At 42.2% G+C, this 288,358-nt stretch overlaps 5 protein-coding genes and 1 long non-coding RNA gene across 6 annotated transcripts; 3 read left to right on the forward strand and 3 right to left on the reverse strand.

Annotated features, from left to right (window-relative positions):
* Positions 1-20,727: 20,727 nt before the first annotated feature.
* On the forward strand, positions 20,728-174,810 carry LOC112252377 (insulin-like growth factor 1 receptor). Its single transcript, XM_024423532.2, has 21 exons — positions 20,728-21,776; positions 39,774-40,337; positions 134,825-135,131; positions 138,875-139,017; positions 139,492-139,636; positions 143,230-143,438; positions 145,443-145,569; positions 145,924-146,159; positions 147,852-148,019; positions 148,669-148,876; positions 153,785-154,056; positions 154,218-154,360; positions 154,510-154,675; positions 154,815-154,917; positions 155,143-155,213; positions 155,325-155,554; positions 156,215-156,319; positions 156,557-156,716; positions 156,968-157,097; positions 165,292-165,426; positions 173,552-174,810. Exons 1-21 carry the CDS (start codon positions 21,683-21,685, stop codon positions 174,084-174,086), a joined length of 4,251 nt encoding a protein of 1,416 aa, XP_024279300.2. The 5' UTR covers positions 20,728-21,682; the 3' UTR covers positions 174,087-174,810.
* A 6,708-nt stretch (positions 174,811-181,518) lies between these two features.
* Positions 181,519-183,048, reverse strand: LOC112252379 (pyroglutamyl-peptidase 1-like protein). The gene is made up of 5 exons (XM_024423533.2): positions 183,000-183,048; positions 182,781-182,833; positions 182,629-182,679; positions 182,156-182,382; positions 181,519-182,077 (listed from the first exon to the last, which is right to left on the reverse strand). Exons 4-5 carry the CDS (start codon positions 182,221-182,223, stop codon positions 181,822-181,824), a joined length of 324 nt encoding a protein of 107 aa, XP_024279301.1. The 5' UTR covers positions 182,224-182,382; positions 182,629-182,679; positions 182,781-182,833; positions 183,000-183,048; the 3' UTR covers positions 181,519-181,821.
* A 343-nt stretch (positions 183,049-183,391) lies between these two features.
* On the forward strand, positions 183,392-192,981 carry LOC121846672 (synemin-like). The gene is made up of 4 exons (XM_042323150.1): positions 183,392-184,305; positions 186,460-186,584; positions 189,257-189,312; positions 190,451-192,981. Exons 1-4 carry the CDS (start codon positions 183,514-183,516, stop codon positions 192,568-192,570), a joined length of 3,093 nt encoding a protein of 1,030 aa, XP_042179084.1. The 5' UTR covers positions 183,392-183,513; the 3' UTR covers positions 192,571-192,981.
* Positions 192,982-206,162: 13,181 nt separating this feature from the next.
* Positions 206,163-207,827, reverse strand: LOC121846673 (pyroglutamyl-peptidase 1-like protein). The gene is made up of 2 exons (XM_042323151.1): positions 207,631-207,827; positions 206,163-207,552 (listed from the first exon to the last, which is right to left on the reverse strand). The coding sequence occupies exons 1-2, from the start codon at positions 207,696-207,698 to the stop codon at positions 207,297-207,299; spliced, it is 324 nt and encodes a 107-aa protein (XP_042179085.1). The 5' UTR covers positions 207,699-207,827; the 3' UTR covers positions 206,163-207,296.
* Positions 207,828-207,837: 10 nt separating this feature from the next.
* LOC121846674 lies at positions 207,838-208,528 on the reverse strand. Its single transcript, XR_006083600.1, has 3 exons — positions 208,474-208,528; positions 208,255-208,307; positions 207,838-208,153 (listed from the first exon to the last, which is right to left on the reverse strand). It is a non-coding gene; the product is annotated as an uncharacterized LOC121846674 (long non-coding RNA).
* A 336-nt stretch (positions 208,529-208,864) lies between these two features.
* On the forward strand, positions 208,865-218,456 carry LOC112252380 (synemin). The gene is given in 6 exon segments (XM_042323152.1): positions 208,865-209,779; positions 211,933-212,057; positions 214,732-214,787; positions 215,928-217,332; positions 217,365-217,468; positions 217,471-218,456. Coding segments are annotated over 6 exon segments (3,057 nt in total). The 5' UTR covers positions 208,865-208,987; the 3' UTR covers positions 218,046-218,456.
* The last annotated feature ends 69,902 nt before the right edge of the window (positions 218,457-288,358 follow it).

Raw genomic sequence — 288,358 nt, forward strand, 5'->3', positions numbered from 1 at the left:
TTTGGGAAACACATGTAAGTTGTTTGGCTGTTATATATCACTATAGGAATGATATATTGTTAAAATATTATAAGTTTAAATTCCATTGCTATCAGGGAAAGGGAAACAGGGCCCAGATCGTTATCATACTGATTGTGGTCCTGCAATGTAAAACTCTACTTCTGAATTTGTAGAGCGCTATCAGATCTGTATCAGGACCATGTTCATTAAGGAAACGTTTCAGAAAGTTGCATTCAAAAATGAGCCGACGTGATTATTCTACATGTCAAAGAGGCATGTTTGTTCTACATATATTTCTATCTGAACTTAACAAAACGTTACGCAACTTTCATTAAGTAACAGGGCAGGCGCCTTTTCTCAATTAGATTTGCTCAACTCGTGTGTTCTCTCTCCTCCGTTCTCTCTCGCTGTCTCTGTTGTCGTAAGAACGGGACGCAGCGGATATTGAGTTCCACATATTTATTCCAAAAGTGAAACATAAGCCAAAACAATAAATTAAATAAACGAACAACAGAAAGTCACTACCTGGTGCACAAACACAAAATAATATCCCACGAACACAGGTGGGAAAAATATCTACTTAAATATGATCCCCAATTAGAGACAACGAATACCAGCTGCCTCTAATTGGGAATCATACAAAACACCAACATAGAAAACATAAACTAGAACACAACATAGAAATATTAAACCAGAATACCCCTAGTCACGCCCTGACCTCCTACACCATAGAGAAAAAAGGGCTCTCTATGGTCAGGACGTGACACTCGCCTCCTTTTGAAAAAGGTCAAAGGTAATGGTCGAGAGGCAGTGAGGAGAGAGGAGAGGAAGAACATGGAAGAAAAATACGCTTGTATGAAATGAGAAGCTCCTCCACTTATGTGTCATCAAGCCAATTACATTTACTGGGGTGTATCCCCCCCAAAATTTAAAGTGATAAAAATGAATAAGTTAGTTGTGAAAGACAATTCATATTGTAGATAAAAGGATAAGTCCCATATAGTTTTTCATGTGTGCATGCTTTTCTCCTTCAAAATATACAACATCTGATTCAAAGGGGGTGTGTAAAATATCAAACAATTAGGAGGATACACTTGTGCTTGTGTAGGATACACTTGTGTGTATCCTACTTGTGTAGGATACACTTGTGCTTCCCCACTAAAAGGAGGCCATTGAGGAGGGGAGGACCGTCTTCTGTTTGCCTACTAATGAATTGACACACTCCTCGACCAATTGACCACTTATCGTTTCTGAGTCACGGAGGAGAGAGGACTGAGGAGAGAGGACAGACTTTTGTCCAAACGAGAAAAGGCTTGGGTAGGATCCTTAATTTTTGTCAGTGTTTCTCCTAGGACCCTAATTAGGGAGGGACAGGTCAACAAGTATAAATCTGGAACAGACTCTTTTCAAGCCATTTAACCTGGTGGGCGATGCCACAGTGCCTTGCAAAATAATTTATCCCTCTTGGTGATTAATTAAAAATAAACAAAACTTAAGAAGAGGTAGGTGCAGGAGAGCAAGGAATTCCAGTTTGCACAGCCGTTTATTTATAAGTCCCAACCCACCAACAACAGGTGGGGAAAATCACGAAACACACGGAGGAGAAATCTCTACTCCTAACACAGTACCAATGGTACAATGACTGTGAGGGAAAAACCCTGTGGCGCAAACACGCACCCCTAACAGAGCTCACACAGCAAAATAATCCCTCACAAAGACTAGCAGGCAGCGGAGGTTAATAAACCCACTGAAATTAACTAATCAGACACAGGTGATAACAACAACAGACAGACACAAACGAAAAGGAAAAATGGATCGGTGGCAGCTAGTAGGCCAGCGACGACGACCGCTGAGCACCGCCCAAACAGGGAGAGGAGCCACCTTCGGTGGAAGTTGTGACAATCCATAGGACCACTTTAAGCTGTACACTCCACAGAGCTGAGCTTTACGGAAGAGTAGCCAGAAAAAAAACAATGCTTGAAGAAAAAAATAAGCAAACACGTTTGGTGTTCGCCAAAAGGCATGTGGGAAACTCCCTAATATAGAAGAAGGTACTCTGGTCAGATGAGACTAAAATTGAGCTTTTTGGCCATCATGGAAAACGCCATGTCTGGCACAAACCCATCACCTTTCATCACCCCGAGAACACTATCCCCACAGTGAAGTATGGTGGTGGCAGCATTTTCATCGGCAGGGACTGGAAAACTGGTCAGAATTGAAGGACTGATGGATGGCGCTAAATACAGGCGCTAATGTTTCAGTCTTCCAGAGATCTGAGACTGGGACAGAGGTTCATCTTCCAGAAGGACAATGACACTAAGCATACTGCTAAAGCAACACTTGAGTGGTTTAAGGGGAAACATTTACATTTCTTGGAATGGCCTAATCAAAGCCCAGCCCTCAATCCAATTGAGATTCTGTGGTATGACTTAAAGATTGCTGTACACCAGCTGAACCTATCCAACTTGTAGAAGCTGGAGCAGTTTTGCCTTGAAGAATGAGCAAATATCCCAGTGGCTATATGTGCCAAGCTTTTAGAGACATTCCCCAAGAGACTTGCAGCTGTAATTGCTGCAAAAGGTGTCTCTACAAAGTATTGACTTTGCGGGGTGAATAGTTATGCACACTCAAGTTTTCAGTTTTTTGGGGGTCTTATTTCTTGTTTGTTTCACAGCAAAAAATATTTAGCATCTTCAAGGTGGTAGGCATGCTGTGTAAATCAAATGATACAACCCCCCCCAAAAAATCTATTTTAATTCCAGGTTGTAAGGCAACAAAATAGGAAAAATGCCAAGGGGGTGAATACTTTCGCACGCCACTGTATATGTCACGGTGGATGTAGATTTCAGCATGCATACGGATGCACACATTGTGGAATCTAGTCAACACTACATGGCACAAAATCCTAACATCGCTGAGCACCTCACATTAAATGACAGTCTTTCCTTTTGTTTTTTTGTCTTGTAATGGATGTTACTGTTTCATCAGGCATCTACAAAGATGACGTAAACAAATGTCATCATGTTATGTTTGCTATTTCAAATGATTTTGTATTCAAATTTGACATTGTTTAAGGTTGAGAGATACCATTCACGCAAAGTAAGGGACTGTACAGTGAGACTGTGTGTGTAAGTATGGCTGGTAAATATGGTAAAGTTTTCCTCATGTATAGGCCCTGAACAAATAAATAAGACCAAGGACATCCAAAATCCATCATATTAACAGTTTTTAATGAAGGCAGCAACACTGTATTTGATACCATTCCAATTATTCCACTCCAGGCATTACCATGAGCCCGTCCTCCCAAATGGAGGTCCCACCCACCTCCTGTGAACAATTTCGGGAGATTCTCCCATTCTTCTCTGCAGATCCTCTTAAGGTGTGTCAGGTTGGATGTGGAGCATCGCTGCACAGCTATTTTCAGGTCTCTCCAGAGATGTTCAATCGGGTTCAAGTCCGGGCTCTGGCTGGGCCACTCAAGGATATTCAGAGACTTGTCCCAAAGCCTCTCATATGTGGTCTTGGCTGTATGCTTAGGGTCGTTGTCCTGTTGGAAGGTGAACCTTCACCCCAATCTGAGGTCCTAAGCGCTCTGGACCAGGTTTTCATCAAGGATTTCTCTGTACTTTGCTCCCTTCATCTTTTCCTTGATCCTGACTAGTCTCCCAGTCCCTGCCGCTGAAAAACATCCCCACAGCATGATGATGCCACCACCATGCTTCAACGTAGGGATGGTGCCAGGTTTCCTCTAGACGTCACACTTGGCATTCTCGTTCCTCATGGTCTGAGAGTCTTTTAGGTAACTTTTGGCAAACTCCAAACAGGCTGCCATGCGCCTTTTACTGAGGAGTGGCTTCTGTCTTGACATTCTATCATAAAGGACTGAATAGTGTAGGGCTGCAGAGATGGATGTCCTTCTGGAAGGTTCTCCCATCTCCACTGAGGAACTCTGGAGCTCTGTCAGAGTGACCTTTGGGTTCTTGCTCACCTCCCTGACCAAGGCCCTTCTCCCCTAATTACTCAGTTTGGCCGGGCGGGCCGGTTCTAGGAAGAGTCTTAGTGGTTCCAAAATAGAGGCCACTGTGTTCTTGGGGAACTTCAATGCTGCAGAACATTTTTGGTACCCTTCCCCAGATCTGTGCCTCAAAACAATCCTGTCTCGGAGCTCTGCAGACAATTCCTTCGACCCCATGGCTTGGTTTTTGCTCTGACAACTGTAACCTTATATAGACAGGTGTGTGCCTTTCAAAACAATGAACAATCAATTTAATTTACCACAGGTGGACTCCAATCAAGTTGTAGAAACATCTCAAGGATGATCAATGGAAACAGGATGCACCTGAGCTCAATTTCGAGTCTCATAGCAAAGGGTCTGAATACTTATGTAAATAAGGTATTTCTGTTTAAAAAACAAACCAAAAATTGCTAAGAAAATGTTCAACCTGTTTTAGCTTGGTCATTATGGGGTATTGTGTGTAGATTGGTGAGGAAAAAAAGATTTAATACATTTTAGAATAAGGCTGTAACGTAACAAAATGTGGAGAAAGTAAAGGGTTCTGAATACTTTCCAAATGTACTGTATATAATTTGTATTTATTATTATTTTATTTTATTTCATTATTTATTTTATTTCCCCCATATATTCTTTGGTAAATGTATATATCCCATACACGCATGCATACATATACACATATATACATACACATACCTATATAGACATACATACTTTTTAAAAGAATATACCTTTATTATTATTCCCTGCAAACCCTACCATCGATCCCCTAATTGGAGTAAACTAATAAACACTTTGGCTGGTACCTTCAATTTATACATCTTATACTATACACATTTTACAGACACAGCCTATTTTACAATAGTTATTTTTTGTTTGTTTTTAGTCCTTCCTCTATTTCTGATGTCCATCCAGTATGATTCTATTTGTAACTGTGCTATTTCACAAATGTTCTGAACCTATATACATTTTACAGACCCCGTATGTTCTACATGTTTTATCTCGTCCCACCCTTCAGCTCCATGCAACCTCTCCCATCTATCTCTCAACATCATCCATTTTGGATTTCTATTTGCCATATATTTTTCAACTGTGCTGTGATGCTTCACAAACGAATTGAACCTTTCTTTTCTCATAGCTTCTTCAGATTGTAAATTAAAAATATATTTTTTTGCTAAAATAATTATTATATTATTGATTGATTGACTATGGCTTTTCAAATCACCCAGTATTGCTGTCTGCAGCGTTAGTTCTAGGCAAATCCTCCAAGATGGCGTAGCAGTAAGTTGTCCTGTCTCGTGTCCCTTGTATATACCGTATATTTTTCATTTTTTACATATTTTTCTTCGCATATCTCTTCAAAAACATTTTACTAAACCTAAGCTTCCAAATACTCCCCTGCAACCCGCCTCACCCAATGTAGCTATTTTTCCTAAAGTATTTATATTTACTTCGGAACCGGAACCCCTCAACTGAAGCTAGCCAGCTAACCACCAGCTATGCTAGCGGTCTTCAGCTAACCGGTCATCAGCTAAGCTAACCTTTAGCTCGGAAAGCTCTCACCAGCTCGAACAACGCGACTCTAACCAGAGCATAACGGACCTATTTATTTTTCATCCCCGGATTCATCCCCGGATTCCCACCGCAACCGGAACATTTTTCAGCTGGATCTTCACAACTAGCTATCTAGCTAAACCGCAACCCCAGATGATTACTCCTGGCTAGCTCTTCCACCCACTTAGCGTGAAGCTAGCGTGAAGCTAGCCCGGCCAGCGCACCTGTGCTACCACCGTAGCATACTCCTGGGCTACAATACCCGGGTCCACGACCGGTCTATCGATGTCACCGCATGAAGAGGAATAAACAGACTCACCCCATCGCGACGTCCCCCCAAAGGCCAACTCTTTAGCCCTCGCTATCTCCCTGCTTGCTAAACTCGGCCTGCTAACTGCTAGCTTGTCTAGCCCCGGCCTACGAACTGTTAGCTTGTTAGCACAGGCCTGCTAACCGTCTGAATCGCCGCGTCCCAAACACGCACCGCACCCATACTCACTTTCTATCTCCTTTTGATTTTTAATCTGTTTATACCTTTCCGGAAACCTGCCTCACCCAATGTGACACGGAATCGCTATTATTTTTTTATTTTTAGAACACACTCAAGAACCTCCAGAAGCTAACCAGCTAACTAGCTACAAGCTATTTAGTCATTGTTAACTTTTTTTCAACCTGGATAACACTCGCCAGTCCAGCTTCCCTGCCCCATCCACCGCTGCCCCCTGGACACTGATCTCTTGGCTACATAGCTGATGCACTTTGGACTGTCCATTAATCACGGTACTCCATTCTGCCTGTTGCCTAGTCAACGCCATTTTACCTGCTGTTGTTATGCTAGCTGATTAGCTGTTGTCTCACCTACTGTTTTAGCTAGCTTTCCCAATTCAACACCTGTGATTACTGTATGCCTCGCTGTATGTCTCTCTCAAATGTCAATATGCCTTGTATACTGTTGCTCAGGTTAGTTATCATTGTTTTAGTTCACAATGGAGCCCCTAGTTCTACTCTTCATACCCCTGATACCTCCTTTGTCCCACCTCCCACACATGCGGTGACCTCACCCATTACAACCAGCATGTCCAGAGATACAACCTCTCTCATCATCACCCAGTGCCTGGGCTTACCTCCGCTGTACCCGCACCCCACCATACCCCTGTCTGCGCATTATGCCCTGAATATATTCTACCATGCCCAGAAACCTGCTCCTCTTATTCTCTGTCCCCAACGCTCTAGGCGACCAGTTTTGATAGCCTTTAGCCGCACCCTCATACTACTCCTTCTCTGTTCCGCGGGTGATGTGGAGGTAAACCCAGGCCCTGCATGTCCCCAGGCTCCCTCATTTGTTGACTTCTGTGATCGTAAAAGCCTTGGTTTCATGCATGTCAACATCAGAAGCCTCCTCCCTAAGTTTGTTTTACTCACTTCTCTAGCACACTCTGCTAACCCTGATGTCCTTGCTGTGTCTGAATCCTGGCTCAGGAAGGCCACCAAAAATTCAGAGATTCCCATACCCAACTATAACATCTTCCGTCAAGATAGATCTGCCAAAGGGGGAGGAGTTGCAGTCTACTGCAGAGAGAGCCTGCAAAGTAATGTCATACTTTCCAGGTCCATACCCAAACAGTTCGAACTACTAATTTTGAAAATTACTCTCTCCAGAAATAAGTCTCTCACTGTTGCCGCCTGCTACCGACCGCCCTCAGCTCCCAGCTGTGCCCTGGACACCATTTGTGAATTGATCGCCCCCCATCTAGCCTCAGAGTTTGTTCTGTTAGGTGACCTGAACTGGGATATGCTTAACACCCCGCCAGTCCTACAATCTAAGCTAGATGCCCTCAATCTCACACAAATCATCAAGGAACCCACCAGGTACAACCCTAACTCTGTAAACAAGGGCACCCTCATAGACGTCATCCTGACCAACTGGCCCTCCAAATACACCTCTGCTGTCTTCAACCAGGATCTCAGCGATCACTGCCTCATTGCCTGTATCCGCTACGGAGCCGCAGTCAAACGACCACCCCTCATCACGGTCAAACGCTCCCTAAAACACTTCTGTGAGCAGGCCTTTCTAATCGACCTGGCCCGTGTATCCTGGAAGGACATCGACCTCATCCCGTCAGTTGAGGATGCCTGGTCATTCTTTAAAAGTAACTTCCTCACCATTTTAGATAAGCATGCTCCGTTCAAAAATGCAGAACTAAGAACAGATACAGTCCTTGGTTCACCCCAGACCTGACTGCCCTCGACCAGCACAAAAACATCCTGTGGCGGACTGCAATAGCATCGAATAGTCCCCGTGATATGCAACTGTTCAGGGAAGTCCGGAACCAATACACGCAGTCAGTCAGGAAAGCTAAGGCCAGCTTCTTCAGGCAGAAGTTTGCATCCTGTAGCTCCAACTCCAAAAAGTTCTGGGACACTGTGAAGTCCATGGAGAACAAGAGCACCTCCTCCCAGCTGCCCACTGCACTGAGGCTAGGTAACACGGTCACCACCGATAAATCCATGATTATCGAAAACTTCAATAAGCATTTCTCAACGGCTGGCCATGCCTTCCGCCTGGCTACTCCAACCTCGGCCAACAGCTCCTCCCCCGGCAGCTCCTCGCCCAAGCCTCTCCAAGTTCTCCTTTACCCAAATCCAGATAGCAGATGTTCTGAAAGAGCTGCAAAACCTGGACCCGTACAAATCAGCTGGGCTTGACAATCTGGACCCCTATTTCTGAAACTATCCGCCGCCATTGTCGCAACCCCTATTACCAGCCTGTTCAACCTCTCTTTCATATCGTCTGAGATCCCCAAGGATTGGAAAGCTGCCGCAGTCATCCCCCTCTTCAAAGGGGGAGACACCCTGGACCCAAACTGTTACAGACCTATATCCATCCTGCCCTGCCTATCTAAGGTCTTCGAAAGCCAAGTCAACAAACAGGTCACTGACCATCTCGAATCCCACCGTACCTTCTCCGCTGTGCAATCTGGCTTCCGAGCCGGTCACGGGTGCACCTCAGCCACACTCAAGGTACTAAACGATATCATAACCGCCATCGATAAAAGACAGTACTGTGCAGCCGTCTTCATCGACCTTGCCAAGGCTTTCGACTCTGTCAATCACCATATTCTCATCGGCAGACTCAGTAGCCTCGGTTTTTCGGATGACTGCCTTGCCTGGTTCACCAATTACTTTGCAGACAGAGTTCAGTGTGTCAAATCGGAGGGCATGCTGTCCGGTCCTCTGGCAGTCTCTATGGGGGTACCACAGGGTTCAATTCTCGGGCCGACTCTTTTCTCTGTGTATATCAATGATGTTGCTCTTGCTGCGGGCGATTCCCTGATCCACCTCTACGCAGACGACACCATTCTATATACTTTCGGCCCGTCATTGGACACTGTGCTATCTAACCTCCAAACAAGCTTCAATGCCATACAACACTCCTTCCGTGGCCTCCAACTCCTCTTAAACGCTAGTAAAACCAAATGCATGCTTTTCAACCGATCGCTGCCTGCACCCGCATGCCCGACTAGCATCACCACCCTGGATGGTTCCGACCTTGAATATGTGGACATCTATAAGTACCTAGGTGTCTGGCTAGACTGCAAACTCTCCTTCCAGACTCATATCAAACACCTCCAATCAAAAATCAAATCAAGAGTCGGCTTTCTATTCCGCAACAAAGCCTCCTTCACTCACGCCGCCAAGCTTACCCTAGTAAAACTGACTATCCTACCAATCCTCGACTTCGGCGATGTCATCTACAAAATGGCTTCCAACACTCTACTCAGCAAACTGGATGCAGTATATCACAGTGCCATCCGTTTTGTCACTAAAGCACCTTATACCACCCACCACTGCGACTTGTATGCTCTAGTCGGCTGGCCCTCGCTACATATTCGTCGCCAGACCCACTGGCTCCAGGTCATCTACAAGTCCATGCTAGGTAAAGCTCCGCCTTATCTCAGTTCACTGGTCACGATGGCAACACCCATCCGTAGCACGCGCTCCAGCAGGTGTATCTCACTGATCATCCCTAAAGCCAACACCTCATTTGGCCGCCTTTCGTTCCAGTACTCTGCTGCCTGTGACTGGAACGAATTGCAAAAATCGCTGAAGTTGGAGACTTTTATCTCCCTCACCAACTTCAAACATCAGCTATCTGAGCAGCTAACCGATCGCTGCAGCTGTACATAGTCTATTGGTAAATAGCCCACCCATTTTCACCTACCTCATCCCCATACTGTTTTTATTTATTTACTTTTCTGCTCTTTTGCACACCAATATCTCTACCTGTACATGACCATCTGATCATATATCACTCCAGTGTTAATCTGCAAAATTGTAACTATTCGTCTACCTCCTCATGCCTTTTGCACACATTGTACATTGTATATAGACTCCCCCTTTGTTTTCTACTGTGTTATTGACTTGTTAATTTGTTTATTCCATGTGTAACTCTGTGTTGTCTGCTCACACTGCTATGCTTTATCTTGGCCAGGTCGCAGTTGTAAATGAGAACTTGTTCTCAACTAGCCTACCTGGTTAAATAAAGGTGAAATAAAATAAAAAAAAAAAATAAAAATGTTGCAATTCTTCAGCCATTCCTGGACCTGTGACCAAAAACGAGCTACATATGGACAATACCAAAATAAATGATCTAATGACTCTGCCTCCTCACAGCAGAATCTGCAGAGCTGGGAAGATTGTATACCCCATATACAGTGCCTTGCGAAAGTATTCGGCCCCCTTGAACTTTGCGACCTTTTGCCACATTTCAGGCTTCAAACATAAAGATATAAAACTGTATTTTTTTGTGAAGAATCAACAACAAGTGGGACACAATCATGAAGTGGAACGACATTTATTGGATATTTCAAACTTTTTTAACAAATCAAAAACTGAAAAATTGGGCGTGCAAAATTATTCAGCCCCTTTACTTTCAGTGCAGCAAACTCTCTCCAGAAGTTCAGTGAGGATCTCTGAATGATCCAATGTTGACCTAAATGACTAATGATGATAAATACAATCCACCTGTGTGTAATCAAGTCTCCGTATAAATGCACCTGCACTGTGATAGTCTCAGAGGTCCGTTAAAAGCGCAGAGAGCATCATGAAGAACAAGGAACACACCAGGCAGGTCCGAGATACTGTTGTGAAGAAGTTTAAAGCCGGATTTGGATACAAAAAGATTTCCCAAGCTTTAAACATCCCAAGGAGCACTGTGCAAGCGATAATATTGAAATGGAAGGAGTATCAGACCACTGCAAATCTACCAAGACCTGGCCGTCCCTCTAAACTTTCAGCTCATACAAGGAGAAGACTGATCAGAGATGCAGCCAAGAGGCCCATGATCACTCTGGATGAACTGCAGAGATCTACAGCTGAGGTGGGAGACTCTGTCCATAGGACAACAATCAGTCGTATATTGCACAAATCTGGCCTTTATGGAAGAGTGGCAAGAAGAATGCCATTTCTTAAAGATATCCATAAAAAGTGTTGTTTAAAGTTTGCCACAAGCCACCTGGGAGACACACCAAACATGTGGAAGAAGGTGCTCTGGTCAGATGAAACCAAAATTGAACTTTTTGGCAACAATGCAAAATGTTATGTTTGGCGTAAAAGCAACAAAGCTCATCACCCTGAACACACTATCCCCACTGTCAAACATGGTGGTGGCAGCATCATGGTTTGGGCCTGCTTTTCTTCAGCAGGGACAGTTAAGATGGTTAAAATTGATGGGAAGATGGATGGAGCCAAATACAGGACCATTCTGGAAGAAAACCTGATGGAGTCTGCAAAAGACCTGAGACTGGGACGGAGATTTGTCTTCCAACAAGACAATGATCCAAAACATAAAGCAAAATCTACAATGGAATGGTTCAAAAATAAACATATCCAGGTGTTAGAATGGCCAAGTCAAAGTCCAGACCTGAATCCAATCGAGAATCTGTGGAAAGAACTGAAAACTGCTGTTCACAAATGCTCTCCATCCAACCTCACTGAGCTCGAGCTGTTTTGCAAGGAGGAATGGGAAAAAATTTCAGTCTCTCGATGTGCAAAACTGATAGAGACATACCCCAAGCGACTTACAGCTGTAATCGCAGCAAAAGGTGGCGCTACAAAGTATTAACTTAAGGGGGTTGAATAATTTTGCACTCCCAATTTTTCAGTTTTTGATTTGTTAAAAAAGTTTGAAATATCCAATAAATGTCGTTCCACTTCATGATTGTGTCCCATTTGTTGTTGATTCTTCACAAAAAAATACAGTTTTATATCTTTATGTTTGAAGCCTGAAATGTGGCAAAAGGTCGCAAAGTTCAAGGGGGCCGAATACTTTCGCAAGGCACTGTATATAACATTCTATTAGTTGCAATAATTTTGTATAGTAATTTAAATTGAAAAATTCAAATTTTTGCATCCGGCGTTGTTTTGCGTATCAATTCATAAACCATGTGCCATGGAACATCGAAAATCTCTTCCCAACTATTTTGCAATTTATATGGCACAGCTTTCAGTTTTTTGGTCCTTAAATGAAATTGGTATATGTTTTTATTTATCACACTTTTTTTAACCATTTATGTTCTTTAATACAGGGCCGACATACAAGTTCCTTACCTTTTTCCCCTTCTACTTGCCTCTTCCATTTTTGTGGTAATGCTGCAATTAATTGGTTGTAATTTTGGGTAGAGCAGACATTTCCACAAGTCCTATTTATGATATCATTCACAAAAATGATACCTTTTTTAAACATTTCTTCGAAAAAAAACATTTTTTTAATCAATTAGTATATTTGAATTTAACAACAACATTTGTTGGATTATATGTTCTGTCTTTTCAGGTGGATTAAACTGAAATTGCAACCAACTTTCTAAGGCTTGTTTAAAAAATTAAGATATTTTGGAGATTATTTCCTTTTCAAACAATCGAAAGTGGGCTGGTGTAATCTGAATAAAGGGAAAAATGCCCTTCTTGAACATAGGATGAGACATTCGTACCAATTTACTAGAGAGCCCGTTTGGATTTAAGTATAACTTTTGTATGACTGATGCCTTTAGTGAGAGGTCTAATGCTTTAATATTTAATCATTTCTGCTCTCCGAATTTTAATTTTATCTGGCTTGCCGTTCCAAATAAAACTGAATATTTTATGTTCATATAATTTAAAAAGCATGTCACGAGGTGTATGCATAACTATAAGCAAATAGGTCAACTGTGATATGACTAAAGAGTAAATCAGGGTGATTTTTCCACAAATAGACAGGTATTTGCCTTTCCATGGTAGCAAGATCTTATCTATTTTTGCTAACTTTCGATAAAAATGTATTGGAGTGAGATCATTTCTTTCTTTTGGGATTTTTATACCGAGTATGTCCACATCTCTGTCAGACCATTTTATTGGTAAACTACATGGTAATGTAAAATTATAATTTTTTAGTGATCCAATATAGTACATTTATCATAATTTGGTTTTAATCCAGAGAGAATAGCAAAATTATCTAGATTCTCTATTATTCCATGGAGAGACTCTAATTGTGGTTTTAAAATAAAACATGAATCATCAGCGTATAATGACACCTTAGTTTTTAAGCCACGGATTTCTAATCCCTTCATATTATTGTTTGATCTAATCTTAACAGCTAACATTTCGATGGCAATAATAAATTGATATGCCGATAGTGGACAACCTTGTTTTACTCCTCTAGAGAGTTTAAAACTTTCTGAGATGTAGCTATTATTTACTATTTTACACCTAGGGTTACTATAAACAACTTTAACCCATTCTATAAGAGATTCCCCAAAATTGAAATATTCTAGGCATTTATATATAAACTCCAGTCGTACTTTATCAAAAGCCTTTTCAAAATCAGCTATGAAAACCAGGCCTGGTGTCTCCGATATTTCATAGTATTCTATTTTTTCCAGTACCTTGTATTTATAATTTGCAAACTTTGCCATGAAATGAACAGCAGCAGTACAGAACCATGGCTAGACCAGAACATCAGACTGCACAATCCTTACTTGCTAGATACGCAATTGAAGGGGAATTACAGATTTTTTTAAAAATGCGTTAGTTTTCTTCCAGACCTAAAAAAAACGTTTTTCTTCTGGTGTGATTTAAGCATTGGCATGGACTCAGAACTTCCAATGTTGTTGTTTCTCTATGAACAATTGTAATTTGGAGAGTGAAAAAACAGCGAAAAACAGAATTCGGGAAAATATAAAATATAATTTTGAGTTCTGCGCAGGGGGAACAAATCACAGATTTTATATTTAATACCCCCCCCCCAGTGTTTTTTATTAACCGTTTTCTTAGAAAACCAAAAGTAAAAGATGCAAAAACTAAACTTAAGAAAGGGAAGCATAGAAATAGGGCACATAGAACCGATCTACTGCTTCTTAGACTTCAATGAGAATGACACACATTTCTATGTGAATTTGGTCGGGTAGCCCAAAAAGTTAAATATTGCAGCTTTAATCTGATTTTGTTAATCGAAAAGCAAATAGAGCCGCGACGCTTGGTTGGAACATTAACACGGATCGCTTACAGTTTTGCAAGCATAAGGACCGTATCTTTCATATCGACGAGAAATAATAATAATAAAAAAAGGTGACATTTATACCTTTAGAGGGTTAAGGTTTCCCAAATGGCCATTATTCCATGTTACAGCGGTTGCTTACGGAAAACAGATGGAAGACAGAGTGGACTACCTGTTCTACTTAGCTATCTGCGTCATCGAACACCTGTCTGTAAACGGAAGACGGATGCCACAAAATTGTTGTCACTGAAAAATTGTTGACTGCAACTATGTTACCACTGGTTTAAAAAATGTACAGTAAGTGTATATTTTGCATTTCTGAAATGATTTTGATGTGATATTAAAGTAGAGGGATTTATGTTTCTAGAACCGTACCACTGCAATTGAGAATTGATTCACATTTAGACTTACACAGTAATTATGACAACTTCCGGAGGACATCCTCCAATCTATCTGAGCTCTTGCAGCGTGAACTGGCATGTTGTCCACCCAATCAAAGGTTTAAAGAATGAATCTAGTACTGAAAGCATAAGCTACAGCTGGCTAGCACTGCAGTGTATAAAATATAGTTGACTCAAAGAGTGAAAAAGACAATAGTTGAACAGTTTAGAACAAATGTATTTATTTAAAAATTAAGGAGACGCAAGAGAGAGAGAGAGCAAGAGAGAGCACTAGCTATATTTCGTTCTATTTTTTTCACTTTGACTTTCACTGAATGCAGCTAGCTAGTTTAGCCTACTCAAACACCCAGCTCAAGCAGAAAGGGATGCTGTGTTAGTTATCTGGCTATGGCTATCCAACACTCGAACTCTTCCAAGTCAAGGTAAGCTTTTAGTTTTATAAATTTATTGCAACTGGGACCCATCGGTGTAACTGCTAAACTTCTTGCTGACTGTACACTGTACCGTGATTGTAGTGGGTTTACTAATGTGAAAGTTCAAGTAGCTATGTTGACTATGACGTTAGCTAATATGGTGACAATGATGTAGGCTGTGTATAGCGGTTAGCAGTTATGATATGAAAGTTTGGCTTAGAAAGGTTTTTTCGCCTAGTCACAGACAGCTGATGTGCTGTGCACTAAAGTCCACATGCAAAGGGAAAAGGTGAGAGGAGGAGAGTGCGTAGATGTGAGAAGGAATTATACAGCAAGCAAAATGATCATACTGTTTGTATGAGGCTGCTATGAAAGTATACTGTTTGTGTGTGATCAGGGGTGTATTCATTCTGCCGATTTGGTTGAAAAACGCTTCTTAAACGTAAGCAAACGGACCAAAATGGGGATAAACATACCTGAATTTGACCAATAGAAACTCTTGTTTGCAACTGGTGGACTAATGACTACACTCTAGATCCGTTAGATGCACGCAAGAGTGTGCCAGTTGGTATTGAATGTGTCACTGTCTGTCACATTGATTACTCAAATTTTTCTCTCAACCTGTGCACCTATGTTGCAAACTTTCATTCATAGGCTAGGTTGTAGCAACCTCATGATGGGTATAAGGAAAATCCGGGTATCATAGAGCCTAATGAGATGGGTGAATGGAATATGAATGATAGTCATCCAATATGGCTTAATAGAAATATGGCCATGCTTATAAACAAAATAATCGTCATCCCCATCTTAAATGTCACCGACCACCACTGCTGCATACGGGTCTGAATACCAACTACTGAGAGGTGCTTAAATCAAATTGGCCTAAATTACTTTAAATATGCACTCAGAATACTAAAGATACATCATGTAGTTAGGCATAGTGTTTAAGTTACTGTTGGCAAGTATGGATTCAGTGACAATTATCCATTAACATGCTCCAGATTTTTGGGGGGATTATGATTTCAGAGCTGTAATTTTTTTTCTCTCCCAATCATAACTTCCTAAAATGTATTTTCTCCTGCATGAGTGCTGTGAAGAAAAAACAGCCACTCATTAGCATATGTGACATGCTGGTGGTAAACACTTATTTCCACTTGAGTGCTAGGGCAGAATGAAATCAAACAAGTGGTGGTCAAGGTAGGTAGGCCATGCCGCCACTCTTTATGAGAAACTGTTTACAAGGATTTAACAAATGCAAGTGGACAGGCAGGTCAATCACTGGAGACCAGGGATAATTATGCAGGGAAGACTCATCATATCTGCAGTCTGCGTGGCCAGATATCCTCTGCTTGTTTTTTGTAATATTTTTCAGTGAAAGTCTTAATCTCTTTGATACAGTTTGATTTTCTGATACAAAGGTTCTGCAGACACGCAAACAAATTACCAACATAAAATAAAGTATTTATATTTTCAGTCATTACAACCAGAACTACTGTTTAACCTTTAATTAACTAATATGACCTTGGAATATTTTCCTTCAAAAACTACTTCTACCTATTTGTGAAGATTATTGCAGCCTCAAAAATCCTCCAAATCGAAGTGTTTGGGCCATGCTACAAAGCTTCTATACACCTTTTCACAGGTTCTAGTTAGGATCAAAAGAACAAAGCGAGAGTAGCCTAGATTTATGAGTGATTGACCATTTGGTCTATTGGCTTGCAATAATACTTGCAATTACAACACGGTTTCAGACAGAACAGACTCTGAAAAAGCTTTGACAGAGCAACACAGTCATGTACCCAACACAGTTTCAAATACCCTAGCATGAAGGTGCATTGTCCTCAGTGGTGCGTCAATACTATCTTTGAAGCAACAGAGGGCGCCAGTTATTAAAATTGTGCATGGACATATCTCCTTGATTGCATGGCATAGAAGTGATCTAGACATATGGCAAAACAATACTGAAATGAATGGTTTGCAAATGTTTATAGGAGCAGTAGTTGACAGTAACATCAGTAGTGGTGGTATAATAGGGGCACAAGAGTGCCAGTAAAATTGCTTTCATTCTGTGTCTCATTCGCTGTGTTATTCTTTTGGTTTAGAGGCATCTTTAAATATATATACAGTTGAAGTTGGAAGTTTACATACACCTTAGCCAAATACATTTAAATTAAGTTTTTCGCAATTCCTGACATTTAATCCTAGTAGAGGATTCCCTGTCTTAGGTCAGTTAGGATCACCACTTTATTTTAAAAATGTGAAATGTCAGAATAATACTAGAGAGAATGATTTATTTCAGCTTTTATTTCTTTCATCACATTCCCAGTGGGTCAGAAGTTTACATACACTCAATTAGTATTTGGAAGCATTGCCTTTAAATTGTTGAACGTTTCGTGTAGCCTTCCACAAGCTTCCCACAATAAGTTGGGTGAATTTTGGCCCATTCCTCCTGACAGAGCTGGGGTAACCGAGTCAGGTTTGTAGGCTTCCTTGCTCGCACATGCTTATTCAGATCTGCCCACATATTTTCTACGAGATTGAGGTCAGGGCTTTGTGATGGCCACTCCAATACCTTGACTTTGTTGTCCTTAAGCTATTTTGCAACAACTTTGGGAGTATGCTTGGGGTCATTGTCTATTTGGAGGACCCATTTGCGACCAAGCCTTAACATCCTGACTGATGTCTTGAGATTTTGTTTTAATGTATCCACATACTTTTTCTTCCTCATGATGCCATCTGTTTTGTGAAGTGCACCAGTCCCTCCTGCAGCAAAGCACCCCCACAACATGATGCTGCCACCCCCGTGAAATCACGGTTGGGATGGTGTCTTTGGCTTGCAAGCATCCCCCTTTTTCCTCCTAACATAACGATGGTCATTATAGCCAAACAGTTCTATGTTTGTTTCATCAGACCAGAGGACACTTATCCAAAAGTACGAGTTTCCTCCAGCATCTTCACACGGTTCTTTGCTGTTCTGTGATTGATTTGCACTTTTTGCACCAAAGTACCTTAATCTCTAGGAGACAGAACGTGTCTCCTTCCTGAGCGGTATGATGGCTGCATGGTCCCATGGTGTTTATACTTACATACTATTGTTTATACAGATGAACGTGGTACCTTCAGGCGTTTGGAAATTGCTCCCAAGGATGAACCAGACTTGTGGAGGTATACAGTTTTTTTTCTGAGCTCTTGGCTGATTGCTTTTGAATTTCCCATGATGTCAGGCAACGAGGCACTGAGATTGAAAGTAGGCCTTGAAATAAATCCACAGGTACACCTCCAATTGACTAAAATGATGTCAATTAGCCTATCAGAAGCTTCTAAATCCATTACATAATTTTCTGGAATTTTCTAAGCTGTTTAAAGGCATAGTCAATTAAGTGCATGTAAACTTCTGACCCACTGGAATTGTGACACAGTGAATTATCAACGAAATAATCTGTTTGTTGTTTGAAAAATTACTTGTGTCATGCACAAAGTAGATGTCCTAACCAATTTGCCAAAACTATAGTTTGTTAAACAAGACATTTGTGGAATGGTTGAAAAACAAGTTTTAATGACTCCAGCCTAAGTGTATGTAAACTTCTGACTTCAACAGTGTATGTCTGTCACAATACATTTGAACAGACAGTATGTATTTTATGTTTATACAATTGTTAAATTCATATATCATAAACAATTACTGAATTACACCTGAGCAGTGGCATCATGCACCAACGGTTTTTGAGAGGGCACTGATGTTCACTGTGTATATACTGCTTAGGTGTAATTAAGTAATTGTTTATGAAATATGAATTTATTAACATAAAATACATGCTGTCTGTTCAAATGTATTCTGACAGACACACATTCTAATGAGAATGCCTTCATAAATATAAATGAGTAGTAACTCTAATTGATTACATATCAAAACATTATTGGAGGTTTGGGGCCACCCGGATAGCTTATGATAGCAAAATGTAATGAATTGCAGGGAATTAGCTATAAAACTGCAACATTCTCTCTCAGCATCATGGCAAAAAAATGTAGAATTGCAGGAAATTAGCTTTAAAACTGCAACATTTTCTCATAGCTTCTTGACAAAATGTTTAGAATAACATGATAAAACGGCACCTTTTTCAACAACCTGGAGGTTGTTAGTCCGGCCCTGTTTCTCCACATTATTTATTTATTATTGCTGAACAAATATGCTATAAAAAAATATTTACTAATATTTTGTAAGTAACAAAATATGCTGAAAAATTAAATACGTTATGAAACAAATGCAAACAAGTGAAACTTTGTGAATCAAAAAGCATGCACCTGCAACATAGATGGCTCAGAAGTGCAAGGGCCTTTTGAATTTTGAAACAAAAAGCATGTCATGACGTATCTATAAGCTAACACCACAAGTTAAAAATAAGAATTTGTGACCTGTTTTATTATTTGTATCCTATTCAAATTATAATGTTACTTTTGCAGAATTAACATTAATTATTTGAGCCCTGCCCATTGCGCGCTATCAATACAAAACAAGCGAGAGAGAGAACACAGATGAATGAACGCTAATATTGAGTCCAATCCGTGCATTTGAATGATATTCCATGGCGGATTTTACTACTCCCTTTGGGCTATCGTGTGTCAGGCAAAGTACTGTACGTGCACATCAAAAATGTGGAACTGGGTAAGATTATCTATTTGAAAATGGTCAATATAGGCTATACAACACATACGGCAGGCTATTATAAGACTAGAATCAATAATCATATACATTTCATTCCAAACATAAAGGTAGGCTATATAAACCTACATTTCCATCCATGTACAACCAACATATCCCGAAAGAATCAAACGGGCACTGCGGAAAATAGACTAGCATAGGCTAGGCTATTTATATGTTCGGTGTAAATTTATAGGCCTACCAATAATCTAATATAACAAATTGTTTTGCATTGTAAACACAATGCATCCAATAATAAAATGTTGTAGCCTACTGTGATTGTAATTATTTGCTTGCTAAATGTTTATCCCGGACATAGGACTTAGGCTACCTATTTTGAATTCAGAGGGAGCTGGATTCTAAAGTGTTTTTACATTTCAAATAACGTTTAGGCAACTGTTATATAATTCACCACTCCCAGGGAATAATAAATAAATGAGCTCTTCTTCCATATATCGCACTTATTAGGCTACTACACAAAATAATATATGGAAAGTAGATATAGCCTGTAGGCAGAATAATGTATATTTACTTTGCTTTTATTACCCTATAGACGAATATGGAACGTTATAACCTAGTGACCACCAATCATACCAAATAGCTTAATTTAAGGCAACACCGTTGGCTACGTGATTTAACGGTTATAAAGGGTTTAGCTGTATGTAGATTATAAACTCTTAATTACTAGTTAAGATATTATAAATGTAATGTAAATGTAATACACAGTTATAACACATTGGTTGAAACTGTGTGTTTGTTATGGTGCTTGCCCATGACTGCACGGGCAATAATAAAAGTAGCCTAATAATGAATAACAGTAGCCTGGTCATATATCAACACACAATTTGACAAATTCAGAAATAACAATCTCACAAATGTTTATTACAGATTTACAAATGTAGCCTATACAACGGGAGCTATAATTAACCGTTTACAAACGATTTATAACCTTTTGTTACACTTGTTTTGGAGGGATGCATCTTTTTTAATAGGCTAAATTACATTTAAAATTACCTTAACATTGGTTATCCATGTCATTGGCTGCTTGCTCCATTCCATCTTTTCTCCGTGACTTGCCGTATGCTTAGTGCTATGTGTTTCTGTGTGAGCGGAGCTTACTCTTGTTTACAGCAGTGATTCTACGGACTGGAGACCGACAACGAGGGCAAGTGATAGGATTGCTGCTTACTGGAGCTATACGGGAAAACAAAAAAATACACATCATCACCCATAAATGGCTCACAGGACATAACGGAAGCTTGAGTTTGGTGCAAGTATACCATACTACACCCCAACCGAAGCTCTTAAACTTGATAGTCTACTGTTGCGTGGCATAAGTATTTTTTTCAGCCGCAAAGGAGACGATTGACGGCGTTAACGGCGAAAACAGACAGTGCAGGGGGCGGGAGAAAAGGGGGGTGAGATTGGTGAAACAATTCTGTTGTGGAGGATATTTTGGATTGCACCCTGTTGGAAAGGCTCATTGAACGGAGTTACGTTCTCATTCATTTCCCATCTCAGCCACCACCCTGTGGAACTGGCCGTAGATTCTCCTTCTAATTCTCATCACTCAGACGGAAATGAATGATAGAAGATTGGAATTCCCTTTGGTCTACTACAAGTGAACGTTGTTCGATTGCGAGTCATAATAACTCCTGCGCACAATTACTGGGGTTTCAAGAAATGGAGACTGAGGATGCGGATTACCATCATCTGTCGAGTGAAATCAGTGGCACGAATGTCTTGCCAGCAATCCTTAAATCATTGTGTCGTTGGCAAGAATAACGAATTGTTTTAATTTATTTAATCTTATATATATATATATATATATATTTAAATATATAGGCCTAGGCTATATATAAATCCACCAAAACACAAAACTTGGAAAAATAGTAGGCTATACTCTGAACACGAATTTGTATCTACCTGTCAAACAGTGTAGCCCATTTGCTGGACCACGTTTTTTTCTTTCTTTTTTACTTTTTGTGAACTCCGTGGCATCATCTCCCTTTTCCACTATTTTGGAATTAAGTTATTTGCTTTTTAGAGAGGTGAATAATTAATTGATCAGGAATGAGATCTGGGACAGAGAGGAATACTTTGACCTTGTTTTGGGGTCTGACGCTATCTGTCTCCACTATCTACCTATGGACGGCAAATGGAGAAAGTAAGTGCCATTGTGATGTCCTACTCAAAATAATACGGTATACCTTGTCAGGTTTCTTCGGGGTTATCCTCATTCATGCGAGCCGTTACAATGCAACAATGTTTTATGGCCAATGGTTTAACATTGTAGCTATTTTATGTTATTATTATTTAGTTACAGCTGTATTGTTGGTCTGACTACAGCAGTAGTATCTTGTTTTGGTCCACATGACTGTAAAGAGATACATAGGCCTACATGCTAGGCTACATGTTATTGTAGGCTTCATCGCCAGGCTCACGTCAGTTCAGAGATTAATTAATTTGGGAGTAGGCTGAATAGCAAAAGCAAATTGATGATTTAAAAAAAATTATGCCGTATCTAGCTTGATTTAGCTATGGAAATAGCTGAAAATATGGTCACATTGCACAATGTAAACATATATCACATTAGGCTTTGAGATTGTTGATTTTTCTACAGTAGCCCACAAACATATTAGCCTATATGTTTTTGATTTTGATTCAATTTTACAGGCTCATATATTTTAGCAATGAATTAGGCCTACACCCGTAAAAATGTGAGCCTTTATAATGATGCTTTCCCGCAAACGAACGAGGATGAGTCCATGGATGAAGGTTAGCCTACTACTTTGACCATGTGGCCATTTTGCATTCGTAGCGGTGGTGGTAGCGCGCGGTTTCCGAGTCCACCAATGTCATTATGTGTATGCACATGCACGCGCCAAGTATAGGTAAATACTGTCCTATTGGTTTATCTTAGCTTTTGGCCTTTTATTTTAGCCACAAAAAAATGCATATAGGACCTGATGTCACATCCTGGAGGACTGTGTTAAATGAAATAAGCCTAGTTTTTCTCCAGTTTACAATAGACTATACAATGGACTAGTGTGTCTCTTTATCCACTTCAGTGCCTTCAAATAAAGGTACAGTCTTAGAAGAAAAAGGTGCTATCTAGAACCAAAAAGGGTTCTTTGGCTGACCCAATAGAATAACCCTTTGAATAACCCCTTTTGGTTCTGTGTAGAACCCTAACTGGTTCCACAGCTGTTTTTTAGTTTACTCAACTCTTGAATCAGTCTTACCTGAATGTAACATTTTTTTGTTGGCCCAAATTTAGCTCCAACTTGAGAAAATGTTGTCGATTTAAAGTTATGTGTTTGCTCAACTTGTCTCATATGCTTTCTCAACTTGTCTCATATGCTTACTCAACTAGAAATTATTATTTGGGCATCTTCACTAAAAAATGCTGTGGAACAGGTTACACACACACAGTGCTTTTGGCATGCAATGTTTTCAACATACATATTTGACACACTTTGACATATATGATGACATTGTGCATGTATACAATAATTATTATTCAACATCTCCTCGCCTGGGATTTTAGCTCATAATCTCTTGGTTCACGGCACACCGATCTTCCTGCTATGCCACCAATTCTGTGTCAATGACTGATTTCATCTGTATTGCTATACTTTGCACTTCAAAGTAAATCTCAGCTCTGCTAAAAGTACATTCAAGTAAAAGTATTATTAAAGAGTAACATTAAAACAAAGTAATATTCCCCAACAACATTAGACAACTATACAGGGAAAAAAACACATTTCATAAATAAGTCAATCAAATCAATGATGAGAGAATAGTCAGATTAACTGCTAATTGACACAGACATGGTGGTGTAGAAGAAAGGTCGGAATGCTGTGAAACAAAAGGTAGTGAGTTCAAATGGCAAACATGTTGAATAATAATTACTGAATATGAACATGCACAATGTAAATATGTACGTTGAAAATATTGTATGTCAAAAGCACTGTGTGTGTGTTACTGCACATACTTTTTTTGTGTGAAAATGCCCAAATAATATTTTTTCTAGTTGAATGAACATATGAGACAAGTTCAGCAAACATGTAATTTTTGCCTAATTTTTCTCAAGTTGGTGCTAAGTTTTAGCCTAAAAATGTTAAGTTCAGGTAACACTTTGACCGAAAAGTTGAGTAAACTAAAACAGGCTGTGGAACCAGTTACTTAATAATAATTAGTTGAAACTACTATATATATATTTTTGCAGTGTATGCAACCTCTTAAAAGGGGTTCAGTAGGCCTTTTCAGAAACAAGGATAAAGTCATTGGATACCCAAGTATCCAAAATGATTGTTTATATGTCATGAGTAGGCAAACAAGTGGTGGAATGCATATGAAATGCAGACCTTCTCTGCTAAATGAAATGTACAATTGAGCTGCTACTCAGTCCTATTTCTATTGACAATGCCTCCAGTCTTATCCACATGCATGTTCTATGTCAAGGAAATAGACAGTTCTGAACAATTTTCTTTAAAGAATTTATACATAGTTCACACAAGTGCACCACAATGACTTTGAAGGACTGAGCAGCTTGTAAAGATGTGGATTATTTTCCATAGCATAAAAATATCAATGTCAGATCAGCGTTATTCTTTACATTTCCTGTACCTCATCTGTCTTGCAATTATTTTACATTTTAGTCATTTAGCAGATACTCGTATCTAAAGCAACTTACAGGAGCAATTAGGGTTAAGTGCCTTGCGCAAGGGCACATTGACAGATTGTTCACCCAGTCGGCTCGTGGATTCAAACCAGCAACCTTTCGGTTACTGGCCCAACACTATTAACCGCTAGGCTACCTGCCAGCCATTAACTATTGCTTGCTCTAGTGGTTACCCTCAACAGCTCAGGGAACCTGGGCACCTGGTTCCTGCAACCTGTCATAGCATCTTCCAATTGTGCTGAGTTATGTTAATAGTGTGCTTCATCATGTTTTGAGAAGGCTATGAAAAGGCAATGGCTTATTAGTTAGTGGAGAAGACAACTGGGCTTTGCTATAGCTTCTGACATCATCATTTGGAGCCCAGTTTCCAGCCAGCCTTCAAGAAGGGTCAGGTGTTTTTGGAGAGTGAATAAAGGGTCAAATGTAATAAGGTTTCGGAGCAAGCTTTGTAAGGTTTGCGCAGTATCCAATTTTCTTGTCTCATTCGTTTACACCAGTAAAGACAGGTGGAGGTGTCTAACTAAATAGAAAATATAACAAATGTAATCCAGTCATGTGTTATCGGAATGGGAAAAGTCTAATGAGGCTCAATGCATTTCTGAAGACTGTGTCCCCTCTGAATTGAGTATATGCCCAGTTTATGACCATTAATAACATTTAGGCTACTGTAACAGCTCACTTTGATCATGTTTGAGTTTGACTGCTGTTAAGCAACTTAGTGGAGCCTCTAAGGCTAAACACCATGTGGTGGAGCAAAGTGACCCAACAGTGACGGAATCATGTCTCCTGCAAAATCGATTAGGGGTGTAAAGGTACACATATTCGTACCGAACACAGGGAGTCAGTTCAGTCCGCACTGGGAACCCGAATGAATGCATAAAAAATATACTGAACAAAAATATAAACGCAACATGCAACAATTTCAAAGATTTTACTTAGTTACAGTTCATATAAGGAAATCAGTCAACTGAAAAAAATGAATTAGTCCCTAATCTATAGATTTCACATGACTGGAAATACAAATATGCATCTGTTGGTCACAGATACCTTTAAAAAAAGTAGAGGCGTGGATCAGAAAACCAGTCAGTATCTGGTGTGACCACCATTTGCCTCATGCGGCGCAAAACATCTCTTTCGCATAGAGTTGATTAGGCTGTTGATTGTGGCCTGTAGAATGTTGTCCCACTCCTCTTCAATGGCTGGTTATGGAAGGAAACTGGAACATGCTGTCAATCCAGAGCATCCCAAACATGCTCAATGGGTGACATGTCTGGTGAGTATGCAGTCCTTGGAAGAACTGGGACATTTTCTGCTTCCATGAATTATGTACAGATCCTTGCGACATGGGGCCGTGCATTATCATGCATAAATATGAGGTGATGGTGGTGGATGAATAGCATGACAATTGGCCGACGGATCTCGTCACTGTATTTTGGTGCATTCAAATTGCCATTGATAAAATGTAATTGTGTTCGTTTTCTGTAACTTATGCCTGCCTATACCATAATCCCACTGCCACCATGGGGCACTCTGTTCACAATGTTGACATCAGCAACCCGCTCGCCCACACAATACTATACACGTGGTCTGCGGTTGTGAGGCCGGTTGGATGTACTGACAAATTCTCTAAAACGACACTGAGGGGGCTTATTATAGAGAAATTTACGTGAAATTATCTGGCAACAGCTCTGGTGGACATTCCTACAGTAAGCATGCCAATTGCACACTTGCTCAAAACTTGAGACATCTGTGGCATTGTGTTATGTGACAAAACTGCACATTTTAGAGTGGCCTTTTATTGACTCAGCACAAGGTGCACCTGTGTAATGATCATGCTGTTTATTCAACTTCTTGATATGCCACACCTGTTAGGTGGATGGATTATCTTGGCAAAGGAGAAAGGTTCACCAACAGGGATGAAAACAAATTTGTGCACACCATGTCTGGGATCTTTTATTTCCGCTCATGAAACATGGCACCAACACTACATGTTGTGTTTATATTTTTGTTCATATAAAAACTAAAAACACTAGGCCTATAGGCTATGCTTATGCTGTGTTGTATGCCTTGATTAAATCTGAGCTGACAAAAATTCAGGCTATTCCGTTAAAACAACTAGAGCCTATGCGCACGTTGTTATCAAAATTCAAATCTTAATTGGTGTATTTCATACTGTCCTTTTGTGAGGCGCAGCCGGGAACTAGTTCTGTACGATGGTGAGTGGTGGGGTCGATGAACCAGGAGGATTCTCTATCTTTGTTTAAATCTCCAGTTTGGGAACATTTTGTCTTCCCAGTAGATTTAATAGCGTTGGACAGAGAGTACGTCGCCACTGCTCAACGTGAATAACCTATACAGCTGCCAACACCTCAAACATGTTGATGCATTTACACCGATATCACTCTAATTTTCCTACCTGTGGAGCAAGATGGAAACGCAAAAAAACAACACAACTACGTCTCCCCTCTGCACTCAAGCAGCCCTTCGCAGCTGATTCTGACCCGGGACAAAGAAATTACAAGAGCAATATGTATGTTTATAGCTGTGGATATGCGCCCATTCTCGGTGGTTGAGAAGAATAAGTGGTTTCAGCACCTCGTGAAAGTGCTCGAGCCACGTTACGAACATTGTCCTCTCGGACCCATTTTAGCAAGCATGTAGTACCTGCTCTATATAAGCAGGTTAAAGCCGAAGTTGTCAATGAATTGGCCAATGCATCCTGAGTTGCGCATACCACAGATGCATGGACCCTCAGGTCTACAGAGAGCTACTTAACAGTGACCACCCATCAACAACAAAAACAAACAAGTAAAACTACAGTAACTGTTGGCATTTAATTTCCCCCTGTACCAGAACCGAACTGAACTGTGACCCCAAAATCACAATACCTACTGAACTGTGGGTTTGGTGAACTGTTACACCCCTAAAATCAATACATTAAGGCCCTTCAGAAACTAATGTTCAGAATTGCTCAATAAGGGGGTGCCATTTGTTTATTAGTTAAACAATGACATTACAACTCACAGATTATACGTAAGTACAGTCTTTATTGCTACTGTCTGTTAGTTGCTATTTATTGGTTGTCGGCTGTTTATTTTTGATAGAGGCCTATATCTGTAGTACTTTGGTGGTTGCATTTACGTTATAAGTGAGTATGGGTATCTATCAGAAATTAAACAGTTGGCTTCTTTAGGAGGGGTGCTTGTTTATCTATGTGATGTCTGGTTGATTTTGTATAGTTACTAGCTAGTGTGTGTAACCCTTTGGATGTAATTGATGAGAACGGCTGTGTTTTGTGCTACGAGGAAAGGAAGGGGATGTGGGATATTGCAGATGATTGTGACATGGAAAGGAAACAGGGAACAACCTCAATTAGCATTAAAAAAGGAGGAGGACTCAAACAACAAACAATTGAGAGCTATTGTCCAGTGTGGTCAGGCCAGTGTCCTCGCCACTGTGAATCACAGAGTGGGGCATTTCCCACCGCCTCTGTAGGGGCATGACATTTTTTTACTCTTGAACTTTGGGATTCCATTGGACTTCAGTCCCTCAAGCCATGGGTGAAGTTTCTCAACATATAGCTCACCATCATGTGTAGGAGGACTGGAGACAAGTTCAGAACTTTCAGACCAACACAGCCAAGATAATGGTAAACAAGTCCATGTTTACCATTTCACTTAGAGCAACAAACCTTGGTCACTTTCATTTCATGGTAAAATATTTTTTTACCCTAAATTATTGTTGATGCCGGCCAATCTGTTTTTACAATATACAGGGTAGAGGTCGACTGATTATGATTTTTCAATGCCGATACCGATTATTGGAGGACCAAAAAAGCCAATACCGATTAATCGGCCAATGTTTTATTTATTTATTTGTAATAATGACAATTACAACAATACTGAATGAACACTTATTTTAACTTCATATAATACATCAATAAAATCAATTTAGCCTCAAGTAAATAATGAAACATGTTCAATTTGGTTTAAATAATGCAAAAACAAAGTATTGGAAAGTAAAAGTGCAATATGTGCTATGTAAGAAAGCTTTCTTGCTCAGAACAAGAGAACATATGAAAGCTGGTGGTTCCTTTTAACATGAGTCTTCAATATTCCCAGGTAAGAAGTTTTAGGTTGTAGTTATTATAGGAGTTATAGGACTATTTCCCTCTATACTATTTGTATTTCATTAACTTTGACTATTAGATGTTCTTATAGGCACTTTAGTATTGCCAGTGTAACAGTATAGCTTCTGTCCCTCTCCTTGCTCCTCTCTGGGCTCGAACCAACAACACAACGACAACAGCCACCATCGAAGCAGCGTTGCTCATGCAGAGCAAGGGGAACAACTACTAGAAGGCTCAGAGCGAGTGACGTTTGAAACGCTATTAGCGCGCGCTAACTAGCTAGCCATTTCACTTCGGTTACACCAGCCTCATCTCGGGAGTTGATAGGCTTTAAGTCATAAACAGCGCAATGCTTGGCGCACAAGGAAGAGCTGCTGGCAAAATGCATGAAAGTGCTGTTTGAATTAATGTTTAAGCGCCTGCTTCTGCCTACCACCGCTCAGTCAGATACTTAGATACTTGTATGCTTGTATGCCCAGTCAAATTATATGCAACACAGGACACGCTAGATAATATCTAGTAATATCATCAACCATGTGTAGTTAACTAGTAATTATGATTGATTGTTTTTATAAGATAAGTTTAATGCTAGTTAGCAACTTACCTTGGCTTACTGCATTCGCGTAACAGGCAGTCTCCTTGTGGAGTGCAACGAGAGAGAGCAGGTCATTATTGCGTTGGACTAACTGTAAGGTTGCAAGATTGGATCCCCCGAGCTGACAAGATTGGATCCCACGTTCAGTTCTGCCACTGAACGAGGCAGTTAACCCACCGTTCCTAGGCGATCATTGAAAATAAGAATGTGTTCTTAACTGACTTGCCTAGTTAAATAAAGGTATACATTTTTTTTTAAATATCGCCAAATCGGCGCCCAAAAATACAGATTTCCGATTGTTATGAAAACTTGAAATCGGCCCTAATTAATCGGCCATTCCGATTAATCGATCGACCTCTAATACAGGGTACAGAATATACATGTATTTTACTATGATATTGCCCATTTCCCAAAGGTTTTAAAAAATCTGCAAAATTTAATCAAGGGCTATATTTTATGCATAGAATATACAATTATTCCGGGCATAGCAAATTAATGGCCATGCTCCATCAAGTCTTGTATACTTTCTACCCTATGCATTTTAATAATCTGTCCACGCTAATAAAATGTAATTAAGCTCGCTTTTAACTCTCACCACAGTAAACTTTCCATGCCATTGCTTCCAAGTATACAGCAAACAAGGCTCAATGATACATTGAGAGGGAGGGAGAGAGAGAGAGAGCGAGAGAGAGAGAGAGAGAGAGAGAGAGAGAGAGAGGCAGAAAAGGTGTGAGAGAGAGTTAGAGAGAGGAGAAAGTTGGTGTTTGGAAATAGAATGTGCAAAAATACTCCCACTAGGGATACAGACATGGTTTTGTTGATTGAAAGAGTAGAGAGTTTGTGAACTGTTTTATTGGTCTTTGCTGTTCACACGGGCGGTCTCTGGACAGCCTGGCCTGGCAGCAGACAGATGCTCCTATCGAGCCCCAGCCACACTCTGACACACACGCTATTTGAGGTACTCCTTTTGGCTAGCATGACTCATCATTTTACTCAGCTGCTTCCTTGCTGGAGCTCAAGTAAAGGTTTAAGTGAAGTGTGGGATTCAGGGCTAAAATCACAATTTAGAGTAATGACGCTATCCTCAACTGGATGGCCTTGAATGAAGTCAGATCTCACTGTGTGCGTATTGTTAGACTCAGCTTCCACTGTTTGTTCATGTCCTGTGACTGCTGGCTCTTGTTTAACACAGACACACTGGCATTTCTATTGCATAGTTATGACAGGACCCATTCCTCCTGGAAAGCAGAATGGCATTAGTTGTCACCAAGGTTACACAGAATGGGGTTAGATGTTCCTCTGCACTTGACATCCACGCTCCCTCTCTACCTTTGGCTGAGTGGTACAGAGGACTGTGATGCAGTGGTCCTCGTGACTAGGGCTTGGGCTAGTGACTCAGACCTGAATGCATCCTCTCTCTCTGTCTCATGGGTGAGACAGTAAGACTCTAGGGATGTAATGATTAACCAATATGCATCAGTCCCCGGTTCAAATGTTTAAGATGCAAATGCATTCGGTTTGCGGGACCCCAAACTGATCCAAAATAAGCATGCATCGGAAAGAAAACCGAATCAAACGTTACGAATCACCGGTTTATTAATGTTTTTTACTTCTATTGTTTTATTCCGAAAATAAATCAATTTTGTGACTGAATTGATGCGTCCTCTCCTTCAGTTCAGTAGCCCAGGGGTTCCAAAGTTTTCACTCACACCCCCCTTCCAGCATTGGGAACATCCCACGCCCCCGCTGCGCGAGCTTGTGCCATATGGGCGCAAGCACTGTTCATGACATAAATTGTACACCTTTTGTTGGCAGAAAGAAAATGTTGCAGGTTTAATGCTTATTTCCTGCAATTATGCACATGTTGTCATGGGGTACATAGAAAATGTTGCAGGTTTAAAACAAATTTTCTTGAAATTCTATGTATTTTGCCATGTTAAATGTGGATTCATGTGATATTTGAGTAACTCGAACATTACTACAAAATCTATGGGCTGAAAAGCCTAGCTAAAAAATGTTAGCTGACATGAGCTAGTTGATCTGGACATTTCTGACTAGTTATAAATAGCTCTGTGCGGTATACAATGACTGACATGACAAGAGGAATACTGATGTACTACTCAATTTAAAAATGTCACCTTGTTCGTTCTACTATTACAACGTTCAAGAGTAACCAGTCAAAAGTTTGGATACTACTCATTCAAGGGTTTTTCTTTATTTTTACTGTTTTCTACATTGTAGAATAACAGTGAAGACATCAAAACTATGAAATAACACATATGGAATCATGTATTAACCAAAAAAGTGTTAAACAAATCAAAATATATTTTAAATGGTAGATTCTTCAAGTAGCCACCCTTTGCCACGATGACAGCTTTGCACACGCTTGACATTCTCTACTTTGAAGAATCTCAAATATAAAACATGTTTTAATTGTTTAACACTTTTTTGGTCATTACATGATTACATATGTGTTATTTCATGGTTTTGATGTCTTCACTATGCCCCATAAGGCAGTGCACAATTGGCCCAGCGTCATCTGGGTTAGGGTTTGGCTGGGGTAGGCCATCATTGTAAATAAGAATTTGTGCGCTGCCCTATGGGACTCCCAATCACGGCCGGTTGTGATAAAGCCTGGTTCGATTCCAGTCTATAGTGACGCCTCTAGCACTGAGATGCAGTGCCTTAGACCGATGCTCCACTCTAGAGCCCAAAATGTATAGAATTGTGTTATAAAACAGCAATTTTTGTCTCTGCACCATGCTAAAATGTGTTGAAATGCAGTAAGTTACCTGATATTTATTTTTAGGATGAATAAATCCCCTCCCCCAAAAACAATATAAACCACACGCGATAGTCCTGTCCTACTAATTTCTAACATGCTGACCGCACCACTTGCGTTGCAAAATAAATTTAAACGTACATGTTATTCCATTTTTCCACCCACACTGTTCGTGCGCGCCAATGAGCGTCTGATTTGCCAAGCGCTAAAATAGAAGTCAGTTCTATTTGTGAAGCTGAACGCGATGCAAGTCCTGCCTCTTCCATCTCCTCATTGGTTTATAGAAGCAGATACCTACGTGCCATCTCCTCATTGGTTATTCCCCCATGGGTGATTGAAAGATGAACTGAGTTCGGTCAGTAGTCATGGTAACTATGAAAGTTAGATGCCAATCGCCATATAAGTCCAAAGAAGAAAAAGCCTGGAAGGAGGAGAGATGACTAGAAAATATTTGGTTTACCATTTTATTTGTGGATTAATTGTCAGAGTAGACGACCTTGTGCATTTCAGATAAAATAACAACTCACGGTTTATATCCTAGGACAAATTAGCTATCAACAGCAAGCTAGCTACATAGGACAAGTTAGTTAGCTAAATTGCCATAAATATTTAATGCTTTTCGACCTGTCCCCAAATTAATATAATTGGTTATATACATGACCTGCGTGTCATGATCGCGTTTGATGTGGGCGGACAAAACCAATTTGCGCAAGATGGCGCACGCGCGCGGCCGGTTTTGGTTCGGTGTAATTGTAAATGTTGACATAGTACTATCTAGAAAAAAAATGTATCTGCAAAAATGACAAGTTAATCATTGTGTGAAGATGATTTCAGATGAAAGTCGGGTGGTATCTGATAGTGGGGTGGTAGATGCTCAGTCTGACCTATGGCTCAGCTCAGGCGCCTACACACACCATTGACATTGACACACATACACACACACACACACACACACACACACACACACACACACACACACACACATACACACACACACACACACTCACAGACACTCACACACACACACACACACACACACACACACACACACACACACACACACACACACACACACACACACACACACACACACACACACACACACACACACAGCTTAGAAAAGTAATCTCAGAACGATCCAGCTCAGAGAGGCCCAAGTCCTGAGCTTCCATCAGCAGCAGATATTAATTTAAAATGGAAAGTAATGTGTTCATTCAAAAAAATTGTGTGCATCGAATTGAACCGAATCGCATCAATTCGTTCCCCTAATCAAACCGAATCGTACACTGAATCGTTTCAGACTAAAAGGTATTGTTCCTGTATCGTATCAGAGCCCATGTATCTAGATGCGTATCAAATCATTCATGAAAGGAGAGATGCACATTCCTATAAGACTCCCACTCTATCTCGTGACTGGAAGTGCTCGGTCTTTCCCACTGTGCCTCTGCCCATCCCTCAGCCCTGGTTCCGCTAAGGGGGCAATGATGCCGAAATATCGTGTCTCACTCCCAGCGAGGGAGTCAGCGCAGTTTGCATGCCTGTGTGAGTGTGTGTGTGCCTTGTGCTCAGCTCTGCTCTCTCACTGCAGTCCACACAGCATGGTAGGCAGCCTGACAGGGACTGTGCAGGCAGGGATGGGAAAGCGTGTCACTGTGCTAGTTTATGAGAGTGCAGTCAAATCCTCTCCTACAGCCTCTCCAGGCCGCCAGCTGAGGTTTACAATGCTTAATTAAACACTTATTTAAAGTGGGCTGTCAAGAGTATTTGCTCATATGCAATCTCTGGCCAGACGCATACATGATCATGTACTGTGGCCCACGGGTTTAATAGCCCATGGAGTATTGTACAATTTGCAGTATGATTGCAAATGGTATCTCTTCTAATAGATTGCACAGTGACAGGCTGCAGATCAAGAGACTGTGGCCAGATCCATATTGAAACAGTGACTTTCATAATTTTTATGATTGTTCTGGGGGAACATCCTCTCTTTGGTAATGTGTAGCTCTTTGATTTGTACCACTTGATATGGACAAACCATATAAATAAGCTGCAACATACTGTGGATGTCGTTTCAAATGGCTGGGGAGGTAATGTTTCAGCCTCAATAGCTCAACTGCTAAACTTAAGTGGTATTGGAATGTGACCTGATTGTGCAAACCCATTAAACATGACTTTAAACTATATTTAAAAGACGGCAGGTATGTGTGTGTTTACCCCTTCTCTGCCATGCTGCAGTCGGGCCGAGGTAAGGGTTTGGAGTGTGTGTAAGGGGGTGACAGTTTTGTGTTACTAGTCTGGGTCTGATATCTGAACCTGTGCTTTTGAAGTGAGGACCATGCAGGGGAAGTGGCCCACCAGACCACTGGTCAGATGACTTCCAGCATGTGGGGGATTAAGTCAAGTTGAGGTGTCAGGTGTGAGGGACAAGTTTAAAGTTTTATTAGTCGTATGTACAGGATACACCTGGTATACACCGTCCAATTAAATCCTTACTTGCAGGTTCCTTCTCGGCAATGCAACAGCAATAAGAAATAAGAAAAGATAAGAATACGACCATAAAGTACATGGCTCAGAATAGAATAAACATCTGAGCACAGTATAAAAAAACAAACCAAGGTTGAGCAGGAACCGGCAAGACTCGTGCCCTCCTCAGCGCTGCCATCTTAAATTAAACTCGGAGGGATGGAGGTGACCTGGTCCACTGAATTTGCAACTGCTCATCAGGCTCTCACATTTGTCTGCATTAGAGGTCGACCGATAATGATTTTTCAACGCCGATACCGATGCTGATTATTGGAGGACCAAAAAAAGCCGATACCGATTAATCGGACGATTTTTATATATATATTTGTAATAATGACAATTACAACAATTCTGAATGATCACTTTTATTTTAACTTAATATAATACATCAATAAAATCTATTTGGTCTCAAATAAATAATGAAACGTGTTCAATTTGGTTTAAATAATGCAAAAACAAAGTGTTGGAGAAGAAAGTAAAAGTGCAATATTTGCCATGTAAAAAAGCTAACGTTTAAGTTCCTTGCTCAGAACATGAGAACGTATGAAAGTAGGTGGTTCCTTTTAACATGAGACTTCAATATTCCCAGGTAAGAAGTGTTAGGTTGTAATTATTATAGGAATTATAGGAATATTTCTCTCTATACCATTTGTATTTCATATAACTTTGACTATTGGATGTTCTTATAGGCACTATAGTATTGCCAGTCTAATCTCGGGAGTTGATAGGCTTGAAGTCATAAACAGCGCAATGCTTGAAGCACAGTGAAGAGCTGCTGGCAAATGCAGGAAAGTGCTGTTTGAATGAATGCTTGTGAGCCTGCTGCTGCCTACCACCGCTCAGTCAGACTGCTCTATCAAATCATATACTTAATTATAATATAGTAACACACAGAAATATGAGCCTTAGGTTATTAATATGGTCAAATCCGGAAATTATCATTTCGAAAACTTAACGTTTATTCGGAACTGTTCCGAATTTTATCGAATGGGTGTCATCCCTAAGTCTAAATATTGCTATTACATTGCACAACCTTCAATGTTATGTCATAATTATGTACAATTCTGGCAAATTAATTACGGTCTTTGTTAGGAAGAAATGGTCTTCACTCAGTTCGCAACGAGCCAGGCAGCCCAAACTGCTGCATATACCCTGACTCTGCTTGCACAGAATGCAAGAGTTAAAAGAAATTCATGTTAGCAGGCAATATTAACTAAATATGCAGGGTTAAAAATATACACTTGTGTATTGATTTTAATAAAGGCATTGATGTTTATGGTTAGGTACACATTGGTGCAACGACAGTGCTTTTTTTGCGAATGAGCTTGTTAAATCATCACGTTTGGCGAAGTAGGCTTTGATTCGATGATAAATTAACAGGCACTGCATTGATTATATGTAACAAGGACAAGCTAGATAAACTAGTAATATCATCAACCATGTGTAGTTAACTAGTGATTATGTTAAGATTGATTGTTTTTTATAAGATAAGTTTAATGCTAGCAACTTATCTTGACTCCTTGCTGCATTCGCATAACAGGTAGTCAGCCTGCCACGCAGTCTCCTCGTGGAGCGCAATGTAATCGGCCATAATCGGTGACCAAAAATGCTGATTACCGATTGTCATGAAAGCTTGAAATCGGCCCTAATTAATCGGCCATTCCAATTAATCGGTCGACCTCTAGTCTGCATATCTGAGAAAAACAAACTATGTAAAAAATAGACTAGCACTGAAAAGTGTACAGGATAGCATAATGTGTTCTGATGGACAGAAACTTGTGGGTGAGTAAATTCAACAAGGTCCAGCCCCAGTGTTTTTTTCCCAACACATTACATTTCAGAGCCAAGAAAATACTTCCTCCTCTTAACAACTTTTCTGGAGTTTACAGCGGGAAAATATACAATTAATCCCATTCTGAGAATGGTCTCATAACGGTCTTTTAAATGGTTTCAATAACCTCTGATTAACAGATACTGATCTTGAGTTGGGACTGACTTCCTCTCCTGTTATGGGATGCAGCTTAACCGTGAAAGTTCAGTTTACACAGAATGTGCATTTTTTTATCTGTTAAAAGATTGCGGCTGATATATTGTGATAGTCAAGTGGTTTACTACACTTGGATTTTTACTTTGTTTGAGGATAGCAATATGCTGCGCAATGGCCATGTCTTGATTTCACTCTTTCACAGGGTCACCTGTGTGTGTGTTTGTTTGTGTGTGTATGACTGTGTGTGGAAGACATTCCTATGTAAGGTCAGGGCAAGGTTATCAATCATAACCATGAGCCGCTGGATTCCATTACACGCTGGAGATACGTGTGTTTACTCAGCAGTGTGAACAGTGCAAAGGGACAGGAAGAAGCACTTTATTCTATGTGTGCTTATCCCACTGTGAGGACAGTGGCCAGAGACAGCTGTTACACAACAATAGGAAATGACTCCTGTCATGGTTGGCATTTTATTAATTTCCCCCATACTCTCTGTTCAAATGAATTTGGACAAATATGAAGATTGTTTTAGATATAAAATACAGTCAAAAGGGATGTCAGTGTAATGCACCTTAATTCACCTTTATTACTTATTAAGTGATAGCCCATCACAACATATGGATCAGGCTTAGCAGGATGCACAGATCCGCGATGGCTTACCTTTGAAGCAGATCTACTCAAGCCTTTTCCAAGGAAATGATTGCAATTCCTGGTGCTTAACACAGTTAATGACTATAACAAGTGTGTGAGAAAGGAGGGAGTAGGAGTCTCTTTCTCCTGCTCTCTCTTTCCCCATTTGTTGGCATTATGTGGGAGAAGAGGATGTGGTGTTATGTTGGTTTGAGAACAGAGATGTCGCAACATGTTCAAGTGGAGGATTGTCACAGGTTTACTAATACTATTAGACATTCTGCTAGTGTGGTCTTTTGTCAATCAATCAATCAATCAATCAGATGTATTTCTAAAGCCGTTTTTACATCAGCGGTTTTCACAAAGTGCTTATACAGAAACTGAGCCTAATACCCCAAAGAGCAAGCAATGCAGATGTAATTGCCACAATAGCGTTCCAAAATAATTTAATTCACCTTCTCCTTTTATCGCCGACGGGTTTTACATCAAGAGCAAGGCCTCAGATAGTCTTGCCTGGCAGAAACCCTATCTCCTCAGTTGCCACAATATCCACCACTGCCCCTGCTCCTGTCTCTTCCCCACCAGACTCCCCCTGATTCTATTAATGCCTCCAACAGGAAGTGAGGCCAAGAGTTTCTCTTTACTTAACAAACAAATTAGTCTTTGTGTTTGAGTTGCTCCACCCCTCCTCCCCTCTCTCTGGCTGGTCGAGGAGCAGGGAAATTCTCAATGAAACAAAGAGGACACGCAGTTTGGTGGCTCAGAAGTGGATCCCCAGAGCTTTAGTGTCGATAGGAGAAAGCAAATACTATTTTCAACGGGAGTAATCATTTCCGTTCTAAATTTGAAAAAAGTCTACCACACTGACAGGAGAAAATAAAGTCCATTCATCCTGATAAACAATGTGCTCACTATTTTTGGCAGGATAGATTGAAAAAGGAACTTCAAGCAGGATATTTTGTCATTACTGAAGTTGAATCTCTTTTAGGCTAGCCTACTGCTAGAAATGATTTGAGAATAAATGTTTGGCCTGTGGTGCAGTATGTGTTCTATGGATGTCATTCATATGAAAGTACAGATGGCATCTTTTGGCTTCCATTCAATTTCAATCAAATTCTAATCTAAGTAGCAGTAGATCAACATGATTCAACTGGGAAGCTTTTGTTATGGTCATTAATGTGAGGTTAGATACGGTTTAGCTCATTGTTCAACTTTGTGGAAATTAGCAGAAAACATAGCGTCAATTAAATGGTGTGTTGACATGGATCAGGGCCGGGCGGTTTAAAGCAGGACTATTTGTCACTGCACAGGCCCTGTGACGCTGACACTCATTGAGAGGGTGTCCTAAGCCTCTGTAAGAACATTACAGGTTTAGCCAAAGGAGCTCATATGTCAAGACATTTCTCCTACTGATTACTTCACCTTCCAAGTAGAATTTCAAACCTCTTGTAGATCTGTCGGGTTTTCTATGTTTTTTTTGTAGTGTTTAACATTTTTATATCACACATTACTGCCTTGACCAATACCTGCCTTGACCAATACCTGCCTTGGACAGGGAGTTGGTAATGAGTGTAGCAGGTCTCCCTCCTACTGTGAAAGGGCATATGTTAATACTGCTTGTTTTGTTTTGCCTTTGTACTACAGTCCTGAGAATCTTAACACATTCCATGGTATGTCATGGCTACAATGTAGCTCTGCTTCCCTGGTGTGAATGGACTGTTAGAAGAAATCATTATTACATCATTACATACTGTACGTATCAATACATCCAGAGGAGATGGCCTACTCCAAGTTTTACAGTGAAAGGATTATCTTGGGTTTATAGGGAGACAGGGGCCAAGCAACAGCCAATACAGGTAGATGTGGGACATATAGTTTAGTTTACATTCTGACAGTACATTTAGTGTTATCCATGAAACACTTAGATAAACAGGGACTGGGTTTTATTTGGTTTGTTATCATAGCAGTCTTTCAGTGGTGATATCCCATTATGTATGCTTGTATCCATTCCCACTTGGAGTAATTGACAGACACAATTAAAAGCAGAGATGATTGTCATTAATGAATAATAGATCAAGGTGTCTGTGTGTATGAGTGTGTGTGTATGAGAGAGATAGTCAACTTCGGGGACTTTGGTTTCGTGTGTTGCTTTTTGTGTGCTGAGCTAAGATGGATGGGATCTTTTTAAACACGGGTTATCCCGGTAAAGGAGAGGAACCTTGGATCCCAGATCTTACCAAAATATATAGCAATAGAATCTCAAAATATTGACCCTTGTCATTGAGAGAGAACTTCCTACGCCTGCTCAGAATGAAGAGCACACTCACCTCAGATGACCCTGTCTGTTTGTCTCTCTCTTTTGTCACAGTAAAATGAATAGTTATATCCATAAAACAAAAGCAAAAATAAACTTTTGTACATGAAGAGAACAACATAACATAAGACATCCTGTTTTAAGCACTTTCAAGTCCAGATATTTTCAGAGATGATCTCAAGAAGATTAGATTACATCCTATTAATGGCTGCTGTGCTTGTTATTTTGGTGCTGTCATCTTACAGTATGTCTGGGACTGGCTGACAGTGAACCTTTAAGCCAGGTCACTACCTGAAAATACTTGAAATTGGATTGACATGATAGACATGGTAAACAGATTGACACAATGAATAGGTATGCAGACAAATTGATAAATACATTCTAAAATCAAATTAAATGGTACATTTTATTTTGGTACATTGAATAAAGGAAAAACAAATAATGTGTTTTAAAATGATAAACTAAGATGTGTAATAATTATGTCATGTGTGATTTTTCTTTCTCTTTCTCTCTCCAGTCTGTGGTCCAAGTATTGACATACGTAATGACATCAGTGAGTTCAAGCGTCTGGAGAACTGCACGGTGGTGGAGGGCTTCCTGCAGATACTCCTCATCGGAGACAAGACCAACAACCTCAACCAGGAGCTCTTCCGCTCCCTCAGCTTCCCCAAGCTGACCGTCATCACCGACTACCTGCTCCTGTTCCGGGTCTCCGGCCTGGACAGCCTCAGCACGCTCTTCCCCAACCTCAACGTCATTCACGGACGCAACCTCTTCTACAACTATGCCCTGGTTATCTTTGAGATGACCAGTCTGAAGGACATCGGCTTGTACAACCTGAGGAACATCACGCGAGGGGCCATCCGGATCGAGAAGAACCCGGAGCTCTGCTACCTGGACTCTGTGGACTGGTCTCTCATCATGGACGCAGAGTTCAACAACTTCATTGCGGGGAACAAGCAATCCAAGGAGTGTGGTGATGTGTGTCCAGGCATCACGGAGGACAACGCTCAGTGCATCAAGACCAGCTTTAACGGCAACTTTAACTCTCGCTGCTGGACATCCAACCACTGCCAGAAAGGTAAGGAGCTCTGAGCTTTTCTCTTTACAGTGTGGGCAGCAGAGACCCAGTCAGGGTCACAGAGGACAGCCTGTTCACCGAGCTCCTGTTTATTGCTAGCTATTTTTTTTGCGATCTTTGTTTACACCTGCAGAAAATGAGATTTTTTAAAAATATTCTTTTAAGATTTTAAGGTAGATTATTTCCCAAATAGCTGGGATATTTGTCTATCCCACTTGTGATGCAAGTCTTGCATAGGTCTCTGACATCGGTAGGTGGGTTCCAGTCTCGCAAACATTCTCAAATTGTGCATTTCTTCCCCAGTGAACAAATCCCATGAATCTATGCAGTGTTTTCATATTCAGCAGGGAGAAGGATTGTCCCCTGTCCAGTAAAAACCTTTCCTCTCTATTTATTATGGAGGCCTTTTCTTTAGATCAACCTATTTGCTGACAGAACTAAGGATGGGTGCATTATACAGCTCTTGGTATTAAATACATGTTGAGTTGAGGTTACTTTTGCTCTTCCTGTCTGGACCATATCAGGTCAATATTTACTATATCTTACCTGATGTGATGAATAAGTTATGACACACCACACTACACTAATACTAAGCATTTAAAGGCTATGAAAAATGAAGGATACGTTTCAGGTAGCCTCTTTATAGTTATATTATTAAGATGTATATCTGTCTATTACTCACAGATATAATATTTGAATTTAGTAAATAAATATAATTAATGTCTGGTTGTAAGACTTTAACAGCTAACAATTTACTTATTTAGGACTGGACTCCTTAATTGGTGAAACTGACACGCCTGTTTGGGATATTGCAACAAGAAAGATGTTTCTACAAACAACAAACAGTCATCATTGCACACACGATAGGACAGCAAAATATGCGCTGCAATGCTCCTCTTCTTTCTTTTCATCAACACAACAATAACAAAGACACTGGGCGAACAGTGGTGCTGTTTACCCTAATGCGGATTCCATCTTTAAGGGCAAGGCATAGTGGAAAAAGTTGTTATGTTGTTATGTTGTAGAAATTAGGCATAGTGGGTGTTGTTGTTGATGTTGATGTGTGGGTGAGAGGGTGACAGCATTGACCAAACAGACTCCCACCATAACGTATGTATTTGTTTTGTCTAGACTACTAGTGAGAGCTTGAGTGAGACGGCGCCTGTTCAAAGCCTGTTTAGAGGGTCTCTCTGTGTGGACAGTTTCTGCAGAATCTCCCAGGTCCAAATCAAAGGGGTTCAGATAAATTTGCCAGGTGAAGAAGATGAGGTCGACCTTGACTCGCAAAACATTGGGAGGAAAACAGGGCTTCTAGGCTGCTACTCCTCCTGCCTGCCTGTCTGCTCCCATTTCCACTCATCAACATGGAATAATGGTGGGAAAATGTCCCTTCAGCCCTGGCCTTTTGAAGACCTGTCTACAACTCCCATGGATAACTGGTAGTTCTAAACATCTCCCCTTCCCTTCAGACCCAGAAAACAAATAGAGGAAATCAACCTCTAGCGACTTCCTTAGTGACCATTTATGTTTCTATAAACAAGGAATTGTCTTTATTGTTGTGATTATTGTTCTTTGAATGCAGAATTAAATTATTCAGGATGTTGAAGTTATTTGTTGGGCCTCTGGTTTAGCTAACTGTATGTTACAGTATAGACAGTCGTGACTGGCCGTGATGGACAAACAGTTGAAGTCGGAAGTTTACATACACTTAGGTTGGAGTCATTTAAACGTTTTTCAACCAATCCACACATTTCTTGTTAACAAACTATAGTTTTGGCAAGTCGGTTAGGACATCTACTTTGTGCACGACACAAGTCATTTTTCCAACAATTGTTTACAGACAGATTATTTAATTTATAATTCACTGTATCACAATTCCAGTGGGTCAGAAGTTTACATACAGTAAGTTGACTGTGCTTTTAAACAGCTTGGAAAATTTTGTCATGGCTTTAGAAGCTTCTGATAGGCTAACTAACACAATTTGAGTCAATTGGAGGTGTACCTGTGGATGTATTTCAAGGCCTACCATCAAATTCAGTTCCTCTTTGCTTGATATCATGGCAAAATCAAAAGAAATCAGCCAAGACCTCAGAAATAAATTGCAGACCTCCACAAGTCTGGTTCATCCTTGGGATTCATTTCCAAACACCTGAAGGTACCACGTTCATCTGTACAAACAATTGTGCGCAAGTATAAACACCATGGGACCACTCAGCCGTCATACCGCTCAGGAAGGAGACGCATTCTGTCTCCTAGAGTTGAACGTACGCAAGGAAGAAGCCACTGCTCCAAAACCACCATCAAAAACACAGACTATGGTTTGCAACTGTACATGGGGACAAAAATCATACTTTTTTTGAGAAATATCCTCTGGTCTGATGAAACAAAAATAGAACTGTTTGGCCATAATGACCATTGTTATGTTTGGAGGAAAAAGGAGGAGGCTTGCAAGCCAAAGAACACCATCCCAACCGTGGCAGCATCATGTTGTGGGGGTGCTTTGCTGCAGGAGGGACTGGTGCACTTCACAAAATAGATGGTTATTATTCTGACATTTCACATTCATAAAATAAAGTGGTGATCCTAACTGACCTAAGACAGGGAATTTTTACTAGGATTAAATGTCAGGAATTGTGAAAAATTGAGTTTAAATGTATTTGGCTAAGGTGTATGTAAACGTCCCACTTCAACTGTACTTAAGTGACCATCCACTGGGCACAGACATCATTTCAACATCTAACTTTGATTTACGTTTGCTGGAGATGTCAACAGAAAATACAAAATTCCCTTACGTTGATGACTTTTTGCAAATCCAATCAGCTTTACATGTTGATTCAGCATCATCAGATTTCATTTTTGGCTGAAATAACATGGAAACAACGTTGATGCAACCAGTTTTTGCGCGGTGGGCTATGCGGAACGAACATCCCTGATGTACAAAGATTTGTTTGTGCTTTACCTGATATTGGTTGGAACCAATGGCCAACATCTTTGTTTTTCACAAGATTTGTAACAGAAAGTAGACAAAGGGCATTTTTGATTTGCTCTCACAGATCCATTTTCCCACCTTAAAGCAGGATAAATCCTCTGAGCTTTGTGGTCTCAACTCTGAAGGTAAAGGCTATCAGAGATAGACTGTGTTGTGATATCACGATAGAATGGCTTATTTAGAGGGTGTGTGATTGTGGTTTAGTGGTTATACTGCTAGATTTGTAGGCTCAAGTCTCACCCATACAATGGTCAAGTCTCTGAGTCTAGCAGAGATGAGACTTTCTCTGGCACTCACTGAAGGGTAGATACTCCACTCTGCATAATTGCCTTGTTTTTCTCCAGTACAGATGTTTCTTCAAGGGCATGCAGTGCAGTGGTTTCCTAGTCAATCCAGACCAGTCCTCTACTCTGAATGCCTCTCTTTAATTACAGTACGTGACTAGGAGATGCTTTTTGCTAGTAGGACTAGTTTAGCCTCCGGCGGATGTTTTTTGGAGCACTATTGTTTGTCAGGTCAAACAGGCCTTTACTCTATACTTGCCTTGCCTGCTTGTATATACACGCTGTGTACAGATTTAAACAACACCAACCTTCATAATGTTAGATTAAAAGGAACAGATAGCCTCAGAGATGCGCATGAAAATAGCAACCCATGACAGGTTAATTCCTGGCTCTATGGCTGGGCGTGGGTAGGATAGGATAGGGTTACCTGGCTGGTATTTGGCTCTTTGTCTGGGATAAGGCAGAGCTGGGCCGTGGAGATTACGGAGTTCTCTTTAGTAGCAGGCTACGGTGTGTGGCGAGGCGCTAACGGAGGGCTTATATGAGGAGGGGGTTGAGGGAAAAATGTCACAGAAATGTCAAGTGCACAAGCACAATGGCAGGTTCTCACTAACACCCCGGAGGAGGCATAACACAGCCCAGCGCCCTCCTCCTCCAATGTTCCCCCTTTCCCTCCTTCCCTCCCTCCTTCCATTCATCAGGTTTGGTCCAGACGTCTTCTTTTATTGCCCTTCTTGATAGTTTTACCAGTAATTTCCCTTCTCTCTTCCGCCAGCCTTATCAGAGGCTGTTAACAGCTTTGACTGTGCGATATCTCTTGACTGTTTACACACTCCAGCCACCATACAGTGCAGTTGAGTGGTTTAGCTGGCCATGGCCCTGTGACACTGCGTGTTGTCGGTGTGTGTTTTTGGGTCTTGTGACTGAGCGTGCTCTCTGGCCTGCTTCAAATGGGCCCCTCAGGTCGCTCTGTTCCAGACAAGCATGTCTTCCTCCCCCAGAGGAGAAGGGAGCAAAGCCAGCCAACGGGAGAGAGACAGGCATCATACAGGCAGGTAGGCAGGCTGTCCCAACTAGTGCTGTTGCGGTGACCGTATTACCGCCACACCGGCGGTCATGAGTCATGAAGGCAGTCAAATTCTACATGACCGTTTAATCACAGTAATTAGGCTTCTCCAAACTCTGATGCTGCTCATGGTCATTAGTAGCCTACCAAACTTGCCAACTGCCTGGTACTCAGCACTCTAGTGTCCCTCTAATCACTCTGACAACAATGAAAATGTAATCGGAAATCTAATAAAACACTTCACGAGAGCCCATGAGTTCATGTTACGCAACATTTCTATAGGCTATGCAATTGCGTGATAAAACAGAGTGAAGGCCTCTACTAAAAAGAGGAGGATCCCATAAGCTTTCTATAGACTAGGCCTACTATATTTATTTCTAAACTTTCCTAATATTAAGCACATTGTTTATCTTTACAACAGGAGTATAGCTTACCTGGCTGGCATGAAAATGAACCACAGGAAAAGCGTCCTTCATTTGCTAGGGGGCAGTATTTTGACATCCGGATGAAAAGCTTGCCCAAAGTAAACGGCCTGTTACTCAGGCCCAGAAGCTAGGATATACATATGGTAGATTTGGATAGAAAACACTCTAAAGTTTCTAAAACTGTTCAAATAATGTCTGTGAGTATAACAGAACTGATATGGCAGGCGAAACCCCCGAGGACAAACCACCCCCCCCAACAAAAAAAATCAGCTTACCACTTTTTTCAATGGCTATTACTTTAATTATAAGGCCAAGTCCTCCCAGATTGCAGTTCCTAGGGCTTCCACTAGATGTCAACAGTCTTTAGAAAGAGTTTCAGGCTGGTTTTTGGAAAAATGACACAGGAATTGTAGTTTTTCTAGGTGGCTCACATTTTGGCTGCAGTGTTTCCAAGCGACTGGAAGAAATCACGTTATTTGATATTTTCCTCCGGTAAAGACAATAACGACTCTCTGTCTTAACTTTTATCGTTTATTTGCGTATTAGGATACCTAAGGTTTGATTATAAATGCTATTTGACTCGTTTGGAAAAGTTTATTAGTAACGTTTGGGTTTAATTTTGTATGCATCTTGATGGAGGGAAAATGGGTGGATTATTGACTGAAGCGCGCCAGCTAAACTGAGTTTTTATGGATATAAAGAAGGACAATATCGAACAAAAGGACCATTTGCGATGTAACTGGGACCTTTTGGAGTGCCAACAGAAGAAGATCATCAAAGGTAAGGCATTTTTTATATCGCTATTTCTGACTTTTGTGTCGCACCTGCCTTCTTGAAATATGATTTTCATGTGTTTGTATGCGGGGCGCTGTCCTCAGATAATCGCATGGTTTGCTTTCGCCGTAAAGCCTTTTTGAAATCGGACACGGCGGCTGGATTAACAAGAAGTTAAGCTTTATTGTGATGTATAACACATATATTTTCAAGAATGTTAAATATTTGAATTTAGTATTTTTGAATTTCGCACTTTGCAATTTCACTGGATGTTGGCCAGGTGGGATGCTACCGTCCATTCAAAATCATAACAAATTTGGCTGTGCTTATAATGTGAAGAAATAGCCAAATAGTTATCATTATTTTAAGCTAAACATTCTGATCTGTTGCGTCAGCCACATTGAATAAAACATGTTTTTTTTTATGCCAGTGGTTGTATTCATTTTGGATTTATTGCACCGCACAACTGTCCCAGACTATGTTTGGGATATTTATTTCTCACACAGGATAAAATAGGTTGACTTTTGTACTATGGGGGATAGTAGATTGACATAGGCTAGTACTTTTGCTGTTCATTAGGCCTACTTATCTTGTTGGCTGACGAAAAGTAAATGTGGACAGTTCTTCCAATATCTTCAATATGCACCTCGGAATTGGATAAGGACGCGCACAGTTTCTTCCCCGATGTGTCTGTCTTCACTTGTAGCCTGTGAGATAGACCCGCTTCAGATTATGCAGCATTCAGGGAGAAGTGCACAACACAGCACTCCAGGCCGCAAAAGGCACAGATTTTTTTTTAGGGTGCATTACGGCCACAGAGGGGATGCCGCCATGAAATTTGATGTGTGCAGTCTTTGCAAAAAACATGACAGAGCTCATACCTTTCAAGTTACTTTTTTCAAATCATCATTAGAATCTCATCATGCAGCTATACAATGTATTAAAAATCAAAACATATTGTATTCTTCATACTATAAAATAAAATAATGTCACAGAATTTTAAGAAAATCTTGTCTGCTAAATTAACTAGTGTAGCCCACAGCCATTTAGCATAGCCACATCAGGAACTAACTCCAGAGTATGCTATTATTTTCTTCTGAAATAGAATACATTTTCTTCATATCATGCTTGTTTAGAAACCTGTCTAAAATACACAATGTATTTATTGTGAAGGTGAAGGTGTACATGGATTTATTATACTTTTAAAAATGTAAATGTTCCAAAGGTCTGCATCAGTGGAAGCCAGGAGATGCTACATGTGTTTATGTTAATTAACTGCCAATTACCGTGAGACCGACAGTTGCTTGACAATCACCGGCGGATCAAATTTTGTGACCGCCACAGCCCTAGTCCCAACCAGCGTTGCTCTATAAGGGCAGGTCACACCACACAGCTCTGGAGAAAACTACTGAGTAACAGTAACAAGACACTCCTCGTCTGACCTCACATATCTAACATATTTGTGTTTGAATAATTACTTAAAAATTGCTCAGCTCCAATGAAACTCTGTTGTCTGGTTTCTTAACCACACTGCCCTTGACTTACATATTATTATGCAATAATGCCCGTGGAGGTGTGGTATATGGCCAATATACCACGGGCTAAGGACTATTCATAACCACGACACAACGCGGAGTGACTGAACACAGCCCTTAGCCGTGGTATATTGACAATATATCACAAACCCTCTAGGTGCCTTGTTGCTATTATAAACTGGTTACCAACATAATTAGAGCAGTAAAAATACATGTTTTTTCATACCCGTGGTATACGGTCTCATATACCAAGGCTGTCAGCCAATCAGCATTCAGGGCTCAAACTACCTAGGTTATAGCACCTGATAACATTGGTTTGTATCTTTCACTTTTTCCAAATGTGTCAACTGTCCAAGGCAGCTGGTTTGTGATTTGTGATAAATAATCTGTGTGTCTACATGTTTCTACTATGCCCCGTTAGTCTGCATCTTGCAAGACTGGTTGTGTGTTTTCCTCAGTCTATGTAGTAGTAAAACTAGACTCTTGCCTTTCCTCGTTTGATGAGGAGGTTGATAAAGGGTCTTTGTGTGAGTTGATATGAGGGTGGGTCTTGGGGAGTAACTGTGGTATTAACTCAACTAGTGTTGTTGTGTCAGTGTTAGGGTCAAGGTTGGAGTGACTGTGGTATTAACTCAACTAGTGTTGTTGTGTCAGTGTTAGGGTCAAGGTTGGAGTGACTGTGGTATTAACTCAACTAGTGTTGTTGTGTCAGTGTTAGGGTCAAGGTTGGAGTGACTGTGGTATTAACTCAACTAGTGTTGTTGTGTCAGTGTTAGGGTCAAGGTTGGAGTGACTGTGGTATTAACTCAACTAGTGTTGTTGTGTCAGTGTTAGGGTCAAGGTTGGAGTGACTGTGGTATTAACTCAACTAGTGTTGTTGTGTCAGTGTTAGGGTCAAGGTTGGAGTGACTGTGGTATTAACTCAACTAGTGTTGTTGTGTCAGTGTTAGGGTCAAGGTTGGAGTGACTGTGGTATTAACTCAACTAGTGTTGTTGTGTCAGTGTTAGGGTCAAGGTTGGAGTGACTGTGGTATTAACTCAACTAGTGTTGTTGTGTCAGTGTTAGGGTCAAGGTTGGAGTGACTGTGGTATTAACTCAACTAGTGTTGTTGTGTCAGTGTTAGGGTCAAGGTTGGAGTGACTGTGGTATTAACTCAACTAGTTTTGTTGTGTCAGTGTTAGAGTCAAGGTTGGAGTGACTGTGGTATTAACTCAACTAGTGTTGTTGTGTCAGTGTTAGGGTCAAGGTTGGAGTGACTGTGGTATTAACTCAACTAGTGTTGTTGTGTCAGTGTTAGAGTCAAGGTTGGAGTGACTGTGGTATTAACTCAACCAGTGTTGTTGTGTCAGTGTTAGAGTCAAGGTTGGAGTGACTGTGGTATTAACTCAACTAGTGTTGTTGTGTCAGTGTTAGGGTCAAGGTTGGAGCGACTGTGGTATTAACTCAACTAGTGTTGTTGTGTCAGTGTTAGGGTCAAGGTTGGAGTGACTGTGGTATTAACTCAACTAGTGTTGTTGTGTCAGTGTTAGGGTCAAGGTTGGAGTGACTGTGGTATTAACTCAACTAGTGTTGTTGTGTCAGTGTTAGGGTCAAGGTTGGAGTGACTGTGGTATTAACTCAACTAGTGTTGTTGTGTCAGTGTTAGGGTCAAGGTTGGAGTGACTGTGGTATTAACTCAACTAGTGTTGTTGTGTCAGTGTTAGGGTCAAGGTTGGAGTGACTGTGGTATTAACTCAACTAGTGTTGTTGTGTCAGTGTTAGGGTCAAGGTTGGAGTGACTGTGGTATTAACTCAACTAGTGTTGTTGTGTCAGTGTTAGGGTCAAGGTTGGAGTGACTGTGGTATTAACTCAACTAGTGTTGTTGTGTCAGTGTTAGGGTCAAGGTTGGAGTGACTGTGGTATTAACTCAACTAGTGTTGTTGTGTCAGTGTTAGGGTCAAGGTTGGAGTGACTGTGGTATTAACTCAACTAGTGTTGTTGTGTCAGTGTTAGGGTCAAGGTTGGAGTGACTGTGGTATTAACTCAACTAGTGTTGTTGTGTCAGTGTTAGGGTCAAGGTTGGAGTGACTGTGGTATTAACTCAACTAGTGTTGTTGTGTCAGTGTTAGGGTCAAGGTTGGAGTGACTGTGGTATTAACTCAACTAGTGTTGTTGTGTCAGTGTTAGGGTCAAGGTTGGAGTGACTGTGGTATTAACTCAACTAGTGTTGTTGTGTCAGTGTTAGGGTCAAGGTTGGAGTGACTGTGGTATTAACTCAACTAGTGTTGTTGTGTCAGTGTTAGAGTCAAGGTTGGAGTGACTGTGGTATTAACTCAACTAGTGTTGTTGTGTCAGTGTTAGGGTCAAGGTTGGAGTGACTGTGGTATTAACTCAACTAGTGTTGTTGTGTCAGTGTTAGGGTCAAGGTTGGAGTGACTGTGGTATTAACTCAACTAGTGTTGTTGTGTCAGTGTTAGGGTCAAGGTTGGAGTGACTGTGGTATTAACTCAACTAGTGTTGTTGTGTCAGTGTTAGGGTCAAGGTTGGAGTGAATGGTTACAGAGGGAAAAAATCAAATGGCAGCTGATTTTACAGTTTCAAAACATCATAATTTCTAAACAAAATACCTTTTGGGGGGATTCTAATGAGGCTACAATGTTTTTTTGGTTCATTGTTTGAACAGTCACTGAGATTATATTTGGTCATCAATTAAAAAATAGGCTAGTTTGATGCATGGGCTATATAGATCAGCTTAAGGAACCAAGCGAGTTGGTGGTAAAATACAGCGTCATTGCCTACACAACAACTGCCTCCACGGCTGCGCAAACAATTATACGGTGCGTTCCAAATGTAATAGCACACAGGAGTACATAGAATGTTTGCACGTACTACAAGTAGCCATCCCTTTTTGTGACGAAAAACGACATTGCAACACTGCGCTACGCCCCCATACTTCCGTCTCCATAGGGTATAAATACTCCTTAACAGAGTAACAGACACTCATCCTCATCTGACCTCACATAGCTAACTTTTCCCTTGAACGTGTTTGAATATTTACTTACAATATGCTCAGCTTCAATGAAACTCTGGTGTCTGGTTTCTTACATCTGGCCCTTGACTTTCATATAACACCTGATAACACCCTGTTGGTTTGTATCTTTTACTTTGCTCCAAATGTGTCAACTGTACAAGGCAGCTGGTTTGTGATTTGTGATAAATGATCCCTGCATGTGTGTCTACACGTTTTTACTATGCCCCGTTAGTCAGCACCTTGCAAGACTGGTTTTGTGTTTTCTTCAGTCTACATAGTAGTAAAATAAAAACGGTGTCAACTTTTTAGCACTTGTGTTAATAAAGGGTCTTTGTGTGAGTTGATATGAGGGTGGGTCTGTAAGAGTAACTGTGGTATTAACTCAACTAGTGTTGTTGTGTCAGTGTTAGGGTCTGTAAGAGTAACTGTGGTATTAACTCAACTAGTGTTGTGTCAGTGTTAGGGTCTGTAAGAGTAACTGTGCTATTAACTCAACTAGTGTTGTGTCAGTGTTAGGGTCAAGGTTGGAAAGGGAGATTCCTAGACAATTGTACATCTGAATGCATTCAACTGAAATGTCTTTCGCATCTCTGAATCAGAGAGGTGCTGGGGTTACTTTAATCAACATCCATGTCAGCGGCGCCCGGGGAACAGTTGGTTAGCTGCCTTGCTCAGGGGCAGAACAAAATATTTTTACCTTGTCAGCTCAGGGATTCGATCCAAAAACCTTTCGGTTACTGGCCCAAAGCTCCTACCAACCAGGCTACCTGCCTCCCCTAGTGACTAGTGTTGAAAAATTGATATATTACACATTTAACCAAAGTAATGCGTTAATTTACAAAATCACTTTGCATGGAAAGGAATGCCTTATATTACTCGTTATATTACTTTGCATTACTTTCATGAAATAAATCTCAAACCTCACCTTTTTGACTGTCTGAGGGAGTGAGGCGTGCCACGCACACTCTATCAACGATAGGCTACTTACTAACTCAGGTTTGATCACTAGTTTCTCTTTCCATCTGTGGTGCTGCTTTCCTGTGCTAGTCAAGAAGTGCCGCACAATCATATGGGCTGCATTATTAGACATACTGTACCATTCAAAAGTATTAATCAAAAAAGTGTTAAAAAAATCAAAATATATAATATTTTAGATTCTTCAAAGTAGCCACCCTTTGCCTTGATGACAGCTTTGCACACTCTTGGCATTCTCTCAACCAGCTTCATGAGGAATGCTTTTTCAACAGTCTTGAAGGAGTTCCCACATATGCTGAGTATTTGATGGCTGCTTTTCCTTTGCTCTGCAGTTCAACTCATCCCAAACCATCTCAATTGGGTTGAGGTCGGCTGATTGTGGAGGCCAGGTCATCTGATGCAGCACTCCATCACTTTCCTTCTTGGTCAAATAGCCCTTACACAGCCTGGAGGTGTGTTTTGGGTCATTGTCCTGTTGAGAAACAAATAATAGTCCCACTAAGCGCAAACCAGATGGGATGGCGTATCATGGCAGAATGCTGTGGTAGCCATGCTGGTTAAGTGTGCCTTGAATTCTAAATAAATCACAGACAGTGTCACCAACAAAGCACCATCACACCTCCTCCTCCATGCTTCACGGTGGGAACCACACATGCGGAGATCATCCATTCACCTACCCTGCGTCTCACAAAGACACGGCGGTTGGAACCAAAAATCTCAAATTTAGACTCATCAGACAAAAGCATAGTTTTCCACCAGTCTAATGTCCATTTCGTGTTTCTTGGCCCAAGCAAGTCTCTTCTTCTTATTGGTGTCCTTTAGTGGTGGTTTATTTGTAGCAATTTGACCATGAAGGCCTGATTTAAGCAGTCTCCTCTGAACAGTTGATGTTGAGATGTGTCTGTTACTTGAACTCTGTGAAGCATTTATTTGGGCTGCAATCTGAGGCTTGTAACTCTAATGAACTTATCCTCTGCAGCAGAGGTAACTCTGGGTCTTCTTTTCCTGTGGCAGTCCTCATGAGAGCCAGTTTCATCATAGCGCTTGATGGTTTTTGCGACTGCACTTGAAGAAACTTCAAAAGTTCTTGAAATGTAACGGATTGACTGACCTTCATGTCTTAAAGTAAAGATGGACTGTCATTTCTCTTTGCTTATTTGAGCTGTTCTTGCCATAATATGGACTTGGTCTTTTAACAAATAGGGGTATCTTCTGTATACCCGCCCTACCTTGTCACAACACAACTGATTGGCTCAAATGCATTTAGAGGGAAAGAAATTCCACAAATGAACTTTTAACAAAGCACACCTGTTAATTGAAAGGCATTCCAGGTGACTACCTCATTTAGCTGTTGAGAGAATGCCAAGAGTGTGCAAAGCTGTCATCAATGCAAAGGTTGGCTACTTTGAAGAATCTCAAATATAAAATATATTTTGATTTGTTTAACACTTTTTTTGGTTACTAGGTGATTCCATATGTGTTATATATATATATATATATATTTCAAAATCTTTCTCTCGAGCCTCCAGTTCTGGTTAGACCGCACGTACACGTACCCATAAAGATGTATAGATGGCATACTTGCCACTATACGGGAAAGCCCTCTATAGCTTTGCTATCAAAGAAGTGATCAATGGCAAAGATCAGATGTGCGCCCTCTATACATTTTTATGGACAGCAGCTGTCATGACATTTCTCCAAACACTCTTTCTCCTCTCGCTTGAGAACTAAATGAGGAAGCAAGTTGAGATTGGATCCTGGAAACATGCACCCGGTAGAGATATGATTCTGAAAGTAGCACATGTGTTACTTAACAAAGTAACTATAATTATATTACCCAGTTTTCAAAAGTAATGCAATAAATTACTAGTTACTCATAAAAAAATCATCCGATTACATTACGTGTCACTTTTGTAACAGGTAACCCCCAACACTGGGAGTGACTGGTCACACAGGGCTGACAGCATGTCCCAGCCCTGAACCCCTACAGAACCCAGCCGGCCAGCAGAGGAACATCATTAGGAGCCTTGGCAGTTGGCACCATTGCTCTCTGCTCTCCCCTGCTCTGGGAGACTTAATCTATTTACTCCCTGGATGCCAGAGACACACTTGATATCACTGCTCTGTGTGCCCTGATCTGAACTAGGCCTATGGTACAGAGGACAGACTGTGGGTGTCATTGTGGTTAAGGATTTTAAATTAAATGTTTAGTTTGTGGGATCTAATACATTTAACCTACCTCTACAGCAGACCTAGAGTGTGTACTGGACAGGAGTTGGGAAAGGGGCTTGTGACTGTCTCTTTAAGTGAGTATATAAGTTAGGAATTCCTGCTGGGTAAGTCATTGCAGCTCTGAGAGGATAAAGAGGGGAAACACACAGAACAGCCTGTATGTAAAGAGGCCATGTGGTATGGTGGATAAAGAATGTTTGTGAAAAACCAAGAGATCACTGAATGGAAGTATGGATGATGATGGGGGTGGCAGAGACAGGTGCTGGGAATGTGTTTGTGTGTGTGCACAGCGTTAGGTGGACTGTGTTATGCGATCGGTTGTCTTGTTTTTGTTTAACCAACGTAATCCCAGACCTTTGCCTCGACATGCAGGGAAGGCTTTTCAATTTTTAATGGCTTCTCTGAGGCTTATCAAAGGGCCGTGGTGAGGGACAGAAAGCAGGAAGGGCTCCAGTTTCAGCAGCCTCGCCTGCCCTGGCCTCCAAGAGGCCTGTGCTTTCCTGGGGGTATGGTATTGCTACTGGTGACTCACTGCCTGGATCCATCTCCCTGCGCCAGGCCTGCCTGGCTCTGCTCAGGCAGTGTGCCACAGTGACGACAGAGCCATGCCACTCTGTTGATCAACCTCACACCGTGAACACTCCCTCTCTCTCTACTCCCTCCTCCCCCACAGTAAAGACGGCATAATCAAATCCGTCATCTTATTCTCCACTGCCCTCAGCCCTGCAGCATTCTCAATGGGTCACGACAGTGAAAGAGGGAAAGGCCATGGGAAACTGGGTCTGCACTACACACATTAGCTAGCTAGCCTAACCGCCATGTTTGTGTTGTGCCTCAAGGCCCTACCCACCAGTTTATCTGAGAGCAGTACAACAAAGCATTACAGGAGAGGTTCCCCATATGGAATCTATCCCCAATAGGTGTGAGAAGGGGGGTATTAATCAACACGTGAGACACAGTCCTCCTGTTCAGTTAACCCTGGGTCTACTACTGCTGTGTCTGCCACTACGCCCTTGTCTTTATTATTTTCCCAGAGGACTGAGCACGGTTGATTCCTGTTGCTACTACATGGTGCCATTGAAAATAAATACATAGAGAAGGTAGACAAGCCCCTCCCTCTATTTGTTTTCTCAGACTGTCTTTTTAAAGAGTGGTCAGGGGCAAGCAAACTGACAACAGGCTGTAAATAGGGTTATATGGTAGCATAGAGAGCTGCTTTATCAGTGGACCGAGGTTCTCCTCTCCCCTCACTACTGCCCCCTGCAGACAATAAAATCAACACCGTCAACTTGACGACAGTGAGACACTACAACTTGTATCTGTATGAACACAAATATGTTATAGAGTGCTTATTAATGTTTAGGACTTGTGCAGGCACAAGTACAACGTTTTGTTGCCCTAGAGTGGCTCTGTGTGTGTGTGTCTGTGAGTACATTCCATGCAGCTCTTCCCTCCCTCTCACCCCTCGCCCCTCTTCTGGCCTCTGACACGTTTTCTCTCATCTAGGTCACATTCATAAATGTCATTCTTGAGAAATGTGAGCAGGAGATCTTAATATGTTTAGCTGTTACAGAGCCGCTCTTCAGTCGGCCCCAAGAACCTGAGACCTCGGAAAGCAAGGGAAAAATCTATTTGGTTACAAATAGTTTTTCTTCACAATTGGTTTTATAGTTTTCCTTTAGACTTTTTTAGCCATAGAGGTTGAGTGGCGAGTGTGATTGGTCGGACAGGAATTATTTTCCCTCACTGTTTAGTATGTTTTTAGTTCTCCCCAAAAGCATAAAAAAAAAACATATTATATACTGTTTCACAGCATTCACTGTTTGTAGTGATGAGGGAAGAAATCAGTAGAGTAACATATCGGGTTATTAGTTTTGATGATGTCTTGTATCGTTTTGACAATATCGCAATATTATGTTTGCGCTAGTTGGCTGTACCTGTACCTGCACCAAAACTTCAGTATTCTTCCTTCATAGATTGTTCTTCATTTCCTTTTTAAATAGGGAGCCAATTTCTTTTCAGCACTTTTATTTCCATGACTGATCAAAACTTGTTTTCTCATGGCTCTCTCATCCCTCTGCAGCAGACATACTGTTTGGACCATTGGATCGCAGATAAAAGCACAGTATCGAATCGCAATAGATATAGAATGGTGAGAATCACAATACATATTGCATCAGCACCAAAGTATTGGGACAATCGTGAAGTCCCTACTAGTAAGTCCCTACCACTTACATGCCTGCCATGGTTGTGTCAACAACAAGTTTACTACAAAACATTTTGAACAGTAATGTCTTTCAAGTTGTCATTTTAAATGTTTTGTTTATCTGCTGTTTATTTGTCAAATGTGAATACCTTTTTATCAAAATACTGTCCTCAATGCCCTTCTAAAGATATTAAAAAGCTGGACAGTGTAGCTTATGATGCCACTCCGGACACACACACACGCACACACACACACACACACAGTGTGTGCGAGCCACTCAGTGCCTGTTCTGATGGGCTGCATGCTGCCTTCTGGCCGCTCCGCGCGGCAGCTGTGACTCATCCGGCGCTCTCAACACTCATTCATAAATCTGTGTGAATACTATAACTTCCTCTCTCAGCGCCATGGGGCCTCCGCTCCGTGGTAGATTCCGCTCAATCCTATTGTAATGGCAGGAAGGATGAGGCCTATCTCGTCTACGCCTGTTAGCATTGCTACTTGCTAGCTGCTCCATACAGAGGTGAAAGGAGTAGCCGTGCCATGCCACCCTGCTCTGTTCCTCTCCACGCTGCTGGGACTGCCTGCCTGAGCTCTCTGCCCGCTGTGGCCACTACTCACTGCTGGGCAGGCTTGGCATTGCCAGGGAGATAATGCGTCATGCCCGCAAGTAAACTCTTAAAGCCCAAGTTAATTCCACAGTTAGAAAAATAATATCTCATGCCGACAAATCTCTCCTGCAGAATTGAGGGTGTGTGCAATGTTGGTGCCTTGCAAAAGTATTCAGACCGCTTGGATTTCTTCACATTTTGTGTTACAAAGTGGGATTAAAATTGATTTAATTGTAATTTTTGGTGAACAATCTACACAAAATACTATGTAATGTCAAAGTGGAATATTTTTTTGGGGGGGGAATATAGTCGTTGCATAAGTATTCATCCCCTTTGTTTAGGCAAGCCGAAATTGGTTCAGGAGTAAAGTTTGGCTTAGCAAAATCACATAATAAGTTACATGAACTCACTCTGTGTAAAATAATAGGAGTTGACATGATTTTTGAATGACAAACCCTTCCTCTGTCCCTCATACATACAACATCTGTAAGGTCCTACAGTCAAGTATTGAATTTTAAGCACAGATTTAACTACTAAGACCAGGAAGATTTTTGAAAGCCTCATAAAGAAGGGCAGTGATTGGTAGATGGGTAACAATAACAAATCAATCATTGAATATCTCTTTAATTATTATGCTATGGATTATATATTAAACAACTCAGGTACAGCAAAGATACAAAAGTCCGTCTGAACTGAACTGTAGGAGACGAATGAAACTGCTCAGTAATGTTACCATGAGGCAAATTTGTGAATTTAAAACAGCTACAGAGTTCAATGTCTGCGATGGTAGAAAACTGAGGATGGATCAACGATATTGTAGTGACTCCACAATAATGACCTAAATGACAGTGAAAAGAAGAATACAAATATACGGAATAAAAAACTTGCATCTGTAAGCAAAAGACACTAAAGTAATACTGCATAAAACACAGCAAAGGAATACACTTTTTGGCCTAAATGCAAGGCCTTATGTTTGGCTGCAAATCCAGCACAACACATCACTGAGTACCTGCCTCTTTATTTTCAAGCATGCTGGTGACTGCATCCTGGTATGGGTATGCTTGACATCAGAATATACACTGGGGAGTTTTTCAGGATAAAAAGAAATGGGATGCACAGTCAAAATCCTAGAGGAAAACCTGCTTCAGTCTGCTTTACCCCAGAGATTGGGAGAGGAATTCACCTTGCAGAAGGACAATAACCGACAACACAAGGCCGAATCTACACAGGAGTTTCTTATCAAAAAGACATAGAATGTTCCTGAGTGGCCAAGTTACAGTTTTCACTTAAATTTGCTTTAAAATCTTTGGCAAGATTAGAAAATTGCTGTCTAGCCATGATCCCCAACATCTTGACTGAGTTTGAAGAATTAAAAAAATAATAAAGTGAAAATATTGCACAATCCAGGTGTGCAAAGCTCTTAGAGACTTACCCAAGACGACTCACAGCTCTAATCAATGCCCAAGTTGTTTCTAACATGTATTGACTCAGGGAGCTGAATACTTACGCAACGACTATTTTTTTGTTATTTAATTTCTAATCATCAAAAAAAAAAAAGAATGCTTCCACTTTGACATTACAGAGTATTTTGTGTAGATTGTTGAAACAAATTACAATTAAATACATTTGTCCCACTTTGTAACACAATAAAATGTGTAGAAATACTTTTGCAAGGCATTGTATTTGACATACCGCAGAGAAGGAATATTTTTCTGCCATGGTTGAATAGCTAGTTTCAGGGGCAACAGGATCAGATACGTCTCTCTGCTGGCATCTTCCCCTGCTCCCTTTATGGTGTGTGTGTTTGTTTATGTGTGTCACACCCTGACCTTAGTTCCTTTTTTATGTCTCTATTTTGGTTTGGTCGGGGCGTGAGTTGGGTTGGGCATTCTATGTTGTTTTTCTATGTTTTCTTTTCTATGTGTTTGGCCTGGTATGATTCCCAATCAGAGGCAGCTGTCTATCGTTGTCTCTGATTGAGAACCATACTTAGGTAGCCTTTTCCCATCTGGTGTTTGTGGGTAGTTGTTTCCTGTTTTGTGTTTTCACCTTTCAGGACTGTTTCGATTTTCATTTCTTACGTTCACTTTGTTATTTGGTATTTTCGTGTTCTGTTATAAGAAATAATCATGGACACTTACCACGCTGCGTTTTTGTCCGATCCTAAGATCGTTACAATGTATGTCTTTTCTGTTCATGTATGAGGCCCCTTACATTGCATAAATGTGAAGGCAGAAGCTTATGACAGACACACTGAAGGGACAGTGTGTGGATGTGGAACGTGTGATAACTGAAAAGCAGGTGGGTCCATCCTGAGATGCCCAGTGGAGCTACATGGATCTGGGCCCTGACCCAGTCCCTTTGGGTAGTGAGGAGATATCAGCTGGTAGGTAGACGAAGGATGAGACCCCAATGATGTCTCAGTTCCAGAACAATGTTGATCGCTCTCTATCCTTTCTAATGTCTTTTCTAATTTTGCTTATTATTTTAGCTAGGGTTTTTGTTACTCTTTACAGCTGGGTGTGTGATAAGATAGGGTAACAGAAATCACTGGTCAATGCCATCATGAGTTCATATCATGAAGCAATTTGGTAAAGGAGCAGTAAACGGACACTTTAGGAGTGTGGGGAAATTTAAATAATGCTCTTCAATGACAGTAGGCCGTCATTGTAAATGAGAATTGGTTTTTAACTGACTTGCCTAGTTAAATAAAGGTAAAATCAAGTTTTTAAAAATTGCTGTAGCTGGTCTTCATCGATAGAACAAATGTACGTACTTTTATGACTTATCTCTTTCAGAATGAAGTGGGAAGGAACTTCTTTGAAATAACAGAGGTTAGTATAACAACTTGCTCTGTCACTTCTTAAGAGTTAAAGAAAAGCCACATGAAGGAGTGTGTGGTTGTGTGTGTGTGACAACAGGCTGCAACGTGACAGCAGCACCAACGTTTATTCTTATGCTAGCTTGTACACACTGAGGAGATGAAACGGTGTCATAAAATTACAAAGGATATCTTATGGAGTTACTCAGCTCATTGAAATGCCTCTTCACTCTCTTCAATGTGAAGAGAGAACAGAATACATCGTTGATATAGATAGGGCTCACTCAACATTTATAGGTAGCTAGCCTCCAGAGTCCTTTAGGTTCTAGCTTCAAATCAAATCTAGCTTCTGTCTATCTTAGCATTGTAATTCGTGTGTGCTCTGTCTGCGATTTGTTGGTGTTCGAAGGATGATCTTGACACCATCTGGGAGGAGAAGGAGAGTGCTTCCTTTTCCTCTGTCCCCCGGTCTGTTTGAGTGTATTCCCTGAGCAGTTGTTAGCACCCTGGGTAATATGCTCAGGTGTCTGGGGCTCCTGTGGTCTGCTGCTGGCCCTCAGTCTTGGCCTGTCTGTCTCTCCTGGTCCTGGCAGGCCCGCTGCCTCTTGGCCAGACGCCCCACAGGGCTACTCCGACAGACCAACAGGCCTATAACCAGTTGGCGCTTTGCTAGCACCAGGGTGGCCAAGGATGAAATATGTGATCTTCAATGCTCTGAGTTGCTCCTGTTCAGAGAACTCTGTAGGTGTCTTTGGGCACACACCATTTTTTCTTGAGGCAAGCCGAAGTCAGTAGCTGAAGTCTACGCCCCTTCGTGGGTGATTGGCCAACAGTAGGGATTCGTCAGTAAAGTCTTTGTTCTCATTCAACGAGAGACGACTCGTTTTCATGTACATTTGTTCATTGAGAAATAATGCACCAAAATTTCGTGACTAAGATCTCCTTAACTCAATAAATCTTTTTTTTTTGCTATCTTAGATTAATTCAAATTATTTTGAGGAAGGGTATACAGACTACAGCATCTCAAAATGGACAAACAGTAGTATTGCCATTTCTCTTCTCATTTTTCATGCAAAGGTCTTTTAAGGGAGCATGCAAGCACACTTGTTCGGTTCGCCAAGCCAACTTTGGGTAGCTGCCAGCCGAACTGAAGCATGCTGACTCCTTAAAGAGGAGTTAGACAGTGCTGCAGTTTGTTTCAATATAATTTCAGGCTGATCTTGTTGGAGGTGTAAGTGCTCTTCATTTTTGGAGGATGTTATGTTATTTGATATATGTTTATGTCTGGGGTGTATTTATGTGCCATATCCTCACCCCCGTTCTCACCCCCATCCTCACCCCTTGCTGCATTACTGTAGTAAGGTCGGGGGCTGAGGAGGTTCAGCACAGCTGCACTCCAGTTTCATCAGCAGACGGAAGGACGGCCGGTGGGCCGTTACTGTGTCAGTTAAATATAGACCATCTCTGGAGCAGCAACAACAGCAGCTCTATCGCAGCCTGTTAGGAGGCGAGGGAGAGGCCACGTCAACTAGGGAACCTCACTATCCTCATTCATCCAGCCGGCTATACACTAATTTAGTGTTCCTTATTGTCATTTTAAGGCTGTAGTTTAGGGTTAAAGAGGGGGTAAGGGTTAATATAAGGTGACACCAGGGGATAGTCTCTCTTTTTCCTGTTACATTTTCCATATTTCCACAAAGTATCCGAAGGTCACCCCTGGTATCACTGCTGGTAAATAGTTGGAAAACAGCCTATTTGTAAGTGACATCATGGAGATGGACACTGTTCATGCCATGTGTGGCCATCTCTCTACCATTCCAAGATGGAGTTGTCTATTGGGTATCTGTTCGGATGTCCTACTGAACCCCCCCACACTGTCTGGCCTGTTTCCCTATTTCATGTCGTTATCTGGCTCCCATCCCCAGGCCCAGTGCTGAAAGAGCATAGTAGAGTGGAGCTGTGGGAGCGAAGGTGCATTAGTCTTCCTTTCATCTGCCCGTCCTCTTGTGTCTGAGGAGAGCACGTTTGTTGATAAGTGTCCAACAGGCCTTTGAAGTCTCAGCCTCCGTTACTCTCTCCCCAGCCATCCCCAACCCCCCTATCCCTCCCATTAGTGCATCAATTACTGAGACATGACCAGCCGAGCCAGGCTTGTTTGCACTTGAGTGTGTTTTAGGGTCCACCTCTCTCTGGTCTTCTGATAAACATGACAGCGCTAGCCCACAGCGTTCATGTAAACACCTCTGATTCTCATTCATGTTTTATTAGGCCACATTACTTACACTCATTTACACAAGGCTGCCTCTTGTTGCTAAACAATGTTTTTGGAGGGTTTTTGTTATACTTGCCTGGGTCCTTTGGATATAATTGTAACATTGACTGCACAAACATGAATTATTGTGGATACATGAGTTAGAATGGTCTTTTCCGTCACGATACATGGCATCATATCTCCTCTGCTGTGTGGTCCCATCTCTCCAGTCAGGTGTTTTTCTCATGTACTGCAGTTAGCGCTGTTTCTTGGCCAGGCATGTACTAACGTGTTAAAAGGCTTGTTTTTACATTCCACCCTCTTCACTAGGTGATATATGGTTTATCTTGCTGTTTTGTTTAGTTTTTCCCTCCATCCACATGTGGTAATAATACTGATGCTCCGGTTGAGGAAAGCCCCTGGAATCTCAGGCTGGTGGTTTTAGCTGTTACAGTTATGTAACTGCTCTGTCTGTCTGTCTGTCTGTCTGTCTGTCTGTCTACCCAACCAAACTACTGCTCTGTCTGTCTATCTGTCCATGTACTGTATCTGCTGTTGATACTGGCACTGAGGGTAGTTAAGATGTTTCTGAAGAATTTAAAAACAATTATGAAAAGATATGTTACATAAGGTTGCTTTAGGGATGCACAGTATATCGGTGAACATCGGAATCTAGTTTAACATCCGGAACATCGGAATCTAGTTTAACGCCAATGTTAAAAACCGATGTCAAAGCTACTGTGCAAACCTATATAACGTAGGTGTTATGCCCTGGCCATAGATGCTTTTATTCTCTATTTTGGCCGAGTGTGGTTCCCAATCAGGGGCAGCTGTCTTACGTTGTCTCTGATTGGGAATCATACTTAGGCAGCCTTTTTTCCCACCTGTGTTTTGTGGGTAGTTATTTTCTGTTTAGTGTCTGCACCTGACAGAACTGTTTCGTTTTTTCACTTTGTTATTTTGTTTGAGTGTTTGAGTAATAAAGAATCATGAACACTTACCACGCTGTGTTTTGGTCCATGCCTTCCGACAAGAGACTTAACAGTTCTGGTACATGACGTAATGACGCCATGTACAATTTTGCGCTACGTGTTGCACGCAAAATTGTACATGGCGTCATTACGTCATGTACCAGAACTGTTAAGTCTCTCGTCGGAAGGCATGGACCAAAACGCAGCGTGGTAAGTAAAAAATAAAAAATAGTTTTTCTCCCCAATTTCGTGGTATCCAATTGTTAGTAGTTACTGTCTTGTATCATCACAACAACTTAGTACGGGCTCAGGAGAGACGAAGGTCGAGAGCCATGCGTCCTCCCTGAAACACAACCCAACCAAGCGGCACTGCTTAACACAGTGTGCATCCAACCCGGAAGCCAGCCGCACCAATGTGTCGGAGGAAACACCGTACACCTAGCGACCTGGTCAGCATGCATTGTGCCTGGCCCGCCACAGGAGTCACTAGTGTGTGATGAGACAAGGATATCCCTACCGACCTAACCCGGACGACGCTAGGCCAATTGTGCGTCGCACCATGGACCTCCCGTTCGCGGCCGGCTGCGACAGAGCCTGGGCTCGAACCCAGAGTCTCTGGTGCCTTAGACCACTGCGCCATCCGGGAGGCCCGCAACACAGCATTTCTAACCTAGCCCACACAATGTCTGCTGTGTGGATCGAGCAGTCAACAAGTCAAGCAGTCAACAAGTCGAGCAGTCATTTGAAAGAACATTTCAGTGAGACAACTCAAGGCGAAATCCATTAAAGCCAAGATAATGGAATTCATCTCCTTTGACAATCAATCGTTCTCTGTTGTGGGTGATGTTGGCTTTCACCGACTGGTCAAGCACTGGTATACACTACCAAGTGGGCTACTTTTCAGATGTTGCCCTACTGGAGTTACACAATAATAGCGTCACTGCTATTAGCTTCACGACATGCATACTATGGAACGCCGTATGGGTCTTTGCATGTCAAAAAAGATACAGTAGCAGAATCAAAGCTGCACAAAAAAGTCTGCAAACAAGAAAACCCTGGACACGAACGATGTGTTTACAGTACCGCGTTGGTAATAAAGCATCATTTGTTTGACCGCAACTTCTGGGGTAGCTACCTAACCTTGGTACCTAGCTAGCACCAATACAACCAGCCTGAATACAATGACCAGTAGAAACTGCAGTCATTTTCATTATTCTTAGCAATGATTTAGGAATCCTTGTGAGTAAGTATTAGCAATGTTGCCACTTGTTGCCACCTTTTGAAATTTAACTTCAGTTCATGAAAATAAATAGCTAGCCACCTACTTAACCCTGTTGCCCAAAGCTAACGTTATAATCAGCCAGCTAGCTTCATCAAATAATAACTGTCTTATAAATTAGGGTTATTTTAGATGATGACAGCTAGCTAACTATAGCATTATGTCACATTATGACACATTATGTCATTTTGCTGTGTTTTTGGGAAAGAACATTGCTTACATCCATCAGCTAGCTATTTTTTTTTAATGACCAGCACTGTAGGTGCGTGAGACAGTGATAGTGTAATCAATGTGTAATAACTACATACATGTATGAACACGTTAAATTACTATGTGATGTGCAGTCATATTCAGGTCCTGATTGGTCAACAAGCTTATTTGACACGCCAAATAGTGTTTGTTTTTTTGACACACCAAAGACCCAAACGGCATTCCGTAGAAATCCTGGTTGAGGATGAAACGACTGAACAAATGAACAACGAAATAGCACAGCATGTAAGTGAAAGAAATAGGTTTTGATGATGATTTACTGGTAATGGGAACATACGTAAATGCCAACAAAATAACTTTTGGGTCAGTGTGTGTGTGTGTGTGTGTGTGTGTAACCTTTGTTTAACTAGGCAAGTCAGTTAAGAACAAATTCTTATTTACAATGACGACCCGGACGACGCTGGGCCAATTGTGCGCCGCCCTATGGGACTCCCAATCACAGCCGGTTGTGATACAGCCTGGATGTGAACCAGGGACTGTTACGCGTCTTGCACTGAGATGCAGTGCCATAGACCGCTGCGTTCACGTGTGTGTGTTAACTATGTAACTGTACTAGAATGCTTAAAAGGCTGCAAAAATATCAGTTATCGGTATTGTTTTTTTTTTGGCAAGGAAAATATTGCATATTGGTATCGGCCAAAAATGTCATATTGGTGCATCACTAGTTGCTTTACACAATTATTTTGTTCAGAACCACATTTTGTTCTCTCCGGCCTGGTGCAGTTGAGAGCTGACAGACCTTTCGTCTGTTACCAACTTGAGAGTGGCTGTCTGCGAATAACTCTAGGCCTACATACTGGATGCATGTGTTTAGACAAATACGCCCTTAAACGTCAGCCCAAAGCCCAGCTCCAGATGTGTGTCCTCCAGCTAGCTGGGGTTTGGAGGCGTGGTGTGATAGGAAGTGTGTGTGTGTAGCATGCCTGTAGCATGCAGGAACACAAAGTGGCTTTTGTTCAAGGGGATTGCAGCATTGCTACTCTGATGTTTTTCACTCCGCATACGAAGTCATTCATCCGCACCATGGAATGCTGTTTCCTCTAGGTCATATTTATGCGTGTGGAGTTATATTCTCTCTTTCGCTCCATTTTTCTCATTTGCTAATTTTTCAAAAGACTGGCTAATTTTGTTTATATCAGAGTCATTAAGGGTGAATCGTGTCCCCAGCATCGAAGAGGGTCTGCATTGTGCGACACAAATGGCCAATTGTAGTCGATGTTGATTATTAGATTAAGCACTTAGTTGACCCCCCTTTCCAATGTGTTTTCATCTGTTCTCGTTAACTGTGGATTCATTCACTCTCTGCTTCCATTGCTCTGCTTTGTGTTTTATACATGGGCAGAAAATGGAATCCAATATGTTTTTAACTGTGGGCTGTCCCACAGGGACTGTGAATATCACTGGGCTGTGTGAGAGAACGAGACCATGCAGTATAGATGGAACTGAAATAAACCATAAACCAGGCTGTCTGTCAGTCCAAGAACTCTGCTTTCCTTTGTTTGATTACCACTGGCTGACAAGATGCTTGATCAAATAAAACTGATATGAGAGGACATTGAGTTTCATTGGCTGGCAGTGGGAGGATTATATTACGTACAGTACCAGTCAAAGGTTTGGACACACCTACTCATTTTTCTTTATTTGACTATTTTCTACATTGTAGAATAAATAGTGAAGACATAAACTATGAAATAACACATATGGAATCATGTAGTAACCAAAAAAATGTTTTAAAATATATATATTTTATATTCTTCAAAGTAGCCAACCTCTCTTTGCCTTGATGACAGCTTTGCACACGCTTGGCATTCTCTCAACCAGCTTCACCTGGAATGCTTTTGCAACAGTCTTGAAGGAGTTCCCACATATGCTGAGCACTTGTTGGCTGCTTTTCCTTCACTCTGCGGTCCAACTCATCCCAAACCACCCCAACTGGGTTGAGGTCGGGTGATTGTGGAGGCCAGGTTATCTGATGCTGCACTCCATCACTCTCCTTCTTGGTCAAATAGCCCTTAAACAGCCAGGAGGTATGTTTAATGATAGTCCGACTAAGCGCAAACCAGATGGGATGGCGTATCACTGCAGAATGCTGTGGTAGCCTTGCTGGTTAAGTGTGCCTTGAATTCTAAATAAATCACTGACCGTGTCACCAGCAAATCACCCCACACCATCACACCTCCTCCTCCATTCTTCACAGTGGGAAACACACATGCGAAGATCATCCGTTCACCTACTCTGTGTCTCACAAAGACATGGCGGTTGGAACCAATAATCTCAAATTTGGACTCATCTAATGTCCATTGCTTGTGTTTATTGAACCAAGCATTTTTATTATTTTTATTTAACTAGGCAAGTCAGTTAAGAACAAATTCTTATTTTCAATGATGGCCTAGGAACAGGGGCAGAATAACAGATTTGTACCTTGTCAGCTCGGGGATTTGAACTTGCAACCTTCCAGTTACTAGTCCGGTTACTAGTCCAACGCTCTAACCACTAGGCTACCCTGCCGCCCCAGCATGTCACTTCTTCTTATTGGTGTCCTTTAGTAGTGGTTTCTTTGCAGCAATTCAACTGTGAACAGTTGATGTTGAGATGTGTCTGTTACTTGAACTCTGAAGCATTTATTTGGGCTGCAATTTCTGAGGCTGGTAACTCTAATGAACTTATCCTCTGCAGCAGAGGTAACTATGGGTCTTCCTTTCCTGCGGTGGTCCTCATGAGAGCCAGTTTCATCATAGCGCTGGATGGTTTTTGCGACTGCACTTGAAGAAGTTCTTTTAAAGTTCTTAAAGTTTTCCGCATTGACAGAGCTTCATGTCTTAAAGTAATGATGGACTGTCGTTTCTCTTTGCTTATTTGAGCTGTTCTTGTCATAATATGGACTTGGTCTTTTACCAAGTGGGGCTATCTTCTGTATACCCCCGTACCATGTCACAACACAACTGATTGGCTCAAACGCATTATGAGGGAAAGAAATTCCACAAATTAACTTCTAACAAGGTACACCTGTTAATTGAAATGCATTTTTCATGAAGCTGGATGAGAGAATGCCAAGAGTGTTCAAAGCTGTCATCAAGGCAAAGGGTGGCTACTTTGAAGAATCTCAAATATAAAACATATTTTGATTTGTTGAACACTTTTTTTTTTGGTTACCACATGATTACATATGTGTATTTTTGATGTCTTCACTATTATTCTACAATGTAGAAAATAGTAAAAAATAAAGAGAAGGAGTAGGTGTGTCAACTTTTGACTGGTACTGTATCTTTATTGCTGACCTTGTATAGCAATGTGTTCTGTAGATCCTGGTGGTCCTTGGCTTTATCTAGTGTGCAGCACAGTGAATGTTGATGTAACATGATCTCGTTACAGCCAGGCAAACTGACTGGCTGGAGCCTCGCTAGGGGCTGAACAGAGGAGAGAGGACATCTCGCTACCTGACATTTACCCTCCACTCTGCCGTCGCCGTGGAAGACAGTGCTGACATTAGTGCCATACCACAGGATTCCTCAGCACAGCACTTGCTGACCGGGTGGAAGAGCGGCAGGTGCAGCCGGTGCTAAAGTTCACAGGTTTCCCAGCCAGGGCTGAGGACTGAGGACTGGGGCCCCTATTGGTGCTAATGTATTGTCTGCTGCATCTCACTCCCTGTCTCTCTCCTCCCCCTCCTCTAACCAACAGAGAAGCTAGGAATTGGGGTTAGTTAGAGTCTGGAGTGCTTTTTGTGTGTGTTATTGATGTTGTCCTAAGCCAGTTGTGTTGGTTATACTCAGTACAGAGTAGCATGGATAGTTCAGGTTTGAACCCAAGCAGTGATACGGGTTGAAAGGGGGAGTATGTAGAGGTTTTTAAAGTTTTACAAAGTTGCACAACACAGGAGGTTGGTGGCAACTTAATTATGGAGAACAGGCTTGTGGTAATGACTGGAGCGGGATAATTGGCATGGTATCAAATACATCAAACACATGGTTTCCAGGTGTTTGATGCCATTCCGTTCATTGTTATGAGCCGTCCTCCCCTCAGCAGCCTCCTGTGGTGTACAGGATAAAACAGGTGTAAAACAGTACAGTGAAGTTCTTACCTTGAGATCTCTTTCATAACAATGCAATGAAAATACTAATAATACTAATAATATAGATACTATAATAACGTATAATTCTAAATATAAACCACACAAGAACTACGATGTGAGTTAGAGACACAAGAATGCAAGTATATAGAGGTAAGTGCCAGCACATTCCTCAGTGGGGTGGCAGGTGGCCTAGTGTTTAGAGCGTTGGTCGGTTGCAAGATCGAATCCTTGAGCTGACAAGGTAAAAATCTGTCATTCTGCTCCTGAACAAGGCCCACTGTTCCTCGGCCATTGAAAATAAGAATTTGTTCTCAACTGACTTGCCTAGTTAAATAAAGGTCAGAAAATAAATGTGCAGGGGTACTGGAGTGGTTGTGGTGGGTTTATACATAACAAGTGACTAGTAGTAGGAAATACAGTGCCTTCAGTAGTCACACCCCTTGACATTTTTCAAATGTTGTGTTACAGCCTGAATTTAAAATTGATTAAATTGTGGTGTCACTGGCCTACACACAATGTCCCATGATGTCAAAGTGGAATTATGTTTTTAGAATTGCTTAGAAATTAGTAGAATATTTTAAGCTGAAATGTCTTCAGTCAGTTTGTATTCAACCCCTTTGTTCTGGCACGTATAGAGAAGTTCAGGAGTAAAAATGTACTTAACAAGTGATAGGAGAACGCTGAGGATGGATCAACAACATTGTTGTTACTCCATAGAACTAACTTAAATGACAGAGTGAAAATAAGTAAGCCTGTACAATTTTTTTCCCCCCAAAACTTGCATTCTGTTTGCAATAAGGTACTAAATTAAAACTGCAAACAATGTGGCAAACAAATCAACTTTATGTCCTGAATACAAATACATATTTTCAAGCATGGTGGTGACTGCATCATATTATGGAATGCTTGTCTTGGGCAAGGGAGTTTTTTTTAAATAAAAAGAAATTAAAAGAATAGAGCTAAGCACAAGTAAAGTCCTAGAGAAAAACCTGTTTTTGTGTGCTTTCCAACAGACACTGGGAGACAAATTCCCCTTAAAGCTGGTCAATAACCTAAAACACAAGGCCAAATATACACTGAAGTTGCTTATCAAGGCGAAGTTGAATGTTCCTGAGTGGCCAAGTTAGTTTTTACCTAAATCGGCTTGAAAATCTATGGCAAGACTTGAAAATGGCTGTCTAGCAATGATCAACAACCAACTTGACAGAACTTAAAGAATTAAAAAAATAATAATGTACAAATATTGTACAAGACTCATGGTTGTAATCACTGCCAAAGGTGATTCTAACGTGTTAACTGAGAGGTGTGAATATATTTCATTATCAAAAATGTACCAAAATGTCAAAAGTTTTTACCGTGTCATTAATCCATTTTGAATTCAGGCTGTAACACAACAACATTTGAAATAAGTCCAGGGGTATGAATACATTCTGAAGGCACTGTACATGTAAACACTAAACGTGACTGGTAGCAGGAATATATAAATACGTATGGTAATATACTAATGGTAATATATACATGTAAATAGGAGTACTCGTGACCAGTAGCAGGATAATAGATAAATACTAATGCTAATTTCAATCAATAATTGTATTTATTATTTTGACAGAGAAGACATATTAAGACCTAGGTCTCTTTTCCAAATGCACCCTGTATCATACAATATAAAATACATATTAAACACACAAAGAAAACAAATATATATATATATACACACACACATGAAAAAAATAAATAAAGTCATGGTAAGCACAAATAAAACACCACAAATTACCCAGAAAAACAGTTACATTCATCCACAAATCCCCAATCAATATTTTAAATTGCCCAGACAGGAATGTATTTTACATTTTGTTCCAGCAATACGGTGCTTTAAAACTAAAAGCAGATTTACCTAACTCGGTGTAGACCCTAGGAACCTCAAGCGTTAACCAACCCTGTGAACGGGTTAGGAACTTTAGGTGTCTATACTTCAACAGCAAATTTAGATAAGATGGAAGTTTATGAAGTAGGGGCTTGTAAACAAAAAGGTAGTAACGTAGAGATCTATGGGTCTTTAGCAAAGTGCAGCCAACCTTTTGATACAGGATACACCGCTGAGTGTCAAAACTGTTGCCAGTAACAAAATAAAGGACACTATGTTAGATGGCATCCAAAGGTTTAAGAGTAGTAGCAGCTGCACTTTGATAAATAATATCACCATAATCAATAACAGATTAAAAGGTTAACTGAATAATCTGCTTCCTACTGTTTAAAGAAAGGCGCAATCTGTTTCTGTAGAAAAAGCCAACTTTAAATCTTAGCTTCTTAACCATCTATATGTTTTTTTTTAAATCAATGGACAGCAGTTTAATGGAGTAATAACTCAAATCAATAATCATTTTAGCAGCAGTGTAGGTTGTGTCTGAGTGGGCAGAGACCTGTGGATGGGCAAGGAGTCCATGTGGATAGTCTGTGGGGAAGGAATAGCAGTAGTTGTTAGCCATTTATACTGAATCCTGGTTGGTTAAAATCGCATTCCAGCTGGTGTCTTTTCGACAAGTCACCACTGGCTAAATCTATGACGTTAAAATGCCTATTTACTCTGTTCCATCTGACTGTGCAATCCGCTGTCTCATCAGCCCAGCCAAGCAATTTATAAACTTTATCTCCACCACAAATAGCATTATCTCACATTTCTTTTAGATTAACATTTAGTTTTCAACAGCAGAGATTTGTATACACCTAGCTGTCTGTCTCCGACATTTGCTACATGGTTTCAATATTCAAAATCGATCTCCATCTGTCCCATAGTAATGAACGTGTCTGGAGTCGGGACAAGACAGACAGGCAGGCAGCATTTCTCATCCAGTTGAAATCATGAATCAGTATCATTTTTATGGATGTTTGTAAAGAAATGTCAATTGAAAAAAGGTCAGACAAAACAAAGTGCATCTAGATTGCAGTCTTTCCATCTTCAGTTTGAAGTGATTATTTTAGCTGTGTTGTTGGCTAGCTCCTCTGAAGAACTGTGTCCTGACGAGTGAGCACATTTTCTGTGCGTGGCGAAATCGCACCTCATTAGCTCGTTATGGATGTGTCCAAATAAATGTCACTAGTAAACAGCTTAAACAAATGCAAATGCAGCTACTTTGTTGTTATTCTGACTGCACTTTTTGAAATGACTGTAAGTTAGCTGTAGTTGGCTAGCAAGCAAGCAAGGGATAAGAACGTTGCCAGCCAGTATAGATTTTTGTCAGGACTATATCTTGTGGAAGGATGAAATAGTATGAATAAATTCATCAAAATACATTTTTTTTAACAAAAATATGTAAATCATTAATTGAATATGTAAATAATTATTCGACTTTGTTTCGGGCCTAACAACACACGTGCTAATATAACCTCTAAACGCTGGCTTCTTGGGCATTATCACTTAATTAACAGTCTTATTGTATTGATCAGGGTTGATTGTGACATCTCTACTTCAGTCTGACAGAGAAAAGGCCATGTTCAGGGTCGTCTGTGTCTGTATGCCGCACAAGCCCACTCACTGGGGGTCTGCTCTAGCACTGACCCTGAACTCACTATAATCTGCTCATGTGGCTTGTGAGTGTCTGAGGCTGCGATTACACAGGCAGCCCAATTCTGATCTTTTTTCCACTAATGGGTGTAATGACCAATCATATCAGCTCTTTTGACAAAAATTGGGCAAAAGATCACAATTGGGCTGCCTGTGTAAATGCAGCCTGAGTGTCTTTGTTTTGAGAGTTCATCTACACTCCAGAGAGCACAGCTAAGATGGAAAGATACATACTGCACTAGGACATTATGTGTCCCCTCCTCCCGGAATAAATGTTTAACACTTTTCATGAACCATCCACATTGGATTCCTAGTATGTCAGATGGGCTACTGTAAGAAGGAGAAGGTTCAGTCAGCCAGGAGGAGTCAGATGGCGAGGCACTATGTTTGCATGACTGGAACATAGTCAGACATGCTGGACTCTGTCCCGCTCCCTGAGTTAGTCAGTGTTACCATTGGTACACTAAAAATGAAGTGCTTTGTAACACTAAAACTAGTTGCAACTGAGCTGCCATCACCTTAAAGGAGACACAACCTTAATTTTGCTGGAGTATTGAAAATGCATGGTTGTGAAGGTATTTGAACAGATTTAAGGTGTACTTAAACATTTACCCTGAAGTCTTCTGAAACATGACATGGTGTGTTGTAACAAACCATAATCAAAAGTTGTGCAACACCTTGCCAGAGACTGGGAGCCCTAACCCAGAAAAGGTTGTGCACACTTATGTTGTTTTGAGTTCTATATAGTGCAGAATTAGATCTCTTCTGGAGTTTCCAAATACTGTAAATGGGAGTCTCTCCCTTATTGTATATTCCCTGCTCTTATATGGTGTTTATAAATGCCTCAGTAATTCTAAAAGGTCAAATGGACAGTATTATGCTCAAAAGACCCACAAAAAAATGTTGTTAAAATACAAATTAATAAGTTTGTCCCGGATAGTAATTAATGAGTACAAAATTAAATTTTCAAGACACGATTGGAGCTTCAAGTGCTTTATGTTTTAGTAACAAATTATCACATGACAAAACATTAAAAGGTCTTAAACATTTTTATATTGATAAAGGCATTTCATAGATCTGCAAGGTATTTATCATATCCTTCAAGATCAGAATGTGGCATATTTCACATTCATGGAAAAAATAGGCAATGACCGCTAATGTCAGAAGTGGCACTCATACAAAACCTGTAAAAGAAAGCATTGAGCCCTGGGCTGAAGAGTTATCTACCTATCATCCATTATGCTAATTCCTGAACAAGGCAGTTAACCCACTGTTCCCTGGTAGGCCATCATTGTAAATAAGAAATTGTTCTTTATTGACATGCCTTGATAAAGAGAAAAATTGTTCCGATGAATTGAATCACTATACAGTTGAGTTAGATGATATGATCGACAGTTGACAGTTCAGTTGGCTGTAGTCTGATCCTGGTCTTAATTGGCTTTGGGTAGGATTTGCCAGCCGGTGGGTAACATGTATGTTTTTCAGCAGGAAGACAGAAATAGCTAATAATAACAAGCAATAATGATAGTACATTAATACATAATTAGGTCAAATACTATATTAATATGAATTATTATTGTTAAACATATCAATAGCAATATGCAAAAAGCTAATACTTGATTTAAGCTATGCAAATATTACAACAAGATAACAATATGAATGTCAAAAGTGGGATGCAATAATAACAGTGTGTGGTAGGCCAAAACTAGAGAAGGCTAAAATGGCAGTGGCTATATAGTGTAGCATATAGCATGTGGTGTATACATCAAACAGTAGATACAACTTAATACTACTGACTTGTTTGCCTACTAGTTTTAACTCAAAAGCAGGCCTTAATTTGCATATAAAACAAGTGCACGAAAGGTGCAAAAATGACATGTCAATTAACAACATGTAGCATCAAGAAAACGGATCAATGAATCAAAATGTCTGAAATGCTACACAAAACAAATGTTCTTATCGAGCGAATTCCTTTTCTGTTTCCTTCAACATAATAACATTGTGTACTCAAGTTTTCATTGACGCTTTCTTGGATTGTTTTGGAGAGTTTCATCTGAGCATTTGGTGTGCTCTCCGGTGTCTCAGTTCGTGAAGAACCTGAATACAGTGGAGTTGCTCGCAAACTTGCCTGTTTTTATACTTGACCATAAAGTTTGCTAAATGGCACGAATGTACTCCCTCCACCTCTGCCTCAGACTGGGGGAATTCTGAACAGTACAAAGCACATGTTTGAAGTTCACAATTTGTCTTTAAACTAAACATTTGTCTTCTGATATGAAGGTATGAAAAAATTAAGGTAGAATTTTACGCAAAAAACATTCTCCCTAGGCCCTATTCAGACTTGAGATAATTTGATTTAACGTGGACTAATTATGACTGTAGTCCATTTTTCTTCAGTTCATGTAAAGTCTACTTATGTCAAGTCTGAATCAGGCCCTATGTGATCAGTGTAACAAGGGTTGTTCAGCACAACAGTTTACTCCTGAAGACTGGCTGAGTGGACTAAAGGCGCTAGAATGCTTCAATTCGCCTGGTGGCTAGCTGAAGTTGGCTAAGCGAACCAAACGAGTGTGCTTGCATACTCCCATAAAAGACTTTAAAAACTAGAAAAAAGTGCAATAATCTTAGAATTAATCTAAAATAACTCAATAAATTTCTCATTCATTTTGACATTTTTACGGAGATCTTAATTGCGCAATTTTACATCTAACTAAGATGTTTGGTGCAGTATTTTTCAATGAAAAACTGTGCATGAAAATGACTCGTCTCTTGTTCAATGACAATAAAGACTTCATTGAATAATCCCTACTGTTGACCACTCACCGGCGAAGAGCCGTAGACTTCAGCTTCGAACTTCAGATTGCATCCAGAAAAAATGTTGTATGCCCGAAAAGCTTTAAAAAAACTCACAAAAAAACTCACAAAAACATTACAAAATGTCCTCAGAATATATGCACAAACTCTACTGAACTGTTTCGACTTGGAGGCATGCGGTCTCCCGAAGGCAGTGTTTTGACAAGCAAGAGACCTGGGTTCACATCCACCTTCTCACATGCATACCAGTGATGAAGGCTTACTTTATACATGTCACCTCTGCTATAACTTACATAGCCCTAAATAACATTATTTATAATCTCACAAAGTTGCCTGGCAACTGTAGCCTGTAATGAGTGCCAAAGTCTACCCTAGGAAAAGTATTACTTTCCCAGTATCTTCTTTAAAATGTTAATTCAAATATCGACTGAAAATGCAATTAATATTTATAATCAATCAATATTTATGTTATGTTTATATGAGAGACAGTCTGCCAAAACATTTGTGCTACCTTTTACATGCACTGAAACACCAAAATGTGTTTTCACCACACTCTTAAAAACACAATGATTCAGAATGAAGAACCACTTTGGGTGGCTCAGAATACTTCCATTCTGTTTCGAAATCCATTGTGTATCATAGCACTTCCATTGAGTTTACATTCAAACACCCTCCAAACACCAAACATCTCAGCTTAGGTGCATTACTTATCATGGTTTTACTACACAATGGTGATGTTTTGAGTTATTCTACTTTAACAGTGTATTATATTAGCCCGTAATCCCTCAGTAAGGCTTCATGGTAATAAAAAGACTCCCTTGACCTACTGGTTATGGTATCGGAGTGACATGGAATGCTCTTGAAGTGATACACCGGCCAATGTTTGAATTAACTGAAAGCAGTAAGTGTTGGTGTAGTTGTGTAAGTATTTCAGACCACCAGGGATGCTTTTGACTCTTGACCTTTTTCCACTCAGTGCTTCCTTTGCCACTTAAATCAAGGATTACAGTAAGACTTGATTTTGAGCTCTCTTGGAATTCAGTTTTTCCTAGTTGGTTTCACTTCAAGCTAGGCAATTGTTCTTTATTAATGTTTTCCGCTTAAGTGCTTGGTAGTTTTAAGATTTGTATTAGGGTCTTTTGTTTGTGTAGATTTTTTATGAATAGTGTAAAGAGTCATGCTCCATACGGTGTGAGTGAACTGCTCCTAGGCTATGGGGGAGTACAACCTCCCTCTACCAAGCTTGATACATTAAAAGTGTTTTAAGTGATCTCCTCTTGGTTATTTCTCTTCAAGCTGCACAGCAGAACACACGAGCCCATTGTGATTTTGCATTGAAGTGTATGTAAATATCAAAGGCGTTTGCTATTTCTTAGCGTGTAAGTACGTGCTCTGGAGAACGCACTCCCCACACTGCCATGGAGACAGACACCTCTGTGCACTGTACGTCACTTTGTGCCTGCAGGTGATGAAAAGTGCTGCACAAAAGTATGTGTTTTAAATCTTGGCTCCTCACAGGCCAGCGCAGTGGGAGGAAGCGGCCTCTTGGAGTACAGCACAGAAAGGCAGCGCTGCGGCCTCTTTTTTTCAACTGCACAGTGGAGACGCGGCCTGTGATTTATGGAGTGAGTGGGAGCTGGGCAGGTCATGTCCTGCCGGAGAGCTCTGCTACTGGGGAGGTGGATGGACAGGCAAAACTTTGGACGGAGGGAGGAAGGGAAAGAGAGAGAAAGTAGAGAGAGAGAGAGAGAGAGACAGAGAGTGGGAGAAAGTAGTCTCTCTCTGTCTCGATTACCCCACTGGGCTCAGAAGTTTCTGGCCTGGGTCACACACAACACTAAGATCTCTGGTCCCAGTGTTGGTTCTCAGGGTTGATACTGTATATGGGCCTTTACTAATCACCAACTAAGGCTGCTGAGAAACTCACAGGAGATGGAACTTAATATCAGAAGGCCCAAAACACTTCTGTTTGATAGAATCATTTTCTTTCAAAGTAGACTTACATGTAATTAGCAACGCGCATGCCCTGCCCCCCTATAGGATCTTTCCTTTTCAGCCACTTCAATCTTGCTGGATTGATTGCTTTCATTCTAGTCCGGTGACTCTTTCCCACTCTTGATTGTGCCATTTGTTTTTTCCCTTTAACGTAACGACTGTGGAAACATTTGTAATGACCTGTCAAACACACTCCAGTAATGGCTGAAATTGGCTCAATTGAATACATTAGGCAGGTTTCCATTGACCCAGGTTTATTCAACAAAAGCAATGTCACGACATTGCGACATGTGTAATGGAAATGGCAGCTAAAGGAAAAATGTTCTAAAGATTTTCTTAAATATCAGTTCAATGGGGTTGGATTTATTTTCTCAAACTTTCTTTATTGCAACAAATTATGGAAAGTGTTTTTCGAATAAATTAAGACAGCAGAATAATTTTGAAGGTATGCGGTGCACTTGATACCATCATAGAGGCCTAACTATAAAGCTCCACTCCACATGCAATTCTAAATGCCTATTGCTTCTAAATCTATTTTGAACTCTAAAATAATGTTTCTGCAGGACAAGAATTGTCCTGACTTTCACGAATTTCAGATCTACAGGAGTGCAAGTTTCCCCATGGCACGGTCTGTGGTGATACGTTGTTGGTACATGAGCATTTTTAGAATATGGCAAATATTAGTCAATTCTTGCATTCTATCCATGGTGGATTTTGCGAGCTACCTGAGAATTGAAACAGATTACAATGACAGAGAGCGAGACCCAGATGCAGACACAGGAGGCAGATGGTTTGAGTCTCTGATATTTATTAAACAACAAGGGGCAGGTTGAGGACAGGCAAAAGTTCATTAACCAGGTCAGAGTTCCAAACGGTACATGAGGCAGGCAGGCTCAAGGTCAGGGCAGGCTGAATGGACAGGCAATTGGGCTCAGAGTCAGGGCAGGCAAAAGGTCAAAACCAGGAGGTCTAGAAAAACAGAGACAAGTAAAAAGCAGGAGCACGGAAAAACACACTGGTTGACTTGACAAGACGAACTGGCAACAGACAGAAAACACATTAATAAATATCCTGGGAGTAATGGGGAAAATGGGTGACACCTGGAGGTGGGTGGAGACAATCACAAAGACAGGTGAAACAGATCAGGGCGTGACACAGAAGGTGGAAGGGCATACAGGCTGTCACCAATTGATACATTTTTTGGGGTGTGATGTCATTATGTCCAGGTGTTTTAATCCCATGACAGTTCAATGGAAATGCACTGTAGCAGGTAACTGACACATCTATTTTCTTTGCAAACGTTTTAAATGTTGACAAAAAAATCACTAGACAAGTTTGTTAGGCGTAATGGAAAAATAGCTAATGGCTTTCTGTTGCATCTATAAAAACACTAACACTTCGTCGGGGATTTAACACACCGTCTCTATACCAACTTCACAAAAAAGAGAAGAAAGATAGCTTTATTTTGGTGGATGTTGTTCTTTTGTGCAACTGAAAAAAGTAATGATTTAATACAGTTGAAATGTTTACAATTAAGATATGCTGAAATTAAGCATGTTCCGAAAAGGAACACTCTGAATAAAGGGATATTATGTCTCATCTCGCAAACAATTTAAAGTATGTATCGGTAGGTATAATCAAGAGCGAAGTGTTTGGTTTTAAATTGCGTGAGTTTCTTTCTCTTGACACACTTGTGGAATTATGAAAGTGAAAGTGACAACAACAGTAATGAATAATGAATGAGGCAGTTTAGACAGTGCGGGTGCCATAAGTTGCCCTAGCCCTAGACCTGGCCCTAACCCTAGACCTAACCCTAGACCTAGCCCTGGCCCTAACCCTAGTCCTAGACAGAGCAGGTTTTGTTCCACCCCTTTATATTAATTTAGTCATGTATGCAAATACATCCAGTGTATATGCAAATGAAGCACATATAATTGTCTTTATTTTATCCCAAATTATTCAAAAAATACCTGACATACGAAGACATTTTATATTTGAGTGCATATAAGAAGCATTTTTACATTTTACAATAAATGGAACATCTGGATTCCCACCAAAATGCCTGAACTGCATTCGTTATTCGTCTGTGTCAGTACAATGTTTTATGTGCTATAATTCAGTCGGTATCTGATAATTTTTTTAAATTCTAAATGTTTGTAGTATCTTTGTCCATTTATTCAAATTTGTATTCATATTCAAATTTTTAACCTTTTAACTATTTTGATGACCGTTGCTGATGTACCTCAGCCCATTGTTGATTATAGCTGTGAGGCATAGCCTAGATGCTGTGGGAGAGAAGAGCAGCTCTGTCTCCTCACTGTTTGCCATCTGTAATTGTAGTGAGGGCATTGTACTGAGAAGTGCATCCGTCTTTGACATTTTCTCTCTTTGTTATTTTTTTGTGTGTAAACGGACACACCCATTACAGGAATCTGGTGGTTTTACTGAGTTGAACTTTCCCATCTAATTACATCCCCTTTGACTGGGGGAAGATTAGGGTTATCATAGATTGATTAAAATATTGGCAATAGGCCAAGGTAGGGATGCTTATAGTGTGGTATTCTCTGGCAGCACTCGATGGAGGAGGTCTTGTCGGTCTCCTTTTAGGTGGTGGGGGCAGGGGTTATGAAAAAACAACAGACGACAGCTCTGGGGTCTGTCGCCTGTTCCTAGCCTCTTGGCAGTGAACTTGATCCGTGAAGAAAAATACACACTCTGCCTTTACAATGAAGCCCTTTGTCTCGGGTCGGCATCAGAACCGTCAACCATTTTAGAAATAGTTTCCAGCTTATTAAAACGGTTCCAGACCGTGACTGTTGAACCAGTGAGTTTCCATTTAATTGCTTGGCATCCATCTCCCTCTTGGGCTGCGGGCATCCTTTGAGAGCAAAGGCATTCTCATTCGGATTAAAGTCCTGAGAATGGTGGTGTCACCTCACTGGTATAAGCAGCAGAAAAGAGCGATAGCATGATGACTGGACTACCCCCTCAGAGGGAAGACACATCGTCACTTCAATCCCCTCCGCTTGAGCCTTTCTTTCTCTCCTTTCGTTTACCCTGCCTAATCTTCCCTTCTTCCTGTCCTCTCCTCTTTGATCAACTCTAACATATTTGAAGTGTGGCCTCAGTCTTGAGGACTCATCCTGACTGTGAGTGTTGTAAGCTAAAGCTAGGCTATGTTACTCAAGAGAAATGAAGCCGCTCTCTGTGCTAATGGCCTCTTACAACTGGGGATTAATGAGCTGTTTGTTTAGTTTGGAGTCAACATGGGGAGAATGCACTTATTCTGGACTTATTCTGCTCCACGCAGTTTGACACTTGGCTCTCCCATTGGAGGCCCCAGACAAAAGGCCCCAGATGACCTCACATTGGTTTCTTGAAATGTACATTGGAATGGAGAAGTAATTCTTTTGTAGTCTTGTTGTTACGTTGGTTGACATTTGGCAAAGTAGCACCATTGCCATTTTATTAAATCTGAATATTGAATATTTCACTGCAGCTATCATTGTTGAATTGGTTCCAAGACGTAAATGAGCCTATTGTTGTATAATCCAAGGCTAGTCCGTGTCCATCTGGGCAGCACGGTTGCCCTCTCTCTCTCCCAGGCCATGTGTGAGTTGAGGCTGAAGGGTTATAAATCTGTTAATTGAGTTTTCGAGAGTGTGCCGCTCTGTTAAACCCATAGAAGCAAATGTCTCAACCAGGAATAAACAAGCGAGCTCACAGACGTTATTGAAAAGAAAAGCCTCTCCCATGATTTCATTTTACTCTGGCTCTTCTGGCATTTTTTCCTCTGGGAGGGAAGTACACAATGCCTTGTATAAACTCTAGGTAATAATGCTCTGTCATCTACAGCGTTCAATGGCTGTGAAAACTGAGGATGGATCAACAATATGGTAGTGATTCCACAATAATGACCGAATGAAAGAGTGAAAAGAGGAATACAAATAAAAAATATTCTAAGACATGCATCCTGTATGCAACAAGGCACTAAAGTCGTACTGAGAAGAAGAAAAAACACAGCAAAGGAATACACCGTAGGACCTAAATGCAAAGCCTTATATCTGAGGCAAGTTATGGTGGTGGCTACATCATGGTATGCTTATGCTTGACATAGGCAAAGACTGGGGAGTTTTTCTGGATAAAAAGAAACGGGAAGGAGCTAAGCACAGGCAAAATCTGCTTTACACCAGACACTGAGAGAGGAATTTACCTTTCAGCAGGACAATAACCTACAACAACAGGCCAAATCCACACTGGAGTTGCCAAGTTACAGTTTTGACTTAAATCGGCTTGAAAATCAATGTCAAGACTTAAAGATTGCTTTCTAGCCATGATTCCCAACACCTTGACAGAGCTTGAAGAATTTTTAAAAGAATAATGGGCAAATATTGCACAATCCATGTCTGTAAAGCTCTTAGAGACTTACCCAAGACGACTCACAGTTGTAAAGGTTCTTCTAACATGTATTGAACCAGGGGGGGCGAACACAAGGTATATTGGGGCATTGGTTAGAGCATTGGACTTGTAACCGAAAGGTTGCAAGATCGAATCCCTAAACTGACAAGGTAAAAATATGTCGTTCTGCCCCTGAACAAGGCAGTTAACCCACTGTTCTGACTTGCCTAGTTAAACAAAGGTAAAAACAAAAAAACATTTTGGTTATATTCGTCACTAATCTTTAATTTGACTTAAGAGTGTTTTAGATTGTTGACAAAAAATGACAATTAAATAGATTTTAATCCCACTTTGTAACACTTTAAAAAAAATAATTCCAACAGGGGAGAATACTTATGATAGACACTATTTCTGGCGACTGACCATAATCAAACAGACACTCATAAAGGTTACTGAAACCCAACAGTATATGTTTCTTGGAAAGAATACTGGCATGGAGAATAGGATATGAGCTTGGGTGGGTTATTCTTCTCTAACCTGCTATCTCCTGTTGGAGGATCCTTGATCTTCCTCAGAGAGACTCACCTGAGGGGTCAGTTGACCCAGGCATGGCTTAAATTGTGGGCATTCCTGCTGCATTCTGGGGATTCTTCTGTCTGGGCCAGAGATAAGGAGACGAGACAGACAATGGTGCCTGGATCTGAGAGAGACAAAGCGATGAGGGATGAGGCACTTCAAACCAAAGTCAAACAAAAGTCTGATTCTTAGTTGGGATGGGTATGTGGTGTTGGTTGGTATTGACCCAGGCTCTCAGAGTGCCCCTACTTGATTGTCATGGCTTTGTTGTTATTCATCGCCAGGTGATGTCATGTCTAGCTTATGGCAGTTTGTTTCTTGTTACAGTGCCTTGCGAAAGTATTCGGCCCCCTTGAACTTGCGACCTTTTGCCACATTTCAGGCTTCAAACATAAAGATATAAAACTGTATTTTTTTGTGAAGAATCAACAAGTGGGACACAATCATGAAGTGGAACGACATTTATTGGATATTTCAAACTTTTTTAACAAATCAAAAACTGAAAAATTGGGCGTGCAAAATTATTCAGCCCCTTTACTTTCAGTGCAGCAAACTCTCTCCAGAAGTTCAGTGAGGATCTCTGAATGATCCAATGTTGACCTAAATGACTAATGATGATAAATACAATCCACCTGTGTGTAATCAAGTCTCCGTATAAATGCACCTGCACTGTGATAGTCTCAGAGGTCCGTTAAAAGCGCAGAGAGAATCATGAAGAACAAGGAACACACCAGGCAGGTCCGAGATACTGTTGTGAAGAAGTTTAAAGCCAGATTTGGATACAAAAAGATTTCCCAAGCTTTAAACATCCGAAGGAGCACTGTGCAAGCGATAATATTGAAATGGAAGGAGTATCAGACCACTGCAAATCTACCAAGACCTGGCCGTCCCTCTAAACTTTCAGCTCATACAAGGAGAAGACTGATCAGAGATGCAGCCAAGAGGCCCATGATCACTCTGGATGAACTGCAGAGATCTACAGCTGAGGTGGGAGACTCTGTCCATAGGACAACAATCAGTCGTATATTGCACAAATCTGGCCTTTATGGAAGAGTGGCAAGAAGAAAGACATTTCTTAAAGATATCCATAAAAAGTGTTGTTTAAAGTTTGCCACAAGCCACCTGGGAGACACACCAAACATGTGGAAGAAGGTGCTCTGGTCAAATGAAACCAAAAATTTGGCAACAATGCAAAACGTTATGTTTGGTGTAAAAGCAACACAGCTCATCACCCTGAACACACCATCCCCACTGTCAAACATGGTGGTGGCAGCATCATGGTTTGGGCCTGCTTTTCTTCAGCAGGGACAGGGAAGATGGTTAAAATTGATGGGAAGATGGATGGAGCCAAATACAGGACCATTCTGGAAGAAAACCTGATGGAGTCTGCAAAAGACCTGAGACTGGGACGGAGATTTGTCTTCCAACAAGACAATGATCCAAAACATAAAGCAAAATCTACAATGGAATGGTTCAAAAATAAACATATCCAGGTGTTAGAATGGCCAAGTCAAATCCAGACCTGAATCCAATCGAGAATCTGTGGAAAGAACTGAAAACTGCTGTTCACAAATGCTCTCCATCCAACCTCACTGAGTTCGAGCTGTTTTGCAAGGAGGAATGGGGAAAAATTTCAGTCTCTCGATGTGCAAAACTGATAGAGACATACCCCAAGCGACTTACAGCTGTAATTGCAGCAAAAAGTGGCGCTACAAAGTATTAACTTAAGGGGGCTGAATAATTTTGCACGCCCAATTCTTCAGTTTTTGATTTGTTAAAAAAGTTTGAAAAATCCAATAAATGTCATTCCACTTCATGATTGTGTCCCACTTGTTGTTGATTCTTCACAAAAAAATACAGTTTTATATCTTTATGTTTGAAGCCTGAAATGTGGCAAAAGGTCGCAAAGTTCAAGGGGGCCGAATACTTTCGCAAGGCACTGTATTTTTTCAAAGCAACGTACGGTACGACTTAGTTACAGCTTACATAACAGCACAATAGGAGACGGCTAGCTCCTCACTGTTTTTGCTTTTGTAGGCCACTGCTGTGGGCGCTCATTTCATTGGCTTCAACTCAAATCCAATGTTATTCGTCACATGCTTCGTAAACAAGGTGTAGACTCACAGTAAAATTCTTATTTACTGGCCCTTCCCGACAATTCAGAGAAAGAAAATAGAGAAATAATAGAAAAGTAAAACATGTAATAGTAATAATTCTCTCACAGAGAGAATGATTCCAGGAATGTCTATTGTTTTCTCATGACTTGTCTGATGAACTCTGGGACAGCTCCATCTGGTCCAAAAACTGATAGCCTCTCTCTTCACCTGCCCTATTTATTCTTTATTTACTCGCCCCCTCATTCTTTTCCCTTGGCTCCCCCTGGTCTGCTCATCTTTAGTAGAACAGCTGCAGAGCAGAGCAGGGAGACCTCTCCTCACCCTGTGGGCACTGCTGGCCTGCTTACCCAGGATAAAAAGCCTTGATCTGGACAGTATTACGTAAAGGATACTTTGTCTCTCTCACGTCATGGCTGCTGCTGTTGTTGTTACTCTTCTATTGTTACAGAGGGTACAGTGTGTTTGTGTGTGAGTGTGTGTATGTGGCGCTTTATGTAATTACATAGGGAAAATGAGGACACAACCTCTGTCCTCCCAAGACCCTGTTCCTCAATCCACCCTCAATCCAGACAGACAGCTGGCACTCCTCTGCCCATCTTTCCTACCCTCATTTCACTGGATGAGTACAATTAAACAATGTAAGCCGGCACATTTAAGCTATGACTTAATGTTTTTCCTTGTGTCATTTTGTCCAGAGGGTGCAAATGGAAAATTTGGAGTTCTGAGGGTATCATCTGAAATTTTCTTTGTAGTCTCTAATAAAAAAGAGCATTGGGGATGTGGAGTTCCTAATTGGCTAGCAGTGTGTTGTTGAAGAACCAGAGGGCCTAGTTCTGGTTCTGTCCTGTCACCATGACGATGCCGTAGCATGACGTGCGTTAGATTAGTTTAAACAGTCACGGGAACACAGCTCAAGTAAAGAATGTATGATGGGAAATTAGCCTCCCAAAACATCACTCCCTATTCAGCTCACACCAGGGTGTCAGAACACAGCTACTCTATCATGCCGCACTTAGCCTCTTAGACCCCAACAATCAAGGTATTTATAGCAAATTCCGCCCTTCTTATGTTTTTTAAAACTGTTAATCGTGATTAGCGGATACCGAATGGTATTTGGGATTTCCATTGTTTCTCTCAATGCATTGGAGGTGATGGGGAATCAGGGTGAAGAGTTAAGGGCTATGCTAAGCTGTCATGCAGGTGGTGTCATGAGTTGGCAAGTTTATGCTGTTTTAAGGAAGCTGATCTGGTTTGGAGGAGCATTGGTGTGCTGGTGCTGTAACTCATAGCCTGCCCACCATCTGTGTGTCGTTCTAACCCGGGAGAAAGAAGAGCTGGCTACATGGCCTGCTACTCCTCACTCTCCCATTGGCTCAGTGCCATATTGCACCTGTTCCCAATCTCACAAGACCCTCTCTACACCCTTTATTGTAAATAAAGTTAAAGATAGATTTATCCACCTCCTCAACAGCCCTCGGTCCCATCTATCGAACCCTGCTGCTAGGTGGTGTCTTTTTCTTCAGAGGTTTTGAGTAATGGCTTGGAATGCACTCATGGAACGGTTGCAATTGAATTCCAAAAATATTGACAAATGTTTAGACTGTCGTAAGCTTTGGCGGCATACCGTATACCAGGGTATTTCTATTTTTTTTAGGGGGAGGGGGTTGGGTGCCCCCTAAAGCTCGGTTGTGGGGGTGTGTGCTATACTACTGCTTATAATTTATTTGTCTTAGATAGTTAACTTATCTTCAGCTCAGGGCTCCAGTTATGCATTTGGTTTGCCAACTTGCTAGCTAATTGGCTAGATTGCAAGATCAATCTTCTTGTTTACAAGACAATCAATCCCCTCCTTGATCAAGATCCCTTTAGAGTCATTTATCAAAGGCACGTCACTCCAAACCCTGCCTGCGCCAGTTTTTCCGCAAAGGTTGGTATTTATCAATTTTGAACTCGACGTGAAAGTATGAGTATCTCCACGCAAATCTCAGATCATGCGTACGCACAACTTCTAGTGGTTGATCAACTGTATTGCAAGCAAATATTGTTATTTTTTGGGAAATGAAGGTGTTTGATGTGCACAGGAATTATGATAATGATAAAACAGATACATTTGCTGTTGGTAAGAGGATTGCATAGCAGCATGTCTCCTAAAATATTTTTTTCCCTTTCATTATATAGGTCTAAATTATAAGCATATTGCAGGGCATGTCTCTCCTTTTTTGATATGACTGGTTTATTCCTGCTACACAACAAATATTATGCTACCATTTATCCATCACTCATTCAAATGCCAAACATGCTTGAAAGTAAATAGACTGGTAGCCTATGGCAGTATGGGTAGGCTACAGTATTGCTGTGCGATGGGAGCGCAGCATAATATCCTATTTAATCTCAGAGCCTATACCAAGGCAGAATATTGTAATCAAAATAATGTATTGATAAACAAAATATTGAACAATTTGTCTTGAATGTTTTTTTTTGTAAGTGCGGGCTGTATGCAACATTTTATTTTTGAATTTTCAATAGACAATCAGTCTTGCAAAATGCGTGGCCAATTTTTGGCACTCGCTATAGGCGGCATGCATTTTCTATTTAAAAAGTCACTGCAAAAGATGAAAACATTCTGCCCACACCTCTACAGAAATGTCATAACATTTGCCATTGTGTTTTAGAAACTGTCGTGGCCCAGTTCCAACATCTCCACATCATACAGCAAGTGAGCACCTTTTTCCTTTCATAAAAGGTGAATGGAGGGCAGGGTTGTACGCTCGTTCACAAGCGCAGATTTATCAATGAAAACATGTGGATGTTTGTTGTGTGCGACAGTTTGATAAATCCCAATAATATGTTGCACATGCAAATCCTAGAATCTTCACATACGGCAGAATTTTGTGAGAAATGTTATGCATGGGTTATGCTTGGTTGATAAACGAGGCCCTTGCTGGTTAAATTTGTTTTGTGTGTAAAAATAAATGCAAACTTTTTATAATAGCGCCCCTTGGGTGCACTGCCGGTAATACTGCATACCCGGGTTTGGTACAGGAATGGTATGAACATCTGGATACCGGCCAACCCCAGACTGGTGGAACCTTTTTGAAGTCCCTCACGAGTCTACAGTACCTTTTTTTCCCTGTTCTGCTTATGATCGGAGGATAAGTGGGATGGATGACTTGGAACCATTACCCCTGTTTAATTCACTAAATGGATTAGAGGTACCCTCTGGAGAAAGGTGCCAAAATGATATTTTTTTCAACAGAACATGGAGGTATTCCCACAATAGCCCAAGTCTCAGCTCTCTCATGGCTATTAATCACATTGTATATGTATGTGACACATACCTGTATATGTAGATGAATGGGTAGAGAGCCTAGAGCCTTGTGACAGAGGAACTCTGCTGGATAGCTGTCTAGAGAGCCAGCCAATCAGACAGGTTACCAGTTAATTTCCTCTCATAACCACTTCTTAACCTGCACCCTGTGGAGGTAGCCTGGCAGGCAGGCTGGCAGTTTAGGGAATGTATGATGGAAGCTCTCTGCTCTGCCCCCTATGTGAGCTTGGTAAACAGAACACTCACTCTTCTGGGCCTCCCTGACGGCTGCAGCGATCTGAGAACTCTAGGAGTCAGGCGACTGGGAGGAGGGGTGTAGGGACACACCTTACAGAAACAGCATCGAGCTAAGGAGGAACAGAGAATGAGGCATAGAGAGAGAGAGCCATGTGTCCCTCTTACAAAGTGGGGTTAAGTGCCACCCTGCCATGTTCTATTATGAGTTGCATTTCGAGGAGGAGACAGAGGGAGCACAGGGAATGTTTCCCATCAGGACTGGGTGTAACTGAATGGTTTGAGTAATGCCTGGAAATAATGTGCGCGCACACACACACACACACACACACACACACACCAGTGTTTCCGTTAGCTGGCAATAACCAGCTTTTGGGCGCTACATTTTTTTAAAGGCCGACAAATACAATTGGCCCCTGGCCGGGAGAAGAAGAAAAAATCCCATTGTGAAATAATGCTTTTTAGCCTATTCATTGATGGAAATAGCAATTGATATAAATACATCTGACTGGTCATGCTTATCAGTCTATGGGCAAATTTGCATATTTAGTGGAATTGAATTGGCGCGTGTGTACAGTATATTCGTTATGTATCTTATTTATCACACTTGTACAGCATACAGATACAGAGCATTTGAGTGGAAAATCTGCTGCAACAGCATCTCAAACAGCAAATGCAAAGACCACGGAAGTCAGGCTTCATCAGCACGTCACAAACCACTTTGAAATGAGCTGGAGGCAGTATGCATTTTGAAAAAATATACTTAATTGATTGAAACCTGAACGTTTTACTACATATTATGAGGCATATCTAAACAATCTTCAAAGTAGCCTAGCCAAAATCACCCCATATCCGTGGGGGCAATTATTTTATATCAACTTTCTTTCATTGTCCTGTAGCCAAAGGCACAATCCTAGTCATATTGGCAACCCATGCTAATAGTTGCATATTAGATCTCCCCTCTTTCTAAATGTCTAACGGATATTTTCATCTCTGTCACATGAAACCGCTCACATGTACGGTGTGCGTTTGACAGCTGTGTTTTCCCACAGCCTATAGGGACGAGGTCAGAGACATGGCCATGTGGTTCCAGGACAACAACCTCTCCCTCAACGTGATCAAGATAAAGGAGATGATTGTGGACTACAGGAAAAGGAAGACCAAGCACACCGCCATTCTCATCGATGGGGCTGTAGAGGAGCAGGTTGAGAGCTTCAAGTTCCTTGGTGTCCACATCACCAACAAACTATCATGGTCCAAACACACCAAGACCTTTTTGAAGAGGGCACGACAAAGCCTATTTCCCCTCAGTAGACTGAAAAGATTTGCCATGGGTCCTCAGAACCTCAAATGGTTCTACAGCTGCACCATCGAGAGCGTCCTAACTGATTGCATCACTGCCTGGTATGCAACTGCTCGGCCTCCGACCCCACGACACTACAGAGGGTAGTGCGTACGGCCCAGTACATCACGAGGTGTCAGAGGAAGCCCCTAAAAGTGGTCAAAGACTCCAGCCACCCTAGTCACAGACTGTTCTCTCTCCTACCGCACAGCAAGCGGTACCGGAGTGCCAAGTCTAGGTCCAACAGGCTTCTAAATAGGTTCTACCCACAAGCCATAAGACTCCTGAACATCTAATCAAATGGCTACCCAGACTATTTGCATTGCCCCCCCCACCCCTCTCTTTTACGGTGCTGATACTCTCTGTTTATTATCTATGCATAGTCACTTTAACTCTACCTACATGTATATATTACCTCAATTACCTCGACTAACCGTTGCCCCCGCACATTGACTCTGTACCGGTACCCCCTGTATATAGACTCACTATTGTTATTTTACTGCTGCTCTTTAATGATTTGTTATTTGTGATTTTTTTACTTATATATTTTTTACTTAACACTTATTTTTCTTAAAACTACATAGTTGGTTATAGGCTTGTAAGTAAGCATTTCACTGTTGTATTTGGCGCATGTGACAAATAACATTTGATTTGATTTGGAATTTGGTATCTAGCTTCCCACAACTGTCTCAGAGTCTGTTTGGAATAGGCAATTTCTTTCTCGACAAGCTGACCAATAGAATAGGTAAACTTTTCTGCTATGGGATAGTAGATTGACATAGGCTAGTGATCTTGCTGTTTGTTACTCATCTTGTTGGCTGAGGAAAGGAACATGTTGTCAGTTAAAGTGAGCTGCAGAAGTATTGTGACAGTGACACATTGTTGTTGTTTTGGCTCTGTACTCCAGCACTTTGGATTTCAAATGATATAATGACTATGATGTTAAAGGGCAGACTGTTGGCTTTAATTTGAGGGTATTTTTTAATCCATATCGGGTGAATTCTTTAGAAATTACAGAACATTTTGTACATAGTCCATCCATTTTAGGGGACCAAAAGTATTGGGACAAACTCACTTATATTTGTATTAAAGGGATACTTCGGGATTTTGGTAATGATGGCCTTCATCTACTCCCCCAGACTCGAATAAACTTGTGGATAACATTTTTATGTCTCTGTCCAGTATGAAGGAAGTTAGAGCTAGTTTCACGAACCAATGCTAACTAGCGTTTGTGCAATGACTGGAAGTCTATGGGTATCTGCTTGCATGCTAGCATATACCGTAGACTTCCAATTACTTAGCTAATGCTGGTTAGCAATTGCGCAAGCGCAAGTTAGCAACTTCCTTCAAACTGCACGCAGAGACATAAAAAATGGTATCCACAAGTTAATCTGACTTTGGGGAAATAGATAAAGGGCCTCTTTGCCAAAAAGTATTCTATTAAAGTAGTAAAAAGTTAAGTATATGGTCCCATATTTATAGCACGCAATCACTACATACAACATTAATGTGGATGGTACCATGATTACAGATAATCCTGAATTAATTGTGAATAATGATGAGTGAGAAAGTTACAGACGCACATATCATACCCTCCCAAAAAATGCAGGATTATTTGTAATCATGGTAGCATCCACATTCATGTAAAAGTGTTTAGAAACATATTCTGTTCTTATTTACAATAAAAGTTAGTCCTAAATGACACTACATTATTTACCATTAATTTCAAATGGGCACAAAATTATCTGAAACACAACCAAAACAAACAACAAATGCACCCAATGAATTTGTGGAGTCACAAGCTTGATGTAGTCATTGCATGCTATGAATATGGGACCAAATACTTAACTTTTTACTACTTTAATACACATACAGTGCATTCGGAAAGTATTCAGGCCCCTTGAATTTTTCCACATTTTGTTATGTTACAGCCTTATTTTAAAATTGATTTAAAAAAGTGTTTCCCCTCGTCAATCTTAACATAATATCCCCAAATTGATTTTTTTGATTTTTTTGCAAAAAAAAAACTAACTTAAGTATCACACTAACATAAGTATTCAGACCCTTGACTCAGTACTTTGTTGAATCACCTTTGGCAGCAATTACTGCCTCGAGTCTTCTTGGGTATGATGCTACAAGCTTGGCACACCTTTATTTGGGGTGTTTCTCCCATGCTTCTCTGCAGATCCTCTAAAGCTCTGTCAGGGTGGATGGGGAGCATCGCTGCACAGCTATTTTCAGGTCTCTACAGAGATGTTAGATCGGGTTCAAGGCTCTGGCTGGGCCACTCAAGGACATTCAGAGACTTGTCCCGAAGCCACTCCTGCATTGTCTTGGCTGTGTGCTTAGGGTCGTTGTCCTGTTGGAAGGTGAACCTTCGTCCCAGTCTGTGTTCCTCCTGAGTGCTCTGGACCAGGTTTTCATCAAGGATCTCTGTACTTTGCTCCATTCATCTTTCCCTTGATCCTGACTAGTCTCCCAGTCCCTGCCGCTGAAAAACATCCCCACAGCATGATGCTGCCACCACCGTGCTTTATGGTGCCAGGTTTCCTGCAGACATGACACTTGGCATTCAGGGCAAAGTGTTCAATCTTGGTTTCATCAGACCAGATAATCTTGTTTCTCATGGTCTGAGAGTCCTTTAGGTGCCTTTTGGCAAACTCCAAGCAGGCTGTCATGTGCCTTTTACTGAGGAGTGGCTTCTGTCTTGCTTCTGTCACGCTACCATAAAGACCTGATTAGTGGAGTGCTGCGGAGATGCTTGTCCTTCTGGAAGGTTCTCCCATCTCCACAGAGGAGCTCTGTCAGTGACCATTGGGTTCTTGGTCACCTCCCTGAGAAAGACCCTTCTCCCCCAATTCCTCAGTTTGGCCTGGTGGCCAGCTCAATGAAGAGTCTTGGTGGTTCCAAACTTCTTTCATTTAAGAATGATGGAGACCACTGTGTTCTTGGGGACCTTCATGCTGCAGAAATGTTTTGGTACCCTTCTCCAGATCTGTGCCTGGACACAATCCTCTCAGAGCTCTACAGACGATTCCATTGACCTCATAGCTTGGTTTTTGCTCTGACATGCACTGTCAACTGTGGGACCTTATATTGAGAAGTGTGTGCCTTTCCAGATCATGTCCAATCAATTGAATTTACCACAGTTGGACTCCAATGAAGTTGTAGAAACATCTCAAGGATGATCAATGTAAACAGGATGCACCTGAGCTCAATTTTGAGTCTCATAGCAAAGACTCTTGTCATTCTGGGGTATTGTGTGTAGATTGATTAAAAAATATATATATACAGTGGGGCAAAAAGGTATTTAGTCAGCCACCAATTGTGCAAGTTCTCCCACTTAAAAAGATGAGAGGCCTGTAATTTTCATCATAGGTACACTTCAACTATGACAGACAAAATGAGAAAAGAAAATCCAGAAAATCACATTGTAGGATTTTTAATGAATTTATTTGCAAATTATGGTGGAAAATAAGTATCATAGGATTGAGGTCAGGACTTTGTGACGGCCACTCCAATACCTTGACTTTGTTGTCCTTAAGCCATTTTGCCACAACTTTGGAAGTATGCTTGGGGTCATTGTCTATTTGGAACACCCATTTGCGACCAAACTTTAACTTCCAGACTGATGTCTTGAGACGTTGCTTCAATATATCCACATAATTTTCTTCCTCATGATGCCATCTATTTTGTGAAGTGCACCAATCCCTCCCACAACAAAGTACCCCCACAACATGATGCTGCCACCCCCATGGCATGGTGTTGCCACTGGGGTGGCAGTCAATGTTCCTGGATGGTTGGGAGAAGTTTTTCTCGGAGGATGTGTTGGTACCATTTTTTATTCATGGCTGTGTTCTTAGGCAAAATTGTGAGCGAGCCCACTCCCTTGGCTGAGAAGCAACCCCACACGTGAATGGTCTTGGGATGCTTTACTGTTGGCATGACACAGGGCTGATGGTAGCGCTCACCTTGTCTTCTCCGGACAAGCTTTTTTCCGGATGCCCCAACTAATCGGAAAGGGGATTCATCAGAGAAAATGACTTTACCCCAGCCCTCAGCAGTCCAATCCCTGTACCTTTTGCTGAATATCAGTCTGTTCTTGATGGTTTTCCTGGAGAGAAGTGGCTTCTTTGCTGCTCTTCTTGACACCAGGCCATCCTCCAAAAGTCTTCGCCTCACTGTGCGTGCAGATGCACTCACACCTGCCTGCTGCCATTCCTGAGCAAGCTCTGTACTGGTGGTGCCCCGATGCCGCAGCTGAATCAACTTTCGGAGACTGTCCTGGCGCTTGCTGGACTTTCTTGGGTGCCCTGAAGCCTTCTTCACAACAATTGAACCGCTCTCATTGAAGTTCTTGATGATCCAATAGATGGTTGATTTAGGTGCAATCTTACTGGCAGCAATATCCTTGCCTGTGAAGCCCTTTTTGTACAAAACAATGATGACGGCACGTGTCTCCTTGCAGGTAACCATGATTGACAGAGGAAGAACAATGATTCCAAGCACCACCCTCCTTTTGAAGCTTCCAGTCTGTTATTCGAAGTCAATCAGCATGACAGAGTGATCTCCAGCCTTGTCCTCATCAACACTCACAACTGTGTTAACGAGAGAATCACTGACATGATGTCAGCTGGTCCTTTTGTGGCAGGGCTGAAATGCAGTGGAAATGTTTTTGGGGGATTCAGTTCATTTGCATGGCAAAGAGGGACTTTGCAATTAATTGCAATTCATCGGATCACTCTTCATAACATTCTGGAGTATATGCAAATTGCCATCATACAAACTGAGGCAGCACACTGAAAATTAATATTTGTGTCATTCTCAACTTTTGGCCACGACTGTACTGTACTGTACAGCTGACAAACAGGCTCCATCACACTGTTGTTGTTTTCCTCCTCCCCTCCACATTGTTTGGATCACAGTAGCTCTGTAGCTGTTATAAGCTGGTGTGGAGGGAAATGGCTGCTCTGTCATACTCACTTTCCTCTGGTGGATTATGTCTCTTACACCATAGCAATGCCATAAATGACCGTTTGAACAGCAGGAGACTAAAGACATGGCTACTGCAGAGCTGCGAAGTACATGTTTGTGTCATACACTGAGAGACAGACGTGTGTGTGTAGCTGCAGTCCGATCTGTACATCAGTCACCGTCTGCTACACACCCACCCACCCTCTACAGGAGGCTGTGGGCGGTAAAGATGGCGGCTGATCCTGAAAGTCCATAACGAAGGAAGTCAATATTGCCTTTTGTTCTGTTGGAGGAGAGGTTGGTGGTTGGTGGCGTAAATGGGAGGAGTGGCCGCTGCGCGGGAGTGTGTTTAGCCTTTCAGAGCACTCCCTTAAGTCAGTGCGTGAGTGAGGCGCTCTCTAGCCGTCTTTAGACAACAGACAGCTGGTCAAACAGGGTTTAGGAGAGCAGTGGGCAGTCTGGACACTCACTTAAACCCATTAGGCCTCCTCCACTCCCCATTGGTCACAAGGCTCAGTTCAAACGCTGCTCCCATGTTTTGATGGTAACGTGGTCTGGATGATGGGTGGGGAGGTCTGTAACCTTGACCATATGGAGCCTCACCAGCTCACCAGCACAGGAACATAATATATATCACAAATCAAAACATTTGGGAAAGGCTTCAAAAAGCTTTTTTTTAAAGATATATTATGACATGGCATTGTTTGGGGGAAGGTCTTTGTATTGAGGCCATGCATCCTGTTGTGATTGAGTGTTATTGGTTGTGCTGGGACTGCCCCATTCCTGCCATTGTGTCTGCCCAGCTAACAACAAATGTTACCACAACTTTAGAGAACGTTCCCTTATGAGTCTCATTAGGTCATTGTTTTCATAGGAATGTTCCCGTAATGTGCAAGGAATGTTTCCAAGAGACCATTCACTTAATGTCAATTAGAACTTACATAGAACATGGTTGCCATGTTCTTAAAACATAAGATGTTAATGATCTAGACACATTTCATGGGAACCTTGCAGGAACATTTCCGTGTATCAGTTTTCAATACATTGCCTGATGGTCCCAAAGAAACATTCTCCCTCCTCAAAGTGTTTCATTACCTATACCCTTACTGTTGCCGAGCCAATCAGTGTTTTCGAGTTACATATTTGACGATTACATTGTCCTTGTTCTTTCATACAGTAATTATTATTCAACATGTCCTCTCCTGGACATTGAACTCACCAATCTCTTGGTTCACGGTAGTCCAATCTTCCCGCTACACCACCATGTCTTCGTCAGGTGTCGGTTAATCTGACTATTCTCATTGATTTGATTTACTTATTTCAGCAATTTAAGGGCTTTCAGTAGAGTTGTCTAATGTTGGTGGGGCATGTTAACCTGTTTTAATGATACTCCTGAATCACTATGATCAGTAAATGTTTATCTTGAGTGTAAACATGGGACCAACACTTTACATGTTGTGTTTATATTTTTGTTCAGTGTACATAAGTGCCTAGAGAGGAGGGGTTAGGGTTTCTTCTGGACAGGTCCTAACTATACTGACCCAATAAGCACATGCTTATTGATATTCCTTATTAGCACAGTGGTTAGGGTGTTTGACATTGGTGTAGGTGGTTTGGGTTTGATATCCACTATAAGGAATATCAATTCCACTACTCTCTTGTATCTTAATGTCATTATTTGGCAACAGTTACAACACACATATCTGATCTAATTAAAAGTAGTTTGTCAATGGTACTTTTGTATATATAGTGTATGTGGACACCCCTTCAAATTAGTGGATTTGGCTATTTTAACCACAAACATTGACAGTAGATTGGCCTTACGGAAGAGCTCAGTGACTTTCAACGTAGCAGCGTCATATGATGCCAACTTTCTAACAAGTCAGTTTGTAAAAGTTCTTCCCTGCTAGAGCTGCCTTGGTCAAATGTAAGTGCTGTTATTGTGAAGTGGAAACATCTAGGAACAACAACGGCTCAGCTGCAAAGTGGTAGGCCACACAAGTTCACAGAACGGGACTCGTAATGCGTAAAAATGGTCTTTCCTTAGTTGCAACAATCACTACCGAGTTCCAAACTGCCTCTGGAAGCAACGTCAACACAATAACTGTTCGTCAGGAGCTTAATGAAATGGGTTTTAATGGCCGAGCAGCCGCACACAAGCCTAAAATCACCATGCGCAATGCCAAGCGTCGGCTGGAGTGGTGTAAAGCTCGCAGAAATTGGACTCTGGAGCAGTGGAAACATGTTTTCTGGAGTGATGAATCACGTTTCACCATCTGGCAGTTCGACAGACGAATCTTGGTTTGGCGGATGCCAGGAGAACGCTACCTGCCCAAATGCATAGTGTCAATTGTAAAGTTTGTTGGAGGAGAAATAATGGTCTGGGGCTGTTTTTCATGGTTCGGGCTAAGGCCCCTTAGTTCCAGTGAAGGGAAATCTTAACGCTATAGCATACAGTGACATTCTAGACGAGTCTGTGCTTCCAACTTTGTATTAACAGCTTAGGGAAGGCCCTTTCCTGTTTCAGCATGACAATGCCCCCGTGCACAAAATGAAGTCCATACATAAATGGTTTGTTGAGATTAGTGTGCAAGAACTTGACTGGTTTGCACAGAGCCCTGACCTCAACCTCGAACACCTTTTGGGTGAATTGGAACGCCGACTGCAAGCCAGGCCTAATCGCCTAACATCAGTGCCTGATATCACTAATGCTCTTGTGGCTGAATGGAAGCAAGTCCCCACAGTAATGTTCCAACATCTAGTGGAAAGCCTTCCCAGAAGAGTGGACTCCATATTAATGCCCATGATTTTGGAATGAGATGTTCGACATTCTGGTGTCCACATACTTTTGGTCATGTAGTGTACTTTTTTCCTACATGGTATATGGGGAGTAGATTTTAAAAAATAGGGTAGAGTTATATTTGAGATGTTCAGCTGTATAGAATTAATAAATACTTAATTCATGTTGAAAGTGGAAATTTAGTCATAATTCATGCTAAAGGGGAAATCGTGACCTTGGGACTGTATGGTTCAATCTGCGCAAACCATAGTTCTGAGATATTGAGCATCAAAGTTTTCACAGCCCAGATCTCATAACTGTTTTGTAGTGAATATTTTTATCAACCATTATTAAGGTCCTCACCTTTAAAGGCACCTAAATTGCAGACTATCAACATGTGTTTTAGGGTTGTGCAGATAGAGCCTTATGGTTCTGAAATGTCCATCTGGGTTCAGCCCTCAGGTTCAGCCCTCAGGTTCTATCTGGCACAGAATGTTATAATTATTTAAATTTCAATAGAAAAGTACAGACATTCAATTATTAAATAAAAGAGAATACCCTTCCTTATTTCTAATTACATCATCAAATATATTATTTCTTGTTCAAAACACATTTGTTAAAGGGAAAGTTCACTGAAATTACAAGTACACAATATCAAAGGAAAACTAGCAACATTGCTGAAGCTTAGCACTGGATGAGAACGGATAAATCTGGCCTCTGACACTCAAAGTCAGTAAACTACTTGCTACTTATCAATAGAATTTCAATTTTTGTGAAATACTCCTTCCATGTAGGTTTTCATATTGATATAGAACAAGGATGGGCAACTCCAGTCCTCGGGGGGCCTGATTGGTGTCCCACTTTTTCCCCTAGATCCAGTTAACACACCTGACTCCAATAATCAACTAATCATGATCTTCAGTTTAGAATGCAATTCGTTTAATCAGCTGTGTTTGCTAAGGATGGACAAAAAGTGTGGCACCACTCCAGCCACCACGGACTGGAGTTTCCCATCCCTGATATACTGTAGAACCTTAAACATGATCTAAGGGACCTGTATTTATTTGTATTTACCATAAAGAGTTTAAGTGATGGCCATTCTTCTGAAAAAGTGGTGAAACAAATCAAAGTAATTGCAAAAGAGGACAATAACCTATGATATGAATAATCAAGGACTTGGGACTATAAGGTTCTATGCTAAATGTATGGTTTTGGGATAATGAGCATTTTTCAAGTCCCAGATCTCAGAACATTTTTTTTTAATGTCTTCCTCTTTTATGACTCAAAAAGTACATCACATTACACACAATTATTCACAACCCAGCATTGTGTGATTGGATTGCAGATAGAACCAAGTTCAAAGGTGTTTGTGCTGATAGAACTTTGATTATTATTTTTTTCATTGTAAATCAACTTTTTTTTTTTACAAATCTGACACATCTCACGTGAGGGACCTCCTAAAGAGCAACTCTATGTGAATAACTCTTTTTTTTAAACCAAAATGTCAGATAGAAATGTATATTCCCAATGTCTCGAAATCCTACATATTCCCATCTTTGAATGAAAAACACATTTTTAATTCAATCAGATAGGTGTGTTGTAACTGTGGTCAAATAATGTCAGTAACATATATTTTGGTAAGAATTTTAGAGTAGGGTGATTCCCTCAGCAGGTCTCGAGCCCAGGGCCAGAATAGTTTGGCCCTGTCCTGTACAGAAGAAAATCTACCCCCTCCTCCATAGGCACTTGTATAGATTTGAAACAACTTAATAGGTGTAAGGCTGTAAGCAATAGGGTGAATGCTCTTTGAAGTAAATCTCAGCTCTGTTAAAAGTACACTCAAGAAAAACATTTATTGATCATAGTGATTCAGTATCTCTAACCTTGCCAACAGACAAAGAGCTATAAATGGATCAGTGGTTCACCAATCAGGGCCTTGATTGGCTCGGCAACAGTAACAAATGCGTGATGTGTAATAAAATATTTTGGGGTAGAGAACGTTTCTTTGGTTCCATCATGCAATGTCCTGACGACTGATACACATAAATGTTCTTGCAACGTTCCCATGAAACGTGTCAAAAATATATATATTGTATGTTCTGATGGTAACCACGTTCTGGCTATGTTCTGTTTCACATTAAGGGGACTCTAATGCCAAAACATGCTAAAAAAGGTTCTCAGAAAGTTTTTGCTAACATAGAATGTTCCCCTAACTAACAGAAAACTGGACACTCAAACATTAGGGGAACATTATGTGAAACATTACAAAAACGTTCCTTCTACCTAGAATTGTTAGCTGGGTATGCTGTTGTGTGGTGTTGCAAGTATCCCTGTGGAATGTCAGACCCTGCTCATGCCGGGTGGCCCTAGGGGAGGAGTCCCAGACTGAGGCACAGGGAGTCTGCAGAGGGAGGGATGGAATGCACTCCGAGGTGTATGTTTATGTGGTTTTTTCTCTCTTTCGCTAACCCCCTTCTCGCAACCCAGAGCTACTCCCCTTTGTTTCATTCATCCAGTCATATCTAGACAACTCAGTTGAGCGGCAACAGGATGCCATTTATTAGTTAACGTAATACAATATTAACCCTGCCATTCTGTTATCCCTCACTGGACAGAGCTGGAGTACATGGTTGCTGTTTTAATAAGGAATGTTGACTTAAAGAAGTCAGTTACATGATTTCATTTGTAGAGACCCGTTTTTCCAATTTGACAATGTACATCAAAGTCAAGTATCTCCCCCTGTTTATTTTTTTGTGTGTTTATTACTATACACTCTGCCATCCTTATCTCTTCTCTCTAAATATAAGTCAGCACCCACAGGTCAACTAGACGCAAGTGTTTCTATGCTTGCACTGAAATACTGCTGCTTTATTTTGCTACTCTAATCAAAGCTGATCTCACTCTCTCTTATGGTGGGCCACATTTTCAACATGACATCCAGACAGTTTTTTTCCCTCTTGTTGAAACCAAGTCCTTCAGGCTCCTGGTCAAAGCACACATCTGTTGACGTCACACGGGCCGCTTGCAGGCTGACGTCGTTGTTCATCTCTGGGTATATCAGAGGAGAGAGTGGGCTAGAGTGTGGCTGGGATCTCAATCCACAATGGCTCCTGTTCAGACCTCATAGTGACTGAGATGCCACAACCACACTAGTTTGTGTGTGCGTGCTTGTGTCTGCTTTCACAATGCAGGCTGGTGCAAATCTGATGCAACACTGGATCAAAAGTTCAGTATGTAATTTCTGAGAATACTGAGCTGAGTATACTTAAACTGAATATTTTTCTGTCCACATCTGAAAATGCATGGGAGTACTGTACTATGATTATAGAGCCAGAGGTGACTGGATTACTGGTTGACCAGATTCTCCATTGTCCACAGTCTGAAAACCACTCTCTTGACTGGACATCACGTGTCCTGTGTGTGTGTGTGTGTGTGAGAGAGACCCTCTCCTGGCCTATGTGGCCCTTCCAACCCCCTGCGAGCTGTGTCCAGGGATTGATGATGTGTCATTGGTAGGTTGGCCACTGGCAATTCATCATCAGGGGTCACAATACATTTAGCCATGTCTCACAAGTACTCATTGTCATTCAAGTGTTGTGGTCCTGCAGGGGCGGGGAGAACTATGCTGGGCTAAGCTCTTCAGATGAGCACACACTTTACCCTGACTAATTCTTAAAATCTCCAATGCAGCTTGACCAGGGCCAATGAAATATTTAAAAAAGGTTTACCCATTTTTAATGTTATGTTGATTTTGAGTGATGTTCTATCGATTCCCTGGGTAATTTAATGTTTTGATGTGTATCTGCGTTATTGGTGTTCAAGTAGGCAGAAACCCGTCAGGTATGACGTAGCACTGTGATAAAGTCTCTCTCAACACACTGGAAGTTAATAGGAATACTACTTTTAGATCACGAAAACGTCTATCATACATTTCAGATTTCAATACTGGTCGATTTCATAAATTGGGAGGATGTATTGTCTCGATTAAGCCATTGGTCATATTTTTTTGCGATATTCCTACCTAGAGAAATGTGTAATTTAACGGAGGGTCAAGCATATAGTTCCTATTTGTCTATCTCTTTAGTCCAGGGTGCATTGCATGGTGCAGTTGCCATAGATATTATAGAAAGGAGGTAGAAATCCAATGAATGAAGGAATTTATAACGCCCCCCCCCCACGTATAATCGTGTTCACGTTGTCATGCTGCGTCACATGGTTGCTAAGTTAATCGTCACGCAATCCCTTCTCAAAGTCAGTGTATGTCGAAAAACGTGCCTATTTTCCTCGAAAGTAGGGAATGTCACAATTCCTAAGCTATACGATACTACAGATAGCAAGTTAATTATCTCACATATCGGAAAAGATGTGTAATGTTGTACTTCTTGTTGACGAAATTCGTGCTAATGTTAAGTTTTTGAGCTAGCGCCCAATCGCCTGCCATTCACTCCTTGAAGGAGTGTAACGATTGAAGAATTGGACCAAGTTGCAGCGTGGAAGGTGTTCATCCAGTTTTATTAATGTGAGCCAGCAACAAAACAATAAAGGGTAACAAAACAGCTTTGTAGCTTTGTAGTGCAAAAAGGCTACAATACAAAAACAAGATCCCACACACAACAGGTGGAAAAAGGATGCCTAAATATGATCCCCAATCAGAGACAACGATAGACAGCTGCCTCTGCCTAGAAACGAAAACTAGAATGTCCACCCTAGTCACACCCTGACCTAACCAAATAGAGAAATAAAAGGATCTCTAAGGTCAGGGCATGACAGTACCCCCCCAAAGGTGCGGACTCTGGCCGCAAATTCTGACTCTATAGGGGAGGGTCCGGGTGGGCATCCAGCCTCGGTGGCGGCTCCGGCGCGGGACGTCGACCCCGCTCCGCTTGCGAATCCGCCAGCTCAGGTGGTGACTCTGGTGCAGGGATCATCGCCGGAAGCTCCGGACCGTGGATCCTCGCTGGAGACTCCGGACCGTGGATCCTCGCTAGAGACTCCGGACCGTGGATCGTCACCGGAGGAACCAGACCGTGGATCGTCACCGGAGGAACTGGACCGTGGATCGTCACCGGAGGAACCGGACCGTGGATCATCGCCGGGGACTCCGGACCGTAGATCGTCGCCGGAAGCTCCGGACCGTGGATCGTCGCCGGAAGCTCCGGACCGTGGATCGTCACTGCAGGCTCCGGGCTATGGATCATCACTGGAGGTCTGGAGTGCAGAGCCGTCACAATGTGTCCTGGACAGATAACCACGGCAAGAAGAAAGTTCTTTGTTTCTGGCCATTTTGAGCCTGTAATTAAGCTCACAAATGCTGATGCTCCAGATACTCAACTAGTCTAAAGAAGGCCAGTTTTATTGCTTCTTTAATCAGGACAACAGTTTTCAGCTGTGCTAACAAAATTGCAAAAGGGTTTTCTAATGATCAATTAGCCTTTTAAAATTATAAACTTGGATTAGCTAACACAACGTGCCATTGGAACTCAGGAGTGATGGTTGCTGATAATGGGCCTCTGTACCCCTGTGTAGATATTCCATTAAAAATAAGCCGTTTCCAGCTACAACAGTCATTTACAACATTAACACTGTCTACACTATATTTCTGATCAATTTGATGTTTTAATGGATTGAAAAAGGTGTTTTTTTCCCAAAACAAGGAAATGTTTGTGACCCCAAACTTTTGAACTGTAGTGTATGTGTGTGTGACTGATGATGGGTGATGTTTTGAACAAGTATGTTTAGGATGTTGGTATGTGCACTGTCCCACCCTACACATCACACGGTACTGTCCAGTCTCTCTTTGTCTCTACATATTTGTAACGTTATAGGAATGTTTGTGCCTGTGAACTCTTTGAATGTTCACATTTCCTGTCTTAAGTGTGTGTGTGTTCATCTGTACTTGTCCCATATATGAATGTTACGACTCTCTCCTCCTTGTGAACCCATGTTGGGGGAGAGTGATATTGATCTCCTCTGGTCTCTCTCTAACTTAGTATCATCTCCTACCTGTTTTTTTGTGACTGAGTGTTCCTTGTTCAGACACCGTAGGCTGCCACTCTGGCCCAGTCTGTCTCCTCCAGCTCTGGTTCTGTCTTGTGCCTTCTCTGTCCTCTCTCACATCTGGATTCAATAGGTCCAGCTTCCTTCTCTGAAGAAGAGACACATATAAATAGCCTGGCTGCAGTAACCACACTATGCAGCAGGGCTTGTGTGTTAGACCGGCCCTTCTCCCGTGTCGGCCCCTCAGATATGTGTGACGTCGCCATGCTGATGCCTTAGCCTGCCCTCTGGAGTCAGGCTGTTGCCTCTTGGCTCCGCCCCTGTGGCAGCCTCTGGTCCCCAGGCTGTGGTGTGGCTGACGCAGGCTGCGTGCTAAACGCACCGACCGCCACAGAGCCCTTGCCCAACTGTGGAAAGTTTGAGTGGAGCTGGGCCAGGGCTGAGAGACAGGCAGGCGGTGGGTGGGTGGGCTGCCGGTATCCTGCGTGGGTAGTGGGTTGAGGAAGGGAAATGTAATATCCTGGTTGTAGCTCAATAACGCAACAACTGAAAATACTGGCTTTTTAAGATGTGTGTAACACAGTACAGTACATACAGTGCCTTCAGAATGTATTCATACCCCTTGACTTATTCCACATTTTGTTGTGTTACAGCGTGAACTCAAAATGTATTTAACTATGCAAGTCAGTTAGGAACAAATTCTTATTTTACAATGATGGCCTACCCCAGCCAAACCCTCCCCTAACCCGGACACAACGCAGCGCCAATTGTGCGCCACCCTATGGGTCTCACCATCACGGTCGGTGGTGATAGAACCCGGGATCGAACCAGAATCTGTAGTGACGCCTCTAGCACTGAGATGCAGTGCCTTAGACCGCTGCGCCACTCGAGAGTGCCCAACAATACTAAACCCATCTAAACACAATACTCCATAATGATGAAGAGAACATGTTTTTAGAAATGTTGCTAATTTATTGAGAATGAAATATCTCATTTACATACAGTACCAGTCAAAAGTTTAGACACACCTTCTCATTCAAGGGTTTTTATTTATTTGTACTATGTTATACATTGTAGAGTAAGTGAAGATATCACAACTATGAAATAACACATGGATCATGTAGTAACCAAAAAAGTGTTTAAAAAATCTAAATACCTGTATATTTTATGTTTGAGATTCTTCAAATTAGCCACCCTTTGCCTTGATGACAGCTTTATACGCTCTTGGCATTCTCTCAACCAGCTTCTCCTGGAATGCTTTTCCAACAATCTTGAAGGAGTTCCCACATATGCTGAGCACTTGTTGGCTGCTTTTTCTTCACTCTGTGGTCCAACTAATCCCAAACCATCGCAATTGGGTTGTAATCGGTAATTGTGCCGGTCCGGTCATCTGATGCAGCACTCCATTATCCTTCTTGGTCAGATAGCTCTTACATAGCCTGGGGGTGTGTTGGGTTATTGTCCTGTTGAAAAATAAATGATAGTCCCACTAAGCGCAAACCAATTAGGATGGTGTATTACTGCAGAATGCTGTGGTAGCCATGCTGGTAATGTGTGCCTTGAATTCTAAATAAATCACTGACAGTGTCACCAGCAAAGCATCCCCACACCATCACATCTCCTCCATGCTTGACGGTGAGAAATAACATGCGGAGATCATCCGTTCATCTACTGTGGTTCCTCCTTTAAAAGTTGCATCATACTGCAGCACACCTTGTGGGCTGCTGCAGCATTCTATGGCACGCTAATTCATTGTCAGCCATTTTTTTACGTTAAAACAAGTTAGTGCAACTTGCGGGCAACAGAGGGCAACTTTGAGAAGCATTTGATAGTCTCCCATATTGGCATTATTAGAGAATTTAAACCCTTTTTTGTAATAACATAGTACATGGGATTGATTTTTTTTTAAATTGCCTTAATTCATTTGATTAATATTGTGGTCTTTCTATTCCGAGAAAAACGAAATCATCAGGGTTTCCGTTAGGAATGGAAAATATTGCACTGTAAAACACGATGGTCGGGAGTAGGCTACAGCATAAGAGGATTGGAGGATTCTAAATTAATATCTAAGGGACATAACATTTCCACACACTAATTGTAGTGTAACCAATACTCATTTCGCCTATGGTAGGCCTGCAGTATATCTAAAAATATTTTTTTCAATGACGTGACTCTCTGCCAATAATTACATTTAGAGGATTGGAGGATTCAAAATTAATATCTAAGGGATATTTTCCGTTAGGATCTGTGAGAATATCTAAGGAGCTTTTATATCATTCTAAATTCATTAATAATAATAATCGCTTTGTTTAAAAAGTAACGATATTTTGGAGATTTCGTTTTCATTTAACCTAGAGTGAGTGAGAAAAAGACTATTCTTGAACATGGGGTGAGACATTCTCACTAATATGTAAATAAAGCCAGTTTGTTATTTAGAATGATTTATTTCTGGAGAGACCTAACTTAATTATTTAGCAGACATCACTTGCTTATATTCAGTCAACCATTTATATTTCAATAAGTATTTTTCTACGGCTGGCCATGCTACCACTACCCCGGTCAACAGCTCTGCACTCCCCACAGCAACTTGTCCAAGCCTCCCCCATTTCTCCTTCACCCAAATCCAGATAGCTGATGTTCTGAAAGAGCTGCAAAATCTGGACCCCTACAAATCAGCTGGGCTAGACAATCTGGACCCTCTCTTTCTAAAATGATCCTCCGCAATTGTTGCAACCCCTATTTACTAGCCTGTTCAGCCTCTCTTTCGTATTGTCTGAGATCCCTAAAGTTTGGAAAGCTGCCGCGGTCATCCCCCTCTTCAAGGGGGAGACACTCTAGACCCAAACAGTTACAGACAGTTTCTATCCTACCCTGCCTTTCTAAAGTCTTCGAAAACCAAGTTAACAAACAGATCACCGACCATTTTGTATCCCACCGTACCTTCTCCGCTATGCAATCTGGTTTCTGAGCTGGTCATGGGTGCACCTCAGCCACGCTCAAGGTCCTAAACAATATCATAACCGCTATCGATAAAAGACAGTACTGTGCAGCCGTCTTCATCAACCTGGCCAAGGCGTTCGACTCTTTCAATCACAGCATTCTTATCGGCAGACTCAACAGCCATGGTTTCTAAAATGACTGCCTCGCCTGGTTCACCAACTACTTCTCAGATAGAGTTCAGTATGTCAAATCGGAGGGCCTGTTGTCCGGACCTCTGGCAGTCTCTATGGGGGTGCCACAGGGTTAAATTCTTGGGCCGACTCTTTTCTCTGTATACATCAATGATGTCGCTCTTGCTGCTGGTGATTCTCTGATCCACCTCGACGCAGAAGACACCATTCTGTATACTTCTGGCCCTTCTTTGGACACTGTGTTAACAAACCTCCAGATGAGCTTCAATGCCATACAACACTCCTTCCGTGGCCCCAAACTGCTCTTAACTTACTTGCCTAGTTAAATAAAGGTTAAACTATGAGCATAACATTTCTGCACCCTCATTTGTTTATTCTAGTTTAATCAATACCCAAACGGAGATTAAGTGCAAATAAAAATCTCATTGATTTAACAAAACTAGTCTCCATGCTTGTCTCAGACCAGCACGAAACGTTGTTAAAATCGTTGTAGGCTTTTGCTTCAAATCCTATTGCTTCTAACTTCAATATGCTCTTTAAATAAATGAGACGTGCAACACTTTTAACAGCATATTTTTCAACACTAGTGAGACTCATGTCACCTATGGTAGGCCTACAGTATAAAATATGACGTGACTCTCCGTAATTACATATAGAGGTTTGGAGGATTCTAAATTAAAACCAAAAGCCACCTCATGGGTCTCCCGGTGGTGGCCAGCATGGGTATCGAACCTGCATCTGTAGCAATGCATTGCATTTTGCACTGCGGGAGCCCCCATCCACTCCGGAGCCCCCATCCACAAAGTATCAAAATACAAAGAGGTGTTGGTGAAGGTATATTGTCCTTCCAATAGCCCATTTACCTTGCCCCAAAAAATGATACTGATAACCGATTTTGAAAAAGTGTTGCTGTATTTTAAGAATTATAATCCAGTTAAATAGTTAAAACACACACATGGACGCAGCACTCTAAGGCACTGCATCTCAGTGCAAGAGGCGTCACTACAGTCCCTGGTTTGAGTACAGGCTATATCACATCGGGCTTTGATTGGGAGTCCCATAGGGCAGCGCACAATTGGCCCATCGTTGTCCGGGCCATCAATGTAAATAAGAATTTGTTCTTAACTGACTTGCCTAGTTAAATAACGGTTACACACACACACACACACACACACACATACACACACACACATACACACACACACACACACTACACTGACCAAAAGGTTATTTTGAAACATATTTCTTTCACTTACTTGCTGTGCTGTTTCGTTGTTCATTTGTTTAATTCTCAACCATGATTTCTATGGAACGCCGTTTGGGTTTTTGCGTGTCAAAAAAGATACAAGTCAACATGACATCTGTTTCAGTAGCTATAGTTAGCTAGCTAACTATATAGCTGGGGGTCATCATCTAAAATAACCCTAATTGATAAGAAACTTCTTATTTGATTAATGGTGGTCGGACCCATCTATGTGAAGCTAGCTACAATAAGGATTAGGCACAATGGAATTTGAGGTTTGCCTTCAAAATAAAAGTATGGCATGATTCTGCTATTTGTATTCATTTGCATCACTTTCAATGACATACTTTTATTTTGAAGGCAAACCTCAAAGTGCATTATTGTGCCTAATCCTTATTGTGGCTAGCTTCACAACACATAACCCGGGTCAAGCCTCACTAGCCAGATGAAGCTAGCTGGCTACTTATAACTTTAGCTTTGGGCAACAGGGTTAAGTAGCTGGCTAGTGATTTATTTTCATGAACTGAAGTTCAATTTCAATAGGCGAACAAGAAGTGGCAACCTAGCTAATACTTACTAATAACAATTTCTAAATCATTGCTAAGAATAAGGAAAATGACTGCAGTCATTGTTTTCAAGCTGGTTGTATTGATGCTAGCTAGGGATGAAGCTAAAGCTAGCTACCCCAGAAGTTGCGGTCGAACAAATTATGCTTTATTACTAATGCAGTATTGTTAACACGTCGTTCGTGGCCGGGGTGTTTGCTTGTTTGCAGACTTCTTTTAGTACAGCTTTTACAGTGCTACTGTATCTTTTTTGACACTCAAAGACCCAAACGGTGTTCCATAGTATGTATGTCGTGAAGCTAATAGCAGTGACTCTATTATTGTGTAACACCCAGGAGGGAAACATCGGAAAAATAGCGCACTTCTTAACCGGTGCTCGACCAGCCGCGAAAGCCAACATCACCCACGACAGAACGATTGATTGTTAAGGGCAATTAATTCCATTATCGTGGCTTTATGGATTTTGCCTTTGAGTTGTCTCGCTGAAATTTTGTTACTCTTTCAAGTGACTGCTTGGCATGTTTTCTTATTTTATTTGATCTTTATTTAACCAGGTAGGCCAGCTGAGAACAAGTTCTCATTTACAACTGCGACCTGGCCAAGGTAAAGCAAAGCTGTGTGTCACGGTCGTCATAAGGAGGAGATCAAGTTGCAGTGTGGTATGCGTACATTCTCTTTCATTATACGAATGAACACTGAACAAACTAACAAAAAAAACCATGACGCTATATAAACAAATGCTGACAGGCAACTACACATAGACAAGAACCCAAAAGGGAAAATGGCAACTTAAATAGGATCCCCAATCAGAGACAACGATAAACAGCTGCCTCTGATTGGGAACCAATTCAGGCCACCGCAGACATACAATTACCTAGACTTACAAAAAACCCTAGATATACAAAAACCCTAGACAAGACAAGCATACGTCCCTCGTCACACCCTGACCTAACCAAAATAATAAAGAAAACATAGATAACTAAGGTCAGGGCGTGACACTGTGCCACAAAATCAAACAACACAGAGTTACACATAAACAAATGCACAGTAATAAAGAAAAATTGTGGATATATTGAAGAAACATCTCAAGACGTCAGTCAGGAAGTTAAATCTTGGTCACAAATGGGTCTTCCAAATGGACAATGACCCCAAGCATACTTCCAAAGTTATGGTAAAGTTTCTTAAGGACAACAAAGTCAAGGTATTGGAGTGGCCGTCACAAAGCCCTGACCTCAATCCTACAGAAAATTTGTGGGCAGAACTGAAAAAGCGTGTGCGAGCAAGGAGGCCTACAAACCTGACTCATTTACACCAGCTCTGTCAGGAGGAATGGGCCAAAATTCACACAATTTATTGTGGGAATCTTGTGGAAGGCTACCCCAAATGTTTGACCCAAGTTAAACAACAAAGGCATTGCTACCAAATACTGAGTGTATGTAAACTTCTGACCTACTGGGAATGTGATGAAATAAATAAAAGCTGAAATAAATCATTCTCTCTACTATTATTCTGACATTTCACATACTTAAAATAAAGTGATGATCCTAACTGACCTAAGACAGGGAATTTTTACTATGATTAAATGTCAGGAATTGTGAAAAACAGAGTTGAAATGTATTTGGCTAAGGTGTATATATAATTCCAACTTCAACTGTGTATTATCCTGTTCAAAAGGAGACTCTATTCCATTATGAAGTAATGGGTCATACAGGGGTTGGTATCCATATTGGCTCATTAGAGAGTAGTGATGATATGAGGGGTGACAGCAGGTGGCAGCAGGGTTTGTTTTTGTCCTCATGCATCTTAGGACTGGCCCTTGTCAGTCACTAACTCTGTGTGTGTCCCCTTATGTTCCGTAAACACATACCCCTTTGTGTGGCACACATGTTGTGTCCTGTCCTGCCATAGAGCCCCCCCCCCCACACACTGTCTGACAAGGGGGCTGCAGTAGCAGGAGGGAGGAGAACGGGAGTGGAGGGTGGTGGTGGGGGAGGGGGTATAGCCAAGCCTCTTGCTTGAGCGAGTTTTAATTTTATCTGCTTACAGCAGAAGACACTGCAGTGTGGCGGAAAGGAGGAGGAGACGCAGTACTGCTCATGCACTCATTCACCTCATATACACACGCACGCACATGCCTATACACTCACTGGCTGATGCAGGATGTCTGCCTGCGCCCTGTGGCTTTGTCTGAACTGTTTTGGTGCTGCTGTCTCAGTCATCTCCCCTGGAACTCAACCCTGGTACCGTCCCACTCCCTCTCCTTCTGATTGATCAATTTATAAGGCTGTGTGGCAGTAGCGAATGAGCTGCTCAGGGACACAGTACATTGGTGCTCCTTGCCTTGTCTGTTTTCTCTTTTCAGATGCAATCTCTCACTGGATCTAGATCAGGGGTGTCAAACAAATGTTGCCTCTGGTGTTCGGTCTTCAAGGATGTATGGAGGGCCGAACTGAAAATTGGCTATATTTCCTCGCCGTCAAAATGTGCAGAAAATAGTCCTCTATCAATTTTTGCAGTGCGGCCCTCCCATAGAATCAAGAAACAGAATAAATGTAGGTCTATTATCATTTCTACACAGTTTGATTTGGTTTTAGTCATTCTAAAGTATATTGAGTTTGTTTATAAAATAAAAAGTAAAAAGCAAACTGTTTCTGTAGAGAGAAACAGCAGAGCATCATGCAGTAACAGTAGGTTATATGTTTCCTTGCCCCAGGGCTCAGTGTGTGATGTAGTAAAATGGCAGTCACATGAATGTTGTGTTCCTGAGCTGGAACGTGAGAATATCCCTGCCCCCTCTCGCTGGCCTCTGAGGAGGAGCCACCCGCTCCCACTCCTACCCCCGCTCTTGTCCCCGCTCTTACCCCTTCTACTGCCCCCTTTTTCCTTGCTGGAGACAGAGCTTCAGTTTCCCTCCCAGGCCGTTGGGGTATCAGGTTTGTTTTGGTGGGGAAGGGAAGGGGGCTAGGACTGGCATAAAACATAGAGAAGAGACTGACTACCGGTGGGAGAAATCTTTACATCGTGCGTAATGAAAAAAGCATGTGTGGAATCAAACATACAGACCAACAGAGCGAAGAAAAATACAAACACCACTTCCTCCCTCCCTCCCGTTCCGCCACTGCTGATGACCCTTCACCCATACATCCCATGCCAGCCGCTGGAGTTGTGAAGCGGCCATTTTATGAATGAGGGTGGGAAGGAGGTAGGAAAAGAGAGGGGGAGGTGGAGTTGGTCAGGTGGTGTGCCTGACGCGGCTCAGCGAGGCGCTAGTGGGGAAATTCTGTGTATTTGTGAATATTCACTGGCTGAGGAGGAGTCTGGGCTCGGCCCACACACTCTGCTTCTCTACTCCGCAGGCTTTATATGCGTTTGTGTTTTGTTCCTGCCTTTTCCGAGGCACAGAGCAGTGTAACAAAAGGCCTAGTTTGGACTGAGCTTCCCTTCCGCCCCGAGCTGCCTCCGTCTGAGGTGTTGAAGGAAGAATGGCCCGCTCCAGCGCTCTCCATTTTCCATTCTCTAATTCACATTGTGAACACCTCAATGACTTGCAGGAATGGTTTTATGTATCTGTTTGTGCATGTTTGTGTGTGAGGTGTTGACGGTCGGGCTCAGCCTGTTCAAAGCCCGTTCTCTCCTATCATGTCCCCCCCCATACATCACCATATGAAGATTAATTTATCTTTTTGCATATATATCTCCAGTATCTTCAGTTTACCCACAAGTGGAGTAAAAATCTGCATGTATTATTACAATTGATTGGTGCCTGCTTCTTTTCAACAGTTTCCCCAGTAGAATGACATCAATATCAGTGTCTCCTGAAGGCATAGAAGGAACAAGCAAAACTGTGAACACTGGAAGTGCTCTCTATGTCCCAATCTGAGGGAACATTGTTAGTCACATTTTTCTTATACATTGCCAGTGTAACGTCACAGCGAGGTGAAATCTCTGTTCTCCTTTGTGGAGACAGGATATGGGGGGTCCTGAGTGGCGCAGCACTCTATAGGACTGCATCTCGGCGTCACTGAAGTACCTGGTTCGAATCCACGCTGTATCACATCCAGCTGAGATTGGGAGTCCCGTAGGGCGTCGCACATTTGGGCCAGCATCGCCCGGGTTTGGCCGGAGTAGGGCATCATTGTAAATAAGAATTTGTTCTAAACTGACTTGCCTAGTTAAATAAAATTATATTTTGCGGTGTGTGGGTAAAACCACTGTGGAAGCCAAGCCAGTAAAAAATACATATTACAACCTATGTTGTGATAATTTGCGTTGTTTGCTCTATAACCCATTCATTCATATACCAGCGTGATATACAATAAGGCTGAGACAACAAACAGACAACAGTCACAGCTGCTACTGCAGAATGAAGTCAACTACACATACATTTGTTTTATCACAAAACCGGGGAGGAACATCTGTCCGTTCAAGTCCACAAAGCAAATATAGCATGTAACAAACAGTTACATGACCTACAGTTACATTTCCAACAAAACAACCACAGATTTAGATCCACCGAGAGTTACTGCAAGTTACCGCAAGTCAGCACAAAGAAAACAGGAGCACTGTTTCCGCTATTCCATCACCATTTCAACATCATTAAATCAACTAAGCTATATTCACTGAGTGTAGAAAACATCCATGACATAGACTGACCAGGTGAATCCAGGTGAAAGTTATGATCCTGTTAAATCCCCTTCAATCAGTGTAAATGAAGGGGAGGAGACAGGTTAAGGAAGGATTTTTAAGCCTTGAGACAATTGAGACATGGATTGTGTATTTGTGCCATTCAGAGGGTGATTGGGCAAGCCAAAAGTTTTAAGTGCCTTTGAACAGGGTATGGTAGGTAGTATGTGCCAGGTGCACTGGTTTGAGTGTGTCAAGAACTGCAACGCTGCTGTGTTTTTCACTCTCAACAGTTTCCCATGTGTATGATCTAGGCTACATATTGAACTTCAATCGTCTCAGGCCAGTGGCACAATATATGGATGTATGGTTCGATTAGAATCTCCGTTGTAATCATTGGCCTGTACGTAGAGTATAAAAAATAAAAAAGTCAAAATCCCCATCTCTAACCATGGCTTAGGAAAGGGCAGATTTAGCTTGCTAGCTACAGCGGGACAAAAACGCAAGCAGACCAGATCATTCTGACAATGATGTTTTGCTTTTGATGTGATTTGATTGGTGTGAAGCCAAATCCAAACTGGCCTCCCTGAGGGGGTTGTTTTGCTCGCCAGGACGACCCACTGTTGAGCTCAGCTCAATGCTGATTGGCTAATTATTCTCTTTTTTTTTATCAAGGGAGGCCAAATGCTTGATGGCATCAATCAATCAAATGCTACAGCGGCAACATGTCATACTATTTTGTTCCAGACAGTATCAGATACATGGTCTATACATACTGAGACAGATGGGTCTGTTCCCCTCGATCTGATCATTTTTCCAGTGAGAGAGATTCAGCAAATTGAAGGAAAATTATGAAAACACAGACTAATATATTTTTATTGGTCTGATATTTGGGAAGCCTGGCTCCCTCTGACATGGTGTTCAGATCACAACTTATCGATCCATGCTCCCATTACTAGTTGACTTGCATCCATCCTTAAACCGCCAACAATGCTGACATGGCTACCACTCCGTCCCGAGAAGTCTGAGAGGCATGCAGCCTCTCAGGGGAAATGGGTCAACATTCACCACCCCCCACCACCACTCCCTATTTTTATTTCCAGATAACTCAGTTCTTCTGTTAAATACGCAGACAGGGGCTTTTATGACTGCAGAAGGCCATTTTGTTCAGGTGAAGAGTCTGGGGGAGTCATTTTGATTCAGCCTGTCCCATCCTGACACACATTTGTATTTATCTCCCTTTTGTTCCGTCTCTGAACATTTTAGCATTTGTTCTTTCCTTATGTAAAATCACACCCCGTAAAAAGGAAACTACCTAGCTCATTGAGAAATGAGAAGGCATAGTGTGAACATGGAAGGGTAGGCTAATGCTTGATACACTGTGGATGAACTGGAGGATATACTGTAGTGCCTCAGCAGCGTTAGATTTACCTGAGACTTGGCAAGCTTTCCATGAAAGAGGTGAACAAGGTTGTGTTTTTCCAGGGCCTGTGAGTTGTCGTGGTGATTCCCCCCCCCAAAGACAGTGCAGGTGCCATTAGACAGTAATGGCCAGTAATCAGAGCTGACACGGAGTGGCACAGTAGATAGGAGGACATGTTGCCGGCCGGCCCAGAACATGAGTAGGACGTTCCCAGTGTTGTTTTCTACTCACCACCTGCACTTACTCAACAGAGGCTGCCCTTCCTCTCTTTAGCCTGACCTTACACTGAGGCCATGGAGACAAACAACAGACCCTGGCGCCATTACCATGCTCTGCACACTGTTTTAGAGATTGTCTCATTCAAAGTTAAAGCCATATTAATCAAAACACCAACTGCTGAGGTGTGTGAGCTCACAGGTTGTAAGGTTTTATTTGGTCTGTCTAAGTTCCCTCCAGAGAAGGTAGGCGGGTGGGTAATAAAATGCTTCAGGTGTGCATGTAGTCAGTAAGAATGTCCTCCTGCAGGCAGAATAGGGCTGGAGCTACAGAGGGAGGTTGGAATGTGCCTTTGATCTGCAGGCTGTCTGGTGCTAACCTAACCTTCAGCTGGGTTGTGTTCCTGTTCCCCCTCTCTCTCCCACACTGTAGAATACATAGACAATCAATCCCACCCCTCCCCTTCCCAACCTTTCCCCAAACCCATACTTTCCTGAAAACAAAGTGCTGCAAACCCCTACTTGTCTGGAAGCCCAGTACAGTGTAGTGGTGGCTGGGCAGTAGCTGGATATAGCCTAGAATCAGGTACCACATCAGGCTGCAGGACAGAGGGAACTCTTCTCTGAGGGGTCACAGCACCAGTGGTTCTAATCAAATCACCACAAGTGAAACCAATGCTTGGAAATTTGACCGGAAAAATCTGAAGTCCTAGCCAGCTCTTTGAGGGGTTTCTTTTGAGTGCTAGTTAAAGGATATGGTCTCTAGTTTCCTGTTTTTGCTCCCTCTCTCTCCATCTCTTCTCTCCCTCTCTCTGTGTGATTGATGGATCATAGATTGAGCAGCGTGCTCCCACTTCCTCTCTGAGCCAGGCAGCTATCTGCTCCCTGTCTGCAACCCAGCTCAGCCATCCAGCACTCACAGCCTGTTAGGTTAGAAGGAAACATGTTAGTTAGAGGACCTAACTAATTGATCTAGCAGGTGGGATTTGACATCTCACCCAGTCTCTACACTGTTATACCATTGTTAAACAGTCATATATTTCTAATATGTGACTAGCAGCAATGCAAAACCAGGGCAATGTTTAACACATTGGGGAAATATCACTTGGTACAAAATCTGTCTCAACTGACAAGCGAGAGAAAATGACTTTTGATGAATCAACTTGAGCTCCTGTCCAAGTCAAGCACTGCACACTACACTCTTAAGCTCTTGATGGTTGCTAGGCAGCGCCCGTTACTACTATCCTCCGGGCAGTTCTAAACTTTGCGAGCCACGTCACTTTACCAATCTCTTCTCATAGCCCACCATATGCACTGTTTTCTTAACCACAACTGGATGGATCCATAAAGAATAACTGTGGGAATAAACATCACTGAATGACGAAAATATTGGAAACAAGTAGGCTAATGCAATTGAATTCATCAAATTGTTGCTTACTGAAACTCCCAAAGTCATCCAATTGTTATAATGCATTTGAAACAATAGCCTGCCCGCATGGTCAACTATCAGCACCGTTTCACACTGCTTTGAGACAAGCGTAGAGACTCACCTTGATAAATCAGTTCATATCAGATTTTTCTTTTCATTGATTTTCCCTTTGGATATTGGTTGGGCTACAATTAGGCTGTGGAAATAAAAATTGAGGTGAGTGCTGCTCACGATCCTCTTGTCTGGTTGGCTTATTTATTAGCACTGATCAGGACATTTACATTTTAAAAAATGGTACCCCCTTTTTGGTGGTATCCAATTGCTGGTAGTTACTGTCTTGTCTCATTGCTACAACTCCCGCACGGACTCGGAGAGGCGAAGGTCGAGAGACATGCGTCCTCCAAAACACAACCCAACCAAGCCGCACTGCTTCTTAACACAGCGCACATCCAACCTGGAAGCCAGCCGCACCAATGTGTCAGAGGAAACACCGTACACCTAGCGACCTTGTCAGCATGCACTGCGCCTGGCCCGCCACAGGGGTCACTAGTGCACGATGAGACAAGGACATCCCTGCTGGCCAATCCCTCCCTAACCCGGATGACGCTAGGCCAATTGTGTGCTGCCTCATGGGCCTCCCGGTCGCGGCCGGCTGCGACAGAGCCTGGGCTCGAACCCAGAGTGTCTGGTGGCACAGCCTTAGACCACTGCGCCACCCGGGAGGCCTGATCAGAACATTTTGCCAGCATATTATGTAGCTTAACAAGTGGATTATGTTGCTCTTCACTCGCAGTCGCTTAGTAGCTTAGGCCTACTCCTGACAAAAAGCCTGTGACTTGTCTTAATCAAATATTGTGGTTTTGTTTCACCAATCAATGTGATTTTGTTTAATTGAATCTCCGCCTGTATATTTGGTTAATTCTCTGGTTGGGCAGATAAGTGGAGGTGGTATCGCTCATCTATTTGTTTGCTCATCTATCACTGATCAGAAACATTTAGCATGCAATAATGTAGCCTAAATCAAGTGCAGGCCTATTATTTTACTCAAACTCCAAAAGCCTGTGGAGGTTGTAAAATATGAATACGAGACTCACATGCTGTTGAAAATATAGATTGCTACTAGGCCTATTCTCTATGGGCATCATGATAAAGAAACTGTCAATGTAAGACCCTACGCCTGCTCCCTAACAAAGTGGAGTGAGGGTAGGAAAGAGATGAAACATGGATAAAGAACAGCATAGTCTTGCCTTGGCCTCTGTTTCAAAATATCTATTTTTTATATGACAGTGGTTCTAAACGTTGCCGTGGCGCAAGTTGTGTGGTATTTAAAAACGTTTTTTATTTTTTATTATATATTTGTTTATGTTATATTCTTACCCTACTATTAAATATATGTGTGTTGACTGTGATCAGGGTAGCCTAAGTGTGTCTTGTCTGTTTAATGAACTAAATAACTGTTGATGTCCTGTGCATACCACAGCCATGTAGCCTATAGGCTACACAGATCATTAAACCCAAAATATGCCATTCTATTCCTTTCAAAATACATTTTATTAGTCTAATGTTTCTTAGAACCTGCCTAAAACAAATTCATAATAGATTTCTTTGTGATGGTGTATATTCAATGGATTTATTAAAATAGAAGTCCACCCACATCGGCCCACGTCTACTTATACTCCTAAACTTGCCGCCATGTGCACTGGAGATATAAAAGGCTTATCCCAGCAAGAATGTGGTAAAAATGGGACTGTATGAATTGGGTTAAAAAAACAGGCAACATACCGTAAAATCTGTCTGTAAAGGGTATTAGTTACTTGGTTGTGGTAGGCTAGGTTTGGGACTTGTGCTGAAAGGCCAGGTCAGGTGCAGGAGCCTCCTTTTTCAGGTTCACACTGGCATTTGAGTGGAACAAAATATCCTCCTTTTGATTGAAGGGAAAATAGAAGTTAGCAATGTGTTAGGGAAAGCCCCACAGGCAGAATGAGGTAAGCCATAGACTGTATTGTTTGAATGAGAAGAAGTCTGATGTGGCCAACAATTGTTCCATCTCAGACAAGCCCATTGAGTTGACTCAATGAGGAATTGTTAGTTTGTTATTGTGTCTGATCGTGTAACGTGATTGGCTGGTAGTGACTCACTGTGACCTTGAGTGTGACTGGAGAACCTGGGAGTCATTTTTCACTTTGGGATCATGTATGGAAAACAAATATTTTGTTTTATTTTCATCAACAGATTAAGATTAAATACTCTAGGGACCATATAAAAGTATGCTGTAACTAAAAACACCATGAATCTTATCTTATTATAATATTGCGGGCTGGATCTAGGGGTCTGGTATTGGTAATAATCCCCATGATTAGGAAACAGTTGCTTCCTACGTTTTTGTTTCGGTTGTTCACATGTAATCATGTGGGTAACATTACTCTGCTTCTCATTCCCCTGTCGTAAAACAGTACAAAGTGGCAGCAGCAGCTTGTTTTTCTCCTCAAGTCTAATCTGGTGTAGTCCAACCCCACAGCTCCCCGCTGGTTGGCAGCGGTAGTTCTGCTGAACCTGGGCCTGCATGGCTGTTGAGCTGTGTGAGGTCTCTGGCGACAAGAAGACAAAGGGCATATTTTTCAGAGCAGGGGCCCCAGAGTGGGCTGGGGCATTGCCTGGCCTCGTCAATGTCCCATCTGAGAGGGAGAGGGTTTGGAGAGGGGAGAGCCTTTTTCAAACTGTGTCTTTATGTCTCCCCTGGCTGTGAGTGTGCCACAACATTCCACAATGGCTCCATTGTTTGTTTGGGGGAGAGAGCGTGGGTATTCCGTTTCAATCATTTCTGGAAGTCTAATGTTTGACGTGGTGGGGGCTAAGCACTTCCTGTGGCTCGGACTCTTGTTTTTGCCCCCTGCTCCTCCTCCTCGCTCAGTAGAGGTTAGGGACTGACTGACTAACTGACTGACTGTTGCCTGTGTCGTGCCTTGGTGTGCCTGTGGAGTGGGAGCAGAACTTTGGCCGTCTGCCCCTGGCCCAGCGGCCTACTCCCTGAGCCCCCCGCTGTGCTGCACTCCACACTGCAGTGCAGCCCCTTTGACTTCTCCTGCAGTGCTCTGACGACATTTCACCTCTCCTACGTGGAGCTAAAGTTGACTCCTCCTTAATCCGACTAAGGGCTAATCTGTCACGGGGGGATGTGGGTTGTTTGGGCCAGGCCTCAGAACAGAACAGAGCAGAGCTGCCTAGTAGACTGGCTGAGTCACTCCTCCCCTTCCCCCTATCCATCCCTCCATATCTCTGTCTCTCCCTCCCTGCCCCGCCAGACAAGAGACACCTGTCTGGTACAGAGATCAATCCTTGTGATTCAGAGACACCTAAACCCCACTGTTATGTCGCACAGTCTCTCTGTGTCTCTTTTTCTCTGTCTCATTCTTGGGTTAACTATATTTTTGTGTAACTCAGCTGGTGTTGAAGCAAGTTAACACACCATAACACATCTACTTTCAGCTGGGGAGTACTGGCCAGTTGTTAGATTGAGGAGCGCTGTGTTTGTGTGCGTGCGCGCGCCCGCTCCTGCCCTGTCCAAGCTGACCACACACTGACTCTTGGGAGCCCACACTGACTATGGACATTAATGTTAACTGAGTGTGATGTGGCAGAGGGCGATCACTGGGGGTGGGCTCTGCAGCCCTGCGCACATGCCACATCCTGTGAGTGTCACACACACAGAGCGTGCACTTTCCACACCAACGCACGAATGCTGGCCTCGCACAGCTCAACCACCAGCCAGCTCCACCAAGAGGCACAGTATCAAAACAAGGGGAAGCACGGAGAGAGAAAACGGTTTAGTTAAGCCTTTCTACATTATGGGCTTTTGTAGTTCTGATGCTCATACCAGTGCCTACAACTTCTCTTTGTCTCTCCTTTTTCTCTCTTGTTCTTTCCCTTGTTCTTATTTCTCCTCTCTCACTAGGGTGGCCATATGAGCTGCTGGGGGGGGCGGGGGGGAGACTGAAAAGGGGGAATAAAATGATGATGTCACTGACAGCCAATAGGAAGTGTGGGCTGCAGACTGTTTAAGGGCTGTCAGCTGTCCTGCTCCATCCATATCAGCTGCCTGCTTGTACTGTTGGAGGGCTGACTAGGCCAGGCTTTCTCTGGCCCTGGCCCTTATCCTCAGTCCCGTGATCCCTGTGTCAGACTACGTGTGCCAGCCAGGGGACCTCACAGTTTGCCCCTCTTACTGACTAACAACAGGACTTGGGTTTTTCCCAGCAACCCTCTCCATGAATTAGATAGGAGCAGAGGCTACACACATCCCTTTTTACTTTTAGCCCTTTATATTGTTCCTTCAACCTTATATCTGAAGCCAGTAGTGCAAAAGGTGTGGTATAATACCTTAGATTAACTTCAGCTCTACTGCAAAGCTACGACTGTGTTTACTCAGTCTGGGAGAGAAACTTAGGTGACGTAACCCCCAGTTTGTTCAGAGACTGTAAACAGTGACATTTTTTATACTCTACTGCATATGTGTATTTGGTTCTGTTGTTACCCAATGCTTAATGAGGACAAGCAATTATGAGTTCATTGTTTACGGCAATGTAATAGCTTCTTTGTGTAATCAAAGCCTTTTAATGCTCACCGTAACCCATACCGGCTGTTTTTATTGTCCTCTTTAACAAAGGAGCATAAAGAAGTGTGCTAATATCTCGTCTGTACTGTTTGTATTCTGATGTGCCCCTTTGATACAACATGATCAAATTGAAAACAGGGGAGGCTATAATACTCTTAAATCTTTCCTGTGTAACCTATACAAAAGGAGTATATCTTCTAATATGATTACACCTCTATAATGTTATCAGTGTGTCAACATGGCAATAATTGAGTATTAAAGACCTTTTTCTGCTCTGTATGTTTGTTCAAGTGTCCATGAATGGCCAGGGAGCCCTGGGCTTTAATATAGATAGGCAGGTATGAAATGAACAAAACAAGCATTGAACCCTTGATATTCCTGTGATGTGAAAGTCTCTTTCATGTGAAATTAAGCTAATGGTACTTTGTGTTGAATACTTGGTGTATGTTATCATGTCCTACCTATTGATACAGTCAGGCTGCGTAGAACCTTAGCAGGCCATTACACTCAAGGCCTAAAACCCAAACAAAGTCCTCAGTGAAGTTGAGCAGACTGCTGGAATAGTCTTTCTGCCCGATCTGGACAGATGTCAAGACCAGGCACAACTGCACTTGTTGACCCTGGGCTTGCCCTTATTAAAAGAAAAACAGCCACACACCTCCCCTATATAAGTCCCTGAGAAACAGAATATGAACATGAAATGACACTGGGAAAACAGGGCTCCCTGCCAGATGTCAGATCTTAAGTGGCCACCAGCGTTCTCTTGAAGATCGGAATGCCAGCCGGAGAGGTGGCAGATGCATGCTGGCATCCCCATAACAAAATGAAACCAAGAAAGCCAGTGAAATGGGCAGCAAAACAAAATGTCTCTCGCCACAGGCTGGTCTGGGTGTGCCAGCTGCCTGGCCACGCTCGTACGAGAGAGAGGGAGTAAATAGAAAATGGGAGGGAGAGAGAGAGGAAAGAGAAGAAACTGCAGAGAGTCTGAGGGGCTGCAACCTAGACTGTGCAGTCACACATATCGCCCCTGACAACCTCTGTTAAAGAGTGGCTCAAGACAACAGTACTGGGTTATAACACACACACCTTTATTTTCATGAAATTTCTGTACTTTTTGGGGAGTAAAAATGTTTGACCATTAAAAATGATATTTTTCCTAAACATATCCCTACCTTTAACCTAACCCTAACCCTAACCTTAACCCCCAAACCCTAAACCTAACCCTTAAGCTAAAAATAGCATTTAAACAAATTTGGACATGAAAAAAGTCCAGACTTTTCAAAAAAAAAAAAGGTTTTTGTTTTCCTACCTTGACAGGACATTCAAATGAATTGTTAGGACACCGGGGTCCTGGTGAAGTAGGAAAACAAGTACACAATTTTAGGATTTTATATCCATCAGCTGTCTGATTAGCAATTCACCTTATCAGTTTAGGTAAAGCACTCCCATTTTATCCAGATGAGGAAGCCCAGAGTGAATATGAGCTAGAGCTGACCCATTTTAGTCGACTGGTCGATTGTTTGGTCGATAGGCTGTTAGTCGACTGAGATTTCTTTAGTTGGGTAGTAGCAAAAAAAAGAAAATAAATGTCATGGTGTACAAGACCTGTCTGAGTGGACTGATCCATTGTGGAGACTGTGGGGATGGCACAGTCCATTACTCTAAGACATGTGCTACTGAAATTGTATATGGCTATGTTACAGTAATTTAACCATATACAATTTAGGTAAAAATTATTATTTGATAACAAATGCGCTTTCTCCCGCATCGGATAGCAGTTGCTGTCCACGGTTCTGAAACACATCAGTGTACTGTTGAATTAGCGTCTTTTCCTTGACCATGTGCATAATAGCAAAGTTAACTAGCAAATGCGGGGAAGGCAGCAGCTGAGTTAGGAGACGACAAAACAGCCTTTTCATTAATTGTCTAAGAAAAGTGAGGAAAGAGGAAACCCCAACTTAATTATGTCTATAATCAATATCCTAACTGTTAAATGTGCCTGGCGTTATAAATCATGCATATACAGTATATATACAGAAATAAGATCCTGCTTCTGTTGCCTGTTTGAGTGTTTTTTTAATAGCTTACTGATTCCTTGAGCACCAAGCCTCATGCAACCACAACATTCACAAACTGTTCCAAATTGTCGAAAAAAGAGTGCATCCGGTTTAGTCTTAATACCGTAACTTACTTAGGCCTATATTTCAATACTTAAATAGGCTACTGTATAAATAAATCATTCAATTAGTTTAAGTCATCACACAGCATACGAGTCATTCATGATTTGAAATTCTATCAAGGATTTTAGTTTTAAAATAAAATAACAAAGTGAAACTTGAATAATTGCATAAACAATAAATAAATTGTTACATTTTTGTGTTTTTAGTCTTTGCTATAATGTTGTAGGCTTTAAAAAAACTAAAATGTTACAATAGACTTTCTGGTATGCTTATCATTTATTTAGTGTTTACATTATTCCAAACGGTCTGATAAATTATATTGTAATCTAGCAGCACCTGTTTGGCACAAATATGCACGCAGCTCTTGCGCCTTATCCTATTTTTCTTGATCTCCAGTATTTTCCACAACTAGTCAAATGTATCCCACATATCTGACTTCCCCTTTACCTCCTAAGCAACCAGTAAACATTCCTCCGTTTCGACATCCATTTTGCTGTCCCATGTGTTCCTGTGTTCAGAGTTTGTTATAACCTATTTATTGATGTGATTATTATATGCTATAGGTTAGGCCCTATTGGTCACACATAAAGAGAGCAAGGGTTGAGGGAATAAGGAATGTTTTTCCTAAACAAATTAGGGATTTTGGTAACAGAACTTTTCAGTCAGAAATGGCTATAACATCGGCCTCCCGGGTGGCGCAGTGGTCTAAGCACTGCATCGCTAGCACTGCATCGCTGTGCCACCAAAGATTCTGTCGCAGCCGGCCTTGACTGGGAGGTCCATGGGGCAACACACAATTGGCCCAGCGTCGTCTGGGTTAGGGAGGGTTTGGCCAGCAGGGATATCCTTGTCTCATCGCGCACTAGCGACTCCTGTGGCGGGCCGGGCACAGTGCATGCTGACCAGGTCACCAGGTGTATGGTGTTTCGGGTTGGATGTGCATTGTGTCAAGAAGCAGTACGGCTAGATTGGGTTGTGTTTTGGAGGATGCATGGCTCTCGACCTTCGCCTCTCCCGCGTCCGTATGGGAGTTGCAGCGATGAGACAAGACAGTAACTACTACTAATTGGGGAGAAAAAAAGGGGTAAAAAGAAACAAGAAATGGCTATAATTACGTTGCAGCTTCAACAACGCGTACAGCGTGATAAACTGTTGATCTTCTGTGGTGATCACTGCAGCAGGGAGGAGAGCCCAGCACAATCACATCAGTTACGGTCAGACTCCCTCTAGTCATTTGTGTTTCTTAATTTTTTTCATCAAACAGTGCACTTAAAAGCATCAGACAAGCTCAGTGCATATACTGTAGTTGATTTGATTAAAAACACATGTCTATATATGGAAAAAAAACACGTTTACATTTTTTGGGGACCAAGACTTGTCTATTCTTTCAACTAATCGATTGAAAGAAATGTTTTAAATGTCTATTTTTCCATATATAAACACATCCTATGTGTTATAATCAAATCAACTACAGTATATGCACTGAGCTAGTCTGATGCTTTAAGCGCACTGTTTGATGAAAAAATTAAGACAAAAATGACTAGAGGGACCAAGATATTGTTTTAGTCGGGGAGAGCCCTAATATGAACACAGCTTCATACACTTTTGAAATTAGGGTAAATGATGTATGCTTAATCAGGATTAGGGCCTCCTTGAAGTAAATGTAAAATACAGATGTGTCGTTTTAAATCCAGATGTTGTGCCAGCAGAGAGAGTGTGTGCAGGCCGCAGTGCCAGGATGAAGTGTGTGTGCTGTGTGCCAATCGTACTGAAGCCTGCCGCAAAGCTGCAGATGGCTATCCACAAAAATAGGGCTTGGCAGCATCAGAACCACCACAATCCAGAGACTCTGATTGGCTCTGTGCTTGTGGACTCTCAGTCTCTGTTCCGTGCAGACAGCGTACTTACAGGCAGTGTAATAATCCAGTTAATGAAAAAAGGACCGGTTTGCAGCCAAGGTGTTGGCCTGTTTTAGTATTAGCTTTTGTTGTGATGTAATGTTCCCCTATAATGCTCCTAGTCTCTGACTCCTGCAGTCTGGGGATAGGGAGGTGCAGAGCCACACTGAAGTGCGTCACTCATCCCTCCTTCAGTCAAAATGTAGTAGGGGACAAAGGCCATGTGTAGTGATATTGTTGTGACGGGAGTCTTATGCATCTGAATAAAATATGGGATATGCTATAGAATGTGTCGAGTAGAAGTATGGGGCATGTCTTAGGTGAACATGCAGACTCGTGGCCAGAAATCATGGGCTTAGCTGTTTCTTCTCTTTTGGAAATGGGGAAATAGTACAAGTACATAGTGTGTGGCTGTAGCGCTTAGAGGTGTGATGGTTGGACTCTTCACTGCTGGCATATCTGGAGGGAGGCTGTGGCTGGTGGTTCTACCCCCAACCAGTCAGCCAGCTAACTAGCCAGCCAGCTAGTAAGCCAGCCAGCCAACTAGCCAGCCAGCCAGCCAGCCAACTCAGGGCTGCCAGGAAACACAGTGCATTTAATGAAGCAGATCTGGGAACGCAGGTATTTTTAGAAGCCACTTACAGTGAGAGGAAACACCTCTGAATCTGTGAAAAAAAAGCCTGGTTTCTCTCCGAGTTTGCCTTTTCCCATACTAATGTGGGTTTAATCCATGGAGAAGGCATGGCTGCTTTGGCCCTGCCAGATAAAACCTTGAGTGCCGGAATGCTTCCCATGTTTGTGTTCTACCAATAATGTCATCATCATCATGCCTGACCAGAAAAAAAATGGACAGTAATTTGATTTGCTCTTGTTGACAGTCTTAACATGGCTTTACATTCTTTTGTGAATGGGTTTACCACAGAAATGCAGTATGCACTATATTCCCCCATAGTTTATTTCATGATACACTTTGCTGGCTGTCTAGAAAGGAAGTTCACAAAACAGGCATCTCAATAAAACTCCTTGATTTAAAAGTGGTCTACAGTGGAGCAGAGTGGAGATCAAATGTTGTACTGTTGTGAATTTGAGCAATGTCATAGTGGGCATGTTAGTCACACTGGGAGGTGACAGACGAGAAAACAAGACCAAAAGGAGAGTGTTCCATGCCAGCGAACACAAACAGTTTTTCACAAACATGCCAATTCAAGACAGCCAGAACCACTGTCAGGACTCCTTAGATGAACTTGGAGAGTTTTCTGAATTAATAAGGGAGACTGCTGAAGCCACTGTTTGGCCTAAATATAAGATCCAGATGCGTCCTCTGTGTGTATCTGGGGATCAGCTGAGAGACTGGGCTGGGAGGCTGGGAGACTGGGATAAGAGACTGGGCTGGGAGACTGGGCTGGGAGACTGGGCTGGGAGACTGGGCTGGGAGACTGGGCTGGGAGACTGGGCTGGGAGACTGGGCAGGGAGACTGGGCTGGGAGACTGGGCTGGGAGACTGGGATAAGAGACTGGGCTGGGAGACTGGGCTGGCAGACTGGGATAAGAGACTGGGCTGGGAGACTGGGATAAGAGACTGGGCTGGGAGACTGGGATAAGAGACTGGGATAAGAGACTGGGCTGGGAGACTGGGCTGGGAGACTGGGCTGGCAGACTGGGATAAGAGACTGGGCTGGGAGACTGGGCTGGGAGACTGGGATAAGAGACTGGGCTGGGAGACTGGGCTGGGAGACTGGGATAAGAGACTGGGCTGGGAGACTGGGCTGGGAGACTGGGCTGGGAGACTGGGATAAGAGACTGGGATAAGAGACTGGGCTGGGAGACTGGGCTGGGAGACTGGGATAAGAGACTGGGCTGGGAGACTGGGCTGGGAGACTGGGCAGGGAGACTGGGCTTGGAGACTGGGCTGGGAGACTGGGCTGGGAGTCATGGATAAGAGACTGGGCAGGAGACTGGGATAAGAGACTGGGCTGGGAGACTGGGATAAGAGACTGGGCTGGGAGACTGGGCTGGGAGACTGGGCTGGGAGACTGGGCAGGAGACTGGGCTGGGAGACTGGGCTGGGAGACTGGGCTGTTTCATCTGTGAAGCCCACGACCTCACACAACCACTATGATTAGACAACACATTTAAGGTCCAGAAAGGTTCCGGGTCAGATATTCAAATTTTTTTCACTATCTGTCGATTATGACAAGAAAGACTCCCTGTATATACTGTACATTGTGATTTTCTGGATTTTTTTTCTTCTCATTTTGTCTGTCATAGTTGAAGTGTACCTATGATGAAAATTACAGGCCTCTCATCTTTTTAAGTGGGAGAACATGCACAATTGGTGGCTGACTAAATCCTTTTTCCCCCACTGTATGTGTAAGTACATATGAACAACACAACAACAACATCAATAACAACAGCAGCTGCAGTGGGTTGAGGCCTGAGGGTGGAAGGAAGGGTGTGTGTTGTTGTGACTGAACGCGGGTGATGGGAAATGCCATGCATGCCTGAACACACAGACCAGCACATACCTCAGTGAAAAACACAGTGCTGGTCTTTAGTGTGCATGGGAGTGGAAGAGACCCAAACACACTGGCCTGGGAGGAATGAGTTCACATACACCTATTTGTGCAAAACACTGAAGATACATTTTTCAGGCTTACCAGCCTAGTCTCCCAGTCAGCAGCTGTCTGCATGAGAAAAGTAGATCTGGAATGATTGTAGATTGTACAGAGTTTGACCATGAAAAATACTGTTTAAAGCAAAACATGTACAGTAACTCCATAAATGTGCAGGGATGTTGTGTCTCTAAGTGTACAAAACATCTGATTAAATTGTCCCATTTTAAAATAGTCCTTGAAAACTCTTTGCTGTAATAGGTTAAATAAAGGTGAAATCAAATAATATAACAGCAACAGTAGTATTGGATTGGTGGTGCGGTTTGTCTTTCGGCTGTGCTAGTGTAGAAAGCATCCTCTCCCTGGCTCTCTGTGCTGATGTGGTTTAAACAAGTGTCTAGAGTGATCCGATGGGGGCTCCGGGGGAGAATCAGGTTGCCGGATGAGGATGTGGCCTGATGGAGGCCAGGGAGCTGGGGGTCGGGGGGAGCTACACAGCCAGTCAGATGCAGACTGCTGCTCCTGCTCTTGGCTCTGCTGGTAATCTGAGACGCAGAGCTTTGCCTGTATACAAAATGAGGGGCTACCGTACCTGACTGCTGGGGCCAGGATTGGGCTCACTATTTTCAACCTTCATAGATGGCCTTGGTGTGCAGGCTGAAAAATGCAATAAATGGATGCTTGTGCAGATTACTTGAACCATTAATGAATCTATGTTAATAGGGCAAGGAAGGAGATAACCAATCTGATCGAACATATGGTACATTTGATTTGCCACAGATGTAGGTCTGTTTCCAGGTCAGATGAAATACAAAGATCTTGGTTTTGTTCCAGCGAAAACAAAATAACATCCTCTACAACAAAGAGGACTGGCCTATTGGGTTTAGGAGAGTAATATTGTATTGTATCGTATCAAACAACATATTTTCAGGCTTTTCCTGAAGGAATAAAGACACTGCATGCTGAAAAGGGCATGTTTAATCACCATGGTTACAGCTCCCCCTCCCACTCCCCTCACCAGAGAGGACTTGTTTACCATCTCTACTCCAGACTCAATAACATGTCAATCATCCAGAACCGCCCCTGCAAGCCTGCTATTGGTCCACAAGAAATCTCTCCCAGTTACACCCCTCAAACTCCTCCCCCTTTAATAATGACTTATTTCCAAACAGTCTGTCCTACATCCTATTCATGACACTGGTCAATTGGATATTTATGATTAGAAAAATATTTTAAATAATACTTATAATAATCCAATGTGTATAATAATAACAGTTATTTTTGTTATTACTACAGTATATATATATATATTTTTAAATATTTTTTTATTTCTGTTTCTAGAGGTAATCTAAATCGGCCTTGAAAAGCATAGATCAGTTGAAATAAAAATCGAAAAGATATATGATCACCTCACATTTTGCCATCTTCATGGCTTTAAATGACATTCCTTTGAATCTGTATCCAGTTAGATTATTTTACCTTCACCTTATGACTTTGTGAGATAGCAAATACAGCAGTAGAGGTATGCACATAGAATAGGCTACTATTCCACTGCAGCATCGTTGCGTGTGGGCTGCAAATGCGTCACTAGTCTCCCCAGATGTAAACACTGTAGTAGCCGACGCAAGCACCTTGGCTAGAGCGACATGCCACGCATTCAAATAACCCAGAGGAGGATTGTGGTGCATAATGCTCTCTGCAAGGATCAGTCTTTTAAGAAAAACTGAAACTCTGTGATAAAATATTAGGATTATAAATGTCAAACGGAGAAATGTTGTTCTCCCGATCAACGAAGCGTCATGTAGGAGAAAAACAGGCATCCATTGAAACCTCTCCTTTTCTGATCAGAACGGAGCAGAGCATATTGTGACAGACAGACAGGGTGAGAAAGAGAGAGAGGGGAGGGGGCGTTGGCGTGTGGGGGGGACACATGATGTTCCCATAGGCTACTAAACCCAAGATCGCAGATTCACAACAGCTCCCCATCGCATGTCCCCCACCAGCCAAGAAAGGCGAGTCCTCTCGATGCAGGGATCTGACGCTCTCTCTCTCTGATGCAGATGCTGCGTGTCAGCAAACCTCCGTTTGTCTCAGATCACTTATTGGCATCCTGGCCCTGCAGTCACATTCCTGCAGCAAAACAAGCATTCTAATTCTTCTTCTACATCCATAGCCCACTACAATATATCCTGGATTTATGATATACAGTATTTGAGTCAAGTCATAACAAGCTTTTATATTTCTTCACAGTCTCCTGAAGTGTGTTATTGTGTGTTGGTGAAGAGGACAAAGGGATTTACATTCTACTCCTTGATTACTAAACTGATAGATATTCTTTGTATACTCCACTGACTTCAGACGACAGGCAAACAACATGTCACAGGAAAAACATCCAAGTGGGTCAATGGGCTTTTAAACAACATGTAGGTTTTCCAGTCTGTTACAGCACTGTTGTGACAGTAGCTCTTCGTTCGTTCTCTGTTTATTGAGGGTACAGGAATGTGTGATTGTCTCTGTGGGGAGCCGACTCTGTCGCTATCTCTGTGTTCATTGTGTTGTTTACTACAGAGGAGATGGACCGTGCCGCTCCTTACATTGCAGTAATTTTGCTGCCTGCAGCAGGGGCAGGCTGGGCAGCTGCAGTGTCTATGGTGTCTGACCTGTCAGTTTTCTCTAGGAGGGAAAGATTGTGCAGAAATGAGAGTGTGGTACATAACCCCTACACCCACTCCCCAACCCTCTGGATCTCTGCAGCAGGAGTGTGTTGTCAGCTGTACGAAGCCTCTCTCCTCTACTGACAGTCACACATGACTGGGCACAACCACAACATACCGCTATCTTAGCTTTCTTAATGGGGCCATACAATCTTATCGGAGCCCAGTGTTTGGCATTGATTATTCCAGTATCATAATCAACTCTTGAGTTACTAATTTAAAGATAACAGTAAGTGCACTATTTACACTGTATCTATTTACATTTTATCCTCAATTCATTGATATACATAAATTGCCTATAGATACAATACCTTGCAATATAGACCATTACTTCCTGATAAGGACTATTGGGCCTAACTAACTAAACTGATGAGACATACACTCTGATCAGTCGTGCATTTCTTGTTAGGTAATCTGGTGGTCCCTTCCCTTTTCTCTGAAGCAGTGGAAACCCACGATGCCATGCATAGCTGTGTGTAGAGCAGAGCAGCGTGGAAATAGGCTGGCTGCACTTGGAGCGTTTATAAATATAGGATTGTATACTTGATACCACATTTTGTTTGGTCACACAGGGAAATTGTCTTGACTTATATGGATTGTGAGGCAGCAGCTACCCCTTCTTCTTCCCAGCGAAAGGTATACATGTTTGGAATTTCTCTTCATTGAGGGATCTGTTCAAATGATGCGGAACCTCTCCTAACGAGGCCCCTTTGAGCTTGTCTGGGCTGCCCCCTTTTGGTGGAATTCCAAAAAATGAATGGCTTCCAGTTTTTTTTCTCCCTCTCTCTGCTTTTCTCTCTCTCTGCTCACCTCCATCATGGGATTCAACTTCTACATCAATGCCTAGTATGTGTTGGTATTGGATAGGCTAGTTAAATAAATGCTTTTGTCTTCATGGGCTAGGTCCAGAATGGCTAGGTATTTATGGAGCATTGAGCTAGAGCCTGGTTAGAGAGTTGGAATTGGAACAAGGAACTGTCCATCTATATATAGCTCATAAAAGGGCCATATGGCTATTTAAGGAAGTGCAGTTCTCATTTACCACCCATACTCATTCCAACACACCAATCCTGTGTTATGGTTTAGAAAAGGTTTTCAATCAATCCTGTGTGTTATAGGTGATGAATGGATTAGTAATAATGGATGGCAATAAATAGAGTGATTAGCCCAAGTCTTGGCTAAAGATATCAGCAGAATTATGAAGGATCATGCTGTGTTCTTTTGACCAAATAACAGATTTGTATTTTTCTATTGAAAAAAAAACTTGCATTTTCTGTTGGTTACAGAACTCTAATGGAATGTTTGATGACTAATTTCACCTCTTGTATGTTCAGCTTGTGATTTGACCGAATGTGAGAAAGAATCTCAACTATTTGAGAAATGGTTAAGAGTGGGAATGATGAGTCTCCTCCCTTGTGAAGAAGAGAAGCACTAGGCTAGTTGGTACTGTGGGAGTATGATGTGTTTGCTTTGCAACATTGCTGTAGTGCATTGTCACATTCTTCTTCACTTACACAGATGTTTGCTAAAACAGCATGAAATATTCATGTTTAGATTAGTTTAGCAGCCCCACTCCCTCTCTCCCCTGGTTCATAAAGCACCGCTGATCTTCTGACACCAGACACATCTTACACAAGCAAACACACATATCGAAGAAACACTCCTACTACACACACTCTCTCTCTCTTTCATTTTCTAGTTCTTTCTCTGCACCACACCCAGTATACACCTAATATGGAGGAGGCTGGTGGGAGGAGCTATAGGAGGACGGGCTCGTTGTAATGGCTGGAATGGAATCCATGGAATGGAGTTAAATGTAGTTTCCATATTTTTGATATGTTTGATACCATTCCATTTATTCCATTCCAGCCATTAAAATGAGCCCATCCTCCGATAGGTCCTCCCACCAGCCTCCTCTGACCTAATACAATAATCATTCTATATGTCAGTATGCAGATTAATTACCCCAATAAACACACAATGGGTGGATTTTATTATTAGTGCGGAGGCTAATGAACAGACAGAATGATGGAGTCGTGTCGTGTGTGTGTGTGTGGTTGTCCCCCCCCCAGCCTGCAGGGCTCGGCACCAAGAGGCCGTTGCCTAGGAACCAGGAGTGTCATCGTGTCGCTCGGTGGCATTCTCAGTTGGAGTTAGATCCTCTACAGACAGGGGATAATCATTTGTAAAAAAGCACTAGATCACCAAGAGCTCCTCCACATCCATTCACTTGGGCCCACACCCAGGCCTGTCTCTGTGTAGTAGACTTCCCTTGGCCTCCAGATTAGAGCTCCTGTCATTCAGTTACCATGTGGACATGCTGCCTCACCTTCCCTCATGCATACCTGGGGCTCCTGATAAAGTATTTTTGCCTTTCCTGTCCAAACTCAGGTGACACTTGATACATTATAAATAACTACTGAGTTTCCTCACTAGACAGAATCACCTCACCTCCTCTTCCCCTGCCAGGGACAACATCACCAAATAATACATAAGGATTATAATACACAGAATAACTATGGGTTAATAGCACTTAGGTCTAAACATCTAACAGCATAGGCTTAATACCTGGGCGGATGGTCAGAGCTGATTACAGGCACATTAAATGTATAGAGTTCATAGGGCAGCAACTCCAAATGAACTGTTTGAAGCCTGTCTTTCCCACCATTGTAACCAAAGTCAGTGCATTTCTCAACCAGAGGTAATGCTGGTGTTATTGATACCACATTTCTGTGTGGTTTAGTCCCTTTGGTATCCTCAGTAAACACTGACAATTGTTATTCGTGAAGCTAAAATCTTAATTTGAAACATGCCAGTGTTCTCCACATAATTGTCTTGCTGTTGATTTTCTCACGATCTTGAAGGAAGTTCATATGTCTTGGAAGCTAATCAGGAGTTCTGTTTTCTGTAAGTGACATCATTTTTGTCCAGTTTTTTTGCACAGTATTGGTAAACCAATGAAATGTTGTTTCTCAATTAATTGACAGAAAGTGATCTATCAGCTGAGGGGTTTTCTTTGCTGCAGTTTTTTGCTCTAGTCTTGGGTGGTAGCTGCTTTAATAAAATCTACACTTGAATAAAGGGGTGCACTGTAATCTGGTATGGGTGCACTGTCCATCGGCAGGTTCTTGTCAGTGGGACCTGGTCCAGGTCTGCTCCCCAACTGCCATGTAGATGTAGTATCAGAGAAGCTCAGTCTGATTGGAGCCCTCCTCTGCTCCTGGAGTCAACGGCAATCCATCTACTGGCGATACAACTGCTTTACTTCTCCCCCCTCTCTCTTCACCCTCCCTAGAATTCCCTTAATAGTCCCAAACAGCAATAATATTTATCTGTAGTGGGGCCAGCTCTGCAGTTTACTAACAAGGCTGGCATAGAGCAGAGTGGGGCCCTGCGCAAACATTCAACGCCCTGACGGCACACCACTTCCTCTCTGAGAGCGTTCTCCAGCTCCCCAGCTCTGCTCAGCGATTACCATTTTACAGCCCACTAATCCTAAAGCCTGCCTCTCCTCGACCTCCAACGAGCACAGTACAGGCTAGGCATGCACACACACACACACACACACACCGTCCAGCTTAATCAGAGTCTCATCATGCCACCCATCCTCACTCCTGTCCTCAGAACTTGATATAGGTCTAATAATAGTTAACACATTTAACCCTTTATCCTCTCCAGGGAGAGAAGCTCATAAATGTATTCCAGTATAAAAACCTTTGAATTTATTGTAATTTGACACTGTATATAAGCTAATTAGTGTGATCGGTGGTTTATCTGTTAGCTCCATTAGTGTTTCCTCTCAGACCCTGTCATCCAGACCTAGAGTGATATGGTGACTGTTTACTCTGATCCTGTCATCCAGACCTAGAGTGATATGGTGACTGTTTACTCTGACCCTGTCATCCAGACCTAGAGTGATATGGTGACTGTTTACTATGATCCTGTCATCCAGACCTACAGTAATATGGTGACTGTTTACTATGATCCTGTCATCCAGACCTACAGTAATATGGTGACTGTTTACTCTGATCCTGTCATCCAGACCTAGAGTGATATGGTGACTGTTTACTCTGACCCTGTCATCCAGACATAGAGTGATATGGTGACTGTTTACTCTGACCCTGTCATCCAGACCTACAGTAATATGGTGACTGTTTACTCTGACCCTGTCATCCAGACCTACAGTAATATGGTTACTGTTTACTATGATCCTGTCATCCAGACCTACAGTAATATGGTGACTGTTTACTCTGATCCTGTCATCTAGACATAGAGTGATATGGTGACTGTTTACTCTGATCCTGTCATCCAGACCTACAGTAATATGGTGACTGTTTACTATGATCCTGTCATCCAGACCTACAGTAATATGGTGACTGTTTACTCTGATCCTGTCATCTAGACATAGAGTGATATGGTGACTGTTTACTCTGATCCTGTCATCCAGACCTAGAGTGATATGGTGACTGTTTACTCTGACCCTGTCATCCAGACCTAGAGTGATATGGTGACTGTTTACTCTGATCCTGTCATCCAGACCTACAGTAATATGGTGACTGTTTACTATGATCCTGTCATCTAGACATAGAGTGATATGGTGACTGTTTACTCTGATCCTGTCATCCAGACCTAGAGTGATATGGTGACTGTTTACTCTGACCCTGTCATCCAGACCTAGAGTGATATGGTGACTGTTTACTCTGACCCTGTCATCCAGACCTACAGTAATATGGTGACTGTTTACTCTGATCCTGTCATCCAGACCTACAGTAATATGGTGACTGTTTACTCTGACCCTGTCATCCAGACCTACAGTAATATGGTGACTGTTTACTCTGACCCTGTCATCCAGACCTACAGTAATATGGTGACTGTTTACTATGATCCTGTCATCCAGACCTACAGTAATATGGTGACTGTTTACTCTGATCCTGTCATCCAGACCTAGAGTGATATGGTGACTGTTTACTCTGACCCTGTCATCCAGACCTACAGTAATATGGTGACTGTTTACTATGATCCTGTCATCCAGACCTACAGTAATATGGTGACTGTTTACTCTGATCCTGTCATCTAGACATAGAGTGATATGGTGACTGTTTACTCTGATCCTGTCATCCAGACATAGAGTGATATGGTGACTGTTTACTCTGATCCTGTCATCCAGACCTAGAGTGATATGGTGACTGTTTACTCTGACCCTGTCATCTAGACATAGAGTGATATGGTGACTGTTTACTATGACCCTGTCATCCAGACATAGAGTGATATGGTGACTGTTTACTCTGATCCTGTCATCCAGACCTAGAGTGATATGGTGACTGTTTACTCTGACCCTGTCATCTAGACATAGAGTGATATGGTGACTGTTTACTCTGATCCTGTCATCCAGACCTACAGTAATATGGTGACTGTTTACTATGATCCTGTCATCCAGACCTACAGTAATATGGTGACTGTTTACTCTGATCCTGTCATCCAGACCTACAGTAATATGGTGACTGTTTACTCTGACCCTGTCATCCAGACCTACAGTAATATGGTGACTGTTTACTCTGACCCTGTCATCCAGACCTACAGTAATATGGTGACTGTTTACTCTGACCCTGTCATCCAGACCTAGAGTTATATGGTGACTGTTTACTCTGATCCTGTCATCCAGACCTACAGTAATATGGTGACTGTTTACTCTGACCCTGTCATCCAGACCTACAGTAATATGGTGACTGTTTACTCTGATCCTGTCATCCAGACCTACAGTTATATGGTGACTGTTTACTCTGATCCTGTCATCCAGACCTACAGTAATATGGTGACTGTTTACTCTGACCCTGTCATCCAGACCTACAGTAATATGGTGACTGTTTACTCTGACCCTGTCATCCAGACCTAGAGTTATATGGTGACTGTTTACTCTGACCCACTAACCTGTTTCTCTCTGTCTGTTTTGCCCAGTGTGCCCAGAGAAGAAGTGTGAGCGGCGGGCATGTACGGACGGTGGTGAGTGTTGCCATGCCCAGTGCCTGGGAAGCTGTACGGAGCCGGACGACGACATGGCCTGCGCAGCCTGCCTGCACTACTACCACGAGGGCCGCTGCGTGCAGGACTGCCCCCCAGACACTTACAAGTTTGAGGGCTGGCGCTGCATTACCATGGACCTGTGTGAACATGTGCACCTGGCCGGTGACTTTCACTTTGTCATCCATGGAGGGGAGTGCATGCCTGAGTGTCCATCAGGCTTCACACGCAATGAGAGCAATAAGTAAGACAGTAGAGATCACACTTCACCTCAAGGGCTCCCCAGTATCAGTCATGGTCCTGGTTATGGATTGTCTACAGTATTATATTGAGTACTATCATGATTTCACTCCAGTCATTGTTACTGTAAACAGTCCTCTGACATATTGATTGTGGGGTGACTTTCTGGCAGTGTGTGTTTTGTTGCATTATGAATCTGCATGCAGATGTCTTCTGAATAATTCACCTCTATCTCAACACCTCCTCCGCCTGGTCCTTTAAGAGATAACATTCTTAAAAACAAAAATATGTGTTTTATTGTCACATATACCAGATAGGTGCAGTGAAATGTGTTGTTGTACAGGGTCAGCCATAGTAGTATGGCGCCCCTGGAGCAAATGATGGTTTAGTGCCTTACTGAAGGGAATATCGACAGATTTGTTCACCTTGTTGGCTCGGGTATTCAAACCAGAAATCTTTCAGTTACTGGCCCAATGCTTTAACCCACGTGTCAAACTCATTCCACAGAGGGCCGACGGTCTCCAGGTTTTCGCTCCACCCTTGTACTTGATTGATGAATTAAGGTCACTAATTAGTAAGGAACTCCCCTCACCTGAATGTCTAGGTTTTAATTGAAAGGAAAAAACAAAAACCTGCAGACACTCGGCCCTCCGTGGAATGAGTTTGACACCCCTGCTCTAACCGCTAGGCTACCTCTCCAAGGAGAAGCTTCAGAGCTAAACATGCTTCGGGCAGAATGTAATGTTCCGTCATGAATGATTGAAACCTGTGGACTTTCCAGGTAATTCTGAATCAGAGGAAGATGCTCACCTCAGTACTCAGTACACAAGACTAATCCATTGGGGAATTTCCGTAAATTAGGTCCGGGCCCGTAGGGTGTAGTCATACTGTAGCAAGCATAAATGTAAACATCAGATACAGAAGGGACTTTCTGAACATTGCTTGAATACGTTCAGGAGGGATTTATCATAGCAGCACTGTAACTCAGAACATTTCCATTGTTTGACATTTCCCCGTTTGACATCATTAAGTTTGAATAAGAGAATATCTTTGTTAATGTCTCAGGGTAACTTAATCCGTATTTAGATTTTTCATTCTCCAAACATTCCATGCTGAGTCTTTGTAGCAGGTTTCATCATATTGAGTAGGGCTGTTGCGGTGACGTTATTACCGCCACAACGGCGGTCACGAGTCATGAAGGCAGTCAATTTCCACGTGACTGTTTAGTCCCGGTAATTCGTTTCTCCAGGCTCTGATGCTGCTGATGGTCATTAGTAGCCTTCCAAACTTGCTAACTGCCTGGTACTCAGCACTCTATTGTCCCTGTAATCACTCTGACATCAATGCAAAGGTAATCAAAAATCTAATCAAACACTTCATGAGAGCCCTATGCAATTGTGCAAAAAAAAACACAGAATGATGGCCTCTAATAAAATGAGGAGGATCCGATCAGCTTTCTATAGACTAGGCCTACTATATTTATTTCTCAACTTTCCTAATATTAAGCACATTGTTTATCTTTACAACAGGAGTATAGCCTACCTGGCTGGCATGAAAATGAACCACAGGAAAAGCATCCTCCATTCGCTATTTAAGTGCATTTATACAGGTGCATGATAATGGTCCATTCTAAATCAAAACAAATTTTACACATATATTATTTTGTATATGTAAAGACAAGATTAAATCACGAATAGTCTGATGAGTGACAATATTAACATATCACTTGTGAATGAAATATTATCACTTGTGAATGATGCCCAGCATAAGAAACTGCCTTTTTTGCGACTTTTTCGAATCATAGTCGCACACCTCATGTAGCCTAGCCCATAGGCCTATATGTTTTGATAAGGTTTGTATCACAACTAAAGTGGACAAAATTAATCACCTTAATCTGCTTTACAAAGGGTTTATAGCCTAACTGGCACACATAAGCAGTGCGTGAGTTTCAAGTTTGGAAAAGATCATTTTCACCATAAAAATGCACCTTAATAATAAATGCATTACATGCATAATCGCATTTGCGGTATCTTTTGATAATGGTGTTTTCGCACTAATGGAACACTTGCGCTTATGGCCTACTGCCATGTGCGTATTGCTGCGCTTATAATGTGAAGAAATAGCCTCGTAGTTTATCAACATTTTAAGCTAAACGTTCTGTTCTGTTTCGTCAACCATATTATTTTAAAAAAAAAGTTTTTAAAAATTATGCTAGTGGATGTATTAACTGTCCCAGACTATGTTTGGAATATTTATTTCTTGCACAGAATGAAAAAGGTTGACTTTTGTACTATGGGGGATAGTGGATTGACATAGGCTAGTACTTTTGCTGTTCGTTAGGCCTACTCATCTTGTTGGCTGACGAAAAGTAAATGTGGACAGTTCTTCAATATCTTCAATATGCACCTTGGAATTGGTTAAGGACGCGCACAGTTCTGTCCCTGATGTGTCTGTCTTCACTTGTAGCCTGTGAGAAAGCACCAATCACGTGACGAGAGCCATGTGAGTGAGAGGTGCTTTGGATTGCGCAGCACTCGGGGAGAAGGGCACTACACAGCACTCCGGGCCTCAAAAGGCATCGATTTTTTTAGGGTGTATTACGGCCACAAAGGGGATACCGCTGTGAAATTCGAGGCATTATCAAGTGCTTGTCAAATTGTGAATGAGAGTGGAGTGTGTACAGCCTGCGCAAAAACTAAGCAGAGCTCATGCCTTTCAAGGGACTTTTTTCAAATCATCATTAGAATCTCATCATGCAGCCTTACAAAAATCCAAACATACAGCCCAACGTTTGTAGAACAACTAAAGTTACATTAAATCTCTAAATTAAGCATATAGGAGTACCTATTTCTTTGTTAACCGCTCAACACAGAATAGCCACATGAGCGCACAAATATGATATTTGATATCAGTGGCTTGTAGGCTATATGGGGCGGCAGAGTAGCCTAGTGGTTAGAGAGTTTGACTAGTAAGTTCAAACCCCCGAGCTGACAAGGTACAAATATGTTGTTCTGCCCCTGAACAGGCAGTTAACCCACTGTTCCTAGACCGTCATTGAAAATAAGAATTTGTTCTTAACTGACTTGCCTAGTTAAATAAAGGTAAAATCAAATTTGTGGAAGCCAGGAGATGCTAAATGTGTTTATGTTAATTCACTGTCACAGACCGCCACAGGCCTAGTCATGAATCTTGACCCGGAGGCAGCACTGAGCGAAATCAAAATTGGCTATATTGTAAAAATCCATGAAAACAAAAATGTTTTTTTTTTGGTCTTAATTTAAGGTTAGGGTTAGGCATTAGGTTTAACAGTGTGTTTAAAGTTAAGGTTAAGGTTAGTGTTAGGTTTATATAAGATTTGATGACATTGTGGCTGTGCCAGCTATTGACCACTGCAGAGCTGCCTACAGAACAAGATTCATGACGAAAAACGACAACTTGCTGTATTTTTTACCTTATCAGTCTTGTTTTGTCTTTAGGACTGTTTAGTGAGTCATTTTCTCATGAAACCATAGGTTCATATGAGGACTCGTAAAAAATACATAGTTCACAAAGAAAGTGTCCTTGTATTTTAGAAAGCTAAAATTAGACTCATTTTTACTTCTGGAAGTTTGGGATTTTTAAGGTGAGTTGGGGTGAGGCGTCTTAATTACGTTTCTTGGAAATTGTCTTTTTTTAAAAAGTTTTATTTAGTTAAGGTCATTTCTTGAATGTTTTCCCTCTTCTCTCCCCCTCCTTTCTCTCCCTCAGTCACAGTATGTTCTGCAGTGCCTGTGATGGCTTGTGTGATAAGATCTGCGACTCCAAGACCATCGACTCCGTGGATGCTGCTCAGTCTCTAATGGGCTGCACAGTCATCAAAGGCAACCTGCAAATCAACATCCGCCGTGGCAGTGAGTACCAGTACCAGTACCAGTAACCAGGACCACTCAGTCTGTCTGTCTCCCCAGAGACTGGGAGGGGAACACCGAGCACGGGGCCACTGGGAGAGCTAGTGTGGGCCACAGAGTCAACATTACATCAGCTGCCTTCTCTGTGCCCCAAACCAATTATCACATTATGCTATTATGCTATTTATTTGCTCAACTTGACAGAGTGACTTACAGCTTATCTTTAGATATGAAAACGTTTGTACAACTCTGGATTTGCTGGAGCCAGGGTTATTCTCCTCTAGACCATTGAGTATAGTCATATAGTATAGTCATACAGTATAGTATATATAGTATAGTCATATAGTATAGTCATACAGTATAGTCATACAGTATAGCAGTACAGTTGCTTGTGGGATTTGATGTATTCAGAGCTGTGGTTCTTACACACTGGCTGTTGTGTCTGACTAGTGTTTGCTGACTCTCTCCTCTCCCCAGATAACATTGCCTCAGAGCTGGAGAGCTTCATGGGGCTGATCCAGACAGTGACAGGCTATGTGAGGATCCGACATTCCCACACACTAGGATCGCTCTCCTTCCTCAAGAGCCTGCGCTACATCAACGGGGAGGAGCTCATGGAAGGGTACGGCAGGCTGCTCTCTGAGTCTGAGATGTGTTTGGGGACGTGTCAGCCTTGAACCACAGCCTAGAGAGGAAAGATGTTGTCACTCCAATATCAGCGGGCTTCAGCCATATTTTTGAACAGGAAAATTGACACATACACCAATTGACACATCAAATGTATCCCAGCAGGTTTTGAATGCTTCACTCATGATTTATTTATGAGTAGAGTCTACCAGCTATAACATTTACAGTACAAAGGAATTCACACAAAACCACCATAACAAGGCACCTCTCCAAGTTATATAATGAAAAGGTGGATGAACTATCCCACTGGGCACACCATGTTATTTCAATGTGGATAATTGGGTATTATTTGGTTGAGAAGTTGATCAATGAGATTACAACCTACAGTATATTCACTCAAAAAGGCAGCCAAAAGTTTGTTGAAGTTCCAATGTGTTATCACTGTGCTTTCAACCATCTAAAAACACAACCAAATTCCAATCAAAAAACAAAGCCAGAGTTTTGATTCAGTTGTCACCCAAATGTCTATCACTGTGCTTCCAACCATTTAAAAGCACAGAAAAGTTCCAATGGGAATACAATGTCAGATATTTTGTTTATTTATACAACAGATGAATATCACTGTGCTTCATCTAATAGCAGAATTTAAGAACTGGATTACAGTTGAAGTTACATTAAAAGCACATGGTGCAAGTGATCAATGCTATTCACGTTTCTGTGCAGAATATGACAGCGATTGTGCATGCTATCTTGAACATGCACGTGGTCACTTTATATGATTACATAAGAAAGGTATAGTTACAGCAACTTCAAAATGTGGCCGTTGAAGTTTTACTCATTTTAAGGTTGAATGTTGCATTAGATTTTAAGATAGCCTTAACTTTAAGCTATTTACTGTATTACAAAAGTAATATTGTATTTGATTGACAACACAACCAAATATCAATGTTTAAAAGAGGCATATCTACTGCTTGGATAGTTCCAGCTGAGCCACTGACTTAATCCTATTATTTAACTGTTATTTTTGGTGGAGACTCGTACCTATAATTTGTTAAATTTTCGGCAAGTTAATAGGCCATATATATATTCTATATCTAAAGTGATATTGAATTGGGTTTAGTTGTCAATGCAATAAGATATCAACATTAGAAGGAGATCTATCTTCTGCTTGGATAGTTCCATCTGTGCCACTGATTTAGTCTAGCTTTAAAGGAGAATTTAAATTTAGAATTAAAAAAATGTATGTAAATGGAATGTTATAGAAGGGTCCAGACATTTTTATCCCCCCGCTATTTCACTTGTTTTTGAGAAACTTAGCCCAACCAGTGATTCACTTCCTCATCCTCATTGTGCAGTACGAGGGCTCTGAAAAACATGAACAAACAGAAAGGCTCTCAGTATAGTGATGCAGGTCTTTAAATGTTGTACACATTAAATTGCGTCATTCCAAACTTTATCCGCAACTTATATTCCATTTTGTTGTGACTCGAGCGATAACTCTGTCCATTCTAGCAGCAGCCTACACAGAGAATGGAACAGCTGGATAGGGGAAACAGCTTGAGTCGCACAAAATGTAATATAACGTTGAGGATAAAGTTCGGAATGACACAATTTCATCTAAAGTCCTGCATCACTATACTTAGAGCGTTTCTGTTTCTAAAAGGATGTATTTGGGTCTTTTTGGAGCATTTGTTCATGTTTTTTCAGAGCAACGCACAACGAGGATGAGGAAGTGAATCGCTGGTTTGGGTAAGTTTCTCAAAAACAAGGAGAAGATGGAAAACAAGTGTTTGGACTCTGGACCCTTCTATAACATGCCATTTACATCAAAAATAGAGATTTGGTTATTAAAAAGCAATTCCAGTTGTCGATAAATTAGTAATAGATATGTTAGATTCATGTCTTCTCAGTTAAACAATAGGACTAAATAAAATAAAATCAAACTTCAAATGCACTTTAAATAACATTTTATTTTATATAGTCTTATTTTTTAACTTATATTTTTGGTTGAAATGGAGATGTGAATCCAACATATCAATTATTAATTTGTAGTGCATATAATCAAATCAAATCAAATTTATTTATATAGCCCTTCGTACATCAGCTGATATCTCAAAGTGCTGTACAGAAACCCAGCCTAAAACCCCAAACAGCAAGCAATGCAGGTGTAGAAGCACGGTGGCTAGGAAAAACTCCCTAGAAAGGCCAAAACCTAGGAAGAAACCTAGAGAGGAACCAGGCTATGTGGGGTGGCCAGTCCTCTTCTGGCTGTGCCGGGTGGAGATTATAACAGAACATGGCCAAGATGTTCAAATGTTCATAAATGACCAGCATGGTCGTATAATAATAAGGCAGAACAGTTGAAACTGGAGCAGCAGCACGGTCAGGTGGACTGGGGACAGCAAGGAGTCATCATGTCAGGTAGTCCTGGGGCATGGTCCTAGGGCTCAGGTCCTCCGAGAGAGAGAAAGAAAGAGAGAATTAGAGAGAGCATATGTGGGGTGGCCAGTCCTCTTCTGGCTGTGCCGGGTGGAGATTATAACAGAACATGGCCAAGATGTTCAAATGTTCATAAATGACCAGCATGGTCGAATAATAATGAGGCAGAACAGTTGAAACTGGAGCAGCAGCACGGCCAGGTGGACTGGGGACAGCAAGGAGTCATCATGTCAGGTAGTCCTGGGGCATGGTCCTAGGGCATGGTCCTAGGGCTCAGGTCCTGAGAGAGAGAGAGAGAGAGAGAGAGAGAGAGAGAGAGAGAGAGAGAGAGAGAGAGAGAGAGAGAGAGAGAGAGAGAGATTTATTTAAATATTTTTTTAGATATATTGACTTTCAATATATAACAATGAAGGTCTGACATCGTCTATGTTGAAACTTGGTTACCATGATGGCATAATCCTGTGGTTTAAATTTCACCGTAAACACAGCATTTGATTACTTTAAAAAAAATCTAATGTGCATTGTTTTCCACGTAGATTCCACGTCACAATACGCTGACAAATTACATTGAAACAACATTGATTCAACCAGTTTGTGCCCAGAGGGCTCTATCTGAATGGAAACCCAGGTGTACCAGCCTATTCTGGCTGTAGCATGACATCACCAGGGTCCTATCCCCTGTCAGAGATAGGGAGAGTGTTTCTGGAGATGACCAGGAGGGTCGTGGGAAAGCCTCTCAGGTCTCTTGTTGTCATTCCTCCCAGGCTAGAGTTACAGTGCGAGCAATGCTCTAGAGAAGGGCTGGCATTCCGCTCGTTCCCAAGGTATTCCATGTAGCTGAGAGGCTCTGAGTCGCTCTGTTTCATCTCTGGCCCTCTCTGTGTGCACAGCTCAGTGTTAGACAGACACACCCACGCACACTGAAACACAATCCGCTCTGACGTCTTCTCCTCTTAACACTTTACATATCCACCAGATGGAAAACTAGGCCAACCACTCTACAACATTTGGACGACTTTATCCTCAGTGCTCTATTGTGTGCTTAAAGTAAATAAATTTACTGATTTAAAAATTGGTTTGGTCCCATCTATGCCAGCACAGCTACGAGGTGTGATAGTAAGTTAACACCTGTCTGTTGTCTCCCCTCAGGATGTATGCTTTTTCTGCCATTGACAACCAGCGCCTGCAGTACCTGTGGGACTGGACCCAACACAACCTGACCATCAGGGCTGGGAGGCTGTCCTTCCGCTTCAACCCCAAACTCTGCATGTCTGAGATCCACAATATGTGGGAGAAGACGGACATCACTGAGAAGTTTGAGGAGGGCGATTTCCGCAACAATGGAGACAGAGCAAGCTGTGAGTACACCTATGTGATTTAATAAGAAGCCTTAATCTAATGCAACACTGTTATCACAACTAAGTTTTCTGTATGTGTTGTGAGAAGATTATATAAGACAGGGGTTCAGAACTTTTGTGAAACAACACAATTAAAAATATATGGCAAATAGAAATCAAACTGGATGGACATCAGAAACCGATGGGAGAGGTTGAGGGTAGAGGAAGGACAGGACTAGAAACAAACAAAATATAACTATTGTAAAATAGATTGTGTCTGTAAAATATATATAGTGTGTATTAGAGGTCGACCGACACACACACACACACACACACACACACACACACACACACACACACACAGTGGGGCAAAAAACGTATTTAGTCAGCCGCCAATTGTGCAAGTTCTCCCACTTAAAAGATGAGAGAGGCCTGTAATTTTCATCATAGGTACACTTCTACTATGACAGACAAAATGAGGAAAAAAAATCCAGAAAATCACATTGTAGGATTTTTTATGAATTTATTTGCAAACCGTTTTTTATGGCAGTTTTAGAGCAGTGGCTTCTACCTTGCTGAGCGATATAGGACTCATTTTTACTGTGGATATAGATACTTTTGTACTTGTTTCCTCCAGCATCTTCACAAGGTCTTTTGCTGCTGTTCTGGGATTGATTTGCACTTTTCGCACCAAAGTTCGTTCATCTCTAGGAGACAGAATGCGTCTCCTTCCTGAGCGGTATGACAGTTGCGACATCCCATGGTGTTTATACTTGCGTACTATTGTTTGTACAGATGAACGTGGTATCTTCAGGCGTTTGGAAATTGCTCCCAAGGATGAACCAGACTTGTGGAGGTCTATAATTTTTTTCTGAAGTCTTAGCTGATATCTTTTGATTTTCCCATGATGTCAAGCAAAGAGGCACTGAGTTTGAAGGTAGGCCTTGAAATACATCCACAGGGACAACTCCAATTGACTCAAATTATGTCAATTAGCCTATCAGAAGTTTCTAAAGCCATGACATCATTTTCTGGAATTTTCCAAGCTGTCTAAAGGCACAGTCAACTTAGTGTATGTAAACTTCTGACCCACTGGAATTGTGATACAGTGAATTATAAGTGAAATAATCTCTGGGTCTTCCATTCCTGTGGCGGTCCTCATGAGAGCCAGTTTCATCACAGTGCTTGATGGTTTTTGAGACAGCACTGACATTTTCCGTATTGACTGACCTTCATATCTTAAAGCAATGCTGGACTGTTGTTTCGCTTTGCTTATTTGAGCTATTCTTGCCATAATATGTAATATATAATATATCTTGCCATAATACAATATTTTACCAGATATGGCTATCTTCTGTATACCACCCCTACCAACATAACTGATTAGCTCAAACGCTTTAAGGAAAGAAATTCCACAAATTAACTTTTAACAAGGCACAACTGTTAATTGAAATGCATTCCAGGTGACTACCTCATGAAGCTGGTTGAGAGAATGCCAAGATTGTGCAAAGCTGTCATCAAGGCAAGGGGTGGCTTTGAAGAATCTCAAAAATAAAATATATTTTGATTTGTTTAACACTTTTTTTAGTCACTACATGATTCCATATGTGTTCATAGTTTTGATGTAAAGAAAAACCCTTGAATGAGTAGGTGTGTCCAAACTTATGACTGGTACTGTATATTTACAAAATATATACAGTGAGGGAAAAAAGTATTTGATCCCCTGCTGATTTTGTACGTTTGCCCACTGACAAATAAATTATCAGTCAAAAATTTTAATGGTAGGTTTATTTGAACAGTGAGAGACATAATAACAACAAAAAAATCCAGAAAAACACATGTCAAAAATGTTATAAATTGATTTGCATTTTAATGAGGGAAATAGCATCTTATGCATTCCACTATTAACTACAACTTTCAAGATTAAGTTGAAAGCCGGACTGAATTCCTTTTTGGCAGGGGCGGGGGGACTACCACACACCAGTTAGGGAACTTACTGATCTAAGGTGTGGTTTGTGTTTGTAGGTGAGAGTCATATCCTGAAGTTCAAATCCAACAGCACGATGAGTAACCGGATCAAGCTGACTTGGGAGCGCTACCGACCACCAGACTACAGAGACCTCATCAGCTTCATCGTCTACTACAAGGAAGCGTAAGTATACTCATGGAGATATACCATTCCCTATTGTACAGCGTAGAGCCTTTATTTTTTATATTTTTTATTTAACCGTTATTTAACTAGGCAAGTCAGTTAAGAACAAATTCTTATTCACAATGATGGCCTAGGAACAGTAGGTTAACTGCCTTGTTCAGAACAACAGATTTTTACCTTGTCAGCTCGGGAATTCGATTTAGCAACCTTTCTGTTACTGGCCCAACGCGCTAACCACTAGGCTACCTGCTGCCCCAAATACTTATACTTGTAGACAGGACATTATCTGCTGTGTTTGTGGATTCAGAGTTGCTGTACTAAATTGACATAAGGTGTCTTAACCATGCAATCCAGACCTCACCAGAACATCACAGAGTTTGATGGCCAGGATGGGTGTGGCTCCAACAGTTGGAACATGGTTGACGTGGACCTACCGCAAGACAAAGAGATAGACCCTGGTGTGCTGCTGTCCCCACTGAAGCCCTGGACCCAGTACGCCATCTTTGTCAAGGCCATCACCCTGGTGGTGGAGGACAAACACATCCCTGGAGCCAAGAGTGACGTGGTCTATATACGCACCAGCCCCTCGGGTAAGACACTGTACAGCTGCTGTACACAGACCAGACTACAGTACAGCTACTGTACACAGCAGCAGATCGCCTCAGCCATGAACATGTTTTCACCCAAGATAAACTGAAACACTTCTTATCAGAACTTTCAATAAGGAAATGTATCACTCTTATTTTAAGCTTCATGAAAACAACACATTTAAAACTTTATACACTGAACAAAAATATATATAAACACAACATGTAAAATAAAAGCTCCCAGAAATATTCTATAATATGCACGAAAAGCTTATTTCTTTCAAATGTTGTGCACAAATTTGTTTACATCCCTGTTTGTGAACATTTCTTTGCCAAGATAATCCATCCAACTGACAGGTGTGGCATATCAAGAAGCTGATTAAACAGCATGATAATTACACAGGTGCACCTTGTGCTGTGGACAATAAAAGGACACTCTAAAATGTTCAGTTTTGTCACACAACACAATGTCACAGATGTCGCAAGTTTTGAAGGAGCACGCAATTGGCATGCTGACTGCAGGAATGTCCACCAGAGCTGTTGCCAATGAATTTAATGTTCATTTCACTACCATAAGCCACCTCCAACATCGTTTTTGAGAATTTGGCAGTGCATCCAACCGGCCTCACAACCACAGACCACGTGTAACCACGCCAGCTCAGGACCTCCACATCCGACTTCTTCACCTGCGGGATCGTCTGAGACCAGTCACACGGACAGCTGATGAAACGGTGGGTTTGCACAACCAAAGAATTTCTGCACAAACTGTCAAAAACCATCTCTGGGAAGCTCTTCTGCGTGCTCATTGTCCTCACCAGGGTCTTGACTTGAATGCAGTTCAGCGTCGTAACTGACTTCAGTGTGCAAATTCTCACCTTTGATAGTCACTGGCACACTGGAGACGTGTGCTCTTCACCAATGAATCCCTGTTTACACTGTACTGGGCAGATGGCAGACAGCGTGTATGGCGTCGTGTGGGCGAGCGGTTTGCTGATTTCAATGTTGTGAACAGAGTGCCCCATGGTAGCGGTGGAGTTGTGTTATGGTATTGGCAGGTATAAGCTATGAACAACAAACACAATTGCATTTTATCGTTGGCAATTTGAATGCACAGAGATACCGTGACCAGATCCTGAGGCATTGTCTTGCCATTCATCCGCCGCCATCACCTTATGTTTCAGCATGATAATACACGCCCCATTCTGCAAGCTGAAAATCTCCCAGATCTTCCATGGCCTGGATACTCACCAGACATGTCACCCATTGAGCATGTTTAGGATGCTCCGGATCGACGTGTACAACAGCGTGTTTCAGTTCCTGCCAATATCCAGCAACTTTGCACAGCCATTGAAGAGGAGTGGGACAACATTCCACAGGCCACAGTCAACAGCCTGATCAACTTTATGTGAAGGAGATGCACTGCATGATGCAAATGGTGGTCACACCAGATACTGACTGGTTTTCTGAGCCACACCCATACCTTATTTTAAGGTAACCAACAGATGCATATCTGTATTCCCAGTCGTGTGAAATCCATAGATTAGGGCCTAATGATTTCATCTCAATTGACTGATTTCCTTATATGAACTGTAAGTCAGTAAAATCTTTGTAATTGTTGCATGTTGTGTTTATATTTTGGTTCAGTGTAGTAAACACCACTCACAGCATTTCAACATTTGTGTGTTTTTGTCACAGAGCCATCTATGCCAATGGATACCCGGGCGTATTCCAACTCGTCCTCCAAGCTGGTGGTGAAATGGTCACCTCCCCTCAACCCTAACGGCAATCTCACTTTTTACCTGATCCGCTGGCAGCAGCAAGCTGAAGACAAGGAGCTGTACCAACACAACTACTGCTCCAAAGGTCAGCATTCCAACTCCTCCTCTTTCTCTTCCCTTGTCTACTTTTCATCTTTGTGCATTATGGAGTCCAAACTGTAGGTATCTCTCCTCCTCTAGTATTATAATGCTCTGTACACTTTGGTGGAAATTCAACACCAGGGACACCTGAAGTCAATCTTAAATGAATCACTCTTTATTATCAGCAAGCTTACAACAAATTCTGCACAACGTACAGGTCTATCAGAAACTCCACTGGATCATTCCCAGCAGTTGTCTTATATACCGCTATACACAGACAAGTTATATATGCATGATTTAGCATTATTAATTCATCATTACTGGTGGCTCACACATGTGACTGACCAATACCTCACAAGGCTTTCTCTCTCCAAGTTGAGACCTTAAAACTGAGATACCTTAGTTGTTCTCATAGCAATATTCTGGGTGTACTGCCAAGTTGCTTATCAGTGATAGTGAGGATTCCTCCATACACGATCAGTCAGTTACCTGCATTAACCCAGCTAATTAGTTATTAGAAAAGTAGCATTGATTTGATACACAAACATAATATTTCCCTCACAACACCACCTAATCCCTTTTCATTTTTGCTTTCTTTGGTGAATGCTGTCATTTGCTAACGGGTCCTGTTCCCCTCCAACTCTCAACAAAAGAGCTGAAGATCCCCATTAGAATCTCAGCCACGGGGTTGGCAGAGATGGAGGACGACACCAAGCCCACCAAGCCTGACCTGTCTGGGGGGGACAAGGGCCCCTGCTGCCCCTGCCCCAAGACCAAGGAGGACCTGAAAGCAGAGATAGATGACGCATCCTACCGCAAAGTCTTTGAGAACTTCCTGCACAACTCCATCTTCACCCCCAGGTAGGTGCCAGGCAGCAGGCAGTCTTTCTCTATGGTGAGAGATCATTCAACAGTGTAGTAGTAAAGCGCTGGCTATAACCTCCCCCATTTGATTACAGCTTTTGGACCAAACCCTTCTCTGAGACTTTGTCGATTATTATCAAAGAGCTGAGCTCACAGTCTGGGTCCTGTTTGCTTTAATAGCCCAGAGAGAGATCCAGGATCAGGAGGCAGTGAGGCTGTAATTACCCAGCCCTGAGACTGGGACTGACAGGATCTAAACATCATGAGGGTTTGGAGGGAGGGAGAGTGTAGGGCTGCTGGGCTGTAGCTGTGTCAGAGGACCCTGCCTGACGGGGAGAAACGTGGGGAGCAGCAATTCAATGCCTGCTTAGGGCACTTGTGGCTTTTCCATCGCCATGACGACGGCGGCGGCGGCGGATATTAAGGCCTAGCAGGCTGTAATTTAGGCAGCACAAACAAACCCAGGGAGAGGGATCTGATTAATGAGTCTGAAGGGCCTGCGCTGCGCTCTGCTCGCTGGGCTGGCTGCACCCTTTCAGCCCGTTAGCCTTTTGTTTGCCAGAATGGGGAACGACATCTGTGTTGTGTTATAATTTTACCTTCTCATGGCTACGGATGCTTTACAGTTTCAAAGACTCCAACCCCTTCCCACACACACATTCACTCTATGTCATACACACACAGATGTACTCACTGTGTTTTGAAATTGATCATTTTTCAGGGTAAACTCAGGCCACTTGTTTCTCCATACCAGATGGCAGATCAGGCCCTGTGTGTGTCTGTGTGTGTGAGGTGAATGAGTGCATGAGCGATACTGCGTTTGTATACTCAGTGTATTCAGGGTACAGGTTTGAGTATTCACTGAATTAGTACCATTTCATCGCAAAACAAATTGAATGGAAAACAAATTCTAATGCACTTGTTAACCTCCATAGACTTCTCTGGTGCTTGATACATTCCAGTGTTTATATCTTGCCCTGACGCCAGCCTGCTTAGTACAGTATGCTCTTCATCACCTGCTGGACTGAGCTCATGCATTTATGTAATGTTATGATGCCCTTTCCTTCGCCTCTGTGATGCTCTCTTTCACAGTATTAAAACAAACAATAAAACAAGACCACTATTCTGCCCTACCAAGCAAAAAGGCAGTAACTGCTCATATCGTGGAACTGAGAAAAATGGCTTTTATTAACCTTGGTTTCACAGTAACCAAGTGCAGTTACTGCTAACATGACCCCCATTTTCTCCAAAACACAATAGAGGCAGGATACTTGTCCACATGATTAAGCATGTATTTAATGTAGCAAAAATGACTAATTTTCGTCCAAGTGAGCAGTTACTGCCTTTTTGCTTGGTAGGGCATTATTGTTACTAATTGTTTTCTTTCACTCTCTTGTTGATTTGTTATAGTTGTCTAGGAAACCGAGGAGTGCCAGGTCTCTGGCCTGCCGCTAAGGACTATGCTTGTGTATGCACAGGTACTCCACCACAACAGAGCCAGCATTATCACAAAACACTCTAGGGAGTGCCTCTGAATGAGTGCAATTTTTTTTCTCAGAAGTCCAGGGTTAACAGAGAAGGCGAAAGGGAGGGGGGAAACAGAAACAGAGAGAGAGGAAATGTTTTCCATTCTGTCGCCCTCCTTGCTGCTCTCCCTCCTCCTTCCCTCACATGCTCTCTTTGTCCGCGGCATGGTTCGGAGTGACCTGCTGCCAGGAAATGTACAGAGAAGCCATCTGGAATTCAAATGAATGAGGAGAGAAAGGGAAGATCCCCTTAAAGCTGGCCAGACCAGTGAACACCATTCAGCAAGACAGACTGACTGGCTGGAGAAGTAGACGAGAGTAATCCGGGGACAGGGATGGGTGACAACCTTTCAGATTCACAGAGTGGACATCAGCTGATTGGGTTGTTGCAATCATGACATCACCTAACTCATGGTGTACTTCTCAATGTCCTTGTCCAAGGACACACAGAAGGACATTGAGAAGTACCGCAAAGGTTCCTGTGTTTATCCTGTATATAACCATCTGGTTATCACCCTGTATGTCCTTCAGAGAGCACTCGCCATCACAGCTGTACTTTCATATTGTATATGATCACTAAGTAGAAAAAAGTGTCCTTTCTCTGGCCTCTCTTTTCACTGGCATGAGAGGCTGCTATGTTCAGCTGCTGTGGTAAAATAGTACCGCTAAATCACGCTGTTCTGGCTCCAGACAGAGAGTGCAGTCATGTCTCTCTTAGGATCCCTCGTACAGCGTAAAGGTGAGAAAGAGGGAGGTATTTTTTAGGAGGGGAGCTGGGGAGGGAGTACACCAGCTGCAGTCAGCAGCGCCTGGTTAGAAGGTCACGCTTCAGTATCAGTCCTCTGTCTAAAGTTCATTTGAGGACAGGTCTGCTTTACTCTGCTCTGCTCTGCCTTGTAGCTCTCTGGCAACCCAGCCATCTGTCCCCTCTCCTGGGCAAATTGGCACAAGGGGGCGTCTACCCATCACCCCTCTCATTCATCTTGGGGCAACCCAGTCTTCAATGGCAGGCTGTCTCGTGCTCCCTTCCATGCACTTGTCTCTTATACAAGATGTTCATTAAAGCTCTGCCAGTCCTCAGTGCTGTTGTGTATTGTTAATCGTAACTGATCGTTTTGGAGTGCTGTGCACCGTGGACTTTGCTGGAGCAGTTAAAACTTTCAGGATGGAATGTTGACAGAGGTGTGCGATGGCTTCTGTTTTCTTCCCACAGATCTGTGTGCCTGTCTGTGCCTGTGTGTTTTTCCACTCACCGTAAATACTTTTTCCCAGTGGGTGCCCGGTCAGTCTCAAGGTCTTTTGTCACCCGCTCATATTAGTCTTTTTTTTTGTGGAATAGTTCTGAGAGAACATTGGCTTTGTACAGTATTTTTGAAGGTCTAGATGTTGGAATGTAAAATAAAGCAGAAACCACATTCTCTTGTAGTCCTGAGTGAACCCTGCTGGCCTGTACTGTTAGGTGGAGTTAGAGAGAGATACTCAGGAGATCAGTCACTTTTATTCACTAATGAATTGATCTCTCCTTAAAGACTCTTTATATATTTACTTTGTCTTGTTCATGTGTACTGTAAACACCCTATGAATCTGAATATGTTCTGGATTCATTGTTGTTTAAGCCAACATATACACAGCACATCCCACCACTGTCAGACAGTCCTGTATTTTCCTTACCTCAGTTGACTGCACTGTGGTCTGACTGCACAGGAGGCTGCTGAGGGGAGGACAGCTCATAATAATGGCTGGAATGGACAGATCGGAATGGTTTCAAACACATGGGAATCATGTGTTTAATTAGTTCGATACCATTCTATTTATTCTGTTTCAGCCATTACTATGAGCTCGTCCTCCCCAATTAAGGTGCCACCAGCCGCCTGTGGCTGACTGTTGAATTCTTTCAGAGAGCCAGTCGTTACACGTCTCCTAAAGGTGACTCTAGGTAAGGTCTGCTCCCCTCGGTATCGGCACAGCGCCCCGTGTGTTGTGGAGTCCCAGTGGCCCCACCTAGTAGTGTCTGGTGATCTGCTACTGCTACCACTGCCTGCATGTTGTCAGTGGCTCCAGCCAGGATCCACTTGCAGCCGGCCGGCTCTCCAGCTTCTGTGACTCACACCGTCATCCTCATCATTGTGTTTACAACCATCTCCATCACTCCATGAAAGATGGCTGCAGTCCTGTTGCAGGTTCTCTTGTTTGCTCTTTTTGACAGAATGTACCATTTGATTTCGTGTTTATTGCTTTATTTGCCTTATTTTAGTATCATGCAAAAAAACACCTCTCTATGCTTCAAACAGGTGGTCATTATTCTCCCATAACTTTCCTTTGAAAAGTGCATTTGTCCTGGCTAACAGAGTAGACAGGCAGGGTGCTGACAGTGTGTGGATGTGTGCTCTCTCTGCACCTCTCTGACCTCATCACACCACACAGCTCCACAGGGAGCAGACCACTGCAGCTGGACAGACACACTGCAACAACAAATACAACCAGGCCACTTCAACATAATGTATTCTACTCTCAGTTGTATCCCACTGGAAATGGTCATTTTACTGCTTGATAGTACTTATTACTACTTCTTATTCCCATATTATATTCCTGTAGAGGACCCTGCCCTGTCCAGTGAGGTTGAAGGGGATGCTTTTGCTCAGTGTGACTCGTGTCAATGACATCATGTGGGCTCGGTATGAAGGCTACAGTATACTGTATGTACAGTATGGCGTTCCAGAATATATTACTGCAGCGATTCTCAACTGGTGGGTTGCGCCCGGGAGGTTTTGGGTCGCAGAGTAAAAAAATAAATTAAATAAAAAAACAGCAAGATGTGTGTAGAAATGATAATGAACTTAATCATTTAATTTAATCTTAGATGTTTTAAATTCTATCACAGAATTTTCAATATAGAGCTATTAGCAGCACTATTTTGGTTGATTTTGTGCTCTCAAACCAACTTATTGTTTATTGACATTCTTCATCAAGAACATGGGAATGATTTCATTATTGACAATGAAAGAGGTGGGAATGTTGTTCCCTTGTCATATAATTGCTACATTTACTATAAAATATAGCATGAAAAATAGTTTTCCATTTTTATATTTCGCAATATGAATATTAGGTCGCGACGGAGACAACCTCGTTCAATTTGGATCCCAAGGCAAAACCAGTTGAGAACCACTATATTACTGTATGGCTAGCTGACTTGATATTCCCCTCTCTCCTCTTTAATTGTGCCTCAGCTCCCTTCCAGAGAAGCTGAAAGCCCACACATCTTCTTCACTCCTTCTTCTCCTCAACCTTTGTCGCTTATCCTTTGCCACACATGTGCCTTTTCTGCTTCAGTGGGTCTCTCTCTCTAGAATTTCTTTATGCAACCCCCTTTGTCCTTCAGGCCCCCAGACCGGCGGCGTAGGGATCTATTTGGGGTGGCTAACAGCACCTTGGCGCGGGGTGGCAACACCACAGGCCTGGAGGGTAATGGGACAGACGGAGAATCCCCCGAGAGGGAGTTCCCCTTCATGGAGGACCGGAGCAAGACAGAGTTTATAGAGATCCCCAACCTACAGCCCTTCACTGTTTACCGCATCGACATCCACGCCTGTAACCAGGAGGTCCGTCGCTGCAGCGCTGGAGCCTTCGTCTTCTCCAGGACCAAACCTGCAGGTGAGGCAGTCACACACACAGACACAGACAACACTAGACACAAATGCTTCAACAACAACACCTTGACCATGGCCATCTGCATTGTGTTATTGTTCCTTTTTGGAAATGGCTTATGTGTAGGAAGCCATCTGATATTTAGTGTCTGTGTCTCTGCCCATCAGACAAAGCGGATGACATGCCAGGCACGGTGAATCAGGAGAGGGATTCGAAGGTGGAGGGGTCGGTGCTGCTGAGGTGGCCGGAGCCTGTCAACCCCAACGGTCTCATCCTAATGTATGAGATTAAGTTTCGCCAAGGCACTGAGGTGAGTCTGTATGGGCCAGGGCCCCTGGGAGTTCTGCAGGGCCTCAACCCCTCAACCCACTGTGGCCATCAGACATCAGGTTGACACTTTGTCTGTGTGTGTGTGTGTGTGTGTGTGTGTGTGTGTGTGTGTGTGTGTGTGTTTTCCAGCCTGAGAAACATGAGTGTGTGTCACGCCAGCACTACAGAGTGCACAAAGGAGCTCGTCTGACCAACCTAGGCTCTGGGAACTACTCTGCCCGCGTGCGCGCCACCTCCCTGGCAGGAAATGGGTCCTGGACTGAGCCAGTGTCCTTCTACGTAACCCCACGCACACGTATGGAGAACACGTGCTTTTCCTCATTAAAATGACTTTTATATGGAAGATTTTCATGCCCAGAAATTATATTTCTGTTAAATGCTCCTTTTCTCATTGGTCAGATTTGAATAGTTGTTCTGTTATCATCTTGTTGCAGGGGACTACGACATCACGTTCTATCTGGTCATCATCATCCCCATCATAGTGATAATTCTTATCGCCAGCCTCATTACTGCACTCTTTTTTATCAACAAAAAAAGGTGAGAGGAGCTGAATGATCACTATAACAAACAACTGTGTCTCTGTAACATAATGTTTGACTAGTGTGATATTAATCAGTTTAATAATATAATAGTGCTATTGTGATCATTTTCCTGCCTTAGGCAGTTCATAAGATTGTCTGCTTTTCTGCTGAATGAACGATCCCATTTATCTGTTGCCGAAGCTGCCTCCACTGGCTTACACAGATGTGTTTGTGTCCACAGGAACAGTGACAGGCTGGGTAATGGTGTCCTCTATGCTTCTGTCAACCCTGAGTACTTCAGTGCTGCTGAGAGTAAGAACCATCTGAACACCTACAGTGTCATTATAAATGCAAAATATCCGACTCTCCTCGGGTGATGGTGTTTTGTGTCTGTCTCTGACTGTCCTCTACTCCTGTGTTCAGTGTATGTTCCAGATGAGTGGGAGGTGGCCAGGGAAAAGATCACCATGCACAAGGAGTTGGGCCAGGGTTCCTTTGGCATGGTGTACGAGGGCCTCGCTAAGGGCGTGGTTAAAGACGACCCAGAGACGCGCGTGGCCATCAAGACGGTCAACGAGTCAGCCAGCATGAGGGAGAGGATAGAGTTCCTCAATGAGGCTTCCGTCATGAAGGAGTTCAACTGTCACCACGTGGTGAGAGAGACAAAACACCAGTTAACATCAGGGACATTGGCTCAGAAACACTAGCTTTGAGTGATGAGATTATTGCTTCAATTTCACAAGGTTCATAATTTCAAGGTTAGAAACAAAGGGCCCCAGGCAGAGACCGCTGCATAGGGTCGGAGACACCTGGCTGGTTGATGAGGTCAGAGGTCAAAGCCAGGGCAAACTACCCAGGGCACAGGGAGCTGCAGTATAATTCCAGTATAACCTGAGGCCAGCTGTAACTGTGTGATCGAGACCTTTGTGCTCTATCACAGCCGAATCCTCATTAATTCAGATAAACGGAAATGTTAAGGATTTCCCCCTTGGAAAAACTCTGTTACAACCTTTTAGCATGTCTGGGTGATTAAAAGCCGAACACTTAATTATTAAGCTCATTTTGAATAATTTAGAGGCAAGGAGGAGTTTTTTTTTCTGATTTCCTCAAAGCTCCACAGTCGTTTTAGTTAAAAGGAGCCAGAGTAGTTTCAAAAGCAAGAACATTCCACATCACTTCAGTCACTTAGTGAATATTAGCACTTAGATATCTGTTTCTTTCCCAAAAGTTTCAGAAGGAATACTACACCAATGAGAATTGTTTGTGCTCATCTACCCTGATACCCTCTCGGTGCTGTGTTGTGATTGGTGTAGGTGCGTCTGCTGGGAGTGGTCTCTCAGGGACAGCCCACCTTGGTGATAATGGAGCTGATGACCCGTGGAGACCTGAAGAGTCACCTGCGCTCGCTCCGTAAAGAGGTATGTACATTACCCCTCCTGCTCTTTATAACATAGTCTCTTACAGAACTCAAGTCTGTGTGTCAGTGCATTAATCATCTATTAATACGGCACACACACACACCTCCGTCAGTTGGTCTCTCATATTGTGTGGTGTGCCCTGGCCATGGTTCAGTGCTGCAGACAGCAGGGAGAAGGAGGTTGGAGGGATAGACTGAATGGCCTGCTTGTGCTCACGTCTCTGCCTCTTTGCCACAGAACACGTCCAGCCAGGTTCTGCCCCCGCTGAAGAAGATGATCCAGATGGCAGGGGAGATTGCGGACGGCATGGCATACCTCAACGCCAACAAGTTCGTCCACAGAGACCTGGCTGCCAGGAACTGCATGGTGGCGGAGGACTTCACCGTCAAGATCGGGGGTGAGTGCCTTAAAATACAGTATTACTTCTACTTCCCCCTGTTTGTTTAATGCTAAACTCCCTCTGCTCTGCTGTACTCCAAAGTAAGTATTTTGAGATCACTGAGTGCTTGAGGGAGAGGAATAGCTTGCAGATGTAAATGGACAGAAGAGAAGGAGAGGTGAGGAATGGATTAGGCCTCATGAGCATCCACTCCCTCACATTAGTGGGATATTTAGTGGCCACTCAAAATTCTCTTCTCTTCTTCTCAGACTTTGGCATGACGCGAGACATCTACGAGACGGATTACTATCGGAAAGGAGGGAAGGGCCTTCTGCCAGTCCGCTGGATGTCCCCAGAGTCGCTGAAAGACGGAGTGTTCACCACAAACTCTGATGTCTGGTAAGAGCTCCTCGCCTCTGACTCATACACACACGCGCATACATAGACCTGCGCAGTACACTAGCTGTATGTGTGCTAGAATATTGCATGCTCTCTCCGGGACTAGCATGGGGAAAACAGGCCTATCACTTCACACACACAGTCCATGTCCTAAGGAAGTTAGGAATTCATCTGGATGCTATTATAGTTAGTAGGTACAGTACATTTTGGCAGTGAAAAGTAGTTCCTGTTTAGTCCAGTTCCTCTGTGCTTTCAGGAACATAGAGTGAGTTTAGAACAGCAGATCAACGCTCCTTCCAGTTCTCTCTCTGGAATGGGTTGCTTTAGAGAACTATAGCTGTTTCCTAGCTCCTTAGTTTTTGTTTCCCAATCGAAAGTGTCCCACGGGTCTGTCCCTACAAGCACACTTAAACTCCTCCAGATGTTTTCAAATGATGGTTTAGAGTGCCAACTGAAATTCACCTCCACGTCCCATTCCCTATCTTCGTCTTTGAAGTCACGCAGATGAAAACAAGCATTGTGGGAACTTATTCTGGGCTCCTATGAAATTACCAGTAGGTGTCTTTTCTTGTTTATCTAAAAAAAAGTATCTTTCAACACACTCTTGTTTCAGCCAATTAGATACAAGTCAATGTAATAAAAGGCTTTTTTAACCCTCATACTACCAACATCTTTTACATACATGGATTACCAACTGGGGTCATTTTGACCCGAAGAAGAAACTATTGGAAAAAGCAACAATCATAGCAAAATATCAACATATTTCTTATTAAAACATTATTAGTCATGTAAATAATGTGTATCTGAAATTTAACAAAATAGTCAAAACAGATTGTTTTATTTCTAGCAATCATTTTAATATTTTGTAAAACAAATATATATATATTTTCCCTTAAATGATATGCAGCTTTTTTTTAGAAGTACAATCCACATTTGTACTAAAAAGCTGATTTACCATAATTTGGTTGAAGTATACTTTAGTTCTTAGTATTTTGAAGTAAATACTAATTTTGTCATATTTGGTCAAATCGACTCCCATTTAAGGGATGGTACACCAAAATTTGAAGTATTCTTAATTTGATTCATCCATTGATCCTGAGAGACAATGAACAAAAATATGGCATAGTTTTATTTATTTATTTACCTCACAGATAGCATTTGCATCGCTGCTAGTGAAACAATGGGAGTGGTAAGGCCGTGGTAAGGCCTATGGCAGGATGCTTCAAAAAGCATGCCCAAATCCTCAATGTCACATTAAACCAAATGTTATAGCAACCAAAGTACCATAACAAGTTGCACATATAACATATAGTATAGGATTTCTGCTATTTATGTAACATTTCCTGGAGAATAACTATTATTCGGAGAATACACACCAATACAGCACTATGTATACATTCGGAGGGTAGGTGATTCCGTTACTCTAGTTCTATCAAGTATTCCTACCACTGACAGACTTTATATGAGTTGTTTTGACTGCAACTAAGCATATATGTAAGGTCATTTTGATTCTGTACACAGTCATACCTAATTATAAACAGTAATAACCATAGGTGAGTATATAAGGTGCTCCATCTTTGCAGGTGATATATTTATCTGGTCAAAATCACTAATACAGGTCACCCTTCACCCTCTGATGATATGTAGAACTTAATATTATGTCTCCAGAGTATTCTGGATTCAAATACACTCTGAATCTACAGAGAAAAGTCTGAGTTCTGTAATTGCAGTTCTATCAAGTATTTCTATGAGTTTTATTTGCACAAAAAGAAGGTCATTCTCCTTTTGTGCACAGTCATTTGATACGTGATATAGAAAAGTACAAACTTAGTACATGGGGAGCTATATCTCTGCAGATGATCTGTCTGTCTGGTCACAATCGCTGATACAGGTCCCCATCCAAACCTCTGGTGGTAAGGATAACTTGTTCTTACGCCTCCAGAGAAACCTATGTTCAAATAAATGTCCTGTTCATCAAATTACTATAGGTGGAATTATGTGTGGGTTTTTAAAAGTACATATTGATACAGGAACACTTAACAATGATTTTGATTTATTGAGAACAAGCTGACTGACAAAGTCACGATGATGCTGTCTACACATAATGCACAAACAGGGCCGATGGAGAAATGTTGTTTTTCATCACAAAAGGGGCGGCTCTTGTAATGCGCTCCAGCATTCAACACAGTTTTCTCCTACCTGGAAATTGAGACCCGACATACTATTCCTTGCAAAGACTGAGGGGAAGTGTGAGGTGAGTTTTGCACTCTTTCATGGAGAAAGATTTGGGACCGGTATGTTCACAATCTGAAAAGGGTGGAGGAGACGAGGAGTGGGGCTGCCCCTGGTGTGTCCCCTACCGATTTTCAGACAACTGGATTGGCTTCGTGTTCACGGGAGACATCGTCAGACAGACACAGACACAAATATGCCAGAAACGGTATGTACTCGTCATGCAACCGAGTCCTTTTGTATAGTCAGTGTGTGTGTTTGTGACCTTATGTTTAGCAGACATAGTTAGAACATGTGAAATCAGTTATTTTCTGGATGGGAGAAATTGTGAGTGGGAAATATTCCGTGCCTGTGTTATCATAATGAATAGCAGGCTAGTTCAAACATCAGAAAACAGACAGTGTGTTGTGTTAAGTAGATTGAGATGTTGATGAAATCAGTTATTTGGGGTAAACATTTTAACTCAAAGGTGCCAATGGAGATGTTTTAAGATTGCTTACATTGTATTCTAATACATTCGCCATCTTCTTGTTGGTGTTGGAGGGAGTGGTGTTTTGGACAGTCCAGAGACGGAGCTGAGCCCTGAGGGCCCATCTACAGGTGGTTCATCATGCCTTCTCACCAACACCCAACCCACCGTCCAGGCGCACCCTTTTCTCTTCCCTGTACCTCCATCAACCTCTACCCCATCTCCCCGACACAGATCCAATGGCCGGAAGAGGAAGGCAACGGAGGATCCTTTGGACACTGACATTATGCAGCGGGTGGATGACTTAAAGAAACAGCAGCAGGAGTTACAGAAACAGCAGCGGTGTCCTGCAAAGGCTGTCTACAACGTCATGGTATCATGGATGGTCTATTCCTGCTGATCAGTCTCCCATTTGTCTCACCCCAAAAAATATGTTGTTGTGTTTTTTTTCTTCTTATTCATACGTTAAGGCCGTGGGTAAATTCCTAGATTTTTTTGGTGCATGTTTCGTTTACTTGCAGTGCTTTCGGAAGTGTTCAGACCCCTTTGCTTTTTCCACATTTTGTTATGTTACAGCCTTATTCTAAAATGGATTACATAATTCCCCCCCCATCAATCTACACACAATACCTCATAATGACAAAGCAAAAACAGGTTTTTATACATTTTTGCAAATTTGTGAAAAATAATGATATCACATTTACTTAAGTATTCAGACCCTTTACTCAGTACTTTGTTTAAGCATCTTTAGAAGTGATTACAGCCTTGATTCTTCTTGCGTATGACGCTACAAGCTTGGCACACATGTATTTGGGGAGATTCTCCCATTCTTCTCTGCAGATCCTCTCAAGCTCTGTCAAGTTGGATGGGGAGCGTCGCTGCACAGCTATTTTCAGGTCTCTCCAGAGATGTTTGATCGGGTTCAAGTCTGACCTCTGGCTGGGCCACTTAAGGACATTAAGAGACTTGTTTCCGAAGCCACTCCTACATTGTCCTGTTGGAAGGTCCTGAGCGCTCTGGAGCAGGTTTTCATCAAGGATCTCTCTGTACTTTGCTCCGTTCATCTTTCCCTTGATCCTGACTAGTCTCCCAGTCCCTGCCACTGAAAAACATCCCCACAGCATGATGCTGCCACCAGCATATCTTCACCATAGGGATGGTGCCAGGTTTCCTCCAGACGTGACGCTTGGCATTCAAAGAGTTCGATCTTAGTTTCATCAGACCAGAGAATCTTGTTTCTCATGGTCTGAGAGTCCTTTAGGTGCCTTATGGTAAACTCCAAGTGAGCTGTCATGTGCCTTTTTACTGAGGAGTGGCTTCCGTCTGGCCATTCCACCATAAAGGCCTGATTGGTGGAGTGCTGCATAGATGGTTGTCCTTCTGGAAAGTTCTCCCATCTCCACAGAGGAACTCTGGAGCTCTGTCAGAGTGACAATCCCGATTCCCCACTTTGGCCGGGCGGCCAGCTCTAGGAAGAGTCTTGGTGGTTCCAAACTTCATCCATTTAAGAATGATGGAGCCAACTGTGTTCTTGGGGACCTTCAATGCTGCAGAAATGTTTTTGTACTCTTCCCCAGATCTGTGCCTCGACACAATCCTGTCTCGGCACTCTACGGACAATTCCTTCGACCTCATCGCTTGGTTTTTGCTCTGACATGCACTGTGGGACCTTATATAGACAGGTGTGTGCCTTTCCAAATAATTTCCAATCAATTGAATTTACCACAGGTGGACACCAATCAAGTTAAAGAAACATCTCAAGGATGATCAATGGAAACAGGATGTTCCTGAACTCAATTTCAAGTCTCATAGCAAAGGTTCTGAATACTTATGTAAATAAGGTATTTCTGTTTTTTATTTTTAATACATTTGCGAAAATGTCTAAACCTGTTTTCGCTTTGTCATTGTGGGGTATTATGTGTAGATTGATGAGGAAAAAATTAAATGTAATCCATTTTAGAATAAGGGTAAGGAATAAGGAAGGGGTCTGAATACTTTCTGATTGCACTGTATTTCCTCATTCACATGTTACAGGTGTTTACTTTGTTTTTTTTCTTTCATCACACTTTTCACCTGTATATTGCATTGTTTTACATTGCACTATTTTCCTCTTGTGATAGTAAATGCATATCTAAAAGGCTTACAAATGTATTTGTCTGGTTATTTGTACAGTTTTGAATCATTCACTCAGTAAACTTGCACTGCGTTGTCCATGAGCTATGTAGATGAGGTTAATGTCTTGGGGGTGGGGGTCTGTCCTTGTTGTCCACATTTGGACACACCCATGTACCAAAGCAGGAAGGTCTCCATTGAAAGGCCACTACACAAGACCATGTACAAACTTGTGTTATGTAGATGAGGTTAATGTCTGGATGGCCTAGACCTTTTATCTCCAGCTGGATGGCCTTTCTCACCCATTTACCATAGCAGGAAAGTTCTCATTGAAAGGCCACTTCACATAACACAAGGTTAGGTAAAACGAGAACAAGGACGACGTGATAGTACTCTTTATTGTGATTTGTAAAGTGTGAATAAGAAAACTCCTAAATCCAAACAGCAAAATCAAATTGTGTAGCTCACAACATGAAACAAACAGTCATCAACCAGAAGAGAATGTATGTGTGCTTATGTTTTCCAAACCACACCAACATTTACTGTAGTGTAATAGCAGCATCTTGGAAAGACACTTGACCTGCTGGTGTGAGGAAGTACTCCTTGAGGTTGTTGAACATGTCTATAGCCATTCTGCTGACATGTTTCTTGGGTCCAGGAAGCTGGTGTCCCCTTTGCTGTGTGCTGCCACTCGGCAAAAACCAAATGGTCACAGACAGCCTTTCTGCAGCACTTACGGGCAAGCTGTGAGTTCTCTCGTGCGAGATGTGAGGGGCAAGCCACTGAAGCAAGTCGTAAAATCTGGCAACCGGCATGTCTTTCTTCGTCAATGTTGGACAAGAGACGTGCATTCTCCATCGTTCCCTCTTGTAGTGTTCAGTGGACACATTTTCTTGACACAAGTCTTTGTGTTCTTCACCTCCTTAGTAATAGTAGCAGTTCAAGCTCTAGCAATTTCAATTAAATAAGAGTGTCACATATACTCCCTCTCCGGCCTCACCTGTCACCATCGTCAAGCGCACTAGCGCCTCATGACAATCACCTGGACTCCATCACCTCCTTGATTATCTTCCCTTCATCTGTCACTCCCCTTGGTTCTTTCCTCAAGTGTTATTGACTCTGTTTCATGTTGGTGTGTTGTTTGTGTTTCGTGTTTATTGTTTTGTTTATTTATTAAAAACACACCCTGTACTTGCCTCCCGACTCTCAGTGCACTCGTTACAAAGAGACATGTTTGCTTCTGTGGCTAAAAAAGTGTGTCATAAAGCATAGAACACCAGACTAGCCTGACATGTAGCTAGCATTTGTAAACAGGCATATAACACCGGATCTGGAAGTTCAAAGGTCATCGCTAGCTAGTCAAAAAGAGTTCCTCGGCCCCTCTTGCTTGGTAAGCTTCTCTGGCTCCCCAAGCCCCTAGTGGATTTACACTACACAAGGTGGACTTTCTCTCTGGGAGAAAAGCAACAAAAACAGTCTGCTGCCCAAAAAATTACTCCACCCACGTGCATGCACGCACGTCGATCAACAGAGTGGAGCTTTTAGCCGCCTTTAGATCCCACAACAGTGGGTGAAATATGGCTTAAGAGAGCTAACCAATAATCATTGGCAATGATGAACTCGTAGTTATTTTGTATCAAGCTTAGGTTTAAGTTTTGTTTTCTGTTGCAGTTCCTTAGTGGTCTCTGGGTAGTATACAGGCTCATTGTATGGATAAAATATGGATAAGGCAAAATTACACAAACATTTACATTTGTCCTTATTTGATTAATATGTGTAGCATGAATTTATGAATAAATGTTTCTTCTGTTCTTTGCACAATTTGCTTCCCACTGTTAGAGAACAGTCCTACTCAACATTACACAATGCAGCACCATCCTTGTAAAGCGCTGCCAGAGGTTATTTACATGCCCTGCTGGGCCCTGTGTATGGATGGTTTTGCCTGTATTACACTGCATGGTCCTACTACAGAATGCTGCTGATGATGGAAGATGCCATTTCCATCGCTTTTCACTAGGCCTGGACAAGAGGAACACCTACAGTATGTGAAAATGCTGTTCATTGACTAGAGTTCAGCATTCAACACTATTCTTCCCTCCAAGGTCGACACCAAGCTCAGAGCCCTGGGACTGGAAACCACTGTCTGCAACTGGATCCTGGACTTCCTGACGGTGGTCTGCACATGCTGTGTGGATTGGAAACAACACCTCCTCCACACTGACTCTTAACACAGGGGACCCCCAGGGGTGTGTCCTCAGCCCTCTGCTGTACTCCCTGTTCACCCACAACTGCATGGCTTTGCACGACTCCAACTCCATCAAGTTTTCTGGTAACACCAGAGTTGTAGGCCTGATAACCAACAATGATGAGTTCGCCTATAGGAAGGAGATAAGTGAACTGGCATTGTGCTGCCAGGACAACAACTTCTACCTCAACAACAGCAAAATAAAATATGTTGATTGTTGAATTCATGAAGCAGAGGGAACATACCATGACCCACATCAATTGGACTGCAGTAGAGAGAGTCAGCAGTTTTAAGTTCCTCGGCGTCCACATCACCGAGGACTTGAGATGGACCAACAACACCACCACTCTTGTCAAGAGGGTGCAACAGATAACTAATGTTTAAATAAAACAATTAAAATAAGAACAGCATGTCTACTTCCTAAGGGCGGCTAAAGAAATTCAGCATACTAGCCCTGGTCCTCTCCAAATACTACCACTGCACAATCGAGTGCGTCCTGACCGGTTGCATCACAGCCTGGTATGGGAATTGCTTGGTCTATGACCGCAAGGCCCTCCAGCGGGTGGTAAAGATGGCCCAGTACATCACTGGGACCATGCTCCCACCCATCTAGGACATCTACTTGAAGCTGTGCCCGAGGAAGGCCCGCAGCATCATCAAGGACCCCACACACCCCAGCCACACTTGAACTGGACTGACCACCTGCACTGACTCTCCGCACCTTAGCTTAGCTCACATGCACTCACTCATGCAAACTCCCACACAGACACATGCATGTACGCATGGACGTCTCATCACATGTGCTGCTACCAGACTTTTATTATTATTGCTAAATACTGCACAATTTAAACACTCCCCCCCCCATCCCCAAAATGGGTAAATATTGGACAATAAATTGTGCTTTCCTCTTATACTTTACAATATGTATATATTCTACTGAGCCATTTACTTTATGTTCTTATTCTTATCTTGTATTATTTGGTATTGTTGTTGCATTGTCAAGAAGGAGCCTGCAATTAAGCATTTCACTGGACGATGTATACCATGTCTATCCTATATATACAACTAATAAAACTTGACATTTTAAATTTGTGTTGTTTCTAACATACCTGTCTCCTCTCTGTCTCCCCTTGCAGGTCATTTGGGGTGGTGCTGTGGGAGATTTCTACCTTGTCTGAGCAGCCGTATCAGGGCATGTCCAACGAGCAGGTGCTGCGTTTCGTCATGGAGGGAGGACTCCTGGACAAGCCTGACAACTGTCCTGACATGCTGTGAGTCCCCTGCTCTTTCTTTCAATGTCACTCTTGCTCTGGGACTGAGTCAGACGCAGGAGAATTTCAGTCTTAGCCACATCTTTCAATATGTGGTGTTTTTCCTATTGTCTTATTCCTTAGCTGCATTTTCTGAAGATATTGTCCTCTAGTACCAGCTCACTGTCATTGTTAAATAAAGGTTCAATTGAATAAAGGTTCCCTTGCTAAATCTGCCAATATTTCCCTTGCAGCTACTATTTAGAGTTGAGGGGACAAATGTGCATACTATATCATGAGAGCCATATGCCAGTGGGGAGCCAAGTGAAGGCCTGACTGGTGACATTTACATCACAGGTTAAATGGAGCACAGTGACATCATGGCCCACATGCTCAGCTGGTGTTACGGGAGCTCCCTCCTCAGCAGTAAGCCGAGGTCCATAGAAGGGATGCCACAGCCCGTGTGTGAAAGATGCCGCTCATTCCCGATTAGTGAGGGTTCTGTCATTTTTTTTATATATATTTTTTTCCCCCTTTATTTAACCAGGTAGGCCAGTTGAGAACAAGTTCTCATTTACAAGTTCTCATTTTCTCATCAACAACGGCGACCTGGACAAGATAAAGCAAAGCAGTGCGACAAAAACAACAACACAGAGTTACACATAAACAAACGTACAGTCAATAACACAATAGAAAAATGTATAAACAGTGTGTGAAAATGTAGAAGAGTAGATAAGTAGGTAAGGTAAGGCAATAAATAGGCCATAGTGGTGAAGTAATTACAATTTAGCATTAACACTGGAGTGATAGATGTGCAGATGATGATGTCCAAGTAGAAATACTGGGGGGGCAAAAGAGCAATATAGGGCTGAGGTAGTTGGATGGGCTATTTACAGATGGGCTGTGTACAGGTACAGTGATCAGTAAGCTGCTCTGACAGCTGATGCTTAAAGTTAGAGAGGGAGATATATGACTCCAGCTTCAGTGATTTATGCTATTTGTTCCAGTCATTGGCAGCAGAGAACTGGAAGGAAAGGCGGCCAAAGGGAAGGTTGGCTTTGGAGATGACCAGTGAAATATACCTGCTGGAGCGCGTGGTAAGGTTGGGTGTTGCTATGGTGACCAGTGAGCTGAGATAAGGGGGGGCTTTACCTAGCAAAGACTTATAGATGACCTGGAGCCAGTGGCGACGAATATGTAGTGAGGGCCAGCCAACAAGAGCATATCGGTCGCAATGGTGGGTAGTATATGGGGCTTTGGTGACACTGTGATAGACTACATCCAGTTTGCTGAGTGGAGTGTTGGAGGCTATTTTGTAAAGGATCGGTAGGATCGTCAGTTTTACGAGGGTATGTTTGGCAGCATGAGTGAAGGAGGCTTTGTTGCGAAATAGGAAACCGATTCTAGATTTAATTTTAGATTGGAGATACTTAATGTGAGTCTGGAAGAAGAGTTTACAGTCTAACCAGACACCGAGGTATTTGTAGTTGTCCACATATTCTACGTCAGAACCGTCCAGAGTAGTGATGCTCGTCGGGCCGGAGGGTGCGGGCAGCAATCGGTTGAAGAGTATGCACTTAGTTTTACTAGCATTTAAAAGCAGTTGGAGGTCACAGTAGGAGTGTTCTATGGCATTGAAGCTCGTTTGGAGGTTTGTTAGCACCGTGTCCAAAGAAGGGCCAGATGTATACAGAATGGTGTTGTCTGCGTAGAGGTGGATCAGAGAATCACCAGCAGCAAGAGCGACATTATTGATATATACAGAGAAAAGAGTCAGCCCGAGAATTGAACCCTGTGGCACCTCCATAGAGACTGCCAGACGTCCGGACAACAGGCCCTCCGATTTGACACACTGAACTCTATCTGAGAAGTAGTTGGTGAACCAGGCGAGGCAGTCATTTGAGAAGCCAAGGCTATTGAGTCTGCCGATAAGAATGGGGTGATTGACAGAGTCGAACGCCTTGGCCAGGTCGATGAAGACGGCTGCACAGTACTGTCTTTTATTGATGGCGGTTATGATATCGTTTAGGAACTTGAGTGTGGCTGATGTGCACCCATGACCAGCTCGGAAACCAGATTGCGTAGTGGAGAACGTACGGTGGGATTCGAAATAGTCAGTGATCTTTTTGTTATCTTGGCTTTCGAAGATTTTTGAAATTCGGGGCAGGATGGATATAGGTCTATAACAATTCGAGTCTAGAGTGGGGATGACCTCGGCAGCTTTCCAATCTTTGGGATGATACGAAAGAGAGGTTGAATAGGCTAGTAATAGGGGTTGCAACAATTTCTGTGGATAGTTTTAGAAAGAGGGGGTACAGATTGTCTAGCCCAACTGATTTGTAGGGATCCAGATGTTGCAGCTCTTTCAGAACATCGGCTGCCTGGAGGGGGGGATGTTGGGCGGGTAGGGGTAGCCAGGTGGAAAGCATGGCCAGCCATGGAAAAATGCTTATTGAAATGATCAATTATCGTAGATTTATCGGTGGTGACAGTGTTTCCTATCCTCAGTGCAGTGGGCAACTGGGAGGATGTGCTCTTATTCTCCATGGACTTTACAGTGTCCCAAAAGTTTTTGGAATTAGTGCTACAGGATGCAAATTTCTGTTTTAAAAGTTGCATAACGCGGGGGCTATTCAATGCTAATGCAGAACGCCACAGGATGTTTTTGTGCTGGTCAAGGGCAGTCAAGTCTGGGGTAAACCATGGGCTATATCTGTTCTTAGAGAGATACTGTCTGTCTGTCTGTCTGTCTGTCGATCTTGATCTTGTCTGGAAAAGTGGAATGGAACATCCTCCCTAGCTGTCAGGCAGCTCTGCTGTGTACATGCATTTCTCCTCTCTGCCTCTCATCTCAATGCGAAGGCATTCCCTCTTTCCCTCACCTTACAGAGAGGGGAGAGAGGGGCTGGTGTTATGCAGACACAAACCTTGGGTTTCTATGGCAGCCTCAGAGTGGTGTCCTGATTGCAAGAGTGTGTGAATTGTGTTAGGCAGGGGAGGGAGAGTGTGGGGTGGGGGAAGGTTTGTACTGGAAAGGTTGCCGCTGCTGGTAGCTTCTCCTGTAGTGAGTTAGTGGAGAGTTACAGTACGGAGACCTGCACAGCCAGGAGCCAACAAGGCCTGCAGAACAATGCTGTAGTCAGGCTGAAGAAAGAGGGGGATTGAGAGAGAAGACAACAAGAGAGAAGAGAAGAAGACAACGATAACATCATTTTAAAAAGTATGAGTCATATTTGAAAAGTGTTCCCATCTTTACCATATACAGTTGAAGTTGGAAGTTTACATACACTTTGGTTGGAGTCATTAAAACTTGTTTTTCAACCACTCCACAAATTTCTTGTTAACAAAATATAGTTTTTCTACTTTGTGCATGACATAAGTAATTTTTCCAACAAGTGTTTACAGACAGATTATTTCACATATAATTCAATGTATCACAATTACAATTGGGTCAGAAGTTTACATACACAAAGTTGACTATGCCTTCAAACAGCTTGCAAAATTCCTAAAAACAATGTCATGGCTTTAGAAGCTTCTGAAAGGCTAATTGACCCCATTTGAGTCAATTGAAGGTGTACCTGTTGATGTATTTCATGGCCTACTTTCAAACTAAGTTCCCCTGTCACAGTTGTTGAAGGATGAGACCCAAGGTGTAGCGTGGTTAGCGTACATTTTACTTTATTTAAGAAATGACGGCGACAAAATAATAAACAATACAAAACAAACCGTGAAGCTTAAGGCTAAGTGCCATCAAACAAAGTTAACTTCCCACAAGCACAGGTGTAAAAGGGTACCTAAGTATGGTTCCCAATCAGAGACAACTATAGACAGCTGCCCCTGATTGAGAACCATACCCTGCCAAAACATAGAAATAGAAAATCATAGAAACACAAAACAGAATGCCCACCCCAACTCACGCCCTGACCAAACCAAAATAGAGACATAAAAATGATCTCTAAGGTCAGGGCGTGACAGCCCCTTTGCTTGACATCATGGGAAAATCAAAAGAAGTCAGCCAAAACCTCAGAAAAAAAATTGTAGACCTCCACAAGTCTGGTTCATCCTTGGAAGCAATTTCCAAACGCCTGAAGGTACCACGTTCATCTGAACAAACAATAGTACGCAAGTATAAACACCATGGGACCACGCAGCCGTCATACCGCTCAGGAAGGAGATGCGTTCTGTCTCCTAGAGATGAACGTACTTTGGTGCGAAAAGTGCAAATTAATCCCAGAACATCAGCAAAGGACCCTGTGAAGATGCTGGAGGAAACAGGTAAAAAAAAATATCTATATCCACAGTAAAACGAGTCCTATATCGATATAACCTGAAAGGCCTCTCAGCAAGGAAGAAGCCACTTCTCCAAAACTGCCATAAAAAAGCCAGACTACGGTTTGCAACTGCACATGGGGACAAAGATTGTACTTTTTGGAGAAATGTACTCTGGTCTGATGAAACAAAAATAGAACTGTTGGGCCATAATGACCATTGTTATGTTTGGAGGAAAAAGGGGGAGGCTTGCAAGCCGAAGAACACCATCCCAACCGTGAAGCACGGGGGTGGCAGCATCATTTTGTGGGGGTTGCTTTGCTGCAGGAGGTACTGGTGCACTTCACAAAATAGATTGCGTCATGAGGGAGGAAAATTCTGTGGATACTATGAAGCAACATCTCAAAGACATCAGTCAGGAAGTTAAAGCTTGGTCACAAATTGGTCTTCCAAATAGACAATGACCCCAAGCATACTTCCAAAGTTGTGGGAAAATGGCTTAAGGACAACAAAGTCAAGGTATTGGAGTGGCCATCACAAAGCCCTGACGTCAAGCCTACAGAAGATTTGTGGGCAGAACTGAAAAAGCGTTTACGTGCAAGGAGGCCTACAAACCTGACTCAGTTACTCCAGCTCTGTCAGGAGGAATGGGCCAAAATCCACCCAACTTATTGTGGGAAGCTTGTGGAAGGCTACCCAAACCGTTTGACCCAAGTTAAAAAATGTAAAGTTAATTCTATCAAATACTGAGTGTATGTAAACTTCTGACCCACTGGGAATGTGATGAAAGAAATGAAAGCTGAAATAAATCATTCTCTCTACTATTATTCTGACATTTCACATTCTTAAAATAAAACGGTGATCTGAACTGACCTAAGACAGGGATTTCTTACTTAAATGTCAGGAATTGTGAAAAACTGAGTTTAAATGTATTTGGCAAAGGTGTATGTAAATTTCCGACTTCAACTGTATGGGTATCAAATCAGTCAAATAAAAAAATACTTCTTGTGAAATGCTTCCTTACAAGCCCTTAACCAACAATGGAAAAGAAAGATAAGAGTTAAGAAAGATATTTACTAGATAAACTAAAGTTAATAAAATAAATGAGCAACAATAAAATAACAATAACAAGGCTTTATACAGGTTAGTCGAGGTAATTGAGGTCATATGTACATGTAGGTAGGGGTAAAGTGACTGTGCATAGATAATAAACAGCGTGTAACAGCAGCGTAAAATCAGAATTATTATGGGGATGAGTGAAAATGTAAATACACATATGCTATACTATACTGAACAAAACTGTTGGTCCTATGTTTCATGAGCTGAAATCAAAGATCCCTGACATTTTCCATACACACAAAAAGCTTATTTCTCTCCAATTTTGTGCACTAATTTGTTTACAATCCCTGTTGGTGATCATTTATCCTTAGCAAAGATAATTATTCCACCTGACAGGTGTGGCATATCAAGAAGCTGATTCAAAGACATGATCATTACACAGGTGCACCTTGTTCTGGGGACAATTAAAGGCCACTCTAAAATGTGTTTTGTCATACAACACAATGCCAAAGATGTCTCAAGTTTTGAGGGAGCATGTAATTGGCATGCTGACTGCAGGAATGTCCACCAGAGCTGTTGCCAGAGAATTGAATGCTAATTTCTCTACCATAAGCTGCCTCCAACATCTTTTTAAAGAATTTTGCAACCACAGATCACATGTAACCATGCCAGCTCAGGAGCTCCACATCTGGCTTCTTTACCTTAGACCAGTCACCCGGATAGCTGATGAAATTGTGGGTTTGCACAACCAAAGAATTGTCAGAAACCTACTCAGGGAAGCTCATCTGCGTGCTTGTCATCCTCAACAGGGTTTTGACCTGACTGCAGTTCGATGTCGTAACCGATTTCAGTGGGCAAATGCTCACCTTCGATGGCCACTGGCACGCTGGAGAAGTGTACTCTTCACGGATGAATACCGCTTTCCACTCTACCAAGCAGATGGCAGACAGCATGTATGGTGTCGTGTTAGCGAGTGGTTTGCTGATATCAACTTTGTAAACAGAGTGCCCCATGGTGGCGGTGAGGTTATTGTATGGGCAGACATAAGCTACGGACAGCGAACACAATTACATTTTATCTATGGCAATTTGAATGCAATTCATCCACCGCCATTGCCTCATGTTTCAGCATGATAATGCACAGCCCCATGTCGCAAGGATCTGTACACAAATCCTGGAACCTGAAAATGTCCCAGTTCTTCCATGGCCTGTGTATTCACCAGACATGTCACCCATTGAGATCGTTTGGGATTCTCTGGATCAATGTGTACGACAGCATGTTCCACTTCCCGCCAATATCCAGCAACTTTGGCACAGCCATTGAAAAGGACTGTAACAACATTCCACAGGCCACAATCAACAGCCTGATCAACTTTATGCGAAGGAGATGTATCACACTGCATGAGGCAAATGGTGGTCACACCAGATACTGACTGGTTTTCTGATCCATGCTCCTAGCTTTTCTTTTAGGTATATTTGACCAACATGTGAAATACACGTGAAATCACAGTCATGTGAAATACATAGATTTGGGCCTAATGAATTTATTTTAAATGACCGATTTTTATGTATGAACTGTAACTCAGTATAATCTTTGAAATTGTTGCATGTTGGGTTCATATTTTACTTCAGTATAGATAGAATTATGGCAATATGTAAGATACTGTTCTATGGTGAAATATGACTAGACCTTTGGTCCAATGTTAGAAAGCTGCATGAAAAGAACAGATTTTCTGAGTGGCGATATTGTGGAACATGTTACTGGTCAGGCCTGCAGCTGCAGATTCCTGTTTATTAATGGTCTGTCATAGCATAGGTTGCTCTCTTTTGTAGCTCTCTCGATCTCTACTCTGGTAGAGGCTTGCATTGGTATTTATAATGTTGTGAACGATGCAACATTTACATATCGTGATGTGAGTGAAATGATGTGAAAAGTAAAATGTGTTTGTGTGTGATGAGGAGCTGGGTGCTGACATGATTTATTGTAGCGTATTTTCTCAATTCACATCAGCGAAAGTTATACACAGCGACAGATTGTCCAGGAAGAATTTTCAGCGTGCCAACGTCAAGCAGACAGGTTACTCTGGTACATGGGCCCAGCTCCAAGCATTACGACCATTTTCATGGGAGGTCTTGCAGCCGGGGTTTAGTTTAGCCATCTGAAAGGCAACTTTAAGAGACTCACTCACTGAGAGGCTAAAGAACAAGCCATGACCAACCCTCCCTCCTGCTGGCTCAAACTTAGTTTGAAGTTAAGTGTCTTCTTCAGAGAGAACTACCCAGAAAGCTTTGGTGCGGAGAGGCTGAGATACCCAGCTGTACAGGCTGTTGTGGGATCGGACATAAAGAGGTGGCTGCTGGGAGAGAGGGAGATGACTAAGTGATTTATGTCAGTAGGTTGTAGAAGGTATTCTTAGCTTGTTTGTGTATAATGTAATATGTGGTGTGTGGTCGAGCACCACACCAAACTGTAATGATTCTCTTTTCATGGTGTTGTTTTGATGTTTTCTGTGTTCTGTCGCTAGCCTAGCACAGTATGCTCATGTATGATTTACTGTCTATTTGTACACATGCTGTAGTATGATATAGGATGGTAGATTCTTACTGACGTTCTATGCATAGTTGGCAGTAGCTGTTTGTATAGAAACCTCTGGAAGTTGTTTGTTTCAGTGAGTATCAGAAACATTTTCATTTGCTCTATGTTGGTGCACTCTGCCACCTTATGGTGAGAAGATGCAATGATAGATTTATTGGATCATATTTTAGTTGAATCCTTCATATTATGTATAATAAATTAGGTAATGTGTTTGTGCCCTTAGGTTTGAGCTGATGCGGATGTGCTGGCAGTACAACCCCAAGATGCGTCCTTCCTTCCTGGAGATAATCAACAGCCTCAAGGAGGAGCTGGAGCCTCCGTTCAGTGAGATGAGCTTCTTCTTCAGCGAGGAGAACAAGCCCCCGGACACTGAGGAGCTGGACATGGAGGTGGAGAACATGGAGAACGTGCCACTGGACCCTGCACCCAGCAGACCCCCCACTGCTGTTCCTCTACCCTCCCAGGGACCCATGGGGGCCACAGGGGGCTCAGCACCCCCTCCTCCCCAGCAGTTATCCCCAATGCAATGCCCTTCTAATACCCTGAAGGGACCTGGCTCTCCCTCCACCTCAGTCCCGGCTGCCTCTGTCTCGGCCTCCCCAGGCCTGGCCTTGGACAAGCACTCAGGACAGATATCGGCCAACGGGCCAGTGGTGGTGCTGCGGCCCAACTTTGAGGACACACAGAACTACGCTCACATGAACGGGGGGCGCAAGAATGAGCGGGCGCTGCCACTGCCCCAGTCTTCAGCCTGCTGATCCCCTCCTCCCCCCTCAGCCAGATCACCCCACTCCTCTTCTCACACAGGGTAACATAAACTTCTCCCCTGTTTTAGTTATAATGGGGTGACGGATGAGTGAATAACTGACACATTATACTACTCTACTGCAGTAGGAGTCTTTCATTTTTAAATAATATTATCAAGATTTATTATTGAATACCAAGACTGAGAAACAGCACAGAAATCTGCTAAAGCGTTTGGAGTATGGTGGCTCAGAACGAACAACAACACTGGGAAGCTCTAGTGTTTACTTCTTGTTTCGTATTTGTTACTTTAAAAACATCATTAAAGAAGGACATCATCAAATATTCCATGACTGACAGGTATTGTAAGTGAGAGACAATGACTTTTTTAAAGAATTTGAAGCATATCTGCTAGAAAATCCAACAGACGAGCCCATTTAGATCATTTCTGAGAGAATAATGTGTATATCTGAGTGTTTATACTGCCTTCAGAAAGTATTAAGACCTCTTGACTTTTTCAAAAAATGTTTACGTTACAGCCTTATTCTAAGATATTTTTACCCTATAATGACAAAGCAAAAATAGATTTTGCAAGTATTCCTGCCCTTTGTTATGAGATGCATACTGTTTCCATTGATCATCCTTGAGATGTTTCTACAACTTGATTGGAGTCCACGAGTGGTAAATTCAATTGATTGAACGTGATTTAGAAAGGCACACACCTGTCTATATAAGGTCCCACAGTTGACAGTGCACGTCAGAGCAAAAACCAAGCCCTGAGATCGAAGGAATTGTCCGTACAGTTCCATGACAGGGTTGTGTCGAGGCACAGATCTGAGGAAGGGTACCAAAAAAATTCTGCAGCATTGAAGGTCCCCAAGAACACAGTGGCCTCCATCATTCTTAAATGGAATACATTTGGCACCATCAAGACTCTTCCTAGAGCTGGCTGCCTGGCCAAACTGAGCAATCGGAGGAGGTGACCAAGAACTGGATGGTCACTCTGACAGAGCTCCAAAGTTCCTCTGTGGAGATGGGAGACAACCATCTCTGCAGCACTCCATCAGACATTTATGGTTTTGTGGCCAGACGGAAGCCACTCCTTAGTAAAAGGCACATGACAGCTCGCCTGGAGTTTGCTAAAAGGCACCTAAAGGACTCTCAAACCATGAGAATCAAGATTCTGTGGTCTGATGAACCAAGATTGAACTCTTTGGCCTGAATGCCAAGGGTCACATCTGGAGGAAGCCTGGTACCATCCCTGCGGTGAAGCATTGTGATGGCAGCATCATGCTGTTGGGATGTTTTTCAGCAGCAGGGAGACTAGTCAGGGTCAAGGCAAAGATGAACGGAGCAAAGCACAGAAAGATCCTTGATGAAAACCTGCTCGGGACAAGTCTAAGCACGCAGCCAAGACAACTCAGGAGTGGCTTCGGAACAAGTCTCTGAATGTCCTTGAGTGGCCCAGCCAGAGCCCGGACTTGAACCCGACCGAACATCTCTGGAGAGACCTGAAAATACCTGTGCAGAGACGCTCCCCAACCAACCAGACAGAGCTTGAGAGGATCTGCAGAGAAGAATGTGAGAAACTCCTCAAATACATTTGTGCCAAGCTTTTAGCATCATACCCAAGAAGAATTGAGGCTGTAATTGCTGCCAAAGGTGCTTCAACAAAGTACTGAGTAAAGGATCTGAATACTTATATAAATGTAATTACATTTTTTCATTTTTAATAGATTTGCTAAAATGTCTAAACCTGTTTTTGCTTCGTCATTATGGGGTATTGTGTGTAGATTGATGAGGATTTTCTTTAATCCATTTTAGAATCAGGCTGTAACGTAACAAAATGTGGAAAAAGACAAGGGGTCTGAACACATTCCAAAGGCACTGTATTTCTATACCAACACATGATTCTCTCGACAGCAAGATTTATAGCTCCTCTTAAAAACCTATTTTCATCGGTATACTTCTCCCACATTTCAGACATTGATGTGTTCTGGACTAGGATAATTGGTTTCCCTGTAAATATTCCTGGAATGATTTCAGGAGTGGGTAGATATCATAGAGGGAGGGCAATTGTGAATTGGACACATTTTTTGTCAAATCAAAGTTAGTAGTTTTCTCCTTCTTGCTCTTCATTTGTCCTATTGATTTGACATGAAGAGAAACATAATCAAGCATCCTAAAAAACCCAAATTGCTGTTTATTTTGTTTTCTACTTCACAATTACAATCAAATTGTAAAAGGAATTTGCCTGTTTTCTCTTGGTTTTTTCTGAGTTACATCAGAGTCCTTATTGGATTCCTCTTCTATTGTATGTGTCATCTGAGAGATGAAAACACCAACATCACCAACAGAGACATTGAGCGAAAATGACTTGGCGACAAAAATGCAACACATACAGAAACAAACCTGAAGTGGAAGGTATTGGATCAGTTCTGATACAAGGAGAACTAAAGGACTCAACAGAACTTCACCTTGTGACTATACATACGTCTGCTAAAAGCATGCGAGGCATTGTACGCAGCAGATCTTTTTAGACTTGTCATTAGTCTCTCTGTACAATTCAAACATTTATATAAAGGTCTTACAGTTGTATGTTAGACCTTAGGATCATTTTCACACACATCATTGGTTTGTCACTTTTATAACTTTTGTACTGTTCAGATGTTCACCTGTACAGAATGAAGCTGCTATTTTATTATTTTTCTTTTTAGATGTTATATAAAAGGAATCATATATATATATATATATATATATATATAAAGGAATCACATATATATATATATATATATGGAATCCTTCAGGTTTAATAGTTTATGATCTCCACTACAGTCCATTTCTTATGCATCATACTTCTCCAAGCAAAGAAAATGATCATTTAGATATAAAATGACTTTTCTCTCTTCTTTAACCCAGAAGGTTGTCTGTATCACCACATATTCTCCATTGCCTTTAACTTTTTTATGAACATGTTTTCCTTTGCATTCTTTTTTTTGTAGATTTCTATATTATTATTGTTATTATTATTATTAGTTTGAATGGACACCTTAGCTCCATGTGTGAGCGTGTACATTTGTCACCCTTCTTGTACCAGTTGTCTAGCACTGCGCCTAGTTATTCCCCCCTAGGTGCAACTCAATCTCAGGTCGAAGTAAAGGTTTTGCTTTCTCCATACATTCTCATTACTGTCCTCTGCTTGTTTCACCTCTCTGTCGAGTCCAATAGTGCCCTCTCCCCTCCCCTCCAGCCCCACACTGAAATGTACAGTATACCTGCCTCCCCCAGTGCCTCCTTTTGAAGTCAGGATTAGTTCCACAGGATTTTCTTTTTTTCTACTGCATCTGGTGTTTTAACCCATCCATTTTCCTGCCTCTCAATTAATAGGGCTAATTGGGTTGTCTTGTTTGCCTTAATTATCCCAACCACTCACCATCCCCTCAAAGAAGACTCATCCATAATCATGGTTCTCTTTTTGTGTCTTAGATTTCAAACGCAGCATTACTGCTTATTCTCCTTTATCATTCGATTCATTTCTGTTGTCATACTCATTTTCTTGTGATGAAAGTGAAAACAGTTTCTGTTGTTCTTCTCCTTAAACATGGCATCTGTAAACCAAATAAGGATGGGTTAAAGTCCAGGGAAGTGGTCACATTTCAATGTCATGAATGGAATAGGTCTTAGTGGAAGTGTCGGTATGAAAAATGTTTTTGAAGCACTTCTCCTTTTGAAAAAGTGTTGCTTGGTGATTATTTTTTCCTTCTTTGAAGGTTCTCTGTAGGATTGTTATTTATTTTTTAATTTTCCTTTTGTGATATCAGTTTAAATCACTGTATAAAGGCCCCATGATTCAGTATAAAGTTGGATTTTTTTATATGTATTTTCTTTGGTGTCATGACTGGGGATGTTTTTCTTTTTTTCCCTTCAAGTATATATCTACCTCACTCTTTTAAAGTATATGTATGTGTATGAAAACAAAAGTACATCTCACCTTTTCTCATTAGTCCGTATAAGGTAACCTCACAGTCCTCTGGATCCGGGTAGAGCTCATTATCAATACACACCACACACACACCTAGGTTGGAGTGGAGATGGGATGTAGCTCGTGTGGTTCTAATTCTATTTAGTCCCGTATGCTTAACGATTGCTGTATCAACAAAATTTTCTGCTGGTCCAAAGATTTAAATAGAAAATAAAGTATGTTGGTAGTATGAGAAAGTATGAGGATTTTTAATGTATGTGGTACAGATTATGTTACAGGTTTGATTTAATAAAAGACATTGACTGGCCTGTATTTCTCAGGAAATGGCTTAAGTCCGACTCTCATGGTTTGAGCGCTAACATGCTAACCTGGTTACCTAATAATGCTAACTTAGAATAACATCAAATGACTATTGTGATAGGAAGGGTTTACAGTAGGCTACATAAAGTCACAGTACAGTATGTATTGGTAGAGAGAAGGACACAGCTAACTCAGACATCCAGGGCCGTAGCCAAGACATTTTAATAAAGTAGAATCTCATTTACTGCATTTCTATACAATTTAAAAACTGCCAAATGATATTTGGAAAACAGCAAAAACAACCATTGTCATATTGGTTGCTGTAGCTTCATTCACCTCAGTTGTTCTACAAATACATAGCCTACTAGTTATACAATTAGATGAAACACTGTAATTGAAAATGTACAGAGTTGTGTAGCAGAAAAAGTATTTTATTAACAAAAGGTGAACAAATACGTTTGCTAAACATAACTTTTTTGTTGTTGCAGTTTTATAGTTCATTTCCGGCAATTCTACACATGACTTATGCCATGTTAATATGATATCTGAGTGAGAGTAACTAACTAAATCAATGGAGGCCCCTTGGAGGTCTGGGCACCTGGGCACATGCCCTGCGTTCCCAGTCAGTAATTTGTCCATGATTACTACAAGTCTAGATAGCTAACTAGAGTAATTTACCAATCTACAATGTTTTCTGACATGGGCTGATTGAGTGACTGTCAGTGACATATACACAAGAGAGACTGCTGATGCACAGCCAAGTTTCAAAATTGCACCTTATGTATGCTATTATTCTAACTCTCAACAGTAAGTTGAGAGTTCCTTTTTTAATTCAAAATAATTACTGAGGTCTGGACCTCGGTGTCCTCATATCATATGTAGCTACACCCTGCAGAAATCCCATCTCACCTCCTCCTCAAACAAGGGTTTCACAACAAGAAATCCTCAGATCATACAGCTGCCAAGAAGGGTGAAGCTGAACGATAACTTCTTTATTTTCAATTGTATCTATGTATTTAGGTAGATTTCAAACAAATCAGTATGTTGGAGTCAAGCAATTTTTTTAAAACAAAAAATGGGAAACATTGCATTTATCATCTTTAATCATTCAAGACATTTTGCAAGACAGAAATCCTTTGCTATTGTAATGTACTGTATATTGGAAAACAAGGTAGATCAGAGGATGTTTGGCTTTAGCCTGAATTCTGGATAACTAAACCACTACTGACATCGAAACAACTCCTGTAGAATGTTTGCCAACACTGGCTTCTGGTTACAGCTTATACATTTCTTCTTGTAAAACTGGTCATTGCTAATATCCTATGTAAAGTACTGATTTCCCCTAAAGTAAAACTGATGGCACTTATTTCTGTGAAACCCTCTTAGTGAAGACAACATAAACCATACTCACATACTCCTACACTCAATAGCCCCACAAGTTCTCAAAGTCAGTGCTACAACTATGAAAATAAGCTTTGTCCCTTATGTTGCTGGGAGAAGTTGAGCGTGGAAATAACTGGCGTTCGAGAGATATTAGGTCAATATGGAGTCATTGTGGTACATGAAGGCAAACACAGGTTAAGACACCACATACTCTGTCCTGGGAGGGATGTCTCAAAGCAGACCAACTGTAGAAAGAACATCTACAGCCGTCTGCTGCTGCTCCAGCTCCTCATGCATCTGACAGACAGGACACTGTTGGTTCCTCTGTACTCCTTAATCATCTAATCTCTCCATCCTATCCACCTGCTCCCAATGACTAACTTTTCTAAATAGCACCTACAATGCTCCCACATTCAAATATTGTAGTATTTTTTTTGTCCCCTGTTAAGATTTTTTAAACTGTTCCAATTGGCTTGGAATAGACTTAACCTCTGAATAGACTCAGATGTTGAGGTAGTTGATGTTAATGTCCCTTCATTGTAATCTTCATGATCCTCCTCATTGTGATTAGTCTTAAGACTGCACCCCCTGCTTTCTCTATTCTACTGCTGCTGATAATGGCGCTGCTTCAAAAAGGGTGTCTCAATCTGTGGGTGTAAATCCTCTAAGACTGGGCCAATATCAATGGAAGTGTAGTTGAGATGGCATGGTTGGATTTAGACCTCAAATTCTCATCAAAGGTCTTTGTCATGAAGGTTCATAGAAAGGTGAAGCTCTGATTTTGTAGAGCAAAAGACAAGTGGAGTTGAGGGCATATAAACATGATTCTGATTTATGGAGCAGAATGGAGAAAGGTTTTTGGGTTCACAGGTCAACAAAACCTGGAAGGCTTACGTGTTCAATATTCTGAAGTTGTATACTTTTTTAGGCTGTAAAGTCAAGCGGGGGGGGTTGCAGCAAAAGAGACTTGGTTGGATGAATTGGCAGAAACAAATGGCTATATATATATACTACCAGATTTTTAAGAAATAATTCAGATCACCGTTTTAACAAGGGCCCTGTGCTACTGTTGTTGAGTACAGTATAATGGATGGGAGTGTTTCACATTTAGATGTAGTCTTTCAAGTGTTGGTGTCTGTAATGATCAAAGATAGAGATATGTGATATGTATTTCTTCTTTTTTTCAGTTATCAAAATTGGTTAAAGGGTTGGCCTGTTGCAAAGTGATTATTTGTTTTCTTGGAATGCTGGCTGTGTTCCTTAGTTACCAGAGGGTTACATACCTATTATAACCACAACTCAAGTAGAGACATGGACATAAATAGGACAGACATGTTCAGTAGATTACGGGTAGTCATGGCAGAGAGTAAATAGCATGACTAGAGTTTTAAGAAGAGTTGTTTACAGTAGAGATGGTTTCTTTTTGCATTGCCAATTTGCAAACATGGAGATAAGATTGACTGAAAAGGTTTCATTTCAATTATTATTAATATAATTGTAATTGTATTTTCTTCAGAATGTCCTATATGCAAACCTCAGGTTTATAGAAGATGCATCCATGCAATCAAATCGCAATAATGAGCTTGAGGTTTATCAGTATAATTTTTCAGGCACTGTTGTTCTGCTTTGCATTCCGACAACTTCAAAAAGGGGCCTTGATCTACTGAGAAGATTTTACTTCGTTTTTATTTACCTATACTTTCACAAAATCTGAATCTCTGTGTCATTTCAATGATTGGCAAATAGATTTGGTTAAACAGCTTGGCTAGACTGTCTTTTGCAAGTTCTGTATCTGAGGCCTCCTGGTTTTTCACACGTATAGTTGAGATGGTGTATTTTTGACATGCCATTCTCTTAATGTATATCTATGAGAATTTCTTGTATTTTTTTCTTAAAATTTGAATAAAAAAGTGAATGAGAATGATGACTTGCTGTCATGACTGATTGCTTATGAGTTATACATTATCCACATCTCAACATACGTGACTATATTCCATACTTGTATATTTAGCAGAATGACTTACTGTTTACAACACATTGTTACAGTATGAATAGTAACAATACGAGTGGGATGATCTAACCAGTCATGGATGATCTCCTGTGTGCACTAAGCCTGAGGTAGCCATGGTTGGGTCTTCGGGAGTCTTGGAGACAGTTGTCATGTGGTCTTTGGCTGTTTGTAGGGCCTCCAGCTGGTTGAGCATGGCCTGAATGACAGTCTGCAGCAGTGGTACCAGTCTTTCAGGAGTGGCCAGGCTGCCTGAGGCTGGCACATGGATGAAGGCTGCCCTCCCATGGCCATGGTGCAGAGAGCAGTAATACACAAAATCACACAGGTACCTGGATAAGAGGGAATGCCTTACAAATCATTGTCTTTACTATTGATGTACAGTATGTCTGGGATATATGGAACCCTACCTTCCTGTGTCCCTTGAGTAGATGACCTCCAGACCCATTTGTTTGAGGTCCTTGGAGAGGGACCTCATGTCTATGATTGAGTCTAGTCTATCTGATCCTCCCTCAATGCAGCAATGATTAACAGGACAAAAGGCACACACCTCTCTATCTCTGTAACCATGGTTCTTGCCTGTCTGCTCCAGAGAGATGCCTCTAGAGCCCGGGGCTATTCCAAGGTGTATGGCAAACTGGGAATCACAGAGAAAAGTCAGTAGGTCAACCTTTACATGTGATTACTGTACAGTAATGGGGCTGAAAAGCAGTATAGACACAGGTAAAGAAGCAAAACATATTTTAGTTATTTGACTGTTCGAAGGGGATTGCACTCTTGTTCCAACCCCCCCTCCCATCATGGTATGCATATTTATCTTTGGGTTAACAGTTTCCCACATGCCAACTATAACCTGCGGTGATTTGATGTAGCTCACTGGTACCTCTTTAATGTAGATATTAATGTTCTCTCCCAGTCCAACCTTCTCCAAACCCTATTGCAAATGCTCGACATGGTATATGCAGTTTGCACAATAATTAAATGTATTGAATGAAATGTACACATTCAATTGAGATATCCAACATGTTACATTACCTGAGCTGCCTGCCAACTAGGATTGACCAAGTACTCTCTGAAAGGTCCGAACCCTGATCAAAAATAGAAACAGAACTGTACAAAGGGGAACACCAGCGCTTTCCATTCCAGTAGCCAAACAATAGCCTACATAGCAGAAGCTTACATTTGCTTAGCTGTCAATACAACATACAACAGCCTAATATAACTTCGAAATAAAACTTTAAAAGTAACACAGACCAGTTAATAATACCACGGAGACTTCATCTGCGTCTATTACGCGCGACTGATACTCTCCATTTTAAGCAGGCAGATGAGTCAGACATATTCTGTACGTGCAGAAATTAGAATCCCTACCAATGAATAACATGTATATCTGTGAAGTGTAATCAAGAACAGTTTGTTTTCAAAAAATGGTTACATTTTGATTTTATTTTATTTGTAGGGGTGTAGTCAACTGTCTCTGTTGGAACGGGTGTGCGGTTGCATCGTACATTTCTCTCCACTTGGTAGAGCTATAGCCCAACATAGGAAAAGCAAATAAGAATTTCAACCCGCTAACATCTGCCAGGATAACGGGCCGCTGGAAGCCTTGATTAAGCCTCCGCCCACCTTCTGCACTTAACAAGTCAAGCCCTCATGCTGAGTTGCATCACAGCTCTGCTCCCAGACGCACTCGCAAATAAGACCAGAGTAACATTTTCTCCGTACTGAAATATAAAGAAGCGAAGGAGTAACATTTGTAAATGACAAGATGTTACAATTCAGGAGAAGCGTTGAAGCCGAAAAACATCAATTACAGGAGCTCAACAACAGACTGGGCCAGTACCTGTCAAGAACAATGCAATTGGAGCATGACAACGCAATCCTCAAAACTGAAATAAACAAGATAAGACAAGAGAAGACAGTGGAATGGGACAACCAATGTATGGCCGAAATGCGGGACCTGAGGAGAATGGCGGGGCAACTATCTTTTGAAAAGTCCCGAGCCGAGACTGAACGAGAGAAGCTTTGGCAAGAGTTTCAGATGTTACAGTTGATGTGTTGTGAGGAGCAGGTAGTATGCAAAGACATAGGTGGAGAGCTAAAAGGTTGCGAGAAGCAGCTTCATAAAGCTCAACAGACCAATGGGGAACTTGAAGAACGTCTGTTCCAGCTTGAGAACGAGTACAAATTCATTGAGGATGCACACAGACAAGAAATGACCAAGCTCCGGAGCCAGGTGCATTCACGACCTATTGTTACCCAAACCTACCATGGTCCTCCAGTGGTCTCGATGGAAGAGATGCAACATTATGCCCTCAGCCTGTCCGAAGGATGGACTGACACCTTAGAGGTGTATCGAAGGAAGGTCGAAGATATGGAGGAATCGATCAACGCGGACCAGACGAGGCTGGATGATCTCCAAAGGGAAAAGATGCAGTATGCCTCAGAGTTTGACAAATTACGTAAAGAGGCTGAAAAGCAAGGTCAGATTCAAATACACCTGGAGGAACAGCTCATATACATGCAGGAGAACTTCCACGGGGACATCACCCAGTATCAGGTCAGCAAATGGGGTTTGCATCCAATGTTTAGACACCATTCAGTGTCTGTCTTTTGACAGTATATATACAAAAGTCATAACAATGCAGAAATGTGTGTTATTTTTGGTTCTGTTCATGGATTATGTAATGCATGCATTTCTACAACATGATTGGTGCTGCGCACAGATCGCACAGCCTTTCCATTAGCGATGACTGCCTCCTCCTCTAGGTGCCACACATTTTAGGAGAAAGAGCTGTATTGTTACTCCATAGTAAATTAAATTGCTGCAATCTCAAACATCGTTTTTTTTGTTCGTTTTTTCCAGTTATTTCTCATTATCATATTTTATACTATGATGCATAATTATTATGATGAGTGAGATGGATCCTTTACCTCCTTATAATAAATTATACTGCTCTGAAGTTTCACTATATGACTTTATTGATCAGATATTTCTTCAATGATAATGTTCACAGTATGCTTCAAAGTCATGTTTAAACGACACAAAATGTGCATATTTGTGCATGTACTTCAATCACATTGGCCCACAGGAATTAAAATGGGAGCAAAGGTTACTGCAGGAACTGAGAAATTGATACATGAGCCTCACCTCCTTGTGAAGTATCGCTTTCCTACTTGGAGGGGCCTTGTACTACTTTGCGATTCTAAATGAGCACAACTACTCCATATAAACTATCAACCAGCACCTGTTCCCTGACAGGCCTGTTGGGACCACAGTGTGGAGTGACATTTGCTTGTATCACACCCACTGGCTACAATCCATCCATTGGTATCAGCCTCTTATAGATGATATCAACACTTGGTCGATGGTTTTGAAGCCAATAAATCTTGAAAATAATCTCAGCAGCTTTGATTTATAGGCCTGTGCCATTAAAATGGCAACCCCAGGGTGGTGGAAGGCCCATAACTTCCCTCATAACTACAGAGAAACATGCATTCTGCACCTGTTCAGTGTTTCAGGCCAGACTAAAAGGATTGAACATATTACGGCTGTTAGCTGTACCAGCCACTTAAACCAATTAGCTGTTACAGAGACTCAGTATCCTACTAACGATGGAGCCCTACCAAGCAGATCAAGCATTTTACTCCCATGCACATTTCCAAAATAATTTCAAGGTACATCATGCATAATGTTATCATAAACTCTTAAGTGATGTTTAATTGTTCAAAATAATATTACAATTCCTGGAAATGGGTTTGAAATTGAACCTGCCACTCATTCAGTGGGATGCATATGTCAGGGATCATCAACTAGATTCAGCCAGGGACCGTTTCTTTTTGAGTGGATGGTCAGGGGGCCGGAACATAATTACCAATAATTTGTAGACTGCAAATTGACCGCAAGAAGCCCAAACAGATATAATATTTGACTAAAACATAATCATTTGAAACCTTGCTTATATTTGTATAAGATGACGTCTCTTTATTATGCATGTAAATACGTGATAAAAAAATTCCCAAAACTAAAATCACTTGGAGCGGATTTCCTGGTGTTTTTTCATTTCCAACAACAAATGTTTTTTATTTATTACTATTTTTAGCTCAGAACACCAAATAAAACCACTGGACAAATTTCACCTGTAGGCTGCCAGTTGGGGAGCCCGCAGGTGAAACATCAGACTAGACATAAAGGGACAGTTGTTTACCTAGCTGTTTAGTCTGATGCGTTTGAAGGATCACCCATGATTCAGCCAGTCCATCCTGCTTATCCTAGGAAAGGTGTCTCAAGGGCCTTTAAAACAGGTGCACAACACAAACAGCAGTGCCACATTCACCTGTACACACTCAATAGAATTGGATCTGTTACCTACTGAGGGAGAAACGAGAGGGTTAGATGGTGAACCAAAATACCTTATTGAAACTGACACGTAGTACAATGAATGATCATATGGGTACATTAGAGGGTCAAATCTGGACAGTAAATTGTGGCCTGAAAGATGGGTTTATATTCGTATTCAGGGTACCACCTCTCATCTGAATTCCCTACATCTGATATTGCAATATGTAATGAGCAATGTAATAAATACATTAATATGTAATCCATATAGACCAACCCTATAATTATAGTCTCATAACAGTATTTGAGAAAAATGTATGACCGGATAGAAGACGATGCACATGCTCACAATTCCATTCCATGGTCTCTTTGCAGGTGATTATTGATCAGTTGGAGTGGGAGCGGGAAATGTTGGCCAACACCATGGCAGAAAAGGTCAGAGACCATCAGCAGCTACTGCAGGTCAAGATGGATCTGGGCATGGAGGTGGCTTACTACAGGTATGTCTTATTCTGTACTGTTAGTCCTTTCTGAGTTCTATAGTGGCCACTATAGAGATTTTTAGCAGAGATTGCTGTTATGCAACCAACAGTAATTACCAAGACATAGTACTGACAACCTTACTTCCCACATGATCCAAGCACAGTTAAAAATGTCATGTTACATTATTCTGCCTCATGGGTTAGAGCTTGTGTAGTGTTCCTTTTTACCATAGTAAATCGGTGGAGGTGGCTGAAAATGCTGATTCTGAGGAAATGCTGAGAGAATTGTGGTGTAGTGCTTTTGTAATTACAGTCAGTTTATTATTGCGGTTTAAAAGTACCATAGAATTACAAAGCAGACTTTACAGTATAGTATACATCGGTTTTGCCTGTCGAACCAGAAATTTGATTTGATTCTGTCATGTTAGGCCCAACACTGACCCTTCAATGCTGCAGTGTTGTTGGACTTGAAATGTATTTATAGTGATTTCACCCTTCACTGTAGCTGCAAAGCAACTGCTCTGCTGCCCTCCCATTTGGCAGGGGCACTTAGCATTCCTCCAGACAGCCTTCTCTAATATTAACTCCTGATGTTATCTACAGTGTGTCATGTCCTGACCATAGAGAGTCCTTATTTTCTATGGTGGAGTAGGTCAGGGCGTGACTGGGGGGTTAGTCTAGTTTATTATTTCTATGTGGGGTTCTAGTTTTGTTTTCTATGTTGGTGATTTTGTATGATTCCCAATTAGAGGCAGCTGGTAATCGTTGTCTCTAATTGGGGATCATATTTAGGTATCTTTTTCCACCTGTGTTTTGTGGGATATTGTTTATGGGTAGTTGTATGTCATTGTCGTCACATTTCGTTATTCTTTATTGTTTTGTGTGTTTCACTAAATAAAGATGTGGAACCCAGATCACTCTGCAGCTTGGTTCGATAATTATTCCAGCGAACGTGACGGTGTGATTGTCACGCCCTGGCCATAGAGAGGCTTTTATTCTTTATTTTGGTTAGGCCAGGGTGTGACTAGGGTGGGCATTCTAGTTTCTTTATTTCTATGTTTTCTGTTTCTATATTTTTGCAGGGTATGGTTCTCAATCAGGGACAGCTGTCTAGCGTTGTCTCTGATTGGGAATCATACTTAGGCAGCCTGTTTTTCCACCTTAGTTGTGGGTAGTTGTCTTTGTTAGTGGCCTGTATAGCCCTAGTAAGCTTCACGTTTGTTTTTGTTGTTTCTTGTTTTTGTTGGTGACATTTTTCAAATAAAAAGAAATGTACGTTCACCACGCTGCACCTTGGTCCGGTCATTTCCCTGACGACGTTCTTGACAGTGATATCTGTAGGGATATTTTGCTCATTTGTAAACAGCCAAGACCTAAACAGTTTGGTCTTAGGTGAACAGGAAATATTTTGTATTTATATCTCTGTTAGAAAAAAAGTATTAAAGTGATTTGTGTTGTTGAGCCCTGATATGGCAATGGCAGACGAATACCATGTCACTACAATTCACATTGGACCACTTCAAGAACACTTCAATATTATCAGAACCGAGGCTAGTTTAGTCCCACAACACTAGTACAATCCATGCACATAGTTATATCAAGCAATGACATTTAAGATTAAATAGCCATGTCAATACTTACTTGCTTCACACTTGTTATCCTGCTTTATTTTAAATTGAACCTTTATTTAACTTTAAGTCAGTTAAGAACAACTTATTTACAATGACTGCCTATACCAGCCAAACTCGGACAACTTTGGGCCAATTATGCTCCTCCCTATGGGACTCCCAATCACGGCCAGATGTGATACAGCCTGGAATTGAACCAGGGTGTCTGTAGTGACGTCTCAAGCACTGAGATGTAGTGCCTTAGCCTTTTACCATGTCTGATATCCATGTCTTTACCATGCTTCGCCTCGTTGCTATGACTACATCACAGCCATGATAAAAATGTCATGGTAAAACCCATGGCTTCTCACATATTATTGCTTAATTCAGAAATCTAATACAAACACTAGTCTCTTTTTGGTCTCTTCCGGGGTCTCTCTTTGTGTCATCTGGTCTGTAGCCTATATAAAGGATATTATTTACATAATATTACCTTGTCTCTCTAGGCTCTTTATGTCTTATTTGAAGAGTTAGCGGGAAAGCTGGTCTGTCAACTAGGTGTGCGTGCCTGTGTTCACATTAGAATAGTAGAGAGCAGACAGCAGCACATTGTAGCTGTTATTTTTAGGTCAGCCTTTCGGGAGACACACCGGGGACATTCACAGGGGTTATAGCTTCAGCAAAGTCTCATAGCTTTTGTTTTCCAACTCTTATTTTGTGGAGCCATTACTTTGCAGAGGTAGGTGAGCTGTTCAACTTTACTGGTACAATATGTTTGTTGTTAGATGTCTTTTGGTCTGTTGTGGTAAAGTGTTGTTGTTGACCTCTGCTCTTTTCTGTATATGGCCAGATCCATGGGTTGTGTTCATCGTTTGGTAGCCTACCTCTGTGTTTTATTTGAGGTTTGAGATGGCAGGGCAGAAAGATCAGCATCCTCCTGTGAGGTGATTTTGTATTTGTGTGAAAACAAACCATTGCTTAATTGTGAAGAAGCAATATTGCCCTAGGAATACAAATCAAATCATTCCAATGCCATGTATGTACCCTTGGTTTTAATGCCATTTTGTTTTTGTTTCTCTATAGGGCGCTTATTGAAGGAGATCATCAGCAGCATCTGCAGTCAAGAGGAAGAGTCATAGGTATTGTACATAACTTTCAAATAAGTCATACTTACAGCCGGGACCTTTGTGTTACTATACATTTGAGAGTAAATTTACTTTAGACATTTTTTCTATTGCTTACATCCTTTTGGTAGTATTTATTTGTTTTACTCAATTCTACAAACTTACTGTATATACAGGGAATCTCCAAAATAAAGCAAACATCAACATAGGACTTTGGGCCACCACGACCCAGAACAGTGTTAAATTGGGTTGATATCTGGTGACTGAGATGGCCATGCCATATGGTTTATATAGTTTTCATGCTTATCAAACCATTCAGTGACCACTCGTGCCCTGTGGATGGGGGGAATTGCCATCCTATAGGGGCATAGCTATGGTAGCCAAAATAATGGCCTGCCCTGCAGTTTTTAAACATGACCCTAAGCATGATGGGATGTTAATTGCTTAATTAACTGAGGAACCACATCTGTGTGGAAGCATTTGCTTTCAATATACTTTGTATTCCTCATATTTCCATGATTTTGTCAGTTACCTGTATATACACTGAGTGTACACAACATTATGGACACCTTCTCTTTCCATGACATAGACTGACCAGCTGAATCCAGGGGAAAGCTATGATCCCTTATTGATGTCACTTGTTAAATCCACTTCAATCAGTGTAGATAAAGGGGAGGAGACAGGTTAAAGAAAGATGTCAAAGCCTTGAGGCAATTTAGATATGGATTGTGTATGTTTGCCATTCAGAGGGTGAATGGGCAAGACAAATATTTAAGTGCCTTTGAAAGGGGTATGATAGTAGAAACTAGGCGCACCGGTTTGTTTCAAGAACTGCAACGCTTGCTGGGGTTTTCACACTTTTCACGGGTTTTTCCTGTGTGTATCAAGAATGGTCCACCACCCAAAGGACATCCAGTCAATTTCACACAACTGTGGAAAGCATTGGCGTCAACATTGGCCTGCATCCCTGTTGAACACTTTCGGCACCTTGTAGAGTCAATGCCCTGATGAATTGAGGCAGTTCTGAGGGCAAAAGGGGGGATGCAACGTAATATTAGGAAGGTGCCCATAATGTTTTATACACTCAGTGTATATTCAGTGATAGACATTTCCCAATAACAACATTCATTTGGTGCTTCACTCTCCACCTCAGATATTAAGATGATGCCTCCACAACAGTACAAACCAAGAGTTTTCACATCAACCAGACAGGATGTAAGGAAACATCTGGATGTGAAATACATGGAGCCAACCTCAAGCTTGAGAAGATCACCTGTTCCATCTCAGTATGGTCACACCAGTCCTTCCAGGGTCATACCTATCTCAGTCAAAGGAAGCAGCTACAACAGGAATCAGAGTCCTACCACCAGAAGGGACATGGTCTCATTCACTAAATCCCAGTCTGCATCCTCAAGCTCTTCCTCCACTACAGTTAAACCTGTGGCCCAGAGTACGGTCAGGAAAAATATAGATGCTCAGAAGAAAGTTGTGGAGGAGAGGAGTGTGAGAATCAAAGAGGTGTCACAACACTCAGCTAAGGATTCTCTTGACCATTCTCGAGGCACAGCAAACACATCCAGTCCCATTGCCTCACCCACTGCTGACCCCAATTCAGTAAGAATAGTGTCACCACCAATGATGAGTCTTAGCAGAAACACAGAGGAGGACAGCAAAAAGAAAGCAGAGAGGCAAGTTGAAAGAGAGGTGAGAGGAGATGCATTTGGTCTTCAGAATGTAAAGATGCATGCCAAAGATGGCAGCATTACAGCAACCACGACAAGTGATAAGATGGTCCTAGACTCTGTGTCTATGGAGGAACTCATTGAGAAGGTCATGAAACCTGCTGGTTTGGATCGAAAGGTCTGCAGCTCATCTCCAGACTCCAAGATCACTTACCATGTGGAGAAAACGGAGAAGGAGGACGGGTCAACAAAGACACAGATTATCCTGGAGTCCAAGGTGCAGGAGGAGCTGGATATGTCAGAGGACTTTGCACTGGAGGAACTTCTCAGCAAGGAAGTGAAACACGTGTCACTGGAGGATATCAAGGGCACTGCAACAGGAAACATGATTCAGAATCTGCTCAGCCTTGGGCTGCATGGAGGAGAGGACATGGGAAACAAGACTGTCAATGTGGAGATCATTGAGGAACCAGTGGAGGGTTACAGTGACGAGGAGTACGAGTTTGAGGAGAAGTCCACACCCAAGTTCTCCCAGCCCTCTTCAATGTTCTTTCAGATTGAAGAACTAGAGAATGACCCTCACGGCACCATATACCATGAGAGTGGTGCTGAAGTAATGAAAACCTCCATGACAGTAGCAAACTATGGCAGTAATGGTGGATCTGTGAAGGTCCAGGAAGACTTCAGAGATAGTGAATCTCCATACTACAGCCACAACCAAGAGTCTCAAGAGTATTTTGTCTCCACACCTGATGGAAATCTGTCAGAGCCTGAGGAGGGTGGTGGTATAGCATCATATGGACATGGTGAACGACCCTCCAGTGGTGGACGAATGGTGGACGACTTTTCAGATGAAACGTACTACCAGGAGGGGGAAGTCTCAAAGAACAGAATTTTTGTTGAGGAAAGCGATAGTTACAGACCTGCATCGGACAGCCAGTACATGAAAGATGACCACTCCTTTGCCCAAAATAGTTACTCAGAGTGCATCATTGAAGAGGAGACCATCCGTGTCTCCCCCACAGTGCAGGAGTCAATGCTTGGATACCTGAGAGAGGAAACTCTGGACCCCAAAGAGCAGCTGAGAGGAGCCCTAGAGCAGCTCCAAGGAACAGTGTCAGGGAGCCTGAAAGAAGAGTTGGCTCTCCTCACAAGACGTGGCAGTGATAGTCCTCAGAACATATCTGTGGACATAAAAAAAGTACACGAGTCCTCTAACAACGGAACCACGACTATTGTGGCAGAGCTCAAGAGCTCAACAACTCTAGAGGACTCTGGGCAGCTGGGGGAGCAGGGGGATGATGTATCTGAGGAGCAGATCATGGCGGCTCTATGCTCCTCCAACCTTGGAGCAGAGGGAGGATACACCCTGGACACAAAGGAGATGTGCTGGGTGACTAGCAGTGAGGGACAGGGAGGCGAGTCCTCAACTGATGTCACTGAGAAGCACATCAAGCTGGGGCAATCAGAGAAGTCATTCCCCTTCCAGATGGATGTAAATAATGGCCAAGGACAGGATCCCCCACTGAAGGTCACTCATAAGAAAAGAGTTGCCACAGTCTATCTTGAATCTAATGAAGATGAGTTCTGATTCAAATTAGATATTTTTATTATAATACTCCCCATATTAAGTCACACACCAGTCAATCAGTTGCAACGAACTGTAAGGTGATGTTATTCGATGTGATTCATAAATTGCTATGCCTACAGTTGTGATAAGAGTACAAATTATAGCCACTGCATATATATATATAAAAGGTTTTAATAGCACTTGTTACCCATTTTCAAATGTCTCTCTGCTTCTTTTTAAGAATATGTTATATTCATTTCCTGCTATATTTTTGTACTAACCTGTACCACAGAATAGGGCTGTCTTTTTGCCTGAGATACTATAACCAAATATGGAACAATGCTAATATATCCTCCATTGTTATGGTTAATGTTGCAGTCTTAAAACATGTTCAACATTTACAGTATGTATCTAGAAAAAAAACATTATACCTATTGTTTCCTGTAATGCCATGTTATTTTTAACCACATTTAAAGCTAGTGTTTGTTACTGAGGGAGTTCCTGTTGTTAATAAGGTTGTTAATGCTTATTAATTGTTAATGCTTGTTAATGCTAATGATGGCTATATTTGAATGTGTTTATGATCGGGGACAAAAGTATGTGTATCATGTCTTGTCAAATGAAATCTACTCCCTATTAATCATTTGAATTGGAAAGAAAAAAGAAAAAAAATCAAATGCAATTCTAAATCAGATGGGGTGTAATCGAGTGATTCTGATCACCACTTAGCAAAACCACTAAATGTTTTCTACACGTTTGACATTACTATTAAGTTTCAAAGGTTTGTACCCTCAAAAGGGTTTTATAGTTTATCCTTCTGGTTCCCTCACCATGATATTTTAACCTGTAAATGGCTTTAGAGGGAACAAGAAGAAATCCAACCGTCTTGAATTCCAAAGAGAGGTGTTTTTCTCTGCCTGTAGAGACACTGGTAGCAAGACAGACATACTGTAAACAAGGTGGAGTGAACTTAAGGAAAGGAGAGACAGACAACGAGAGAGAGAGAGAGAAGCTGGAGATAAGCATATGGTTCATGTCTGAGATAAGACCTGTACATCTACACTGAACAAAAATAAACACAACATGCAACAATTTTAAAGATTTTACTGAGTTACAGTTCATATAAGGAAATCAGTCAGTTTAAATAAATCTATGGATTTCACATGACTGGGGATACAGATATGCATCTGTTGGTCACATATACCCTAAAAAAAGGTAGGGGCGTGGATCAGAAAACCAGTCAGTATCTGGTGTGACCACCATTTGTCTCAATCAGTGCGACACATGTTCTGAATGTTGTCCCACTCCTCTTCAATGGCTGTGCGAAGTTGCTGGATATTGGTGGGAACTGGAACACGCTATCGTACGCATCCGGAGCATCCCAAACATGCTCATTGGGTGACATGTCTGGTGAGTATGCAGTCCATGGAAGAACTGGACCATTTTCTGCTTCCAGAAATTGTGTACAGATCCTTGCGACATGGGGCCGTGCACTATCATGCTGAGGTGATGGCGGCGGATGAATGGCAAGACAACGGGCCTCAGAATCTCTTCACTGTATATCTGTGCTTTCAAATTGCCATCAATAAAATGCAATTGTATTCATTGTCCATAGCTTATATCTGCCCATACCATAACCCTCCTCACAACATGGATATCAGCAAACCGCTCGCCCACACGACGCCATACACTCTGTCTGCCATCTGCGCGGTACAGTTGAGACTAGGATTCATCCATTTTTTTTATTTTACCTTTATTTAACCAGGCAAGTCAGTTAAGAACAAATTCTTATTTTCAATGACAGCCTAGGAACAGTGGGTTAACTGCCTGTTCAGGGGCAGAACGACAGATTTGTACCTTGTCAGCTCGGGGGTTTGAACTCGCAACCTTCCGGTTACTAGTCCAACACTCTAACCACTAGGCTACCCTGCCGCCCCATCCATGATAAGCACACTTCTGCAGTGTGCCAGTGACTATCAAAGGTGAGCATTTGCCCACTGAAGTCAGTTACAATGCCGAACTGCAGTCAAGTCAAGACCCTGTTGAGTACGACGAGCACACAGATGAGGTTCCCTGAGATGATTTCTGATAGTTTGTGCAGAAATTCTTCAGTTATGCAAACCCACAGTTTCATTAGCTGTCCGAGTGGCTGGTCCCAGACGATCCCACAGGTGAAGAAGTCGGATGTGGAGGTCCTGGGCAGGCGAGGTTACACGTGGTCTGCGGTTGTGAGGACAGTTTGAAGTATTGTCAAATTCTCTAAAACAATGTTGGAGGCACCTTATTGTAGAGAAATTAACTTGCCAATTGCAAGCTTCCTCTAAACTTGAGACATTTGTGGCATTGTGTGATCAAACTGCACATTTTAGAGTGGCCTTTTAATGTCCCCAGCACAAGGTGTGCCTGTATAATGATCATGCTGTTTAATCAGCTTCTTGATATGCCACACCTGTCAGGTGGATGGATTGTCTTGGCAAAGGAGAAATGCTCACTAACAGGGATGTAAACAAATTTGTTCACAACATTTGAGAGGAGTAAGCTTTTTGTGAGAATGGAACATTTCTGGGAGCTTTCATTTAAGCTCATAAAATATAAAACACTTTACATGTTGCATTTCTATTTTTGTTCAGTGTAATTTCAGTAAACCACAGTACATATGAATTCCCTTGGCTTGAGCCATGTTGTGTTGGTGACCAGTGTTAGGATTCACCTTGGCTTAGAGGTGAGTCAGGGATCTAGTCAATCAGATCCGCTTTAGCCGACATCCACATAGCGGTTGTTTTGAAGGTGTCAGAAGTGGAACTGCATTAGAGCTGTCAAATCCACAAATGGCTCCCGGCATTATACCTAAAGCGGACATTGCCAATTATTTCTATATAGCCTACACTTTCTCATTCTAAACTTCTTAACACGAGTGGGGGTGTGGCTTCAAGACAATGATTGCAAGAGCAGCTGCTCACTGATTTTTACCACTCCAATGCAGTACAACCTCCAACACCACTTCCAACACCTCCAAAACATCCTCTTTGTGAGAGTGTCTGCTATCGGTTAATGCTTGATCTGATTGAATCTAGACCTTACTGTACATGCTGATCACACTGCTTGCGTTGTGTGCTCGAGCGTTGCAAAGTAAATGTACCAGTCAAAGGTTTGGACACACCTACTCATTCAATTTTTTAAACTTTTTTCTACATTGTAGAATAATAGTGAATATGTGAAAACTATGAAATAACACACATGGAATCATGTAGTAACCAAAAAAGTGTTAAACAAATACAAATATTTTATATTTGAGATTCTTCAAATAGTCACCCTTTGCATTGATGACAACTTTGCACACTCTTGGCATTCTCTCAATCAGCTTCATGAGGAATGCTTTTCCAACAGTCTTGAAGGAGTTCCCTCATATTCTGAGCACTTGTTGGCTGCTTTTCCTTCACTTTGAAGGAAAAACTCATCCCAAACCATCTCAATTGGGTTGAGGTCGGGTGATTGTGGAGGCCAGGTCATCTGATGCAGCACTCCATCATTCTACTTCTTGGTCAAATAGCCCTTACACAGCCTGGAGGTGTGTTGGGTCATTGTCATATAAATAATAGTCCCACTAAGTGCAAGCCAGATGGGATGGTGATTCATTGCAGAATGCTGTGGTAGCCATGCTGGTTCATTGTGCCTTGAATTCGAAATAAATCATAGACAGTGTCATCAGCAAAGCACCCCCACATCCTCACACCTCCACCATGCTTCACGGTGGGAACCCCACATGGGGAGATCATCCATTCACATACTCTGAGTATCACGAAAACATGGCGGTTGGAACCAATTATCTCAAATTTGGACAGATTTCCACTGGTATAATGTCCATTGCTTGTGTTTCTTGGCCCAAGCAAGTCTTCTTGTGTCTGGTGTTGGGTCTATTGGGGTTTGTGAATGCGAGACTGACCTCTTGCTTCCCTGTAAGGAGGAGGAGTCAGTGACAGTAGTCATCCTGAATGTTGCGTGACTGCATCCTGTGGGCTCAGGGATCTCTATATGTATTCACAGATGGAGGATCACAATCACTTGTGATCTATAACCAACATACTGTGTGTATTGTTTGCTTGTTGGTTCTGTCTGCATACACTTGTGTTAAGTAGTTTATCCAACCCTCCACTACATGCACATTTCTGTAGCTGATAATTCCTGGTTGTTCATATACTGTCAAATAATTGTATTTGTCACTTGCTCTGAATACAACAAGTGTAGACCTTACTGTGAACTGTTTACTTACAAGCCCTTAACCAATAATGCATATTACATTTTTTTAATCTGTTTTTCTCATCAATTTCATGGTATCCAATTGGTAGTTAGTCTTGTCCCATCGCTGCAACTCCAGTACAGACTCGGGAGAGGTGAAGGTCGAGAGCCGTGCGTCCTCCGAAACATGACCCAGCCAAGCTGCACTGCTTCTTGACACAATGCCCTCTTAACCCAATGTGTCGGAGGAAACACCGTACACCTGGCGACCGTGTCAGCGTGCATTGCCCGCAACAGAAGTTGCTAGAACACAATGGGACAAGGACATCCCGGCCAGCCAAACCCTCCCCTAACCCGGGAGAAGTTGGGCCAATTTTTCGCTGCCCCATGGGTCTCCTGGTGGCGGCCGGAACCTGGATTGGAACCAGGATCTCTAGTAGCACAGCTAGCACTGCCTTAGACCAATGGATTGGAAACAGGATCGCTAGTGGCACAGCTAGCACTGTCTTAGACCACTGGATTGGAAACAGGATCGCTAGTGGCACAGCTAGCACTGCCTTAGACCACTGCACCACTCGGGATAACATCTCACAGCAAGAACTGGCAAATATGGTGCAGTCCATGAGGAGATGCACTGCAGTACTTAATGCAGCTGGTGGCCACACCAGATACTGACAGTTACTTTTGATTTGACACCCCCTTTGTTCAGGGACACATTATTCCATTTATGTTAGTCACATGTCTGTGGAACTTGTCAGTGTAGGTCTCAGTTGTTGAATCTTATGTTCATACAAATATTTACACATGTTAAGTTTGCTGAAAATAAAAGTTGACAGTGAGAGGACTTTTTTTTTTGCTGAGTTCTTGGAGGTAAAGTGTCTGCATAGACAAACAGTAGCAGCAGTGTAAAAAAGGGGGTCAATGCAAATAGTTGGGGTAGCCATTTGATTAAACGTTCAGCAGTCTTATGGCTTGGGTGTAGAAGCTGTTAAGGAGCCTTTTTGGACCTAAACTTGGCACTCTGGTACCGCTTGCCGTGCAGTAGCGGAGTGAATGGTCATTGACTAGGGTGGCTGGAGTCTTGGACAATTTTTAGGGCATTCCTCTGACAGCCTGGTATAGAGGTCCTGGATGGCAGGAAGCTTGGCCCCAGTGATGCACTGGGCCATACGCATTACCCTCTGTAGGGCCTTGCGGTCAGATGCCAAGCAGTTGTCATATCAGGCAGTGATGCAACCAGTCAGGATACTCTCAATGGTGCAGCTGTATAACTTTTTGAGTATCTGAGGACCCATCTTTTCTGTCTAATGAGGGGGAATAGGTGTTGTCGTGCCCTCTTCACGACTGTCTTGGTGTGTATGGACCATGATAGTTTGTTGTTGATGTGGACACCAAGGAACATGAAGCTCTCGACCCGCTCCACCACAGCCCCGTCAATGTTAATGGGGTTGTGCACGACCCTCCTTTTCCTGTAGTCCACAATCAACACTTTTGTGTGGTTCACATTGAGGGAGAAGTTGTTGACCTGGCACCACACAGGCAGGTCTCTCACCTCCCTATAGGCTGTCTCATCGTTGTCAGGGATCAGGCCTACCGCTGTTGTGTCGTCTGCAAACTTAATGATGGTGTTTGAGTCGTGCATGGTCACGCAGTCGTGGGTGAACAGGGAGTGCAGACGTCATGAGCCTGTACCAGAAGCACCCACATGAAATAAGACAGATCACACTAAGGACTGAGGGGAACATTAGTCAGTGACAGGTCTCAGAAGTATTCAAACAGCCCCAAGCTCATCTTAAGATAATATGGTCAGTATGTGTGCAATATTAATATAGTAATGTTGTGTGTGTTGCTGTTTTGCGCCCTCTTAAGCCTGTGTCCAGATTTCATATGTCCCTTACCTTGGAGGTGCTCTGTGGCTCTGTCCAGCCTTCCTTGGGTCTGTGCTATAGCAGCCATGTCCTTATAGACAGAGCAGGCCTGACCTCTCCTAACCCTCCAGCAGTCCCACACACCTCTCACACTAAGAAAGAGTAAAGCAGAACATTAGCAGCCTGGCCCTTTCCGTAGGCCTGTTGCAGTGTTGAGAGCTTGGCCCAGTGTATTAGTCAGAGCTACTGCCTGATGCTGGGCCAAGCGTGGGGCCTGAAGAGGAATGTCGAGCTAGGCCTGGCTGTGTCTAGCGGACTGGTGCCTCTGAAGTCTGATGCAGTGAGTGCAGACTATAATAGGGAATTCGCATACAAAGCACTGTTTACTTTGTCATTAGTTGAAGGTCTCTATTGGTCTCTCCTCTGGGCAGACTGAGGAGTGTGTTGCACTCAGAGCCACATTATAAATAGACTTACTGACACTGCCAACGCGAGGAGAACAAGCCCCCGGACACTGAGGAGCTGGACATGGAGGTGGAGAACATGGAGAACGTGCCACTGGACCCTGCACCCAGCAGACCCCCCACTGCTGTTCCTCTACCCTCCCAGGGACCCATGGGGGCCACAGGGGGCTTAGCACCCCCTCCTCCCCAGCAGTTATCCCCAATGCAATGCCCTTCTAATACCCTGAAGGGACCTGGCTCTCCCTCCACCTCAGTCCCGGCTGCCTCTGTCTCGGCCTCCCCAGGCCTGGCCTTGGACAAGCACTCAGGACAGATATCGGCCAACGGGCCAGTGGTGGTGCTGCGGCCCAACTTTGAGGACACACAGAACTACGCTCACATGAACGGGGGGCGCAAGAATGAGCGGGCGCTGCCACTGCCCCAGTCTTCAGCCTGCTGATCCCCTCCTCCCCCCTCAGCCAGATCACCCCACTCCTCTTCTCACACAGGGTAACATAAACTTCTCCCCTGTTTTAGTTATAATGGGGTGACGGATGAGTGAATAACTGACACATTATACTACTCTACTGCAGTAGGAGTCTTTCATTTTTAAATAATATTATCAAGATTTATTATTGAATACCAAGACTGAGAAACAGCACAGAAATCTGCTAAAGCGTTTGGAGTATGGTGGCTCAGAACGAACAACAACACTGGGAAGCTCTAGTGTTTACTTCTTGTTTCGTATTTGTTACTTTAAAAACATCATTAAAGAAGGACATCATCAAATATTCCATGACTGACAGGTATTGTAAGTGAGAGACAATAACTTTTTTTTAAAGAATTTGAAGCATATCTGCTAGAAAATCCAACAGACGAGCCCATTTAGATCATTTCTGAGAGAATAATGTGTATATCTGAGTGTTTATACTGCCTTCAGAAAGTATTAAGACCTCTTGACTTTTTCAAAAAATGTTTACGTTACAGCCTTATTCTAAGATATTTTTACCCTATAATGACAAAGCAAAAATAGATTTTGCAAGTATTCCTGCCCTTTGTTATGAGATGCATACTGTTTCCATTGATCATCCTTGAGATGTTTCTACAACTTGATTGGAGTCCACGAGTGGTAAATTCAATTGATTGAACGTGATTTAGAAAGGCACACACCTGTCTATATAAGGTCCCACAGTTGACAGTGCATGTCAGAGCAAAAACCAAGCCCTGAGATCGAAGGAATTGTCCGTACAGTTCCATGACAGGGTTGTGTCGAGGCACAGATCTGAGGAAGGGTACCAAAAAAATTCTGCAGCATTGAAGGTCCCCAAGAACACAGTGGCCTCCATCATTCTTAAATGGAATACATTTGGCACCATCAAGACTCTTCCTAGAGCTGGCTGCCTGGCCAAACTGAGCAATCGGAGGAGGTGACCAAGAACTGGATGGTCACTCTGACAGAGCTCCAAAGTTCCTCTGTGGAGATGGGAGACAACCATCTCTGCAGCACTCCATCAGACATTTATGGTTTTGTGGCCAGACGGAAGCCACTCCTTAGTAAAAGGCACATGACAGCTCGCCTGGAGTTTGCTAAAAGGCACCTAAAGGACTCTCAAACCATGAGAATCAAGATTCTGTGGTCTGATGAACCAAGATTGAACTCTTTGGCCTGAATGCCAAGGGTCACATCTGGAGGAAACCTGGTACCATCCCTGCGGTGAAGCATTGTGATGGCAGCATCATGCTGTTGGGATGTTTTTCAGCAGCAGGGAGACTAGTCAGGGTCAAGGCAAAGATGAACGGAGCAAAGCACAGAAAGATCCTTGATGAAAACCTGCTCGGGACAAGTCTAAGCACGCAGCCAAGACAACTCAGGAGTGGCTTCGGAACAAGTCTCTGAATGTCCTTGAGTGGCCCAGCCAGAGCCCGGACTTGAACCCGACCGAACATCTCTGGAGAGACCTGAAAATACCTGTGCAGAGACGCTCCCCAACCAACCAGACAGAGCTTGAGAGGATCTGCAGAGAAGAATGTGAGAAACTCCTCAAATACATTTGTGCCAAGCTTTTAGCATCATACCCAAGAAGAATTGAGGCTGTAATTGCTGCCAAAGGTGCTTCAACAAAGTACTGAGTAAAGGATCTGAATACTTATATAAATGTAATTACATTTTTTCATTTTTAATAGATTTGCTAAAATGTCTAAACCTGTTTTTGCTTCGTCATTATGGGGTATTGTGTGTAGATTGATGAGGATTTTCTTTAATCCATTTTAGAATCAGGCTGTAACGTAACAAAATGTGGAAAAAGACAAGGGGTCTGAACACATTCCAAAGGCACTGTATTTCTATACCAACACATGATTCTCTCGACAGCAAGATTTATAGCTCCTCTTAAAAACCTATTTTCATCGGTATACTTCTCCCACATTTCAGACATTGATGTGTTCTGGACTAGGATAATTGGTTTCCCTGTAAATATTCCTGGAATGATTTCAGGAGTGGGTAGATATCATAGAGGGAGGGCAATTGTGAATTGGACACATTTTTTGTCAAATCAAAGTTAGTAGTTTTCTCCTTCTTGCTCTTCATTTGTCCTATTGATTTGACATGAAGAGAAACATAATCAAGCATCCTAAAAACCCAAATTGCTGTTTATTTTGTTTTCTACTTCACAATTACAATCAAATTGTAAAAGGAATTTGCCTGTTTTCTCTTGGTTTTTTCTGAGTTACATCAGAGTCCTTATTGGATTCCTCTTCTATTGTATGTGTCATCTGAGAGATGAAAACACCAACATCACCAACAGAGACATTGAGCGAAAATGACTTGGCGACAAAAATGCAACACATACAGAAACAAACCTGAAGTGGAAGGTATTGGATCAGTTCTGATACAAGGAGAACTAAAGGACTCAACAGAACTTCACCTTGTGACTATACATACGTCTGCTAAAAGCATGCGAGGCATTGTACGCAGCAGATCTTTTTTAGACTTGTCATTAGTCTCTCTGTACAATTCAAACATTTATATAAAGGTCTTACAGTTGTATGTTAGACCTTAGGATCATTTTCACACACATCATTGGTTTGTCACTTTTATAACTTTTGTACTGTTCAGATGTTCACCTGTACAGAATGAAGCTGCTATTTTATTATTTTTCTTTTTTAGATGTTATATAAAAGGAATCATATATATATATATATATATATATATATATAAAGGAATCACATATATATATATATATATATGGAATCCTTCAGGTTTAATAGTTTATGATCTCCACTACAGTCCATTTCTTATGCATCATACTTCTCCAAGCAAAGAAAATGATCATTTAGATATAAAATGACTTTTCTCTCTTCTTTAACCCAGAAGGTTGTCTGTATCACCACATATTCTCCATTGCCTTTAACTTTTTATGAACATGTTTTCCTTTGCATTCTTTTTTTTGTAGATTTCTATATTATTATTGTTATTATTATTATTAGTTTGAATGGACACCTTAGCTCCATGTGTGAGCGTGTACATTTGTCACCCTTCTTGTACCAGTTGTCTAGCACTGCGCCTAGTTATTCCCCCCTAGGTGCAACTCAATCTCAGGTCGAAGTAAAGGTTTTGCTTTCTCCATACATTCTCATTACTGTCCTCTGCTTGTTTCACCTCTCTGTCGAGTCCAATAGTGCCCTCTCCCCTCCCCTCCAGCCCCACACTGAAATGTACAGTATACCTGCCTCCCCCAGTGCCTCCTTTTGAAGTCAGGATTAGTTCCACAGGATTTTCTTTTTTTTCTACTGCATCTGGTGTTTTAACCCATCCATTTTCCTGCCTCTCAATTAATAGGGCTAATTGGGTTGTCTTGTTTGCCTTAATTATCCCAACCACTCACCATCCCCTCAAAGAAGACTCATCCATAATCATGGTTCTCTTTTTGTGTCTTAGATTTCAAACGCAGCATTACTGCTTATTCTCCTTTATCATTCGATTCATTTCTGTTGTCATACTCATTTTCTTGTGATGAAAGTGAAAACAGTTTCTGTTGTTCTTCTCCTTAAACATGGCATCTGTAAACCAAATAAGGATGGGTTAAAGTCCAGGGAAGTGGTCACATTTCAATGTCATGAATGGAATAGGTCTTAGTGGAAGTGTCGGTATGAAAAATGTTTTTGAAGCACTTCTCCTTTTGAAAAAGTGTTGCTTGGTGATTATTTTTTCCTTCTTTGAAGGTTCTCTGTAGGATTGTTATTTATTTTTTAATTTTCCTTTTGTGATATCAGTTTAAATCACTGTATAAAGGCCCCATGATTCAGTATAAAGTTGGATTTTTTTATATGTATTTTCTTTGGTGTCATGACTGGGGATGTTTTTCTTTTTTTCCCTTCAAGTATATATCTACCTCACTCTTTTAAAGTATATGTATGTGTATGAAAACAAAAGTACATCTCACCTTTTCTCATTAGTCCGTATAAGGTAACCTCACAGTCCTCTGGATCCGGGTAGAGCTCATTATCAATACACACCACACACACACCTAGGTTGGAGTGGAGATGGGATGTAGCTCGTGTGGTTCTAATTCTATTTAGTCCCGTATGCTTAACGATTGCTGTATCAACAAAATTTTCTGCTGGTCCAAAGATTTAAATAGAAAATAAAGTATGTTGGTAGTATGAGAAAGTATGAGGATTTTTAATGTATGTGGTACAGATTATGTTACAGGTTTGATTTAATAAAAGACATTGACTGGCCTGTATTTCTCAGGAAATGGCTTAAGTCCGACTCTCATGGTTTGAGCGCTAACATGCTAACCTGGTTACCTAATAATGCTAACTTAGAATAACATCAAATGACTATTGTGATAGGAAGGGTTTACAGTAGGCTACATAAAGTCACAGTACAGTATGTATTGGTAGAGAGAAGGACACAGCTAACTCAGACATCCAGGGCCGTAGCCAAGACATTTTAATAAAGTAGAATCTCATTTACTGCATTTCTATACAATTTAAAAACTGCCAAATGATATTTGGAAAACAGCAAAAACAACCATTGTCATATTGGTTGCTGTAGCTTCATTCACCTCAGTTGTTCTACAAATACATAGCCTACTAGTTATACAATTAGATGAAACACTATAATTGAAAATGTACAGAGTTGTGTAGCAGAAAAAGTATTTTATTAACAAAAGGTGAACAAATACGTTTGCTAAACATAACTTTTTTGTTGTTGCAGTTTTATAGTTCATTTCCGGCAATTCTACACATGACTTATGCCATGTTAATATGATATCTGAGTGAGAGTAACTAACTAAATCAATGGAGGCCCCTTGGAGGTCTGGGCACCTGGGCACATGCCCTGCGTTCCCAGTCAGTAATTTGTCCATGATTACTACAAGTCTAGATAGCTAACTAGAGTAATTTACCAATCTACAATGTTTTCTGACATGGGCTGATTGAGTGACTGTCAGTGACATATACACAAGAGAGACTGCTGATGCACAGCCAAGTTTCAAAATTGCACCTTATGTATGCTATTATTCTAATTCTCAACAGTAAGTTGAGAGTTCCTTTTTTTAATTCAAAATAATTACTGAGGTCTGGACCTCGGTGTCCTCATATCATATGTAGCTACACCCTGCAGAAATCCCATCTCACCTCCTCCTCAAACAAGGGTTTCACAACAAGAAATCCTCAGATCATACAGCTGCCAAGAAGGGTGAAGCTGAACGATAACTTCTTTATTTTCAATTGTATCTATGTATTTAGGTAGATTTCAAACAAATCAGTATGTTGGAGTCAAGCAATTTTTTTAAAACAAAAAATGGGAAACATTGCATTTATCATCTTTAATCATTCAAGACATTTTGCAAGACAGAAATCCTTTGCTATTGTAATGTACTGTATATTGGAAAACAAGGTAGATCAGAGGATGTTTGGCTTTAGCCTGAATTCTGGATAACTAAACCACTACTGACATCGAAACAACTCCTGTAGAATGTTTGCCAACACTGGCTTCTGGTTACAGCTTATACATTTCTTCTTGTAAAACTGGTCATTGCTAATATCCTATGTAAAGTACTGATTTCCCCTAAAGTAAAACTGATGGCACTTATTTCTGTGAAACCCTCTTAGTGAAGACAACATAAACCATACTCACATACTCCTACACTCAATAGCCCCACAAGTTCTCAAAGTCAGTGCTACAACTATGAAAATAAGCTTTGTCCCTTATGTTGCTGGGAGAAGTTGAGCGTGGAAATAACTGGCGTTCGAGAGATATTAGGTCAATATGGAGTCATTGTGGTACATGAAGGCAAACACAGGTTAAGACACCACATACTCTGTCCTGGGAGGGATGTCTCAAAGCAGACCAACTGTAGAAAGAACATCTACAGCCGTCTGCTGCTGCTCCAGCTCCTCATGCATCTGACAGACAGGACACTGTTGGTTCCTCTGTACTCCTTAATCATCTAATCTCTCCATCCTATCCACCTGCTCCCAATGACTAACTTTTCTAAATAGCACCTACAATGCTCCCACATTCAAATATTGTAGTATTTTTTTTGTCCCCTGTTAAGATTTTTTAAACTGTTCCAATTGGCTTGGAATAGACTTAACCTCTGAATAGACTCAGATGTTGAGGTAGTTGATGTTAATGTCCCTTCATTGTAATCTTCATGATCCTCCTCATTGTGATTAGTCTTAAGACTGCACCCCCTGCTTTCTCTATTCTACTGCTGCTGATAATGGCGCTGCTTCAAAAAGGGTGTCTCAATCTGTGGGTGTAAATCCTCTAAGACTGGGCCAATATCAATGGAAGTGTAGTTGAGATGGCATGGTTGGATTTAGACCTCAAATTCTCATCAAAGGTCTTTGTCATGAAGGTTCATAGAAAGGTGAAGCTCTGATTTTGTAGAGCAAAAGACAAGTGGAGTTGAGGGCATATAAACATGATTCTGATTTATGGAGCAGAATGGAGAAAGGTTTTTGGGTTCACAGGTCAACAAAACCTGGAAGGCTTACGTGTTCAATATTCTGAAGTTGTATACTTTTTTAGGCTGTAAAGTCAAGCGGGGGGTTGCAGCAAAAGAGACTTGGTTGGATGAATTGGCAGAAACAAATGGCTATATATATATACTACCAGATTTTTAAGAAATAATTCAGATCACCGTTTTAACAAGGGCCCTGTGCTACTGTTGTTGAGTACAGTATAATGGATGGGAGTGTTTCACATTTAGATGTAGTCTTTCAAGTGTTGGTGTCTGTAATGATCAAAGATAGAGATATGTGATATGTATTTCTTCTTTTTTTCAGTTATCAAAATTGGTTAAAGGGTTGGCCTGTTGCAAAGTGATTATTTGTTTTCTTGGAATGCTGGCTGTGTTCCTTAGTTACCAGAGGGTTACATACCTATTATAACCACAACTCAAGTAGAGACATGGACATAAATAGGACAGACATGTTCAGTAGATTACGGGTAGTCATGGCAGAGAGTAAATAGCATGACTAGAGTTTTAAGAAGAGTTGTTTACAGTAGAGATGGTTTCTTTTTGCATTGCCAATTTGCAAACATGGAGATAAGATTGACTGAAAAGGTTTCATTTCAATTATTATTAATATAATTGTAATTGTATTTTCTTCAGAATGTTCTATATGCAAACCTCAGGTTTATAGAAGATGCATCCATGCAATCAAATCGCAATAATGAGCTTGAGGTTTATCAGTATAATTTTTCAGGCACTGTTGTTCTGCTTTGCATTCCGACAACTTCAAAAAGGGGCCTTGATCTACTGAGAAGATTTTACTTCGTTTTTATTTACCTATACTTTCACAAAATCTGAATCTCTGTGTCATTTCAATGATTGGCAAATAGATTTGGTTAAACAGCTTGGCTAGACTGTCTTTTTGCAAGTTCTGTATCTGAGGCCTCCTGGTTTTTCACACGTATAGTTGAGATGGTGTATTTTTGACATGCCATTCTCTTAATGTATATCTATGAGAATTTCTTGTATTTTTTTCTTAAAATTTGAATAAAAAAGTGAATGAGAATGATGACTTGCTGTCATGACTGATTGCTTATGAGTTATACATTATCCACATCTCAACATACGTGACTATATTCCATACTTGTATATTTAGCAGAATGACTTACTGTTTACAACACATTGTTACAGTATGAATAGTAACAATACGAGTGGGATGATCTAACCAGTCATGGATGATCTCCTGTGTGCACTAAGCCTGAGGTAGCCATGGTTGGGTCTTCGGGAGTCTTGGAGACAGTTGTCATGTGGTCTTTGGCTGTTTGTAGGGCCTCCAGCTGGTTGAGCATGGCCTGAATGACAGTCTGCAGCAGTGGTACCAGTCTTTCAGGAGTGGCCAGGCTGCCTGAGGCTGGCACATGGATGAAGGCTGCCCTCCCATGGCCATGGTGCAGAGAGCAGTAATACACAAAATCACACAGGTACCTGGATAAGAGGGAATGCCTTACAAATCATTGTCTTTACTATTGATGTACAGTATGTCTGGGATATATGGAACCCTACCTTCCTGTGTCCCTTGAGTAGATGACCTCCAGACCCATTTGTTTGAGGTCCTTGGAGAGGGACCTCATGTCTATGATTGAGTCTAGTCTATCTGATCCTCCCTCAATGCAGCAATGATTAACAGGACAAAAGGCACACACCTCTCTATCTCTGTAACCATGGTTCTTGCCTGTCTGCTCCAGAGAGATGCCTCTAGAGCCCGGGCTATTCCAAGGTGTATGGCAAACTGGGAATCACAGAGAAAAGTCAGTAGGTCAACCTTTACATGTGATTACTGTACAGTAATGGGGCTGAAAAGCAGTATAGACACAGGTAAAGAAGCAAAACATATTTTAGTTATTTGACTGTTCGAAGGGGATTGCACTCTTGTTCCAACCCCCCCTCCCATCATGGTATGCATATTTATCTTTGGGTTAACAGTTTCCCACATGCCAACTATAACCTGCGGTGATTTGATGTAGCTCACTGGTACCTCTTTAATGTAGATATTAATGTTCTCTCCCAGTCCAACCTTCTCCAAACCCTATTGCAAATGCTCGACATGGTATATGCAGTTTGCACAATAATTAAATGTATTGAATGAAATGTACACATTCAATTGAGATATCCAACATGTTACATTACCTGAGCTGCCTGCCAACTAGGATTGACCAAGTACTCTCTGAAAGGTCCGAACCCTGATCAAAAATAGAAACAGAACTGTACAAAGGGGAACACCAGCGCTTTCCATTCCAGTAGCCAAACAATAGCCTACATAGCAGAAGCTTACATTTGCTTAGCTGTCAATACAACATACAACAGCCTAATATAACTTCGAAATAAAACTTTAAAAGTAACACAGACCAGTTAATAATACCACGGAGACTTCATCTGCGTCTATTACGCGCGACTGATACTCTCCATTTTAAGCAGGCAGATGAGTCAGACATATTCTGTACGTGCAGAAATTAGAATCCCTACCAATGAATAACATGTATATCTGTGAAGTGTAATCAAGAACAGTTTGTTTTCAAAAAATGGTTACATTTTGATTTTATTTTATTTGTAGGGGTGTAGTCAACTGTCTCTGTTGGAACGGGTGTGCGGTTGCATCGTACATTTCTCTCCACTTGGTAGAGCTATAGCCCAACATAGGAAAAGCAAATAAGAATTTCAACCCGCTAACATCTGCCAGGATAACGGGCCGCTGGAAGCCTTGATTAAGCCTCCGCCCACCTTCTGCACTTAACAAGTCAAGCCCTCATGCTGAGTTGCATCACAGCTCTGCTCCCAGACGCACTCGCAAATAAGACCAGAGTAACATTTTCTCCGTACTGAAATATAAAGAAGCGAAGGAGTAACATTTGTAAATGACAAGATGTTACAATTCAGGAGAAGCGTTGAAGCCGAAAAACATCAATTACAGGAGCTCAACAACAGACTGGGCCAGTACCTGTCAAGAACAATGCAATTGGAGCATGACAACGCAATCCTCAAAACTGAAATAAACAAGATAAGACAAGAGAAGACAGTGGAATGGGACAACCAATGTATGGCCGAAATGCGGGACCTGAGGAGAATGGCGGGGCAACTATCTTTTGAAAAGTCCCGAGCCGAGACTGAACGAGAGAAGCTTTGGCAAGAGTTTCAGATGTTACAGTTGATGTGTTGTGAGGAGCAGGTAGTATGCAAAGACATAGGTGGAGAGCTAAAAGGTTGCGAGAAGCAGCTTCATAAAGCTCAACAGACCAATGGGGAACTTGAAGAACGTCTGTTCCAGCTTGAGAACGAGTACAAATTCATTGAGGATGCACACAGACAAGAAATGACCAAGCTCCGGAGCCAGGTGCATTCACGACCTATTGTTACCCAAACCTACCATGGTCCTCCAGTGGTCTCGATGGAAGAGATGCAACATTATGCCCTCAGCCTGTCCGAAGGATGGACTGACACCTTAGAGGTGTATCGAAGGAAGGTCGAAGATATGGAGGAATCGATCAACGCGGACCAGACGAGGCTGGATGATCTCCAAAGGGAAAAGATGCAGTATGCCTCAGAGTTTGACAAATTACGTAAAGAGGCTGAAAAGCAAGGTCAGATTCAAATACACCTGGAGGAACAGCTCATATACATGCAGGAGAACTTCCACGGGGACATCACCCAGTATCAGGTCAGCAAATGGGGTTTGCATCCAATGTTTAGACACCATTCAGTGTCTGTCTTTTGACAGTATATATACAAAAGTCATAACAATGCAGAAATGTGTGTTATTTTTGGTTCTGTTCATGGATTATGTAATGCATGCATTTCTACAACATGATTGGTGCTGCGCACAGATCGCACAGCCTTTCCATTAGCGATGACTGCCTCCTCCTCTAGGTGCCACACATTTTAGGAGAAAGAGCTGTATTGTTACTCCATAGTAAATTAAATTGCTGCAATCTCAAACATCGTTTTTTTTGTTCGTTTTTTCCAGTTATTTCTCATTATCATATTTTATACTATGATGCATAATTATTATGATGAGTGAGATGGATCCTTTACCTCCTTATAATAAATTATACTGCTCTGAAGTTTCACTATATGACTTTATTGATCAGATATTTCTTCAATGATAATGTTCACAGTATGCTTCAAAGTCATGTTTAAACGACACAAAATGTGCATATTTGTGCATGTACTTCAATCACATTGGCCCACAGGAATTAAAATGGGAGCAAAGGTTACTGCAGGAACTGAGAAATTGATACATGAGCCTCACCTCCTTGTGAAGTATCGCTTTCCTACTTGGAGGGGCCTTGTACTACTTTGCGATTCTAAATGAGCACAACTACTCCATATAAACTATCAACCAGCACCTGTTCCCTGACAGGCCTGTTGGGACCACAGTGTGGAGTGACATTTGCTTGTATCACACCCACTGGCTACAATCCATCCATTGGTATCAGCCTCTTATAGATGATATCAACACTTGGTCGATGGTTTTGAAGCCAATAAATCTTGAAAATAATCTCAGCAGCTTTGATTTATAGGCCTGTGCCATTAAAATGGCAACCCCAGGGTGGTGGAAGGCCCATAACTTCCCTCATAACTACAGAGAAACATGCATTCTGCACCTGTTCAGTGTTTCAGGCCAGACTAAAAGGATTGAACATATTACGGCTGTTAGCTGTACCAGCCACTTAAACCAATTAGCTGTTACAGAGACTCAGTATCCTACTAACGATGGAGCCCTACCAAGCAGATCAAGCATTTTACTCCCATGCACATTTCCAAAATAATTTCAAGGTACATCATGCATAATGTTATCATAAACTCTTAAGTGATGTTTAATTGTTCAAAATAATATTACAATTCCTGGAAATGGGTTTGAAATTGAACCTGCCACTCATTCAGTGGGATGCATATGTCAGGGATCATCAACTAGATTCAGCCAGGGACCGTTTCTTTTTGAGTGGATGGTCAGGGGGCCGGAACATAATTACCAATAATTTGTAGACTGCAAATTGACCGCAAAAGCCCAAACAGATATAATATTTGACTAAAACATAATCATTTGAAACCTTGCTTATATTTGTATAAGATGACGTCTCTTTATTATGCATGTAAATACGTGATAAAAAAATTCCCAAAACTAAAATCACTTGGAGCGGATTTCCTGGTGTTTTTTCATTTCCAACAACAAATGTTTTTTATTTATTACTATTTTTAGCTCAGAACACCAAATAAAACCACTGGACAAATTTCACCTGTAGGCTGCCAGTTGGGGAGCCCGCAGGTGAAACATCAGACTAGACATAAAGGGACAGTTGTTTACCTAGCTGTTTAGTCTGATGCGTTTGAAGGATCACCCATGATTCAGCCAGTCCATCCTGCTTATCCTAGGAAAGGTGTCTCAAGGGCCTTTAAAACAGGTGCACAAAACAAACAGCAGTGCCACATTCACCTGTACACACTCAATAGAATTGGATCTGTTACCTACTGAGGGAGAATCGAGAGGGTTAGATGGTGAACGAAAATACCTTATTGAAACTGACACGTAGTACAATGAATGATCATATGGGTACATTAGAGGGTCAAATCTGGACAGTAAATTGTGGCCTGAAAGATGGGTTTATATTCGTATTCAGGGTACCACCTCTCATCTGAATTCCCTACATCTGATATTGCAATATGTAATGAGCAATGTAATAAATACATTAATATGTAATCCATATAGACCAACCCTATAATTATAGTCTCATAACAGTATTTGAGAAAAATGTATGACCGGATAGAAGACGATGCACATGCTCAAAATTCCATTCCATGGTCTCTTTGCAGGTGATTATTGATCAGTTGGAGTGGGAGCGGGAAATGTTGGCCAACACCATGGCAGAAAAGGTCAGAGACCATCAGCAGCTACTGCAGGTCAAGATGGATCTGGGCATGGAGGTGGCTTACTACAGGTATGTCTTATTCTGTACTGTTAGTCCTTTCTGAGTTCTATAGTGGCCACTATAGAGATTTTTAGCAGAGATTGCTGTTATGCAACCAACAGTAATTACCAAGACATAGTACTGACAACCTTACTTCCCACATGATCCAAGCACAGTTAAAAATGTCATGTTACATTATTCTGCCTCATGGGTTAGAGCTTGTGTAGTGCTCCTTTTTACCATAGTAAATCGGTGGAGGTGGCTGAAAATGCTGATTCTGAGGAAATGCTGAGAGAATTGTGGTGTAGTGCTTTTGTAATTACAGTCAGTTTATTATTGCGGTTTAAAAGTAACATAGAATTACAAAGCAGACTTTACAGTATAGTATACATCGGTTTTGCCTGTCGAACCAGAAATTTGATTTGATTCTGTCATGTTAGGCCCAACACTGACCCTTCAATGCTGCAGTGTTGTTGGACTTGAAATGTATTTATAGTGATTTCACCCTTCACTGTAGCTGCAAAGCAACTGCTCTGCTGCCCTCCCATTTGGCAGGGGCACTTAGCATTCCTCCAGACAGCCTTCTCTAATATTAACTCCTGATGTTATCTACAGTGTGTCATGTCCTGACCATAGAGAGTCCTTATTTTCTATGGTGGAGTAGGTCAGGGCGTGACTGGGGGGTTAGTCTAGTTTATTATTTCTATGTGGGGTTCTAGTTTTGTTTTCTATGTTGGTGATTTTGTATGATTCCCAATTAGAGGCAGCTGGTAATCGTTGTCTCTAATTGGGGATCATATTTAGGTATCTTTTTCCACCTGTGTTTTGTGGGATATTGTTTATGGGTAGTTGTATGTCATTGTCGTCACATTTCGTTATTCTTTATTGTTTTGTGTGTTTCACTAAATAAAGATGTGGAACCCAGATCACTCTGCAGCTTGGTCCGATAATTATTCCAGCGAACGTGACAGTGTGATTGTCACGCCCTGGCCATAGAGAGGCTTTTATTCTTTATTTTGGTTAGGCCAGGGTGTGACTAGGGTGGGCATTCTAGTTTCTTTATTTCTATGTTTTCTGTTTCTATATTTTTGCAGGGTATGGTTCTCAATCAGGGACAGCTGTCTAGCGTTGTCTCTGATTGGGAATCATACTTAGGCAGCCTGTTTTTCCACCTTAGTTGTGGGTAGTTGTCTTTGTTAGTGGCCTGTATAGCCCTAGTAAGCTTCACGTTTGTTTTTGTTGTTTCTTGTTTTTGTTGGTGACATTTTTCAAATAAAAAGAAATGTACGTTCACCACCCTGCACCTTGGTCCTGTCATTTCCCTGACGACGTTCTTGACAGTGATATCTGTAGGGATATTTTGCTCATTTGTAAACAGCCAAGACCTAAACAGTTTGGTCTTAGGTGAACAGGAAATATTTTGTATTTATTTCTCTGTTAGAAAAAAAGTATTAAAGTGATTTGTGTTGTTGAGCCCTGATATGGCAATGGCAGACGAATACCATGCCACTACAATTCACATTGGACCACTTCAAGAACACTTCAATATTATCAGAACCGAGGCTAGTTTAGTCCCACAACACTAGTACAATCCATGCACATAGTTATATCAAGCAATGACATTTAAGATTAAATAGCCATGTCAATACTTACTTGCTTCACACTTGTTATCCTGCTTTATTTTAAATTGAACCTTTATTTAACTAGTTAAGTCAGTTAAGAACAACTTATTTACAATGACTGCCTATACCAGCCAAACTCGGACAACTTTGGGCCAATTATGCTCCTCCCTATGGGACTCCCAATCACGGCCAGATGTGATACAGCCTGGAATTGAACCAGGGTGTCTGTAGTGACGTCTCAAGCACTGAGATGTAGTGCCTTAGCCTTTTACCATGTCTGATATCCATGTCTTTACCATGCTTCGCCTCGTTGCTATGACTACATCACAGCCATGATAAAAATGTCATGGTAAAACCCATGGCTTCTCACATATTATTGCTTAATTCAGAAATCTAATACAAACACTAGTCTCTTTTTGGTCTCTTCCGGGGTCTCTCTTTGTGTCATCTGGTCTGTAGCCTATATAAAGGATATTATTTACATAATATTACCTTGTCTCTCTAGGCTCTTTATGTCTTATTTGAAGAGTTAGCGGGAAAGCTGGTCTGTCAACTAGGTGTGCGTGCCTGTGTTCACATTAGAATAGTAGAGAGCAGACAGCAGCACATTGTAGCTGTTATTTTTAGGTCAGCCTTTCGGGAGACACACCAGGGACATTCACAGGGGTTATAGCTTCAGCAAAGTCTCATAGCTTTTGTTTTCCAACTCTTATTTTGTGGAGCCATTACTTTGCAGAGGTAGGTGAGCTGTTCAACTTTACTGGTACAATATGTTTGTTGTTAGATGTCTTTTGGTCTGTTATGGTAAAGTGTTGTTGTTGACCTCTGCTCTTTTCTGTATATGGCCAGATCCATGGGTTGTGTTCATCGTTTGGTAGCCTACCTCTGTGTTTTATTTGAGGTTTGAGATGGCAGGGCAGAAAGATCAGCATCCTCCTGTGAGGTGATTTTGTATTTGTGTGAAAACAAACCATTGCTTAATTGTGAAGAAGCAATATTGCCCTAGGAATACAAATCAAATCATTCCAATGCCATGTATGTACCCTTGGTTTTAATGACATTTTGTTTTTGTTTCTCTATAGGGCGCTTATTGAAGGAGATCATCAGCAGCATCTGCAGTCAAGAGGAAGAGTCATAGGTATTGTACATAACTTTCAAATAAGTCATACTTTCAGCCGGGACCTTTGTGTTACTATACATTTGAGAGTAAATTTACTTTAGACATTTTTTCTATTGCTTACATCCTTTTGGTAGTATTTATTTGTTTTACTCAATACTCTACAAACTTACTGTATATACAGGGAATCTCCAAAATAAAGCAAACATCAACATAGGACTTTGGGCCACCACGACCCAGAACAGTGGTAAATTGGGTTGATATCTGGTGACTGAGATGGCCATGCCATATGGTTTATATAGTTTTCATGCTTATCAAACCATTCAGTGACCACTCGTGCCCTGTGGATGGGGGGAATTGCCATCCTATAGGGGCATAGCTATGGTAGCCAAAATAATGGCCTGCCCTGCAGTTTTTAAACATGACCCTAAGCATGATGGGATGTTAATTGCTTAATTAACTGAGGAACCACATCTGTGTGGAAGCATTTGCTTTCAATATACTTTGTATTCCTCATATTTCCATGATTTTGTCAGTTACCTGTATATACACTGAGTGTACACAACATTATGGACACCTTCTCTTTCCATGACATAGACTGACCAGCTGAATCCAGGGGAAAGCTATGATCCCTTATTGATGTCACTTGTTAAATCCACTTCAATCAGTGTAGATAAAGGGGAGGAGACAGGTTAAAGAAAGATGTCAAAGCCTTGAGGCAATTTAGATATGGATTGTGTATGTTTGCCATTCAGAGGGTGAATGGGCAAGACAAATATTTAAGTGCCTTTGAAAGGGGTATGATAGTAGAAACTAGGCGCACCGGTTTGTTTCAAGAACTGCAACGCTTGCTGGGGTTTTCACACTTTTCACGGGTTTTTCCTGTGTGTATCAAGAATGGTCCACCACCCAAAGGACATCCAGTCAATTTCACACAACTGTGGAAAGCATTGGCGTCAACATTGGCCTGCATCCCTGTTGAACACTTTCGGCACCTTGTAGAGTCAATGCCCTGATGAATTGAGGCAGTTCTGAGGGCAAAAGGGGGGATGCAACGTAATATTAGGAAGGTGCCCATAATGTTTTATACACTCAGTGTATATTCAGTGATAGACATTTCCCAATAACAACATTCATTTGGTGCTTCACTCTCCACCTCAGATATTAAGATGATGCCTCCACAACAGTACAAACCAAGAGTTTTCACATCAACCAGACAGGATGTAAGGAAACATCTGGATGTGAAATACATGGAGCCAACCTCAAGCTTGAGAAGATCACCTGTTCCATCTCAGTATGGTCACACCAGTCCTTCCAGGGTCATACCTATCTCAGTCAAAGGAAGCAGCTACAACAGGAATCAGAGTCCTGCCACCAGAAGGGACATGGTCTCATTCACTAAATCCCAGTCTGCATCCTCAAGCTCTTCCTCCACTACAGTTAAACCTGTGGCCCAGAGTACGGTCAGGAAAAATATAGATGCTCAGAAGAAAGTTGTGGAGGAGAGGAGTGTGAGAATCAAAGAGGTGTCACAACACTCAGCTAAGGATTCTCTTGACCATTCTCGAGGCACAGCAAACACATCCAGTCCCATTGCCTCACCCACTGCTGACCCCAATTCAGTAAGAATAGTGTCACCACCAATGATGAGTCTTAGCAGAAACACAGAGGAGGACAGCAAAAAGAAAGCAGAGAGGCAAGTTGAAAGAGAGGTGAGAGGAGATGCATTTGGTCTTCAGAATGTAAAGATGCATGCCAAAGATGGCAGCATTACAGCAACCACGACAAGTGATAAGATGGTCCTAGACTCTGTGTCTATGGAGGAACTCATTGAGAAGGTCATGAAACCTGCTGGTTTGGATCGAAAGGTCTGCAGCTCATCTCCAGACTCCAAGATCACTTACCATGTGGAGAAAACGGAGAAGGAGGACGGGTCAACAAAGACACAGATTATCCTGGAGTCCAAGGTGCAGGAGGAGCTGGATATGTCAGAGGACTTTGCACTGGAGGAACTTCTCAGCAAGGAAGTGAAACACGTGTCACTGGAGGATATCAAGGGCACTGCAACAGGAAACATGATTCAGAATCTGCTCAGCCTTGGGCTGCATGGAGGAGAGGACATGGGAAACAAGACTGTCAATGTGGAGATCATTGAGGAACCAGTGGAGGGTTACAGTGACGAGGAGTACGAGTTTGAGGAGAAGTCCACACCCAAGTTCTCCCAGCCCTCTTCAATGTTCTTTCAGATTGAAGAACTAGAGAATGACCCTCACGGCACCATATACCATGAGAGTGGTGCTGAAGTAATGAAAACCTCCATGACAGTAGCAAACTATGGCAGTAATGGTGGATCTGTGAAGGTCCAGGAAGACTTCAGAGATAGTGAATCTCCATACTACAGCCACAACCAAGAGTCTCAAGAGTATTTTGTCTCCACACCTGATGGAAATCTGTCAGAGCCTGAGGAGGGTGGTGGTATAGCATCATATGGACATGGTGAACGACCCTCCAGTGGTGGACGAATGGTGGACGACTTTTCAGATGAAACGTACTACCAGGAGGGGAAGTCTCAAAGAACAGAATTTTTGTTGAGGAAAGCGATAGTTACAGACCTGCATTGGACAGCCAGTACATGAAAGATGACCACTCCTTTGCCCAAAATAGTTACTCAGAGTGCATCATTGAAGAGGAGACCATCCGTGTCTCCCCACAGTGCAGGAGTCAATGCTTGGATACCTGAGAGAGGAAACTCTGGACCCCAAAGAGCAGCTGAGAGGAGCCCTAGAGCAGCTCCAAGGAACAGTGTCAGGGAGCCTGAAAGAAGAGTTGGCTCTCCTCACAAGACGTGGCAGTGATAGTCCTCAGAACATATCTGTGGACATAAAAAAAGTACACGAGTCCTCTAACAACGGAACCACGACTATTGTGGCAGAGCTCAAGAGCTCAACAACTCTAGAGGACTCTGGGCAGCTGGGGGAGCAGGGGGATGATGTATCTGAGGAGCAGATCATGGCGGCTCTATGCTCCTCCAACCTTGGAGCAGAGGGAGGATACACCCTGGACACAAAGGAGATGTGCTGGGTGACTAGCAGTGAGGGACAGGGAGGCGAGTCCTCAACTGATGTCACTGAGAAGCACATCAAGCTGGGGCAATCAGAGAAGTCATTCCCCTTCCAGATGGATGTAAATAATGGCCAAGGACAGGATCCCCCACTGAAGGTCACTCATAAGAAAAGAGTTGCCACAGTCTATCTTGAATCTAATGAAGATGAGTTCTGATTCAAATTAGATATTTTTATTATAATACTCCCCATATTAAGTCACACACCAGTCAATCAGTTGCAACGAACTGTAAGGTGATGTTATTCGATGTGATTCATAAATTGCTATGCCTACAGTTGTGATAAGAGTACAAATTATAGCCACTGCATATATATATATAAAAGGTTTTAATAGCACTTGTTACCCATTTTCAAATGTCTCTCTGCTTCTTTTTAAGAATATGTTATATTCATTTCCTGCTATATTTTTGTACTAACCTGTACCACAGAATAGGGCTGTCTTTTTGCCTGAGATACTATAACCAAATATGGAACAATGCTAATATATCCTCCATTGTTATGGTTAATGTTGCAGTCTTAAAACATGTTCAACATTTACAGTATGTATCTAGAAAAAAAACATTATACCTATTGTTTCCTGTAATGCCATGTTATTTTTAACCACATTTAAAGCTAGTGTTTGTTACTGAGGGAGTTCCTGTTGTTAATAAGGTTGTTAATGCTTATTAATTGTTAATGCTTGTTAATGCTAATGATGGCTATATTTGAATGTGTTTATGATCGGGGACAAAAGTATGTGTATCATGTCTTGTCAAATGAAATCTACTCCCTATTAATCATTTGAATTGGAAAGAAAAAAAGAAAAAAAATCAAATGCAATTCTAAATCAGATGGGGTGTAATCGAGTGATTCTGATCACCACTTAGCAAAACCACTAAATGTTTTCTACACGTTTGACATTACTATTAAGTTTCAAAGGTTTGTACCCTCAAAAGGGTTTTATAGTTTATCCTTCTGGTTCCCTCACCATGATATTTTAACCTGTAAATGGCTTTAGAGGGAACAAGAAGAAATCCAACCGTCTTGAATTCCAAAGAGAGGTGTTTTCTCTGCCTGTAGAGACACTGGTAGCAAGACAGACATACTGTAAACAAGGTGGAGTGAACTTAAGGAAAGGAGAGACAGACAACGAGAGAGAGAGAGAGAAGCTGGAGATAAGCATATGGTTCATGTCTGAGATAAGACCTGTACATCTACACTGAACAAAAATAAACACAACATGCAACAATTTTAAAGATTTTACTGAGTTACAGTTCATATAAGGAAATCAGTCAGTTTAAATAAATCTATGGATTTCACATGACTGGGGATACAGATATGCATCTGTTGGTCACATATACCCTAAAAAAAGGTAGGGGCGTGGATCAGAAAACCAGTCAGTATCTGGTGTGACCACCATTTGTCTCAATCAGTGCGACACATGTTCTGAATGTTGTCCCACTCCTCTTCAATGGCTGTGCGAAGTTGCTGGATATTGGTGGGAACTGGAACACGCTATCGTACGCATCCGGAGCATCCCAAACATGCTCATTGGGTGACATGTCTGGTGAGTATGCAGTCCATGGAAGAACTGGACCATTTTCTGCTTCCAGAAATTGTGTACAGATCCTTGCGACATGGGGCCGTGCACTATCATGCTGAGGTGATGGCGGCGGATGAATGGCAAGACAACGGGCCTCAGAATCTCTTCACTGTATATCTGTGCTTTCAAATTACCATCAATAAAATGCAATTGTATTCATTGTCCATAGCTTATATCTGCCCATACCATAACCCTCCTCACAACATGGATATCAGCAAACCGCTCGCCCACACGACGCCATACACTCTGTCTGCCATCTGCGCGGTACAGTTGAGACTAGGATTCATCCATTTTTTTATTTTACCTTTATTTAACCAGGCAAGTCAGTTAAGAACAAATTCTTATTTTCAATGACAGCCTAGGAACAGTGGGTTAACTGCCTGTTCAGGGGCAGAACGACAGATTTGTACCTTGTCAGCTCGGGGGTTTGAACTCGCAACCTTCCGGTTACTAGTCCAACACTCTAACCACTAGGCTACCCTGCCGCCCCATCCATGATAAGCACACTTCTGCAGTGTGCCAGTGACTATCAAAGGTGAGCATTTGCCCACTGAAGTCAGTTACAATGCCGAACTGCAGTCAAGTCAAGACCCTGTTGAGTACGACGAGCACACAGATGAGGTTCCCTGAGATGATTTCTGATAGTTTGTGCAGAAATTCTTCAGTTATGCAAACCCACAGTTTCATTAGCTGTCCGAGTGGCTGGTCCCAGACGATCCCACAGGTGAAGAAGTCGGATGTGGAGGTCCTGGGCAGGCGAGGTTACACGTGGTCTGCGGTTGTGAGGACAGTTTGAAGTATTGTCAAATTCTCTAAAACAATGTTGGAGGCACCTTATTGTAGAGAAATTAACTTGCCAATTGCAAGCTTCCTCTAAACTTGAGACATTTGTGGCATTGTGTGATCAAACTGCACATTTTAGAGTGGCCTTTTAATGTCCCCAGCACAAGGTGTGCCTGTATAATGATCATGCTGTTTAATCAGCTTTTTGATATGCCACACCTGTCAGGTGGATGGATTGTCTTGGCAAAGGAGAAATGCTCACTAACAGGGATGTAAACAAATTTGTTCACAACATTTGAGAGGAGTAAGCTTTTTGTGAGAATGGAACATTTCTGGGAGCTTTCATTTAAGCTCATAAAATATAAAACACTTTACATGTTGCATTTCTATTTTTGTTCAGTGTAATTTCAGTAAACCACAGTACATATGAATTCCCTTGGCTTGAGCCATGTTGTGTTGGTGACCAGTGTTAGGATTCACCTTGGCTTAGAGGTGAGTCAGGGATCTAGTCAATCAGATCCGCTTTAGCCGACATCCACATAGCGGTTGTTTTGAAGGTGTCAGAAGTGGAACTGCATTAGAGCTGTCAAATCCACAAATGGCTCCCGGCATTATACCTAAAGCGGACATTGCCAATTATTTCTATATAGCCTACACTTTCTCATTCTAAACTTCTTAACGCGAGTGGGGGTGTGGCTTCAAGACAATGATTGCAAGAGCAGCTGCTCACTGATTTTTACCACTCCAATGCAGTACCACCTCCAACACCACTTCCAACACCTCCAAAACATCCTCTTTGTGAGAGTGTCTGCTATCGGTTAATGCTTGATCTGATTGAATCTAGACCTTACTGTACATGCTGATCACACTGCTTGCGTTGTGTGCTCGAGCGTTGCAAAGTAAATGTACCAGTCAAAGGTTTGGACACACCTACTCATTCAATTTTTTTAAACTTTTTTTCTACATTGTAGAATAATAGTGAATATGTGAAAACTATGAAATAACACATATGGAATCATGTAGTAACCAAAAAGTGTTAAACAAATACAAATATTTTATATTTGAGATTCTTCAAATAGTCACCCTTTGCATTGATGACAACTTTGCACACTCTTGGCATTCTCTCAATCAGCTTCATGAGGAATGCTTTTCCAACAGTCTTGAAGGAGTTCCCTCATATTCTGAGCACTTGTTGGCTGCTTTTCCTTCACTTTGAAGGAAAAACTCATCCCAAACCATCTCAATTGGGTTGAGGTCGGGTGATTGTGGAGGCCAGGTCATCTGATGCAGCACTCCATCATTCTACTTCTTGGTCAAATAGCCCTTACACAGCCTGGAGGTGTGTTGGGTCATTGTCATATAAATAATAGTCCCACTAAGTGCAAGCCAGATGGGATGGTGATTCATTGCAGAATGCTGTGGTAGCCATGCTGGTTCATTGTGCCTTGAATTCGAAATAAATCATAGACAGTGTCATCAGCAAAGCACCCCCACATCCTCACACCTCCACCATGCTTCACGGTGGGAACCCCACATGGGGAGATCATCCATTCACATACTCTGAGTATCACGAAAACATGGCGGTTGGAACCAATTATCTCAAATTTGGACAGATTTCCACTGGTATAATGTCCATTGCTTGTGTTTCTTGGCCCAAGCAAGTCTTCTTATTATTGGTGTCCTTTAGTAGTGGTTTCTTTGCAGCAATTCAACCACAAAGGCCTAATTCACACAGTCTCCTCCGAACAGTTGGTGTTGAGATGAGTCTGTTACTTGAACTCTGTGAAGCATTTATTTGGGCTGCAATTTGAGGTGCAGTTAACTCTAATGAACTTATCCTCTGCAGCGGAGGTAACTCTGGGTCTTCCTTTCTTGTGGTGGTCCTCATGAGAGCCAGCTTCAACATAGCGCTTGATGGTTTTTGCGACTGCACTTGAAGAAACTTAAAAAGTTATTGAAATGTTCTATATTGACTGACCTTCATGTCTTAAAGTAATGATGGACTGTCATTTATCTTTGCTTATTTGAGCTGTTCTTGCCATAATATGGACTTGGTCTTTTACCAAATAGGGCTATCTTCTGTATACCCACCCTACCTTGTCACAACACAACTGATTGGCTCAAACGCATTAAGAAGAATACTACTACTACTACCACTACTACTACAACTGAAGGAGGAGAGATTACTAGAAACTAACTAGGTTTCCTGTTTTGTCTGTGGATTAAATGTCGGAGTAGAGAACACACACTTTTGTGTGACTCAAATTGGTCAAAATTCTACAAAGGTCCAGAAAATAAGAACCTTGTGCATTTCAGGTGAAATAACAACCCAATGTTTATATCCCAGGACAAATTAGCTAGCAACAGTAAGCTAGCTAGCTAGCTAAATGCCCATGAGTGTTTCATTTTTTCAACCTGCCCCAAATTAATATATTTGGTTCAGAGTTCGTTTTTATGTTTCATCCTGGATCGTGTGTCTCGTGTGGATGTACAAAATCAACATGTGTGCGATGGCACACATGGACGCACATGCGTGTCCGGTCTAGACAGCATGTTTGTGTGTGCACAACTATGGCTATTTTAGGAACAGAGTACCAGCTTAGTATCACTGCCTGTTTGTATGTGTTTGCATGTGTGTGTGTGTGTGTGTGTGTGTTTGTGTGTGTGACTACGTGTGCAAAATAGAAAATACCCCCAATATGGCTTCAACCCACGAGCACCTTTCTTTTTTCTCAATAGGGTGCTTTAGAGTTCTATGCAACAGTGCAGAAACACTGAACACAGGTCATTCACATTATGCTTCCTTGGCACTGTCTTGCTATAACAGATTATAAAGAGCATGGAATTACAATATCATTGCTTTACAAATGCTATTGCGACTAAGCTAAATGCAAATTAGGTAAAGTGGAGCACTTTGGAGTTGAAAGATTTATAACTGATAATAGTTTGTTGCACTCAGAGGCATCATGCCCATAGGGGGCACAGGAAGTTTAGGAAGTTGGCTTTAGCTAGCTAGCCCTTTAGCTTTAGCTAGCTCAGATAGGTTTCCAACCTCCTAACTAGCTACTAAGAAGACATTTCAGGCTATCAATCAAGTTAGAGTAGCTAGCTTGTCTAACTATCTTAACTGGCATGCCTGCTGGCAAGGTTGGTAGACTTTAGAAAATCAAACAATAACTAAATGTACAGAATAAGACTCACATTCCTTTCAAGCTTTTACCCAGATCTTTTCAGAGAAGCATATTGAGTTTCGTTAAAAAAAGAATCAGGAGGATACAGACAGCTCTAGGCATATGCTTAGATGTGCTGAATTATTATTATTTTTTACATAGAATTAAGAATAATGATTATGGCTCTTGATGAAGCTGAAAAAATAAAACCATCCTCACATACTTTGTGCCCTTTCAGATTTTTGGGGTGCATGACGCCCCTGGTTGCACTTGCACTTAAGTGCCCAGATACATTAGGAAACAGGTGGCCTTTCACAGTGCTTACAAATCTCTTTAGTGTGTGAAAATAACATAAACACTTTTTGATCAATACACATATATTGTAGGTTAATTTTGGGCTTAAGAACATTGTCAAAAAGGCAATCTTTTTGATACAAAACATTGTAGGTTAAATTAAATCTCCAAACTAGCCAATGTGCTGTGTTGCATTTTGTTACACTTGCAATTACATCTGCTAACTATGTGCATGTGACCAATATAATTTGATTTGATTTAAACACACTGCGGTGCCCAAGAGCCTTTTATGCCTCCATTCTTTATGTTTAAAAAGGGGTGTGCTACTCTGTTGACTGATTGGTGTAATTCATTTATTGAAAGTAAGTGCTTCATGAATTAGCCTACATTGTTCTTCTTTTATGGAAGATGGGTGAATTGTCAGACTATTTTCAACCATTGTTTAAATATCAGTTCATATTGCAAAAACAATTAAATTACTACTCGAGTGTGTTTTACTGAGTTTGAGTCTTTATTAATAAGCCTCGGGTCATTTATTTGACCAAATCAACAACATTGGTACAGTTAAGTACAGAAAACATAACATGGAATCTCTTCATTGTATACACAGAGAGGAATGGAAGAGACAGATGGTGATCTGCTGCAGCTCTTCTCTGAGCAATAGATCCCTCTGCCACTTCATTCTGAAGAGTTCTGTCTGCGTGGTCTTAACAACAGCCTGACACCAATTTCTCAGAAAATGGACTATGAAAACAGAGATGATTGTCAGGGGTCTTCTTGGTCCACTTCAAGTGTATCTAATGTCTACTTGCTACAAACAGAGGGTATCTATTTTCTTAGTGGGCCCAAGCCCATTCATCCAGCTCAGCTCTGATGGTATGTTAGGAGTCAGACATTTTGGTGTTTCCTCCTGCCTTGCTATAGGAAGGTACTACTGCATAGATAGGAGGCCTTGTTTTCAGGCTGCCTTCCCGCCGTCTCCCAGCAACATTGGGTACCCTGGAAAAAAATACAGTTCAACAAACGATATGAAAAGTTAAAGCTACACTCAGACAGCTGAGGGGTAACAAAACACTTCCTGTCCAGTTCTGTAGAGAGCTCTTTCCATCCAGAAATAACTCCTGTAAACAGGGTTCAGTTAACACTAGTCTGTCTCACTCACCCCAGTTAGTAGACACTGACCAGCACAGACCGGCTCGTCGCAGGGTATTTCTAGAAGCAAACATTAATAACCCTGACATCTGCTCGGGTTTATACTGGTTTACTGGCTCATCACTGCTAACACAAGTAGCAGTGATGGGCATCTTCCATTCCAGAATTACTTGGCTTCAACCAATTCAAATAAGAATACCATGACCACGTCTATTTGTTTATTTATGTTGTCAGAGCATATTTGCTGAATGTACAGGAGCCATGTACCCAAAACACTATGTTGTTGTCACACACAAGTTTGATGAAGCAACAACAAAGATTATTTAACGTTTCCACAATCAAGATAAATCACAGGATGTCAACAGAACTTTGTGAAAGCAAGGAATGTGAGTGCTCAATGTTTCCTACCTAGCAATGGAAGAGTCTGAGTAAAGGACTCAGGGAAAGTTTTACAGATGGCCTTGATTCATGTTTTTATCCGTTGTCCCTGCTGCATTATTTAATTGAAGAAATACAAGATGGAGGAAAACTACAAGTGTGTGTGTATAAGCCATTGCTTTCCCCTTTCATCAACATGTCATGTTGGAGTCAGGTTTCCTTGGTAGCCCCTATAGAGGAAAAGGTTTAGGATAAGAACAACTCTCACTGCCAGCTTTTATGTATTTTTCCCTTCTGTCAAATCGTCTTCGATCCCATCCAGAATCCTAAATTGAACATCATGGCTCCATAGAGCAGCTGTTGTCATGATTTACTGGAGGAAGAACATGATATCGCTGCACATTATCTGTCAGGGGTACTTCAGAAAGGTTACAAGTCCCGTCCTGACGACGAGCAGCAGAGTGTGAGAGCTCTGATTCACTCGGGGATACTTGGACCCCCTTTGCACTTGGATACAATAACAAAGCAACATAGCAACGAGGCTCCTTCATTTACAGGCATGTTTTTACTGGTACTCTGAAATCCCCCTGAACTAGGCTATTTCAGTGTCTTTCTGAGGACGGAGAGACTGAGGTCGCAAGGCCAGGACGAAGAAAGTGTGTCAATGTGTATGTGCATCATGATTTGTACATAAATATTGATGGTGGGTATTTGCTATAAACATTAACTGTGTCTTTTATAAATCAAACATAATTGGAATATAATGACAATGGTGTTGCCAAAGAACTTGTAACACAACTTTTTGTCACTAGTTTGCTAACTGAGTGAATGTCATCATATACAGGACTTCTCACATTCCATCCATCCATTCCATCCATATACAGAGACATATTTAGGAATGTCACTTTTGGCTTAGAAGGACATAATGGCTTGCCATCCTAATTGAGGTCAGTGGTCCTTTAATTGACAGCAGTCAGAAAGGTTCTACTCTCCATCCACCCTCACCAGGCCCATCTCTCTGTCTGGCTGTATCCAAAGAAAAAGCGGCACAATGTCATTCTGTATGACATTTTACACCAGAGATTGACTGGCTGAGCCTGGATTAGCACATGTTACTCTCCACTGAGTCTTAGAGACCTTGGTGGAAATAGTTGCTCTCACAATGACAGGGACTCTCTCTCTGTGTGTGTGTGTGTGTGTGTGTGTGTGTGTGTGTGTGTGTGTGTGTGTGTGTGTGTGTGTGTGTGTGTAAATAAATAAGTGAGCTTCATAAACATACTCTCAGTGGTGTATTCATGTTAGGGTGCCGCTCCCTGTGACTCCTGGCCTTTAGCAGAGCCCTCTCAAATAGCTTGGCAATAAGAAAGGTCAATATTCTATACGTGCGTGAGAGAGAGAGAACCCCACTTAAACACAACATACACATTTTTCCCAGGCTGAAAATATAGTCTATCCAACTGAACAGTAATACAGAATTGATTGCAAAGTATTAAATATAACTGTGTCTGCCCTACTACCTAATTTACAGAATATTGCCCAGAGATCCTCAAACCACCTTAAATCAGTGTTGGGCAACAGAAGTGAATGGGGTGTCTGTTGCCAGTGTTAACCTGTGTCATCCCCACCCCTCCAATCAGCTGCAGGGTGTCAGCCACCTTAGGACTCAGGTCACAAAAAGTCTCTCTCTTCAGGGGGCAGTGACTCCCTCTGGATCTCTACAACACCTCTAACATAGTACATTCCAGTTGAGAAAGTCAAACTTCTCAGAGCGGCAGAACAGAGTCTGTGATGCTGTAAACACCTGGAAGACATGTGTTACAGGTTTTGGTTTTTCCATTTATGTTTTGAGGTTGTACTTTAGCATGTATAGCTCGTTAACATGTATAGTTCGTTAGCACATAGGGCATGCCGATTGGTGTCACCTCGTTAGTCAGTATGTGTTACACCTGTGCTGGTTGCCATCTCGTTAGTGGGAATTTGTTTCACCAGTGCTGGCCCAGGTGCTATTTAAGAGTGGCTGGCCCTGTGCTTCAGTTGTCTTGAGAGATGTGGAGGGTCAACACCTTTAGTTGGTGTGCCCTATTGTGATGTCTAGAGAAACCATCCTTTATCTGATCTTCCCTGTTTTTGTTTTGCCTTAACTTTTTGGTTTCCTTTCTGTCTTTAAGTTTTTTTGTGTTTTTTTTCTGTTTGCCTCTTCTTGGACAACTTTAGTGGGTGTTCATGGTGGGTGTCTTTTAGGTTCCAGTTGTTGTTACTAGTCAACTTTCAGTGGAAAACCCCATGAGTGTCTTTCAGAACCTCTCCTAAAAACCCACCTGTTTTGATTGTCGCTTACTTTATTGGTTTCCCCTTCTGTTTGAAAGATTATTTGATTTTCTTGCTGGGGAACGTAACACATGCTGTTAATGGGGTTAGACCAGTGGTGTTGGGTCTATTGGGGTTTGTGAATGCGAGACTGACCTCTTGCTTCCCTGTAAGGAGGAGGAGTCAGTGACAGTCATCCTGAATGTTGCGTGACTGCATCCTGTGGGCTCAGGGAGCTCTATATGTATTCACAGATGGAGGATCACAATCACTTGTGATCTATAACCAACATACTGTGTGTATTGTTTGCTTGTTGGTTCTGTCTGCATACACTTGTGTTAAGTAGTTTATCCAACCCTCCACTACATGCACATTTCTGTAGCTGATAATTCCTGGTTGTTCATATACTGTCAAATAATTGTATTTGTCACTTGCTCTGAATACAACAAGTGTAGACCTTACTGTGAACTGTTTACTTACAAGCCCTTAACCAATAATGCATATTACATTTTTTTAATCTGTTTTTCTCATCAATTTCATGGTATCCAATTGGTAGTTAGTCTTGTCCCATCGCTGCAACTCCAGTACAGACTCGGGAGAGGTGAAGGTCGAGAGCCTCCGAAACATGACCCAGCCAAGCTGCACTGCTTCTTGACGCAATGCCCTCTTAACCCAATGTGTCGGAGGAAACACCGTACACCTGGCGACCGTGTCAGCGTGCATTGCCCGCAACAGAAGTTGCTAGAACACAATGGGACAAGGACATCCCGGCCAGCCAAACCCTCCCCTAACCCGGGAGAAGTTGGGCCAATTTTTCGCTGCCCCATGGGTCTCCTGGTGGCGGCCGGAACCTGGATTGGAACCAGGATCTCTAGTAGCACAGCTAGCACTGCCTTAGACCAATGGATTGGAAACAGGATCGCTAGTGGCACAGCTAGCACTGTCTTAGACCACTGGATTGGAAACAGGATCGCTAGTGGCACAGCTAGCACTGCCTTAGACCACTGCACCACTCGGGATAACATCTCACAGCAAGAACTGGCAAATATGGTGCAGTCCATGAGGAGGAGATGCACTGCAGTACTTAATGCAGCTGGTGGCCACACCAGATACTGACAGTTACTTTTGATTTGACACCCCCTTTGTTCAGGGACACATTATTCCATTTATGTTAGTCACATGTCTGTGGAACTTGTCAGTGTAGGTCTCAGTTGTTGAATCTTATGTTCATACAAATATTTACACATGTTAAGTTTGCTGAAAATAAAAGTTGACAGTGAGAGGACTTTTTTTTTTTGCTGAGTTCTTGGAGGTAAAGTGTCTGCATAGACAAACAGTAGCAGCAGTGTAAAAAAGGGGGTCAATGCAAATAGTTGGGGTAGCCATTTGATTAAGCGTTCAGCAGTCTTATGGCTTGGGTGTAGAAGCTGTTAAGGAGCCTTTTTGGACCTAAACTTGGCACTCTGGTACCGCTTGCCGTGCAGTAGCGGAGTGAATGGTCATTGACTAGGGTGGCTGGAGTCTTGGACAATTTTTAGGGCATTCCTCTGACAGCCTGGTATAGAGGTCCTGGATGGCAGGAAGCTTGGCCCCAGTGATGCACTGGGCCATACGCATTACCCTCTGTAGGGCCTTGCGGTCAGATGCCAAGCAGTTGCCATATCAGGCAGTGATGCAACCAGTCAGGATACTCTCAATGGTGCAGCTGTATAACTTTTTGAGTATCTGAGGACCCATCTTTTCTGTCTAATGAGGGGGAATAGGTGTTGTCGTGCCCTCTTCACGACTGTCTTGGTGTGTATGGACCATGATAGTTTGTTGTTGATGTGGACACCAAGGAACATGAAGCTCTCGACCCGCTCCACCACAGCCCCGTCAATGTTAATGGGGTTGTGCTCGACCCTCCTTTTCCTGTAGTCCACAATCAACACTTTTGTGTGGTTCACATTGAGGGAGAAGTTGTTGACCTGGCACCACACAGGCAGGTCTCTCACCTCCCTATAGGCTGTCTCATCGTTGTCAGGGATCAGGCCTACCGCTGTTGTGTCGTCTGCAAACTTAATGATGGTGTTTGAGTCGTGCATGGTCACGCAGTCGTGGGTGAACAGGGAGTGCAGACGTCATGAGCCTGTACCAGAAGCACCCACATGAAATAAGACAGATCACACTAAGGACTGAGGGGAACATTAGTCAGTGACAGGTCTCAGAAGTATTCAAACAGCCCCAAGCTCATCTTAAGATAATATGGTCAGTATGTGTGCAATATTAATATAGTAATGTTGTGTGTGTTGCTGTTTTGCGCCCTCTTAAGCCTGTGTCCAGATTTCATATGTCCCTTACCTTGGAGGTGCTCTGTGGCTCTGTCCAGCCTTCCTTGGGTCTGTGCTATAGCAGCCATGTCCTTATAGACAGAGCAGGCCTGACCTCTCCTAACCCTCCAGCAGTCCCACACACCTCTCACACTAAGAAAGAGTAAAGCAGAACATTAGCAGCCTGGCCCTTTCTGTAGGCCTGTTTGCAGTGTTGAGAGCTTGGCCCAGTGTATTAGTCAGAGCTACTGCCTGATGCTGGGCCAAGCGTGGGGCCTGAAGAGGAATGTCGAGCTAGGCCTGGCTGTGTCTAGCGGACTGGTGCCTCTGAAGTCTGATGCAGTGAGTGCAGACTATAATAGGGAATTCGCATACAAAGCACTGTTTACTTTGTCATTAGTTGAAGGTCTCTATTGGTCTCTCCTCTGGGCAGACTGAGGAGTGTGTTGCACTCAGAGCCACATTATAAATAGACTTACTGACACTGCCAAATAACTCCAGCACCTTGCTGAACAACCACACTCCTCTAGAACTCCACACCAGGATGTCTAAATTAGGTTAGTCCTGGTAGTCGCAACACAGTGATCCATCTGCAGCAGCAAAAACTCCAGAGAGGCTGTGTGGATGTGAACAGAAATATAATAAGACATCAAGATAACGGTCAAAATTCCCCTATTCTAAAATATTGTTAAAAATACAAGAATATGTACGTGTCATTGATATGAGCAGCATGTACTGTAGGTGGTTAATATTATGCCATTCAGTACCAGCACACAATACCAGCTCTAAATCTCTGTACAATAGGCCTTACACCCTCCCTCACAAATAGTCTTACACCCTCCCTCACAATACTACGGTGAGGTGGGGGATCTCTGCTGAAGCAGAGAGGAGACTTGCATCATCATCAGCAAGGGCAATAGTCTGACTCCATCAATCTAGCCTGCTAACGGCCTCAACTCCCCCACAGGATTCAGAATCTCTAATGGTGTCTAAATTCAATTCAGCTCCACTGTCAGAAGGTGGCCTTCCTCAGAAGGCATCTTACACATACAGTATCAATACCACGCTACAGTACTGCCACTGCAGCAGGAAAATTCCCCATTGATAATCAATCCCTCTACATGGACATTGCACAGTAAAGCAGGGAATTGGTGTCGACAGTAATTGTCTATTATTTACCCCATAAATACTGGTATAAATGACTACAAATCAAACATCAGTGTGTAGAGTTACTGCAGTAGAATATATGGTGGTAGATGGTAGTACTAAATCCATCTCTTTCTGAGTTTTCCCATGGATGCCAGATTATTCAAACCAGCCTTGATAGGAGCTGGCCTACATGGGAGTGGGACTTTTCCACCCATCTGCTGTGCATCAGAAATACCAGGGAACGGCACAACCTTTTAGGGCAGCTGGGATGGTTGGCTACAGGAGCAGCTTTGTGTGTGTACTGCCCAGGCCAGTGTAATGCTTTCCTGCCCACATAGACAGACCTGTGGACAATGCCACTGTATCCCCTCATCCAGCAGCCGATGACATCCTCACATGCTTCCTGGTGCAGGAGGCAGCATGTCATCTGCAGCTGAAATCGAATTCACTGTCCACAGAGCGGAGTAATAATGTAATTAGAGATTTTGCCATGACCTGCCAAGCAGCCCACATGGCCCTCTGTTTAATAATGTTTACCAGACCAATGCTGACGTAAGTTGTCCTATGAAGGTTTGCGCTTTAAACAGGAAAAATTATAGTGTTCACAAAGCCAGCAAAGTAACTATTCAGGTGAAAATATAGGAAAATGAATACAGAAAGCCTGCTCTGTTAGACTATGGGGCTTTGGTAGGCTGAGGGTGCCCCATTGGAACATAACACAATCGTTTTGTCATTTTCTTTCACTGTTACATCACCTAGATATGAGAGCAAAACATGACATGTAGCCATGGGAATGCAACAGTCAGTGGGTGATGAGAACCATAATTGCCGCCTCAACTGTGAACGTCCAATGTCAAGGTACAGGTGGCAAAATAAACTCTATAATACTGTGACTATGATCAGTATTTAATATTGTGCTCATCACACTCCCACCTTCAATGGGTTAAATAGAAAATCTCCACCTGGACCCAAAACGGTGTAAAAGCTTGTTCCATTGTTCAAGGCTTTTGTGGGTACATTCACACTGGTCACAACACTACAGTCCTATTGACTATGATGCTATAGAAGCCAGCCAAGTTTAGAGTCATCATCCAACAAAAGACATTTAGCAAGCTAACACACCAGCGAGAGTCTGCACATTTTTCCAATTTCACAAATCGCGTAAACAAACTGTCAGTCATAAAAACCTTAAAAGGATGACCTCACCCCAAAATACTTTCTACCTCTCTGCAAGTTGAAACACTAATGCTACTATTCCAACCTGAGTATATATTCAGAATTACCATGATCATTATATTAAATTCTATATATTGGTACCACATTTGCATCAGCCATGTCTTGTAATTAATATTGACTTGTACAGAAAATGTTAGGCATTCATTAATTACACAAATTATCTTTGGACAAATCCATAACACTGAAGCCAATGCAACTCCCAGACAGGGGTATCAGATGTTCATGTAGTGGTTGTGTTTGTGTTGAAGGTATCCAAAGCTCAACCTCTATCTTTCCCTGAGCCAATGTCTCCTGTGAGAGCTCCCAAACCCTATCAATGCCATGATGGTTGTAACAACACATCTTCTTGAGTGTAGAAGGGTGGGAAGGCATTCATGTTTTGTGGCTAAAACAATGTTGCCTGTAGCGCCTTGCGGTTGGATGCCAAGCAGTGCTCTGCAGCTGTATAACTTTTTGAGCATCTGAGGGCCCATGCAAAATCTTTTTAGCCAACTGTGGGGGAAGAGGTGTTGTCGTGCCCTCTTCACGACTGTGTTTGTGTGTTTGGACCATGATAGATCCTTAGTGATGTGGACACCGAGGAACTTGAAGCTCTCTACCCATTCCACTAGAGCCCTGTCGAAGTGAATGGGGTCATGCTCAGACCCATTTCCTGTAGATCACGGTCAGCTTCTTTGTCTTGCTGACGTTGAAGGAGAGGTGTTGTCCTGCCACCACACTGCCGGTCTCTGAACTCCTCCTTATAAACTGTGAGTTGTGCAGTCGTGGGTGAACAGGGAGTATAGGAGGGGAGCACACACCCCTGAAGGGCCCCCATGTTCAGGGTCAGCGTGGCGGATGTGTTGTTGCCTTCCCTCACCACCTGGGGGCATCCCGCCAGGAAGTCCAGGATCCAGTTGCAGAGGGAGGTGTTCAGTCCCAGGGTCCTTAGCTTAGTGATGAGCTTGGATGGCACTATGGTGTTGAACGCTGAGCTATAGTCAATGAACAGCATTCTCATGTAGCTGTTCCTCTTGTCCAGGTGGGAGAGGGCAGTGTGGAGTGCAATAGAGATTGTATCGTCTGTGGCTCTGTTGTGGCGTTATGTGAATTGGAGTGGGTCCAGGGTGTCTGAGATGGTGTTGATGTGAGCCATGACCAGACTTTCAATGCATTTCATGGCTACAGATATGAGTGCTATGGTGCGTGTGTCATTTTGTCAGGTTACCTTGGCATTCTTGGGCACAGGGATGATGGTGTTCTGCTTGAAACATATAGGTATTACAGACTGTCAGGGACAGATTGAAAATGTTATTGTAGGCACTTGTCAGTTGGTCAGTGCATGCTCTGAGTACACACCCTTTGTAATCCGTGGCAGTTTGCAAGCCCTGCCACATCTGACGAGCGTCAGAGCCGGTGTAGTAGGATATGATCTTAGTCCTGTATTGATGCTTTCCCTATTTGATGGTTCATCAGAGGGTGGGATATCTTATAAGTGTCCGGGTTAGCGTCACACTCCTTGAAAGCGGCAGCTCTGTCCCTTAGCTCAATGTGGATGTTGCCTGTAATACATGGCTTCTGGTTGGGATATGTATGTAAGGTAAATGTGGGGACGACGTCGATGCACTTATTAATAAAGCCGGTGACTGATGTGGTAAACTCCTCAATGCCATCGGAAGAGAACATATTCCGGTCTGTGCTAGCGAAACAGTCCTGTAGCTTAGCATCCGCTTCGTCTGACCACTTCCTTTTTGAATTTTTGCTTGTAAGCAGGAATCAGGAGGATAGAGTTATGGTCCGATTTGCGAAATGGAGGGCGAAAGCAAGCTTTGTACAGTATGTGTGTGGATTAAAGGTGATCTTGAGTTATTTTGCCTCTAGTTGCACAGGTACTGGTAGAAATTAGATAAAACAGATTTCAGTTTTCCTGCATTAAAATCACCAGCCTCTAGGAGCAGTTTTGTGCAAAAAATGTCCCCAGTACACAAGGGTTAGCTCTTACAGCCAGAGCATTGAGGGGAATCATGAATCATTAATGCAGGGTATGGGGATGTGTTGGCCTCCATGCTCCTGCTCCACTGCTCCAGCAGACACTGAACGAGTGGGACGGGCAGTAACCCCACCCAAAGCTGGCCTGAAGCTGCGCACACTCTCACCAGTTTTGTACTTGACAACAGGCCTGAGAGAAAGCTTGATGTTGACATAAAAAATTGCAACTTTAAGGGTACTAAATTCACTTCTAATGTGAAGACTTTCCATGACACTACAGGACTAAACTAGAGCAGAAAATACCATATTGTCTGAGCTAACTGAAACATTACAATTGATCTCAGGGATCATCAACCAGATTCAGCCGTGGGCTGGAACATAATTACAAATCATTTGTAGGCTGCCAATTGAGCGCAAGAAGCCCAAACCGATCAAATATTTCTCTTAAACAATCATTTCAAACCTTGCTCACGTTTCCATACGATTACATCATTTGTGCATTCTTAAAGTATTCAGACCGCATCCCCTTTTCCTCATTTTTTTTACGCTACAGTCTTATTATGGAATTGATCAAATGTGTTTTTCCCTCATCAATCTACACACAATACCCGATAATGGCAAAGCAAAATCAGGTATTTAATTTGTTTTGCAAATGTATTAAAAATAAAAAACAGAAATACCTATTTTACATAAATATTCAGACCCTTTGCTATGAGACTCGAAAATGACCTCAGGTGCATCCAGTTTCCATTGATCATCATTGAGATGTTTCTACGAGTCCACTTGTGGTAAATTCAATTGATTGGACATGATTTAGAAAGGCACACATCTGTCTCTATAAGGTCCCACAGTTGACAGTGCTTGTCAGAGCAAAAACCAAGTCATGAGGTCAAAGGAATTGTCCGTAGAGCTCCGAAACAGGATTGTGTCGAGGCACAGATATGGGGAAGGTTACAAAAAAAATGTCTGCAGAATTGAAGGTCTCCAAGAACCCAGTGGCCTCCATCATTCTTAAATGAAAGAAGTTTGGAACCGCCGAGACTTTTCCTAGAGCTGGCTGCCTGGTCAAACTGAGCAATCTGGGGAGAAGGGCCTTGGTCAGGGAGGTGACCAAGAACCTGATGGTCACGCCGACAGAGCTCCAGAGTTCCTCTGTGGAGATGGGAGAACCTTCCAGAAGGACAACCATCTCTGCAGGACTCCACCAATCAGAAATATATACAGTACCAGTCAAAACTTGACACACCCACTCCTTCCAGAGTTTTTCTTTATTTTTACTAATAAATCAGGTGGAGTGCTGGGAGTTTGCCACAAGGCACCTAAAGGACTCTCAGACCATGAGAATGATGTAACCAAGATTGAACTCGTGGGCCTGAATGCCAAGCGTCACGTCTGGAGGAAACTTGGCACCATCCCTACGGTGAAGCATAGTAGTGGCAGCATCATGCTGTTGGGATGTTTTTCAGTGGCAGGGACTGAGAGACAAGTCAGGATTAAGGGAAAGATGAACGAAGCAAAGTACAGAGATATCCTTGGTGAAAACCTGCTAAAGAGCGCTCAAGACGTCAAACTGAGGCAAAGATTCAACCTTCCAACAGATTCAACCTTCCAACGACTCTAAGCACACAGCCAAGACAACGCAGGAGTGGCTTTGGGACAAGTCTCTGAATGTCCTTACATCCAAAAAACTGTTTTTGCTTTGTCATTATTGGATATTGTGTGTAGATTGATGAGGAAAAATAACTATTTAACCTATTTTAGAATAAGGATGTAACGTACAAAATGTGGAAAAAGTCAAGGGGTCTGAATACTTTCCGAATGAGCTGTATATCTCTATTATGTGTGGGAATACTTTGTAACAGATCTCCGAAGTTAAAATTACTTGGAGCTGATTTACAATCTTTTGTGTCCCATAGAAATATATACAGCACCAGCACATTTTTTCTCATCCCAGGGATTTAACAATGGTATAAAGTACACTATATATATACAAAAGTATGTGGACAACCCTTCAAATGAGTGGATTCGGCTATTTCAGCAACATCCTTTGCTGACAGGTGTATAAAATCGAGCACACTGCCATGCAATCTCCATAGACAAACATTAGCAGTAGAATGGCCTTACTGAAGAGCTCAGTGACTTTCAGCATGGCACCGTCATAGGATGCCACCTTTCTAACAAGTCAGTTCGTCAAATTTCTGCCCTGCTAGAGCTGCCCCGGTCAACTGTAAGTGCTGCTATTGTGAAGTGGAAACGTCTAGGAGCAACAATGGCTCAGCTGCAGTGTGGTAGGCCACACAAGCTCACTGAATGGGATCACCGGAGTGCTGAAGCGCATAGCATGTAAAAATCATCTGTCCTCGGTTGTAATACTCACTACCGAGTTCCAAACTGTAACGGCTTTCTTCCTGGGAAGGAGAGGCTGACCAAAACGCAGCGTGGTTAGAGTTCATGTTCTTTAATAAGAGACACATAACATGAACTAACTACAAAACAATAAATGTGAAAACCGGCTTCATGGCTCCTGGCTCGAAAACCCACTCCATCATAGTCTTTGTCCACCTCCTTAGCGTCCTTTGAGTGGCGACCCTCGCCGCCGACCCCTTGCCTAGTAACCCTAACAAAGGGCCCCACTGGACTGAGGGGCAGCACTGGACTGAGGGGCAGCTCGGGACTGAGGGGTAGCTCGGGATTGAGGGGTAGCTCAGGACTGAGAGGTAGCTTAGGACTGAGAGGTAGCTTAGGACTGAGAGGTAGCTCAGGACTGAGAGGTAGCTCAGGCTGGTTGATGGCTCTGGCAGCTTCTGGCTGAATGGCGGCTCTGGCAGATCCTGGCTGACTGGCGGCTCTGGCAGATCCTGGCTGACTGGTGGCTCTGGCAGATCCTGGCTGACTGGCGGCTCTGGCAGATCCTGGCTGACTGGCGGCTCTGGCAGATCCTGGCTGACTGGCGGCTCTGGAAGATCCTGGCTGACTGGCGGCTCTGGAAGATCCTGGCTGACTGGCGGCTCTGGAGGATCCTGGCTGACTGGCGGCTCTGGCGGCTCCATGCAGACGGGAGACTCTAGCGGCTCTGGACAGACGGGAGACTCTAGCGGCTCTGGACAGACGGGAGACTCTAGCAGCTTTGGACAGACGGGAGACTCTGGCAGCGCCGGATAGGCGGGAGACTCTGGCAGCGCCGGACAGGCGGGAGACTCCGGCTGCGCTGGAGAGGAGGAAGGCTCTGGCAGCACTGGACAGGCGAGGCGCACTGTAAGCCTGGTGCGTGGTGCCGGCACTGGTGGTACTGGGCCGAGGACACGCACCTCAGGGCGAGTGCGGGGAGTTGCCACCGGAGGGCTGATGCGTGGAGGTGGTACTGGATAGACCGGACTGTGCAGGCGCACTGGAGCTCTTGAGCACCGAGCCTGCCCAACCTTACCTGGTTGAATGCTCCCGATCGCCCTGCCAGTGCGGCGAGGTGGAATAGCCTGCACTGGGCTGTGCAGGCGAACACCATGCGTAAGGCTGGTGCCATGTACGCTGGCCCAAGGAGACGCACTGGAGACCAGATGCGTAGAGCCGGCTTCATGGCACCTGGCTCGATGCCCACTCTAGCCCGGCCGATCTGAGGAGCTGGTATGTACCGCACCGGGCTATGCACCCGCACTGGGGACACCGTGCACTCCACAGCATAACACGGTGCCTGCCCGGTCTCTGTCGCCCTCCGGTAGGACAGGAAGTTGGCGCAGGTCTCCTACCTGGCTTCGCCACACTTCCTGTGTCCACCCCCCAAGACATTTTTGGGGCTGACTCTCGGGCTTCCTTGCCAGCCGTGTTCCCTCGTATCGCCGGCTCCTCTCTCCGGCTGCCTCTGCTCTCCTAGCTGCCTCCACCTGTTCCCATGGGAGGCGATCCATTCCCGCCAGGATCTCCTCCCAAGTGTAGCAACCCTTGCCATCCAACACATCATCCCATGTCCATTCCTCCTTGCGCTGCTCCTGCTGCCGCTGCCTGTCACCACGCTGCTTGGTCCTGTGTGGTGGGTGATTCTGTAACGGCTTTCTTCCTGGGAAGGAGAGGCGGACCAAAACGCAGAGTTGTTAGAGTTCATGTTCTTTAATAAGAGACACATAACATGAACTAACTACAAAACAATAAATGTGAAAACCGAACACAGTCTTATCTGGTGCATAGACACAAAGACAAGAAACAATCACCCACAAAACCCAACACAAAACAGGCCAAACATAGAAATAGACAAACCAGACACACAACATAGAATGCCCACCCAGCTCACGTCCTGACCAACACTAAAACAAGGAAAACACAAAAGAACTATGGTCAGAACGTGACACAAACTCCCTCTGGAAGCAACGTCAGCACAGTAATTGTTTGTCGGGAGCTTCATGAAATGGGTTTCCATGGCCAAGCAGCTGCGAAAAAGCCTAAGATCATCATGTGCATTGCCAAGCGTTGGCTGCAGTGGTGTAAAGCTTGTGTCCATTGGACTCTAGAGCAGAGGAAATGCGTTCTCTAGAGAGATGAGTCTGGGTTTGGCGGATGCCAAGAGAGCGCTACCTGCCCAAATGCGTAGTGCCAACTGTAAAGTTTGGTAGAGGAAGAATAATGGTCTAAGGCTGTTTTTCATGGTTCGGGCTAAGCCCGTTAGTTCCAGTGAAGGAAAATCTTAATGCTACAGCATACAATGACATTCTAGATGCTTTTGTGCTTCCAACTTTATGGCAACAGTTTTGGGAAGGCCCTTTCTTGTTTCAGCATAACAATGCCTCCGTGCACAAAGCGAGGTCCATACAGAAATGGTTTGTCGAGATCGGTGTGGAAGAACTTGACTGGCCTGCACAGAGCCCTGACTTCAAACCCATTGAACACCTTTGGGATGAATTAGAAAGCTGACTGCGAGCCAGGCCTAATCGCCCAACATCAGTGGCTGATCTCACTAATGCTCTTGCGGCTGAATGGAAGCAAGTCCCCGCAGCAATATTCCAACGTCTAATGGAAAGCCTTCCCAGAAGAGTGGAGGCTGTTATAGCAGCAAAGGGGGTCCAACTTAATATTAATGCCAATGATTTTGGAATGAGATGTTCGACGAGCAGATGTCCACATGGTAATGTAGTGTAGCTCAAGCCAATGCTTACACCTATCCAATGCTTGGCAATTAATGAGGAAAGGGATGGACAATTGTCATGCAGCCATTGATTTCAGGTGACTTCATCAACAGATGGAATATGTCCCAAATGGCACCCTATTCCCTATACATACAGTACTTTTCCTGTCAATGACTTTTTTTAATTTTTTTTATTTTGTGTCAGTTGTCGAAGTTTCAGTAAAACCTTTATTCAGCCAAGAAATCCATATTTTCATTGATGGAATATTCAATAGACTGAACAGTCATGTACCAATGAAATTCATTAGTTGCATTGCAGTTGTGTGTGTTGCTGCCCCATCTAGCCTTGGTATGGAATAACCAATGACTGACAAAATACATCAGCCTTAGGAAAACATTGGGGAAAGAAGTCACACTTCCAATTTGCAATCATCTTTATTTGAATTGCTGGAATACAGAGAAACAAACTGTATAAAAAAATAAACCTTGGAGGTGTGTTGGGTCATTGTTCTGGTCATCTTCCCGTTGAAAAACAAATGATAGTCCCACGAAGCACAAACCAGATGGGATGGCGTATCGCTGCAGAATGCTGTGGTAGCTATGCTGGTTAAGTGTGCCTTGAATTCTAAATAAATCACCAAAAGTGTCACCAGTAAAGCACCCTCACCCCATCACATCTCCTCCTCCATGCTTGACGGTGGGAACCACACATGTAGAGATCATCCTTTCATGTACTTTTTGTCTCACAAAGACACAGCCGTTAGACCCAAAAATCACAAATTTGTACTCATCAGACCAATGGACAGATTTCCACCAGTCTAATGTCCATTGCTCGTGTTTCTTGGCCCAAGCAAGTCTTTTCTTCTTATTGGTGTTATTTAGTAGTGGTTCTTTTAAGCTTTTGAAGCAATTTGACCATGAAGGCCTGATTCATACAGTCTCCTCTGAACAGTTGATGTTGAGATGTGTCTGTTACTTGGATTCTGTGAAGCATTCATTTGGGCCTCAATTTCTGAGGCTGGTAACTCTAATGAACTTATCCTCTGCAGCAGAGGTAACTCTGGGTCTTCCAATTCTGTGGCAGTCCTCATGAGAGCTAGTTTCAACATAGCGCTTGATGGTTTTTGCGACAGCACTTGAAGAATCTTTATAAGTTCTTGAAATTTTCTGTATTGACTGATCTTCATGTCTTAAAGTAATGAGGCAAGCAACACTGAACCATGCATGAGAGCACCAGCTGTTCCGGACTAATGTGTGATTTCACTCTCCGTAGAAAGACCAGGTTAACACGCACAAGGCCGCAGGGCCAGACGGATTACCTGACCACACACTCAGAGCATGCGCTGACCAGCTGGGAAGTGTCTTCACTGACATTTTCAACCTCTCCCTGACCCAGTCTGTAATACTTACGTGTTTCAAGCAGGCCACCATAGTCCCTGTGCCCAAGAACACTAAGGTAACCTGTCGAAATGACAAAAAGATACAATAAATAAATGTTTTATTGTCACATACAATTGAAGTCAGAAGTTTACATGCACCTTACATGCACCTTTACATGAAACACTTTGAAAAGCTGTTCATGGCTCACATCAATACCATCATCCCTGGACCCAGGGTAAACAACTGTTGATTTAGAACCAAGGAGTGTTACTGCAAGTCGCAAGGAAAACAATAGCTTTCTCCGCTATTCCAGTACCATTTCAACTTCAGCATTTCAACATCATCAAATCACCTATGCTTAGTCTAATACAGTGACAAATAAAAGATACCAAAAACAATTTAGTCCAATCAACATAAGCTAAATATGATGTAGCTGTCCATGGGACTGAATTATGTGTATATGTGTGTGTTTGTGCATGAAAGTAGAAGAAACATTTTGACTCACCAATGCCATCCTCCTCTCTGTCATATCACCGAAATGCTCTATGACTGTCATAGAGTACGGTACACACGTTTAGCTTTTGTTTTCCTGGCTAAAATGTTTGCTCGCTAGCCTAATTTCCTTTCATGGGCAATGATGAGCCAGCTAGTTGACATTAGCCTACTACATCTAGCTACATATTGAACTTCCATCCTCACAGGCCAGAGGAACAATTATATTCAGTGGCCAGTACAGAGAATTAAGTAAAACCACAAGTCCAAATCTCTATCTCTATCCACGGCTAATTTAGGAAAGAGACAGTTTTTGCTAGCTAGTTAGCCACTGGAGGACAGCAACACAACAAGATGCAACAATTCAATTTTTTTTGTCAATGACGTTTGTTGTTTGTTGTGATGTGATTGGTTTGAAGCCAAATCCAAACTGAATTCCCCTTGAGACTTTTTTTTGGTGCGCCACGACCATTCATATTTGAGCTCGCTCAGTTTAGCTCAATGTTGATTGGTTATTATTTTATTTTAAAAATTATCAAGGGAGGCCAAATGCTTGCTGACTTCCCTTGCATTCAATGCTACGGGAGGCAACAATATAATATTATTTTTTGAACAGACAACATCAGATAGATTGTCTACACATAAAGAGACAGAGGGGTGCTGTTTCGCTCGCTTGGATGCTTTCTCCGGTGAGATACATTCAGCCTCTTGAATGAAAAGACAATTATGAAACACATATGAAAGACACATTTTTTTTTCTTGGTCAATTTTTTGGGGAAGCCTCGCTTCCCTTGGCATCCATGAATATATGCCACTGCGTTTATTTCAATCTCTAGTTGAGTAAAATAAGTTGTTTTATTTTGGTCACAAAATAATCTAGAAAATTGCAGTAAACAGCGTCACACTCAGGCAGAAAACAGAATGTTCTATTCTCAGCCAGGCCCAGCTTTTCAAAGAAAACACCATTTCATTCTATCAGTATTTGAGCAAAATGAGTTGTTTTTTTGTGATCACAAGAAAATCCTAACAATTCAGGTAAAGAGTGCCACAGTCAGGCAGAAAAATAGGAATATTCTATCAAAGTGAGGACATTTAGTTTCCCTGGCTGCTAGTTATAAATACTATAATAATAGATGACATTCACTGCTATAAACCTGTCTCCGATATAATCACATAGTTTACACAGATCCACCACAAACCTTTGACAAATAAATCTCTGTGTGAAAAGGCATCCCATGTTCTGTTTTGTCGACAAACTCAATGTATTCCAAACACTGGTGGTAACCTGATGATGTCAATAATTTAGGTAGTAAACGATGCCCCCCTCTGGTATGTTCTATTGCAAACTATCTGGGACTTACTACTTACTCAAATATATTTTACTTATTAAGTCAAAGACAGTTGCAACCTGGTCTCAGAGCATTTCATATGATTTTGTACGTAAAGCCAAGACACTCCATTTAGTATATGTTACATTTTGTATGGTTTGTATGGTTTGTGGTTTTCCATCATTCATTTCACATGATATGTTACAAATTACAATTCATATGATATGTTACAAATTTGCTAAATGTACAATAATGTTATGAATTTGCAAAACATATGATGTGTTACGAATTCAAATTTGTTGTGGCTACACAACTTTTAGCCAGCTGGCTAACTTTAGCTAGGCTAGAGCTTAGGGTTAAGGTTAGGGTTAAGCTTTGGAGTTAGGTTAAAGGGTTGGCTAAAAGGGTTAAGGTTAAGGTTAGGGGAAGGGTTAGCTAACATGCTAAGTTGTAGCAAAGTAGCAAAAAAAATTGAAATAGTTGAAAAGTTGCTCAAATGCTAACGTTTTCCATGATGAGATTCGAACGCGCAATTTTTGGGTTTGTAACCTTCTGTCTTATGTAACCACACTAAATGTAACATATCATACTAATTTCAGTGTCCCAGATTTACATTTCCTATGTTACATCTAGCCTTTGAGACCAGCCTGAAATACACTGGTCTCAAATATATTAGCATAACTAGGCTACACAGAACCATAGGACCCATTGATGAGAGGCTTTTCTCCATATGAAAACATGTCCAGTCCAACATGCCTAGCTCTGCCCACTGGGGCGTAGCTTACATAGCACTTTGAAATAGGCTCTACAAGTAAGCAGGAAGCAGCTACACAAAACAGCATTGAGTGGCAACCAATCTGCCCAATTAACTGTTAGGTTTTGACACACCCTCTTGTGTTGGTCCTCCCATTTGTTTCACAACGACCACTTTCAGACACACTCTAATTATGCAGTCACCATTACTTGAAACTTCCCATCACTAATTTACAAACGGCACACACCGCAAACTCCAGACTGAATTTAGGAACGCGCTGATTGGCTGTGTTCTGTAATTGGATGAAGGAGGCTATGTGCTGGGGCACATTTTTGTTGTTGTGACGGGTGCGTTAATTGTATTCACCAGTAGGCCTTCACTGTCTCAACATAGATTATGTCAAAGTATACGTTTTGACAGTAGGCCTATGTATTCTTTTTGAACTCCATAAAGTTCAAAAGCAAATTATGGATTTGCCACTCTTGAGCCGTTTAAACCACAAACAAATCAAATCAAATCAAATCAAATTTATTTGTCACATACACATGGTTAGCAGATGTTAATGCGAGTGTAGCGAAATGCTTGTGCTTCTAGTTCCGACAATGCAGTAATGACCAACAAGTAATCTAACTAACAATTCCAAAACTACTGTCTTATGCACAGTGTAAGGGGATAAGAATATGTACATAGAGATATATGAATGAGTGATGGTACAGAGCAGCATAGGCAAGATAGAGTAGATGGTATTGAGTACAGTATATACAGATGAGTTGAGTATGTAAACAAAGTGGCATAGTTAAAGTGGCTAGTGATACATGTAATTACATAAGGATGCAGTAGATGATATAGAGTACAGTATATACGTATACATATGAGATGAATAATGTAGGGTATATAAACATTATATTAGGTAGCATTGTTTAAAGTGGCTAGTGATATATTTTACATAATTTCCCATCAATTCCCATTATTAAAGTGGCTGGAGTTGAGTCAGTGTGTTGGCAGCGGCCACTCAGTGTTAGTGGTTGCTATTTAACAGTCTGATGGCCTTGAGATAGAAGCTGTTTTTCAGTCTCTCGGTCCCAGCTTTGATGCACCTGTACTGACCTCGCCTTCTGGATGATAGCGGTGTGAACAGGCAGTGGCTCGGGTGGTTGTTGTCCTTGATGATCTTTATGGCCTTCCTGTAACATCGGGTGGTGTAGGTGTCCTGGAGGGCAGGTAGTTTGCCCCCGGTGATGCGTTGTGCAGACCTCACTACCCTCTGGAGAGCCTTACGGTTGTGGGCGGAGCAGTTGCCGTACCAGGCGGTGATACAGCCCGCCAGGATGCTCTCGATTGTGCATCTGTAGAAGTTTGTGAGTGCTTTTGGTGACAAGCCGAATTTCTTCAGCCTCCTGAGGTTGAAGAGGCGCTGCTGCGCCTTCTTCACGATGCTGTCTGTGTGAGTGGACCAATTCAGTTTGTCTGTGATGTGTATGCCGAGGAACTTAAAACTTACTACCCTCTCCACTACTGTTCCATCGATGTGGATAGGGGGGTGTTCCCTCTGCTGTTTCCTGAAGTCCACAATCATCTCCTTAGTTTTGTTGACGTTAAGTGTGAGATTATTTTCCTGACACCACACTCCGAGGGCCCTCACCTCCTCCCTGTAGGCCGTCTCGTCGTTGTTGGTAATCAAGCCTACCACTGTTGTGTCGTCCGCAAACTTGATGATTGAGTTGGAGGGGTGCGTGGCCACGCAGTCATGGGTGAACAGGGAGTACAGGAGAGGGCTCAGAACGCACCCTTGTGGGGCCCCAGTGTTGAGGATCAGCGGGGTGGAGATGTTGTTGCCTACCCTCACCACCTGCGGGCGGCCCGTCAGGAAGTCCAGTACCCAGTTGCACAGGGCGGGGTCGAGACCCAGGGTCTCGAGCTTGATGACGAGCTTGGAGGGTACTATGGTGTGAAATGCCGAGCTGTAGTCGATGAACAGCATTCTCACATAGGTATTCCTCTTGTCCAGATGGGTTAGGGCAGTGTGCAGTGTGGTTGAGATTGCATCGTCTGTGGACCTATTTGGGCGGTAAGCAAATTGGAGTGGGTCTAGGGTGTCAGGTAGGGTGGAGGTGATATGGTCCTTGACTAGTCTCTCAAAGCACTTCATGATGACGGAAGTGAGTGCTACGGGGCGGTAGTCGTTTAGCTCAGTTACCTTAGCTTTCTTGGGAACAGGAACAATGGTGGCCCTCTTGAAGCATGTGGGAACAGCGGACTGGTATAGGGATCGATTGAATATGTCCGTAAACACACCAGCCAGCTGGTCTGTGCATGCTCTGAGGGCGCGGCTGGGGATGCCGTCTGGGCCTGCAGCCTTGCGAGGGTTAACACGTTTAAATGTTTTACTCACCTCGGCTGCAGTGAAGGAGAGGCCGCATGTTTTCATTGCAGGCCGTGTCAGTGGCACTGTGTTGTCCTCAAAGCGGGCAAAAAAGTTATTTAGTCTGCCTGGGAGCAAGACATCCTGGTCCGTGACTGGGCTGGTTTTCTTCTTGTAGTCCGTAATTGACTGTAGACCCTGCCACATACCTCTTGTGTCTGAGCCATTGAATTGAGATTCTACTTTGTCTCTATACTGACGCTTAGCTTGTTTGATAGCCTTGCGGAGGGAATAACTGCACTGTTTGTATTCAGTCATGTTACCAGTCACCTTGCCCTGATTAAAAGCAGTGGTTCGCGCTTTCAGTTTCATGCGAATGCTGCCATCAATCCACGGTTTCTGGTTAGGGAATGTTTTAATCGTTGCTATGGGAACGACATCTTCAACGCACGTTCTAATGAACTCGCACACCGAATCAGCCTATTCGTCAATGTTGCTGTCTGACGCAATAAGAAACATATCCCAGTCCACGTGATGGAAGCAGTCTTGGAATGTGGAATCAGCTTGGTCGGACCAGCGTTGGACAGACCTCAGCGTGGGAGCTTCTTGTTTTAGCTTCTGTTTGTAGGCAGGGATCAGCAAAATGGAGTCGTGGTCAGCTTTTCTGAAAGGAGGGCGGGGCAGGGCCTTATATGCGTCGCGGAAGTTAGAGTAACAATGATCCAAGGTTTTTCCCGCCCTGGTTGCGCAATCGATATGCTGATACAATTTAGGGAGTCTTGTTTTCAGATTAGCCTTGTTAAAATCCCCAGCTACAATGAATGCAGCCTCAGGATGTATGGATTCCAGTTTGCAAAGAGTCAAATAAAGTTTGTTCAGAGCCATCGATGTGTCTGCTTGGGGGGGAATATATACGGCTGTGATTATAATCGAAGAGAATTCTCTTGGTAGATAATGCGGTCTACATTTGATTGTGAGGAAATCAGGTGAACAGAAGGATTTGACTTCCTGTATATTTCTGTGACACCAAACCAACATATTTTTATTTTATTTCAGAGCATGTAGTAAAGCTTCATATTACACAAATTCTTGATTTGTAGTACTTACGGATTAAACATTATCCTGGGTAAGGACAGAATTCTATTAATTATTTCTCAACAATACATACACATTTCAAATATGTACCAAACATCCTTGCTCCAAAGGACTTTTTCATGTACTACATTTCAGAAATATATAAAAAGTCATGGTCTCATTTGACCATAAACCATTAGCCAAATGTGGACCGTGTGCTGATTGTAAAATGTGTGCCAATTGACTGTCCCTCATTGTTTTAAATACAGTGTTCTAAACAACTCCAAAATACCCCAAACAACCACAACATATTGGGTTTTGGCAAGACTCTAATGGTCTGGTGTTTCAGGACTTTTAAGTGTCAATCTAAAAATCTGCCAAAATACAGACATGAAAGTTGCTTAGCCAAGGACGGGTTAGACCCAACCTTTGATCTTCGGGGAATCTAAGGCAGCCAGGCACAGTCACTGACAAATCAACTTTAAAAAAATATTATCCGTGGACCACCTTGTCGTGGTGGAGAAGCTCCCAAGAGGGGAAGCTTCCAGACTAAAAGCAATCCAAAACTTGCTATCAGTTTGTCAAAACCCCTCTTACTGCAACATAGTCCTTAAGCCTAATTTAAACCCAACGTAAGTACGCAACACAAAAACGAAGTGCCTGGAGCTGAAGACAAACATAATTGTTTGTGTAACTCAGTAGAAAAATACGTTGTTACATGCCATGTTGTTGCTTCATTCCCATGCACCACTCCCTGATGTAAAGAACCTGTGTTTTGGTGCTAGCTGTGAGGACCTCGCCTCATGATACAAAACGGTGGGGTTGTATCAAATGGCTACATGGGACATGTCTGCTTATTGTTAAATCCCCTATGAAAAATATAGCTTTTCTAGTTTCCTCATTTTATCTTCCCTCTGTTTTGATAACCAACTTTACAGTATGCATACTGTCATAGTTGCAGCATATAAATAATATGCTTTCTTATTATCTGATTCATAAAATTCCTTATTTCGGTTAGGATCTTTGAAGGACACTAGGGAAGGAGGAAATTGCTCCTTTGACTACTCCATAAATTTCTAATGTGAATGATCTTTGTGGGTTTATTGGTTTATAGTCAATTGTCCCGGAGTGTAAGGATATACAGACCACCTTGCTGTGGTTCCACATGGGACGGGGTAATCATTTTCCAATTGAGACATTTAATAAAAGCTTGCTCCAGCCAAGTGGAAATCCAGTTAGAGGAATCACTATCCATTATCGTTCCCCAGTGTCTTTGGGTCTGTGTATTTGCACATTTTTCCATGGGCTATGCCAAATCCTTTTATTTTGCTGTCTGATGATGAAAGGCAACTTGACTGAATTCAAACTAATATGTTATTTTATTAGGGTTGCTTTTAAAGCAGTGAACAATATACAAAATAGTGCCACAATATCAGGAAGCCTATATTACAGTTTTAAAGGTGCACTATACATAAATCGCTCCTCCATTTCTTGTTGACAAAAATTATAATAGTTCACCTAATTTCAATTTGTGTGACAAAACAAACAAGTGTAGTGAATCATTGTACCATCTAAACTGATTTGAAATATATTTTAGATAACCAAAAATATTTTATTTTCAGCTGTTTTAGGCTGGTGTACAAAACCAAAATTAAAAGACACAAAAACGGGAAGCATAGAAATAGCGCACATCGAACAGATCTACCACTTCTTAGACTTGCTTTCAATGAGAATGACAGATCTATATCTCAAGTTTCTATGTGAATTTGGTCAGGTCACCCAAAAATGTACACATTGCAACTTTAACATTACTAGAGTTTGGATTGCCAGCTTTGCAATAGAAGTTACTTATAATAAGGGCACTTCAGATAGGTGCTTCAGTATACAGTTTCATTCTGATAACGTGTTATAATAATAATGTGGGTGCTTATTTGTCCTATTTTACACATGTATTAATAGGAAACGTGTTTTTTTGCATATCCCACTTTCCCTGAGAGACAGGCTCGAAGAATGGGGTCACGGCCTGCCACTATCAACGGCGACTCTGGAGCAATTCGGGTTAAGTGCTCATCAACAGGTTTTTCAACTTGTTGGCTTGGGGGATTCAAACTTTCAACCTTTCAGTTACTAGCCCAACACTCTACCTGCTGTCCATGTTTTAGTCCATGCTGTCACAACAGTCTCAAGGTGTTGAATTTATTCTGAGTTGACTGTATCAAGACAGATTAAATCATTGACCATCCTCTTTCTCAAATTCCTGTAATAATCTACACATGCTATCATTATTCCTTCCCTGATGATAGGGGCTTCTGGACCGTAGACTGTATTGGAGAGCTGGATAAGTTCTCTAATGATCCAATAGATGTCAGTAAAGTACCAGACATAACTTCCATTTTCACTGTGACGTCCTTGAATATGGTGTGTGTGTTGTGATAATTCAACAATATTTGGAAGGGATATAGCCTACTGGCTTTAGACACTGATAGATTATGGATTGAAATGTTTATTTTATCTTGGGGATTGTGTCATTGCTTTACCTAAGTCAACTCTATTTCTATCAGTAATTAAAATCTTTTTAAAGGTTACTAAAGAAGAAAATATTTGACTTCTATGGATGTTCATTAAATGTCTGTACTGGACAAGCCCCTCGGATGTAAACTGTATCAAGTTCTGTCTGAGCGTGATATCCTGAAGGTCAGACAGGCCAGGTAATGGCTTGAGACCGCCCTGTTCATGCAGGTTGGTGCCTCTAATTTAAGCAGATGTTAGAGGGCCTTTTTTTTACTGAAGAATGTGTTTATTTTATATGATTGTGTTTTGCCTTTTGTGTTTTGTGTTTGCTTTCATGTATGTGTAAATAATGTGTATATACAGTGCCTTCAGAAAGTATTCATTTTTGCAAAAATGTTTTTTAACCTTTATTTAACTAGGCAAAACAGTTAAGAACAAATTCTTATTTACAATGACGGCCTGTGCTTGCCTGTGCTTAGCTCCATTCCATTTCTTTTTTTATCCTGAAAAAGTCCCCAGTCCTTAATGTTTACAAGCATACCCATAACATGATGCAACCATCACTATGCTTTAAAATATGAAGAGTGGTACTCAGTAATGTGTTGTACTGGATTTGCCCCAAACATAACACTTGGTATTCAGGACAAAAGGTTAATTGCTTATTGCAGTATTAAGTATTCCTCAGGTTTCTCCTATCACAGCCATTCAAGTCTGTAACTGTTTGAAGTCATCATTGGCCTCATGGTGAAATCCTTGAGGTGTTTCCTTCCTCTCCAGCAACTGAGTTAGGAAGGACGCCTGTATCTTTGTAGTGACAGGGTATATTGATACACCATCCAAAGTGTAATTAATAACTTCACCATGCTCAAAGGGATATTCAATGTCTGCTTTTTTTATCCATCTACCAATAGGTGCCCTTTGTGAGGCATTGGAAACCCATGGTCTTTGTGGTTGAATCTGTGTTTGAAAATCCCTGCTCGACTGAAGGACCTTACAAATAATTGTATGTGTGGGGTACGGGGATGAAGTAGTTATTCAAAAATCATGTTAAACACTATTATGACACACAGAGTGAGTGAATGAAACTTATTATGTGACGTGTTAAGCACATATTTACTCCTGCACTTGTTTAGGCTTGCCATAGCAAACTTGTTGAATACTTATTGACTCAAGACAATTCATTTTTTCATTTTTAATGAATGTGTAAAAATATTGAAAAACATTATTCCACTGACATTATGGTGTATTGTGTAAGCCAGTGACAAAACATCTAAATGTAATGAATATTAAATGCAGGCTGTAACACAGCAAAATGTGGAAAAAGTCAAGGGGTGTGAATACTTTCTGAGGGCACTGTATAGTGTAATTGCTGTTTATTGATGTATTCATGCAGGGTTCAACTGTGGAAGAGACTGTGGTCTCAGCATGACTCCCTGCTTAAATAAAGGTTAAATAAAATCCATTGTCATGAATCTTGCCCTGGAGGCAGTTCTGCAGAGTGGTCACTAGCTGGCACAGCCATAAAGTCATACAATCTGATTTTATAACTAACACTAACCTTTACCCTAACAGTAACTACACTGCGAATCCTAATGTCTAACTCTAACCTTAAATTAAGACCAAAACGCACATTTTTATGATATAGCAAATATTACTTTGCAGCTGGCACATCTCAGTTCAGCCTCCAGGGCAAGATTCATGAAAATAAACATCAACCTGCAGTTGGCATTCTGCTTCAGCATACTGATCTCTAGGGTGGCGTTTTAGAAATATGTTTCTAAACAGAAATCCATGTCCTATTCCATACTTACAGATCAGACATAATGCCAACTGCATGAGAGATGAGGAAATATACATTTCCTTTCATAAATATCCATCTGAACATTTCTGCCTTAAAACCATGCCAAACTAACAAGAAGTTATGTTTCTGTGGCTGCTTTAAGAAATTGGTCTCTAGAGAGAGTCTGTATTTGAATTAATTCTCTATCAGGTTGGCAGTGTGCGCGCTGTCACCAGGTTTAAACCTGCGGCAGTGCTCACCTTGTTTGCAGATAACTTATTACAGCTCCTTAGGGTGGCTGCTGCCGGTTGACTCTGGCAGTGCAGAAAAGAAAAGCAGTTTATTTGTTTGTTTATCCTGTGAGTATTTGGCCATGGTGTCCTGGGTCCTGTTTGGCTTGGGTCCCTGTTGGCCTTCTATTTCTGAAACCCAAGTGAGTCTTAATGAACCTGGCAGGGCTGGCACTGGCCCTCAGCAAACCCAGGCCTGAGCAGACCCTTTTTCTTCTGCCTTGGCAGACACCCTCCGTTTGCTCTCTCTGGATTCCTAATTTAGCGGCGGGTCAAAATAAGCACTAACGAACAAGGTCTGGTATGTCAGGCTGGTGTCCAGTGGAGACAGAGAGGGGAAGCGAGAGAGAGAAAGAGAGACAGAGAGGGGCGTTGTTTTCAAAGCAGAACCCAGTGACGGAGGAGTGAAGCCACGACACAGACTTCTACATCTGTATGTGTGCTCTGAATTTCTTCCCCCAGCCAAACACCATTCCAGATCTCTCGCTCCCCCCTTTACCTTCAAATCCCACCGTTAGTAGCTTCACAGTGAGTGCCAATGTTACAGTGAGTCTACAATGAGTTTGGCCTCCAGGCTGTATTCATAACAAGGTCTAGTGTGAAGATGCTGGGTGGTCTCTGGCCTCTCTGGGTCTTTCCAGGGCATCATAGGGAATTCTAAAGGGGAACTGCAGTTTGATTATTTTAAAACTTCTTCAGGATTGGTGGGTCCCCTGCGGGACAGTTGAGCAAACGTAGGCTAATGCGATTAGCATGAGGTTGTAAGTAACAAGAATATTTCCCAGGACATAGACACATCTGATGTTGGCTTTTCACAGCCGATCATTGAGAGAATCTCTACCGCTCCTGCTGTCTCTAGAGAGTTGAAAACAGCAGGTCTGAGACAGGTAGCATGACCGGTGAACAGGTCAGGGTTCCATAGCCGCAGGCAGAACAGTTGAAATTGGAGCAGCAGCACGGCCAGGTGGACTGGGGACAGCAAGGAGTCATCATGCCAGGTAGTCCTGAGGCATGGTCCTAAGGTTCAGGTCCCCCGAGAGAGAGAAAGAATGAAAGAAAGAGAGAATTAGAGAGAGCATACTTAAATTCACACAGGACACCGGATAAGACAGGAGATATATTCCAGATATAACAGACTGACCCTAACCCACGACACATAAACTACTTCAGCATAAATACTGGAGGCTGAGACAGGAGGGGTCAGGAGACACTGTGGCCCCATCCGATGTTACCCCCGGACAGGGCCAAACAGGCAGGATATAACCCCACCCACTTTGCCAAAGCACAGCCCCCACACCACTAGAGGGATATCTTCAAACACCAACTTACCATCCTGAGACAAGGCCGAGTATAGCCCACAAAGATCTCCGCCACGGCACAACCCAAGGGGGGGCGTCAACTCAGACAGGAAGACCACGTCAGTGACTCAACCCACTCAAGTGACGCACCCCTCCTAGGGACGGCATGGAAGAGCACCAGTAAGCCAGTGACTCAGCCCCTGTAATAGGGTTAGAGGCAGAGAATCCCAGTGGAGAGAGGGGAACCTGCCAGGCAGAGACAGCAAGGGCGGTTTGTTGCTCCAGTGCCTTTCCGTTCACCTTCACACTCCTGGGCCAGACTACACTCAATCATAGGACCTACTGAAGAGAAAAGTCTTCAATAAAGACTTAAAGGTTGAGACAGAGTCTGCGTCTCTCACATGGATAGGCAGACCATAGAAAATCGAGGGACAATTAGGAGGCCTGCATCTTGTGACTGTATCGTACGTGTAGGTATGTACAGCAGGACCAAATCGGAACGATAGGTAGGAGCAAGCCCATGTAAATGCTTTGTAGGTTAGCAGTAAAACCTTGAAATCAGTCCTTGCCTTAACAGGAAGCCAGTGTAGGGAGGCTAGCACTGGAGTAATATGATCAAATTTTTTGGTTCTAGTCAGGATTCTAGCAGCCGTGTTCAGCACTAACTGAAGTTTATTTAGTGCTTTATCCGGGTAGCCGGAAAGTAGAGCATTGCAGTAATCTAACTTAGAAGTGACAAAAGCATGGGTTCATTTTTCTGCATCATTTTCTGCATCTTTCATTTCAAAGATGAACAGTTGTTTTTTTCCTTGTATTATCTTTTACCAGATCTATTCTGTTATATTCTCCTACATTCCTTTCACATTTCCACAAATGTCAAACTGTTTAATTTCAAATGGTACCAAAAATATGTATATCCTTGCTTCAGGGCCTGAGCTACAGGCAGTTAAATTTGGGTATGTAATCTTATGCGAAAATTGAAAAAAATAGTTTTTTAAATATATTAATGTGTTCATTAGGCTTATATGAAAAGTTATATAAGTTCCATAGTTTTTCTCTGATTGTAATTAATTCATCCTCACCTTTAAACATTGTCATTGCAATATCCTGCAAGTACTTACTCTTCCGGTTCACAGTTCAAGGGGCTCATGGCAACCTTGTTGACTTGCACATCCCCCAGCTGCAAAAAAATCAGAAAACTCCTAGCATGTGATTAAAGGTTGCAATACCACACAGACACACATTATTTTTCTAATGTTGCATTTGAAGGCAGTGCGATCATCATGTAACATTCAGTTCTTGGAAACGTAGCTCAATGAGTGACTCAATAAGAGATGATTAGTGTCTTAAACCAAGCTGTGCTATACCTTTGTGGAGAATAGAGAAGTGAATAGGGACTGCTGGTGATTTCCCCTGGGCTGCACTGTAGGTATAAGGCAGCGCCTCTGTGTTTGTGATGTTGTCAAACCACTCTTTCTGCTTCTCAACAGCCCCTTTGCCACCCCCCACCTGGTGTGGTGCACTGAGCTCTCTGCCACACAGACACCAAGCTGACAAGCCACATGACCTCACTGTGCCCAGTATGTGCATAACAGCACACAGAAATCCCTGTAGACTTGCAGTGTGAGTCACGTAATGGAGACAGCTTCCACAACAACATTCTCTTTATTGGTCTGACTCAAAGATGAAAAGACCTTACACGCCATTAAGAGTTTTATTTTTTAATTAATCTAATTACCATGCACCATTTACAGATTTGAACCCGTTTACATCTCATCAAGGAGGGTAATTTCTTTTTGATTTACCCTCAGATTTGTCTGTTTCATTGTTTCACAATTCTGGCATCATGTGGCATGCAGTTTGTAAATTCATTTGTAATTTTGAAACGATGCAAGCATGAGCATAACCCATTACATGAACATAACCCTTATGTTTGTAAGTAAAAACATAAGGAATGGAAAGGAGCATGACAGTAAGATCTTACAATTTCACTAATTTACATATTTTAGGAATTTGTCTAATAATTTTCAATAAGAGTGACTTATATATATATGACTCATATACTCGTGTTTGACAAGGAAGTCACGGTTGTTTGACAGAGCCACAAACTAACACCTCACTTTCAGTCATACAGATGTCCCTGCTTCCTGTGTTAGTTTACCCACAAACATTCACCCCTCAGCACTTCATATGATCCCCTGCAAGGCTCAACCCACATTCTCTAAGGTTTCTCCAATCATGAAACTTTAGATGTGCTTTTGGAATAGAATACAGAACTTGGAGTACTGTGTTAAACATTGAAGTCACCGTTCCAAGTAAAGGGATAGTTTAACATATCATTTAACATATTATTTAAAGTTGTATTTGTGTTGAGTGCTTAGACTATGTGTTTGTATTGTTACATGATACTGTACTGTCATTTTGCTTGGATAGCCAAGGCTTTGAAGCAAGGTAAAAAACGATTTTAAAAAACTCATCTAAGGAGCCAACTGTTTTCCTAACCTTGAGGTAAAACAATGTTCAAGTGGAACAACATAGTACTGTCTGCCAGAGAGAAGGAAAGATTTCCAACTTTCTCATATTGTGTCCTATTTCATTGCTTTTACAATGCTCTGCTCCGAGTTTATCTCCATCTTATGATTATTTATAATGAACTGAAACTACTTTTTCGGAAAAAGATGGAACACACTCTTGGCTGTAAAATTGCATAAGTAGTTTAACACTTTAACAAAGGTGTCTTATTCTGACTCACAGAACATATGCTAATGTATTCACAGCTGCTGCACTTCAGATAAAGCCCACTATTCACGTGCAGAGGGAGTAATGTGTCCCAGTACTTTAATCAAAGTGTTTGTGCAAGAAATGCAGCAGTTAAGAAGAAGAAACAAAGCCAACCCTGTAAGTCAGGCGTCCCTAGCTTTGAATCGGAGTGAGGCTGTCCATAGCAATAGCATGATACAGTTATGATAAGATAAGCTGTATTTTCATCCAGCAGAACATCATTCCATGCCTGCATTTGGGAATATTTTAATTGTTCTATGCTATGGCCAAGTCTTAGAATGGCTTAGACTGCTGTTTATCCTCTCAAACCTTGGCCTAAATTTGAGGCGTATGCCGAGAACAAATATCCCATTGTTTCAGAGCTAAAGCCTCCACTCACACTCCTATTCAGTGTCAAAATCTAAGATTATAGAAAGCTTTGGAGGTGATATTGTCTGCCTTTGTTTAGACAATGGCGCAGTAAACCAATAACCATGCATGTTTTGTTTGCTGACAGTTTGTAAATTATTTTGTAATTGCAGTTTTAGCAGTGTTGTGACAGGGAGATACATGTATTGGGGAGTTTTGTCAGCGAGCGATGGCTATGTAGCGTACCCAGGCTTAACTTTGCTCAGATACAGTCTATTTAGTAAACGCACCGTATGCTGCTCCAGGAGTGTGCTCAGGAATGTGTCTGCTTTGTGAGGCTCCCCTGAACTGTCTAGCAGAGGTCAGTGCTCCAGGTAGAGAGGGGGTCTAGTAGCCCGCTGTGTCCCTGGAACACCCTGCTACAACCACAGCCCTCTGTCAACCTGGTGTTAACCACAGGAAAATGTGAGAGATGCTTGTTCGCTTACTGGGGGAGCAGGAATTCACAGTTTATTATGCTAATGCCACTGAGAGGTCCAGTGTCAAAACATCATATTGCGGCCACATTTCACCTGTTTGTTTAACCAGAGTTGTCCAAATGGGTAGGAGTTATCCAGGTGATAACTAATATTCTTTTCTTCCAAATTTGTATAATTTCCCCGTTTGTTTGTAGGTTTTTCTCCTCACTTAGTTTATATAACAACATCTGAGATGATAGACCTCCAATCTCTCACAAGCATGGCTGCAGGCATTGTTGCCAAGGAAATAAGACTTTCCGCTGTGCTTAGATAGAGGCTCTTTTGAGTACTCACAAGTATTCTTGTACATCAATACACAATCAGTTCACTTTGTTGAAGATACTGGACACAAATAGCAACTGTATTTTTTACAGTTCCTGTTGTTTTGACCTTGTGTTAACTACTTAAACTATGTATCTGCACCATCATTAGTTGAGTAAAACCTTTTTTGTAAAAAATGTCAACCATGAAGTTTTCAACAGAACCATATCTGTACCTGGTGTGTACTGAAACCACAAACGGTACAAGTGATCTCAGAGGGTGTTTTGTTAAATCAAATCCAATGTTATTTCTCACATGCGCCGAATACAACTGGTGTAGACTATCATTAAATACTTGCTTACGAGCCTTTCCCAATAATGCCGAGTTTAAAAATAGTAATACAAGAGGAATAAAATAAAATACACTAAAATACACTCTGTGAATGTCAGTGAGAGACTAAATGTCTGCCTGTGGTCCTCTGACCTTTGTGACTCCTCTGCTATGTTGGTTGAGGCAAGTGGTGATCGTAACGCAGTGGTATCAATAATGGAGTAAAGGCACCCCCCTGCAGCTGCTTGTTATGTGGGTCAGAGGAGGCTCTCGGCGGATGGGAGAGATTGATGAAGAGCACCGGGGAGAGCTCCTGAATGCCCGCCTCAGCGCCGTGTGGCCCAAGCCTCTCCCCCTACGTTCACTCACAGCCCCCACACTGAGCAGCACAGGCTGACGCTCTTTAAACGACCTTCAAAATAGCCTTGTTTTTCAGGGACCCGAACCCCTTCGGGGCCTTCCTGGAAAGATGCTTGTTCGGTTTGCTTTATTCTCTTTTGTTTCCCTCCCATCGTCAAATGACACGTGGCACATTAGTGGATGTCTGGAGTGTAGTGGATGGGAGGTGGCTGTGTGGTAGACTGGATGTGAGGTAGACTGGCTGTCTTTGGGACTGCCAGAAGTCAGCCAGTCTCCAGGGAGTCTTAAGGCGACTTCACATTTACATCCACTGTACGAACCATACATGTAACCCCCAAACTGCACCAGTTGAATTCTGTCAATATTGTATCATGCATCAATAGCTATGAGCCACAATGTTCCATTATGCATATGTCTGACCATCTGTGGTGTGTCTGGGTTTGACCATGGAGAGAAGTGTGTGATGGGATCTGAAAGAGAGAAGAGCTGGATGTGTGTGGACACAGTGGGAAATCTCCTCAGCTGAATGACACAGCAACAGTCTGACACACAGACCATCCATCAGTCCTCTAGTTTATGTTCACACAGCAGGCCTTGTTAGTCTGCTGTCCAAGCCATGTGTGTTACAAGCCCTAATCAGCACTTGTAAGAGACATGTCTCCTATACTGGAAATAATATTTGCCCCTAGAGAGGGATGCTCCATTCTCTGGTATGGTTTTCTGTTAAGGTTTTAGTTTTTCGGAGAAATTCAAGACAAGGTGCTGTCATACAAGTCCACATAACAAAGTTAGAAACATTTTGTTCCATATCCCTAAACAATCTGAAGAAGTTTGAGTGCCAACAACCATGGAGGTGTTGATTTGTATGGAAGCTAACACAGAGGCTAATTGACACGTCGACAGACCGTTGTATCATCTCGAGACACAGTGGCAAGAAAAAGTATGTGAACCCTTTGGAATTACCTAGATAAGTTGGTCATGACATTTGATCTGAGCTTCATCTAAGTAACAATAGACAAACACAGTCCACTTAAACTAATAACACACAAACAATTACACATTTTCATGTCTTTATTGAACATATTGTGTAAACATTAACAGTGCAGGTGGAAAAAGTATATGAACCCTTAGATTTAATAACTGGTTGACCCTTCTTTGGCAGCAATAACCAAATGTTTTCTGTTGTTGCAGATCAGACCTGCACAACGGTCAGGAGGAATTTTAGACCATTCCTCTTTACAAACTGTTTCAGTTCAGCAATATTCTTGGGATGTCTGGTGTGAACCACTCTCGAGGTCATGCCACAGCATCTCAATCAGGTTGACGTCAGGTCTTTGACTGGACCACTCCAGAAGGCGTATTTTCTTCTGTTTTGGGTCGTTGTCCTGTTGCATCATCCAACTTCTGTTGAGCTTAAATTGGCAGACAGATAAAGACATTTTGCAGGTGAATGTAAGGCTAAACTTGGGGAATTCATTTTTCCATTGATGATAGCAAGCTGTCCAGGCCATGAGGCAGCACACCTTACAGTTGGGATGAGGTTTTGACGTTGTTGTGCTGTGCCCTTTTTCTCCACAGATAGTGTTGTGTGTTCCTTCCAAACAACGCAACTTTCTTTTAATCTGTCCACAGAATATTTTGCCAGTAGCGCTGTGGAACATCCAGGTGCGCTTTAGCGAACTTCAGACATGCATCAATGTTTTTTTTAACAGCAGTGGCTTCTTCAGTGGTGTCCTACCATTAACACCATTCTTATTTAGTGTATCGTAGACTCGTCAACAAAGATGTTAGCATGTTCCATAGATTTCTGTACGTCCTTAGCTGACAGTCTAGGATTCTTCTTAACCTCATTGAGCATTCAGCATTGTGCTCTTGCAGTCATCTTTGCAGGACGGCCACTCCTAGGGACAGTAGCAACAGTGCAGAACATTCTCCATTTATAGACATTTTGTCTTACCGTGGACTGATGAACATCAAGGCTTTTAGAGATACTTTTGCAACCCTTTCCAGCTTTATGCATGTCAACAATTCTTAATCGTAGGTCTTCTGAAATCTCTTTTTTTTGAGGCATGGTTCACATCAGGCAATGCTTCTCGTAAATAGCCAAATAAAATTTTGGGAGTGTTTGTATAGGGCAGGTCACCTCTAGCCAACATCTCCAATCTCGTCTCATTGATTGGACTTCAGGTTAGCTGACTCCTGACTCCAATTAGCTTTTGGAGAAGTGAATAGCCTAGGGGTTCACATACTTTTTCCAACTTACATTGTGAATGTTTAAATTATGTATTCAATGTAGACATGAAGAATACAACAATTTATGTGTTATTAGTTTAAGCACACTGTGTTTGTCTATTGTTGTGACTTAGATGAAGGTCAGATCAAATTTTATGACAAATTTATGCAGAAATCCAGTTAATTCCAAAGGGTTCACATACCTTTTCTTGCCACTGTATATATATATATATATATATATATATATATATATACAGTGAGGGAAAAAAGTATTTAATTCCCCTGCTGATTTTGTATGTTTGCCCACTGACAAAGAAATTATCAATCTATAATTTTAATGGTAGGTTTATTTGAACAGTGAGAGACAGAATAACAACAAAAAAATCCAGAAAAACGCATGTCAAAAATGTTATAAATTGATAGGAAGCCAATTCTAAATTACATTTTGGATTGGAGATGCTTAATATGAGTCTGGAAGGAGAGTTTACAGTCTAGCCAGACACCTAGGTATTTGTAGTTGTTCACATATTCAGAACCGTCCAGAGTAGTGATGCTAGACGGGCGGGTGGGTGCGGGCAGCGATTGGTTGAAGAGCATGCATTTACTTTTACTTGCATTTAAGAGCAGTTTGGGGCCATGGAAGGAGTGTTGTATGGCATTGAAACTCGTCTGGAGGTTTGTTAACACAGTGTCCAAAGACACACTAAACTCTATCTGAGAAGTAGTTGGTGAACCAGGCGAGGCAGTCATTTGAGAATCCAAGTCTGTTGAGTCTGCCGATAAGAATACGATGATTGACAGAGTTGAAAGCCCTGGCCAGGTCGATGAAGATGGCTGCACAGTACTGTCTTTTTTGATGGGGGTTTTGATATCGTTTAGTACCTTGAGCGTGGCCGAGGTGCACCCGTGACCAGCTTGGAATTGCACAGCAGAGAAGGATTGAACAGCAGAGAAGGTACAGTGGGATTCGAAATGGTCTGTGATCTGTTTGTTAACTTGGCTTTCGAAGACTTTAGAAAGGCAGGGCAGGATGGATATAGGTCTGTAACAGTTTCAGTCTAGAGTATCACCCCCTTTGAAGAGGGGGATGACCGCGGCAGCTTTCCAATTTTTAGGAATCTCGGACGATACAAAAGAGAGGTTGAACAGACTAGTTATAGGGTTTGCAACAATGGCTGCGGATCATTTTAGAAAGAGGGGGTCCAGATTGTCTAGCCAAGCTGATTTGTACGGGTTTTGCAGCTCTTTCAGAACATCTGCTATCTGGATTTGGGTGAAGGAGAATCTGGGGAGGCTTTGGCAAGTAGCTGCGGGGGGTGCGGAGCTGTTAGCCGGGGTTGAGCTAGCCAGGAGGAAAGCATGGCCAGTCTTGGTGAAATGCTTATTGAAATTCTCGATTATCGTGGATTTATGGGTGGTGACACTGTTTCCTAGCCTCAATGCAATGGGCAGCAGGGAGGAGGTGCTCTTATTCTCCATGGACTTTACAGTGTCACAGAACCTTTTGGAGTTAGAGCTACAGGATGCAAATTTCTATTTGAAAAAGCTAGCCTTAGCATTCCTATCTGACTGTGTGTATTGGTTCCTGACTTTCCTGAAAAGTTACATATCGTGGGGACTATTCGATGCTAGTGCAGTATGCCACAGGATGTTTTTGTGCTGGTCGAGGGCAGTCAGGTCTGAAGGGTGGCAGGGTAGCCTAGTGGTTAGAGCGTTGGACTAGTAACCGGAAGTTTGCGAGTTCAAAACCCCCGAGCTGACAAGGTACAAATCTGTCGTTCTGCCCCTGAACAGGCAGTTAACCCACTGTTCCTAGGCTGTCATTGAAAATAAGAATTTGTTCTTAACTGACTTGCCTGGTTAAATAAAAAAGTCAATCAAGGGCTATATCTGTTCTTAGTTCTACATTTTTTGAAAGGGGCATGCTTATTTAAGATGGTGAGGAAATTACTTTTATAGAAAACCAGGCAATAATGAGGTCAATATCCTTCGAGGATACCCGGGCCAGGTTGATTAGAAAGGCCTGCGTGCAGAAGTGTTTTAGGGAGCGTTTGACAGTGATGAGGGGTGGTCGTTTGACCACGGACCCATAACGGACACAGGCAATGAGGCAGTGATCGCTGAGATCCTGATTGAACACAGCAGAGGTGTATTTGGAGGGCAAGTTGGTCAGGATAATATCTATGAGGTTGCCCATGTTTACGGATTTAGGGTTGTGCCTGGTGGGTTCCTTGATGATTTGTGTCAGATTGAGGGTATTTAGTTTAGATTGTAGGATGGTGTTAAGCATGTCCCAGTTTAGGTCACCTAACAGAACAAACTCTGAAGATATATTGGGGGCAATCAATTCACATTTGGTGTCCAGGGCAGAGCTGGGAGCTGAGGAGGGTCTATAACAGGTGGCAACAGTGAAAGACTTGTTTCTGGAGAGATTCATTTTTAAAATTAGAAGCTCGAACTGTTTGGGCATAGACCTGGAAAGTATGACAGAACTTTGCAGGCTATCTCTGCAGTAGATTGCAACTCCTCCCCCTTTGGCAGTTCTATCTTGACGGAAAATGTTGCAGTTGGGGATGGAAATGTCAGAATTTTTGGTGGCCTTCCTAAGCCAGGATTCAGACTTGGCAAGGACATCAGGGTTGGCGGAGTGTGCTAAAGCAGTGAGTAAAACAAACTTAGGGAGGAGGCTTCTGATGTTAACGTGCATGAAACCAAGGCTTTTACAGTTACAGAAGTCAACAAATGAGAGCGCCTGGGGACACACAGGGCCTGGGTTATCTCTACATCACCCGAGGAACAGAGGAGTAAGATGAGGGTACGGCTAAAGGCTATCAAAACTGGTTGTTGCATTGGGGACAGAGAATGAAAGAAGCAGATTCCTGGGCATGGTAGAATAGATTCCGGGCATAATGTACAGACAGGGGTATGGTAGGGTGTGGGTACAATGGAGTAAAACCTAGGCATTGAGTGACGATAAGAGAGGTTGCATCTCTGGAGGCACTAGTTATGCTAGGTGAGGTCACCTCATGTGTGGGAGATGGGACAAAAGAGGTATCTGAGCATGTTGAGTGGGACTAGGGACTCCACAGTAAAATAAAACAATGATAACTACTATGATCAACAGTATACAAGGCATATTGACATTAGAGAGAGACATAAAGTGAGGCATAAAACAATCACAGGTGTTGATTGGGAGAGCTAGCTAAGACAACAACGAGTAAGACGGCTACAGCTAATCAGCTAAGACAACAACAACAGGTAAAATGGCGATGAATGGGCAGAGAGTATCAGTTAACTACACACAGGGCTTGAGTTCGAAGGCTGGGGCCGATAAACAAAATAAACTAAATGGAGTAGCGTGATTAATGAACAGTCCAGCAGGCATCAGCTATGTAGCCAGGTGATCATAGGTTCCAGTGAACAACAATAGATGAAGTCTTTACTACGCTAGCAAGCGGGAGACACAGGGTTCGTAAAGTTAGCAGGCTGGGGCTAAAAGAAGCCGAAGTCCGACAAAGGCCGCTTGAGGGCACATCGGACGGGATTACATTGGCGGACCAGACGTGATGGATCTGCGAGGCTCAGTGTCGACAAAGGTTCCAGGCCAGTTGGCAAAAGAGGTATTGTAGCGGGAGTCATTTTGTTTGCTAGCTGGGAGATGCGCCTGACTCGAGGCTAACTGGTGCTAGCTTCGGGACAAGGGCGTTAGCCACTATAGCCACTCGGTTACAGCTAACTAGTTGCGATGTTCCGATGCAAAGGTCCAGAGTTTACGGCAGGAATCCGGCGATGTAGTGGCTTCTAGTCGTGTTAGTGAATTGTCCGGGAGGCATCAGCTGTGTAGTCGAGTGATCATAGGGTCCACTGAGCAGGCCGGAAGATGGGCCTAGCTCAAAGGCTAGCATCAGGGCTGGGCCACTCGGTAGCAGCGAGCTAGCTGTGATGATCTGGATTAATGGTCCAGTAATGGAGTAATCTGGAGTAATGGTGGAGAAAAGCCTTCCGATATGCTCAGGGTTGATATCGCGCTGTGCAGACTGGTGGGTATTATCCAGAATAAAAGCTGCTGGTCTCTGAGCTAGAGGCAAAGGCCGCTAGAAGTGGCTAACAATGACTAAATAGCTAGTAGCTAATTCGCTGGTTAGCATCTGATGGCTAGTTTCTGATGGAGGTTCTAGCTATAAGGTCTAAAAAATAGCAGATCCGCATCACATTGGGTGAGGCGGGTTGCCGGAAGGTATATTGAATTTCAAAATTAAAAAAGAAGTTGAAATATATACAAAAAAAACGAAAAAATACTACATTTACATGGGACAATGACAAACACGTCTGCACTGCTACGCCATCTTGGAAAGAGATGAGTAGGTGTGTCCAAACTTTTGACTTGTACTGTATATGGTGCGGTGCTTTCGGAAAGTACCCTTTGACTTTTTTCACATTTTGTTACATTACAGCCTTATTCTAAAACGTATTAAATTGTTTTTACCCCCCTCATAAATCTACGCACAATACACCATAATGACAAAGCAAAAACAGGTTTTATTTTTTTTGCCAGTTTATAAAACAATAAAAAATGAAATATCACAGTTACATAAGTATTCAGACCCTTTATTCAGTACTTTGTTGAAGCAACTTTGGCAATGATTACAGCAGCGAGTCTTGGGTATAATGTTACAAGCTTGGAACACCTGTTTTGGGGAGTTTCACCCATTCTTCTCTGCAGATCCTCTCAAGCACTGTCAGGTTGGATGGGGAGCATCGCTGTACAGCTATTTTCAGGTCTCTCCAGAGATGTTCGATTGGGTCTGTGCTCTGGCTTGGGCACTGAAGGACATTCAGAGAGTTGTCCCTAAGCGACTCCTGTGTTGTCTTGGCTGTGTGCTTAGGGTCGTTGTCCTGTTGGAAGGTGAACCTCGCCCCAATCAATTCTGAGGTCCTGAGCACTTGGTAGCAGGTTTTCATCAAGGATCTCTCTCTACTTTGTGCCGTTCCCCCGATTCTGAATAGTCTCTCAGTCCCTGCCGCCAAAAAACAACCCCACAGCTGCCACCACCATGCTTCACCGTAGGGATGGTGCCAAGTTTCCTCCAGATGTGATGCTTGGCATTCAGGCCAAAGTGTTCAATCTTGGTTTCATCAGACCAGAGAATCTTGTTTCTCATGGTCTGAGAGCCCTTTAGGTGCCTTTTGGCAAACTCCAAGTGGGCTGTCATGTGCCTTTGCCTGAGGAGTGGCTTCTGTCTGGCCACTCTACCATAAAGGCCTGATTGGTGGAGTCCTGCAGAGATGGTTGTCCTTCTTGAAGGTTCTCTCATCTCCATAGAGGAACTCTGGAGCTCTGTCAGGCTGACAATCAGGTTCTTGGTCGCCTCCCTCACCAAGGCCCTTCTCCCCTGATTGTTCAGTTTGGCCGGGCGGCCAGCTCTAGGAAGAGTCTTGGTGGTTCCAAACTTCTTCCCTTTCAGAATGATGGAGGCCGCTGTGTTCTTGGGGACCTTCAATGCTTCAGACATTTTTTGGTAACCTTCCCCAGATCTGTGCCTCAACAAAAATCCTATCTCGGATGTCTACCAACAATTCCTTAAACCTCATGGCTTGGTTTTGGCTCTGACAAGCAATTTCAAATGTGGGACCTTGTATAGACAGACGTGTGCCTTTCCAAATTATGTCCAATCAATTGAATTTACTGCAGGTGGACTCCAATCAGGTTGTAGAAACATGTCAAGGATGATTAATGGAAACAGGATGCACTGGATGTCACGACTTCCGCCGAAGTTGGCTCCCCTGCCTGTTCGGGCGGTGCTCGGCGGTAGTCGTCTCCGTCCTACTAGCCGCTACCGATCCCTTTTTCGTTTGTCTGTTGGTTTTGTCTTATTAGTTTCACCTGTGTGTATTTTGGTTTAATTAGCTTCCCTATATGTAGTAGCCCTAGTTTTGTGCGGGATTGTTTTTTGTTATGGTTTGTTATTTTTGTTTGTTATTTTTTTTGGTTGTGGTTTCACGTTTGTATTCTCCGGACTGTTTGGTCCTATGTTTGGGCTGGTCTGTTTATGCGCCCTGTATGTTGGCGTGACCGTTTTTTGCCAGAGAATAAATGACGATTTAGCAACCCTGCTCTCTGCGCCTGACTCCAACCCACCACTCCTAGTAGGCTGTGACACTGGAGCCAAATTTCGAGTCTCATAAGCAAAGGGTATGTAAATAAGGTATTTTAGTTTTGCTTTTCATTACATTTGCACAAATTTCTAAAAACCTGTTTTCGCTTTGTCATTATGGGTTATTGTGTGTGCATTGATGAGGATTTTTTTATTTCATAGATTTCAGAATAAGGCTGTAACGTAACAAAAGGTGGGTAAAGAGAAGGGGAATGCTTTGTGAATGTACGGTATATATTTATATATATATATATATCAAATTGAATTTTATTAGTCACCTGCGCCGAATACAACAGGTGTAGGTAGACCTTACATTGAAATGCTTACTTACGAGCCCCTAACTGAGAGTGCAGTTTAAAAACATGTGGATAAGAATAAGAGATAAATGTAACAAGTAATTAAAGAGTAAAAAATAACAATGTATACAGGTGGGTGCCTGTACAGAGTCAATGTACGGGGGCACCGGTTAGTTGAGGTAGTATGTACATGTAGGTAGAGTTAATTAAAGTGACTATGCATAGATGACAACAGAGAGTGGCCGTGGTGTGGAGAGGGGAGGGGGCAATGCGAATAGTCTGGGTAGCCATTTGACTAGATGTTCAGGAGTCTTATGGCTTGGGGGTAGAAGTGTTTAAAAAGCCTCTTGGACCTAACCTTGGCGCTCCTGTACCGCTTGCCGTGTAGTAGCAGAGAGAGCAGACTATGACTAGTCAATTACAGCTGCAAGTCTCTTGGGGTATGTCTTTATATGTCTTCAAGGCAAAACTGCTCCAGCTCCTTCAAGTTAGATGGGTTCCGATTGCGTACAGCAATCTTTAAGTTATACTACAGATTCTCCTTTGGGTTGAGGTCTGGGCTTTGACTAGGACATTCCAAGACATTTAAATGTTTCCCTTGTACCACTTAAGTGTTGCTTTAGCAGTATGCTTAGGGTCATTGTCCTGCTGGAATGTAAACCTCCTTCCCAATCTCAAATCTATGGAAGACTGAAACAGGCTTCCCTCAAGAATTTCCCTGTATTTAGCACCATCCATCATTTCTTAAATTCTGACCAGTTTCTCAATCCCTACCGATGAAAAACATCCCCACAGCATGATGCTGCCACCATCATGCTTCACTGTGGGGATGGTGTTCTCAGGGTGTAGAGAGGTGTTGGGTTTACGCCAAACATAGCATTTTCCTTGATGGCCCAAAAGCTCAATTCTAGTCTCATCTGACCAGAGTACCATATTCCATATGTTTGGGGAGTCTCCCACATGCCTTTTGGCGAACACCAAACGTGTTTTTTTTCTTCTGGACACTCTTCCATAAAGCCCAGCTATGTGGAGTGTACGTCTTAAAGTGGTCCAATGGACAGATTCTCCAATCAAATCAAATTTCAAATAAAATCAAATGTATTTATATAGCACTTCGTACATCAGCTGATATCTCAAAGTGCTGTACAGGAACCGAGCCTAAAACCCCAAACAGCAAGCAATGCAGGTGTAGAAGCACGGTGGCTAGGAAAAACTCCCTAGAAAGGCCAAAACCTAGGAAGAAACCTAGAGAGGAACCAGGCTATGAGGGGTGGCCAGTCCTTTTCTGGCTGTGCCGGGTGGAGATTATAACAGAACATGGCCAAGATGTTCAAATGTTCATAAATGACCAGCATGGTCAAATAATAATAATCACAGTAGTTGTCGAGGGTGCAGCAAGTCAGCACCTCAGGAGTAAATGTCAGTTGGCTTTTCATAGCCGATCATTAAAAGTATCTCTACCACTCCTGCTGTCTCTAGAGAGTTGAAAACAGCAGGTCTGAGACAGGTAGCACGTCCTGTGAACAGGTCAGGATTCCATAGCTACAGGCAGAACAGTTGAAATTGGAGCAGCAGCACGGCCAGGGGGACTGGGGACAGCAAGTAGTCATCATGCCAGGTAGTCCTGAGGCATGGTCCTAGGGCTCAGGTCCTCCGAGAGAAAGAGAGAAAGAGAGAATTAGAGAGAGCATACTTAAATCCACACAGGACACCGGATAAGACAGGAGAAGTACTCCAGATAAAACAAACTGACCCTAGCCCCCCGACACATAAACTACTGCAGCATAAATACTGAAGGCTGAGACAGGAGGGGTCAGGAGACACTGTGGCCCCATCCGATGATACCCCCGGACAGGGCCAAACAGGAAGGATATAACCCCACCAACTTTGCCAAAGCACAGCCCCCGCACCACTAGAGGGATATCTTTAACCACCAACTTACCATCCTGAGACAAGGCCGAGTTTAGCCCTCCAATCTCTGCTGTGGAGCTTTGCAGCTCCTTCAGGGTTATCTTTGGTCTCTTTGTTGCCTCTCTGATGAATGCCCTCCTTGCCTGGTCCGTGAGTTTTGGTGGGCGGCCCTCTCTTGGCAGGTTTGTTCAAAGAGTCAGATATTTTTTAATAACTCAACCCTGATCTGTACTTCTCCACATCTTTTTCCCTGACCTATTTGGAGAGCTCCTTGGTCTTCATGGTGTCGCTTGCTTGGTGGTGCCCCTTGCTTAGTGGTGTTGCAGACTCTGGGGCCTTTCAGAACAGGTGTGTATGTATACTGAGATCATGTGATGGATCATGTGACACTTAGATAGCACCCAGGTGGACTTTATTTAACCTCTTCTGGGTAGGGGGCAGTATTCAGAAGTTTGGATGACTGAGGTGCCCAAAGTAAACAGTCTGTTACTCAGGCCCAGAAGCTAGGATATTGGATAGAAAAGCGTCCCACCTACCCCAAAGAAACGAATTATGTGACTTCTGAATGGTACTTGGTTGCACCAGATCTTATTTAGGGATGTCATAACAAAGGGGGTGAATACCTTCCATTTAAAAAAAAATAAATTTAAAATTTTCACCAAATGGACTATTTTGTGTATGTTCATTACATTAAATCCAAATTAAAAATCATTTTAAATTACAGGTTGTAATGCAACAAAAAAATGGCAAGGGGGATGAATACTTTTGCAAGGCACTGTACCACACCTCCTCATGCCTTGCTTAAATATACAATGGGTGGTTCTAATCCCGAATGCTGATTGGTTAAAACCACATTCCAGCCAGTGTCTATTCCACAAGTTACCACCAGCTAAATCTATGACCTTAAAATGCCTATTTACTCTGTGGTATCCTGGTGTTGCTGTCTTTGTGAGTAGCATGGAATATTTATACCTCCCAATTGGCCTGACTCCAATGTTTTCTTGATGAAAGTTTTATCATTTATACAGGTGTTCATCTTCATATTCAGTTGAGAATGGTGATCAATTTACGTAAATGCTGTTTAATATAGAATATTGTTCAATTGGACAGAGCTAATCTATCTGTGAGGTGAGAGGGATCTCCTTTCACCTCCTGCTGTGCTGAATGCATATATCAATTATAGGACGCTGGAGCACAATGTGATTTGACATCTCACATCTGAATATTCACCTAAGTGGTTTTGTATTTCTCACTAGGTTTCTAGCTCAAGTCTGTTGTGTTTTCTGGCGTACTGTCTGTGCAGCCTGTACTGTACGGCAGTGTTTCTTAATTCAGTTCCTGGGGACACAAAGGGTTAATTTCCAGCAACATACTGTTAAGCCAAAGTTTCTTTGCAATTTACGGTAACATACTGTACTTTAAAAAAGAATAACTTACAGGTAATTGGCTTCCAGTAATTGACCGGAAAAACAACCAGATGTTTTTAATAGTGCGTGAGTGAAGGAGCAGAGGAACAGACAGGTGCTTGATTAGTGGCTACTGGCCAGCCTTTTGACGAGATTAACAGTGGGAAAAGGAATGAATGTATAATAATTTGGGGGGTGCTTATATTTGTCATGTACAAGTGTGTATTCTACACGCGTGAAATGGAAATGTTTTTTGCATATTCTAACTCCTCCTCAGAGAGTGGGGTCACAGCAAGGATCAGCCATTATTAAAAGCAACCCTGGACCAATTACAGTTAAATTCAATGCTCAATGGCACATCAACCATTTTTTCCCCCAACCTTTCAGTTGCTGGCCAAATGCTTTAACCGCTAGGCTACCGTATCTACAGACTACCTACAGAGAAGGTGTAAAGATTTTAAGCGCACTGGCCCTGTTAAAATCAGAACAGGCACTCTACATGTAGCTCCCATCTCTCCCTCCTCAGGTGTTTTAATGGGACAGGTGGGTTTTTATGTCAAGATTAATATTATTGCCAGAGTTCTACTGAAGGAGAATTACCACCAAAACTCTCAAAGCCAGTCCTTTTCCCCCCAGGTTTTCAAAGTTTGCTGACTGACACCTTGCCAGACATTTGTAGCTAATTCTCTAGATATCGAGATGGAAAATCGAGGAAGGGGATCGTAACTCACAGGCAGAAAAGTGAGAAAGGAGTGTGAGTGCAAACAACAAAGGGAATCAAGTTGGTGGAAAACATAATAACTCATCATGTTAGCTATGTGGAGTGAGAGAAATGGTGTGAAAACAGGCGAGAGGACAAGCAGAGGCAGGAGAGATGACTGATGACTGGATGTGATGTGAGCTTGTTGCTCCAGAAGGGCAAACCCAGTTGACTGATTGGTTAGTGTTTCACAGGGGCCCCCAGCCCATTTGCCTATGCTTCTCTTCTGGAGTGCTTCGGTGAGAGACTTTTCCAAAGTGAGAGAAAGATAATGACAGAGTGCTGAAGTTGATGAGTCAGCCAGCAAGATAACAAGCACCCCTTCCCAAAAGAGGAAGATTCAGACTAAAGGGAAGGGATGAGAGTAATCCCCCTAACATTGGTATTTACAGGATTTTGACAAATTTGGTATAATCTCAATACTGCCATTTTAACACTCCTTTAACTTCTAGTTGAAAAGGTTCAGGGGCCTAAAATGGGTATGCTTCCTTTCTATCTTTTTTCCGAAAAACGTTTTTAGGGGGTAGATCAGCTTCAATACTGCAGATAGATTGTAGCTTCCATCAATGTAATTGCCTGCGTTATTTCCAATCCCCCATATTCTTTTGGTATATACACACATTGATATGAATATACTGTTCATACATATACATACGTATAAATACACATATAAACAGTTGAAGTCGGAAGTTTACATACACTTAGGTTGGAGTCATTAAAATTTCTTTTTCAACCACTCCACAAATTTCTTGTTTAACAAACTATAGTTTTGGCAAGTCAGTTAGGACATCTACCTTGTTCATGACACAAATAATTTTTCCAACAATTGTTTACAGACAGATTATTTCACTTATAATTCACTGTATCACAATTCCAGTGGGTCAGAAGTTTACATACACTAAGTTGACTGTGCCTATAAACAGCTTGTAAAATTCCAGATAATAATGTCATGGCTTTAAAAGCTTCTGATAGGCTAATTGACATAATTTGAGTCGATGGGAGGTGTACCTGTGGATATTTTTCAAGGCCTACCTTCAAACTCAAGTCCTCTTTGCGTGACATCATGGGAAAATCAAAAGAAATCAGCCAAGACCTCAGAAGAAAGAATTGTAGACCTCCACAAGTCTGGTTCATCCTTGGGAGCAATTTCCAAACGCCTGAAGGTACCATGTTTGTCTGCACAAACAATAGTATGCAGGTATAAACACGATGGGACCACGCAGCTGTCATACTGCTTAGGAAGGAGAGGTGTTCTGTCTCCTAGAGATGAACATACTTTGGTGTCGAAAAGTTTGAATCAATCCCAGAACAACAGCAAAGGACCTTGTGAAGATGCTGGAGGAATCAGGCAGAAAACTACACAGTAAATTGACTCTTATCGACATAATCTGAAAGGCCGCTCAGCAAGGAAGAAGCCACTGCTCCAACTGCACATGGGGAAAAATATTTTACTTTTTGGAGAAATGTCCTCAGGTCTGATGAAACAAAAATAGAACTGTTTGGCCATAATGACCATCGTTATGTTTGGAGGAAAAGGGAGAGGCTTGCAAGCCGAAGAACACCATCCCAACTGTGAAGCACGGGGGTGGCAGCATCATGTTGTGGGGGTGCTTTGCTGCAGGAGGACTTCACAAAATAGATGGCATCATGAGGAAGGGAAATTATGTGGATATATTGAAGCAACATCTCAAGACATCAGTCAGGAAGTTAAATCTTTGTCGCAAATGGGTCTTCCAAATGGACATTGACCTCAAGCATACTTTCAAAGTAGTGGACAAATGGCTTAACGACCACAAAGTCAAGGTATTGGAGTAGCCATCACAAAGCCCTGACCTCACCCCTATAGAAAATGTGTGGGCAGAACTGAAAAAGTGTGTGCGAGCAAGGAGGCCTACACACCTGACTCAGTTACACCAGCTCTGTCAGGAGGAATGGCCAAAATTCATCCAACTTATTGTGGGAAGCTTGTGGAAGGCTACCCGAAACGTTTGACCCAACAATTTAGAAGCGACAATTCAGTGCTACCAAATACTAATGGAGTGTATGTAAAATTCTGACCCACTGGGAATGTGATGAAAGCAATAAAAGCTGAAATAAATAATTCTCTCTACTATTATTCTGACATTTCACATTCTTAAAATAAACTGGCGATCCGAACTGACCGAAGACAGGTCATTTTTTATTAGAATTAAAGGTCAGGAATTGTGAAAAACTGAGTTTAAATGTATTTGGCTAAGGTGTATGTAAACTTCTGACTTTAACTGTATATACAGTCGTGGCCAAAGTTTTGAGAATGACACAAATATTGAAGTCTGCTGCCTCAGTTTGTATGATGGCAATTTGCATATACTCCAGAATGTTATGAAGAGTGATCAGATGAATTGCAATTAATTGCAAAGTCCCTCTTTGCCATGCAAATGAACTGAATCCCCCAAAAACATTTCCACTGCATTTCAGCCCCGCCACAAAAGGATCAGCTGACATCATGTCATGTCTACTGATATCATGTCAGAAGTCATTTTCTCAGATGAATCCCCTTTCCGATTGTTTGCGGCATCCGGAAAAAAGCTTGTCCGGAGAAGACAAGTCATGCCAACAGTAAAACCTCCTGAGACCTTTCACGTGTGGTGTTGCTTCTCAGCCAAGGGAGTGGGCTCACTCACAATTTTGCCTAAAAACACAGCCATGAATAAAGAATGGTACCAACACATCCTCCGAGAACTAAGTGGTTCGGGGAACAAAACATCGATATTTTGGGTCCATGGCCAGGATACTCCCCAGACCTTAATCCCATTGAGAACTTGTGGTCAATCCTCAAGAGGTGGGTGGACAAACAAAACCCCACAAATTCTGACAAACTCCAAGTGTTGATTATGCAAGAATGGGCTGCCATCAGTCAGGATGTGGCCCAGAAGTTAATTGACAGCATACCAGGGCGGATTGTAGAGGTCTTGAAAAAGACCGGTCAACACTGCAAATATTGACTCTTTACATCAACTTCATGTAATTGTCAATAAAAGCCTTTAACATTTACGAAATGCTTGTAATATACTTCAGTATTCAGTATTCCATAGTAACATCTGACAAAAATATCTAAAGACACTGAAGCAGCAAACTTTGTTGAAATTAACATTTGTGTCATTCTCAAAACTTTTGGACACGACTGTATATATATATATATACATACATATCTTTTTCAAATATTTTTTTCTTTGTTTTTTTCCACTAACCCTACTTCCCCTTCCCTAATTGGAGTAAACTAATGAACAACTTCCCTAATTGGAGTAAACTAATGAACAACAACACTTAGGCTTCTACATCCAGTTTATACATACTATATACATTTTACGGACACAATCTATTTTACAACAGTTATGTTTCGTGTGTTTTTAGTCCTGTCCTTTAGTCCTGTTGAGATGTGTCTGTTAATTGAACTCTGTGAAGCATTTATTTGAGCTGCAATTTCTGAGGCTGGTAACTCTAATGAACTCCTCTGTAGGTAACTCTGGGTCTTCCGTCCACATGAGAGCCAGTTTCATCATAATGCTTGATGGATTTTTCGACTGTACTTGAAGAAACTTCAAAGTTCGTGAAATTTTCAGAATTGTCTGACCTTCATGTCTTAAAGTAATGATGGACTGTCGTTTCTCTTTGCTTATTTGAGCTGTTCTTGCCAAAATATAATATATTATTTGGTCTTTTACCAAATAAGGCTCTCTTCTTCTACCGCTACTCTTCTTCTACCCCTACTGTACCTTGTCACAATACAACTGATTAGCTGAAACGCATTAACTTTTAACACAGCACACCTGTTAATTGAAATGCATTCCAGGTGACTACCTCATGAAGCTGGTGGAGAGAATACAAAGAGTGTGCAAAGCTGTCATCAAGGCAAAGTGTGGCTTCTTTGAAGAATCTCAAATATTAAATATATTTTGATTTGTTTAACACTTTTTTGGTTACTACATAATTTCATATGTGTTATTTCATAGTTTTGATGTCATCTCTATTATTCTACAATGTAGAAAATAGCAAAAATAAAGAAAAACACTTGAATGAGTAGGTGTGTCCAAACTTTTGACAGGTACTGTATTTCTGATGTCCATCCAGTTAGATTTCTATTTGCCATATATTTTTAAATCTTCTGTTTCACAATACTTTTGAACCTACAGTATATACTTTTTACGGACACAGTACATTTTACATGAGTTAGCCTTGAGTTATTAGCCCCACCCTTCATCTCCATTCAACCCCCCATCTATCTCTCAACACCATCTATATTGGATTTCTATTTGCCATATATTTTTCAACTGTGCTGTGGCTTCACAAAAGTTCTGAATCTTTCTATTCTTATCATTTCTACAGATTGTAAATTAAAGAAACATTTTTGCTAAATATTTTATTATTATCAGACCCAGATGCAGACAACGTCGAATTAACAATGGTTTAATAATCCAACAGGGTCAGGCAATGGACAGGTCAAAGCAGGCAGGGGTCAGAAAACCAGAGGTGGGGCAACGGTACCAGATGGCAGGAAGGCAGGCTCAGGGTCAGGGTAGGCAGAGGTCAATGATCCAGAGGCGGGGCAAAGGTACAGGTTGGCAGACAGGCTCGGGGGCAGGCAGATATGTCAGGCAGGTGGGCTCAGAGTCAGGACAGGTCAGGGTCAAAACCAGGAGGGTGAGAAGAAGAGAGACTGGGAAAAGCAGGAGCTGAGGCAAAAACGCTGGTTGACAAACAAGACGAACCGGCAACAGACGAACAGAGAACACAGGTATAAATACACAGGGGATAATAGGGAAGATGGGCAACACCTGGAGGGGGGTGTAGACAATCACAAAGGCAAGTGAAACAGATCAGGGTGTGACAATTATATTATTGATCAATTGACTATGACTTTTCAAATCACCCAGTAGTGCTATCTGCAGAGTTAGCTTCAGGTAAATGTTGCAATTCTTCAGTCATTCCTGGACCTGTGACCAAAAACAAGCTATATATGGACAGTACAAGTTGACTTGATCTCATGACTCTGTCTCTTCACAACAAAATCTGCAAGCTAGGAAGGTTGTATCCCCCATATATATAACATTCTATTGATTGCAATAATTTTGTATAATAATTGAAATAAAAAAATCATAAGTTTTGAATCTGGCGTCATTTTGCATATCAGTTCATAAACCATGTTCAATGGAATCGGTATATTGAAAATCTTCCCAACTATTTTGATATCTATATGCCACAACTGTCAATTTTTGGGTCCTTAAATTAAACTGGTCTACCTTTTTATTTATCACAATTTTATTTAACCAATTTTGGTCTTTAATGCAGGGCCGACAGACAAGTTCCTTACTTTGATCCTTATTTTCTTTGTTAAACTCCTTCATTGCCACTCCTTAGTTAATATGATGCAGGGAGTCACATGCAGGCTCACACACAACCTGGTCTCAGAGAATTTCGTATTATTCTGTACGTAAATCCGAGATCCTCTTTAGTATGATATGTCACGTTTTGTATGGTGTGACTTCATTTGGCTGTCCAGCACCCAATTCGTATGATACGTTACAAATAAAAAATCACATGATATGTTACCAATTTTCAAAACGTACAATATGTTACAAATTTGCAAAACATACAGTTTAAGAATGAGCAAAATGTATGATATATTACGAATTCTAACTAGGTGGCTAACATTAGCTAGCTGGCTAAAAAGTAGTAAGCAAATGAAAAGTTGCTAATTAGCTAAAATGCTAAAGTTGTCCATGATGAGATTTGAACTCACAGCCTTTGGGTTGCTAGACGTTCGTATTTTACCCCAACCAACCACCCTACCTTAGTTTTTGCCTTAAGTAACCATCTGTCTTATGTAACCATGCCAAACGTAACATATCATACCACTTAGCATACTAATATGTGGGAATGCTTTTCATTGACTACAGTTCAGCGTTCAACACTACAGTGCCCTCAAAGCTCATCAATAAGCTAAGGACCCTGGGACTAAACACTTCCCTCTGCACTGGATCCTGGACTTCCTGACGGGCCGCCCCCAGGTGGTAAGGGTAGGTAGCAACACATCCGCCACGCTGATCCTCAACACAGGGGCCCCTCAGGGGTGTGTGCTCGGTCCCTTCCTGTACTCCCTGTTCACTCACTGCATGGCCAGGCACGACTCCAACACCCACATTAAGTTTGCTGATGACCCAACAGTGGTAGGCCTGATCACCGACAATGATGAGACAGCCTATAGGGAGGAGGTTCGAGACCTGGCCGTGTGGTGCTAGGACAGCAACATCTCCCTCAACATGATCAAGACTAAGGAGATGATTGTGGACTACAGGAAAAGAAGGACTGAGCACACACCGATTCTCATTGACTGGGCTGTAGTGGAGCAGGTTGAGAGCTTCAAGTTCTTTGGTCTCCACATCACCAACAAACTAACATGGTCCAAGCACACCAAGATAGTCATGAAGAGGGAACAACAAAACCTATTCGCCCTCAGGAGACAGAAAAAAAATTGGCATGGGTCCACAGATCCTCAAATGGTTTCACAGCTGCACCATCGAGAGCAAACCGCAAGGCACTACAGAGGGTAGTGCGTATTGCACCGTACATCACTGGGGCCAAGCTTCCTGCCAACCAGGACCACTATGCCAGGCGGTGTCGGAGGATGGCCCTAAAAATGGTCAAAAACTCCATCCACCCTAGTGATAGTGTTCTCTCTGCTACCGCATGGCAAGCAGTACCGGAGCATCAAGTCTAGGTCCAAGAGGCATCTGAACAGCTTCTACCCCAAAGCCATAGGACTCCTGATCATCTAATCAAATGGCTACCCAGACTATTTGCATTGCTCACCCCCTCTTTTACACCGCTGCTACTCTCTGTTATTATCTATCCATAGTAACTTTAATAACTCTGCCTGCATGTACATATTGCCTCGATTGCCTCGACTGGCCGGTGCCCCCACACATTGTTTCTGTACCGGTACCCCGCTGTATATAGACTCGCTATTGTTGTTTTACTGCTGCTCTTTAATTACTGGCTCCTTTTATTACATGTTCTTATTCATATTTTTTAAACTGCATTGTTGGTAAGTAAACATTTCACCTTAAGGTGACTAATACAATTTGATTGGATTTGATTTGAGTTTCCCGGATTTAAATTTACTATGTTACGTCCAGTCTATGAGATCAGGGCTCTGACCTAAAATGATCTTATCATACAATATGCTCTGCGTTATTGTTTAAATACAGAGCACCTGATATTTCAGTATATGATAAATGCACATTCATCGGTACACACTAACCCACTCGCATGCACTTGCAGGTCATGTTGAGAATCTGACTTCATAAAGTTTAGACTACTGACTGTTCATGATCAGAAAACACAAAAATATCTTTCTTTACTATGTATATATGTCTTTATCCCTTGTCTCTCCGCTGTATGCTCTCCTGGGATTGTTTTCCACCTGCTTTATGGGGGTGTAGTATTACAAAGTGTATTGAAATGTATTCCAGGACCACATACATTTACATCAAAAGGTTTTTCCTTCTGAAAGTTCTCCCCCACCTTTATTTTTATTCCTGTAAAATAATTATGCATAAAGGTCCCGGAAAAGTATTTACGCTGCAATAGTAAAAAAGACAAATCTGAAAGTCGTAAATGATTTGGGGATTTTATAGTGGTCTCACAGATCTCTCAATTTTTTTACATTTTAAAATGTAACCTTTATTTACCTAGGCAAGTCAAATTTGATCTGATCTCACAAATCTCTCCTGATTAGTGTATGGCTTTTTTCCAGAGTGGGCTCCAGTGTGCCTGTTCAGGCTCAGCCGAGCACATAAACACTCCTTCCTTGTTGGAATCGCCATGGCTTTTCTTCATTTAGTTAAGTGGGATTTGCTGATCCCAAAATTATTGGCAAACCTCTATCAGGAGGGCTATAGGGATATTTATAACAAAAGAGGTGACCCTCTTTTACATTACACATTAATCACAGAAATGCACAGAGGAAAATATAGAATTTCCAAAACTAACGCATTTATAATATTTATTTTTTCTCAGAGGGGAGGAGGTTGTTGGCTGGACAGTTGGCAGATAACAGAGCGTTTTTAAAGGAGGAGACACATTAATGGGTTGCTTCCACATTGCACTCTGTCTCCACACTATCTTCCTTTGAACCTGCTTCAAACAATAGCCAGTGCGAACTGCCGACTACAGTGTGCGTTTTGATCCATGCCAGCCATGTGGATGGCATATGCTAACATTATGATGTAAAGGAGCCGAGTGGAGCATTTGTATGAGGGGACCAGTAGCTCCTGGTCATTTCCCCACACTAGGGCTTTGATCTGAGGGTGGTAGTAGTGGGGGGGGGGGGCAGTCTGAGGCAAAGTGGGGAATGGAAACAATTCAGACGCAAGCAGTGTTCTCGACAGTAGCCACATGAAAAGAGCCTTTGTGGGATTGTGCTAGTTCGCAGATGGACAGCTTCCCTCAGCCATTAAAGAATACCAGTAAATCCTCCTCCAGGCCAGATGTGATGAATCATGGTAGCTGTTTGGGAGAAGCAGGACCACTGGACGTTACACTAGCTACTGTAGCTGGTCACAAGTATTTTTAAAACTTTCTTTCTCCATTGAATGGACACAATTCTCTCCAGTCTGCCATCCTGCAATGGCCTGTCACACTTGTTTAAAGAGTCTCAAATCCAGGTCAGCCATTCCTGAGCAATCATACCCATTCTCACCACAACCAAAATGAAACACTTTCCAAGCAATTAAGTAAAGATAAATAATTCTGCCTTGCTATTATTGACTGATGTTTCCTTTGAAAGAATAACACATTGAATAATCTCCTCCCTGTTTGTCTATGAAATAGGTCTTTGAACAAAATGTTGAACAAGACATTACAGTCTCGTCAGAGCTCCATACGTGGATGGCCATGGATCACTTGCAAGCATCGCACTTACAGTATTTGTACTGTATGACCCTGCATACAGAGGTAAAACATGTAAGAGCAGCAGCAGCAGGGAGGTTGGCCTGACATCTTTATCATAACAGCCCTAAATACCCCCATTAGAGCATCGACCCAGTATCTTAAATAACACTAGTCATCTCTGGTCGCACGGCTGCATCTAATTGCCTGCCCCTTTATTTTGAAAGATTGCCTGGCTTGAACACAGCTCCCCCGATTGGCCCTCTCCATTCCCTGCCCGGCAAAGCATATCATCATCACAGCCTGCAAAGAGCCCCTGCCTCCATGGTCCTGGATAATTAACTGTGTCGCTTAATAGCTTAATGGAAACAGGAACTTTTGCGGTGCTGTAGTTACTCAGGCAGACCTTTGTAGAGTAGCACAGTGAGATGGACTGGGGTCATCCCACACTCTGCTCTGGCCTGCCTGAGTGGGGAGAGTGATACCAGGATGAGGAGTAGAATATCAGGCAGAGAGCCATATGGGGGACTGGTTCCATATGATAATGAGCACCATATGCTAATAGTGGAGGAGCTTTGATTAATATCCGGCTCTCCATTCTCTAGCCCAGTGCTGCCTGGCGTTCCCATCAGCTGTCCCCAATGTCCTCATCTTCAAAGGGCTGCTCCATCTTTACAACTGCATAGGATTCACACTCCCGGCTATACACAGCCATGTCGGTGCCTGAGCTGGACGGGACGCCTGTACAAACACTACAACAACAAACTATGTCTGCCTGTGTCATGGATATGCTATGTTTGACATTTACAAGTCTTTTAGTGTTTTGCATGATGCATATCCTCTTTTGTGTAATTAGAGCAGTGCAGGATGGGATGTAGCTACCTGTATTGTATTTGTGTCTTTGTGTTGTGTATCATGGAGGGAGGCATCAAGGACAAGTGCATTAATGAACACCTGGAGGAGAGAGAACAGCTTGTGTGTCTCCTGGTTAGGGTGACCTCCAGCAGGGCACAGACTCCTTCACTGAGTCAGATGACTTGACTGATGGATGGGGAGAGTTTTGTCAGATCTGGGGCACTCCCAGGAGCTGCAGTTTGTCTCCGCTGACAACAGCTAGTGCTCACCAAAGGGACCTGAAATCCCATCCAACACAGCAGCTCTAGTGGGGATAGAGGATGTGCACTCCTGTCTTGCCCTATCCTATCCTGCCCTGTCCTATCCTGTACTGTCCTACCCTGTCCTATTCTCCTGCTCTCTTGGTTTCTTCTTATCTTTCTTTTCTTTTTTTCTTCCCTCTCTCAAAAATTGCAAAGCAATCAGTCCACCTCTGAGGGACCTAAGGTACTGTATATAGCTATGGCAATACATGAGTTGTGTGAATAACAACATTTTTGGGCCTGTGATGAGGTTTGTTGAAGGTACGTGAGGATATTTTGGTGCCAGGAGATTTCCTAGATTCAAAGATACTTACAACCATAACCTGACCAAATGAGGCATCTGTACAGCATATATGGAAAAAAGAAAATACAATACATAGATGAATACATCTCACATAATATATTCTACCGATGAAGGTTTATTATACAACTCCTTTCATTAAGGTCCAGGAATGAACGGGTAACCATATCATCATGCAAGTGATTAAACATTTTGTCAATTTAACTTGAATGCTCTATGGCTGTTTTGTGAATGGCAGAGGAACAAAGAGAGAAATATAAAGAGATGTCCTCTGTGACATATGGATTCAACAGGATGCACATGGACTCACTAATACTAGTTGGATTTTGGCCGAGTCGGGCATGCTTGGAATGTGATCTGGGACTCTATGTCTCTGATCCACAACTACAATGGAATGATGCAATGGACAATGGAGTTGTGCCAATGGAGGACAGACTTGTAATAACGGGTTATTCTGTGCCTTTTGCCCTTTTGGTTTCCCTGTCCCCAAATATGATCAAGTTGTCTCCCTTTGCCTGTGGCCCACATATCTGCATAGAATATTACCTTTAAATGCAAAAGCTTCAAGAATTCATGGAACAGAGAATACTTTTAAATCAACAGAATAATGTCTCAAACGTTTAAAACCTCAGTCCAATCTCTGAGTTCTGGACCAAATATTGCTCCATATGAAATGTGTTCTCTAGGTGCCAGCCTGCTGGTTTGAGAGATGTTACAATGGTCCTCTGTAGAGGTTCCAACCACACAGAGCCCACTACACTGGAACATCTCTGCTTCTGCTTTCTGCTGGAGAAAAACTAACCTGCTTAGAAAACTAATTGGAGCAGCATACCAAAGCATCCCTGTGATTTTTAATATAGTCTGGGTTTAGTCCGCCAATTTGGCCACAGTGAGATCTAACACAGTCTGGAATGGAGCAGGAAGAATGGACTGTAGGTGTTCTGCATTGAATTACGCTGAGCTTCCAAGTAAACCCCAGGCTCTCTTAACAGTCTGGGAGAAGTGTGGAAGCTTGGCTTTTCTCCTCACATTCCCCCACAACCACAGCAGTGGAGGCACAGCCAGACATTCGCCTCAAACTCTCTGCAGGTGGCTTTAACCATCAAGGTGTGTGAATTAGACATGCCATGGGTTTTTGAGGCTTTGCATATTGTGAAAATGATTTCCAAGGAGAAAGATGATGACTATGTGGGCAGCATTTGTCTTTCATTCTGCAATACATTTCTTTGTTCTCCTTCGAGTACTGTGATTGAATGTCAATGTAATATAAACATCAATGTAAACATCCAGTGGGAAATTGTTGCTGAACTTCCCCCTATCCATGTCCCTGCTCAAGGTCCCCAGCAGTGCCTGGTGCAGCTGCCCATGTTTACCACCCTTCCCCTCAGGCTCTGAGGCTCTCAGGCTGCTGAGAATGAGAGAGAAAGATAGAGAGATGGCTGGGGTGCAACAGTGGTAATCCCACTTGGATGTGGCATTTGTAATAAATAACCTACAGGCATAGCTGTATGAATGCCACCCTTCCCATCCCTTTCCCTGTGTTCCCACTAAGGTATAAAGAGCTGGAGATGTCCGACCTGTTCTTTTCAAGGTAATCTATTTGCGTTTGCATACTCCGATTCATGGATAGGACCAACAACACATGCTCACTAGCACTCAGTGCGCACAAGGAGAAGCACGAGCAGCGAGTCATCACGTCATCCAAAAACATGCCAGACTGGATGAATATTAAATGTTAATATCTTTGTGATGTAAAAAAATAGACCTCAGTGACAATTATTTGAACAATTCAATGGATGGTTTGTGAACAAAGGAGATTAAAGACTAAAGACTGAAGTGTCTTAATAGAATTGTTCAAATCTGACTTCTCTATGTGGCAGTCTATGGAAATGGTCTTTTTGGGCATCAGTTAAACTGTAGTACCGAAACAAGACTATAGGAGCAGTCGAAACCATTTTTCTAGACCAGATCCTTGGTCCCTTGTGTGTTCCCCCTGAAGCCCCTTCCCCGTATACATCCCTTTACAAGCTTACTGAACAGCCCCCTCATTTGTCCCCTGATTAGTGCCATATATGTTGTGGTTTCTTGTCTCACTCCATTGGTAACATGTGAGATGGGTGCTTTCATTGGAACTCCTCACAGTACTGCAGCCCTGCTTCATGGTCTCGGTCTGTCCTCCCTCTCAGTCACTTGGAGCGCATGAGGAGATACAGTCATTCAGGGAATTAAACGGCTCATTGGTGCCATATCTCATCACATGTTTTAGGGCCAAATGGCTGAGTTTCCATGGCGTTGGGCTGTGTTTACTGTGACGGCAGGGCCTCTCTGGTACAGAGGGATTTAGCGCGCAGCAGTGGAGGGTATTTCAGTCCCCATCTGGAGTTTTGGGGCTTATTTCTCTCTCTCCTCCTCTCTCCTCCCACCTGCTCTCCTTGCTGTTCCTTGGCTGGGCTAGGTGCCTGCCTGTGCTCCGTTGCTCCTGGCCCTCCTCTCAGACAGATGAGGGCTAATTGAAAGGGAAGGCTGCTCTCCGATGATCTGCTCTGACAGCAGTGTCTTGCCAGAGGTGGGTTGCCACCCCATGCTAGGAGTTTTCACAGTGAAATAACAGCTCTGTCGTGAAAAATACAGTCCGTGCTACGATTACCTGGGCAGTCAGCCAAAGGAGCCAGATGAGTTTTGTGGAGAGAGGAAAGGGAAAAACCCACTCTGTCTGCCTTATTACTCCAGGAAGGAGTTCTCTTTCGGTGTTATGTGACACTCAAAGAGGCCCATATGCGTAGGGGAGAGTGGGGTATGTTGAGACATTTTTTACATTCAGCATCACTCTGTCAAGGGAAATATAGTACTGTTTCTAACAAAGATATCTACATATCAAATCAAATCACATTTTCCTTGTCACGTGTGCTGAATACAGCAGGTATTACCGTGAAATTCTTACTTACAAGCCATTAACCAACAATGCTGTTCAAGAAAGAGTTACTAAATACATTTAAGTAAATCAACAACAAAAAATAACAATAACAAGGCTATATACAGGGAGTACCGATACCGAGTCAATGTGCGGGGGTACAGGTTTGTCGAGGTAATGTGTACATGTAGGTATGGGTAAGATGACTATGCATAGATAATAAACATTGCGTAACAGCAGTGAAAAAACAAATGGGGGGGGTCAATGTAAATAGTCCGGATGGCCATTTGATTATTTGTTCAGCCGTCTTATGGCTTGGGAGCAAATCAAATCAAAGTTTATTTGTCACGTGCGCTGAATACCACAGGTTTCACCTTACAGTGAAATGCTTACTTACAGGCTCTAACCAATAGTGCAACATGTTTTTTTTAGGTGAACAATAGGTAGGTAAAGAAAGAGAACAACAGTAAAAAGACAGGCTATATACAGTAGCGAGGCTATAAAAGTAGCGAGGCTACATACAGACACCGGTTAGTCAGGTTGATTGAGGTAGTATGTACATGTAGATATGGTTAAAGTGACTATGCCCGTATGATGAACAGAGAGTAGCAGTAGCATAAAGAGGGGTTGGCGGGTGGTGGGTTGGACACAATGCAGATAGCCCGGTTAGCCAATGCTCGGGAGCACTGGTTGGTCGGCCCAATTGAGGTAGTATGTACATGAATCTATAGTTAAAGTGACTGTGCATATATGATAAACAGAGAGTAGCAGCAGCATAAAAAGAGGGTTTGGGGGGGCACACAATGCACATAGTAAGGGTAGCCATTTGATTACCTGTTCAGGAGTATTATGGCTTGGGGTAAAAACTGTTGAGAAGCCTTTTTGTCTTAGACTTGGCACTCCGGTACTGCTTGCCATGCGGTAGTAGAGAGAACAGTCTATGACTGGGGTGGCTGGAGTCTTTGACAATTTTTAGGGCCTTCCTCTGACACCGCCTGGTGTAGAGGTCCTGGATGGCAGGCAGCTTAGCCCCAGTGATGTACTGGGCTGTACGCACTACCCTCTGTAGTGCCTTGCGGTCAGAGGCCGAACAATTGCCGTACCAGGCAGTGATGCAACTAGTCAGGATGCTCGCAATGTTGCAGCTGTAGAACCTTTTGAGGATCTTTGGACCCATGACAAATCTTTTCTGTTTCCTGAGGGGGAATAGGCTTTGTCATGCCCTCTTCACAACTGTCTTGGTGTATTTGGACCATTCTAGTTTGTTGTTGATGTGGACACCAAGGAACGTGAAGCTCTCAACCTGCTCCACTACAGCCACGTCGATGAGAATGGGGGCGTGCTCGGTCATCCTTTTAATGTAGTCCACAATATTCTCCTTGGTCTTGGTTATGTTGAGCGATAGGTTGTTATTCTGGCACTACCCGGCCAGGTCTGACTTCCTCCCTATAGGCTGTCTCGTCATTGTCGGTGATCAGGCCTACCACTGCTGTGTCATCTGGAAACTTAATGATGGTGTTGGAGTCATGCCTGGCCATGCAGTCGTGGGTGAACAGGGAGTACAGGAGGGGACTGAGCACGCACCCCTGGGGAGCTCCACCCACCCTCACCACCTGGGGGTGGCCCGTCAGGAAGTCCAGGATCCAGTTGCAGAGGCAGGTGTTTAGTCCCATAAAAGGCATTTAGCTCGTCTGGTAGGCTCACGTCACTGGTCAGCTCGTGTTAGAGACAGTGTAGTAGGATTCATTCTTAATCCTGTATTGATGCTTGCCTGTTTGATGATTCGTCTAAGGGTGTAGTGGGATTTATTATAAGCGTCCAGATTAGTGTCCCGCTCCTTGAAAGCAGCAGCTCTAACCTTTAGCTCGATGTGGATGTTGCCTGTAATCCATGGCTTTTGGTTGGGATATGTACGTAGAGTCACTGTGGGGACAACGTTATCGATGCATTTATTGATGAAAGCGGTGACTGAGGTGGTATACTCCTCAATGCCATAGGATGAATCCTGGAACATATTCCAGTCTGTGCTAGCAAAACAGTCCTGTGGCGGAGCATCCGCGTCATCTGACCACTTCCATATTGAGCGAGTCACTGTTACTTCCTGCTTTAGTTTTTGCTTGTAAGCAGGAATCAGGAGGATATGATTAAGTTCAGATTTGCCAAATGGAGGGTGGGGAAGAGCTTTGTATGTGTCCCTGTGTGTGGAGTAAAGGTTGTCTAGAGTTTTTTTCCCCTCTGGTTGCACAAAGAAATGAGGTAAAACAAATTTAAGTTTGCCTGCATTAAAGTCCCCGGCCACTAGGAGCAACGCTTCTGGATGAGCATTTTCTTGTTTGCTTATAGACTTATACAGCTCGTTGAGTGGTAGTGGAGGTTTACCCACTCGCCTATGAATACTCAGAAGGCAGCCCGACCTCCGCCGCCTTTTTCTCCGTCTTTTCTTCACGCAAATGACAGGAATTTGGGCTTGTTCTCGAGAAAGCAGTATACAGTATCCTTCACGTCGGACTCACTAAAGAAAAAATCTTTGTCCAGTTCGAGGTGAGTAATCACTGTTCTGATGTCCAGAAGCTCTTCTCGGTCATTAGTGACTGTAGCAGCAACATTATGTAGTAAATAAGGAAAAAAGGAAATTACAAACACCGCAAAAAATTAACAAAATAGCAGAGTTGGTTAGGAGCCTTAAAATGGCAGCCACACCTCCTGCGCTGTTAATCTAGTCCATATATTTCAGGATGTTGTGTATCCCCAGAAATAATGAGAATTCATGTTTTTTTATTTTACCTTTATTTAACTAGGCAAGTCAGTTAAGAACAAATTCTTGTTTTCAATGACAGCCTAGGAACAGTGGGTTAACTGCCTGTTCAGGGGCAGAACAACAGATTTGTACCTTGTCAACTTGGGGATTTCAACTTGCAACCTTCCGGTTGCTAGTCCAACACTCTAACCACTAGGCTACCCTGCCGCGCCGGGGTAGCCTAAACTGTAAACATAGCAGTTTTGAAAACATCCCACTGGGCACAGACATCAATTCAACGTCTATTCCACGTTGGTTCAATGTCATTTTATTGAAATTACGTGGAAAAAACCTTACCCCATACCCTGGTTATGGGGTATGTTGAGCTGAGGGACAGAGTAAGTTGAGCCACCTTGGGGTAAGTAAGTGATGGTGTCTTGTGAAAGTGGGTGGTGGTGCTGGTACTGTAGGTCAAAGTTCAAATCATGGAATGGGGGTGTGGTATATTGTGTATCTTAAATGTATACCTACATACAGAATACTCCAGGACTTCAGATAAGACCTTGTATGCCTCTGATATTCTATCACAGACTCTCTTTCAAACAGGTACATCTTCGTTTTCATTTTTGTCAATGTACCTCTTCAGTGTCATTCAGTCAATTCTTTAATTCCTTGCTGTTGCTCAAATGGACTTCTCACCTTCTCCCACTTCATTGGCTATTCTCTCAAAAACCTCAAGGGGGGCTGGGCCCCTGCTTGCTTTAATTTTGTAAACATGGGGCTTGATGATATCTGCTCTGTAACAATAAAAATGCACTACCTTGAGTTCATATGCATGGCACATTGCAACAATTCTATGCATTCTATGGATAAAACTGACAGAATGTAATCATAATTTGTATTGGGTATATGGTGACCATCGGTGCAACTTACCCCATGGCCATTGGCTCAACTTACCACAAGGCCATTGGCTCAACTTACCCCATGGCCATTGACTCAACTTACCAAGGCCATTGACTCAACTTACCCCATGGCCATTGACTCAACTTACCCCAAGGCCATTGGCTCAACTTACCCCGTGGCCATTGACTCAACTTACCCCGTGGCCATTTTCTCCACTTAACCCGTGGCCATTGGCTCAACTTACCCCGTGGCCATTGGCTCAACTTACCCCGTGGCCATTGGCTCAACTTACCCCGTGGCCATTGGCTCAACTTACCCCGTGGCCATTGACTCAACTTACCCCGTGGCCATTGACTCAACTTACCCCGTGGCCATTGACTCAACTTACCCCATGGCCATTGACTCAACTTACCCCGTGGCCATTGGCTCAACTTACCCCGTGGCCATTGGCTCAACTTACCCCGTGGCCATTGACTCAACTTACCCCATGGCCATTGACTCAACTTACCCCATGGCCATTGACTCAAATTACCCCAAGACAAACATTTTGACTATATTACAGTAGCTCACACAGATACAAGGATGCACCTTCATCCTAGGTTTATGACCTCATATTGAAACGTATAGAGACCCCAACTGTTGTACAAAATGATCTACTTGGGTTTAGATACAAGCACAATACATTAATTTGACTTTGTGAAAATCTGTTTTTTGGACCTAACTTGCTTACCACGTTTTTCATGTGGTTTCTTCTTTGACAGACTCCATGAAATGATGACCGCTTCCTACATATTTGGTCACAAGATTAATTTTGTGTATGGTTTCCTAGAAACAAGGGGCGGCTCAACTAACCCTTTGGCTCAAGTTCAACAAAACAGCATATTCACTTTTTGGGCGGGAGGAGCTTTAATAACATGGAATTCAGTCAGTCCAACATATTTCAGATGTTGACCCGTTCCCAGTGCTGATGTAATAAGCTCTGGTTTTGTCATCCCATGCTGAGCAGATAGGTAAATCAGTTTCCTTAGCTCTGTCCTGGGAGAGGAGAGGCAGCATCTCTTTGGAGCTAAGTTGGAGCTGTTGGCTTGGCCCACATGCAAGCCTGGCCTGGCAAGGTCCGCTGCCCCTGTCAGTGGTGCCAGGAAAGTGTGAATGGATGCACCTGGACAGGCTGGGACCCCTCGGCGGTGCCCCAGTGGACAACTGTGATTAATGCTGACAATAATTTATGGTCCCCCCTGATTGAAAACATGAGTGAGAGCAGAAGATAGGATGGCGGGTGGAATAGGCACCACCTTAAGATATAAAGCTGGGGCCGCAGCTGCTGTTGGAAGCACAACTCCTGCCAAGCGCTGCATGCCTTCTGCCCCTCTAGTCAGAGAGGGGCTTTCACTCTATCCTCTCCTCTTCTGTTTCACCCTCTATTTCTCGCTTTCCTTTCCCATTACTTATTTTCCATTGACCCTGT

This window comes from Oncorhynchus tshawytscha, linkage group LG06, assembly GCF_018296145.1.
Source record: "Oncorhynchus tshawytscha isolate Ot180627B linkage group LG06, Otsh_v2.0, whole genome shotgun sequence".
Lineage (NCBI taxonomy): Eukaryota > Metazoa > Chordata > Actinopteri > Salmoniformes > Salmonidae > Oncorhynchus > Oncorhynchus tshawytscha.

Bases quoted from the DNA above. Each gene is read 5' to 3' on its own strand.
- LOC121846673 (XM_042323151.1), bottom strand. From the start codon at position 207,698: ATGAGGTCCCTCTCCAAGGACCTCAAACAAATGGGTCTGGAGGTCATC. The intron at 207,553-207,630 runs GTAGGGTTCCAT...CCTCTTATCCAG, and splicing joins TACTCAAGGGACACAGGAAG to GTACCTGTGTGATTTTGTGT.
- LOC112252377 (XM_024423532.2), top strand. From the start codon at position 21,683: ATGAGATCTGGGACAGAGAGGAATACTTTGACCTTGTTTTGGGGTCTG. The intron at 155,214-155,324 runs GTAAGAACCATC...TCCTGTGTTCAG, and splicing joins GTACTTCAGTGCTGCTGAGA to TGTATGTTCCAGATGAGTGG. The intron at 156,320-156,556 runs GTATGTACATTA...TCTTTGCCACAG, and splicing joins TGCGCTCGCTCCGTAAAGAG to AACACGTCCAGCCAGGTTCT.
- LOC112252379 (XM_024423533.2), bottom strand. From the start codon at position 182,223: ATGAGGTCCCTCTCCAAGGACCTCAAACAAATGGGTCTGGAGGTCATC. The intron at 182,078-182,155 runs GTAGGGTTCCAT...CCTCTTATCCAG, and splicing joins TACTCAAGGGACACAGGAAG to GTACCTGTGTGATTTTGTGT.
- LOC121846672 (XM_042323150.1), top strand. From the start codon at position 183,514: ATGTTACAATTCAGGAGAAGCGTTGAAGCCGAAAAACATCAATTACAG. The intron at 184,306-186,459 runs GTCAGCAAATGG...GTCTCTTTGCAG, and splicing joins GGGACATCACCCAGTATCAG to GTGATTATTGATCAGTTGGA. The intron at 186,585-189,256 runs GTATGTCTTATT...GTTTCTCTATAG, and splicing joins ATGGAGGTGGCTTACTACAG to GGCGCTTATTGAAGGAGATC.